Source organism: Melanostigma gelatinosum (assembly GCF_949748355.1).
Source record: "Melanostigma gelatinosum genome assembly, chromosome: 13".
Classification (NCBI taxonomy): Eukaryota; Metazoa; Chordata; class Actinopteri; order Perciformes; family Zoarcidae; genus Melanostigma; species Melanostigma gelatinosum.
Window position 1 is genome coordinate 16,978,502 of NC_136646.1, and position 272,318 is coordinate 17,250,819.

At 43.9% G+C, this 272,318-nt stretch overlaps 10 protein-coding genes across 11 annotated transcripts; 7 read left to right on the forward strand and 3 right to left on the reverse strand.

Annotated features, from left to right (window-relative positions):
- Positions 1–3,468: 3,468 nt before the first annotated feature.
- Positions 3,469–31,800, forward strand: adcy9 (adenylate cyclase 9; the record flags this gene model as incomplete). Its single annotated transcript, XM_079281156.1, has 10 exons — positions 3,469–5,281; positions 20,929–21,101; positions 23,575–23,685; positions 24,128–24,384; positions 24,683–24,785; positions 25,500–25,708; positions 26,310–26,469; positions 26,613–26,755; positions 26,931–26,954; positions 27,234–31,800. The coding sequence occupies 10 exons, from the start codon at positions 3,469–3,471 to the stop codon at positions 28,558–28,560; spliced, it is 4,320 nt and encodes a 1,439-aa protein (XP_079137282.1). The 3' UTR covers positions 28,561–31,800.
- Positions 31,801–33,366: 1,566 nt separating this feature from the next.
- Positions 33,367–65,773, forward strand: crebbpb (CREB binding lysine acetyltransferase b). Its single transcript, XM_079281663.1, has 31 exons — positions 33,367–33,698; positions 44,357–44,961; positions 49,459–49,626; positions 50,484–50,736; positions 51,394–51,507; positions 52,289–52,534; positions 52,642–52,741; positions 53,007–53,144; positions 53,272–53,389; positions 53,590–53,764; positions 53,928–53,990; positions 54,285–54,406; positions 54,880–55,068; positions 55,224–55,601; positions 55,743–55,925; positions 56,219–56,399; positions 56,612–56,730; positions 56,855–57,094; positions 57,182–57,270; positions 58,222–58,302; positions 58,461–58,517; positions 58,622–58,699; positions 58,842–58,909; positions 59,044–59,206; positions 59,676–59,822; positions 59,933–60,046; positions 60,150–60,315; positions 61,145–61,312; positions 61,553–61,714; positions 61,925–62,206; positions 62,315–65,773. The coding sequence occupies exons 1-31, from the start codon at positions 33,614–33,616 to the stop codon at positions 64,772–64,774; spliced, it is 7,512 nt and encodes a 2,503-aa protein (XP_079137789.1). The 5' UTR covers positions 33,367–33,613; the 3' UTR covers positions 64,775–65,773.
- A 641-nt stretch (positions 65,774–66,414) lies between these two features.
- Positions 66,415–75,004, forward strand: trap1 (TNF receptor-associated protein 1). The gene is made up of 18 exons (XM_079282656.1): positions 66,415–66,592; positions 66,683–66,874; positions 66,973–67,055; positions 67,135–67,275; positions 68,823–68,894; positions 69,004–69,164; positions 69,264–69,373; positions 69,448–69,521; positions 69,758–69,913; positions 70,069–70,189; positions 70,271–70,340; positions 70,478–70,625; positions 70,708–70,893; positions 70,998–71,136; positions 71,232–71,317; positions 73,600–73,745; positions 73,844–73,916; positions 74,181–75,004. Exons 1-18 carry the CDS (start codon positions 66,472–66,474, stop codon positions 74,280–74,282), a joined length of 2,181 nt encoding a protein of 726 aa, XP_079138782.1. The 5' UTR covers positions 66,415–66,471; the 3' UTR covers positions 74,283–75,004.
- Positions 75,005–75,152: 148 nt separating this feature from the next.
- On the reverse strand, positions 75,153–80,345 carry LOC306787506 (MAPK regulated corepressor interacting protein 2-like). Its single transcript, XM_079282657.1, has 5 exons — positions 79,800–80,345; positions 79,626–79,695; positions 78,978–79,117; positions 77,712–77,798; positions 75,153–75,413 (listed from the first exon to the last, which is right to left on the reverse strand). The coding sequence occupies exons 1-5, from the start codon at positions 79,852–79,854 to the stop codon at positions 75,343–75,345; spliced, it is 423 nt and encodes a 140-aa protein (XP_079138783.1). The 5' UTR covers positions 79,855–80,345; the 3' UTR covers positions 75,153–75,342.
- A 1,841-nt stretch (positions 80,346–82,186) lies between these two features.
- LOC306786693 (glycerophosphodiester phosphodiesterase 1-like) lies at positions 82,187–85,605 on the reverse strand (the record flags this gene model as incomplete). Its single annotated transcript, XM_079281539.1, has 6 exons — positions 82,187–82,334; positions 82,963–83,174; positions 83,393–83,485; positions 83,789–83,894; positions 84,168–84,343; positions 85,345–85,605. The coding sequence occupies 6 exons, from the start codon at positions 85,603–85,605 to the stop codon at positions 82,187–82,189; spliced, it is 996 nt and encodes a 331-aa protein (XP_079137665.1).
- A 414-nt stretch (positions 85,606–86,019) lies between these two features.
- On the reverse strand, positions 86,020–109,027 carry dnaaf5 (dynein axonemal assembly factor 5). Its single transcript, XM_079282706.1, has 13 exons — positions 108,481–109,027; positions 107,806–107,990; positions 107,571–107,695; positions 107,319–107,437; positions 105,404–105,636; positions 104,838–105,062; positions 100,824–100,967; positions 99,174–99,342; positions 96,421–96,568; positions 93,301–93,451; positions 90,461–90,617; positions 90,046–90,237; positions 86,020–86,727 (listed from the first exon to the last, which is right to left on the reverse strand). Exons 1-13 carry the CDS (start codon positions 109,016–109,018, stop codon positions 86,573–86,575), a joined length of 2,541 nt encoding a protein of 846 aa, XP_079138832.1. The 5' UTR covers positions 109,019–109,027; the 3' UTR covers positions 86,020–86,572.
- A 1,330-nt stretch (positions 109,028–110,357) lies between these two features.
- Positions 110,358–168,118, forward strand: prkar1b (protein kinase, cAMP-dependent, regulatory, type I, beta). Of its 2 annotated transcripts, XM_079282265.1 has the most exons (11): positions 110,358–110,489; positions 111,521–111,712; positions 123,352–123,522; positions 128,410–128,501; positions 144,997–145,058; positions 147,753–147,799; positions 151,416–151,574; positions 155,691–155,751; positions 158,136–158,257; positions 166,491–166,572; positions 166,780–168,118. In XM_079282265.1, exons 2-11 carry the CDS (start codon positions 111,536–111,538, stop codon positions 166,950–166,952), a joined length of 1,146 nt encoding a protein of 381 aa, XP_079138391.1. In that variant the 5' UTR covers positions 110,358–110,489; positions 111,521–111,535; the 3' UTR covers positions 166,953–168,118. The 2 variants fall into 2 exon arrangements, with proteins under 2 accessions (XP_079138391.1, XP_079138392.1); XM_079282266.1 differs by lacking the exons at positions 110,358–110,489; positions 111,521–111,712 and adding an exon at positions 120,198–120,534.
- Positions 168,119–179,213: 11,095 nt separating this feature from the next.
- Positions 179,214–197,825, forward strand: pdgfab (platelet-derived growth factor alpha polypeptide b). Its single transcript, XM_079282696.1, has 6 exons — positions 179,214–179,820; positions 181,053–181,149; positions 185,069–185,203; positions 186,370–186,560; positions 194,311–194,437; positions 195,822–197,825. Exons 1-6 carry the CDS (start codon positions 179,758–179,760, stop codon positions 195,833–195,835), a joined length of 627 nt encoding a protein of 208 aa, XP_079138822.1. The 5' UTR covers positions 179,214–179,757; the 3' UTR covers positions 195,836–197,825.
- Positions 197,826–243,200: 45,375 nt separating this feature from the next.
- On the forward strand, positions 243,201–256,565 carry LOC306787060 (nuclear GTPase SLIP-GC-like). The gene is made up of 22 exons (XM_079282071.1): positions 243,201–243,274; positions 243,799–243,880; positions 244,383–244,495; positions 244,678–244,725; positions 244,972–245,005; positions 245,182–245,274; positions 245,515–245,605; positions 246,752–246,968; positions 247,067–247,291; positions 249,253–249,459; positions 249,578–249,771; positions 250,276–250,369; positions 250,458–250,545; positions 250,674–250,795; positions 253,826–253,999; positions 254,091–254,248; positions 254,449–254,572; positions 254,863–254,971; positions 255,090–255,223; positions 255,452–255,533; positions 255,674–255,752; positions 255,837–256,565. The coding sequence occupies exons 2-22, from the start codon at positions 243,814–243,816 to the stop codon at positions 255,880–255,882; spliced, it is 2,499 nt and encodes an 832-aa protein (XP_079138197.1). The 5' UTR covers positions 243,201–243,274; positions 243,799–243,813; the 3' UTR covers positions 255,883–256,565.
- A 5,798-nt stretch (positions 256,566–262,363) lies between these two features.
- Positions 262,364–271,714, forward strand: LOC306786694 (nuclear GTPase SLIP-GC-like; the record flags this gene model as incomplete). The annotated part of the gene is made up of 21 exons (XM_079281540.1): positions 262,364–262,381; positions 262,891–263,003; positions 263,186–263,233; positions 263,476–263,509; positions 263,684–263,776; positions 264,020–264,110; positions 264,869–265,085; positions 265,183–265,404; positions 267,970–268,176; positions 268,295–268,506; positions 268,744–268,837; positions 268,926–269,013; positions 269,155–269,276; positions 269,562–269,681; positions 269,830–269,984; positions 270,185–270,308; positions 270,697–270,805; positions 270,927–271,060; positions 271,283–271,364; positions 271,506–271,584; positions 271,669–271,714. The coding sequence occupies exons 2-21, from the start codon at positions 262,995–262,997 to the stop codon at positions 271,712–271,714; spliced, it is 2,286 nt and encodes a 761-aa protein (XP_079137666.1). The 5' UTR covers positions 262,364–262,381; positions 262,891–262,994.
- Positions 271,715–272,318: the final 604 nt, after the last annotated feature.

Here is a 272,318-nt window from a genome sequence, read left to right on the forward strand (position 1 = left end):
CGGGAGGTTCAATCTCTCACTTTTGGATTTTCAATGACTTTATCCTATAGCTGCAATGCACCAACAGTTTGTCGTGACTGGAAGTGGGGAGGAGACTGTGTGTGTGTGTGTGTGTGTGTGTGTGTGTGTGTGTGTGTGTGTGTGTGTGTGTGTGTGTGTGTGTGTGTGTGTGTGTGTGTGTGTGTGTGTGTGTGTGTGTGTGTGTGGTAGATGGAGTTTGTATGTCTGGGTGTGAGACCCCGAGATAAACTGACTTAAACCTAAACCTTAAAAAAGTGTATTTCCACTCTTCCTCAAACATTATTTTGCATATATCCTGAGGAGACTGCAAATGAAAAATAAAGTTAATAAGTGCTCAACACTCTTAGGCATAGACCAAAGCCAATTGGCATTAATGCACACACACCTCGGCTTATCGTGTATGTGTGTGTCCACAATATTTTATACACAATGACCTCAACAAAATGCTGCTTTATGTACGCGTTTTCAAAACAGTCCTTTGTGATTGAACGCAAAACAGACACATTGGCATCAAGAAATGCACGGATCACATATAATGAACACGTAGCATACACATGTAGAAGGCAGTTTTTTTTTTTTACCAGCAGAGGAAATGCTTTGAAAATCACCAGTTCAACACAAAGTTTTGTTACAAAACTCAGCATTGCAAATTGCACTCTGATCCAAATGTGGAGGAAATCCTGTCATCTTGCAAGAAGTCCACTGTCCCTCTTGGGGCTCTTCTCAATATACCGTTCAGCTGTGAAGCCACAGTGCTGACTACAGAGGGCTGTTGTTTAATATTTCTCTCAGCTCACTGATTTGAGAAGAAACCTCATGCTTTATTCTCAAATCAGTGAGCTGAGAGAAATATTAAACAGCCCTCTGTAGTCAGCAAGTTCCACTAGACTGTATATATACAGTAGGATTATATTGTCTTATCCCTGAATAGTCACCTTTTTTATCATGTTGATGCTGCTGAAATATTGCAGTGTGCATTAACATTAATGTAATCCAATATTCCTGTATACATTTGAGTGTCTAGAGCAGTTTAGTGACCTTGTATTTAGGATAATTTGTCTCATGTGGCTTCAATAAAATACAATTACATCATTGTATTCCATTTCCCTCAAAAGAGAGCTATTCATTTTCCTCTCTTGTCATCCCGAGGCAGATGTTTGCATCCATACAAATGAAGCAGAGTTTATTCTAATTGTAAAGGGCAGTGGGAAACACGAGAAGGTGGGGAGGGGGTGCGCTCATTGCGGTCAAAACAAGACGTCGCCACCCTTCTCTACAGTGCGCGCTCCTTACCTTTCACGCTTTCTACCAAGCGCGTGCACGTACCCCGACCGTACCCCTCCCCTCCCATCAACAGTGAGTCCTTTCTTTCCTCAGCTCGCCAAACACACAGCAGCATCAAGTCGAGTGTAACTAGCACAACGGAAGCACATCATTATTTCTTTCAAAACAAATTACTTTGATTTTCACTTTTTGGGTTGAGGCTCACATATGTTAGAGCCTTTTCCTTCGCCTGGCAAAGTGGCTGAAGTTTGAATACTTATTAAGAGGACGAATGACAAGACTAGTACGTAGGCTGCGGTGTAGATTGCCATAAAGCACGCGTGTGCTTTTATTTTGAAATAAAAGCGGAAACCATCTGTATTTTGTTTTCGCGTACTTCACACGCGTATATACACGCGCGCGCGCGCACACACACTCACACACGTACAAAATACTTGCGGCTGGACGGCTGTCAGCGCACAGAAGATGGTGGCGGCTGCTGCCACTGCGATGCCCACTGCGCCTGGATAAGCACGCACACCAGATTTCATGCAGGTGTCGACGCTGCTGCAGCGCACACGCACACTGGTCAAATCACGGCGATAAGACAATCTCACTTCACTGTGGACGATGCAGGGAATGGAGAGACTGGACGATGCAGCAGCCCTAAGCCATTATTTGGCTGGGGTATAAGTGGAATTCTTTGGAGGTATGGATGTGTTTTCTAGTGTATCCCGTGCAATTCAATTCGAGTGGCTGGATCACGGCCGCGCTCAGCCTTGACCTGTGGGACTCTTGGTGCGGGGGGCGTGGAGCGGAGGTGGAGACCTTTTAATTAGCCCGACTCCCTCCGGGCTTTCGTCGCCTGCCATTTAGAAGGAGGGTTTGAGCTGCCGTGGCCAAAGTTTACTTCAGAGGGGGAAAAAGACAATACTTCATGTAGTCAGCTCAAGGCTGCATTTTCTTTTCTTTTTTCAACCGTCTGGGTGACAGATAATACAGCTAGGAACCGGAACCGGCATGGTCAGCATATCTGGACAATTTCCTTGGGGCGCACTGTGACGATGAATTGGCGACATTTGGTGTGTGACTGTGGAACCCAAAGCTATACCGATCAACGCTGATCCAGGACCGGTTGGTGCATATGCCCTGGACGAGCGCGTTTACACACGAGTCACTGACGGCTAAGCTCTTGCAATACAACTGTTAATCGGGTGTTTTCTGCGCACCACGTCTCATGCGTTTGTCTCCTGCGGACCTGTGTGCACACGATCCCTTGTGGGTTTGGAAACGCAGCGGTTGCGGAGACTCCCGACTAGAAAGTCAGGAAAGGACCGGGCTCCGTCCACGGAAATAGTCGCGATTAGGCCCTGCAGCAAGGAGCGTTTGGGTATAAATAAAAGCGCTGATGTCAGTTTTTGCGCGCATGTTCCTATTATCTGGAGTTGATGCGCGTCGTAAAGTTCAAAGCTGACTTTTGACTGGAGGATGCGTTTTGGATGAAGTTGTGTAGAGTTGTCAACAAAACGTGGTGAATGTATATCAGTAGTTCAACTGAGAGGAACGGAAAACTGAGAATTGACATGCGCACCAGTTATGATAGTACATTGACTGAAGCGGGCTCTTCATCACAACAAGACATTTTATATTCCACACGCAGTTGCGACATCTCAAGGACCCATTGATTCACTTCTTTGGCATTTCAATTTTTTTTTTTTTTAACGTTCCCCGTTTCGCACATTCTTTTGAAATTCTCAGAGTTTTCCTAAATACTTTTCCAATGAGTGATGCAGTGTGTAGGCAGCTGAGTGGGTTTGGAGAGGAACCGAGAAAGCATCGCGTGAACCTTGCAGTCTCGAGTGCGCCAAAACAGACGGGAACGTAGAGGAATGCAGGCACTGACGTCACGAGGGGCAATAATGAGCTTTTCAAAACCTTTGAAAGGTCTGCTGGCGTTTCTACAGCCACTACACTGCTAACTGAGTGGAATTTCCTCAAACGGTTTTTCTTTGTGCTCTCCTTTTAGTTTCTTTTTTTACTTTGAAGAGTAAACAATCATTGCCCTAGTTGTTATACAGCCTCCCCAGACTTGCCTTACTTCTTTATCAACTTCATCTTTGCAATAACTGTCCTTTCTGCGTCGTCTTTGATTTGTTTTGTTTTTGTGATAGATTCAAAAGCAACATGGCATCCCCCCAACATCAACAACTGCTGCCTCGCAACACAGAAGTGAGCTGTGACTCAAGTGGAGATGGAGGCGTCTCAGTGAGGATTGGCAGTAGTGTCAAACACAAGCATGGAGGCGGGCTGCTGGGTTCAATCGGGGGAGGCTTCATGGGGGGATCCAAGCACTGCAAGTACAGCATTTCCTCCAGCTGCAGCTCCGGAGAGTCTGGAGCCAAGAGGCTCGTGGTCAAGAGCAATCGCGCACAGAAGAAGATGCCTCAGCTTTTTGAGAGATCTGCTGGTCATTTCTGGGACCCAAAGTTTGACTCTTCAATCTTGGAGGAGGCCTGCAGGGAACGGTGTTTCCCTCAGACCCAGCGGCGCTTCCGCTATGTGCTCTTTTACCTGGTTGCCGCTGCCCTCCTCTGGGGATTATACTTTGCTGCCAACCCTTCCCGCTGTGACAGGACTGCCTTTCTCCTTCCCACCGCGTCCTTCCTCCTTTTCTGCCTCCTTCTCTTCCTCTTAACTTTTACTGAGCTCTACTCTCACTGCTACAACCAAGCGTCTCTGCTGCTCATCATTGTAACCTTCACCCTGACCCTGGCCCCCCAGATCCAGACCTCAAGCTTCAGGGACCCGGAGACTCCCTCACCTGCACTCGATGTGGAAGAGTTCAGTGGCATGGGACCCACATACAACCTGTCTGATGACAAACCCCCGGGAGGTAACACCTGGTCCCCTTGTCTATCTCCTGTTGGCACCTTCTCCCTCTGTATCGAGGTTCTTCTGCTGCTATACAGCGTTCTCCATGTTCGTCTCTATGCTTCTGTTTTGCTTGGGTTTCTCTACTCTGTCTTTTTTGAGAGTTTGGGCTGGCTGCATCTGACCCAGGCAGGGGAAAGCTGGGGCTTAGCCTCTCAATCAGACTGGGATACGTTATGTTGGCTGGGCCCAGCCAAAGCTCTGCTCCACCTCTGTGCCCACGCCATCGGCATCCACCTATTCATCATGTCTGAGGTGCGGTCACGCAGCACCTTCCTTAAGGTGGGACAAGCTATCATGCACGGCAAAGATCTGGAGGTGGAGAAAGCCTTGAAGGAGCGAATGATCCACTCTGTCATGCCCAGACTTGTGGCTGATGAACTGATGAAGCAGGGCGACGAGGAGATAGGTGATAATTCTGTCAAGCGATACTCCACCAGCGGCGCAGCAGCTGTCATCTCCAGCCCTAAAAACAATAAACGCACGAAAACCTCCATCCCTCGTGGCCAGATTATCTTCAGACCCTTCAACATGAAACGGATGGAGCCTGTCAGCATCCTCTTCGCAGACATTGTGGGTTTCACAAAAATGTCTGCCAACAAATCTGCTCATGCCCTCGTCGGACTTCTAAATGACTTATTTGGACGTTTTGATCGACTTTGTGAGCTCACTGGCTGTGAAAAGATCAGTACTCTGGGAGACTGTTACTACTGTGTGGCTGGTTGTCCTGAACCAAGACCAGACCATGCCTATTGCTGCGTGGAGATGGGCCTGGGCATGATTCAGGCTATTGAACAGTTCTGCCAGGAGAAGAGGGAGATGGTCAACATGAGGGTGGGTGTCCACACTGGCACTATACTGTGTGGTATCCTGGGCATGAAACGCTTCAAGTTTGATGTTTGGTCGAACGACGTCAACCTGGCCAACCTAATGGAGCAGCTGGGAGTGGCTGGGAAGGTCCACCTATCGCAGGCCACTGCTAACTTCCTGGATGATCGCTACCAGCATGAAGATGGACAAGTCATTGAGAGAATAGGACAGAGTGTGGTGGCTGACCAGCTCAAAGGTAGGTGCTCCGTGAATGTATGGCTTAAATGTCCCTGCCAAGTAGAGATGTAGTGAGTTGAGTACATTTAGCATTTGCATTTGCATTGGTAAAGATCGACACTGTGTTTTAGCGTCATGTAACCTTTACAGATGGGCCAGCAGTGCAGTGGTTGGAGTCTGCTACGTGCCCTCTGTGGCGTTGGCATTAAGTGACCGTATCACAGACGGACGCCATCTTCTTTCCCATCCTCTCCTCCACCCCGTCTATTCCTACTCTTTGTTCTCTTGTTCAATTACGCTGCCTTCCAGACGTCCTCAATGTGTCCTGTTCTCTTAACCTCACTGTGAACCCCAGGGATGGCTTTACAACTTAATGCAACTGTCACCTTCTCTAATAGAGGTTTGCCTGCAGCTTTATATTCAACCCTCTAGCTTATCCTCCCTTTTAGTTGCCTCTAAAATTCTTGACTGCAGCTTTTATTTGATACATCAATGCAAATGGTTGTAACTAAATGTTGTCTTAATGGCTCTTTTCGTCATTCAATGTGTAAGTGAAGTGGCAGTGTCTGTCTGAGGCAGTGCAGATGGTGTTCCCCCGCTGCATTAGCATTTCAGGTTTATTTTTGTTTCAATAGATGCTGAAATGTGCTTCCTTGGAGGCTGCATGCCTGATTTTGTACAGAGCAGGCATGGATAAATATCAACCGGTAATTCATGCAATTCGTCTGTGCAGATTAATAGTTTGTGAGCATAAGGTACATGTTATTCCTGCGGGACTCTGCACATATTTCCATTGTTTTGGCCTCGAAGTAAATGCTGTGACCTGTCAAGGAACAAGATGGAGCGAAAGTGCCTCTTGTTTACCAGCGCGCAGGAGTGATTTATGGGCCTGCATTTTCCCCTCATCTGTTGAATTAATGAGTGACTACCACTCTTGCTCTTGTCCTTCTTTATTACATTGTGAGGATAAATGTGTTACCCACAATGTTATCACCACACCTCACCTCCTCCTCCTCTTTCGCCTCCACTTCTTTCTTACCTCCATCATGTATTGAGTTCCCCTCTTCAGATTTATCCTCTCCCTCTAGATCTGCCGTGCCAGTGAGCGCCCGAGCTGTCAGGAGAGTTGTGATCCAGTGTTGTAAAGTTCCCTCCACGGTGTGGCTCAGTCTGGGTTAATCACTTGGTATTGCTCTATTTGCACAATATTGCTCTGACCAAGGCGCTGATTGCTGTGCAGCTCTCTTCTGTGTAGTTTTGATGTCCTTTTTGAGCCAGTGGGATGTTTCACTTTCTCACAAATAGTTTTTGGCTCATGAGTGATTTTTGCAGTTCCACAACAACGTCAGGCTGAGGCTTTAGCGTCACGTTTGTTTTGTCTCATCCTGTAGGTGCACATGTTTAAAAGTGTATACTTATTTTTAGCTTCCCACTGTAATTATAAGCTATTTGTGGCTCGTTGTAGCAGAGAGTTCACACGGGGTGCAACCACGGGTGGTCAGCTGAGTGTTGCAGCTGCATCCTGTTGGCTCCTCAGCACTGACCCCGAGGCCTGTGGGTTTAGTAGGAAACGGAGATGTCGTGGCTCTGTTCACATCCCACTGGGCGATAGCTGGTGTTTGAGGTTGCGTAAGACAGTTTGACAAGATAGTTTTGAGGCTCTAACTAATGACTATTTTAATATTTGCATTACCACTTAATCTGAATTTGTGATTTTTCTGATAAATGTATTCATTGTTTAGTCTGTTTGCTTGACATGCGATTTATTCAATGTCAAATTGGTTGATGAACAAATTAATTATTTCAGCACCAGTTGGCTTAAAGAACAACAGAAAATCTGCATTTGTTGCTTAATCTGCAAATTATTTTCTAAATTTTTAGATCAATCTATAAAATGTCAGAAAATACTGAACAATGACGGTTAAAGTTTGGTCTGGAGATATCAAGTTTACATGATATGAAATGTAGAAAAGCAACAAACCCTCACAGTGGAGATGCTGCAAGTAGAGAATCTTTGATATTTTTGCTTAAAAATTAAATAAATAAATAAATAATCGCGGTGCATCGCAGACTCATTTCAGATGCACAAGAGAGCACAAGACACGGGTTGAGGGGAAACCTGGCGGAGGGGTCGCCTGTAGCCTACGTGTGTGTGTGTGTGTGTGTGCTATGTGTTGCATTTGCAACAGGGACCAAAGTTGTTGTTGTTGCACTCAGGGTGTTGGATATTTTGGACACAGTGACTGGTCTTCACAGGGGAAACAGTAAAGACATCAGAAGAGTACGGAGATCTTTGAAAGTCGTGTGCTGTGAACATGGTTGGGTGCAGCTCTGTCTTTAACCGCAGCCCGTTTGAAGGGTGCACTGAGACAATCTGGGTGTTTGTCTCTATAATGGGCTGCGTGTGAGGCCAGACGTTGTTGTGCATTTTTCCTCTCTGGAAATGGGAGCTCTCATTCCATGGAAAGTACTGGTCTATCTCGTTCCTCATGTGCTTAATGTAGACTGATTGCTCCTGCAGAAGATTATCGCTTCAGAGGAGACTGTCAGTTTGGTCCTATTATCTCTTTGCTGATGACAGAATCCCCACAGAGAGACAGAGGTGGTTCTTCTCTCTTTCAAGCCTTTGTTTCCAGGGGAAATTAAATTGTTTGTGTGCTGATGTTGTCTTAAGGGTTGTGTGTGTTACAATACAACTGGAGGAAATGTAGTCGTTAGAGTCATTACCAGTCGTTGCTTGAATGTGTAACAGTACAGCACTGTTACATATCCCAGCTGCTTCAATTATCTTTGACTACAATGCCAAGACGGTGTCTGAGTGGCAGGCATGAAATCATCTAGAATTTATATGTTTTTTAAATATAAAAATGTATTAAATGATGATGTAATGTGAAAGGGAACGCTTTTGTGTCGTGATGAATCTGCAGAAAATGATCACCTTAATCTGCAGCTCACGCTCAGCTCACTTTACGGAGTGAGTTTCAGACCATTGTTTATCTGTTCAGCCACAACTTCACTGTTCTGCTTCACTCTCACCGCTCTCAACAGCTGGAAATAAGCAACTGTTTGAGGACAAGTTTGCTATAAGTGACAATATGTCATCATTGCTGTGTTCACGACTTGTCTCCACTGCAGCTTTTAAACACTCGTCATGCTTTTGAGAGTTTTTCCTGTTTTGCATGCGTCGTCCTTCCTCTCACCTGCTGTGAATTATTCAGACCCTCGCTGTAATGCAGTGTGAATGAGTGAAAATGTATTAGAAATAAGCCCCTTTCCACTGTACTAATTATGTGCTGGGTTCTCAGTAACCCGCCGCCTCAAGGTAAGGCATGCTCTCAGATTCCATTTGAAATTGTGAGCATGACCTTTTCTAACTTAACTGCTGAGCGAAGCTGTGCCAGGCGGCTACGTACAGTATATCCCATCCCGACCTGCTCGCTCGCCTCTTTGCCCTGCGAGAGATTTATAATATTGCAAGACTGTAATCTCCTTGGCTAAAGTGATTGATGTTCGTAATTCTCCATCATCATATCTTCCCGCACTGGCCTGGTGTTATACCGACCCCAAGAACACACCAGCCACCTGCCAGCCAGTCGTATCACAGCAAACTTTAGTTGATTGCCTATAATGAGGCTGTCATGGCTGTGCTTATTTATGATGAGGCAACAAGAGAGGGTTTCACGTCATGTGGATATTAAAGAGAATCGACAAAGACCAGAGGTTGTGCTGGCTTTATAACGGAAGATAATTTGTATTTTTATCCCGATTCTTCGCCCACCTTTTAAATCTTCAGAACAATAATGGATGAATTACATTAGGACTGATTTGAGCACAGTACAGAATGTAGCTGCAAATGGTCCTTGTGATGGATAGTCTCTCACTCTGCCACTATTACTTCATGATCTGCAGCAGGTATGGTTATCGGGAGAGCCATTTGTATTTTTGGGGAGGCTCACATGCACACACACACAAACTAGACAGGGAAAGTAGATCAACTGCCCTTAACTGTGGTCCAATTCTGGTTTTTGGTCCAAAGGGTTGTGGCACTAGAGAGCAGAACCGCAGCAGCGTTGCCTAACCACCATTAGATTAAGCCACTGTGTGTGTGTGTGTGTGTGTGTGTGTGTGTGTGTGTGTGTGTGTGTGTGTGTGCGCGCTGTCAGTCAACACTCTGCTGTACTTGACAAAAAGTTAAACGATTTGGCTTTACACCCCAATATATCCACAGCTGTCTTCTCCTCCCCCTGTCAACAAATCAAATACCTGGCATGAATTTCGTCTCGACTCTTGAGTCTGAATCAGTGTGCAGAATCAGCGTTCAGCCCTTCTGTAGAAAGACAGAGGGGGGTTGATGGTGAAGTAGAGTGGCTTACTGTAAGGAGGGGTAGACATGGCGCTAAAGCACGGTTGACCTATGGTGGCAGCTGTTGAGATGGTTTATAAAACCAGTGGTAAATGGAACCCAGGAAACTATTACACAACAGACCACGTTCTGTAGCTGCCCTTTCCTCTGGAGGCTGGGAGGGGAAGGTGGCCTGGAACACCGTGTCTCTGCAAGGATAGATTACAGCTGAGAGCGTAATGACATAATACATCGCTCCGCATTGTACAACATCGCCCTGTGCTGCGTGTTATGGTTCAGCACAGCATTGTAGCCTACAGCAACGCAATCGCATCATTTGTCATCTTTGACCTTATCATCATGAGCTTCAGCAGCCCAATGACATGCTCTGCAAACATGGGGCCATTATGGGAAGGTTATTTAAGGTCTATGATCTGGCGATTAGCTGGATTTTATAGCTGCAGTCATTTAAGTTATCTGCTTTGTCACACTGTTTCTAAGCAGGATTTAACTACTTGTACTACTTGTCCAGGAGGACTGTGCAGCAAGCGTATTGACCCAGCAAGCAATAATAGATTTGTACTCGGGTGGTGTAATGACTTTCTGGATCGAGAGCAGAAAACCGGAGAGCTTAAGTGGCCAAGTGAGCTTTCTATTGAACTGACGCTGTTGGAGATTTTTGTCGGAACATCTACGTATCCTGTTGTACTCCACTTCATCCGGACAAGTGTCAGCAGACCCTACAGACCTCCCGGCCCCCCCTATAGGGGACAGCTGTCGTAGTGACTCAATCGTCCTGCCTCTATCTACTCTGACAGAGATGACCCAGGGCGAGGTGGATGACACCGTCTGATATCAGTGCCTATACCGTCTTGTCTGATAAGGAGACACACATGCGAGCAGCTAACACAGCTGAGCCTTTGACGTAGCGGTGGTGTGTGGAGTACAACATGCTACACAACGTGCTGTCTATAGCAAACGCTTTTACACTTTGTTAGGAAACTCCTTGCCTTTTAAGCGCACAAATCAATATCAATGGCAGAAATGACAAAGTATGATGATCTGATGACTTTGTAGTGGACTTCTTAATCCCCTGTGTTTTGTTTTTAAAAGTGTAAAGTCACCTGTTTTCCCATGTGTTTGCGTCTAATTGACAAACGAACAATTTTTGAAATTGGTACAGTGTTGAGTCGGTTCGCTACAGACGGCGTCCGCTAAAGTGGCTGCTGTGCAACGGCTCGGGGCAATTCCTTACCGACAATGGACAACCGGCTCAGATCGGAATTGTGAGTGTTTCACAACATTGTGGGAAGGACCCTACAGAGACTTTACCTTCTTGTTATTGTGTCTCACTCGAGGAGAAGTCTTGTTGTGAAATCTCGCGTCACATCCAAATTTTTGGAAACCAGCTAAATATTCAGCCGCGACGATGAAATTTGCGGATCTGTAAAATGAAGTGTCACCAGAATCTTTTAGATGACACCAAGCTACGCTTTCTGTTCTCCAACGCAAGAAACTCTCACAACCAGGGGCACTCATCCCTCCAACTAGCACGACACCACCATTGTCTTCCTGCAACAAGTCGCATGGCACAACAACAAAAAGCAAAAGGTGAAGAGAAACATGTTTTCTCTCTGGAGGGTCCTTTCGTTGATGTTGCCATACACTTATGATAATAATCTGAGCATGTCCGTGGCAAAAATAAGAACTTTTGGTGGCCATAAATTGACGGTGAGTATCTTTGTTTTCAACCGTTGGTCAGACAAAACAGAGACACTGGACACCAGGAACTTGTGACATTTACAGTGTAAGTCTGCTTATATTACCTTGAGATATCATTGTATGAATCGGCACATATAAAATACTTACCGGTTTCTCCTGGTTATTTTTAGGTCCAGCGGAACAAGGGAGTAACTAGTTTTGTTAAACTGAGAGTATTTTATGAGTACTGGGTACTTACGAGTTATTTTAGAGGTAAGAAATAATTTATACTGTAAGTATTTTACGAAGTACAGGGTATTTTAGAGGAAAGGAGAAACTATTTACACTGTACTATTAAACAATAAAATACTTATAGTATTATTTATTTCTGCTTTCCTCTGAAATTCCCAATTTTTAGTCCCTTGTTCCGCTGCACCTACATTTTTAAAAGAGACTAGAGACTTACCCAAGACCTGCCTTTCCACTTTTACACAGAAATAACCTCAATTTATTTCCCCCCGGTGACTCTGGTATGGTGAAATGGGAAAATAATGTTCTTTGACTCCACATTTCAGCTGCTCCATCAGCTACCATTAAACTGTTTGGGTAATGCAGTGAAGCCATGCATTGGTTTGTTGTGTGGAGGTAGTCATGTGGCAGATATTTACTGTCTAATTATAATGAGCCCATAACTCACAGAAGTTATGAGTAGTGGAGGATGGAGGGAGTGTTGATCTGCAGGATCGTATTAATATCTTTGTTGAGTGTTGTTTCTTATCTTCAAACTACATAGTGTATAATTAGTTTGCTGTTTCCCTCGTAGTGTTTGTAATTACAATATGTATCACGCTGCTAAATAGAGAAAGCATGCAAATATAAATACCGCTAGAATTGGACTCTTTTCATTACATTAGGTGACAAAACTTCATGCTGTTTTGATATGCTTTACTATAATGTAGATTTAATGCAACAAGACGTTAAGGGGTCTTGCCACATAAGTCCTGCAGGCTGAGAGAAAAAACAAAAGTAACAGAAAAAGGAGATAAGAGGAAAGGGTTTGCGAGACAGAAAGATGGAGAGTTGTCCCATGAATTTCATCCTATTTAGGCCTTTTGTGTGGCTCCAGCTGGCTCCACAGTCATAACACCAGCCTCAACACATGAAAGAAGAGATTTCCCATCTGCGGCAACACACACACACACGCGCACACACACTTACTTAGGTTCTGCACCCTGAGCCCACCAAGGCTAATTGCCATGGCAACAGGCTATTGAAAGGGGCGTGGGTCAGCTGGTCACTGGAGGCTCTTTTTAGATGGAAGGACTGGTGCTCGGACTGGGAAAGAGGGGCCACATTGAGTGTGTTCAGCTGAAGCTCTGGCTTTCATATTGAGGTAAAATCCAAGCGAAGGCCTATTTTTGTGCGAGCCCAGCAGGAATAAGGCGAACACGTGCAGCCACTCTTCACCGCTGCAGCTCGAAAGGACTCCTACACAGATGCAAACTGCACACATTCTGACTCTCAAAGAGATGTAAACCTTGAAAAAGTGAAAGAAATGTATGACAAGGCATCTCTGTGTGTCTTTCTCCTGATGTTTCTATCTTGCTGTATTAGATCTCTACTTGTGCAGTGGGGGTTGAGATGCGCATGGGGCTGAGCTTGCTCTCCTCGCGGTTGTGCAGATGCTCGAGTGATGAATTGCTGTCATGAGTCATTGATGCATCCTTAGTTTTTTTTCCTTTGTTATCAAGGGTAGAGAAAACGCCAGCGCGCCTGCTAACAGACACACAATAGCTTTTACTGACACTGGCAGATGGAGCTGAGTCTTAAGGTGACACACACGATAACCCCCCTCCTACGCACACCCACACATTCACTTGCACAAACTAACTTTATACACTTTGCGTTCCGATACATTCAATTCAAACATCCACTTATGCAGCCGCATCCTGTCTGTGTTTTTCAGATGGCATGTTTGCATAGACAATGGCTTTGAGTGGTCAAACAACCCTCTCTTGGCTTTTTGTTATCAGACTCAAGATGACACGCACAGGAACCCCCTCCCACCCTCCTACACACACACACACACACACACACACAGACTCACTTTCTGTACTTTGCAATCAAGTACACTAAATGCAAACACCCACACATGCAGCTGTGCCCTGTCCGTGTTTGTGTGCTGTAGTGACTCGTTAGTGTGCACAGCGGGAGAGTGTGTGTGTGATTAATGCCTGTGTGAATTATGAATGAGAGAAAATGACTGGGGAGCCAGTCCATCCTGAAGCCTGCTACTTTTATCTTTAGTTATTGTCTTTGGCTCACTTCTGACCCCCCTGCACCCGGTCTCCTCTCTTCTTTTATTTACTCTCCTATAATCTTTTCTGTTCTCATTATCTGTAGCTATTAATCTACTGCAATCCTTCGTGTCCCTTATTATTGAAAATAATATCGAATTTTGTTTTGAGGAAGTGAGCGTGTTCGTGGGTATCGTCGAGCTCAAACAATCCATCAATTAGTCGAGTGACAAAAACGGATGGGATGACAGTTCTGTTGTTTTGTTGATGACCAAAACCGGGATGAATAAAATATGCCGACAATTAACTTTTTGTATTTGAGTTTTTTTTGCGATGCCTGGGCCTGTGACCCTGCTTTTGACCCAAGCGGTCTTGTTCACAAATGAGGATGAAGTGGAGTGTGAGATCGAGACAAGTGGTCAGAGTAGAGCCACTGCTCCTTTGCGGGGTCAGTTGAGGTTGGAAAGATTCTGTATCTTGTCTGTCCTGGAAAACACCTTGGGGTCCCACAGGAAGAACTGGAAAATGGAGGATTGGAATACTTCTACTGTTTTCTTATTGGCTGACATCCATTAATACTAATATATCGTCCACAAGGTAATATTAGCGGCGCTCTAGGTGTGGCTGGTTCCTGAGCTCCCTGCCTCAGGCTCAACTCCCTCTGTTCGCTTCATTTGGGGACCTCCCTCCTGTGTGGCCTCCAGCTATCAGCTGCTCCTCTATCAAAGTACTTTATAGCCCCAGGAATCCCCCATGCTGTCACGCCTAAAGGCCAATCTCTGACTTACTGCGTATATGTGTGTGTGTGTGCCTCTTCTCCTTTCTGCCTCCCTGTCCCCTGTTTTTTCTTTTGTTTTCGTACCATCCATCTTGCTGCTGTCTCTTTCTGCAACTCTTGAGTCAGAGTGCTGCCTCCACTGTTTTGTAAATGACACCTTCATCAACAAACATGACAGCAATGCTCCTCTTAACAGGCTGCAGATCAAATAGTTTCCTGAACTCCTTTCTGTGCTTGACCGTGAGATTTAATGAACCCGTCAATTCCGATTTTTAGGTCAACAGTGCAAGCAGTCATCAGCATACATACAAGTTGTGTCTCTGTCTTTGGCAGAATATGATTCAGGGGTTCCTGTGGTGGTCTGACATTCTGTCCTCCTGTCATTGGCCTGCTTCAGATAAAGTCCTCAGGGAGTGGCGCAGTGCTCAGCAGAAGATCCAACACATTTTCTTCATCAACCCCCATAGTGAAGATGCCATTAGTCAAAATGTTGAGTCAGCAGAGTCTGTGGCATAGAGCAGAAGGCAATGAGAGGTGGCGCATGAGAAGGAGGGAGACGTTTGTCTGCGTTGCCTGTTTGCTTTGATAATTTACCCAGAGTCACAAATTCTGTCACTGTTTGACCGATGAGCGAGCGACGCTCAGGACTGCAGGTCAACAGCATCTCAGGCCCAGATGATACAGCTTGTGACTCAATTGAACAGAACATCATACAAAGACCTGCTTGTAAAAGTAATTATTAGCAGAGATTTTAATCAGAATTTGTAATGTCCCGGGCTTGAAGTGAGAGTCCTAGATGCCTAACGCTAAATAAATAATTTAATAAAAAGTAATTGTGTTATTTGAAATATGCATTATGACAAAGCTAAAGATATGGCTTTTCTTTTCATAAAAACGTTTTCTTATCCTGCCAAAGTATTTAAACTGCAGAGCGGTTCAAACTTTGTCTGATACATTGTATCAAAATAAATGAAAAATTGAACAAAGGTGATTTCATTTCTATTACAAAACAACAAGCAAATCGCCACGATAAAGAACATTTCAACTGAAAATCTTTGACGCAAATGGAGCAGGAAAAGATTTTGGAGGGGTGTCAACTGTGTATCTATTGTTCTGCCAGCAGACCATGGCAGCCTGGGAATGTCAAGGATGGAAGGACCAAAGACACAGAATCCAAATCGAGTGCAGAATGTACACGAGACAGACGCAGCCAAGCGAGAGTTAAAGACTTTGGAGAGATGTCAAGTGTTTCTATTGTCGTTTTTTGAGTGAGCCACGATGGGGCCGGATTGCAGCCAGGAAGAAAACACACGAGCCAAACATGGAGCTTTTGTTTTGGTGCCACCCCTGTTTACAGCATTGAGGGACAGAAATAGGGGAAGGACGTTTACAGATGTTACTGATTGCAATGGGAAGAGAGACCTCAGCATGGCTTGTTGTTTGTGTCTCAGTAGAGAAGTGCTGTGACGTAGTTCACAGTTAAGAGACGTGTTTTTGTCCCAAACCTGGAAAGCTAATGCGCTGAGAAAGGCCAGGTGGTGTCCAGGACTTGATGTCTCTTTTCATGGCTTATACAACTCGTTCCAAGAGCTCACTGTGGGTTATCTCTGGTGTTTGTGAAAAACTGTATTGGTTCAGCTGCGCCTCAAGAGAGAGTTTGACGTGTTCACAGAAGGCACAACTTCAGTTGTATCCAGATAACACCTTGTTTGTCAAATACCAGTGCTCTACTGCAGTAGTTCCCTGCAGTTTGTGCCCCCTAAAACAAAGAAAACATACTTACAACCCATCATTATCAATTACATGTCAACCAATTTGTGTGCACACATTTGTTATATGAAAAAAAGTCCCAATGAGGTAAAAATGACAGCAATTACAAGAAGTAAAGGTGTCTTAAAGATGTTTTTCTTCAGCTAATCATCTTGCAGCCCCTTGTTGGGGGTCTTGGCCCTGAGGATGGGGAACCACTCTTCTTGTGCACCAGTGGGACTAAATAATGTTAGGCAGCAAACAAGTACAATAACTAAAGAAGAAGCAGGAACGCTGTGACACTGTGACATTAAAGGGTAGAAATGAGAAAATCATTGATCCGCTTTGGGGAGATTGTTATCAATAAATCTCATAATTATGCTAATAATTCTATTTTGCATCCTCAACATATTATTACGATGTAGTAATTTTCTGCATTTTCAATTGTGAATTAATTTAATGACAAAATAACCAGATGAGAGCTTTTTAGGGTAATCTAGTGAATCCTCATCAAATTGATGCTAAAATCTATCAGCCCAAATAAAAAGCAGTCCTTAACCGACAATAGCCTGTTTCAACCGGAGATAGAAATATGATACAGATAGAAACAGCAGGTCACAATGTTTACAGGTTGACAAATCTGTGTTGTTATACAGTTCTACTATAAATCCATCAGAGGATTACTTAAATGATACATATTGGGCATTGATACAGTTGTTGGCTCCATGCACAGTGTGCTTATAAGCACACACAATCTACATTTAAAACAATCAGCATTTAGCTCAGCCTGCTTGTTTATGTACGTAGTAAACTGAGCAAAGTGTGAAACATCCTGTCTTCTATGTTGTTCATCATACTTCTCTTCTTGACTCAGACGGAGGAGACGCTGCCCAAATTTAACATTGTGAATAATTCTGCTCATTTTCTTGCGTGCCCTTTAATGCTTTAGACATAACGGCTCAGCAGAAGTGTTCAGCTGTAAAAAAAAAAAAAAAGGAAGGTCAGAGATGACGGTGTGAGTCCCTTGATGATTCCTTATGAAGAATGTAGATCGTCTTTCATGCTTTCTGACTGAATGGGTTCACTCATAAACAGCACACAACTCACAGACTCACTCTCGCCTCCGCTTCTTTCATCTCTGCTATCTTATCTCTGCCTCCTCTCCTCTGCAAAACCATGCCAGGGTAATGAAGTCCGCCTAAACAGCCTGTCGTACTGGACAGGTTCCCTTTATGTTCCTGCTGCCCTCTTCCCCCGATAGGGACAGCAGGATGTACAGTATATCCCGGTGGGGGAGGGTGGGGGCTGCTCGCTGGCATGGAGAGCTGTCCAGCCGAGCAATGCTAGTTTCTCTGCGCCACCTGCTCCTCTACCCTCCTGCTCCAAAATCTGGCCCTGGAAGGCAAACCTGTCATTATCAGAAGATAAGGCGCATGATATGTTTGTGTTAATGTGTGTGTGTGTGTGTGTGTGTGTGCTGATCCAAGCATTTCTGCCAACTCTCCTTCCCTCACCATTGCCCTCTGTGTTCTGCTGCTTTTAGTAAACCTCCCCAGGACAGCAGCATTGGCTGTTCACTGCCATTTGAGTAGTAAGTTGAATTTGAAAGCAAAGGTGTTTCTGTGAGATAAACGACCAAAAACGTACAGTATTTTTACACACACTTGAACTATTCTTCTCTTCTTCAGTTCTGTATCCCAACGGTCAAATTCTTCATCTTCTTTTTTTCTTTGACAATTTAGCCTTCCATTCTTTATTCCCTCTTTTTGTGCGTGTGTCAATGTAAAGATAGATTGATAGACAGATAGACAGACAGAAATACAGAGACACTTTTAGTGTCCTCTATATGTCAAGGAATAATTGATGTCACTTTGTGACAGACAGTTAGTGTAGCAGCCAGGCTTTTCGTACCTGGTCTTTTGCGTTCCAGCTAGTTGTCCATCTTTCTCGGGCCAGATCGAAGGTTATATTGGTAGTGTCGGATATGCCCGCTGCAGTCAGAACTTATGTGTTGTCGCCACCTTTTTATCTGTTTGTTCGGCGCACCCAACCTCTGCACTGAACTCCTCTGAGCATCATGCAAAGAGAGGTTCAGGGGCGGCTGCAGTCCCTGGAGAGTGTGGACGTGCCGCGAGGAGGTGAGAGAGGGAGGAGTAGAGGTGATGGTGTTATTTGGTTGCAAAGTGCTTTTCTCATGTTGCTCTCCTCTGTCCGGAAACAAAAGGGCCTGGAGAGGGAGATAATATGAGTGGGCTCTCATGGGGAAAGGTTGTCTACCTGTCAGCTGATAGCACTGGACAGGACACTTCAAGTTGCTATAGAGGCTTCCACTAATGATGCTCTTCAATTAGCCCAGGGTCAACAGACATGGAGAGCGGCAAACACACGTACGTGTACTTGTATCGCAGATCATCAAGAAGATGTGCACAGACTGGCCGATACGTAGTCGGACACACTCGGCTAGAAAGAAACAAGCATGAAGTTTCCTGACCTTTTCCCCTGCCACAAGGCCTTTAGGGCCCAGCTGTTCTGATGATGTTGGAACCTGTTGAAGGGGACATTGGGGCCAGCTGCTGGTCAGGCCAGGTTATCAGAGCCACAATTCACGACCTATGACAACAATGTCATTTCATCTACCACAAGGTTGGATTGTTACGATGAGAGATTGTCCCCAGAATTGCCAGAAACAAGCGGACAAACATCTGCAGACACTTGAACTCCTATAACCCCCTCACACAAACAAACACAGATAACATGCTGTGCACCTTAGCAAGCAACCCTGCAGTCGATTTATCTTGCTCTTCTCTGGCTGTCAGGACTCTCCCTGAAACAAACTGTCCGCAAGATGTGATCCATCTAATATACATGCGCGTTAACCTCTGAAAGAGACGGCCATGGATTCCTGTCTGTTCTCTGCTTTCGTCTGACAGAAGGGGAGCACTGAAATGTCTGAAATCAAGCCAGCAACACATTTATTTTGATGTAAGTCAAAGCCAAACATGAGGTGACGGGAGGGTAGACTGCAGCTGATCTCCCGCCCCCTCACTCAACAACAGCTTGCTGTGGTTTCCTTCAGTTTTGAGAGTTTTATTTATGAGTTTTGACAACATTTTTTTGTTCCACCTCTTATCCAGTTTAGTATTCATGTCTGGTATCTTGTTTGCAATTGACTTTGGGGTTGTTTTTTTTAAATATTGAGTCATTATTGTTTGATCCACTATCAAATGTTCTGCTCTAGTAATGTGTTGCTGTGTGTGTTATCTTGCTTGAAACACTTAATTATCTTTAATAAGCTGTTGGGGAATAGAGGCAGAATGGTTCAGTGGTTTCTGTTTAGTCTGATTTGGCTCTGTCCCCGTCATATACAGTTGTATTGTTACTCAGCAGGCACCATTGTTTTTACAGCAGATATATGTTTTGCATTAATCGTGACTCTAAATATATTAACAAGTAACACAGCGTGACTCACATACTTTGGAAGCTTTGTGTTTTAGCCTGAAACAGACATGACCGTCTTTTTGACTCAAAAAAGAGAATCTGGCTTTTAGAAATCGCTGTGAACAGACAAGAGAGCGGCCCCATCAACGCAAATCTCTGCCCACGGTCATGGGGAAAATGAGACATCGTTTGACATTTTCTTTGCTGCTCTACATACGTCGTTTCAAGATATCTTTACCTGTTTTGCTTTTAGAAGACACTGTGTTGAGGGAAAGACAGAAGACAAAAACAGAAACCAAGAGAAAGGGGGGGGGGGGGGGGGGAGCAACCCTGTTGACCCATGAGCAGAAGCAGAAGTCACTGAATGTCCTGGTGGGAGGCAGAGAATGATTTGATTAGCAAACTAATGAAATCAGTCAACGCAGTGTGTGAGTATTGTGTGTGTCTGTGGATCTCCCTTTGACACACAGTCACACTCACACATTTTCATCTTTAGAGGCAGTCAAAGATTCCTCTTCTTGCGGCTGTGTCATTCTGCATCACTGGTGCAGGGAATTAGTTCTTTGTGACTGCTGTTTACCGCCTTCGCTTCCCATCCCTGAATCCTCATCCATCTGGCTGTCGACCCAGCTACAGCGCAGCCGTCCATCCACACCTCCGCTCGCTCTGTGTGCTGTATATGTATTTGACTGGGTGTGTAGGTGATTGGAGGGGCTGTTTTTCTTTATATATATATATATATATATATATATAGATGTATTTGTATATATGTGTGTGTATATTTGGCCCTGGCCTGTTGTGTCTGAAACTCTTACTGTCTCTCATGAGGACCTCAAATTCATGCATGTGCACATGCACCTATGGGATACATTTATGAAAGATGAATTATCTCATTACAGAGAAAAATAGATTAATCATGATATATATGGGAGGATTTCAGCGCTTCTATACAGAAGTCCTTCCTCAGGCTATGGAGTTGAATTAGGTGTGATGAGGAGGGTGCAAAAGAAATGACAATGGCTCTTCTGTCTAATTCTAGAGAAAGAAAAAACATACAAAACATTGCACAGATGCATCACACATCTTTTCGATGCATATGTTTATGGAAACAAGAATGAGTCATGTGTGACCTTGGCTTTTTCATCTCGCACATATTGATATTCTCTGCGTCTCCCTCTCTTTATTCTACTTTCATGCGAGAACCTGCTGACATGATTCACTGGGTACTGAGCCTAAAACAACTCCCCAACCACCAAACAGAGATGACTAAACCCAACTCAGGCCTGTTCCAGTTTCATCTGAGAGTAACAACTGATCTGCCACTGACATCTTCCTCTCCCTCTCCGTTTCTGTCCCTCCAGGCCTGAAGACCTACCTGATCTCCAGCAGGAAGGTGGAGCCTCCCTCTCTCTGCAGCTGCTCTCAGTTGGGTTTAGCGGGGCCTGAGCTTGCAGATCGTCGGAGCCCCACTTCCAGGGTGCACACACCTGATGGAGCCCCTGCAGCCTGCAGCCTGCCTCCAGACAGTGCTAAGGTAAATGCACACTACCTCTGAGAAAATAATATGAAACATCAGCCATGTTGTTGAGGAAGTGGGATCAGTCTTTTTTTTTGCAGATCAATATTGCCTGAGGCAGAAAACTGAGCTGCAAGTTCTGCTACAGCCTCTTTGATATTCATCTTTTTGCTCTCTGTGTACTTTTGTTTATATGGGTGTATCAGAAGCTTTAATATTTTCATTTTTTTTTTTGTTGCATGCAAGTAGCTTCCTTTTTGTCTTGAGTGGAGGAAATGAAAAAGAATGTCTTTCACCCCTGTCATTGCCATGCATCTGAATCGTTAAGATCATAAAAGGCAGGGTTGGTAATCTTCATCAAATCTTTTTGGGTGCTATTTTTGTTACAATTCTCACGACATCCCGACAGCAATGAATCAAATGCCTCGACAAAAAGAATGGGGTGACTGTGGCTATCGCAGGACTGTAATAAGCCCGTTCAATCATTTGATTCGGTCCAAATGTAATAATTGGACGAGCTACATGGTTGCATGCCTGCTTGCGACTAGTCTGTCCATGCACAGTCTTCCTCAAACTGCTCGCTTGTTTTTCTTTTACTTTCATTGTAAAAGAGTTGTCAACATTGGTCTGGGGTTTTCAGTCGGATCATTATAAAAGTCGAGTGTACTCTTGCTAGTAATTACATGGTCTTCACCTTGGGTACCCTGCATGGTTAGAACATCTTTGTTTATTTCTATCTTCACTTTTGGTGCGTCTGTTTGCATCCACACATGCCTCCATTAGTGTCGTGCCTCAGTCCTCATTAAATCCGTATTGTAAGAATCTAAGAACAAAACAAGGAGATCTTACTGATTCATTTGATTAATTAGGCAATGAAAAGCGCTGTTCTCTCCAGCAGGCAGTCTATATATTAACGGATCCATCATCATGCTCTGCTCATCAATCTAGAAAATATCCATCCACTGTGTCCTCCTTAACTCTGCCTTCAAGGGAAATGTCTGATTTGCTTCCAAATCATACCACGAGGTCATGGATTCACAGAAACTGTGCAACGCATTATTCCCTTATAATTACCCTCAGAACTCGGCACCACTGTGCCTTAAATTCACCCCAATTAATCCTCATTTCACTGTACACATGTGCACCCCATTATCCCTGCACAGATCTTTCAGATCTCTGCCAGGCCAGGTGGCGGGGGGAGGGGTACTTGGGGGAGCAGTGGGGGTCCTCAGTATGGTGATGAGCTCAAGCAGGGAGATGGGAGGTCCTTCTTCTCGATTCTTTCTGCCTTCATCTGACGACTCCTCCATTTACAGCTTTTCATCTTCAAGCGTGGCTCTCACTTATATACAGATATGGCTCACACTGAAGGATCACACTTTTAAAAATCTTCAAAAAGGCTTAATGACTTTTGACTTTGTGAAAGGATTCATAGGGCAGGTGTGGTAATCCATGTTTGCACATTTAATGCAGCATGCAGAGTGTATTGCGACCGAGACAAGACCAAGACTTTAAGGGCCAAAGGTCAAGACCAGGACCAAAACCTCATGACAACTTGAGATAAAATGTAAAACATGCAAACCACAGGCACTACTCAAATTGATCTGAAAGATCCACATTCCCATAAAAACGTATGAAGATTATCTTCATTCACTTCTTTTATTTTCATATATATTTATGTGTGTGTGTGTCAGTGTGCATTAAAAAATGATTGATAAAAAAATCAAAGCGAATTTTAGAGGTGAATTTTATTTGTGGGGGTTTTCTTTTGTTTTCTATGCGCGATCACAGTAATATGTTTATAAATAAATCAGACAATGTACAGGCAAGTTCATGATACCTGCACAGTCGTGGCCTTGTGTCCGAGAGCGAAACAAGACAGAGTAAAAATGTGGCCCATTCCGAGACTGAGACCTTCAAAAAGTGCTCTTGAGAGCGGCCTCTGGTACTAAAACACCTCTGGTGTGTGTGTTGGCTTCTCAATATTTCACAGTGCCTTGCACATGTCGGTGACATTCGTAGCACAGTTTAACTGTCACACAAATCTCTTCCTCATACACACACTCTTTCCATTCTGTTTGAAGAAGATGAGCTGGATGAAAATAAAGACCTTGAGTCTGTGTAGACTTCTTCATCGTCTCTTGTTTACTTCATCTCTTTCAGTCTTTCAGTGACTGCTGCCGCTCTTGTTAGCATTGTCATCGCTGGAATAAGTAATGTTGAGCTAATACAGATTTGTAAGAGGATAGTAAGACTCGTCACAGCATCCTTAGTTTGCGTTTAAATGGCAAGTTTTCTGATGAATGTTTTTTTGTCATCTCTCTTTTGTCATTTTGTCGTCCCTCAAGACTCTCGGACTCGATCTCTGCCATCCTTTCATGTTTTTCTCTCCTTACATGCTTTCTTTGATCTGTATCTCTCAATGTATTAATTGTCTTTCTTCGTTCCTGCCCCCATATGTTTCACGCCCCCAACCTCTACCTCCCTACAGTCTCCTTGTATATCCTGCAGTGTGGTACTGATGCCAGGGGAGGATCAGGTTCTGGAGGAAGCAACTGTGCACAATGGCTGCCCTGACGACCACAAGACCATCATTAACAAGGTTCGTCTGTTATTGTTACCTTCACCAGAATGATAATACTCTAAACTCTTTATCTAAGATGCTGTTTGACTTTTCACAGTTTGAACAACAGTTTGGCACTATTGATGTATGTCCAGTGTAGTATATTTTATGTAGTTATTTGCCGTCACTTACCTATGAAATACTGGGGCATCGTGAACCAATTCTACATTTACTCTTGCCCAGCAGCAAAACGATGGACTTAAAACTCGTTCAAAGAAATAGAACTCCATGAGTCGCAGATAAAGGGTGTCACACACATGCATTGACATTGGTGCAACTGTAGCACACTCTTTAGCTTTATATTTCATATTTAGACGACTTCTTATCAGTGTTGACCCTGTTTCCAAAGCAAAAATCCATTACCCATGTTTTTTTTGGGGTGAAAGTCAGGTTATGTCTCCCCTGTCTTTTTCACCTTTAGGACATTCCAAATCTGAAGTGTTCCCCAGCTGTTTCTGCAGGGCGCAGCCCCAAAACCCTAAACGGCCTGCTCAGTCCTCAGCTGGAAGCCTTAAACAACAGCCAGACGTCCCTATGTGAGATGCTGCAGGAGAAGGAGAAGAAGACGTGGAGCGGAGGAGCCATGGGCATGGACCATTCAGCGCTCATCCCGCTACGCTCCAAGAACTTCAGGGAGAGGAGCGACGCTCACTTTGTGGACGTTATTAAAGAAGACAGGTTGGATCCCGCTGCTTACTGATGTTATCATCCAGAATTTAACTCATGTTAAAATTAAATTAAACTTATTCGATATTATTGGAGCGGCCCCGATGAGGCTGTCGAGCCCGGCTTTCGAATTACCTAAAAATAAATACAATAAACAAATCTTGCGACATTTAAACGTACATTCGACGATCAGGAAGTCAATCTTGATTTTTAATGTCAATTTTCCAGAAAGTTTCAAGTTAGTTGATTGTCATGTGTAAAATCTAGGATGAACAAAATTGATACTGACTTTCCTCTCTGCCTGTTACAGCCTTATGAAGGACTATTTCTACAGACCGCCCATAAACAAGCTGAGCCTCACCTTCCTGGAGAGGAGCCTGGAGTCTGCTTACCGGATAAGCTACCAGGAGGAGGTGTGTGAGCGTGGTTGTGAGAGCTGCTTTTGTGCATGACATAATGGTGCATGCGTGCCTGTGAGTTTAATGCGTGTACATGCATCAGTTTTTATTTTCGACATTATCCTTGAAGCTTAAAGTAGTTGTCTTAAGTCTTTCTGTGAGTTTTACAACTGTCAGAGACAACCAGTGTGTTTTTGGAATTCCAGTCATCCCAACTCTGCTGTCTCCACCAGCGAGCGTCTACCTGTATTTGTGCGCGTCTTTCTGCCGGTTTGTGTTTCTCTGCGAGTCTGTGCATTGTCTGGGAAGCCTGTTTAGCACTGCGTTATGACCAGACTGGGCAAGACTGCGGCAAAGAGAAATCACTGCAGGACCTTAAAAGTAGTTTTGTGTTAGTTTGTGATGTCCTCTGCTGGTGTAACCTCAGAAGTGCATCTTCATTCTTCGGGCTGCAACTGTTGCTCCATCAAGTAATCAAGAGTCTGAGTCAGTGACTTGGGAATAGGGAGACACTTACTTAAGTCATTGAATTATCATTGATTGTTGGTTAATTTATTTCCAAGTCATCCTGAAGGGTGAGACTTTTTTGGTCATGCATTTGTGCAGCTGCCGTTTGGTTGGATTTCACTGACTACTCTTTATGAATGCCTTATTTGTATGTTTATTTATATTCTCATGTATTTTTTAATTTTTGCTATGTTTTTCCCTCCCTCTCTCTTTCCCTCCCAGGTGGAAATCCAGGCACCAGTGCAGACTTTCGCCAGTCCGACATTCAGTTCTTTCCTCGACATGCTGCTGTGCTGTTCAGTGTTTCTGGCTCTCTCACTGGCCTGTTTCCTTCGACCGCTTGTTTCCCAGCAGAGTTTGTCCACACCAGCACTCAGTCTGACAGCTGTCGTCGCCCTGTTGGAGGCTCTGGCTTTGCTGTTTGCTATACGGTGAGACACTGAAAATAAAGTACGAGTCTTAACCTTCGGGCCCATGGGCTAGATCCAGCCTGCGAGACAATATCAGAAGAGATTACTGGAAGATGGATGTTTTGTAAAATAGTGGTGTCTTGTAATCCCATGTGGGATGGAACAGAAGTTTGGCATGACACAGAAATGAAAAAATAAACGACTTGGATCATTAGTTTCCATGATACTCGTGTGGCCATATTGTTGATGGTCATGTGCTTTCTAATGGGGAAATAGAGCAGGTGGTGTGTTTTCAGGCAGTTGGAAAGCGGAGGAAAAAGATGGACAAGGGGTGACGAGGCAGATAACATGTTGACATGGATACTTATTTGGCTTAAAGGGCAAACTCAGGTAGGGTGTATTAGAAATAAGGGGCCCTGGAGCAAAAATGCCTTTTAAACATAAATATATTTGTATTATCTTGATGTACCCACTTTGAATACAACTCAAGGTGTAGACAATCATGTCTGAAATCAGGCTGGGATCCGACAGGACACTCAAGTATCTGATAAACACTTCATGAATCTCTTATACATCATAATAATCTCTTTATAAATCACATGATATTGTTTCTCCTCTCCAGTATGGCTTTCTACCTGGACAGTGTGCTTAATTGCACTCGGGTGCTGATGACAGCCATTTCAGGCTGGATAGCGCGTCACTTTATAGGAGCCGTCCTGGTCTCCCTGCCCACTGTGGCTGTCTTCTCTCACGTCGCCTGTGACATGCATCTCTCCATCCAGGTGGATTTGAAGTTTAATATTTTTGGCATAATAGTCTTTTAGTTGTTGGTACAATATGTTAAATTGCTAAAAGTCATTTGAATTTATGTGATAATCTTCTGGGCTATTTTGACTAATGACTCTGTGCCCCACATTTTCCCCAGTTCACCATGTTCATCTGCTGCGCTGGCATCATAGCTATCATTCAGTACTGTAACTTCTGCCAACTCAGCTACTGGATGCGCTCAGTTCTAGCCACTTTGGTGGGACTAGCACTGCTTGCCTTGCTCTTCGGCTCCCCCTGCAGGTATGACATACTCGAGATAATGAAAGGAAAGATTATGTAAAATGTGATATAATTGAATAATGTGACGACACTGACAACTTTCAAGAAAAGAGCACAAGTTTATGTTGGATAGTGCTGAATTTATACATGCACTTGATGCATTAATTAGGAATATTTGTGTTTTTATCTCTTCTAGTGTTGCTAAGAGTCTGTTTTTCTGGTAAGTGCAGTGATTATTGTAAGAGTTAGTTCACTTCTTTTTGGGAGATGATTGCTGGTAGTCACTCTTGTGTGTTGTCTGCATGATGCAGAGTTGAATATTTGGTAAGGTGCAAGCAACTTTTGCCAAAAGCTTCTGTAATTGTGGTTATTACTTACAGCTATAAAAGCTCCACATTTATTTTTAAAAAGCTAAATATTTATTTTATCCTTCAGTTTTACAATTTTTCTGCATTTCTCTCTCTCTCTCTCTCTCTCTCTTACTCTCTTTCTCCACCAGGTCAGATGGCCAGAGCAATAACAGCAGCAGCAGCAGCAGCAATAGCTCCAATGTCATGTCTGACAGCCCAGCAGACCCAACCCCACAGGACCTGCTGGGCCCTGAGGCCTGCGTGGCCTTTTTCCTGGTCCTTCTCCTCATCTGGTTCCTTAACCGTGAATTTGAGGTCAGTCACCGCCTGCATTACCACGGCAACGTGGAGGCTGATCAACATCGCATCAAGATCCAGAACATGAGGGACCAGGCTGACTGGCTGCTTCGCAATATCATCCCTATCCATGTGGCCGAGCAGCTGAAGGTCACCCAGAGCTACTCCAAGAACCACGACAACGTGGGTGTAATATTTGCCAGCATTGTTAACTTCAGTGAGTTTTATGAGGAAAGCTACGAGGGAGGCAAGGAGTGCTATCGTGTCCTCAACGAGCTAATTGGAGACTTTGATGAGCTGTTACGGAAGCCTGCCTTCTCAAATATGGAAAAGATCAAGACCATCGGTGCCACGTACATGGCAGCAGCAGGACTCAATGCGCAGCAGTGTGCCGATGCGGCACATCCTCATGCCCACCTCCGCGCTCTTTTCGAATTCGCCCTGGAAATGATGCGTGTGGTAGACGACTTCAACAAGAACATGCTGGGCTTTGGCTTCAAGCTTCGCATTGGATTCAATCACGGGCCTCTTACAGCCGGGGTGATTGGCACCACTAAGCTCCTCTACGATATCTGGGGCGACACGGTCAACATCGCCAGTCGCATGGACACTACAGGTGTGGAGTGCCGTGTCCAGGTCAGCGAGGAGAGCTATTGTGTGCTCAGTGCCATGGATTATGAGTTTGATTACCGTGGCACAGTTAACGTCAAAGGCAAAGGTCAGATGAAGACCTTCCTCTACCCGAAGAGCAGCGACAGTGGCCCTGTGCCTCAGTACCAACTCTCAGTCTCACCAGAGATCCGGGCACAGGTGGATGGTAGCATTGGGCGCTCGCCCACTGATGAAATTGCCAGCATGGTGCCAACAACCAGCATAACTGCAAGCAGTACCAATACTATAGTACCCAGTGCCAGCGCCGGTTCCTCTACTACCACAGGGCTTAACCATGAGAAACAGCTGGACAGCCGTGAAAGACGTCCCTCTACAGAGACCTCTCATGCCAGACGTTCTACGTCTCACCAAGAAGGACCTCATTCTTCTGCAAATAAACAACTCACCTCATCCTCAGTCCAGCAAAACACACCCCAAAATTCCACAACAATGTCCCAGAAAGACATCAAGAAGGACAAATGCGATGGTGATTACGACAGCAATGTCGGAGAGTTAACCAGACTTTAAGCATTTGCTACAATGGCACTTTTATCATAAATCTATCTCGACCCTTTAAGCTCTTGTTCCTGCCGGTTGGCATTCGTAGAATCGCTGTTTATTTGGTCCTACCCAAGGTTAGAATCTGAGAGAAGGACCCACAGGCAGCAGCTTGTTTTTACTGTCCATCTGATTGGCTGATGTTATCAGTGGAGGGATCTAGCTGGACCACAGAGTGAGTGTCAGGCAGCAACACTCAGAGGAAATGGGAAGAAGTGATGGGTCACTCTGAACCTTCTCTTGCCTGCTACAGATCCCATCATCTCCCATGAACTTACTTGATTATCTGTATACCTTTAATCCTAATTATTTCTTTCATATGTATTTTAAGTGCCTTTAGAGTAGAATAATGTGTAGACTAAGCCTTTTTTCAGCAAGGGAAGCATAACAATAAGGGAAAACTGTAAAAAAGCTAACTTTTTGTAAAAGCCGCAGTGCTTTATTTTACTTTATTTTGTAAACGATACTTTGCTATGTTATATTCCCTTTCATCAAAGAGGAGCTCATCTTACAGATGGAAAGTGCTACAGCGTGAGGAGAATCACAATATGTGTTAAGTAAAGGGAAATACGATGTTACGCCAAGATATGTATGAGTAAAATCTGCACTAGTGCGTGTTTCCATGTTCTTCATGAGAACCAGAAAACTCTTCACAGCAGAGACTAACCGATGCAGGCTAAGGGCAGGAGGGGCCGAGCTGCGTGTCGTATGAGTGTATTTGCATGCAAACCGTGTGTGTGTGTGTGTTTATTGTGTCTTGTGTACAAAATCACGCAGGCTTTAATAAGGAGAGGTCCCTGCGAGTTACTTGACTGAGTTGATGAAACTGCAGGATGATGACAAACAGTTTAGGAACGCAGTCGGTAAAACAAATCTTGGTTGCCGATGTGGCAAATTTCTTCTCTGGCCTCGGTTAAGATCTTTGTACTGCCTCAGTACTAAGGCATGATGGTCTCAGCTACATTTAATCAGCATGCTTGCAAAAACAGCATTGTAGACGGGGTTAACTGCGACTAATGTTTGTGCGCACCCCCATGATCCTGGTTCTTATAGGAACGCAGGCTGTGTTAAGTGTTGATGAGTATTTCAATGGACGCTACAAGGCACTGCTGTACCTGTAGAGTGTCTTGACTGTAGGTCGATTAGAGAAAACAACTGCCTAGGTTTCGCTTTGAATTTCACTGTGTGTTAGTTGATAGAGCTTTTAAGAAATGGATAATCAAAGTGGAATGTCCCAAATCAAAACTAAATGTGTTTTATTGTTGTGACACAAAACTTGAACTGTTTAAGTGAAGCTATCCTCTCCAGTGTTTAGTGTTTGAAAGACATTCCTAGATGGAATCAGCTGGACGCATTCGCTGCTTCGCAATTTTAATGGCATGAAACTTAATGTACCAGCACAGTAAATGCAAAGGCAGTGCAATTTTATACTATAGGTGTTTTTATCTTTATTTTATACTTAATTGATTTAATGCTATTATATCATATTGCTAAGGATATCAAACTGATTCAACTGTACATCTCTGTTGCTGTTACAGTTTCCCTCTCTCACTGTTTCTCAGCAAAAAGGATTGTGTGCTCGTAGGCAAAAAGGTTTTACCATGAAATCCTCTTAATTGTCTTATTTTGGACGTTTCAGTACCCGCAACACCTTAACCTCATGCTGTTGAATTACTGTTTCATAATTCGTACTGAAGCAAACAAGACAAATACTGCAGAAAAACAAGTTTGCCTTTTTTTTAAATCATCAAATTATTTATTCCAACTGCCACATTTAAGGTTACCCTAATGGATCAATATTATTCTGTGTGCAGATAAGGTTGCTCGTGCCTTTTAACTTTCAACTTGAAGTTCCTTATCTTTTTTCTCTGTCTGCTCTAAGTTGCTTTCATTTTTATGGGCAATAAATATTTCCAAAGTCTCATGGCAAGCAGGAGAATGTTCACTTATGCTTAATTTTGATGGTTGAGGTTTTCTAAGGTCGTGAAATTTGAGCAGTGCCTTTTCTTAATGCAAACAATTAAATGTAAACACACCAAACATATTCAATATTAATTGGCTGTGGTGAATTTTGTGAATCCCTTGATGTTTGGCCTTCCATTGTGTTTTGTATCTATTGCTCGGATGGAGTTGGGTTGATTTAAATGCAATAAAAAAGTTTGCAAGAAAAAATTACCTTCTTTGCGCTTATGAGCACACAACCCTTATACTCGCCCAAAATCAGTGTTTGTTATACTACAATAAAGGGACGTTTATAATAATTGTTGTCATTATCCATGGTCAAGTTCTTAATAGAGGTTACGGTACTTGAGTGTCAGATAAAGCATATAAGCTACATTTCTTTTTTCTCCTCCTTGTCCTTGTATTTTTTATGAACTCTGAACATTTTTTTCTGGATTAGTGTTGTATGTGGGACAAACAGTAACACTTAGATCGGTGCGTCAACTCATAGCTTTGATTGCCACTTGTTTTTATCAATCCCCCCCATGTTTAGAGTAAAACATGGGCGGGCCATGTTTTACCCTAAATGTGAGCTAAAATGTTGATTTGGTTTGATTTATCGAGATGTAAGTGACAATTCGTCTTAGCAGAATGGCACACGGTGAGAATGCGGATGCCAAAGAGTGTAATTAACATCTCTTGGAGTGTCTTTGTTTATCTTTCTTCTCCTTAATTTGCAGGTTGTGTTGTGAAGATTCAAGAAAGGTCATTTATATATTCAACGTTAAAACACATTTGCACAAGACGCTCACTTTTTATGTACAGTATGCCTTTATATTTTATAGTATCTGAGCATTTTCTATTATTTATACAAGTGCATGTACTAGAGTATTAAACAGTCTAAAGAACTGGGTTATTTTAACAATGTTGGGATGATACTTGTGTGTTCTTGCCTGCACGTGTAAAAAAAAAAGTGTTTGTAAAACTGTGTGGTTGTATGTGTTTTGGAAGGGATGTTCCAATTTTATTATTTAAAAAAGTAACGCACTAATGCTTCAATCAATGCAGACGTCTGTTTTTCTTAAATTCAAACTGGCTAAATACAATGGGCGAGATACTACTAGATGTCTGCAGGTAGGTAGTGTTTCAGTAGCCTGCTACAGCCACGTTTTAATGAGTTGTTGCATTCGTTGGTAATGTTTTTGTATATAGCACGCTAATAGGTATGCAAGTGAAGGTTAAAACTGAATAAAGTCAGTTGCTGGGAAATGTTGTCCGGTTGAATTTATAGCCTTTACACCACATCCGGTTCTGCATTTACCCGTGGTGGATTGTAGCATGTTCTCAAGTATACTGCTCTGAAGTAACCAACACATACTTTTACTTGAGTATTTCTTTCATATGCTGTTTTAGACTGTATGCATTTAAGACCATACTAATCCATTGCCTTACAGTGCTTTTTAGATTTTACATACAAAACATTAGACACATTTGTTAAATATAAAACATTGTTATAGATTCAATTACCCAACATAACACAGAGTAGTTTACATTACCTTCACCTCAAATCAGCTACATTAAGCAAACTTTTAAATGCAGAACTTTACCTTCAAATTGGGTATTTTTTCACAGTGATTGCTGCTTTTACCATAGTTAAGGATCAGATTACATTTTCTACCACTGGTGTACTGGTACCCATACAGGGTATTAAGAGAAATGAGAATTACTTGGCGTCGTTTGTTGATTACATTCACTATGTTTAAATAATGTAACTGCCCAGGAGTATTTGAGTATGTTTTTAAATGTTTTAATCAACACTGAACAGTGCTCCTATCCTGACAAAATTATTTGTTTCAATTTCTTAACAGCTGGAGCTGTGCACAGCTGTGAATGGCTTCATCTTCCCTTTGCTGTTTCATTTGCACAGACTTACTTATTTATGTACTTACTGTTCTGTATTTACAAATAATGTAATACAAATAATTACATAGGAACTGTTGGGATTTAAGTACTTCGTTTCATCGCGAGTGATTTGTGTTTTCCCTAAAGTGACCATTTTCTATTTGCAGTGTTGTTACGTGTTTGTAAAGTTTAAAGCAGTTTAAAACATAGTATATTCAGTTTTTGGGGAGTTATTCCACCCTTAGAGGCTACTTCACGTACGTCCCCATGACGCACGGTTGGGGCACAGGTTTACGTCAGGGCGTCATAGCGCGACACCTCCCCCTCCTCCCCCCACAGTCTAGCTGGGAAGAAAAAAAAAACTTTTTTTTTTTGTATCGGAGGAATCAACAGCCGCCATCTTGACGCGGCTCAGAATCGGGATTTCGGGGGGAGCATTAATTTTAAAAACCGACCGGAGCTACTCAGACCGGGCTCAAACGGCTTTTTTCTTGCAGAAAATCGAAGTGTTACTCCTTCTGATGAGAATTAATGCAAACATGTGAGGATTACATGCGTATTTATCGTCTCGAAAGGCCACTGTATATTTGATTTCCCTTTTAGCGAGCGCCGATTCTCGCCGTATCGCCGTCCCGAGACGCTGTATTTACCGGGAGACAGCGACGACAAAAATAATCCACCTCATAGAAAATATTTTTTGAATTTTGCTCTTTTTATTCGAGCCTGAGATAGATTTTATGGCTGCTCGTTTCGACTGCGAAAAAAATGATTCTGTACAGACGTGAATCCGGCGATCTGAGGAGAAAAGGATTTGCCTATGCCTTGTGTAATATTTTATGATTGATTTTTATTTATTTTTCTCGAAGCTAAATAATTTTTGGACGTAATTATTGAGGATAATTATGTGGGTGTTGGGTGTTGGATTATCATGGGGTGATCTTCGGCGGCGAAGCGTGGCGCTGTTGCCTTTCTTTTGAAACCTTTTTCTCCAGGCAGCATTTCGCTAGTCTGCCAGTCAAGACGAAGAAGAAGAAGAAGAAGAAAAAAAAATCTCCAAGATACATTGCTCCTTTACGCTCAACGTAAAGGAAAAGTTACAAGTTATTACGAGCCACAAGTCCTACCAGGGGGACTGATCCTGCTGTTTTCCTGCATCATCATCCATTCATAACCGACCAGGATGGCTGACAATCTGCTGGATGTCGGACCCCCCACTGCAAAGCGACCCAAGCTCAATTCACCTCTCTCAGTGTCAGATGGCCCAGGTAAGAAGGACAAGGCGTGGTGTTACAAATGTGAATTACTGACTCACAGTAAAAGTTATATTTATTATACTTGCACGCTGTTCAAGCCTGCTGCACTCACCTTTTAGGAAAAGAGCTACGGCGAAGTAGCCCAAACCAATCCGCCACTTCAGCTGTGCACATATCACAGGAGGAAAACTGTTATATCGAGTCCCTGGCTCGTGGGATTGTCTGATTTAAAACCTGCAGCTGATTAGAAAAATACCACAAATTGCATCAATACTGTCAAAAGTGCGAACTCACTCCCTCTTCATCACATGAGAATTACTCAACAGGGAGAGTGTGCTCCCAAGTTATCAGTCTTTAAGGGTTAACGGCTAAGTTACAAAGCATAATTGTGCTTTGTAACTCTTTTGTTTCCAACTAAGCAGCACAGACGAACATGTTGCCTCTGGACTGGACTTGGTGTCCTCAGAGCCTCCTCGACAGTGCAGATGCAGCACAAGCACTTTGAAAGATAATCTCTCACCTCTGGGTCAGTCTGCCACTGAAAGCTCAGTCCTTCCTTCCACCAAATGTTTGACTGACCTGGGTTAAAATGTATCGAATAAACAGCAAGATTTCATGTGTTTCGTACCTACATCCACAACTTTTCAGCAGCCGTTATAATTGGCGAGCAAATGGGCATCATGTAGCTCATAACGGCTGCCATGTTAAATATTAGAAACTAGTCCTCTTGGTCTGCATCTTCACCAGTCCAACCTGCAGTGACATTTTGGAAAGTAAGTTGGGACAGTTGACCTTGTAAAAAAAAAAAATAATATTGTGACATTTTGTGGCCAGGACATTGCGTAATTACATAAAATAGTAGCTGAGGGTATTCCACCCTCTGACATAGAAGTTGTGTGTCATGGTTATGTTTTCAACACACACGCACACACACAAGCTTTGTGCATGTGGTCAGTGGTTGATACAGATGTATGAGCATGTACACAATTGTTTTGTGATGAGTGAAGTAGTATTCATAATAGATTTATTGTTTAGAAATCATGTATAATCATTATACGTCCCCAGCCCATTTTTTACAGTGGTCGGTCATTCTTTTTTTCTAGTTGTCAACTATTACGCAACAGGTGCATTTTTGGAAAACGTCAACTGCAATATAAACCCTTGTCACCCAAAGATATTTGCTGGCTTTTCAGGAAATTGTTGTGTTTTGTTAATCTGTGAATTAGAAATTAGTCCAGATTAAGCAACACTCTCAGACATTTGATAGGAGTGGAGAATAAAAAGTTTGAACCACTTAACACCTGAAGATATTAAGTTTTTTTCAATGTCAAGAAACAATGTCAACTGGACAAGATTCAGACTGACAATACTAATTTGATACACTTGGCACCAGAACTCACAAACTTTAACAGAACTTTTGGCATCCATTTGTCCCACCAGGACTTATCCTTACAGGAGCTAATTCATTTTACATGGTCGTTTTATGGATAGTGACTTTGAGGAGGGATAACTGCTGATTATGCTGCAATCACATCGGTTCTACATGAGAAAGAGGTTTTAATGGATCTCTCAGTAGAAAGTTGGGAAAGGAGGGGCGTTAAATGGCTGCACTAGCTGTCAGTGTGTAAGATTAACAGGCGAGACAAAATGACAGCGTCGATGAGACTGGAGTGATGTGAATTTGCGATCGCGCGACGTGATTGACGCGATTTTTCGCAACTCGAGTGAAAAAAATCTCGTGCCGTAGCGCCGTGATAGCCTATCGGTATTGAGATGCTCCTCCTGGCATCACTGACGTCCTGCCATTGTTGAATCAGGAAAAAAATATTGTAGGCGTTCACCCAGAGCTCTACGGTACCTCTTATTAGTAGAGACCGGACAAAACTGTGTATAAATGTATGTGTGTATACCATATGGTATAAATAATGAAAAAGATGCTGCTGTATTTACGCCTAGATGACGTTATGTTGAGTGTTGATGGGGCTGCTACAATGTTGGCATAGAATAGCACCGATCGATCCGAGCTCCATTGAGAAAACAAGTATTTTAAAAGTTATTTACTTTTACTTTTACTTTTGGAGAGAACTAACAAAACATGAATTCAAACTTTTTACGAATCTGCATCATTACGTAGTTATATCGGCGTCCCCTTTTGTCCGTTTACAACTCAGGGAGCAGACAGTGGGACAGTATCAAGCCCCCAGAAAGAGCGCCGGGCTTTGAAGCAAATTTGACATAGTGGACAAACGATGGAATTAAAATTTCCGAGTCCCTCACGTGATGCCATGTGGCCCAAAAAGACTTTTCCCCATATACCTGCATTGGGCAAGCAAATTTTCGCGTTGCGTTACTCGCGGGATCATTTGTAGTTGTTCGCTTCATTTGTGCTAGAGTCGCCGGAGAGGAGGAATGGCTTATCTCCGTTATCAACAAAGCCATTTATTTCCGACATCAACCATTTAAGAAATAACCGCTATTTCTGCTTAGTACTTCTTGTGGAAGTCCCAGATATCCCGGGAAACTAAACGCTGTCTTGTCTGGGTTCATATCAACATCTGGAGGCGATCCGTGGATTTCATCGAGGTGTATTCACTGTATCTAGCAAGCCACACGTTGGCTGGTGAACTACAGCTTTATGAACCCAAAATAAACAATTTTTCTTTGATTTAATTGCAATAAACAGACAAAGGGGGACTCCGAAATAACTACATAATCATGCAGGTTTGTAAAAAATCTCAATTCATGTTTTGTTAGTTCTCTCTCTGCAATTTGGCAAGCAAATACCTTTTTAAAATACGGAGCTCGGATCGATCGGTGCTATTCTATGCTAACATTGTAGCAGCTCCACCAACACTCAAAATAACGTCATCTAGGCATAAATACGTCAGCGTCTTTTTTATTGTTTGTACCATATGGTTTACATTCCATGTATACACAGTTTGGTCTGGTCTCTACTAATAAGAGGTATCGTAGAGCTCTGGGTGCCCGCCATGGCCACAATATTTTTTTCCTGATTCAACAACGTCCGTGATGACAGGACTATCTCAACGCTGATGGGCTTTTGCGACACAGCGTCACGCAAATTTCTCTCCCGATTTGAACATTTTAAACGCCGCGTCATTCGTGCTGCCCGACGTCATGTTGGCTAAAATGTTGGTGACATTCTTATGTCAACAAAAACAATATCAGGGGTCATGTCCATTAGGGGTGTAACGGTTCACTAAATGCTGCGGGGAGAGTTTATGGCCTGTGTGCTCGTGTTGGTTTTCCTGCTAAGCTAGTTTAGCATAGCGTGCTTCTCCCAGAACAAACGTGGCTCACGAGAGTGCAATGCTGTTCTGTCGTGGGAGTGTCAGACAGCACGTTGTCTGTTACGTCGGGTGGGTTGCCATGTTGAGCGCAGTGGCTCCACCGAGAGAACATTATATTTCCCACAATTTAAGCTTCTGCATCTTCCAAATGCAGAAGTATTATTCAAATGATTTGTTCGGTTCGTAATGCGTACCGAACCGTAAGCCTCGTAGCGAACGGTTCAGTACGAATAAGTGTATTGTTACACCCCTAATGACCATATATTGTACGACAAGTTGACAACGTAGTTATCGTGATCGGCCTATACGATGATATAAAACAAAGAAAAGCAGAAACTATGAGATTTTGGAGAAACTGACACCAAAGTATGGTTGGTATTTTTACTGAATCGATTTATAAAAGTTTGTCATAATTTTACTGGCAATCAACTAATTGACAAATTGTGCAGCTTTACTTGAGAGCTGAAAACTTCTCAGTGAGCTCCTTCAACTTTGACTTTAACTTTATTTTTTCAATTACAAAGTCTGAAAAAATGGTCTGAAAACAGTTGGGCACCAATTTACGATGCTTATGAGCTAGAAGTAAAATACTGCTTTTATCTTCTTCGGTTTAGGGTTCATTGGCACGTCTTAGTTGTGTATGTGTATCCTTGCTGGGTACTGAACATAGCTTTGTTGGTGTCGTTTGTGCAGTAGCTAGCACCAAGCATGAAATGGTGTGGACCGTCTGATTTCAGTGAAGTCAGTTTGTAACAATTCACCTAATTACATAAACCTAAAAGGGAAAAGTACATACGCTAAAATTAAGGGCACGGGCGGATCTGATATTAGTAGGTTTACAGAGTCTATATCTGCCTGATTAACAGGGTGGAAGGTACAAAACCACGCTGAAACGATCTCTATTATAAGGGTAGACCACACCAGAACCAAAATAACCGCGAGGCTCCCGCCGTACTACGGCACAATAAAATAAACATTTATAACAATGATCACCCCAACCCCAGAGTCCCATTCGTTCAACAGTTTCTTCAAGTAACGAAAAACAGTCCGATGAAAAAAACAATCCCCGAGTAAAGTCAACAACGAGACGCCGCGGTCACTCTGTCCACCGAACCCGCGCTACCTCACCACAGCTCGTCCCGATGGTGGCCCTCTGTGCCGTTCCCAGTGAAGACTCCAGCCCAATAATCCATGACACGCTTGCTTCGGATCCTTGGCTGAGCAATCCCCGGCAAACCGTTCTCTCCTGAGTCCACTGAACGCAGCTTGCTTCCTCCGGTCTGCGTGCACAAACTTCTCTCGCGTCACTCCCAACACAATTTATGCAAAACAGCTCAACCTGTGTTTATAATTACAGGGAACTAATAACAGTACAGTACTTTTATATATGTGAAGGGAAATAACCCACAGGTTCCCCATTTGCTGTACACACAGGCAGACTTTTGTGATCATTACAAGTTTTGGGATTGCACCACCACAAGTACCTCTTAACTCTCATCTTCCGTAGAGTATAAAGACGGGTGCAATTGCTTCATTTAAATGGCAGTGGAAACATCTGTCTGCCATTTACAAATGGCGGAGAACGTGAAGCTTCTTTGTCACGTCTTCTGTGGGCAGTCCGCAGTCTTTAGCCGAGGTCGCTCATCTTCTCAGAGGGGCGACGGGAGCTTTCGCTGGGCAATAAAGCAGCTCTACACCGAGAACGACTCCTCCCCCACCGCCGCCAGAAGCCCTTTCTGTCTCAGTTGACACACGCACACACACGCACACAAACACGTGTAGGACTGTGCAACGTGTAAGACGTTGCACAGTGTCTCTTGTAGACCTGCTCTCTTTGAAGTCCTGGATGCAGTTCAGGCTCTTAAGTACATTGAGAAGATTTTAAGTGCCAGGCTGCAGATGGGAGGATAAGTACATTTTCTTTTTTCTTGAGTTGAAAAAGCCCTAATTCTGAGCAGATCTGTGAACCTGTAGCTTGCAGCCTTTTTCTTGTGCACACTCTACCATTACATTTACTTGGTTTCTTTGAATTGCAAGTTTATGAATGAATGAAGTGAATCAGAGAATCTGTGTGTTGAACATAAATTTACACAGACTGATTGATTTCGGGTAGCACGTGGATGTTGCGGTATAACTTTCCCTCAGACCTGTAGATGGCTTATCCTGGGCGCCCTGGATGTTCATATGTGAATTTCATATCTCAACAAACCCCACCAGTATTTGGTTGCTTTTAAGATTCAATGCATAATGGCAATTATTGTTTTTTTGTGTTTCAAAGGGGTATCATGACAATGTACCCGAGTGGGTTTGGTGTACTTAGTCCTGTCTGTTATTGGTAAAGCCTTTCCATTATTGGTCGTCTGAAAGATAGCAAAGACGTCTGTCTCTCTTTGTCACATCCAGCCCACTGGGCTGTCGCTCACAGCCACAGATTAGCAGCCTGTCTTTGATGTTTATGTTAATGTATGACAGGTTTTTTATCGTGCTCTGGTCTCGTGTCAGTATGTACTTGCGCCTGTGGTCACAGGCCAACGCCGGGCTTGTTTTCATTTGTGTGGGCGTATCGGCGCCAGCGATGAGAAATGGGCAGCCACTGCCCACCCCACTGTTCACCGAGCGGGGTTTCCTCCTCCTCTGTCTGGCATGTGTGTAAGATCACCAACCCCTGGTTGAGTATTATTCAGCTACATTAGCGTTAGCTGGCGTCAACTGTTAAAATGTTGTCTTCCACCAGCGTGGCGAAGCGGTAGCAGACGATCCTCTGGATCTGGCTAATGTGTCATCTGAGGTGGAACTGATTGGGATGAGGAGAGCGGCGGGTGGCGGTGGATACCATCCAATCTGCCACCCCCAAACAGCCCTGCATTGCAACCCTCCTCACCTCTACCACTTACCTCCCACTGCTCCCAACCTTAGTCACACAGCCCCAAGATGCTCTTGTCCTCTGGAAATAGACTGTAAATTTCTGACTGCAAGCGCCAAATAAAACAGTGTTTACCATTTCAGATAGGGTTACTCTAGAAAAAGTTTCTTCTTGTCATCTTCTCTGAATATCTGTGGTCTTCATAAACACTGCAGCAAATCGCTGCAGCCCCAGCTTTACAAGTGCCACTAATTTTGTAGATCTTGAAGTCATCAAGGCTCCTCTTAAAGGACCGTATTAAAAGTTTTACAAATGTACTGCCAATCATATGTGTGGAAAACACCGTGCTCCCTCAGTTTTTAAATGTGGCACGAATTTTTCACAATGTTGCTGTTAATTCTACCAGTCTGATGATAAAAGAATGTATCCATCAACACTAATTGTTGAGCAATAGTTAATTAACCGTTAACTGACAAACATGAATTTGAATTTTGTCCGATCTGTTTAACCGTAAAAAGAAAAAAAATATAAAGCGGCTCAAAACTGAGGAATGTCTTTTCACTGAAAGCGGAATAGCTTGTCCATCTTAAAGGTCAGCCCACCTTAAAGTGAGCTGGAGTCAGAGTACAACTCTAACTTTGGGGCTAACCCCCTCCGCATTAATCAGCAGGTTGCAGGCTGCTGGCACGCAAGACACGGGAACTGAATCTGGGTCTTGAGGAGTTGTAGCATTTATTCAAGTGAGTGTAACGGATGGTATGGGAATAGTGGTGTAAAGCGTGGGTTAATTACAGTTTAACGTTAACCATCACGTTGTCAAAAAAAGTTTTACAGATAACCGTTATCCGCCAATATTTAGTAAAATATGTGATCAGAACATCGGCATTTATGCTTTTGTAGTTGCCGATCTCTGATAATGTTACATCGTAAACAACCAATCTGTGTTTATATTGACAGAAGAGCTAGTAACCTACTTTTATATACAGTCTATGTTAACGTTAGCAGCATCGCTAACGGCTAACAGAAGAAGGTTCCGTTATGATGTGTTCAAATGTTATCTCGTAAAGTGACTAACTCGAATAAGTCCAGTTGTGTGAAGGAGATGTTTTTACAACATGAATAGATATTAGAGATAAATTATGACCTGCTTACACTAAGCTCTGAGCAGCTTACAATGCACCATTAAAACTACTAATGAAGATTTGATTTAATCAATAAAATGACAATCTTTTGTAATGTGAATTGTGTGTTTTTATGAAGAAAAAAACACAATTTCAGAGTGGTCAATGATTTTTAGGAGTCTGGGGCCTTGTAGACCAGCTGCTATAATCAAACAATAAAGAGATCTTTATCTGCCAGTATGGATCATCAATGATTGGCAATGAGCGTCGGCGGCAATAAAACGTGCTCAGCTATCTCTAAAAGTTATACTCGCTCCCTTTTTGCTTTTGTGCTGATCCGATTTGTGAGTTTTATGATCCGTTGCACCACTAGACGGGAGCAGTCGATAAGTATATGAGAACTGTTAATAATCAAAGGACATTATTTTAAAGCTCACAACTGATTTTATTTTTCATTTAATAGTTCATTTAACATGCTAATACTGCTAATTATAAATTTACGAATTTCCCCCTGGGGATGAATAAAGTACCTATTTATCTAATATGTAAACTAACATGCTTCAGTTCTGTTGTCAATCATTTAAGGATCATTGTAACTAATGCAATAATGATAATAATGGTGTAATACTGTGAAACCATGATGTTTTCTGAGCTGGTTACTGTACCGTGAAGATCTCATACTGTTACAACCCCATTCACTTAATGTTACTCAATATCGCAAAAAAACACACCGGGGTCAAAAATACCTACTTTCCGGAAAAAGACAGCGACGAAAACTGCGATATCAACTTGGGGCAGTGTGAGCCGGGGATCAAGGCCACTGTTGCTGCAGGGTTTATGATTTTCAGAAGGGAATCGAGGCCAGACAGAAGGCCCAAAATGTCCATGGCCGCTGTGGCTGCTGGTGAAATTCCTGTCCTCCTCTGATCTATAAATGTCAACTTCATGGTGTTGCTAGAAATGAATCAGGCGATCACCAAAGTGTTCATCCTCAGGGGACCAAAGATTATTAAAAATATCTTTGGAATCTATACTTTTTTTTTTTTTTTTTTTTTTTTAACTTCAGTTTTTACCAAAGTGTTGGCCCGACAGACCAACATTGCAACCTTAGAGCCGTTCATGTGATTTAAAACGATCTGAGGCCGTTCACCGTGTCTCAATAAATCTCTGAATGGAATTCTTCAGTTTTTACACATGTTGATCTTGTGAAAGGCAAAAAAAGGGAAAACCGCAAACTTTGTCTAAAATGTGCATTTCTTTGGATATGACTTACATGGCAAAGCACTGGAAGCGAGTAAGACGCCATTATTCTCAAAGTAAAGACACTGATATTATCTAAGATGATATGTTTGTTATCTTAGATTGTTATCTTAACATTGTAATATCTGAGAGTGAGTTCGGTGTTATCTCATACTGGCCATGACTATTTTCTTTTTTGTTTTTCTATTTCGCAACGTAACCTCTCCAGCATGTACTGCTGGATGTTATTGGCTGCACCCTGACCACTTTCCCAATGTTTAGCCTGGTCCATTACAAATCGAATGTGTCCCTTCAGCACTGCCAGGATTGCGGAGCAACTTTGCTCCCTCTCTCTTGGCGAGAGATGGGGGGGAGCATCTTACCCTTTCCATCTTATCTCTCTCTGACTCTGGTAAAGCAGCAACAGCCTGCTTGAACAGCCTGTTATTATCTCTCAGACTGAAGAGTCTAATTGAAGATTTTCATGTCGCTGTTGAAAAGCTTACAACCGGCAGCAGCCATGTCTTCTTCAGGTGAGAATAGTGCGACTCAAGTGTTGGGATTCTGTGGTTAGTGGATGCTTCAGTTGTCTCGGCATGTGATTGCTTGCTGCTCGATATGCTCATCATATCCTTGTTGTTTAAGGGGCAAATTCAAATTGTACTCTCAGCCTTTTTGAAAAGAGTAACTATGCTAAAGGCTGTTTTCTTTCTCCTTCAGCTAGCTTTTTTCGCTCTACTGTATCTTCTCCCTCTTAAAGTTGTGTGGTTTCAATCTTGTTGCTGAATAGTTCTCCGGCGAGGCACAGGTGCTTGCTCTCAACTATGAAACGTTCATGTCTCTTGCTCTACTCGGGGACTTGTTGCATTAACCTCGTGCGGTTAAAGGTTGGGCACTCCGTTGGGCACTTGTTTACTTTTTCTCACGGCACACTTTTTCCCTTGTCCGAAGGACTGAGCTTTTTTTAGTGTACATGTACACTCGCCCATGTACGCACAGGCTCACTTCTACAAGTTACACGCTACGTAGTGCATTATATTGTCGCATGCCAAATGAGCCTCCAGGCTCACTTAAGGTGGTATGACTTTTTAAGGTGGGCCATCAGAGTTTAATCTGAGTTAAGCTTGTGTTGCAGCCAACACACCTGCAAGTGTAACCTGAGTGTGTGTGAAGCTTTGTGCTCTGTGGTGTGAGAGCGGGTGCCGTTCATTAGACGATTGCCTGCGTGTTCTGAGCGAGGCATCATCTGCATGTACCTGTGTGTTGTCTGTATAATTATTTATTTATGAGGTAACCGTTTACTGTAAGAATATGGGGAGTATACATCTCTATTACTTATTATTTAGTACGAAATATTTAAGATTTCAGGGTTTTGTTTTGTGCTGCGTTATACGATGACATAGCCTACAGTTTTTCAAAATAAAATGAACTTAAATGAAATGGTCAATTTAACGTTTTTGGCACCCCTCGTTGACCTATATGGTTTGATACAACACTAAACAGTTTAGAGCGCTTTCACACTCCTTTTTTGGGCGACTTCAATAAAGATGTTTTAATTGTAAATTATTAACTTTAACGATGTGTTTGAATTCAACATTGAATTGCTTTTAAGTCTATCACAATGTTGGGTGCAGTGGTCGATGACTCAATAGATTTCTCCTCCTATATCTGATTCTTTGTCCCTTTTTCCTAACTCTGATTAACAGTACAAGGTAAAGTCATGTTACAGTTGGGCTTAACCTTAAAGCCAAGGGTAATTGGTCCTACGTGAATCTACCTTCTAATTATCTCTTGAAACGGATACATTAGTTCCTCTGCAGTTGGTGGTTTACAACTTCTTCTGTTGTTGGTTAAAGGGGATGAGTCAGTGATGAACACTAATTCTTATTCTATTCCATTCTATTCAGTGTATATACTGTGCATTTGTATTACTTTGTTTCTTACATTGAATAGGTCCTGCTCTGTTATTTTATTATATTGTGTGTATATAGTGTGCATTTTCCACACCCAATATTTTATTTTATTGTGTAACCCTGTTTGTTGCTGTCCGAGACAAATTTCCCCTTGCGGATGAATAAAGTACATTTCTATTCTTCTATTCTATTTATTTCCGTGTCTCTCTCTTTTTTATTTTAGATCTTGTGTCTCTGTTCGACCTGGAAAACGACCTTCCAGATGAGCTCATCCCCAATGGAGACTTGGGAATGGGAATGTCCTCTAATGGCGGTCCAGGTGGAGGGGGTCATGGTCTCAACTCCATCATCCCCGATGCAGCTGCCAAACACAAGCAGCTGTCCGAGCTTCTGCGACCAGGGAGCTCCTCCATCTTGGGAGGTGTTCTCAACTCTGCCAGCCCCCAACAGGGAGGCATGGTGGCAAGCCAGCTAGGGGCTGTGCTTGGTAAAGGTCCACACGGGCAGGGTTCTCCCAATCACCAGTCTCCCCAGGCCCAGAAAGGAGGTACTGCTGCTGGACAAGGCAATGGGGGCATGAGCTTCAACCAGGCCATGTTGAACAGTGGGCAGGGCCACGGGGTCATGGGCCAGACGGGACAAGTGATGAACGGGGCTCTGGGACCAGCAGGCCGGGGCAGACCCGGCATGCAGTACCAAGGCCAAGGCATGCAGGGGGCACAAGTGGGTGCTGGAGGCAGTGTGCTGGCAGAGACACTCACCCAAGGAGGGCCACAGTTGGGTGCACACAACGCGTTGAATGCTCAGCAAGCTGGAAACATGAATAAGGTGAGGTTCAAAATTCAGCTTAATTGATCCCACGAGTTGTAAAGCAAAGCACAAGACGGGCACATAGCATGGAAGATCATAAAAATCAGTTGAGCACATAAACTAACCGCTGCAGTCATGTTACATTTGCATATTTAATGTGCACGTGTCTGGATTTATGAGATTTTTCCAATTTTGTTTTTAAGTATTTAGTGAACCCTAGCAGCAGTTATTAAACAACCCTAATTACCTTGTGCTCATCATGACCTTTTCAAGGTCTCCTTCTCCTTCAAACAACTGGATTCATTCAAGTTTCTCACCAACACTACATTTTACGAATTACATGTGAACACGTCATGATAGCGTTATAATTTACCGTTGCCCAATTCTCATTTTCCCTGAGCAGAGCCTGAACGCATCCTAATGTAACTGAACGTAACCTTCGTTGGTTGGCCGCTAGTGGGACTACCCCCGTCACCATAGACTGTATATAAGAAACCGTATCAACAACGATCCGCTACACCACTACTTCCAGCTAACGCTAGTGTTGGAAAGCTAAACAGGTCACATTTCCCTCTATATATTTTATACTGCTGTGAAAACATCTCTAAACAACTGTATCCATATAAGCTTTTTGCCAAAAAACAAATTTTAAGAGATGCGTGAACAAATCCTGATGTTAAAATGTACCTTTGCCCACGAGCAATTTCTATTGAGATCTAGAGCCAAAATGCATTTTAATGTAACTTAATGCAACCTAATTTAAATTTGAGAACATCATTTGGTGTGTTGGTAGAATGAGGCCCATCCAACCAAGGGGAAGGACTAGAATGCCTTATTTCCTTTGCCTAAATCCTACAGCGTGCTTGTCGTCAGTTGTCTCCCCCTCACTTTGTACTGACTTGTTCTTCTACCTGGAGCTTCCGTAGGAAGCAGTCACCCAGTTTAGGGGGTTGACTCTGTAGTCAGGTGCATCAGTCTCTGTGCGTCTAACTCGGCCCACCACATAGTTTTGTACCAGTGCTGATGTGTTTTATTACCGCATTCCTGTGCCTCACACATCTGAGAACAAACTGCAGTTGAGTGATGGTAATACTACACAGCTAAGCTTTGTGACTGAAAAATACGTACTTGCTGTTGGTTGTTTTTCTATATAAATATCTTTATTATGAAGACTTACTATGAAGTGCTTGATTTCAGAATATGTTTCCCCGTGACTAAGATTGTCGGGGCTTTGTGGTTTGACAGGAAACGAAGGTTAAACCAGCACCCTAGTTCTCACTGAGATTATTTCGACAGACATTGCCACATGAAACAAGCCCCTCCTTTCCCATACAGACGTATACGGCTGAGGCCCTGCCTATATTGTCTATGTTGTGGTAGAAAAACAAATAGCTTGATGTGTGCCTGTGTATTGGTGAGGTATATTATATTCCATACAGTACTGAAACTAATGCCTTTTACATTACGTTGAGATGCTAGGAGTGTGTTTGAGGTTTGATAAAACGTCATATTTACCGTGTATAGCTGCCTTCAGAGAAACATGGGGCCAAAGTGTGGGAGGGGGATGTGTTAGATTTGCCCAACAAGCCGCCCAGCGGCAACGGAAAACACAATGCACAAACAGGTTGAAGCCATCATTTACCGCCAGCTTCAGTATACGCGCAAAACAGGCAACTCTCTCCAGTTCACTCGCCCGCGAGAGATGGTGGCCATAATGTTGAATGCATTGTCGTGGACACGTGCTGCCACTTTCCCCGTGTCTGTCCGGCATTCCCTGTCAGGGTTTTCACCGTGTATGTGGCGGTATGTGAGCATGAAGTTAGCAGTAGCGTTATAGCTTTGAACGTAGCTGTGTGTGTGTGTGTGTGTGTGTGTGTGTGTGTGTGTGTGTGTGTGTGTGTGTGTGTGTGTGTGTGTGTGTGTGTGTGTGTGTGTGTGTGTGTGTGTGCGTGCGCGTGCGCGTGCGCGCGTGCGTGCGTGCGTGCGTGTATGGACAGTTCAGGCGGTTTGTCGGTGAATTAAATGCTTCAGCTCCGGGAGACCAAAGACAAGTTTCCATGTCTCTGCTTGCCACCTGCTGGTTAAAGTGAAGGGGGTTAGCCCCAAAGATAACAACAACTTTGCCCTGGTTGAATTTTTTTTTAAACTGATTACTCAGTCAAATGTCAGTTCACGGCTAAATGGTTTATTCTTAACATCCAACATTTATACCAGAAAAGACAAAATGGGACTGTTGATGCGCTGTACAAATAAAATGTATTCTCATATTTGCAGGTATTGCAGTTATATTGGTGAGCTAAGGCGATGTTGTCTTGCAGGTCATTCCCGTTATTGGTGGTTTCATTCATTTCTTCTTGTTCCATGCCTTGCTTCTGCTTATTGGCCAATATAAGTACTAGACTTGTGCAAGAGATACAACAGTGAACGTTCTTGACTGTAGCCTCAGGAACAATACGGGGTTCAGAGTTTGGAGATGGTTGCTGTTTGTTTAAGAGCCTTTTGGATGGATTCATATTTTCAAATTAAATGATTTATTTTTCATTGTATAATATTTATTTCGGTCTTGCAAATGTGGTTTAACAGTTTAAAATGTATTGCAAACTGGTGTGAATTGCCGCTGTAGGTGTTTCCGGCCCTTTGGCTGGTTAACTTATGTAGCATCAAATAAAACAAAAATATTTTTAATCGTTGGCAGTTTGAAAATGACATTCTATTCATATTACAACGCAATGTCTGTTTGAATTCAGTTAACCGTTGACAGACTTCACTTTATCTTGGCATGTTGTATTCCTGGTCTGTCACTTTCCGCCCTCCGTGATCATTTCTGTACACAGGGCTCTACAAGCAACACAGAAGTTACCTGGTGAAGTAGTATTCACCAATCCACTGATTATGGAACTTGAGCTGGGTTTAGACTGACTGGTGAGACACTTTAGTTTCACTCCTCTGATAATGTGTCGCTGCAATAGCAAAAATGTTAAACCGACCCAAGTTTTGCAGCACTGCAATGTTGCTTAGATGCTTTGCACTTTCTTACCCCAATGAGTTTTGCAAATAGGATATTGGTCTCTTTGAAAAATCCCTGGCCAGCTTGAGGTTACCAAAAGGCTTCTACACACAGTTTTTGCCTTACTTTTTAAAGTGCATACGCTTAGAAAAAGGTGGAAAATTGAAGTTAAAAGTGACATTGAGCAATCACTTCATCGCTGGTTTACACTCCAACTCAGGAGATAGAAATGATGTACAGGTGGATTTCTGGTTTCACATGTTTTTGTGGATGCCCTTTGTTTTCTCTTTGCGTTCTTTTCCACCATCTCTGTGTGCTAGTATTCACTTTTTTCCCCCCTCAACTCCTTTTTCTTCTCTTTACGTCTCACTCTGGGCCCCCTGGCCTTTGATAATGGAGCGGTAAATCATATTCAGGAGAGCCGGTTTGCGTGTTTTTGTTGGGGTGGGGGGTGGGGGGGGGGATTGTGAGAGAGGAAGGAACCGAAAAGGACATGTTAAAAAAAGAAGGGAAACACTAGAGGCCTTACTGTGCAACTGTGCCGTCCTCTTCCCTTGTGACACTCCTGTAGTAAGTGCGGACCGTCGAGTGGAAGAAACCGTGTGTGAGAGAGGAGGATGACGCCGTGCTCATGTCTGAATGGGAGGGAGGCGGCAGGCCAGCATCTGTGTGTTTGTGTGCAGCGGAGGGGGGAGGGGCAGGCGGCAGTGCAGCGCTCTCTGCTCAGCTGTTGAGCAAGCTGATCTTTCGCTCCGTGTGTCCCCTCCCTTCTCTTTCTCTGCTGGGTTGGGCTTGCTCGGTCTGACTGAGCACTGCTGGCTGTTGGGAACCTCCGCGAAGCAAAGCAGCAGACAGATGCATGCTGAGGCCAGTGGGATGGATTACTCCTGAGGGCCTGAAAATAAACTATTACCTGGGTTGATTGTGAAATAAAAATGATTCATTTCCAAAAGATTTTCTGTAGATGTGAACATTTATTTTACTTTTAGGAATCCATTTTTTTTCAGGAGATGTTTTTCAGGAGTAGTTTTAAAGTGTTTTTTTATGACTGGCAATTTTTATTTTTCAGTATGGAAAACAATCGGTGCACAAATGCGTGTTCTATTTGTCCTTATTGCTCCCTCCCCCAACAACAAGAGGGATGACCAGCAGTTCAATAAATCAATAATGTGGCTTCGTAGAAATAAAATTTATATTAAAAAAATAAATATATATAAATAACAAATACACACATTGATCCTCGGTACAGATTAAGACAAATTTAAGCCCATTTATCATAAAATGAAACGCCCAAATACCTTTCCTGAAAGTGTTTCAATGCTTCCACAGTTGTATGTCCCACATAGGACAATAACACTTAATAGTATTTGGACACATTCTTTTTGATGGATGTGTACTGTGTGTTTGCATTCACACAAAGAGTCTCAGTTCAGGTAGAAGTACTGTGATGGTATGCTGCACGGTGTGCAAATAGTCTGACCCCTCTCTGTCCTGATTGTCTACTAAAGATGGGGATGTCAGGAGGCCCATTTGGCCAGCAGTACGGTCAGGCTGAGGTGCAGCAAATGGGGGCAGCGGGGGTCAACGCCCAACAACTCCAGAACAAGATGGCCCTTTCCAACAACCTGCCCCAATTCCCTACAGAGCTGAAGGGAGCTGGGAGTTTGCCAAACCTGGTGAGTGTCACCTGAATCTTATATCTGTCTCTGTGCCGTTTAGTTTTATGGGAATATGGATCCGTGTCCACAATATCAATGTGTTGCACTTGTCAGCGAGTGGAAGATGTAGAGCAAAAACATGGAAAAACCTGTGCAGAGGGGCATTGATACTGTAAATATACGACCGCTATAAAATACACGCATATCATCTTCAAGTTGCTGATTGGGTCTCGAGTTTGAAACAAATGTGGTAGTTTAAAAAGGAACAGCGATTTGAATATTGTCCAGAAACCTGCAGAAGCCAATGAGAGCAAGCTGACAATAACAAAGTAAAAGGATAACGGCCAAGAAAACTCATATCGGTGCATCTCTAATACTAACCCTGCTTACTTAAGCCCTCAGTCGGGCCTAAACTTCACACAGCTCATACACATTGTCTGCATCAGCTTGTGTGCTACAACCATTTGTGTACATTGCTTCCTTGCTTTGAAGAGCTGAGCCTGGATCTATGCAAGTCTGTGTGAAGGACAGGAAATGGGCCTAATACAGGCAGGAAATGCCAGCCCATCAATTTTGAGAAAGTTAATACTTTGATTTGATAGGTTTTCCTCGTTTACCAGTTCCCTCTCGTTTTTGTGGTGTCACTCCATATTTTCTTTTACGTCTTTAGCTTTTACATTATAACTTCCCATCTTGTCTCCTCCTTCTCTGGTGTCTTCATTTTCATTCCGTTATTTCTTTTACGCCCCTCCCGTACAGCAAGCTATTCTCATTATTGGTTTCTTTTTTTGCTTTTACTCTAAACCCGGAAGTCTAAAATGAGGAAAGTGTGATTATTCTGGTCCGTACCTAACCTGTGCTTGTATGTCAATCAGTCGCAGATGCAGCAGCAGGTAGCGTCGGTGGGCATGGTCCCCGGGGCCGGCGGCGTGTCAACGGGCCCGACGGCGGACCCCGAGAAGCGCAAACTCATTCAGCAGCAGCTGGTCCTGTTGCTCCACGCACATAAGTGCCAGCGGCGGGAGCAGGCCAACGGGGAGGTGAGGGCCTGCACTCTGCCCCATTGCCGCACCATGAAGAACGTCCTCAACCACATGACCCACTGCCAGGCCGGCAAGTCCTGCCAGGGTGAGTGAAAGTGATATGAATGTGCTCACCTGTGTGACCACAATGTGCGAACTGAAAATGTGTCACTCATCTTAGCATATATCCGTCTCTTGTCTATTAATCACTGAGATAATATGATCAAGATATTGACCCAGTTATGATTAATATACAGATGTTTTAACTGTTATAAGCAACCATAATCAGAGCCTGTGATTCAGCAGCTTTACACACCACAGGAACAGCTCAGCAAAAGGTGGTGTTGACTTGTTGCTGCCTAAAGCGCCTGTCGCCTTCAGCGCTTCGTATGACCGCTCGCCAATCTTGTCCTTTGTAAAATGATTTATTGATCTATATGTGTCTGACGACTGGTTATGGAAGTTTCGTGAAATTTGCATCCCCTATAAGTTAACATTGCTTAAAAGACTAATTAAAAAAGATTAATGTTCTTGACTTAGTTTAACTTCTATTCGAGATTTGTCAAAGGTTGACGTGATGCTGAGATTAACCACTTAGTATATCGTTCTTTACTGAGTCGACACCAGTTTTACTCGTATATATTGTGGCGTAGTATGAATTCAGTGTGTTTCAGTCTATCTATAGCCTTAACTTTTAAGATGTCAGTTGTTTCTGAATTACCACACCTCACTCAGTGTCTTTTTCACTTTTATTTCTCCCCAGTGGCTCACTGTGCATCCTCCAGGCAGATCATCTCCCACTGGAAGAACTGCACGCGGCACGACTGTCCGGTCTGCCTGCCTTTAAAGAACGCGAGTGACAAGAGGAATCAGCAACGTGAGTAACTCCAGCATTTATACATCCAATGAAAAATGGGTTACAAGTTAATAGAGAACAGATATCATGCTAAGATATCATTTTATAAATCTGTAAGCTTGTAAACTGTTCAACAAGGCAGTTGTCACTCCGCAGCGAGTGTGTGTGGTGTGTGAAGTGCTGCCCCCTGCAGGTTGTGTGTCTCCGCCGAAGCGCTGTACCGACGAGAGCTCAAACAGTGAGAGGATTCCTCTACAAAGGCTGGACCTGTAATCTGACACCCGGGGGAGGGGCTACATGGCCCTGCTATCAGTAGGGGCAGGGTCTTGGGACAGCATGCTCTCTGATTGGTTAAAAGGGCCTATGACAGATTTAAATCCCCACAGAGGCAGCATGCTCCCTGTCAGCGATCAACACAGCAGGGAGCAATGCAGGGATTGTAGATTGAGGGAAGCAGCTCAGGAAGACATTGTTTTGCATAGATATAAAACATAGATAAAAAACAAATATACCGGTATATAAATATATATAGTCAAATATTTATGTTTACCTTGTTCAGCTTTGTTCTTGTGGTTGATTATCTACTTCTCTGATATAAATAAAAAACTAAAAACATCCTTCGATGTGTCCACATACTTAGCTAAAAAGCTGATTCTGATTATTTACGTTAATTATTTGTGTTTTATGCCTTATATTCATGTTTTGATCTTTAGAAATTATGAAATGCTGGAAGCAGCAGGTACTTGTCAATTATGGCAGTGTTTTAATTGCCAAACTATATTTCCTTGTCTTCTCCCTCCAGCCATGCTAAGTTCTCCTGGGGCTAGCCTGCAGAACGCTATCAGCACAGTGGGGCCTGGCCAGCCCAGTGCCACAGCCATCAACAGTGCGGCCACACACATCGACCCCAGCTCCATGCAGAGGGCCTATGCTGCCCTTGGCCTGCCGTACGGGAACCAGTCCCCTGCCCAAGTCCAGGGACAGGGACCCTCTCAGCAAAATCCCCAGGGCCCCCAGCACCAGCAGCTGCGAAGTCTGAACCCACTAGGTACAAAATCGATCGGACTCAATTCATACAAAAGATAACAATACTACAAATCTGTTGCTAAGCCATTTTCTTGTAAACCCTTGTAAAAGACTATGTGTGTTTATTAGGCACTAATCAGATGAACCAGATGGCAGGAGGCCTGGGTGTCCCCTCCTCAGACCAGGCTGCCATGCACTCTGACTCCTCTCTACCATCCACACTCAACAAGTGAGTCCTTAATATGTCACACAAAACACACGGCCCTTGCTGGCATGATCCTTATGTGATGTAGCGGCCATTTATTTCATTTATAGCCCAAAACAACATCCAGTGCATCTGCTGTTGACAAGTAATCATCCATGATCTCAATCTGCTCTCTGTCAGAAATATTTTAAACAATGTAAATTACAATTTACGGTCACATGGTATTATTAATGAAAGGATTTGGTGAAGCATTATTTTGGAAGTAATTGTTTCTTTCTCTGTCTTATAGTCAGCTGATGCCAGATGGGTCAGTAGTGGGAGGCATGGGAAACCTGCCCACTGCCACCCCTCTCTCGTCTTCGGGGGTAAGGAAGGCCTGGCACGAACACGTCACTCAGGACCTGCGCACCCACCTGGTGCACAAACTGTAAGTGCAAAACAAATGAAACGGATGTATTCTAAATACTCGAGTTCGGTCCTATGAAAACGGAGAAAGACGTTGGTGCTCTCCAGACTCTTGCTGAGTTTTGTACTTCTCTGCTGTCTTTCTTCAGTGTACAAGCCATATTCCCCACCCCAGACCCTGCAGCGTTGAAGGACCGAAGAATGGAGAACCTGGTGGCGTATGCGCGCAAGGTTGAGGGTGACATGTACGAGTCGGCTAACAGCAGGGTAACTAATATAATACATTATCATAGCATTACCACCGGAGTGATGAAAGGCATCTTTTTTGTTTATTTCTAAGGCCTTTCTCTTGTCACTATGAGATGAGAGCAGATCATTTTAATCTGTACCAGAGACTAAGAAACACTTGTAGTATTCTTTAAAAAAACATCTTGTTTACCTTTCCTTTCATCCTGTCCTCTTACTAGGATGAGTATTACCACTTCCTGGCAGAGAAAATCTACAAAATCCAGAAGGAGTTGGAGGAGAAGCGGCGCTCGCGGCTCCAGAAACAGCCTGGCATGGTGGGCACAGCTGGGCCTCAGCAGCCTGGAATGGCTCAGCCCAACGCCATGGGCCCAGGACAGGGCGTCCGGTCTCCCAGTTAGTAGCCAAACTCTCTACACTCTGGGTGACAAAATACAAAAGGGGGAAGATAAGAATACTGGCCAAGTATTCTGCAGTTCTCAGCTGATAAAAGAACACAGCATTTCTGTTACTGATAGCAACTTATAAATGGAAACTGTTTTATCCTGTCTTCTCTCAGATGGACCTGTGCCTATGCCCAACATGCCAAATCAGATAATGAACCGTATGCAGGTGCCCCAAGGTTGGTGTTTGCTGTTTGCTTTTTTTTTTAGCAGTTTACAGAGAAAATAAATCTAACCCTCCAAGTTCTTATTTTTTCAAATGTATTGATAAATGTTTAAATGTTGTACAGTAAATTGATGAGCCTTTCAACACCCGATTGTTTAATCAGTTAAAGCTGAATACATTTGTCAGAACTCCGATGTTAAAGTGAGCTGGTTCAGTGCCTTTGCCAGCCCAGTAGGACACGGATTATTAAATTACGACTCCTAAGTATGATAAACAAGTATATAATTGTGTGTATCTGTTCCCACAGGAATCAATCAGTTTAACCCAATGGCAATGCAGAATGCGCAGATGTCTCAGGCACCCATGGGAGCACGTGCTCCCTCCCCCATGAACCATCCACAGCAGATGAACATGAGCTCCGTCCCAGCGGTTAGATCTTTCTCCTCTGTCTCCCTGCTTTGATACAAAAATGTTTCTCATTTTCCAGCTTTTTTTCAGAATGTTTGTTTTGCTTACAGTTTGTTCAGTTCCTGCTCCATTCTCTTGTGCTTTCCTCCACCTTTTGTTCCTCTTGACTATCAAATGCCCCACGCTATTTCACTGATTGTTCATTTCTTAGTCTGAAATTTGCTGCATGTGGTCGACACAGGTCCTGATAAATTTATCAACCAGCCGCAGCAATCTATAATGTAAACTTGGCATGGCTGAGCCAAGAGCTGTGTTTTGATTCAGCACATTGTTTATTTGGGACTTCCACCACATAGCCTTTAGAAAACCGCTGTAGTAATAGCGTTCATGCATGCTCCATTCCATTAATTTTATTCTACTTGGCAGGTGTTCAATATTAGTAGCCTGCTGCCATCATGGTTTTAACCGTTCCACCTCTCTTGTCTTCCTTTTAGATGGGTATGTCCCCATCAAGAATGCCTCAGACTCAAGGAATGATGGGTAGTCATGCTAATAACATGGTAGCGCAGCCAGCCAACCAGGGCCAGTTCCTGCAACAGGGCCAGTTCACTGCTGCTGCAGGTGGAGCTATGAATGTGAATGTAGGCTTGGGTCAGCCCATAACGCAGGCTGCTGTCACACAGGTGAGGATATTTCTGCTGTGCTTGACGCTCCTTGCGTTTTCAGCGCTCCCTGCATTTTTCTGTCTGAACGTGGCCTTATGAGTGTCAGCATGTTGCCTGCTTAATTAATGGTGTGTATCGGTATGCTCACCGCGCATCCCTCTTTGTCCCAGCAGTCACAGAACTCTAACCTCCCTCTGAATGCACTGGGACCCCTTGGCTCCCAGCTACCCTGTGGCCCTTTAGCCCAGCCTTCCCTTGGCACTACACCTCCACCCAATGCCTCCGCCAGCCTGCAGCCTCAGCAGCTGCAGCAGCAGCACCACCACCATGCTTCTGCACAGGCCCAGATGCCACCGCAACCTACTACCCCCGCCTCCACGGGTGGGCCCTCCTCCACCCCAACCCACATGCCCGGTAGCCTCCCTGGCCCCCCCTCAGCCAAGGGCACACCTGACCCCTCCCAGCCTATCACACCCCTGCAGTCGCAGACAGAACCCCACAGCCAAATGCAGCAGCCCGCCTCAGTACAGGCGCAGCACCCCAGCACACCGGTGAGATACTGGTTGTCACGTAAAACGAACTATAGGGGATCACTCGCAGTCGATCCTCAATGTGCTTATTAATCATTATGACTTGATTTATATATATTATCAGCATTGTGGTAAGATTTTCTCTTCCTCCTCTCCTGACAGTTGTCCCAGGCAGCAGCGAGTGTAGACAACAGAGTGCCCACCCCAGCTTCTGTGGCTGAGCTGAACTCCCAGCAGGCCTTGCCGGACAAGAGCGGCGCTGAAGCCAAACCTGAAGTCAAAGACGAAGAAGATGACGACGGCGGCGGCAAGTCTGGGAAGAAGCAGCAAGATATAAAAATGGAGGTATGTTCTTAATTCATCATTTACTAACAGAAAGAATATGAAAGGAAGCAATCTTGCATCTACTGTAGGTCAGACTAGAAGCCATTTGCTGTTTGATCTGCTGTTATTGTAAACGCAGTCCACCACATCTAACCCTGCTCAAATGTCATGTCCAAAGAAGTAAATCTGACTTGTGGTAGTGCCTCGGAAAATTGAAAAGAACGAATAAAAAAAAATGAAATGCATTAAGTACTTGATTTTTTCCTGACTCACCACAGTAGGGTAGCTGATAAACCATTGTTCTGTTCATGTAGCAGGATGATGACATCAAACTGATGCTGGTGAAGAAGGAGGAGCCAGATGCAGCACAGCCAAAGCGGGAACCAATGGACACTGAGGAAAAGAAGCCGGCGATAAAGACAGAACCCAAAGAAGAGGAGGAAAGTGGGGCCAACGGCACATCAGCCACCTCCAACACTCAGAACCGAAAAAAGAGTAAGAACACAGAACTCGTGTGTATATCAAGTGTGTCACAATATGTTGTGGTGTTACATTTTGAGCTAAAATAATGTATATCGAGTAAATGTATTATTTTTATTTATATGTATTTATATGGAGTGTATATTTGTGTATGATGAACTACAATCTTGTATTTGCCGACTCCCATATTCTGTTTGTGTCATATAACATCGTTATTGTCCGTCCAGTTTTCAAGCCAGAGGAGCTGAGACAAGCCTTAATGCCAACACTTGAGGCCCTCTACAGGCAAGACCCGGAGTCACTACCCTTCAGACAACCTGTAGACCCTCCAATACTAGGCATCCCTGTGAGTTTCCTCAATCTCACACACACAAACACACACACAATCATTCTGAAATTAGAAGACCCACAGAAAATACTGTTGAGCATGATTTCCTCATTCCTGCAAATGCGTCTCCCGTGCTTCACAGGACTACTTTGACATTGTGAAGACTCCCATCGACTTATCCACCATCAAGCGCAAGCTGGATACGGGTCAATACCAGGAGCCGTGGCAGTACGTGGACGACGTGTGGCTCATGTTCAACAATGCGTGGTTGTATAACCGTAAAACATCCCGTGTCTACAAGTACTGCTCCAAGCTGGCAGAAGTGTTTGAAGCAGAGATCGATCCCGTCATGCAGGGCTTGGGCTACTGCTGCGGCAGGAAGGTGAGACCAAACGCGATGAGACACACAACTGTACTTATCACTGTATTCATCTTTATGGATTGTTAATGTTCTCTCATGTTTCCACAGTATGAGTTCTCACCCCAGACGCTGTGTTGTTATGGCAAACAGTTGTGCACCATTTCCAGGGACGGCACCTACTACAGCTACCAGAACAGGTAAAATTTGACTCTTCTGAGGAGTTATAAAGAGAACGGTGTGCAGCTTGATCCTCAAAGATTAAACACATCCAAACATACCGCCTCACATTAAGCCATACAAGTCAACAACCGTATCCACATGACCTTTCCTTTTATAGGGGTGTCACATGCACCACTGAGAGTTGTATGTTGTGGCCGAGCAGAATGTGCATTATCTGGCCCTGTGTTGTCCTCATATATCTGCTGTGCCCAAGAACCAGCCCCAAAGCTCCCCCTGCTGTGCAGAATCTGCTTCTGCACCTCAAATCATTCCAATGCAACGCCATTCAATCATTGCAGACACTCGCTATGAAATGAGGTTTAGGACAAAAAGTCAGTGTTTATGAGAATGGAATGGATTCCTTACATTGTTCTAATCTTCATCTAAATTCCTCAAGCATTATGACTAAAATCCCCTCGACTTAAATAACATTAAGTCCGGTAACTGAACACTTGCCGACAACACCTTCACATTTTATTTTTTGTTGTCCCTCATCTTGTCTCCCCCAGCATGACCATATCATTCCTTCATCTGCTCATAATGCATGTTGCTTACATTATAAAGTATTGCAGTGGAACAGTATTTTTGTTATGTTTTCATATTCCAGTTAAATGCTGTCGTGTAGACGTACAGTAGTTTCCCGCACATTCATTTGTTGTTGACAATCATTACCATTATTAACATTTGAGCATGTTTCCCCTATTTCTGTTTGAATGAATGAGAGTGGCTGGATCGTGACCATTTCGTGTGTGTGTGTGTGTGTGTGTGTCCGTGTGTGTCCCTCCGTCTGCACGTTGCCCGTGCTCCGTCTTCGGTTGTTGCCGCGTGCGCCGTTTACTCTGCATTCTGCCACCTGTATGCCGATTTGCCTGTGCTGCTACTGTGTGTGCTGGCTGCAGTTCACCCAAATATGGCCTTATTGCCGACAGGTATCACTTCTGTGAGAAGTGCTTCAACGAGATCCAGGGCAACAGTGTGACCCTGGGGGACGACCCGGCACAGCCACAGACGTAAGTTACCAGGCCCTGGTGGCTGACCACCAGCTGATGATCACCTCGCGAGATTATCAGGCTGTTTTTTCTCTCGATTTATTTGTGTGGAAAGGAGTTTCAATCACAGGAGCAAGCGTGAACTTGGTTGTCTTTTTATCTCCTTTTTTTTCGTGCAGCATGATATCAAAAGAGCAGTTTGAAAAGAAGAAAAATGACATGTTGGACCCTGAACCGTGAGTAGTAGTAGTGGTAGAGTTCAGTTTGACTCTCATTGATGTCATGGCAGTAATTATTCTTTCGGCAAGGAAAGCACAAAGTAAATATTTGTCCTTGCCAGGTTTGTTGAATGTAAAGACTGCGGGCGAAAGATGCATCAGATCTGCGTGCTGCACTACGATGTTATTTGGCCGACAGGGTAAGTCTCGCTATGGCTGTCCAGCCATTTAAGCATACAGTCCATGTTTGACTTTAACAGACTTCTTACTCGGTATTCACTTATACTTACCAGCGTAACTGTGTGTTGACTCTAAACGGCAGTGTCATCTTTCTTCTTCCAGCTTTATCTGTGACAACTGTCTGAAGAAGTCTGGCAAAACAAGAAAGGAGAACCGGTTTTCAGCCAGAAGTAAGTTGCGTTTAATGGTAAAAGAACCGTAACATATGATTTGATTTGAATTCTCCTTTATTTGATCACGCTGAAGTCTCAATGTGTACACCTTGGATTGATATTAATTGCATTTTGTTCTTGTGTTTGCGCTGGCCTTTGTAAAGGGTTGCAGTCCACCCGGTTGGGGACGTACATCGAGGACAGAGTGAACAAGTACTTGAAAAGGCAGAACCATCCTGAGGCCGGCGAGGTGTTTGTGCGGGTGGTGGCCAGCTCTGACAAAAATGTGGAGATTAAGCCCGGCATGAAGTCTAAGTAAGGTTCTCGCCTGCAGATTACGTGGGCCTCTTCTGATTTGCAAAACATTGATTTCATGTTTTTTTAGATGTAACATTTGTTTTGGGTCATTTTAGCCTTAATTTGATAAAGACTGTAGGGGAGAGAGGAGGGATGACATGCAACAAAGGACACACCAGGACACCTCCACACATCGTCACTTTTAATTCATAGATTTGATTGTGTAAATAAAGACATCCTCCGTATAGATCTCTATTGTGGTGACCTTCCGCCGCTGGAATAATATAAATGCACTACAAAAGTACTTTGTCTTTGTTCTCAAAAGCAATTGCAAGCACATCACAGTTTTCCTTAAAAGCGTATAAATCTAAATCTCCAAGTAAGCAAACGTGCATGAAAACCTGACCATGGATGTGATCCCTCTGTAAAATATGCAAATTTTCCTAAAAACAAAAACCCTGTAACTTGTGCTGCTCTGTTCCCATAGGTTTGTGGACACGGGCGAGATGGTGGAGACCTTCCCTTATCGAACCAAAGCACTTTTTGCATTTGAGGAAATAGACGGGGTGGACGTTTGTTTCTTTGGGATGCATGTCCAGGAGTACGGCTCAGAGTGCCCCTTTCCAAATACCAGGTAGAACTACAGGAAAAAAATAAAGAATCACGCTTGCATGTTTTTCTCAGGTTATTTTGGTACTTTGTGTGTGCGGCTCTTTGATTCAATTCTCCATGTTTTCTTTGCAGACGGGTTTACATATCATACCTCGACAGTATTCACTTCTTCAGGCCCCGTGCGCTAAGGACTGCAGTTTACCATGAGATCCTGATCGGCTACCTGGAGTATGTGAAGAAACTGGGGTAGGTTGAGAGTAACTGCACACAGTGTAGTGTTGCACACAATTTCAAGCTGATGCTGCAAGTATCATTCCTGCAAGTGGCTGAACGCTCTTGTTGCCCACAGGTATGTGATGGGTCACATCTGGGCCTGCCCACCCAGTGAAGGAGATGACTACATTTTTCACTGCCACCCTGCTGACCAGAAGATCCCCAAACCCAAGAGGCTCCAGGAGTGGTACCGAAAGATGCTGGACAAGGCGTTCGCTGAGAGGATCCTGCATGACTACAAGGTCAGAAAATGATCACATTGACTACAGTGGGATGTCGGGAGCCTTACCATATTACTGTGTAGATTAGATTTATTTAAAATTTCACGCTGATTATCAAATTATTTTGGTTTGGTATATGCATACAGTGTTATCTTGATCCTTTCTGTTTGCTGTTGGTGGGTAGGCGATGATTTAGTTAGTTTACGGTTGCTTCATATCATCGTATTAACCGGATTCTTTCATAAAGAGATGGCGGTTCACTGTTGCACATGTCTGAATGATAAGCAGGCTTGGGAAGTAAATGGAATACATGGGGCGGTGTTTCGTAATTATGATTCAAGGGTAACTGCATTCTGTAAGAGTTACAGGAAAAAAAAGACGTAATCAGATTTCTGAGAAGCAGAACAGGAAAAGTAACCGTCGCAACGCTGATGATACATTTGCTTTGAAGTGGTCTAATCTCATGATTTTCATCTTTCAACTAACACAAAAAAGCCAAATGGGATAAGATTAGAGTTAAACTTCACTTGACATAGACTGTTTATAAGTATTCCAATAATAATGTCTATAAGGCCCTTTTCAAAATCATATTATTAATATGCTTTGAACCATCCTTTCTGTCTCTGCCAAGGAGACAAACAGAAGTTATCAGCATGTCACTGTCCCCGGTCCAAACGTGTGCAGTAAAGGAGGGCTCCCCCTTGTGTTTGCTATAGTTTATTGTAAAACGTAGGAGAACAGAAACTACAACCCTAAAGTTTTAAATTGTGCTTCATGAAACTTGCAGACATTTCCTTTAAGAGTTGTGTTACTATCTTGCCTGATGGAAGTCTCGTGCGTTTGGGTTCAGGACATTTTCAAACAGGCAACCGAAGACCGGCTGACCAGTGCCAATGAGCTGCCGTACTTTGAGGGCGACTTTTGGCCCAATGTGCTGGAGGAGAGCATCAAGGAGCTACAGCAGGAGGAGGAAGAGAGGAAGAAGGAGGAGAACACGGCCTCCTGTGAGACACCAGAGGTGAGTTAGATGGACAGGTGGCTTGAGCATGTTGAAATGGGTTTTTATGAAAGGATCGCTCCGTTTTATGCCAAAATCAACAGCCTGGTGCTTGGGCTTCTGTTTCAACCCAGATTTTATCATCCTCAAGTGCTCATTATATAAAAGCTTTCATCAGTCATTCAGGCATTGTGTAACCACTCGGCTTAATTGCGTAACCTCATCTTGTCTCTCTGAACCTTCGTGTCCATCTATTTCAAGGGGGCCCAAGCTGACAGCAAAAATGCCAAAAAGAAGAATAACAAGAAAACCAACAAAAACAAGAGCAGTGTCAGCCGAGCCAATAAGAAAAAGCCTGGGATGCCGAATGTAGCCAATGACCTGTCCCAGAAGCTCTACGCCACCATGGAGAAACATAAGGAGGTGAGAAACCCGAACAACTGAATCAATCCACTTTCATGTAACATTGCAGCACTTGATACTTTTAAGTCAAGCTGGTAGGTTCCTGGGTAGGAACCCATTGGCTTGAGAGCAGTGCAGATACCCTGAAAGAGAGACCACCTACCGTACATGGGATGGACTGAGACTTTGTCCTTTCAACTAACAAAATTGCTCCTCCTTTTCTACGACTAGGTGTTTTTTGTAATCCACCTCCATGCCGGGCCAGTCATTAACACCCTGCCACCCATTATGGACCCCGACCCCCTGTTGACCTGTGACCTGATGGATGGTCGGGATGCCTTTCTGACTTTGGCCAGGGACAAGCACTGGGAGTTCAGCTCACTGAGAAGATGCAAATGGAGCACGATGTGCATGTTGGTGGAGCTGCACAACCAAGGCCAGGACCGCTTTGTGTACACCTGCAATGAGTGCAAGCACCACGTAGAGACTCGCTGGCACTGCACCGTCTGTGAGGTAGGAATAAGGACACTACCTCTATCTTTTGAAATGTGTCTGTATTACTTCTGAATATAATGTTGATCTTAACATAACCTTAACATGGTCTTCCTTAACTTTCATCAGGACTATGACCTATGCATTAACTGCTACAACGTTAAGGGCCATGAGCACCAGATGGTTAAGTGGGGCCTTGGTCTAGACGATGACAGCAACGGTCCGGGTGGAGAGGCATCCAAGAGCCCTCAGGAGAGCCGCCGTCTCAGCATCCAGCGCTGCATTCAATCCCTGGTCCATGCCTGCCAGTGCCGCAATGCCAACTGCTCTCTTCCTTCATGCCAGAAAATGAAGAGGGTGGTTCAACACACCAAAGGCTGCAAGCGCAAGACCAATGGTGGCTGCCCTGTGTGCAAGCAACTCATTGCTTTGTGTTGTTATCACGCGAAGCACTGTCAGGAGAACAAGTGTCCTGTTCCCTTCTGCCTCAACATCAAGCACAAACTCCGTCAGCAGCAGCTGCAGCACAGGCTCCAGCAGGCTCAAATGATGCGCCGGAGGATGGCCACCATGGCTGGAAGGGGTATGCCCATGCCATCTCCACCTACCTCAGCTGGCCCCGACACCCCCAACTCTGTGCAGCAGCCTAATACACCGCAGACACCCCAGCCCATGCCCAACCAGCCCCAACAACAGCAGCCACCAAACCCTGCCAATATGGCCCAAGGCTTCCCCAACAATGGCCGCAGCAGCCAGCCCCCAACACCGGTGCCGCAGGGCAAACCAGGGCCTCAGTCATCCCCTCTTCATCAGCAACAGTCACCTCTGCCTAACATGCCCCATCAACAGCATCCTCAGCAGCATCCTCAACAACAGCAGCATCCTCAACAACAGCAGCATCCTCAACAGCAGCATCCTCAACAGCAGCAGCAGCAGCAACAGCAGCAGCAACAGCAGCAGCAGCAGCAACAACAACAGCAGCAGCAGCAACAGCCCCTGCTGGCAGCCCTTAAGGTGGCCAGACAGATCGAGATGGTCGCCAAGGCGAAACAGCAACAACAACAGCAGCAGCAACAACAACAGAATTATACCATGAATGGGATGCCCATGAACCACCCTCGAATGATCGGGCCCATGCAGGGTCAGATGCAGATGATGCAGGGGCCGCGGGGCCCCCAGGTGATGCAGGCTATGCAGCAGGGTCAATGGGGTCCAGGGATGCAGAATCCCCAGGGCCATCAGCCACAGGTTCCTCCTCAACAGGGCCCTATGGGCCCTCAGCAGGCTCAGGGAGCACCCATACCCCAGCAGAACCAGCTCATGCAGAGGCCAATGATGCCCCAGCAACAAGGTCTCCAAATGACTGGGGTCATGCCTCCACAGGGGCCCTCACAGCAAGGCATGACACCACAGCAGCAAAACATGCCACCACAGCAGCAAAACATGCCACGGGGGATTCCTGGTAACATTGCGCCGAGTGCCCTGCAGGAATTACTGCGCACTCTCAAATCTCCCAGCTCCCCACAGCAGCAACAGCAGGTCCTCAACATCCTCAAGTCCAACCCCCACCTCATGGCCGCTTTCATTAAACAGAGGACAGCCAAGTACCAGGCCACCCAGCCACAGCAACAGGCGCAGCAGCAGAGCGCACAGGCCATGCTGGGGTCTCAGGCAGGAATGCAGGCCATGGCAGCCATGGCAAACCAGGTGCAGAGGCCAGTGATGGCACCTCAGCAGCAGCAGCAGCAGCAGCAGCAGCAGCAGCAGCAGGCAGGGCCCCAGGGCATGGCAACCATGGGCCCCCAAGGCCAGATGATGAATGCTGCTCAAAACGGCAATCAGCAACTGTACCGCAGACAGCAGCTGCTCAGGATGCAGCAGATGCAGCAGCAGCAGCAACAGCAGCAACAGCAGCAGCAGCAACAGCAACAGGGAGGCATGCCTCAGAGCCACGGTCAGTTCCCCCAGCAGCAGACAGGGCCAGCGAGCTACTCCCAGCTCCGGATGCAGCAGCAAATGGCTATGCAAGGTGGTGGGGGGCCCATGGGACAGCTCCCTCCCACATCTCAAATGGGTCAACCTGGCATGGGCATGGATGGGCCCCAGAACCTTCTCCAGCAGCGCATGCTTCAGCAGCAACAGCAGCAGCAGATGTTAAAGCAGCAGATGGGCTCTCCAGCACAGGCTAACTCGATGAGTCCACAGCCTCACATGCTCCAAAGCCAAGCCCAGGGAGGAGCTCACTTACCTGGCAAGACAATGGCAAACACCCTGGGAAACCAAGTACGCTCCCCAGCCCCAGTGCAATCGCCCCGTCCGCCTTCACAGCAGCCCCCGCATTCCAGTCCCTCCCCGAGGATACAGCTCCAGCCCTCACCTCAACACGGTGCCCTCCACTCCAGCTCTCCCCACCCCAGCCTTGGAGGCCCAATGTCGGGCTCCATGGAGCAGGGACACATGGGGACACCGGAGCAGAGTGCCATGCTCCCGCAACTCAACACACCAAACAGAGGGGGGTTGAGTAATGACATGGGTATGGTGGGTGACACGACGGGAGACACGCTGGAGAAATTTGTTGAAGGATTGTAGCATTTTGGGACAGAAGAAAGGCCTTGTTCTGTTTTCAGCTGAGAATTTTTTTGTACTTGCTGGTGTAAAAAGCTAAAAGAAATACAAACAAATGAGTCATACGAGGCCTACAGACTGTGAACTTTCCTTAAACCAAGGGACTGCTTTTTCTTCCAACACAGTGAGCGTGATTTAATACTTGCTGTTAAAAAGACAACAAAACAAGAAGGCAACAAAGACACAAAGAATATATTTTTTGGTTCAGACCAGCCATGCAAGAATTTGCCCTGGTCTTGGTGTTTTCATTTGTTTTTCATTTGTTATGCTCTGGTATTGACTTTTTTTAACAAAACTTCTCAAAACAAAAAATATTTCATTTTATTATTCAATGTTTTTTTTTATTTTGTACCTTTGCAGATTAATATGGTATTTGTGTTGAGAAGACTGTAAAATTATTTTGTCTGGGAATTGTTTTTGCCAGGTTTCACCTCTTGCTCAGTTTCTCTGTTCCTGGATAATTTATTCTAATATGCCATTTTTCAAAAGGACTGCCTTTGGGAAAGCCTTAATTTCTTTCCTGTTTGCAGAGTCTATGGGAGATAAATGTATTTGTATAGATCTAGGAACTATTGCACACACCCAAACACAGAAGGCAGGTGTAAGAGAAACCTGTCTTGAAGCGTGTTAATGTTCACAGGTGCCGGAATGTTCTTTTTAGGCCTGGGCCCAGTATTTGTCTTGCTTTGTCTTTCCCTCGGTCAAATGAAATTTTCATCTAGTCCTGAACCTCTTTTGCCTGTGGTGGGAAATGAACTTGTTTGACTGCTGATTTGTGTTCAGAGAGGGTTTTGTGCATCATTTTCTCTATTGCATTAAACTTGAATTGATGAACGATTCTCTAATGTAAATCATGCAGCTAGACAGTACTGTAAATATGCAGAAAATAAGAATGAAATCACTGTACAAACTGGTTCAAATGGCTCATTTCGTACTTATATACCATATTGTTAAATAAACCTGTGTGCCACAGACTCTGCTTTTTATGTTTCTGTTTGGAAATAACTGTACTGGTAAGAATTTTAATCTAATGCAGGTTTTAATTATAAATTAATCTGCAGATTACTGTCAATTATTTGATTCAGTCAGTCATTCAGTGTATACAATACTAAAAAAAGTAAAAATCACAATTTCCTAAGAGTTCAAAGTGATGATTTTGAAGGAAATGCTCCAACTTCCACATCTGAGAAGCTGGAACCATCGAACGAACGTTTAACATTTTTTTGTTTGGCAAAGTTACTCCCAGCAATTAATCATATCAAAATACATATATAGTCCTAATGTATTGGGATATTTTCTTATTATTTGTTTATCCTAATTAACACAGTTTGACCTTGACGGGCAAATTAAGAACTGAAATGACTAACGTTATACCTCAAAAAATGGAGGGTACAAAATAAGACGATGTAAATACTTATGGTATTACTGAGTGTTTTTCCACACATCGACGAACCTAAACCGTGCACTTAAAATACTTTTATACATGAGAGAATTTACAAATCAACGGAGTCATTTCCGCCTTTCATCGGGCAGCGTAATGGACGCCCCCACTGACGGCATCACAAGGCGCACGTCACGGGTCCTAACTGTAGTGCGCTCGTCCCGGCGTGTGTTCCACGGTCAATCGAGCAGTCTCCTCTTCTCGTCCACCGTCCGTGATCATGTCCCGCTGCCTCGCGCTGGCTCGGCTCGCCTTGGGTTCCTCTCAGAGGGTCAACTCACGACTAACAGTTTGTGCACGAGGGCTGAGCAGCGGAATTACCTCGCGCTCCCTCACTGGAGGTAAGCTGTGTTTGTTAGCTTAGCCGGTTAGCTGGAAACATGTCAATGCCGCAGCTTTCAGCCCAAGCAGCTGACTCCTGGTGTCCTCAGACCTGCAGGTTGGACAGCAGAGGTGGAGCAGTCGGCCCGGGGTGTCGAGCTCCCAGCGGTCCTGCCTCGGCTTCAGCCAACAGTCTTACTACAGCACCCAGGAGGCCGAGAAAGATCCCGAGAAGGAGCCTGAGAAAGAGCCTGAAGAGGAGCCTCTGCACACCATCATCAGTGATACGGAGTCTGTTCAAGGTGCTGCAGACACACTTCTGCCTTGATGTCAGGGTGAAGCTGATCATTTGTTAGATTTATGATGATCTGAATCTTACTCTTTCCCCTGAACCCTGCAGGTAGCCTGTCCAAACATGAATTTCAGGCTGATACGAAAAAGCTTTTGGACATTGTCGCCAGGTCCTTGTACTCAGAGAAAGAGGTAAGCGTGTGTGTGTGCGCGCGCGCGTGCGTGCGAGATACATAATCTATAACTTTTCTTCTCTTCCACGTCCCACCAGGTGTTCATCAGGGAGTTGATCTCCAACGGCAGTGACGCTCTGGAAAAACTGCGCTATAAACTGATGACAGCAGGTGGAGAAACTGCTCAGATGGAGATCCACCTTCAGACCGATGGTGCCAAGGGAACCTTCACCATTCAGGTATATGCTGTGTGTGTATATGTGTGTGTGTGTATATGTATGTATGTATGTATGTATGTATGTATATATATATATATATGTGTGTGTGTGTGTGTGTGTGTGTGTGTGTGTGTGTATATATGTATGTATGTGTATATGTGTATATATATATCCAGCGTCAGAAATACACGAGGGCAAAACTGCCCCTAAGAAATATCATTTTGCCCCTGATATCACTAGGAGAGGGGCAACTTTCTAAACGAATAAAAAAATGGAGCGCTTCTTAATCAGACCTGTGGCTGCGGTCAACTCAGCAGACACTTGCATGTTAGTGCACCTCACGTTATATCCTGAAATTCACGGTAAACTCATTCAAACGGTGCAGATCGGGAGCGAGCGAAGGACTTTGAAAGTTAACGGAAAGATTAACGTGAGACAACATCCGGTTTCTTCAGAGGAACATCCGGTTTTCAGAATAAGATGCCAACAAAGTATACATATTGCATAATGGAAATTTGATTAAATTAATTATATTCACATTATTACTCACATCTTGTGAGTTAAAGGGAAAATACACCTAAATTGTTTGTTTCTAAATTGTTTGTTTCTAAATTGTTTCTAAATTGTTTTTTGTTAAAAAAATCGAAGAAAACACTTTGAATCTGTCGACTACTGCCTAATAGTCTTATTATTGCCATTTGATGACAATTTCTCATACACTGTAAGCCTAAATAAGTATATTTATAATTTTGAACAAAGGTTAAATGTTATTTCACAAGTTTCAAAAAGTGCCCCCAATTTTTTGAAAATTTACATTCATTTAATATATTACGCAGCATAACAATGCTGAAAGAAAGAGAAAAACAAATGACAACTTAAAATAAGAATGCTCCTCTTATTTTAATGAATGTTATTCTCTACAAAATGTTGTGTATTTATTACAATTAGATGCAAAATAGAACGGTAGAAGTATGGAGCTAACAGCAGTAATCATCATTTTACTATTGCTTCTGTGTCAACCAACTACTACTATTCTAAAGAAGAAGAATGGAGCTCACAAATATGTCCAGGCCGTCACCAGTCTGGCAGAAATTGGGATACAAGATTGTAGAATAAAATAATCACAATGTGTTATATCGCGCCCTTTCACGCTCATTCAACTATAAGCGGTCAATGCAAAGCACCCCATGAATGTTAAAGCATAGAATGAAGCTGCTGATTATTGGTTCTTTATGTCGAATCACAAACAAAGGAAGAAAATGAGTTTGACTGACAAAGAACAGAGTAATATGTCACATAAAGGTCATAGTGTGGTACATCTTAAAACAAAAACTCAGAGTACATGCACTCCTCCAGCGGCGCCCCTCTCTTGACTTCACTGACTTAAAGTTATGGTAGTTCGTCCTCAGTGTGCTGATCTGTCAGTTAATGAAGGATTCTGATAAAAAGGGCTTCTGGTGAACTCTAGCTCCTCATGTGATGTTGAGTTAGACGCCACCTGGTGGATGAATATTGTAGAACACGCTGTGGTGACTTCAATGAGTGACGAGTCTCTGTCCTCCTAACAGGACACAGGAATGGGGATGAACCAGGAGGAGCTGGTAGCCAACCTGGGGACCATCGCGCGCTCCGGATCCAAGGTGATCTTCTTTCAAAGACCCGTGTGTTTATACATCTATGAATGTCGCACTTGACTTGTATCTATAATGTATCCTCCTCCATTCTGTTCCTCTCTTCGTCACACCGCAGGCCTTTTTGGACGCCCTGCAGAACCAGGCGGAGGCCAGCAGCACCATCATCGGTCAGTTCGGGGTGGGGTTCTACTCTGCCTTCATGGTGGCCGACCGCGTTGAAGTCTACTCTCGGTCCGCCGAGCCTGACGCACCGGGATACAAGTGGTCCTCGGACGGGTGAGAAGGAGGGAGGGATGATCGACGTTTCAGAACAAAGAGTTCTGCGTAGTGACTACAACCAAGTGTGATAATCACACATTCTTCTGTCTCGGTCAGCTCTGGGGTTTTTGAGATCGCCGAAGCCAGCGGCGTCCAACGGGGAACAAAGATCGTGCTGCACTTCAAAGACGACTGCAAGGAGTTTTCCTCTGAGGACAGAGTGAAAGGTATGACTGCCGGAGCCATAAAACGCGTTAGTGTCGCATCACTCCCATGTGCTCACGAGCTGTGTCTCTTTCAGAGGTCGTAACGAAGTACAGCAACTTCGTCGGCTTCCCCATCTTCCTGAACGGACGGAGGCTCAACACTCTGCAGGTGAGCCTCTCTAATAGAGACAATACTGACTCGCCGTTCTGCACACATTGGCACCATTTTAAGTGCAATATTTTCTACCAGTGTGTCTGTTGTAATTGATGATACTTCACTTTCGCTGACATGTTAATATTGTGCCTCTATTGTGCATCACTGTTACAACACATGCTTTGACATTCATGTCCGTGGGATCTTTTCTTTCTAAATGAATTTCTGTGTGGCCTCTTGTCTCCCATCAGGCCTTGTGGATGATGGAGCCGAAGGAGATTAGCGACTGGCAGCACGAGGAGTTCTACCGCTACGTGGCTCAGGCCTACGACAAGCCTCGCTACACGCTGCACTACCGCGCCGACGCCCCGCTCAACATCCGCAGCATCTTCTACGTCCCGGACTCGGTGAGTTTATTGTGACGAGCAAAACTCTCACCAGCCTCTTTCCATACTCGACCTGTGTTAAAGATCATGTTGCGTGTCTTTCTCCCCTAACAGAACATGTTTTCCTGTGGTAGTGAGTACCTACGTTTACTAAGAATAACTTATTTTGTCAACAGAAGCCGAGCATGTTTGACGTGAGCAGGGAGATGGGCTCCAGCGTGGCTCTGTTCAGCAGGAAGATCCTGATCCAGACCAAAGCCACGGACATCTTGCCCAAGTGGCTTCGCTTCCTCCGAGGTCTGGACCCCCGCCCTAAGAAGCTCCACGAGTGATTTTCACGTTTCAGTGCTGAGCTAAACATTGTGTGTGTGTGTGTAGGTGTGGTGGACAGTGAGGACATCCCGTTGAATCTGAGCAGAGAGCTGCTGCAGGAGAGCGCCCTCATCAGGTACAACACACTTCTGTCTTCACCCTGTTTTCTTACGCTTTTACATAACATCTACATTTTCAGGAATATTTAATTGTGAATTCAAAATGCATTTCTCAGTTATTTTAACGGCCATTTTTACTTCCCTGTGGCTTCAGGAAGCTCCGTGACGTTTTGCAGCAGAGGGTGATCCGCTTCCTGCTGGACCAGAGCAAGAAGGAGCCGGAGAAGTACAACAAGTTCTTCGAGGACTACGGCCTCTTCATGAGGGAGGGCATCGTCACCACGCAGGAACAAGACGTCAAGGTGACTTGGAGAATGCAAACGGCTGATTACAGATGTGATTGTGGTGTCTTGACTGTGGACCCTCCTTCCTGTCTCTGTGCAGGAGGACATTGCTAAGCTGTTGAGGTTTGAGTCTTCAGCCCTGCCGGCGGGTCAGCACACCAATCTGATGGAGTACTCCTCCCGCATGAAGGCGGGCACGCGCAACATCTACTACCTGTGCGCGCCCAACCGCCATCTTGCACAGCACTCTCCCTACTATGAGGCCATGAAACAGAAAGACATGGAGGTAGTGATCAAAACTTCGATACGATAAGGAATCCATAGGCACTTTCGATATGAGAAAGAAGTCCAGAAAACATATGTTTTATCACGTCTCTCGTGTCCGTCCAGGTGCTGTTCTGCTACGAGCAGTTCGACGAGCTCACCCTGCTCCACCTCCGCGATTTTGACCAGAAGAAGGTGATCTCGGTGGAGACGGACATCGTGGTGGATCACTACAAAGAGGAGAAGTTTGAAGACAGCAAGCCCGGTGAGCTCCGCTCTCACACCTCCAGTGTAGCACGACACCCGTCACCGTCACGGCTGTAGCCTTGACTCCGGTGTATCGCCTTGTCTCTCCCGCAGCCTCCGAGCGTCTGACGCAGGAGCAAGCCGACGACCTGCTGTCCTGGATGAAGAACGCTTTGGGCCCCCGAGTCACCAACATCAAGGTAAAGATAAGACTAATGCTGAGTCACCAACGTAAAGATAAGACGAATGCTGAGTCACCAACATAAAGGTAAAGATAAGACTAATGCTGAGTCACCAACATCAAGGTAAAGATAAGACTAATGCTGAGTCACCAACATCAAGGTAAAGATAAGACTAATGCTGAGTCACCAACATCAAGGTAAAGATAAGACTAATGCTGAGTCACCAACATAAAGGTAAAGATAAGACTAATGCTGAGTCACCAACATCAAGGTAAAGATAAGACTAATGCTGAGTCACCAACATAAAGATAAGACTAATGCTGAGTCACCAACATAAAGGTAAAGATAAGACTAATGCTGAGTCACCAACGTAAAGATAAGACGAATGCTGAGTCACCAACATCAAGGTAAAGATAAGACTAATGCTGAGTCACCAACATCAAGGTAAAGATAAGACTAATGCTGAGTCACCAACATAAAGGTAAAGATAAGACTAATGCTGAGTCACCAACATAAAGATAAGACTAATGCTGAGTCACCAACATAAAGATAAGACTAATGCTGAGTCACCAACGTAAAGATAAGACGAATGCTGAGTCACCAACATAAAGATAAGACGAATGCTGAGTCACCAACATAAAGATAAGACTCATGCTGAGTCACCAACATAAAGATAAGACTAATGCTGAGTCACCAACATAAAGATAAGACTAATGCCGAGTCACCAACATAAAGATAAGACTAATGCTGAGTCACCAACATAAAGGTAAAGATAAGACTAATGCTGAGTCACCAACATAAAGGTAAAGATAAGACTAATGCTGAGTCACCAACATAAAGATAAGACTAATGCTGAGTCACTAACATAAAGGTAAGACTAATGCTGAGTCACTAACATAAAGATAAGACTAATGCTGAGTCACCAACATAAAGGTAAAGATAAGACTAATGCTGAGTCACCAACATCAACGTAAAGATAAGACTAATGCTGAGTCACCAACATAAAGATAAGACTAATGCTGAGTCACTAACATAAAGGTAAGACTAATGCCGAGTCACCAACATAAAGATAAGACTAATGCCGAGTCACCAACATAAAGATAAGACTAATGCTGAGTCACCAACATAAAGATAAGACTAATGCTGAGTCACCAACATAAAGATAAGACGAATGCTGAGTCACCAACATAAAGATAAGACTAATGCCGAGTCACTAACATAAAGGTAAAGATAAGACTAATGCCGAGTCACTAACATAAAGGTAAAGATAAGACGAATGCTGAGTCACCAACATAAAGATAAGACTAATGCTGAGTCACTAACATAAAGGTAAAGATAAGACTAATGCCGAGTCACCAACATAAAGATAAGACTAATGCCGAGTCACCAACATAAAGATAAGACTAATGCTGAGTCACCAACATAAAGATAAGACGAATGCTGAATCACCAACATAAAGATAAGACTCATGCTGAGTCACCAACATAAAGGTAAAGATAAGACTAATGCTGAGTCACCAACATAAAGATAAGACTAATGCTGAGTCACTAACATAAAGGTAAGACTAATGCCGAGTCACCAACATAAAGATAAGACTAATGCCGAGTCACCAACATAAAGATAAGACTAATGCCGAGTCACCAACATAAAGATAAGACTAATGCTGAGTCACCAACATAAAGATAAGACTAATGCTGAGTCACCAACATAAAGATAAGACTAATGCTGAGTCACCAACATAAAGATAAGACTAATGCCGAGTCACCAACATAAAGGTAAAGATAAGACTAATGCCGAGTTAAAGCCTTAAATTGTCTCAGTTGTGAATTCAAACTAGTTTTTTTCGTGTCACATTTCTTGAGGTTAGCTTCATTTACAACTGAAAAATGCATCACTTTGCACAATACTAGGGGTGTAACGGTTCACAAAACTCACGGTTCGGTACGTTTCGGTACAGTAGAAAACTATAAATGCCAGAGAAATGTAAAATATATTTATTCATTACAACTAACATCATGAAGTTATTCTTTGACTTTGAACAATGATGGAACTATACCTGAGTGACTCATCTTCTGGGGTGTCTTCTTAGCAACACATAAGCATAAAAAACAAAAACTGCTCCTTAATGTTCTGTAGTATTGTTACTTACATCTTGCAAAAGAGATTTTTAATCTCAATGGGACGACCTGGTTAAATAAAGGTTTTTATTCAAACGTATTCGGTTCGTCATGCGTACCGAACACGCGTATTGTTACACCCCTACATAATATATATATTTTTTAACCTCATCCGCCCTGTAGCTGACTCCTCGGCTAGACACCCACCCAGCTATGATCACAGTGCTGGAAATGGGAGCTGCGCGACACTTCCTCCGCACCCAGCAGCTGGCTCGCACCCCCGAGGAGAGAGCTCAGATACTGCAGCCCACACTGGAGATCAATGCAGGGTGAGAAAGAGTGTGTGGTGGATTTTACTAAATGAAATAAAAACCAGTTGCCATTACTGTGTCCAGCTCTCACTTTCTTGTACTTCTTTTTCGAACAGACATGATCTGATCAAGAAGTTGCAGGCACTGAAGGACACTAACTCTGAACTGGCCGGTCTGTTACTGGAACAGGTACTGTGGGTGGAAAACATGTTCATCTTTGTTTTCTGATCTGCCTGATGTCTTTAAGTTCAGGATAATGTACAACACATACCATTTCTCCTCTGACACTTAGTGGTAATGACTTCCTGCACAGACGTTTCACGCTTTAAAGCTGCTCCCGGGAGGCTTCAGTTATTGACAACAGCTTCACAGCACTCAAGGAGTAGAAGTGAATGTTCACTTTCAGGAGAAAAACACAAGACTCGTAATCAACTTTTTGTCTGTATTTTGCAGATCTATGATAACTCCATGATCACAGCAGGCCTGAACGATGACCCCCGGCCGATGATTTCCCGCCTTAATGACCTGCTGACTAAAGCTCTGGAGAAGCACTGAGAGCTGCTTACAGACGGACTCTGTTTTCATGACTGTGGCTTGTGAAGCATTTACAGGCGGACAGCAGGCCTTGTTCATCTGGAGCCATAAAATACCGTATTTTTACACTTGAACAATAATCAAATGCAGAGACAGTTATTTACCAATATGTTAGTAGTTACAAGCGGCCCTTTGAGGGTGACCGTGATGCGGCCCAGAGTGAAAATGAGTTTGAGACCCCTGACGTAAAGGCTTCAAAAGCACAGCTGGCGTGAGGATGAACTGCTGGAAGCGTCTCCGTAAACACTTGCATGTGTTTAGCACTAGTTCATCAATCCATGTCGTCCACATGGATGAATGCCAGCCACAAACAATGAGGGAAAGCAGGCATTAAAAAACAGGCCAAGAGTGTGGAAGGAAGTCAGATTTCTGGAGACAGATTTCAGAATTCTCTTGATATGTAATGTGACAGCTTTATAGTAAAGTGTGGATTAGAGCTTTGAAATTATAAGATTTCGTCGCTGCTAATTAGAGCCGTTAAACTGTTATAAACCCTCCAATATCCAGTTTCACGTTATTTAATGTTTTGTTGACTTGCATTTCCAGAAGCTGAAGACCTGAAGGTATATTTCATGTAATTGTTTTTGATCTATGTTTAATGTAAATCAGTGTGAGCTGCAAACGTGACTCAGTGGTGATTCTCATCAGGTGTCATTGAATCTAATAAAATGCTTTTTATTTTATGTAGCTGTTGACATCCTGTGTACATTACCAATAAGATGAGTAAACATACCAAGACAGAGCTTCTTGAAAATACAATTTTACTGCATTTCAAAAGGAACATGACGTCTCTCTTGTGAGGGCGGAACGATGAACCCCACGTCGTCCAGTCTGACGCAGAATATTTTTCGGGAGGGATTGGCAGTTCAAAGGCGAGAGTTCAAGTGAGGCGATTCTGTGGTTTCTATGAGAGCGTCCCAGCGCTGTCCGTCCATTTAAACCACATCGGGGCCTCTTTTAACCCGTCGCCCAGGCCTCCACTCCCGACCGTCTGTCAAGATTCACAAACTCCAGCCGAATGTCAGGACAGCTTGTCGATGTTGGCGAGGAAACGTTTTGCCCACCATTCATCCAGATCTATGGGAACAAACTCTGGAAAAGAGAATAAAAAAGATTAAAAGTCTGTCTGGCATTTTAGGGTCATTACAGCCTAAACCAGTTGAAATACGCAGAGAAAATTTCGCAACCATTTCTTTTTTTGTGTGTCCTAAAGTAATGACAAACATTGAATAGCAGATACATTTATAATATGTACAAATATATAAATATAAAAATAGAGAACGAGACATGCCTTGATATTTTAGTGTTGACGCTGATAGGAGCTGACCACCGCCAGTTTGTCGCCCTCCGGTGGTCACGGTAATAAAGTTAAATTCGTAGCTAACAAACTGGTTTATAATGTCTCGTTTGTTATTTCAAAAGGTGAAATCATCAGTATGTCTACAGAGAAACTTATATAAATCAAAATCCATTGTGTTCTCATGCAGTCAGTTACAGATTAAAACGACGTAATACGGTATTTATATTTAGAACGGCCGTTTGAATCATTTGAGGTAATAACGGAATCCCAAGTCACACGCTGCCCTCTGGTGGTTACAATGAGGAACTGCAACATGTATATCAATGAAGCTAACGCCAATACAGCAGTTGTAGCATACTTCCGGTAAGTACTTTCAAAATAAGGTGAAGAACATGAAAACAAATCACAAAACGGAAGTAATCACGCTTTCTAAATCTGCCTTTTTATACGACGTTTGACCTATGAGCTTTTCTAAATTTGATATGACATCCTATATTAACACCTTATTTAATGATACGTTATGATTTCTACTTTGACTTTATATACTATTACTTTTTACAACAGCCTATACTATGAATTTTTTTAAACTTCTTTTCACATACTATACTATGGCTTTTTTCAACACTATAGCTACGGTCATTAATGTGCAATATCAATGAAACTATTCAATATGAATATTTCCTTTGTGCAACAATGTAGATTCAATCTACCGTAGAACTCTTTTTAGGAAATGGATTTTGATGTTCGTGTCTTTAGGGGACTTCTTGTTTTTAATAAAAGATTGCAGGTCTAGAGACCCAACTCGAAACATCTTCACAGCCAGTGCCTCAGCCTCAGAGCAAAAAGAACATTTCATGCGGTCCTCCTCCCCGTCGCTCATACCGCATACCGTTATATTTTGCTGTTTAACAGTTAAATAACGTCAAACAAAACGGTTATCACGGTCTATTCATCAACACAAATCTATACTATGATCTTTTTGTCCAAAAAAAAAAAAAGTCAGTGCTATACTATGACTATTTTCGACATGCTATACTATGAATTTTTTATAACTTCTTTTGATATACTATTTTTTTTTACTTACACTGACTTTTATATGGCATACTATGCTATGACATGTATTGGGACTTTCTTATGGCTTAATATACTATCACTTTCTTTTATTACGTACTACACTATGAATATTTTATGACATTTTAGTGACTTTTATGACATACTGTCCTATTAGTTTTCATGGCATATTGTAATAGGACCTCCTTTATGACATGCTATAATATGACTTTCTTTAAGCAAACTATAGTAAGACAAAGTTTAGCCAAAATAAAATGTTGGTTTACTTTTAAATGTGGACACAGTTGTGATGGACCTCAAGTCATCGTGCAGCTTGTTCCAGAGAGGACCAGAGTAACGGAAGGCACCCTCACCAGACCTGGATGTAATTCTGGACACAGCTAGACCGCGTCTGCCTGATGACAGTCTGTGAGCAAGTCAGAAATGCAGCGGGAAGCTAAACCATTCGGCGCTTTATTGACAATCAGGATTTTGAAGAGAAGTCTGTTTTGTACTGGGAGCCAATGAAGTTATTTCAGGACCAAAATAACATGTTCAAATTTCTGAGAGTCAGTTGGAGATGTGAATGCTCGATGACATTAGTAATAAAAAATGTTATCGTTTATCGTGCAAGGGAAAAATTGATTTCCTCGAAAGACTGGTTGTGTAAGATTGTAATGTTGGCTTCACATTTGAGTTCAGTGCTGGCTGTAGCAGGATTTTCATTATTATCTGCATATCTTGCAACACCAATAATCCAAAACTGAACCGTACAGACCACACGCATGCGTCAAAACATAGTTGGCACAACTCATTTAGACCACGAGGAGAGACGGGCTTCCCTCCAGCTGGACGGATCAGAAGCAGGTCCACTAATCCTTGGTTGGCATAAACCAATACAACCTATTAACAGTCGGCCTTTGGGCTGTTGTCAGAGAAATAACTAAAACCTGGTTTAGTTACACCGTAACCGTTAAAATGCACATGAATGCGGGGAGAGCAGAGGAGGACTGTGGGGAGGAAGGAGAAGCTGTACTCACTGTCCATGTGCGGGCTTGGAGTGGTTTCTTTGTACTGGACTGCTCCCTGGACCTCCTCTGGCCACTGCTGCACCACCTCCTGCCAGGCTAAGAACACAACGACTCGGTCAGTACATCTACTACTAACACTTATAAGCTAATATTCAGTGTGTTGAAAACTTGAAGACATTCCTTTGGGCTCTCGGAAAATTTTGGGGCATTTTTTTTCCAGCTAATCAATGAATCAAAAATAATCTCAAGAAGCAGATTAATCCATTCTGCAATTATTATTACTGCAGCTAAAATAAGCATTAGCTGCAGCTTTAACTAAGTCTATAATTAGCTTTAATACACCTCTGATAAACAACAGAGCCTGTGCAGGAGCCAGGATTCAACATCGTTGATTTATAGTTGTAATAAATGATGATAATCTGAACCCAAGAATATAGTATTACAAACGTAATTTGTGGTTAATGGCAAATTGTATCTACCAAGTTAAAATCTTCTGCAACCCAGTGTCACAACCACAAATAGTCCACAAGGCCAACTGCTTCAAAGGGCCTGCTTGCTACTCCTGCCATATTCGTATTTCAAAGAATGCACCATGTGGACTGATCCCATGTAGTGTGTGTGTGTGTGTGTGTGTGTGTGTGTGTGTGTGTGTGTGTGTAAAAGAGAACGAATCAACCCTGAACAGCTCTCTTTCTCAACAGGGGGGGGGGGGGGGGCGGGCCTTTGTGTCCTTGTCCACTAACCACCAAGGTGACTGGAGTTGTTTATGAGTTGCTGTGGCTGAGCTTCAACACCAGTGAGTAAGTGCAGCCGAGCTAAACGAAGTCTCTGAATGAGCATGTGCATGTTGAAGAGAAGTGCTCACTCTGAAACTGGGTCACTGTGTGGAGATTCATCCAGACCCAATAACCAATAAAACACTCCCGCAGTCTTTGTTTACCTTAAAGGGGGGACAACACGACTCTTTTCCCTGCGTGGCTGCCAGTTTAAGGCAGAAATGCAATTTCCTTCAGCACATGTGCCGGCGTGGGTCATGAGAAGTGTGATATGTGGGTGTAAAAGCATTTTTCTGCTAGGTGCCTATCATGGCTATCAGTGTCAGAGCAGCTGTGTGTGGGTGAGGCCTCAGGGGGGGGGTTAGCATTTCATTTAAACACTTGACACTTGATGGTGAAACAATGGCATTCATAAAACAGTCGACGAGGGACAAGTTCCTGGTGACAGTGAGACAATAAAAAGTGTTGTCTCGTCTTTCCCGTTCATTTATTCCCTTACCGTCAAAGACGAATTTGACGTTTTCCTCATGCACAGGTGTGAAGCGCTCGTCCTGCTGGTGGTCTGCAGCGAGAGCCGGAGCAGGGTGATGGTACTTCTTACCATTCGGGCGGCTGAAAACTATCTTGGGTGCAGGAAGGCTGAAAAAAAACACAACATGTCACAAATTAATCTGATGTTTTCTGCAAATTCTGCACATTTGACAACTCATGTCTCAAAAGTATCAGCCTTTGGGCCTGAAAAGCAGGGTTGGTTGTGTGGGAGTCAGAGGTTGAACAGCTGAATGAAGAACCATGTGCCTCCTTGACTTCCTACAAGGACGGACACACGGGGACACACACACACACACACACACACACACACACACACACACACACACACACACACACACACACACACACACACACACACACACACACACACAGTGAAGCTATTGTGTGAAGATGTTATGAATCATTCAGGATGATGAACAAACGCTGTCCGTCTCAAGCTGCTGACATCCACTCCTGCTAGGACACCAACACACGCTTTAACCAACGCAACTGAATCTGGACACACATGAAAAAGCATCACAGACTCAGTGCTGGGGGCAGTAGGGTGGGTTTTCATTACCAGCAGGAGATGTCACTCCAACAGTTGCACACTTACTCAGGGATACTCCAGGACGTTTGTTTGTGCTTGAAGTCGTTTATTTGGTTGTCAAGTTGCTGAGTCTGCCCTACAAATTAAGGAAAATTCATATTTTACTTTAAAACAAAACAAAAAGACAAAACAATTGGTACCAAGTGAATGTCTGCTGGAGCGGTGTGTCCAGTGTCTCACCTGTCCGTCGCTGGGTGACCAGTTTGCTGGGACCTCTTGTAATCGTGTACATCATGCGCAGGAAGAGTCACCTGTGGAATTAGAATTTTGACACTTTGAAGTAACAAGTCCAGACGGGTGCAGGTACAAGGTGGCGCACGCCGACTTTAATCAAGGGCACTGTGAGTCGAAGACGTTGCTCCAGGATCTGTCGATGAATAAAAGACTCCCTTGATGTGAGAAGTGTCAGTCCTCCTCCTCAGCTGATCCGGCTGAATCGCACTCACAGGGCGAAAGTTTGAAGCCAACGCAAATGTACAGAGCTGACATGAGAGGACACAAGGTGTTCGGCAACCGCGTGGAGAACAGAACCGTGCGCTGCTTTCTTCTCCGCGTAAAACCAGCAGTCGGGACGCATCTCATCCAGCGAGCCTCCCCCTTTCACCTGCCGTCCCCCAGTCCAGACCTTTATTTACGCAACTCACTTTGGTGCTGAAGTGTCCTGCACTTCCACAATGTCACACAACCTGAAACACCGTCTGCTATTCATGAGCGGCCGCGCGCCGTCGAAGCGCACCCCTTCTTGACGTTCACACGCGCCTCCCTCTGCGTCTTAAAGAGACAGTGTCCCCCGACGTTTGTAACGCCGACTAGAGACCGAGGTCCACTATTTGCTTCACAATTCCATAAATAATTGTGTTAATAATGACTTCCCCCGCTACACATGTTCCCGGATGTTACATAAATAAAATGCTACCAGATGAGTTCAACTTGAGAATTTATTCAATGGGGGATCATTTGTCTGCTGCTTCATGCGGCCCCCATGTGCCCAACGTCTGTGTTTACAGTACACGCAGGTGCGGTCAGGTGCACAGTGCAACCACATACACAACACTGTGTTTACAATGCAACCGAGCTTTACTATGCTGACTGATCATGTGATCAATTGAAAGATGGGTGGACAAAGATACCCAGCTGGCAATTAACAGAAAGCAATACAAAGAAAACTCGCACTAATACTTTTTTTTAAACTATAATTTAGGGTTTTCACTTAAAAGGCATTGTTAACCTCCATCAGTTGTGCAAACTGGAGTTACATTATTTTATTTCAGAAGAGGAACATAAGATATTTTGACGAGTGATCTTATGATTTATCTCTTACTAGAATACAAGACATTCTTAACACCACAGGAAAGAGAAAGAAAAGAAACATGTTTATATGTTTAACTCTGAGAAACAAGTTTAAATGTGACCGTTTTCAGGCAAAACAATTCAGTTCGATTAAAATAAGAAAAAGCATTTCTCCTCTTAAAGCGCTGAGGAGAGTTGTTTAAAGCAACATTAGATCATTATATAAGGAAATATGACTGAAAAGTTAAATAAAAAGGTTTTATGGTGTCTAGTCCAAAAACAATGTCGTGGATGACATGGTCATTTGCACCTATACTTTTATTTGATTTTGTCATTGCTATTTTTATTTATATTTTCTTTTTACAATTCAGGTACGAGCCAATATCACAAAAAAAGAGTTTTCCTTCTCTGATGATTCATTATGAAGGTATTGAAGAAGTACATATGAAGAATATATTTGAGTTTATGGACTTATGATACACTCACATGTGTCTCAGGATTCATTGGCGCATTTACTTTCTCTTCCTTGGAGCATAAAATCTGACATTATTTCAATTCAAATGCGCATGTATTTGTGCAGTGAACGAGTAATGATAGAAGGCAAGTTACTGAACAATCAATGATCATCATAACAGAATATTAACAAGAGATTTTCTCGAGTCTATTCGTAAATAAATCTCACAATAGCAGGCATTGATATGTTACAACGTTACAACTATTTACACTGATATTCCTGAAAGATCAGAAGAGAAGGTAGAAAAGTCTTTCAATGGAACATAATCCCATGTAACCTAACCCTGGTCTAGGAGAGTTCTAGGTAATGCTGCTGGTAGTATGATAAAGACGAGGAAGTGGGTCTTTGTGGTTTACTGGATTTAAAAGGAAATGACCTGTATGCCAGCTACAGGTAATGCCGTGTTCTTACCTCTACAGTAAATCACATGTATTTCTATAAAGCTTGGCTTGTTCGATTGCCACAACAAAGTTGTTTAGCACCAAATATCTAGCATCCCCCCCACCTTATAATTAACTTCATCTAGATATAACACATTCAGTTTTTTATACATAGAATTTAGTATTTTATGTTCTTTAAAATGACAATAAAATGGGAAATGTATTAATTATGGTAATTATGTAGTCTTGTCAAACTAAGGAGTTTCCAAAATGTCATCTTTTACACGTTGAAAACACTTGAGATTTAAATCATCCCTGTGTGTGTGTGTGTGTGTGTGTGTGTGTGTGTGTGTCTGTGTGTGCGTGTGCGTCTGTGTGATCATTCAGTCACGTGGATCACAGTCTTCCAGCAGACTCTCAGTGACGTAGCCGATCTTCAGCAGATTTTGGTAGTAGTCTTTCTCCACAGCAGTGTTAACAATCCAGCCCACCACCTCCACACCTCGGTCGGCCCAGTACTGAACGTAGTCCCTGAGCGACAGAAGGAAGGAAATACATTTACAGCTCACTGAACAAGATAAGCCCCACAGCCAGACAGATATCTTTCAGTTGTAATAAGTACAGTGAATATATATATATATATATATGTATTGTTCATTTCTATTTCCATTATTTCTTGACTTATTTGCTGACGGTATATTGTCGACATTTTCTCTGTATTTTTGCCCATCATTTGAACTTTATTTAGCCATAATTTAGATTCTATCTTAAAACCAGAAGGGACTAAATCTGACAAACACAGAACAAAAGCCAAGCGAAGGACAATCAGACAGGACAAGCATGCAGCGAGTAGGTATGATGGCGTCTGGATTCATTTAAGACACGTTTCGAGATTACGTGCAAAGGAAGGAAAGGAGTCACTGTGACATACATTTAAAAGGAAGGATGTTCTGGGAGGCTATTGACAATAAATAAAAGGAACTTTGAAAGAAGCAATGTTCTGAAGCACCCATTGCTGCTTATGAGGCAGATGTGTATTTTGCAGTTGCTTTAACTTTTTTGGCAATGAAGAACTGATTCTGACTCAAATGTTCTGATCTGTGTAGACTGAGAAAGACAGGCTGTGCATTTTAACGCAAAAACAAAAAAAGTCACCTACAGTGAGATGAAGTCTTTCTGTAAGAGGATGGCAGAGACACCACAGAGTTTCCACAGTACGTGGTGGTGGGCCCAGTCCAGCAAGACGTCCAGAATCCCCATCCACAGCTGACCCGATGTCGTCGGGGACCGAGAAGTGCCATCGCTGAAGCGGCTCAGCCTCCAGGGGCGGTGGATGAGAGCCGTGACCACGTTGGGGTCAGTCTGGCGCATCTGTGGACGGAGTCAACAGAGTACTGTCAGAATTAGAAAAAGGGTCAGAAGCAGTCTCTTTACTTTCATGACAACATGTGTGATGGTTCAGTTAAAAGCAGCAAACCAGAAATCCATTTCATCTTGGGTTGCAGCAACAAAACACCCCCCAAAGACGAAGCATTGTAATAGCTTTCTGAAGACTTTCATTAGTGTTAATCAGTCATATTTTCTGTTACCTTGTAGATGACTTTGGGTTCGAAGGAAGAAACAATGCTGGAATTGTAAAGGACAGGGAACTTCTTATAGATCTCACGGAGCACTGATGCAGCCTAGAAAAGAAGATCGGTTTTTAATGCTCCATAAAAAACAAGAGATTACCAACAGAACATTATTTAAATATCCGATAATAAACCGTCTTGTGTAAAGAGATTACCGGAATTAGTGCCTCCGATAAGGGTCAAAATGTAGGTCAAAAAAGAAGGCAATCTTAGTGAGCCTCTTGGCTCGGAGGCCGATTGACTTGCAGAGACAGACAGCTCTGCATTAAAGCATGTCTTTAGGCTACAGCCAGCTCACATCATTGTTCCATATGTGCATGCATTCATATATTTGTATGAAGTCCTCTTTAGTACCTTATCAGGTTGACCTTTGACATCAAAGAAGATGGTCAGCTGGTGTCTGATGCATTCCTCCACTGCCTCCTGCAGAGTCGGGACCTTCTCCCCACTGAACTTGTCCCTGGAGATGAGATGTCTCCCTTATTGTCTTTCAAATTTGTGACAAAGCAACCGAGTAGAGATACTTTAAATGGTGACGTATTTGTGAAGGGCGAGGCCGAGGGATCTATGAAAACGATATTTCTGCACCTCAATTTTTTTCAGTATGGGGATCTCCACAGATGTCCAATCATGTACACATCTTATGTCACGGTACCACTGTCCTTTGTTTCTTCATCCAAACATCGAATCACAAGCTAGACGAGCAGAAGTGACGGCTTAACGTGCAGCTTACTTCAGCCTGTGACGAGCAGCAGCATCTAGTTTCTGAAGTTGGACCAACAGCAGACTGCTAACTGGTCCAGAGCCGTTGGTGGTGCGGTCCACAGTCTCATCATGCATCAGTATGGGCACTCCGTCCGCTGTGAAGCTCAGGTCCAGCTCCACTCCAGTTGCCCCGTTTCTACTGGCCTAAAGCAGGACATCACAGGGACATCACAGGGACATCACAGGGACATCACAGGGCAGAAGGAGATGTAAAGATAGATTCTTTTGCAAAATGGAAATTTACTGACAGGTAGAAAAATGGTTTTGGCTTGGGGTTAGGAAGAAAACGAGTAAGTATTTAATAGTAAGGATATTTCTTCCATATCTGTGGACAGTGTGCATATCTTCCAGTGCAACACACACATGCAGAGTACAGTAGATGTGAACTGAATGTAGATGTGTAACATGAAAGAAGAAGAGGCGAACAGGCAACGTATTCAAATGGCGCATGTTGATTTGAATGTGTCTTTAGAACACAGAGTTAACGGATAGAACATTTGAAGGGTGGGTACTCCAGTTTTAGGTTTTTTTGTACGTTAAAAGGATGCACGTAATTGTCACCAGAATTCCCACAAATGGTGCAAAACAGACGTGCCCATATTCAGTAATACAGAAACTACAGGTGAGAGGTATCAGTAAGAGTATAGAGCTTAGGATGCTAACTGCATGTAGGACAGTTACGCCACAAGCACAGCCGACTCAGCACCTTCAGTCTGTGAAACAGAAACAGAGGGTGGAGAAATGGTTTTATAAGTGTGTAGACTTCATCACGAAGATGGAATCAATTCATCAGAGCATAATGAGCCACCGATGGGATGAAAAAAACACCTAACCAGCTCTGGTCTCCGTCCATTCAGAACTGCAGATGTGGTGCTCAGCTTACACTGCACAATGAGAAGTCACGACATGCAAAGCATCAACAGTTTAAGCCATCAATGCAATTATTATTGCACAATATACGTTATTGGCTTGATATTCCTTTTCCACCTGCAGTGCTCTAGATTCCAACAGAAACTAAATATAGAAAAGTATTTGGGTGTTGAATCTGTAGCCTACATTTCTACAGCTATATACTTCAGTTGTATCGTAGGGCACAGTCACAGCCACATATTTGCATTGAAACATGACTGAAGCCCGCGTGCCACCTCTCTGATCGCTGCCAAGGTGTTCTCCGGAGCGTCGTAGCTGCCTCCGCGGAGCGCCACCACCGGCACGCCGCCCGACGGAGCCCTGGGCCGGAGGACGCGGCCGGCCTGGTCCGCTGGCACCGGAGGAAAGCGGAACATCACCATGAAAACGTAGAGGAATGCGGTGAGCAGAGAGGCTCCGGTGGCGCTCCGCGTCCCCAACACCACCAGCAGAAACACCGCGGAGAAATACACCACCTCATCTCCCATCTGCAGCATCTTCAAACAGGCGCAATATTGATGTCACGAGCGGACCGGAAATAGTCGTTGTTCAGAAAGATGCTGTGGATGAAGCGCTGTTGTCAGCACGCAGGTGACCACATGGCGGAGAGCAGATTAAACGCACATAAAAGAGGACTGGAAATCAGCAGCTCATTTCGTGAACAGATGGGAGGATGGAGAGGTAACGTAACAGTCAATGGCAAGTTTGAAAAAATAAAAATAAAATATATATATATAGCCTACAAATACATATATAAATATATAATGACATAGTCCATTGTCAGGTGTTTAAATACAGTTTATAGAGGTGAAGTGACTTTAGGATAAATGTGTAAAGTGCTATTTTGATTTTCACAATTTGTATAGAAACTCTCCATGAGTATTACTTTTAGACACATTATTTAACCATGGTGTCATTCAACATTGAAAAGACTTTATTTGAATGCAATGTGTACTTACACATCTCAATATTTAAGTATTGTTTCATAAAAAAGAGGAAAAAACAAACACATGACCCAACTTCTCTTAGACTCAGCACCATCTGCAGGCAGGGATGGTGAGAGTTTGGGTACAGGAATTCACAAAGATCTTATGAGTGTATCACATCTAGAACACAACCACAGTGCATCAAACATCGGTTTGTTTTCACTGAAACCAAACATCAGAACCAAAGGATTACAGTCACAGGAATGAACGCAGAAAAACAGTTCTTGAACAAATGGTCAAGGACATATTCTGTATTAAAAGGGACATTGAAAAGTTCAACTATAAATAAAAAACAAGTCATCTACTCAATCACATGAGAGCTAATGAATTCAAGGCAAGTATTTTCATTTTAAGGGGAACGAGTCCTAAAGTGAAAAATACTCCTCCGTATTATTACCACCATGTTGTTAGAGGTTGTTCATCAATGTTGTACAATTAAAAGTGAGAGAGTTCTTTGAATTAACGCACAGACGTCATGTCACTCAGGACACTCTGCTGTGGCCTCTGTGGGCAGTGAGCTGATGTGCTGCAGCAGCTGGTCGCAGTAAAGAGGACTCCGCTGTTGGTCTCTCACTGCCTCCGCCTCCCTTCTCAGGAGTGCCGGGTGGGCCGAGCTGCCTTTCATCAGAATCTCTGGACACACACAAACAGAAAAAAATAAAATAAAGACTCAGGAGAGGAGTCGGCACTCAGGATATGAGAAGGAGGACACAGAAATACTCAAAGTTCTGCAGAAATATCCTCCATAAAAACTGCAAAGTTTTGACATTAAAAGGACACAAAAAGTATTGATTCCTTTGAGCCCAATTCTTCAGGGGTGTCCCACTTAAGTCCAAGTAAGCTTGTGACCATCAGATCAAATGAGTTGATGGTCTGATCACGCCTGCTCTGATGCCTTTGTTTAAATTATTCTTCCATGTTGCTTTTGACAATCAATCAGGTCAATTTGTCTCCACAAAACATGTAGAGAGGGGGGAAGAGTTTCCCTAATATTCAAATACTCAGCAAAAAATACTTGTTTCACATTCAGGCGCATCAAACTTAAGTTTACTACAAATCTTGAATGAAGTTTTTAGCTTCCGACATGGTACCGCCAGATAAATAATCTCTGGATTTTATGTTTTCTGTAACAAAGTCAAAATAGCAGTTATGCCGCCAGCAGATGGCAGTGATGAACTACAACGCGTGAACCCTGCAACTCACACCTTGCATGTGCAGGTGCCCCTTTCTTCCGCTGGGAGGCAATGATCCTCCGGTCAAATCTATTCCTCCTACTGTTCCCACACCGTCCGCTGATTTTCAGAGGTATATTGAATTACTTTGAATTGCTGTCAATGAGTAAATGCTTCGGAAACCACAATGCAAAAGTGCTGTTCCAGTGGCGACACGCCATCACTCTGGATGAGTTAGCTCATGTAAACTCATCATCCGATACCCGCCTTTGTTCTTCAAGGAGATGAAGGGGATTCTTCTTTAGCTTTTCTGTATACTGTACACTCAGATGGGATGGAGGTGGGAACAAGGAGAACAATGATGACTTGTGAGAAGTGAGCGTGACACCCGTGCCAACAGTCTGCGTGATTGAGCAGGTAGCAGCCTTGCTGGCAGGACGTCGGGATTATTAGGGCGGAGGACTAGATGAGTGAGAGAAGGAGGGATGAGAGGGAGGCGGGGGGGGGGGGGGTGTCCATCATGCTGTCAGGACATGCTGCACAAATCAAGCCACTTCCCAGACATGCGTTTGAAATCCAAGAAGCATAAGAATGGGATCAACGATTAAAAGGAACAAAGAAAGATGGAGAGGAAGAAAGAGCGCGAGGAGGAGGAAGGGCAAAGAAAAGAAAGCTTCAAACATAGACGTGCACGAGAGTGGGGAATGCCTCCACATTTGCGGCGCAGGCGGTTACGGGTGCTGTCAGATACAGACGATCACTCGGCAAGATGTGAGGTCATCTCCTTTCACAAAGAGACTCCGAGCTGGCTCGGAATCTACTGCACTTCATGGAGAGCAGTTTGAAGAACACACAACGGCTCACATTTGTATCTTTACACTGTTTGGTTCAGATATCCTGAAACGCTCTCTGAGGCTGCACTTCTTTCATTGGTGATGCACAACCAACATCTTCAGACATGAGAACTGTTTAACTCAACAAATAACTTGGTGACTTAGGTCCGTCTGGTAACAGCCAATTATGTTTACAGAATAAGACAATATTCGATATTGTTATCACTGTGAACAAATCCCATGAAAAGATTATAAAAAAAGTAAAACACTTTCTGACTTCCCTTGCCGACCTTTGAATCTGAAAAGGACACTTTAAAAAAAAAAGAAACGAGTCACAAATATATTGTTATTAAAAAAAGAAAAGAAAGAAAAGTCTCTTAAAACGGCTGGGCACTGTAGTTTTTAGCAAATGTTACTCAAACAGGATTAAATGCATGTATGTGGGATCAAATTAACAAACTGCAGAGCTCATGTTCATCACAATAAAGGAACATGTCACCCAGTGCAGTCGTGTGGCTCATTGATGTGTTTTTGAATGACAACTGAGCTCTTTGGCACAGAGGAATGAGATCAACCACTGACATCACGCTGACAGACAATACTTGTTATCAGGATCAATGGAATCATGGTTTTGGTTCTGACACACAAACAGACTTATCTTTTGCCCAGTATCAGTGTTTGTCAACACATCTTTATTGTCCTTGGAAGGCTTTCAAAAGCTGTCTTGCAGCTCTAGAATTCATGGTATGAAAACTACTGCTGCATCTGTGTGCGAGTGCCTTCGCCTCATCGCTTCTTATGTGAAGCAGTACGATGAAGAGGAGAGATCCCTGCGGAGAGGCCTCTCTGTGCTGGCTAAGGCTTCAGCCCTCACCTGCATCCTGTCAGAAGTAATGACAGCTAACGTCCATGAGAGTGGGAGAGAGTGAAAGACCAGAGGAGCCGAGCCTCGGTTACACACTTCAGGAAGAAGCCACTCAGACTTTCCACTGATACGTCTACAAACACAGCTGTGAAGCTTTGGGTTTGTCTGAAAACACAGAGTATGAGGTGAGGACGTGCGACGGGCGGATAGAAGACGGAGAGGATTACGCGGGATAGGGATAGGTTTGGAAAGGTGGCGAGAGGACGGGGGCTCCCCCCATGTGGTTGTCATTAGATGTTCTGTGTTGGAGGGAGATCCTAGGTAGGGAGGTAGAGATTTGAACAGCGCAGTCTATGAGACTTCACTAGCAGGGAAGCTAATCAGATATTAGGGCTCACATATTGACCTGTGAAGTGTCTCTCTCATGTGGGTGCTTATCCATATCTGGATCTTGTGTTCCACGCGAGGGCCACCTCCCATTCAGCCCCTCGGGGCCTTGCTTTGGCAGGAGGAGCTGCTTTTGGTGATAAATTATGTGGAAAAGAAGGATAACAGAGCTTTTGAGAAAAAAAATAAATAAAAAAAGTATAGGTGGAATCTTCTGGCAGCGAGCCAGGCAATAACCTAGTGTTTGATAGAGGATACCACGATTCCCTCTCATCCTTCTGTGAGTGTCTGGAACACAGCCGGCCGGTCTGCAGATCATCACGGCAAAACTCTTTACTATCTGTATCAGCTGAATGCGTTATTTCAAGCCATATACAGTAGACTGTATGCACATAACGTTATCTTCACAATCCCTCCTCGTTCTTATCAGCACGAGCATCAAGGACGGTCAACAATGCATTAAAAGGCCAAGAGTTATGATTCTGATTAACAGTCAGGAATCATAAAGAGTTCAAGGAAAGGCGTCGCTGCATTCCACACAGAGTCAATCTTTTCTAAGACCCAGACTACTTATTCATGTTTACACACAGCATTATAGGGCCATGTGCTTAAGCCCTGACCATTAACGACCGATCAACACTCCATCCTCATCTCGGAGGGCTTGCAGGTTCAACACACCCCTTTCTAATCTTACCAAGCACTTTGTCCTGGACCGAGCCGTCGGGGTCATCCAGGTGCAGGAGGAGCTGCTGGAAGAGGAGCTGCAGATGAGCAGCACAGAGCTCAGGGTTGTAGTCTTTGGTTAGGCTGGACAGCCACAGCCCGAGGGCCTGCAGGGCAACGCCGCGCACCTCCTCGCTGCTGTCGTCCAGACGCTTCAGCAGCACTGTGGAGGGCAGACAGACAGAAACAAATCATTCGAAACTATTTCACTGTTGCGTGGGTTTAGTCTTTATCTTCATCATAATCAATGCCAAATTGAGGATCATTTTTCAAATGCCACATTTGTGACATGTGATTTTACGGAATTAAATGGTAAAGTGTACATTTCGGCAGGCAGTGTGACAAAATGTAGTGCATTCATCTCTGTGTGTGCGTTCTACACCTACTGGGATAGATCTTGTTGAGGGCCTCTGGGTGTAGACGGGCTCCTATGAGTCGGAGTATGGCTGACAGGGAGCGACAAGCAAACAGTCTGCCCAACTGAGAGTCTTCGTCCAGGGCTGACAACACCCGGGGACTGAGCCTCTCCTCCAGACACAGCAGCTGCACACAGAAAAGGCAGAGAGACCAGCATTCAAATCTATTAAATGTTGAACAAGTTCAATATCCACCCGTATGATGATAACTACGGTAAGGGCTGTAAATTAAATGGAAGTACATTTTTTTTGAGAACTAGCAAAAACGAGGCAGATTAGTGAAAGTGGCGACACGTACCGAGCAAAACTCTTTTCTTTCTTTTCAATTTCCAGAATTTTCTTCAATTATTTACATTGATTTATGCAGTTTTTTTGTACCAAAGTGAAATATCACCTACAGCATGACAGATTCACATCAGGCCTGGATTAGTTTATACAGACGGGGCATGGAGCCCAGCTTCAGAAGTACAGCGTAGACCACATGTGTCAAACTCAAGGCCCGCCACGTCATTTTATGTGGCCCGCGAATCCGCCAGCAAAGAAACATTTTTTTTTTCCCATTTTTTGTTTTCGGAAAAATAATTAAAAGTTAGACTTGAAAATAAAAGTATCCCCATGTTCGAAATTATGAGATAGAAAGTTGAAATTATGAGATAGCATGTTGTCTGTGTACTGACATTAAAACTATCACAACAGGTGGACAGGAGAGGCAACAGCCCGAAAAGAGGTTTTCCAACGATTGAAAAAGATCGACAAATAATCCCAAAATGTCCACGAAGAGAAAAATTGATGCAGAGGGAAGAAAATGTAATGAAAGATGGGAAAGTGAATACATGTTTGTGCTTCAAGGAGAAAAACGTGTCTGTCTTCTGTGTTATGAGGCGTGTCGGTGATGAAGGAATACAATTCACGTCGGCATTTTGACACCAAACACGGAGCTAAATTTAGCCTCCAAGAAAAACATCAAATTGTCCAAGAATTAAAAGGCAGACTGCAATCACAGCAGAATATATTTACACAAGCTACAGCCCACTGCATGCTAAAGGTATGTGAGCAGAGCTCCGACCAGATACAGACTTTTACAAATGTCAGTTTGTGAAGAAACACCATCGCAGACCGAGTTCATGAACTAGCAGCAATCTAACAACACAGCTAGCTAAGAGACGAGCAGGTACTTGTGTTTCTAATGAACTGTTGATGAAAGCACAGACAACACGGATACAGAGCATCTATCCGTGTTCATCAGACCTGACTCTCAGTGAGCAGCTCTTGGATGAAGCTGCCATGCACAGGACGACGACAGGGAGGAACATTAGTGATGCAGAGAGGTGACACAAACAGCTTTGAACAAAGTTAATGTCATAACTCGTGTTTGATATTTGTCTTTGTTATTTTCTTTAATAGTTTGATCTTTGATAGAGTCATGTGGGTTTCTTAACCCTCAATTAAAATGATTTATGTTATAATAACAGAAATGTGTTTAAATATCATTTTTCAGTGATATAACTGCATGTACAATATTTGTACACTTTAATAAATAATAATCAAATGCAGAGAGAGTTATTTAACAATATGTTAGGGAGAAGTTAGTTTTACAGTCTTACAGTTACAACCGGCCCTTTGAGGGCGACCGTGATGCTGATGTGGCCCAGAGTGGAACTGAGTTTGACACCCCTGGCGTAGACCGATGTTTTCATCACACCAACAGATGAGAAACAGAGGAAATGGACAAACAAGGTGAGGCTGAGCACACAGAATCACAGGCCAACAGCTGATGGCTAAAACCGCTGTAACGCCGTCCGTTTGCTATCGAAACCGTGCCAAACAGTAAAAACGGGAGCGAGGGAATGAGACAGAAAGAGGCAGGACAATTTGGCAGAGAACAGATCTGGCATTACATCAGCGACAATGTGAGGGTGACGAGTGCAACTAGAGCTGCTAATTGTTTTCACAGGGAGTAGTGAGGAAACAGTGTCCTTCAAAATGAAATGCAGTTTGATGTGCCCATGGAAACAACACAGAACCGTCTGTTGTTATGAGGACATGCTGTTTATTTCAGCTATACTGGAACCTCATTTTGAACCGAAACTTGGAAGGCAACACTGCCCTGTTTAGCCACCACTTTTCCAGATTTCATTCAATATTAAAAGTTGGATCACACACCTACACCCACGCTCACATTGCACCCCCCCCCCCCCCCCCCAGCTGTTTGCTTTGCATTGTAGTTAAAGACGTGTGAACAGAATAAGCGTGTGAGCCGGTTTAAACTGGTCACTCTACAGAAGCAAGGACAAACACAGCCATACGAGCGTGTGTGTGAGCACAAATACTGCAACTGGGCACATGCTCGGGCAGGCAGGTGCAAGAGCGTGTCCCGGTGATAGTTTCTCCGTACAACAAGGGCCCAGAACAGGGGAAGGACTGTTCCTTCGGGACAAAGGTATGTGAACCCGCTTGCCCCCACGTACACCTGCTACCTGCCGCGGCCAACTCTTTCAGCCAAGGTGGAGCAAGATGGCGGATATATTTTCCTAAACGACCAAGTTTATTTTGTGGTGGAATGGACAAAACAGAGAAGTAAATGTCAACTCCTAGTGGAATAAAAGAATGCACTACCACATCTTTTCCTTTACAGCCAATAATAAAAAGTGTTTCTGCAGATTGGACCAGGAGTACGCACTACTGGAGACCTTTGATATCCGGTGCTCGCATCCAATGCTCATCAGTCCTTCTGCACAGGTGGAAATAGTTGTAACCCCTGGGGTGTCATATGTGCAGGGCCCCTGCAGCTTTTATGTGTTTGTATGTACCTGTCCTGGTGTGATGGCCCCTCCATGCAGCAGGGCCAGCAGACAGCTGAGGGCGGCGGTGCGGACGGCACCGGCAATACGACCTGCACGCCACACCAGGTTAGGAAGCAAGACGTCACACAGGAACGTCTCCGACTCATCACGGAAATGCCTGGAAGGAGGCGGGGAGTGAAAAATATCGAGACGGAACAGGAGCAGAGAAAGACTTCTCTGTTGCTTCATGTAGGAGGCCGATGGCGTTTATATCATTTTAACAACCAGCCAGAAATACTGCCAATTTTGAGGAGAAGTGAATTAGGATGGCGGCTGGTAATGCATCCATCCATTATCTGTAACCGATCATCCTGTTCAGGGTCGCTGGAGACAACCATTCACGCTCACATCCTCACACCTAAGCTGCATGTCTTTGGACTGTGGGAGGAAGCCGGGGAACTCCAAAAGAACCCACGCTGCCAAGGGGGGGGAATGGCTATACTGCAGTCACTTTCCTACACTTGATGTAAGGCAGAAGGGGGGGGATAGTGGAGGAGAAGCACGAGGTGAGGAGTGCAACATCTGGGTGTCCTCCTTTCCCTTCTCCCTCTCTTTTCCATGCTGGCATAGGCCCTGTGACATCAATGTGACATCAATGTGCTGTAACGGTTCAGTGCCAGTAGGGGGAGACTGTGTGCCACTAATACAGCCAGGACTGTGTACTAATGCACTTGTTCAGTCTCTTCATCTTGAGCAGGTGTTGAAAGCTCATCATGAATGACGCCAGGAGATGGAGAGACATTTTTCCATATCGTCTTTATCTTGTATGTCTGTGTACACGCACTTCCAGGAAATTGTGTCCGTGCACCTCATGGGTCTCTACACATTGGAGCTATCTGCACTTCGGTGTTGGTCACAAAGCAACTGCAGAGCACACAACAACCTCCCTCACAGCTTAACAAGTCAATGAGTTTGTCATCAAGTAGGACTGGGCAGTGATTCAATTATATTGATTATTAGATTTCATCGGAAGTCATTTTATGCATTTTTTTCTACAAATGTCTTTGTCGTCTTTGATTTAAACTAAATTCCCCATTTAAGTGTACGCCATGGATTTGGTCCCATACATTGCAGAACATCCTCTGATTTCTTGAGGGATGATTATGCACACATTTACCGCTTCGTCATATATCATGAGATTGTGGAAAAATATTCAACATATTATTGTGATGTTATAAAAGTACATTGTCCATTCCTTTCTCAAGTCTTGAACTCTCTGCCATTACGTTGAGGTGAACTCATGTTACACATATATATAATTATGTCATCTTATCTACATTTTAAGGGAAACCACATGAGACATAAGAGGAATATCTCACCCCAACAGCATTTCTTTCTTGTTTCATGTCTGAAGACTTTTGCAGTTCACACATGCATTAAAGCACACACACTCTCATCTCCCTTGTAGGGGGCAGATGATTTGTGCCTGCCACATTCAGGGGAAAGAGGGTGAACCTTCATTTCTCACACATCACCTTCTACTTAAATTTCACATTCAGCTTTGTAATCACAGCACGCAAATCCACATGAAACAAAGACATTATGTGTGTGTGTGTGTGTGGATGAAAGGAACTTATGAACGTATGTGCAGACGCTTACTTTCCCTTTCTGCTTGCTCTATAGTGGAGCTGTCATTATGTCATTTTGGTTGCAGAACAAAGAGAAGAGTTTTCAGTTTGACTATCATTGCCCTCTTGATGACATATAGCGTGTGTGTGTGTGTGTGTGTGTGTGTGGGCTACAATCTGCTGAGCAAGCTCAGGCCATAAATTATGAATGGAGGGATGGATAAAATGAGTATGAATGGAAATATTATGGCAGACTGCACCGCACAGCCCCATCTACAGTAAGTTCAGCATTTGTTTGAAAGCTTTTGAAGGTGTAACATGATTTCTGTCTCCTGATGGTCCTGTGATTACCGGAGATACATGAGAGAGGCAGTTAGCAGCACAGGTGGCCCCGCTGGGAGTGGTGAAGAGACAGAGGCTCCTTTTGTCTAAAACTCACTTTATGGATAAAATAATATGATGAGGGCTGAAAGCAAAAGGTCCAATTTCAACGTTTTTGGCAAAGGTGGCAGAATGTTTTGGCTTAAGAACACTTCCTGTTTGTACACATTTTTCACTGACAAGGACATTATTTTGTCTTATGTTCTTTACACTGCTGCCAGGCTCATGCCAAAAGCGATCCCTCATCTTAACCAAGAGAAACACCTGCCAACCCTTAAGGACCTTTTGGCTGTAGGGTTAGGGTCATTTACACCCTGCACAGACCACAGACGGGCAAACCTCTGTGAGGTTTGTGTTTGTGATCGACAGCAGCAGCTGCTATGCTCGCTGGGACCCGGTGAGGGCCTCAGGTTTAATGCATTCCCTCAGATTAGAGCTCTGAGCCCGGCCTGGAGGCTGGACAGCTGAGGGAACCCTGGAGGGTGAGAGTGGAAGCAGAGAGGAAAAACCCCACAAACCAAAGCTTCTCTCTGGGTGCCAGACATCCCTCCTATCGTTCGTCTCTCATTAGTCAAACACTCAACGGTGTCACTAAATCACAGAGGAGCGATTGTGTTCTTTAGGCATGCTCGGGAGGGATGAACTAATATTAGATAGTCTAACCGATACTCCCAAAGAAACCATGTTTACACAAATGGGACTCCTTACAGTCTATGTGGTATTTGTAATGAGGTTTATCATTTTCTTTGTATAATGAACTGTATCACGCCTGATATACACCCCAATCATCATCATCATCAACTAAGTCCTAAAGCAGCTGATGAGGTTACACCGTTAGGTTTTTGTGTGTGTGTTTCTTATTATGATCCCGAGTGGGTGCGGTACTAATTTGCAGGTTCATGTGAGGTTTATTCTAAAAATATGAGCTGAGCTAATAACGATGACTTGGGAAACTCAGACGAGACGAACACAAACAGCTAAAGTCCAATGTGACATCATGCACAGATGAAATGGCAGAAAAATTCACCTGCAATATAGCTGTTATTATGGGTGTCTTTGTTTTACTCTGTGTGTGTGTGTGTGTGTGTGTATTGAGACGTTATTCTTTGCATAGATTGTGTGCATGTGCCCCTCTCACCCCTGGGAATCCAGTGTGTTGGTTGCATCCAGTAGCAACTTAGCAAGCATTGTGAAGATGCTCATCCTCATCTCTGGGTCTCTGTCCGGTTGAAGGCAGCTGGACAGTAGGGGCATCAACTGGCTCACAAACTCTCCAATCACTGGACCTAAAACACACACGCACGCACGCACGCACACACACACACACACACACACACACACAGTTTTGAATTGCCGTTATTGCAAGAGCTTTTTTTTTTGATGTATGGATAGAAAGTATGGGGAGAATAACATGCAACAAAAGGTCACCAGCCTGAATTAAAGCAGGTAAACACTCATTTTCAGTCCAACCACTAAACACTAAACTCATCGTTAAAAACTTGTGTTCCCTTTTTCGGAGCGAAGGCACTTTCATTCACACATTTTTATTCTTTGTCCAGACTCCAGGCCAACTGTCAAAATGGTAAACAGGAAAAGGCCCACAAAGACTTGAGACTTGTTGTGTTTAGTACAGACCAGAGGGCTTGTCATTGAGACCTCAATGGACTGGCGAGCCAGTGACACAGCGCTTTACGGAACTGAGACATAAAAGGGTCTTTGTGTGACATACGCTTCGAGTACAAACGCTCTCTTAGAGGAAAAATAAGAAACTCACAGTGCAAATATTCCCAGTTATACTCATCCCCACCCACCCACCGTCTGACTGCATGTTTACAGAGCTATATATAGTAATCTGCGTGTAATGAGTGATAACAATGTCCGTGCCCTGTTTGGACTCTGGATTGTTCAGACATGAGAGGAGACAGAGGAAATCCTGAGACTGCCTGAGGGTGGCAACCGATGTTAGGAAGAGATATGGGAAAACAGAGCGACCGAGCCATTTGATCTGATGTGAATCAAAGCGTGCGTCATTTAACGAGAGGTGTTAGAGGAGAGGTTGCCACACTCCATCTACGGATATGACAAGGCAGCAAGAGGACATTTCACTACACTACTAGAGACACACGCAGACAAACACACCTCAGTGCTGCTAAGAGAGACTGTCAACATGTATCCTGTCCTTGGGCAAGGCACTAAAACCCAAGCAAAGAGAAGGAGATAGAGGGAGATTGCTCCAGTTTACACACAATGGACCAGACATTCTCACACCATCTGAAGGACAAAAGACTGTGAGGAGGATATGAGAGGGCAATAATTATTCCTGTCTCCACGTACACAGATGGAGTGAGCGAGGAGCTGATGAGCAAGCAAAATGACCAATTCTCAGTTGTCAAATTAACTACCGTCAATTGTTCAGCGGAGGGCCGATTTCCCCCCAAATATGTGCACATCAAACAAAGCAGCCACACGCCGTCTGTCGGGCTGGCCGTACTGAAGTCCTTGGGTCATGTTAACAGACCAAAGATCAGTAGAAATGAAACCAAGGGAAACTTAGAGCAGCATTCAACAGGCTCAAATAAAACACAGACACACACACACAAAGAGCTTCAAAGTAGCCTTGATCCAGGCTAAGGTCAAGAGCAGGCGTCTGTGGTGCTGTTTGATGTAGTGACCTGGGGATCACTGAGTGGACTTAGAATGGACTGGTCAGTTAGCCGTGGGACTGTGTGTGTGTGTGTGTGTGTGTTGGGGGATTAGAGGGGTACCCGGCTGCCCGGTCAATTAGAAAGAGAGAGGAAGGAGGGAGAAAGAGATGGGGATGAAAGTGTGCTACATGGAGGCGCTGATGATGGAGGATTATATGGTAAAGAGGGAGGTAATGTGAAGTCCCAGCACCAAAGACAGGGTCACAGCTTTTTAACCCACTGCACAGACAGACAGACACACACAGAGACAGACTAACCCCTCCAGACAAGTCTGAGACACAACGACTCAGAAAGCCAACTGGCGCGAGTGACAGTCTTTTTTTTATTATCTGTGTATCAACAACCCTGTTTTTTTTTTTTTGTTTGACCATGAGCCTCTTTGCTTGGGTAACAGAAAAAGAATTCTTCCACCGTGTCTTTGAGTGATGGCCATTGATGGGAAACATTTTGTCAAACAACAATGGAACCGCACGCATCCATTGGGGCGTCAAGCAATAAATCACACTAAAACCTGTAATTTATTGCTTGACGCTCCAACGGATGGATGGACCTTTAATGATTCATTTGACAGCCCTCATATCCATCAAGCGGTGCTGACAATTGCTCCGACCACCATCGACACGTACATCTCTAACTTAACTGCCTACGTACGCATCTCTTTTTGCTTCTGCTACGAGTGCAGCAGGTACTGGAAAACGATACATCTGGACACGTCGCAAACTATTTCAAGAAACTATCTGGATCCTTTGTACAAGAGAGAATCTGTGCTGCTGCTGCTGCTGCTGCTTTGACAGCTGCTGGTTTTGATGTGCTGCCTCGATGATGTGATCATGTACGAACAGGAAAACAGCTTGACGCATCAAATACGATGCGACACGCGTCTGAACAAGTTAAGGAAAGAACGGCTTCACAAACTACACGACGCAGTAATGTTTAATAAAACATGATCTGGATTATATAGCCTCGTTATTATATAGCCTCGTCATCGTGTTGAGATGGACTCAAAGAGCATGTTCAGACTGATGACTGACATGGTGATTTTCCCATCATTAACAAGTAATTTGACAGACCAAATTCTCAAAACCGTACGACGGTACATATATCTTTGTGTCTTTATATGTGCAAATTTCAGCACCTGCTGTATAATTTGGCAGTGTCTTGTGCACATTCAGGCTTCACTTCTCACCTGATTGTATGACTGTGATATGCAGTTGAAGTCTCTGTGGGGAGTAACTGGACCAGGTGTTGACAGAGGCAGATAGCCAATCCAACAGCTGGCCCATATGTTGTCTATAAAGCTCCATCGCTGAGTCCAGGCCCTGCACCTTACTCAAGAGCTGGACACTCTCCAAGGCCTGCAGGAGAGAATGATAGGTGGAGCAAAACTACGTCAACACATTCTTTAACTTGCATTCTTTCCATAAAATCATATGACAAAGGAGACAGAGAAGATTGGGTGGGAGAAGAGTTGATGAGAAAAAGTGATAACGGAGCAGTGGGTTCAACAATTACAGCTGTTTTTTTTTTGTAATTTCAGGAATTCTTCGGGTCACGCTCACACGAGAGGCACAACACTATCATGTGAAACCATGGGAAGAACAACACTGCAGACATGACAAGGTCTCACACATAAAACCACTTTAAAACAAAAACCCAGACAGATACACAGGATGTCACAAAGGCACAGGAACCGACACACACACACACACACACACACACACACACACACACACACACACACACACACACACACACACACACACACACACACACACACACACACACACACACACACACACACACACACACACACAAAACTGAGCTGGGAGGTCAGGGGAACTGACCTTTAGGGACTTCATAGTTCCCTTCATAGTCCCTCAGGGATCGACAGGGACAGAGACATTGTCTGAGTCACAGATCGGCCCCTTCAGAAGAGAGCTAGACAACCCTGAGCTGTCCACTGATGGGAAAGACGTGCCCCTTTTCTGGGAAAACAAGTTCCGCTTTTTCTCTGGGTCCGGGAATGCCCAAGGCCATTCTCACCCTCCCTCTCTTTTTCTTTAATCCATTCCTTCTTCATCTCTTCTCCAACACTGCTCCCCGTCCGAACATACACACTGATGCAGACGGACATAAACACACACTCACACTGGTGGCCCGTGTGGTGTCTGGTAAGCGTCGCTGCCAATCCCTTCCCGCTCTCCGCTCCCTGTCATTAGCCTCCTTCGGCGACTAGCCGCGAGGCGATGCACTGGCCTCGGACACCGTTGGCTTCACTTGTCACTGTTCCTGTTTGTCCCTTTGCATTTAGAGGCTGACCACAAATACTTTTGTGTTGCGTGGCTGCTGTGGCCTGAGGAGGCGTTATGGAGCCACAAATGGGAATGGGCCGATGACACACACCTGCTAAGAAACACAACTCACCTCTCCCTCCACACTTCTCTCCATCTGTTTTTCTCATCTATTTCTGGCTGTCTTTTTCGCCACCTTTCACCCGCCTCCTTTCACCCAGCACTGGATTTAAAGTTCCTCTCCAAAGGTGCAATTTCAGCTCCCCTGACTAAGTGGGTAATCATACAGTTGGCCATGCCCACTTTGAACTCATACAAATGCTGACATTCCTCAAATAGCTCTCCTGCTTCATAAAACTTACCTTTCTAATAATAAAAAGGATAGAAAACTAAAATTGAAGGGGTAAAAAAAAAGTGCCATTTCAAAGTAGAATTAAAGAATTACTCAGGTGAGGTGATATGCTGTGGAACAAAGTGATGTTCGAGCTGCAGAGAAGTAGTACCTGGGATTACATCTTCCAACTGTTGACGTGTGTTTTTCTCACCTTCTCGCTGAGATGCGGCTCAGTGGAGAGACTCTGGACAGTGACCAACACCTGCAGCAGCTGCAGGCTGACTGAGCCGTGGTCCGACTCACACGGACGCAGCAGCACATCCACGCAGGCCAACAACTGCTCCAAGTACACGGCCTGGGAAATAGGGAGATATGTCATAAGATTGTCTGGTCTGGCTTTTAACAGATGTGAGAAGTATTTGCCTTGAATGTTCAGCCCGTCTATCAATGAACCCCAACGCACTTCAATCCTCCTTTTTCACAGAGTGAGAATTTTCCATCTCCAGACACGTGTGTGTGTGTGTGTGTGTGTGAGATTGCTGTCACTTGTCACTCAGCCAGTGTTGTGCTGAGCTCATGTTTAGACAAAGACCTGCGGCTCAGGCTAATTTCTATGCCATCACTGGGATCATGGCCTCTTTTCCTGTTTTCTCACAGCCTGTCATTAGGGCTGGATGAGAGGGGAGGGTGGAGGTTTGAGGGGGGATATGGAAGGTAAGGTAAGTGTGTGCGAGTGTGTGAGATAGAGAGAGAGAGCATGTGTGTGCGTGTGTGTTTTTTGTATATGGAGAGTTGAGAGCCGGTTCAGCGGCCTCCAGGTGTTTACTTTGGTCTGGTGATGAGGAGTTGGGTGGTGAGGGGGACTGAAGTGTGTGTGAGGAAGAAATACCCAATGCAACCTCCACATATGCACCATCGCTCAAACCCCCCGACAAATACCACAGCTCGATCACCAGGGGGCACACTATCTTTTCACAAATCTGAGTAGCTATTGTACGGCACAGCTTGGCATTAATGTGGAAGGAAAACAAGTGCTGAGCCAAGTAAAGATGGTCAGCGCGTTAAAAAAAGGCAGGACTTTTGAGTGCCGAAAGAGCGCTAAGGGACTTCCAGTTTGCAAAGGTAAATGTGCAAATGTTTTCATTTTGCAATAGTGTGTTTGAGCACACATTGGAAAAAGCTTGTTATGCCTATCTTAAGTCCAGGGTGTCAATTATGTGCGCAAAGACATTTTCCTGAGGCAGCCTGAGGCTAAACCAAACTTCCATGTGGCCCTGAACAACCTTGACTTGCGGCAGCGACTTGAGTGCACTGTGCACTCCTGTTTGAATGTGTTCACGCAGTCATTGATGGGGGAAATCCCTGCCTATGGGCCAAGCAATTCACTGGCACATAAACACATGAGGAGTTCCAGGGAGGCAGTAGTGGAAATAACGTGCAAACAGTGGCAGACACACACACACACACACACACACATTAGTGTTCACATACACCCATATTATACATGTGCAGAAAACAACCATTAGGGCTGACTGGCCGAGAGACAGCGAGAGAAAGAGGGAGAGTGGAAAAAGTGGTGCGGCGTAATGATAAGGTGGACACCTGGAGCGATACACCTGGTTTCTTTGGCCTCGGCACGCTCCAGGGGCCTCGTTACGCAGTGTGTGTGTGCGCGCATCTGTCCACCACTGGATACATTAACGACACACATACACTTGACTCCACTTTAAGGAGCCATACCAGAAGAAGGATTCCTATCCAGTGGGGAGCCCCCCACCCCCCCACCCCCCCACAGCTATTGATGTTGCTACAGCAACAGGAAAACAAACACGAGCGGTGGGATGTCGACCCCTTGTAGTCAGGTAAAGTTTGCTATGCTGCCTTTCTTCTCCTCTCCTCGTCTGTCATTCCGTGGAGAAGGGGGCAGTATGCAGCTGTCATTCGTGACAAAGGGCAGGCATGCAGGAGACACGCTGATGTATGGCAGCATGCATGTGTTCAGCAGGAAAGTGGTCGTTTGTGACACCAGTGCGGACGTTTCTCTGTGCACAGACAAGAGGAAAAGACACATGAGCCTACTGTTCTCCCTGCGCTGCTACGGACCTGCTCCTACTGTAGGTCAGGCACTTTTTTACAAAGCTACACCAGAACAGCATCTTTACTGTTAACAAGCTTGGTTGTGAACATGCCTTCTAACCCACTGTCAGGCCCCTTCTTTATGCCTTTATTCCTCTCTCTTGGCTCTATCTTTACCAATTTACTCCAGCCCTGCAGATAATGTGACGCCCTCGTCACCATGGCAAACCACAACACAGCGACACTCAGCTGTGTAAGCTGTGTGTGTGTGACGGTGGGGATTTGTTAATCCTCTGTGGGAAAACCTCTTTTTTTAAAAACCCTGCATGTTGCATAAGCAAACGCCATCATATATCTAACTACAGAGGGTACCTCAGAACATGGTGGCTTCTCTAACCACTGACTCGCTTTTCATTTTCCCTCAAACCCTTTGACCTCATCTTCAATTCATGACCAATACTTCTATTTTTCGCCGAGCATCTGTCATGTATTTTTAAAAGCAGTCTTTTTCTTCTTCTGAACGAAAGAAAAGAAAACAGGGACTTGAAAGAGCCGGCGAGGTTAAGTCGCACAGAAGTATCGTAGATCAGTTTCAAATCTTCATCTTGTTCCCCAAACTCCCCACGGAGCCCTGCAAGTTCCCTCTGCCTCTGTTCACTTTGAAGATTATTTACATATATATATATATATATATTTTTTTTTTTTCAACAGGCCTCATTGTTGTCCAAGTAAAACATACATTTTTTGTGTGTATACACAGGTAATTAAACCGTTACATATGCTAGTAAATCATGACGGATCTAAGGGCTAACAAACAATTAGGATTGAGCAACTCTTATTTAAGGGAGTGCACACTATTCTGGGTCAGCCTTTCAGCACAGGGAGAAAGAGGGAGAGAGGGATGCAGGTGCTCCTGTCTCCACTGCTGTTATTTACAGCTACACAGTGATCTGGCGCTGCTCCCTGCGATGAACCCTGCCTGTTGTCAAAGAATGTTGCAGGTGCTTTGTCTGGGTTAGCTCTTGAATCCCAAACGCTTCATGCTTTGCTGTCAAAAAACAGAGACAGACAGGAGGACAGAGGGAGATAGATGGCGAATCAGAGAGAGGGGCAGCAGAGGTCTCCCTCCATCTGTGTGAAAACGTGTGACCGTCCCGTCCTGTTCGGTTGACCCCGCCGGATAGCAACGAGGGGGTCAACTTCCCTGCCATTTATCACTGGCCTTGACCAGGCTGGGCTTTGAAATTTCAGGGATTCTTTTAATGCTTTGGATGAACCACAGTCGGTGTGGAGACCTTGCACATGGCTATAAAAGAAAACAAAGGCGATGCACTGCCTTGTCTGCTCAGAGGGGTCAGAGCAGCTTTGCAGGGGGTCACGTGAAATTAGTCGATTTTTGTTATCATTATTTCAGGGAGGAAATTCTTGCAGGCCTGACTGGGAGGGGGGTGGGGGGGGGGGGGGGGGGGTCATGGGTAAAGCCACTAGTGCGGCAGGATCAGAAAATAGCTTCTGCCAGACAACTGTTATTTTGATTCTGAAAGGGAAACATATTTAGCACAAGAGAAAAGAAAGCGGGGAAGAGTCTGCTCTGGACCTGATGGTATTTTTCCACTGGCAGAGACAAAAAAACATTAAAAAAAACATTTTTAATCACTGCTGCCATGTAAAAAAAATAATAAGTTGTGGGAGCACATTTCACAGATGCGTGCGAGCAGAGTGGTTTTGATCAGAGACATGTAATATTAGATTAGATAAACACCATGTGTGGCCGGCCTGTCACTTTAGCAGGGTCAGCATTTTAGTGAATTACTCACCAGTGGACCCGCTGAACTCACAGTGTACAGTAGTGCTATTGAAAACTTTCAAGCCCTTTCAAGGGATGTGGCATCTTATCACGAAACCTATTTATATAAGGGACAAATGGGGCAACAAATATACAGCATGACTCACTGTCAAAAACAAGAGTGTTAAAGTACACCGAGAGAGGCGAAGATGACCTTATATGACACCTCCAAGATCCCCTAACAAGACTGGAAAAGAAAAACAGCTGATGCTCAAGACATGCAGCGCAGTTCACAGCAAAGAGGAGTCATTCTCAGGTGAATAAGTAAAAAACAAGTCACCCACAACCAACCCCTCTGCTGACCTGGTGATATTCCTGGCAGACGTCGGGCTGGGACAGTGTGTTGGCAATATTTTCGAGATGTGGTTTCAGGAGGGTTTGGGAGCAGCCTCCCAGCACCGCAGCCAGCACCATGAGGGGGGCCCAGGGGTGAGAGGAAGAGCAGGGGGCTGTCACATGATCCAGAAGCAGCTTGAGGAAGACGACAGGCGGGACAAAGGTCCCCAAGAGTTTAGCAGCTGCCAGGCACTAGATGTTGGTACAGAGAGAGAGAGAGAGGGGAAGAGAGCGAAGAGAGACACATGAGGGAGCGTAAAGGAAGATGAGAACCACAGGAAGTCCTTTTTTGATCCGCCACACATCAAAGATCTGCAGAATCCTCCGATGTAAACAGGTGCATCCCAAGTCCTTGAGCCCTGCTCGGCCCGGTCTAAAGCTCAACAGATGTGTCCTGAAATCCTTCCGTCTGGTAAGAACGATTATCAGCAATAAGCATTATGAAAATGCCACACCTGATCCAAGAAAAAAAGGGAAACACAGTGTGAAGTATAACAGTCTGCTGATCAGATGACTGGCTCTCTGGGACTCACATTGCTGACCACGTCCCTCTCTCGGTCCGTGCAGGCCGTGTAGAGGGTGGCCAGGAGGGGCTGCAGATGCTGGGTGCTGTGGTCCTCGGCGTGAAGCAGCAGCACAGAGAGCAGTTGAGAGGTCCTGACCCGTGTGGGCACCAGCCAGTCGGTTATGTCGTGGGTAATGGCCGGCACCAGCCGACCCAGGTTTCTCACCACAAGCTCTCTGCAGCCCAGCCCTGGACGCTCTACTGGAGGAGGAAATGAAGAACATTCACCTTTTCATATTCCCCTCTCCTAATGTTAGAGATCAGTATTTGAAGAGGTCATTTCCTCTCAGGCTGCCTACATCTCCTTCGGTTAGTGAAGAATTTTGCTTTGAACAAACTCCCTGCGATGGGCAAGTTGTTGATTCTCAATAAAGGTTTCTGAATGACATATATACATATAGCCAGCAAGAAGCTAGCACCGTGTTCATGACAGCTCACTGCAACATCTTTTCTGGCTCCATGACATCGTCAGTGTGTGGTCTATGTTCAGATAGTTTACTACAATATAGATTACAAAATCCAGCAAGATCTAAGAACCCATACCTTTTTACGATTCAGATTTCCCCACAAGGGACTTGTCCGAGCAAGTGAAAGACATTCTCAAACAGCCCTCTACATTTGAAATACAACAACCCTCGCTCCTTCTCTGCCCCAACCTAATTCTCCTTCTCCCATAGGCTCACTAATGAGAGAGGACTAAAGGAAGACAGATATAAATCAGATAAACACACCAGGACAAGACAAAACAAGCCCCTTTTTGGTTGTCTCTCACTGTCTGACAGTGACCTCTTCACACTGGGAGGCCCGGCAGATTTATGACGGCAAGACAGAGAAAGACAAAGAGGAAAAGAGAGCCTCTTCCTTCCCTGTCCCCAGACAGAGCCCGTACTCATCCACACTGTCACATGTGTGACTGTGGGACACATATTGGATCTTTAACTAAGATGCAAAGCCAAATAAACTGTACCCCTGAAACACACACACACACACACACACGCGCGCGCACACACACACACACACACTTATTGCCGGCCCCGGGGCAGATACTTATCTTTCCAAGCCGGTGCCTGCCGTGAAAACCAAGATGTCCTGGGCAACATTATTTTTACTGTAGGTTATAAATTTGGACAGCGGTAATAAAGAGAGATGATTTAATGCAGCAAAATGTGCAGAGATTACTTTTACATTCCCAATGTACTCTTGCATTTGACTGGTGTTTCGGGAATATCGTATACCGGTACATGCTGAGAGACCAGTGAAGCCAATGCACCAGCAGGAAACGTTGCTCTACTCTGTGACACCGGATTTCAGACAGCATTCCTTAGAGTTCACATAAATCAATCCTTTAATAAGATAAGCCAGTAAGATAATCTTAAAGGATGCACAGAAGTCTGAGTTGATAGCCTGAGCTTTACCTGGATCCCAAGGATTTCCTTGTAAAGTTGATTTCACTTGGAAAACATCAGGTCTGTCTCGACAGTCAAGTCCGTCGATCACCGGGTTTCAACATTTGGTTTCTTACTCTCTGCTTTGTTGAAAAATAGTCACAATGGATGCTAATAAGAGCTTTGGGTGGGCAGTATAGTCTCTCTCAATGCTACCATCCAATCCTGTACTCACTAGGCTCTACTACAGGGATGTATGAGTGTTTCATAGCTGCAGATGTTGCCAGGAGCAAAGCCACTCTTCTTCAAACTTTAAACAAGCATACTAAAAAAAAAGAAGAAAAAGAGTCCAAAGGTTATTCTCTTTAAACCTATGCATCTTATGATCAGCTAGTTATACGCAAATTAAATGGGACAATGAAGATGCTTGATGCCAGCAACTCCCACAATATATTATTAATAAGCCTTTTCTTTGCAACCATGCCGACAGTGACTGACCTCCTGGTGGGTAGAAGGGCGGTGGGGTGAGGAGGAAGTCCATCTTATCCTTGATTTCGTCCTCATTCTCTTTCTCCCACTGGGCTCCTACCTGCTTCCATAAATCAGCTGATAGAAGTCTGCAGGAGGGGATGTGGAAACACATGGTCCCAAAATATAAGTATACAAACAAGAGGAATAGATCGCATAGAACAGATTGTGTCACATTGCATTATAAAGCAAAGAATAAAATATCAGAATGTCCACTTTTACCTTATTTCTGGGATCTCATCATCGATACCGCTCAGCAGGAGCGGGATGAGTTTGTGGAAATATGAGTATCTGTCTCTCAGGTGAAGTAGCCAATCACCAACAACCACTGTCACAGCTTTTCTTACCTGGAACCAAAGAGAGAGCGATAGAGAAAGCAGAATTGAGCAAATATAAGTTATTTAGCAGTACACATAATGGCACTTCTAACATTGATTAGTTGTTGTGTACTTTAAACCTGCGGTGAGTCGTCAAACAGTCTCTGTGCCAGGTGGGAGAGCACGTCATCCATGTTTTTCCCAGTGCCGTGCTGAATGACAGCCCCGGTGGCCTCAACGGCAGACACTCGTACCCGGGAGTGTTGATGAGAAACCGTCTGCATCAGAGGCTTAACAAGACTCTCAGCCTGCATGTGAAAGTGCTCTAAAAGAGAAAGAGATGAAATGAATACCACACCATTCAATTCAGTTACTATCAAGCTGATAGTTGTGATATAAATAACGAGATACGAGTCCATGTAAGGGTTGCCAGGGGACTCTTTCTTAAAATGATGCATTACTGAAAAAAAAAATCTTATGTTTTCAGGCATCTAAAAATGATTCAGCTGAAATAACGGAACAGAAAATGGTTGACTAGTCATGAATCATAGACATTTAGAAGTGGTGACAGTTGGTCAAAGGGTTGATTGCTGACAAACCGCTGCACTAAATGATTCATCAAAAACATAACTGACAGATTAATCGACAATAGTATTTGCCGGGATATTTCAGACAAGTGATGGAAGTAAAACACTGAAACTTTTGTAACATTGAAGAGAAGCAATTCTAGTGTTTCAGTCGAAGTCACTAACGTGTGCATGCCTCGAAACCATGGGAACAGACTATCAACAACAACAAAAAACCTTTCCACTAACCTGGCACACACTTTGCAAAGTGTATGGTGCATTTGCAGCTTTCTCTTTGGACATCTGGGAAAGGGTCGACGATGGTAATCTGCAGTATGTTGATCACTTCGGTGAGATACGGCGCTAAATGCTTCCCGCACACCTCCACCACCAGTGTCAACAACTCCACGGCCGACAGCCGAAGCTCCTCCGCCGGCTCCGGGAGCTCCTTTCCCCCGAGCCTTTGAGCCAGACAGGGCATGAGATACGGCAGCGACTCCTCCGGTTTTGGGACACAACGAATAAACTCTGTTATCATGGTTATCACGGTTTCTCTGCATCTTTCCATCGGGTCTGACAGACATTTGAGGAGAGGCTTGAGGAGGGCAGAGAAAACCTCTTGTAGGACGCTGCTTGGATGTCCTTTATCTACAGTCTCTCTCTTGATTAGCTCAAGAGCTCTCTTTCTGGTCGCCTTGTTGTCTTCGTTTAGACAGTTTAAATGTCTGGCGAGTCCTCTCAAAACTTCAGAGGCAGCATGTTCGTCTCCAGCCGCCATCGCTGCCATCTTGACTGTCGTTATGACAACCCGGAAGCTGCGCGACAAACAAACGGCTACTTTACGGCAGCTTCCGATTCAAAATCTCCAACTTTATTTACATTCACAACCTTTTCAAGCTCTCTCTATCTTCCTATTTGTATTAACAAAACTGAATCAGGCGGTGTCACGACCCTAAACACACTCAATTCATTGTTTTGACGCCAAATACCCTTATTAGAATAGGAATGACAATAATTCGGATTTAAAATAATCAGATAAACTTGCGACTGTGTGCAACATACACACAATTTAAGAATGATTACAGTGATATTTGATGAAGCACACGTATAAGCCTCTTTGACATAAGCCTGGACAAATTGGGCAAAGGGGCATGTGCCAGACCCTTAGGGGCCCCCAATGCCAGGTGTATGGTGTGTCCTTTCATTTGTAATATTTTTATTGACATTACCCCTCAAAATGTCACATGCCAGCTTATTCTAGGACCTTTGAGACTTGAATTTATGTATTATCAGGAGGCATTTGTCGGGTCTATTTACATTAAAATAGTGACCAAATCCGTGGGTTTTACTTTGATTGAGTGTTAAACCTCGATGTGCTCACAGGGGTGAATCAGAAACCCCTTAAAATACACATGTTTGATTTTATTGGCTCATTTCAGTGTTTCTTGACTCAACATGTTGACTGTGCTCATGTGCAATGTCATTGAACTAGCACAATGTACATGTCATATTAAAAAACAACAAAAATAACCAAACCATACTTAATTCATCTTGGAAAAATACAATGTAACAGTTGAATGACTTAAATATTACAATCAGAATCAGCTTGAATGGCCAAGTAGTCTATGTGCACACCTTCAAGGAATTTGACTCCAATTATAAGTTGTTCTCATTGTTTTTGCAGAAAGTAAACAACAACAAAGCTGAATTAACGATATAACACACATATTTATTGTGTACACACATTCAAACATATTCCTATGTAAGTCATACTAGTATTGTTAATAAGAATACATAGTGCAAAGAGTGTTGGGATGAATAATACAATATAAAACATTTCCATTTGATGTTATCATTTTGGTAAAAAATAAAAAAGGCTCTGACTTTGAACGTGCACCAAAGACGTTCACGGTTTCTCGCTAAATGCCGGTACTCATCCCACAGTCTGTCTTCAATATCTACAGGATACAACGTTTCCAGTCTTGCAGAAGCGGAGGTTTCCTTTTACAGATGCTTTACCTGCAGAGGGGCTGGCCCGGGCGCGATGCCGCTGGCCTCGAGAGAGCGTCGCTGCGGTCGAGCGCATGACAGATTGACGTCATCGGGATTGACGCAGAACGAGCCGAGTTATCAGAGAGACGCACGAGCAGCAGCAGCAGCAGCAGCAGCAGCATCCCGGCTAACCAACGGTAGCCTTCCTCACCAGTCTCCCACCGCCAGCGAGGTGTTTTCTCTGTGAGCATCCTCCACAAATAACGGTAGGGACACCGGCGAGAGCACCGACTATATCGTGTTTTTATGAGCTTAACAGCGGCTAAAATCAGGCCCTTCATAGCGTTTACGTCGCAGTACATCCCCTTCGTTGCGGTTTGTTTCTCATTGTAATGTTAGCAGAGCTAGCGGGGCTAGCTGTCGATTGAATGCAACTGAACAGGTGCTCAGTTTCATCACCAGCTCCACAGTATGCATGGGGAAATTGTTGTGTGATGGCACTGTTTTGCTGTTTGCTGTGAAGACAACTTAGTAGATGCCATGACCTGAATGCATAACTGATTTAGATGTATTATGCAATGAAAAAACACATGATTTCCATATGAGGAAGTGATACAGGGTTAACAGTGAGCTACACCTGCTCAGCTTCCTGGCTTGTTATGAGAGACATGCTACTTATTTGACATAACTGTAGTTTGACAAAATCATAGCTGTTGTTGGCAGTTGTCATACACCATCATATCATTTGCTTTGCCTTCACCCGCTGAAAAGTGTTAACTTTCACAAATAACCAGTTTCACAGTAAAACGTTCACACTTCATACATACATATACAATACATGTTCATGCATTAGTTATGCATCCAGGGATACACTTTAATAACAATATGTGAACCAAATATGACAAAATAGCTACCATGGTATAAACAGAATGACAAATTCTCAGGTGACCAATTCATATTGTTTAATGGTCGTCATATTGCCCAACCCTGTTTACAAAATGATCTTTTTTATTTAACGAAGAAAGTGATACACTTACACAACTATTACGTCATCGTGCACTCTCATGTCATGCTAAAGGTATTGCCAACTGACAACAGTTCATGTCTGGAGGACAAGAAATGTCCACTCACCGCCTTCCCACGACTATATTGCGCCTCCATTCTCTTTTCTACTTTCCTCGTATCATTCTGTATGCGCTGCATTTTGCCCCTCCTTTGCCCCTGTTCTACCACTTTCTCTATGGAGCTTTCCCTCCCCTCCTCTCATGGTCCACCCTGTTTTCTCCCACTGCCACAGAGTTAAAAAGATAAGATGGCCACCTCCTCCTCCTCCACTCTGGAAGAAGACGAGAGCTTGAAGGGCTGTGAAATCTTTGTGCAGAAGCACAACATCCAGCAGATCCTCAAAGAGTGCATCGTGAACCTCTGCATCGCGAAGCCTGAGCGGCCTATGAAGTTCCTGCGGGAGCATTTTGACAAGCTGGAGAAGGTTGGTGATAACAAAGTTTAGTAGGATTTAGTTTCCTCAGCCTGGGTATCTCTTTCTGTAATTTCGGGCTCTGTGTTGCCTGACATCTTGTGTGGTGAGTTTGAAGTTGTTAATTATAATCTGCTTTTAACCTGAATATGATAAATTACATGAATGTTCATTGCAGTGAGTGCCGGTTGCCAGGTAGTTGTACTTCTTTTCTGATTGCCAGATATTATTATTTTTCTGACAATGTATAATACATGCACACAGTGTGTTGGTATTACAGGTGCACAAACATTGCTTTATTTGTTTATTACATTGCATTTGTTCAACTGGAATTTGTAACGCCATCATATATAAGCAGACAGAGAACAGCTACTTTCTGTGTTAAAAAGTACTCAAACTGTTATAATAGAGCTTCCATTTTTTGTTATCCTATAATAGGAGAATCCATTAGGGAATGTGAGAGGAGCATCCATAAAAGGCCAGTGTCCTGTTTGCAGGCCCGGGGAATAGGACCGCCTGCTTGTGCTGCCCGTCTGTCTGTCCGTGAGCCGAGAGAAAAAAGAGGTGACACATCCATTTGAAGATAATAGCTAGGGAGTAGAGAAAGGCTTTTGCGAGATGAGGGAAAAAGAAAGATGACGACTAGAAAAAAGGTTATAATACTTCTGGAGCACATTCCCTGTGGCCCACAAACAGTGTGACTGCTCAGAGTGTGTTTTGTCTCTTTTAGGCAAATGTGTTGGCACCGACTGGCACCGCGACAGTGGCGAGATGCTTTTTTACATTTCTTCACAGACTCCTGCTGTATTTATTCGGTGTGTTTGAGCGAAATATCTTGGAGTCTCTTTGCAGGCACACCATACTGATGATTTAGTGCTCAGATTTTTTTGTTTTTGCTTTTTATGAAGTCTCAAAGGAGATACAGGTCAATTGTTATTGTCCCTAATATGCAAGTTAAGTTGTCTCTATTTAGACGAAATAGATGATCTTTCCCAACGCTTGTCTTTGATCAAGCAGAGAGAGTAGTTTGCCCATGAGTGGATCACATGACTTCTCTGTTCAAACAATGGGCTCTACTCTTGCACTCTTGCACAGGCAGGTCACAAAGGTGCATGAGATGTAGCTGTAGGCTGCCGATGTTGGCCCGATGAGGGTTTTGGCCGTGGAAAGAAGTCTCCAACAAGAGAAGCGATTGTGAAGCAGCATCAGATGTAGCAGGGCTCAAGTTCACCATCCTGACGCCTGGAGGAAAGTTCTCCATCCTTGCTGCAGTCATGTGCACGTGTTCGCATGTGAGAGTCATGTGATTTGATCATCATGTTTATGCAAGTGATGCTTTGCCTCAGCAGAGTGTGAGCACAGCACTGATAGCGGAGCTTCTGCTGCTGTTAGTGGCTGTAATGCTGCATAGTCAGAGGCAGCATGAATGCTAATGGCTGTGACAGAGCTCAGCAGAAGCGTACTTGTAGCACGTTACGAGTGATTCATGCTGTCAAATTACATACTGCACACTTGCACAACGTGTATTCCAGCTCAATAACAAATGAGCATCAAAGCAGTTATTTTCCTGAAACTTGTGCTCCGGTGTCCAGAGGCACCAGTGCAATCTGCATGAAGGATAAATACATGTGTTGTTGGTGGAAAACAGTGTTACATGGGACTTGCTCCACTCTCTGCATCACATATTCGTCTCACCGTGAGCTAAAGGTTAATGCGTTTAAGCTGCCGTGCTCTTAAACGCAATCATGCTTGCTACTAACGTCACTGCTATTGGTTTGAGTGTAGCATTTAATCAGCATCCACCTGTGGGCTCTGATTATAGTGTCCTCTCAGGGTTTTTCTATTCTCATTTGAACTCCTCAATCTCCCCTTGTGCTGGCTAGATGTGTCCGACGCAGCAACCATAAAAACACCGTCATTCAAAAAAAACAAAAACAATAAGCTGACTGCTTCCTTGATTGCAAAACTAACAGCTCCGCTGAATATTTCTGTTTACATGACAAGAAATAGCATTTTGAATATCCAGAGGAAATGGGGTTTGTAGTTTTGCATCAGGAAAAAGTGCCACAGTATCAAAAGGTCATTTGCATAATGGCACTATGACCTTGTTTACACCTGCATTAACATGCGTCTTTGGTCATCGGAGTGCGTCAGCTCACATCTGACGTAAGAATGCCACAAGGATCGCACGCCCCCCCCCCCCCCGCCCCCCCCCCCCTCTATATTCAAATAAACACTTACATCTCTTCTGATTGCAAAAGGCAAAATGCGTCGTTGTTTTTAACCGGCGGTAGGCAGCAGTGCACGTGCCTATAGCGCTAACATATAGAAGGTATATAGGAAGAAGAAGTCAGTCTTTTCCTTGTACCTTCGGTGAACAGTTATGTTGTTGAATGGTGGTCAGTGAAATCACCTGGTGTATACAAGTGGTTAGAATAAACAAAAAACTGCAGCTGTCAGCCCTCTGAGGCCCACAGTTGCCCAACACTGTTCCAGTCAAGCCTTCTAAATCCGTACTTGTGTTGTGAGGTCAGTCATTCGTGGAATTTAAACAGGCCACGCTTTATGCTTTTGTGGTGTCCCAGTTATTTCAGAGGCTTATTGTTCTCCTTTCCTCTGGCGCAGGTTGACTTTTAGGACAATATTTTGGTTCATGTCCATTTAATCTGGATTTCATTTTCTATCTTGTATCGTGATTAAGTTTGATCAGTGTTCTATTGCTCAACACATTGATCTCAATCTTGAAATCTTTTGAAAAAAAAACAAGCTGTAGAGGAAGACAATTTTTAAAATACCAAACAACATTTAAAGTTTTGTTGAATCAAGATGTTGGATCTTTCAGAGCAGGAAGCTCTTGTTCTCAACACAAAGACAGAGCAGAAAGTGCTCTTTTGTCGTCACACATCTTCTCCCGTGCTTCACCTTCTACGCTGTCTGCATTTCTCTTTCTTTCTTCACTCGTCGCCCAGTACAGACGGTAACCTAGGGAACAGGGGAGGATAGACTCTCGTCTATCCAGTGTTGAATGAGCCCCTTTATTCACAAAGTTGAATCCATCTCTCCCTCATGCGTTCAGGTTTTTTTACTCTTTCTCCCCATCTGCCAGACCTAAGTTAAACTCATTTCATATCTGCACAGGATCCATTTCATACGGCATTCACAGTCTTATCTGGGAAATCTTTTTTCTTTCACTAAGTTCCTCCATCATCCGCTCTCAAGCTTTTGTTCTGTGATGTTTTTATCCCGTCTGTCGTCCTCCTTTTCTTTGTCTTCTCTATTTGGTGTCTCTCTGCTACTCGTGCACTAACTCACACACACACACACACACAAACTTGAAAACACACTTAATCATCAGTCTGACTAGTTTGTTTTTAACTTTTGTTCCGATATAATGACATGTCTTTGGTACTCCGCTGAAATAGTGAATGGGAAAATAACAGGTGTCTCGCTGCCTTTCATCCTGCCTATTTATGCATGGTAATGATGCCTTTGATCGCTACAACAGTATTCACATGAGGGTTCTCATCTCTTATCAGCTCAGCTCAGTGTGTCATTTTCTGAGGAGCGAACCTTCATTTTTGGCACACGACAGTGTGAAAAGACAATAATTCCACAAAAAAAGCATTCTGACAGGACAATCTGAGGACCATCGCTGAACTAGTGTGTTTGTCGCTGCTATTTACTGAAAGTTCACGGGCAAAGCTGTTCAGTTTACAGCGGAATATCTTTAACCAGGCACTTGAGTTTGATTCTTTTTAATACAGAAGTTTGTCTCTCCTGAACAGCAGAGGTACTGAAACAGTGATGACCAGAGACTGCATTTCTAATACACAGGGTTCATTGTTGCAGTCCTTTTGGCCGCGGTCATGTGCATAGCAAGGTGACTTTTTCTCATCAGACTGCATCATTACGTATTTGTCCAACAGGCAGCATCTAAAAGTGCAAGAACTGAATGTGTGAGTGTGGATATGTCCCTCAGTATATCAAGTGGGCAGCTGCCACTGCAGATGTTTCATTGACTCATTGACTCTTCAGTGTTCTACAGTGTTTTCTGGCGCCTCTGGACCGCCGTCGCTGGCTTTGTCCGGCCATTTATCCACAGAAGATCCTCTACTTTCCCCGCTCCTCTTTCTACTACCTTCCGTGAGAACATACTTGATGACTTAAGATGCGTCGCTCTCCTCCATCAACACTTTGATCACCAACATACCACCTGCACTGGTGAACCAAATGTTCTCCGCATGACAGCCGTCCCTCCTCAACTCCATCTGTCCTGTATGTGTGTGGTGCTTGGATATGAGGTGAAGCACCACATTTGGGTAACTGCATGACTTCGGCACTGCTCTGTGATCTCAAATCGAAACTTAGGACCTATTGCAGATGTTGCTTTGTCATCGTTTGGGTTGTTGTTCCCCATTAATAAAGCAAACAGGTTTAGCATCTAACAGTCAATCCATTTATATCTTATTTTTTATAAAGCCCTTGCCATAGAGCAGGTGCTAAACAGTTTCTGCATCTTGTGTGTGTGTGTGTGTGTGTGTGTGTGTGTGTATCAGCTTTAAATTCATAAGCTAAACACTAAACGCTCTATTCCCATTGACATGCAATACATCTTTGTAGTTATCCTCATTACCAATTCATTCTTTGCTTGTTTTGTCCGACCAAAACCCAAAGATATTGAATTCACCATCGCATAAAATATACTTAAAGAATGAATCATTTATCAAGATAGCTTTCAATTATTTCTCAGTTGGTTGACTAAATAACGATACTTTTTATTCTTATTTTTTCATTTACTATTCAAGGTATTTGTCTGACATGTCGTGACAGCCTTACGCACTTAGTAACTATGGTTGTTTGAAAGAAATAACATAACAGCATCAGAATCAGCATTCTTTGTGTCTCCACACCTCTACAGGCAAGCGTTGCATTGATCACACAACGACGATGTTCCCACAAACATCAAGAACGCATGCCGAGTCAAACGAATGTGAACCGTGCTGCATCAGCTCTGCTTGTGAAAGATCCCATCACATTGCATTGTGGGAGATCCTCACTCTCTGTCCGTCAGTCTATCAGTCAATCAGCCACTGTCTCGCCGTCCCCCCCCCCTGTAAGACGAGAAGCAATTCCGTGCTGCCAGCCATTCAGCTGTCACCGGCACCTATCATAACAAATCCAAGCCAGTCCCTTCAAAGGCCTCTGATTGACAATTTGTCAGGAGGGTTTGGTTGTGTGTTGAGTCCACTGACAGCATTTTAGAGCAGAATTAGTGTTGAAATATCTCCCCGATCAACTTTTTCTTTTGTTTATTTTATGTCGTCCCAATCGTCCTGTTGTTCGGCTCTATGACTATTTAGATCAATCTATGTGTGCCAGTGATGTGTATGCCATCAGCATATTAGCATATATGCTGATAACATATTATTACTGTTCTATAAGTGTATGTCCATACATACGTTTTGTAGCACAGTGTAATTCGTGCCTCTGTGTTCACTCATCACCACCGCTGTGGGAGCGGGGGGTTTTGTCAGATCATCCTGGGGTGCACGCAGTGACCCCGGCCTAAACCTCCGCCCTGGGGGCCCCTTCAGGTAAATCGGGCCCCCTTGTCCCTGTTTTCCTGGTGGTCCTTCTTTGTCCTCTCTCATCTGCCCGTTGCATCCCTCCTCCCTCCCCGACTAATCTGTGGTTGGTGTGAGAGAAACAGCATCGGTGTCAGGTGTACAGCACGAAGATGTAAAGGGCAAGTCAGAGACAGCAAAGAAGTACAGAAACGACACAACAGTGAACGAATGTTGCATCTAGACAGAGCATTGGTAAAGCAGGCAGCAGCGTTTGATATGACTAGTAGATCGCATAAGACATTCTAAGGCTGCAACTAACAATCATTTCCATTATCGATAAATCAGAGGATTCATTTCTTGATCAATCGTTTTTTTTTTTGGTATTTTCTATAAAATGCTTGAAAATAGTTTCTCTCAAACCCAAGCTGACGTATTCAAATGTTCGCTTTGTCCGTCCAACAATCCAAAATCCAAAAGGTATTATGTTAAATATTTCAGACAAAGGGAACCAGCAAAGATTCACACTTGAGAAGCCAGCAAAATAAATTACTTATATGATTGATTGATTGATTCACAAAATTGTTTTCCGATTTATTTGCTGTCAGTTGAGTATAATCGACACAGCAATAGAGTTTCAGTTACGAAGAATTCCCTTTTTTTAATCTGATTTTTACCGGCATGGCGCAGTCTCGATAGATGTGAAACTTATCTTATAGATTTCCTGAAAATACTCAAAGAACTAAACAACAGTGAACCCTCAATACCGAAAGAACTCCCACCAACATCCTGCAAGCATGAGAACGCTGTAGATGTGATGTGAGGAGCAGGGTTTCAGTCTCGCTCCTGCTGCGAGTCTTTGGCTGTCAGCTCTCTGTAGCTGCTGTCACAGTGTAGCACCAGTTTACTCATAATTACTTGGGGATGGAAAGAGCGGTCCGCACAAGTTTATTTTCGAATTCAGACTTCGTTTGACGTTTGTAAATGGTTTCAGCAGTTCAATTTGAGGGTTAAGATTAGAAACATGTCAGAAATGGAGAGTTAATATTAGGATAGCAAGACAAGTCTTTGTGTGTGTGTGTGTGTGTGTGTTGCATCCATATAGAGAGAGAACATTATTTCATAGCTGGGAGGCCAGCACTGCGCACACACACACACACACACACACACACACACACACACACACACACACACACGCACACACACACACACACAGTCTGAATACAGCAGCGACCTTTCTGTCCATTGTGGTGCTGTAATGGTGTGGAACAGAGTGATGAGTAGACTGTTAGCTCCACTGGTGGATCAGCTCTCCATGCTTCATTAACTGTGTGTGTGTGTGTGGCACCTTGTTGTTTTTGGTTCACTTGCATGCTTTCAGCTCTGGCATTGCAGAGTGAAACTGTCTCCGTCACTGGATTAGGGCTACCTAAGGTAACGGCTTATGGATGCTTCCGTTTGTTTTCCAACTGACATCAGAAATGATTTTCATGGAAGAATAGATATACTTTGATGTATTTGTGCTGCGAGCCCACTGAGCTTCTATGCTGGGTTCATGATGGGTGGAGGGCTGATTCACATTGGTTGGTCACAGCTATTAGGATATATCTGCTTGATATCTGCTTGGTGCAAATTGGCTCAGGGAATAAACAAAACAGGAGAGGCCCATTTAAATATGACGTCCATAAATGAGTGGAAATTGGAACAATGGTGTAATAACGGTGACTTTTGATTGAACCGAGTGTGGCTGTAATTGCATGAGTCATCTTTTGTCTGTGTGTCCATTCTTTGCTTTAAACTCCCACCCACACGTCACTGTGTGCAAAGCCCACTTTTTACAGAGCTTCTGTGTCCTCTGTCTCCTCTCCTGTCCTCTCTCTCTCTCTCTTTCTCTCTCTCTCTCTCTCTCTTTCTGGCATCCAGCCGCTGATGATGACGCAGGGAGAGCAGGAGGAGAGAGGGAGAGCGAGGCTTTACACTAAGATAGTATAGCAAAAAGGGTAAAACTGTTGCAAAAAAGGTTTTTTTTTTGCAGATGTGTTTTGCTGCGTGCATAGCCCTGGAAATGAAATGAATGGAATGAATTGCCTCAAACTGCCTTGCCTGTGTGTTGTTACAGAAGAGCTAAAGCAAGAACAAGTTTTCCTCTGCTGCTGCTGAAGACACATTGCAGCTGCTCTCAGCTCACCTCGGTCTAATGAAGCCTCCTCTGCACTGTATGTATGCATTTACACTTATGAGACATCAGAGGTCATGCTGCCGTGCTGCCGTGCTCCTGTGTTTGAGCACTGGGGCCAGAACAGTATGAGGACTTGTTGGAGGCAGACACAAAGTCCTCACTTGATGCAGAGTGACCCTCTGACCCAAGAGGAAAGCGTGCGGGTGGGGCTTAAGAACAGCAAGGAGTGAGGAAGACAGAAGACACTGCATGGTACAGAACAGTGTCTGGCACACTTGGGGGGGGGGGGGGGGGGGGGGGGTATGGGACGATGGGACGATGATGTATCCCAGTGGGAATGTTTGGAGCCATTGGCACACGCCATTTGGTCAGAACAGAAGTCTGTATTGAGGGGAGTGACGATTCTGTGAATCCCTGAAGACGGATAAGTGAGGGAGAGACAATCTGTCAACAGGTGTCAGAACGGGTGTGAATGTAGGTGTTCGAGCCACCGTTGCTTCCAGCTCAGACTCACCGCCAACTATTCAGGATGCTCACAGTACCCGGTCGTCATAGTGACAGGGGGGGGGGAGGAGCCCGCTCATTGCGCCAGCTGATTGTGAGTGTGTGCGTGAGAGAGGGGGAGAGAAAGGGAGTGTAAGAGGGAGAGGGCTGGAAAGCAGGGACACAGAGTTGCGCAGGAGCGATGGATAAACAGGCTTTCTGCTGTGATCAGTGTTTTCATCAGTAGTCTTCTTCTTCAGCTGCTCTGTCGTGGGGATTGCAGACATTTCGCCACTCTCTCACTCTCTCTCTCACACACACACACTTGGAATAATCTCTGATTACTCACACACACACACACACACACACTCTCTCTAACCTGATACACAAGGCATACACATAGCGGACGCTGTGCTAATATGGCAAGATGCTGCTGCTGCTGCTGCTGCTGGGGTGTGACATGTGTGTCAGGTGTGTATGAGCTGGGGATCCGGGCGTGTTGATTCCCATGCACACTTTGACACACTCACACTTTGACTTGATGCCTGGTGCGTCTGCCAGGCCGAGAGGACAAACAGCACGCCTGGCCAGGGGCCCTCCATGCCATGGTAAATACCTCTGTTAAGAAACAATGTCTGTAGTTAGCCTCCTGGAGCTAACCTGTGTAATCTCATCGAAGGCAGGAGCAAGTAGTGAACAACACTGTGTTTGCTGTTTGATGCATGTGAAGTTTCATTGCAAGGTGAAGATGCTTGGTACCAGCTCGTTTGAGTGGGCATGTGTGTTGACAGTGAGTGTTTTTATGCACGTATCGGCACTGCTTGAAAGAAAGGGAAGCGTTGTGTTTGTTGTGGCTTTGCCCTCTCTGTTTTAAGCGACAGTAGTGTGTTACCTGATTGCAGACCTTGATTAAGCTGAAGTGTGTGAGCTCTCCCCCCCCCGAGCAGTCCGCCTGTGCATGTGTTTGTGAGCTCTCGATGCTGCTCTCCGGCTCTACCTCTCCTCTTCTCCTCCCGCTGGCCGCGTTCCCTCGGGCAGTGACTGCGTAAGCAAGATGTGCGCGCGTGTGATCTGCATCATCACACCGTTTCACACAGACAGCGAGCGAAGCGTCACAGTAACCTCAGGATGTAATGAGCAGGAGGTTACACAAAGTCAAGCAGAGAACGCAGTGAAATGGAGCGAGACAGAGAATGAGAATGAGATGAAAGGATAGCAACTCAAAGAATTGAGTGAAAGTGCGAGCTGAAGTGTCTAACAGGCTGCTGCTGTGTGTCATTACAGCACTGCTGTATTACTGCTCGCCGTCCTTATTACATTATGCTGCTGGGATGATCGTTAAGAACGAGAGAAGTGCTGGAAGATCTGGATTTGACAGTTTCGTTTGTTTCCAGGTCACCCCCTCGCTGCCGCCTCCTCTCTCCATCTCTCGCTGTGGCTCTCTGTCACTCTGTTGTCTTCCTCTTCCTCCCTGTCTCTGTCTTCGCCTCCCTGTCAGTGTATGAGCATGAGTGAAGAGGCAGCCATTTCTGCTCCCTGCTCAAGGCACTCAGTAATCACCCTGCTCCCAGCTGCTCCAGGTCTTCTTCTTTTCTTCTCCCCTCTCCAGTTTGCAGAGAGAAAAAAAAGTTGCCTAGCTGTGTTTCAAAGAAAATGGCGGGACTTGAATTATACAACGCACTCTAAAAATGTAGAGGTGGTGGGAACTCAATGGGGCCACAAAAGCCGGGACGCAAAAAAAGTGTCTGCTTTGCATCTTTTGTCTGCATTTGCTCTTTGTTGTGTGAGCAAGAAAATGTCCTTAATTGATTGCTGTCCTTGTTAATGATCAATAATCAATGATGAATGAAAGGTGATAGAATACAAACTGCTTTAAACATTTTACATTGGTTATTGTCTCAGCACAACCCAAATGAACTTGAATCATAAATGAATTCAAACCACAGCAAATACTTTGATTCATAGATTTAAATTAAACTTATTATCTGCAACTGATGCTTATTTTACGTTATCGAGTGACCTGCTGTGATTCTGGTCTGTAAAACAATGACAAATCTTCATCGCAATTTGTTGAATAAAAGTGTTTATTGAAATGGCTCTTTTTGTTCGACCAGCAGTGTGAACTCAAAGACATTCAGTTTACCATCGTAGCGGTGAAAGAAAAGCAACAAATCTTTGCTGTTGAGAAGATTGAACCATGAACATATTTGGCCGTGCTGATGCATTTTTTGTTGATCAGTTCATTGACAATTTTTCAATGTGTGTCTCTCGATAAAACCATAATGAGAAACCCAGCTTGCTCACACGATGGAGCAGGAGAGACCACGAGACGGATCACGCAGCTGCCTGCCTTCCTCCACCTTTCCAACATCTCTCTCTCGCTCTCTCTCTCTCTCTCTCTCTCTCTCTCTCTCTCTCTCTCTCTCGCTGTCTCTCTCTCTCTCTCTCTTCTGGTTATTTCTGTCGGTGTGGTGTATTCTGTACTACAATGTGAGAGTGCCACCTCTTGCTACTTGCCTACCTGGAGTCCTGTCCCTCTGAGACACCTTAGTTTATTTCTGAGTACCCAGCAGCAATGCAGTGAACCAGCCAGCAGATGAGATTGTTACCGTACCAAAACATCCGATAGTGAATAATACTGCTGCCAACTCATTCCCCGATGTGCTATTAGACACCCCAATGCACTCAAATAAAGGAATAAACCCACTGTGCCAGCAGGTGCACACACACACACACACAAACACACACACACACACGTCATTGTTGGTGGAAACTCACAAAGCAGTGGATGTTGGCTACCTTCGCACACACTGTTATCCCACTGCCCTTGTCTCACAGCACTCTCACACAATAACTAGCCTGCATGGGTTTTCTTGTGTACTCATGCTAATGTGTTAATCAAGTGCGCAATCAATGATTCGTCACCTGCAACAGTTGAAGCAACAGGCAGTCAGAGACACCGAGTCGCCCCTTTCATCTTTGGTTTTTGGTCTTTATTTGTTTTGTTTGTTGATTATCTGAGAGGAGGAGAGCGCCTTGCTGAGCCTCTCTGCGTGTTCAGGCCTGCAGGTATTAATATTTGATGCCTTTAGCAGCCAGATGCAGCGTGCACAGCGTGCACTCAGGACTAGGACATGTCCACTGAACTGTCTGACCCGGTTAAGAATCCACATGACGCTTGACGTCAGAAAGGGTGTTCAGAGACAGGTTTGTCTTGACTGAAGCTGCAACAGCAGTTGATTTTATTTTCCGACATATGCACCTTTTTTCTTTCCGCATTTATTGAGTTTGTCAACAGGGGCCACTGGTTTGATGGACCATCTGCTATTTACACTTGAACTTGATTTATTTTCTCTCCCTCTCTGTGTGCCGCTCTCTATGCTTGTCCCTCTCTAACGATCTTGTCTCTCCTCTTCTTTTCACAGGAGGAATGCAAGCAGATCATGGCACGCCAGAAATCGAACAGCCAGTCGGACTCACACGATGACGAGGTTTCTCCCCCACCGCCCAACCCTGTTGTTAAGACCCGGCGCCGCAGGGGAGGGGTCAGCGCCGAGGTGTACACTGAAGAGGACGCTGTCAGCTACGTACGCAAGGTCAGCGTTGGAAGATGGGTGCATACGCAAACATGTGTGCACAGACACATAGTGGCACGCACAGCCGGAAGACTGATAGATCTATGCATACACATCATAGACAAACATACAATACAAAAATTAATTCATATGTGCATAAATCACAGGGCTCTCGTCTAAGTAATCAGTGTAATGAATTAAAAATAGATTCTAATGTAATCAAAAACACATTTATTTGGAATAAATAACAGCTGGAAACAGCTGTTGGTCTGATGACACCCACTCAAGAGCACGAATGTAAACACATTCATCGAAACATCTTGACAGTGCGGAGGGAAGATGAGCTGTGTACATGTATGACAGCAATTAATGAACGGACATGGACGCTGACAGTGCATTTATTTGCTGCAAAATAGATGTTCTGCACAGATGCTGAGATTCAACTCTGTGACGTTAGATTGCTTGTGATGGACTCACAAGCAGGTTTTTTTGCAGGGCAACGCTTTTCATTGATGCTAGTTTTATTTACTCGCTAACTGAGCTCAACCACATCAACGTCAGATGGACCCCCACATTTCAATGCATTTACATGCAAGAAACCAGGTTAATCTGTGGAAGCTCACTTATTAAAAGACTTCTAGAGGCTACTTTGTTTCAGTTTTTGAATTAAATAGTTCTAAATGCGAGGCTGCATTGTTACATGTAATCAAATATCTTGCGTGCCCTGTCTTACTTCTTTGTCATGCACATGTGTTCATACAGAAAGCTGATAAGAAACCTGGTATACATGTATACTAGGGGTGTAACGGTTCACAAAACTCACGGTTGGGTTGGGTACGATACAGTGGAGCCACGGTTCGGTACGTTTCGGTACAGTAGAAAACTATGAATGCCAGAGAAATGTACTTGATTTTAAAATATATTTATTCATTAAAACTAACATCATGAAGTTATTCTTTGACTTTGAACAATGATGGAACTATACCTGAGTGACTCATCTTCTGGGGTGTCTTCTTAGCAACACATAAGCATAAAAAACAAAAACTGCTCCTTAATGTTATGTAGTATTGTTACTTACATCTTGCTTACATCTTGTATTGTTACTTACATCTTGCAAAGGAGATTTTTAATCTCAATGGGACGACCTGGTTAAATAAAGGTTTTAAAAAAAAAAGGAAAATTTTTTTTTTTAAATGTTTTTTATGCTTGTGTTTTTCTCTGCGTCTCTGGTTTGTAAGACAGTACGCCAGACAATATGGTTGACAGATGAAGTTAAAATCATTTATCTCGTGAAGTGACTTCATGTTTTCTCCTTTTGGACCGCATCGTCTTGTCATGTGTTCATTTCACAATGTAATGGAGCTATTGGAAAGGGTGCCCTTTAGCCAGACACTATAACTCACCTTTACAGACACACACTCACATACTGTACATACTTACACACTCTAGTCATTGTATCATTGCCATGCTTGTTCATTTGTAATTAACTTGACGCGCAATTAATTGCCGGGTAACGACAAAGCGGCACGAACCCCCATCACCACGCTGTAATCGCATGGCCACTGGAGCGTGCAGTGAGTGTGTGTGTGTGTATCAGGTGTGTGCACACACCCACGAGCACGTGTGTTTATGGCTCGAAAGTCTCTACCAGACACCGCAGTTATGTGTCGAGGTAACAAGCCTGCCCCCATCTCCAGCCTCACTGTCCCTCACTATCTAAGACGGACACACACACACACACATAACACACACATGCAATGAATCAGACAGCCACGTCAGCTGCATGTGAAAAATAAATGAATTCATGTGCTTACTCAACACAACAGGCCATCAGAAACAAGTTCATTAAAATTGAATTCGAAGATGAAAGCCCATGATTGCTTCAAGGCAAGGCAAGGCAAGGCAAGTTTATTGGTATAGCACATTTCAACAACAAGGTAATTCAAAGTGCTTCACATAAAACCATTAAAAGCATCAAAACACAAGGCAAAAGAAAAGGAGATTTCAAAAACAATTAAAACAGTGTAAGAAATGAAATGCAGTAGTAAAATGCAGAAATGCAGGAACTTGATTAATATATTAATTGAACGTGGTTCAATTAAAGGCGGCAGCAAACAGAAAAGTCTTCAATCTTGATTTAAATGAGCTGAGGGTCTCAGCAGACCTGCAGCTTTCTGGGACTTTGTTCCAGATATGTGGAGCAGAAAAACTGAACGCTGCTTCTCCATGTTTAGTTCTGACTCTGGGAACAGAAAGTAGACCGGTCCCAGACGACCTGAGGGGTCGGGATGGTTCATAAGGTAGCAGCAGATCAGAGATGTATTTTGGTCCCAAACCATTCAGTGCTTTGTAAACCAACAGCAGGATTTTAAAGTCAATTCTTTGTTGGACAGGAAGCCAGTGCAAAGACCTCAGAACTGGAGTGATGTGGTCCACCCTCCTGGTCTTAGTGAGGACTCGAGCTGCAGCGTTCTGAATCAGCTGCAGCTTTCTGACGGATTTTTTACAGAGACCTGTAAACACACCGTTACAGTAGTCCAGTCTGCTGAAGATAAATGCGTGGACAAGTTTTTCCAAATCCTGTTGAGACATAAGTCCTCTAATCCTTGATATATTCTTCAGGTGATAGTAGGCTGATTTTGTAATTGTCTTGATATGGCTGTTCAGGTTGAGGTCTGAATCCATAACTACACCTAGATTTCTGGCTTAGTTTGTGGGTTTTAACATCAGTGACTGAAGCTGAGCGGTGATTTTCAATTGTTCGTCCTTGGTACCAAAAACAATTACTTCTGTTTTATCTTTGTTTCATTGAAGAAAATTCTGGCACATCCAGTTGTTGATTTGTTCAATGCAGTTACCCAGCCCTTGTATGGGATTATAGTCCCCTGGTGACATAGTTATGTAGATTTGTGTGTCGTCTGCATAATTATGATAACACACTTTGTTGTTTTCCATAATCTGAGCTAGTGGAAGCATGTAGATGTTGAACAGAAGAGGCCCCAGTATTGAACCTTGGGGAACACATGTCATTTTAGTCAGCTCTGATGTGCAATCAGCTACAGACACAAAGTATTCTCAGCCCTTCAAGTAGGATTCAAACCAGTGAAGTGCTGTGCCAGAGAGTCCCACCCAGATTTTTAGTCTTTCTAGGAGTATGGCATGGTCGACCGTGTCGAATGCAGCACTGAGATCCAGTAACACTAAGACTGAACTTTTGCCATTGTCTATGTTCAAGTGGATGTCGTTGAAGACCTTAACAAGAAAAAGAGCATTTAAGAGCAAGTATGAAAGAGCATTTCATCTGGCCATTGATGTACACTGAGGTAACGGACACACAGTCACACACACACACACACACACACACACACACACACACACACACACACACACACGCACTCAATGTGCCAACATCTCCCTACATCATAATTTCCATTAATGACTCCACTGTGAAAATCAGCAGCTGTTAAACAGAGCACAATCAATTAGCTAACCCTGCTTATCTGATTAAAAAGAGCTTTGCTGTAAAGCACCATGAGTCTCAACAAATTGTGAGGCCTGTCGGCCCGGAGATGACTCTGACAGAGTGAATTGCAGGGCTGGCGTCAGATTGATGGGAACTACTGTGGAAACCCTCTTGACGAGCTGGAAACAAAATGGGCACCCAGTCAGATTTTCCCTCCAACTTGAAAGGGTTCTTGTGGGATTAAATATGGAGCTTTGTATCACAGCTAAAATCCCAATTTACTGTACATAAGGCTGGTGAAGAAAAAAATGCAGATCGAGGCGTAATTCTGAAGCCTAACTTCACTTTTTACTTTTTTTACTTTATTATTGCGTACACATGTAATATAGCAACATTGTGATTGGCTGCTTGCAGGCACAGCTGGTAAATCATTTTAAAGCCATCTTTTCCCCGACTTACTGGCTAGAACAGAATTTGTAAACCTCACCCTGACAAGTAGCTGTAAAAAGAACAGTGATTCAAAAGCTGGTTACAAGCCGAGTGCCCTGACATTTGATGATCCCCCGGGTGACAGTACTGGAGCTGGATCTTGTGCAAGATGATAAAGTGGCTGACCCAAAATCTGAATCTGAGAATTACATATATCACCTTTGGGTTTCTGTGTCCTCAACTAACTCCAGGCCAGACCAGCCTCTTTCTCATTCTGTCCACTGAGTAGCCAGGCCCCGAGTGCTGCAGATAGACACATCCTGGTACTTTTTAAAGTCATATGTGATGTGGTTTTGTGTGTGTATTTGTGTGCATGTTGTGCACAGTGCTGCGTGGTCGTCTTCATGTGGAGACATCTGTTGCTCGAACGTAATTACAACCTACCCCCTCCTCTCCCTCACCACCAGAGACAAAACTCGTGCACACACTCCTCTCCCTCCTCGAGTTATTCTGTAGCAAGAGTGGTTCGGTTTGGTCACTCTTCCTCTTTCTCTTCCTCTTGCCTTCCTCACCCACGGTAAAAGGTTTCTTCTAGGATGCCACTTTATAAATACAGACTTATGTGGCTTTGTTGTGGCTACAGCCTTTGCCATGCCCTTACACACACACACACACGCACACACACACACACACACACACGCACGCACGCACACACCACAGAGTCTGGGCCATGAAAATGCATGTTTTGTGAATGAGTTCAGGCCCCTTGTGAATTTTTAAGGGCTGTGTGACATTTTGAGTGTAATCCCTGAACAGATGGGCTTTCCCAAAAATACGCAGACACACGTGTGGGATATTCCTTTAAGAGTTTGCCAATACGCTGCTCTCTAATTACTCAATTTAGTCCGCTTTTGAAGTCAGGCCCATTATGTGTTTGTGCTGGTCCGTTTCATGTGTCCACCTGCATAGCGTTGATGCGGTATACTGTAATGGATATTACTGCTTCGTCCACACAGGTGATCCCTAAGGACTACAAGACCATGACCGCCTTGGCCAAAGCCATTTCCAAGAATGTGCTGTTTGCTCACCTGGACGATAATGAAAGAAGGTACAAAACATTTTTGGCTTCTTATGATAGGTTTGCACGACATCCTGCGTGATGCCAGCGATCCAAATGTGCGTGTGGACTGTGAGTGCGCATGTGTGTGCGCTGATAGAGTCATCAATGGGCCATTGTTCCAGAGTGTACTGCCCTCGTGGTCTCTGTGTTGCCTGCTCATCTCATGCGGAGACATGAAAGGGTGAACATGGACAGATGCAGCAGAAGAGGAGGGGTATGCAGCAAAGGGTGGCCAAGGGGGCAACTGGATGTGTCTGTGTTGTGTCCTGTTTTGTTGTCGGTTGTCATGTTAAACCTGTCTGTATGTCAGTATCATGTTGTGTATTCAGATATGGGTGGTGGCGCTCAGATACGTTGCTGAGAAATCAACGGTTATCTCCATAATCATCTCAGAAAGAGAGGGATGCCAATTTCCCTCTATCCCTCCCTTTTTCTTACCATCTGCCCCTTTTCATTGCTCTTTCACATTCCTCCTCTCTTCAACCATCATCTCTCCATCCTTCCATCTGTCCCAGATCTCCGGTGATGGCTGGGTCTGGGCTCTGACAGAGGAGAGGGGGCGTTGTGGGAAAGGCTCTCAGGTGGCGGCCGCCAGCCGGAATAGTGTTTCATTGGCGGGGAGAATCCATTATGCCCCATGGAGAGGAAAACACTGGAGCTTTCCTGTTGGCTAAAAGCCTCCACGGACCAAACCCAAAACACACTCTTTCCAGTCTTTCGTCAGACAATTTACCGTGCTTCCTTGGCACAGGCACGCAGACCTCTGATTGCACGTCAGTGCTTCTGAAGCAGCCCCGAGCAGAGTGCAACATGTGATAGGTCCGGACAGTCTAAAAAAAAAAAACGTACTTGGGTGGCTGATGTGGCAGATTAGAGTTACACCACAGAAATATCTGGCAGTAGACCATAAACCATCAGGTTTTAATGCACTCAAGGCCCCCTTGGCATGCCAAGCAGTGTAATGGCGGCGGCGTCATCGTCGGCCCATGAAACCATGCATGATGTAGAATTTATTCGACTGGCTGTCGTGTTCGCTGTCTCGCTACACACAGCTAGCATCAACCGTTAATGCGGTGCACACAGGAATTCTTGTTGTGTCATTTGTGGGTTAGCAGCGCTGAGCGCTCTTAGCTAGTGAAAACCTTGTCTGATTTGCCAGATCGGACAGTGACATGGCAGATAGTTGGCTGTTCCTTCGTCTAAAACTCTCCACTCGTCTCTCTCTGTCGCTCTTACAGTCGCCCTCACTCTCGTCTGTTCTTCCTCATTCTTCACTTCCAGCTGATGATGCCGGACGGCTGGCTGGTGGTTCGGTCACAGTGCGGTTATGTTTTGCGGTTGTCGCGCCTGGAGCCCCTACCGACAGAAGTGTGTTGATGTATGGCCAATGTGATCCTCCGGGCATTCATGGGGAACTGCACACATCAGCCAGCAGGGCTTTGCACATGGCTCAGTTGCTGTAGAGCACACTACATGCTCTCATTGGTACATTTTGGCACAAAACTTTGACTGAGAAGCTGCATCTGTGACTTCAGCTCATCCTAAATGATCTACAGTATCAGAAATCGACTGTAGCAGTGCATGTTCTTATTACTCCAGGCAAAAAAATGGAAAATTAAGCAAATCTCAGCTTTAGAGTAATCACTTTTGCGTGTTGATGCCTTCTGTCGTGCCATTTATGAAGACACGGTGTGAAGTACATTGGCTTTTTTTGATGTGCCAGAACTGTCAGGGACTGACGCACATTAGCAGATGGAGTCTGATTGCACGGCCGTCTCTCTCTCTGTCTCTCCCTCCTTCTCTGTTTCTCACTCCTCCCTCGTTCTACAAACAGCTGGTTATTTGGGTGATCAGATGTTCTTGCACATGTGGTCTCATTGGGTAGTGACAGTGGTCCATCGCTGTACGGGCCTGTGCTTGACATCAGGGGGTTGGGTCAGTGAATGCATCACTGGACGACAGATGGCCACATGCAAGAACGTGTGATGTCTTCTTTCTCCTGGCTGCTGGTTGGCATTGGCAATATTTTTTTGTACTTACTAAATTATTTGAAACATTCACAAAATGGCTATTTTTGTTTGAGGGTTGAGTGCATGTGAGAAAGAGAAGAAACCGGAGCGCTAGTAGCTGTTCGCGTGTCGAGGAAACATGTTGTGTGATTAGTCACTCAGTTATGTAAGCTGAACTCCACACGGTTTGTTCCCCCATTAGCACGATATTATGCTGTCGTCGTCCCCTTCAGTAATGAGCAAGATGGAAACAATGAAACCCTCTTCGTTTCTCTCATCTCTCTTTTTCCTCTCATCACTCTTTGTCTCTGTAGCTCTCCTTTTCCATGTTGTCTTATCCTCTTTCACAATGTCTTTATGTACTGATCTGCCCTTCTGAGACTCCGGGAAGACTGTACTGGTTCTGTAAGCATTTTTGACAAGTCAACCTTTTCTGCTTTTTCATTTTTTAATTATTTTTGCTTCTGCAGCAGCCATATATTGTGCTGTGGTTGTTGCACGTCAGCATGCATTTCAATTTTAAGACGAGCAGGATATTTCTTCAACTAAAAAAGAACCAGCTAGTGGTATGTATAGAGGGGCATTTAGAGCATGAGTAAAGCCATTTGTTTTCCCGACAAACTCAACACTTTTTTCCTGTGCCACCTGAGCTCAGTTCATGAAAGGTGAGAGATAAAGAAGGAAAGAGGCAGAGAGAAATAAGAAAGAAGCTAGAGAGATGTGGTGCTGTCTCTCTTTCTGCCATGGATTTGCTCTGCTTCATCCCTCTCAACAGATTTCTCTGATCAAGCAAATCCTTCCTATGAACGATATAAATATAACGTTTTCATGGAGACTTAAAGGGTAAAGTTACGGAGAGGTTTAAAAGAACAAATGTATAAAACCTTTGTTGTGTTAAAAGGGTGTAGCAATCACATTCTATACACACACGTGCAAAAACCAGGCACACAAATACCACCTTATCACTACAAAGGGTGACAGGGATTACATTATCATGAGAAACACACACACACGCACGCACACACACACACACACACACACACACACATAAGGACATTCTCGAGTATGCACGTCAGACTGTGTTCCCAGTGAGGCTGCTCCAGCTGGGAGCGTGGAGTCTTTGATTAACACGCCATTCCATATGTCAAACTTTATGGCCTGAACGTTTCTGAGCTCCACCAGCCGTGTGTGTGCGCGTGTGTGTGTGTGTGTGTGTGTATTCCATCTTTTCTCAGCTGCCTGGAAGGGAAACCTTGACACATTTCTGCCGTCCAGATTTCAACTAAACACTGTTTTTATAATTAAAAGGCAGGTTGTTTTGCGAGCTGAGGAGGCTATAGAGATAACGAGATCAAAACAAATAGTTTTCTTTTTCTTAAAGTATTTTAAATACCGGTATATATTATTCAGATTCATCCTGAAAGACACACATTCGTATAGCACTCTTGCATTACATCAGCGTAAATACAGTTAGGAATATGTAGTTTTGCTGAACAAAAATGGTCACGGTTTGTTTACAATACAAACTGTGAGGGAATGAACATACACTGTACCATCCGTCTGTTTATCTCTTTGACCTCGGCTGGTCTCTAAATTGACGTGTGTCATTGTGCGGCTGCCAGCGGGTGGACCCCTCTATTTGCTTCCCATTAGCTGCCATAATGACCTCATTATGATATGCCCACACAAACAGACACACAAGCACACAAGATAAGCTGGGAGCAGGTGTTTGACTTCACATTGCGCCGAGCCTGCTTTACTAACACTGAAATCAGCATGCCACCACCTGTCTCAATACTGTATCCGTGGCGTTATCGCGTTGACTGAAACTATTATGTCACCATGTGGATGTGTGATTATTCCGTTTTGGTTTCAGCTAACTAACAGCACTTAGATGAGAGTTTTCAGATCAAAGGTTTTAATAAGAAAGCGCCATGGTAGATGACAGAAAGAATCACAGGTCGCACTGTTTTGCACCAATTTGGATACGGATATCAAGTTTACAGGTGTGTGTGTGTGTGTGTGTGTGTTTGTCCAGGTGCACCCTCAGCCTATCTAATCCACCACCTCCTCACTGTTAAATGCTAGTTGAGAATCAGTCTTTTAATGCGGTCATTCGCGCTATCGCCTGTTTAAACACACATTCTTTCAGTTTCAGTGTTTCTTATCTAACTTCCTGCTGAAGTGATATGAAGATGTCTGATAGCAGTAGGCCGTGTGCTGCGTGTGTTAATGTTGGCCTGTTTTTGTCCGTTTTTTTTTTTTTTTGCCCACCTGGATAGATGACCTTGATGATCTCCAGCTCTGTTAATGTATTAATGTAACGATGGAGAGAAGGCAGGATGGGACAGACCCAGGAGCAACTCTGAGGTCACATTTAGAGAGAGATTAATTACAGAGGAAGAGCCTAAAGGAAATCTGTCAGAGGTGCATTTATTTTTCCCTTGACACAAACAAATAGATCCTCGGTTTCTTCTGTCCGTATGCATTAGTCTAATGCCCTCATACCGCTAAACACTCTCTCGGGGACAGAGCAGACACGAGAAGCCCTGCTGTCTGTCTAACCACATGAACTGGCAGAGATGAGGGAACCCTGGTTATCTCATTCCTCCAGCTGCCTCGGCAGTGATTCCAATATTCAAAAATAATATTACCATCTGGTAGCAGGAGTTGTTAAACCTCTTCAGTTCAGGACCCCATTGTAAAATTAAGCAAATACAGCACTTTACCGATAATATGTAGAGAACCAGAACCTGATCTATTGAAAGAAAGGAGCACAATCAATCTGCAGTTAAAATGTTACAGCAAAGGATGTAATGGGTTGTGAAGAGGTGGTGCTTACCTCATCCTGCCTGCTTTAATCCCTTTATTAAGAAGCAGAGTAATGAGTTGATGAAGTGACCGATTAGTTGACCCCTGACCCCTAAACCCTGACCTCTGCACCTTCCCCACTAGCCCCTGCCGATGGACAAGGAACATCTTTAGTGTACTGGCACTCTTTGTCTGTGTGTGTGTGTGTGTGTCTGTGTATTTGTGTGTGTATGCGTGTGTGTGCTTAAAGAGGTGTAAAAACAATAATAAATAAATCAGGGAGAGACAGAAAACTTGAAAAAGCAAACAAAAGCGAAGTGAAAGACACCAAAAAGTGCCCGAGAGAGATCGTCTCGTGTTCCAGAGGAAGTTTATTTAAGGCCTGTGTGAAGGGACAAAGCAACAAAGAGGATGAGACGTGAGATAGTGCGCTCTGCAGCCGTATCAGATGAACACAGCTCTCATCATCACATCTGAAAGCATTTATTTGAATCAGGTCCCAGATCAATAGATGTGGAACTTGAGCTCTGTGCTCCGGTGAATGGCTTCACAGACACGCCGTTTCTAAAATGAACCGGTAAAGGCAACGCTTTTTTTTTGGTCGGCTATAAGAAAATGCACAGTTTTCCATCGCTACTTCCATCTCCATCGTCATGGTCATGTACACCAGTGAGACTTAGAGCGTGCTGTTACCACGAAGCAGCCCCTAGGGGGTGTTTTTGCCACACACTATCTATATCAACTATCTCTTCAGTCACAGCCTCTGCTAGTCAGCCACACTAGTCCTTGTCCTGGACACAAATATATATACACACAAAATGTGTGCGCCCACTTGTCTTATGTAATGTCCTTCCTGGCAGTTAATAGCGCTGGTGAAACAGGATGCAGTGGCCCTGAATGGATGGCTGTTTGTCTCCCACCAAAATCAGTTTTTCACATGCTTTTGGAGTGACTATGACTTTTCTTGTCACTGAGAGGACCTTTCTCTCTGTGTGTTCAGGTGGCCGACTAGTTTAACTGTTTAACTGCGTCTGTGATTTGTATTTTATGGCGGGCTGTGCAACAAAGGCATGAACAAAACAGCAGGGTTGTGTTGTGCGTTGTTTCGTCGATTTGTTTGCGTGTATGTTTGTGTTTCCTGTCCTAACCCGATTCCCTCATTGACTCTCTGTGTGTTCTCATCCTCGTCTCGTCCTGAGAGCGTGGTGGTCCTCTTTTTCTCCCTTTTTCTCTTCCTGTCTTTCTGCCTGTCTCAGTCACGCAGGCTCTTTCACATCTACATCCACACTCACATCCAGTCCCTCCCCCACATTCATCTCTCCGTCCCCTGCATGGCTTTGTGCTGCTGCCACAATGCCAGGGGCCAGGCGATGGGGTCACTCTCCACAGGAGAGCTGCAGGCCTGACTAAACCGCGACCATCCAGTGCACAGAGGACTAACAGGCCAGCAGCCTCACCTCCCCCAGCACATACATCTGTCCCTCAGCTCAGACAACTACACCTTTACGCCCATGCAAACCACAGCCACACAAACATTGCAGGAAGTTCATATATGTACATGTATGCTTGCAAGCTAGTGCAGATAAAACAGACTCAAACATGCACTTTAACAAGTGCACACAGTTACACACACAGCCGCACATATTGCTGGAAACTTTTGTCCTCTCTCATACCCTCTGCTGTGCTTCAACCTATCCCCTGCTGCCTCTTCCGCCCCCTGTCTCCTTTCTCCATCCTTCCCTCCATCCATTTCTCCATCCAAACGCTTTAGAAAGCAGTGAGTCATGTCGTGGTGTTAGTGTCTGGAGTCCTTTAAGTTGTGTTTCCTCCTGAAAGGTACCCCAGAGTCTGTGCAGGACAGTTTTCCAGCTTGCTATGATTCATCCCTGCCTTTCCAGCTGCTTATGCCATCAATGTGAGTGAGTGAGTGAGTGTATTTGTGTGTATGCATGTTATCCCGTTCGTGAATGAATGTGCAGGTACTAATGTGCAAGCTGTCTGACTGATGCACATGAATGCTTAAACAATGTATGTTTCTGTACAGGTATTCATGTAGGATGCATGTGCATTTATGTCTGGCAGTGAAGAGGACAAAGGGAGAGAAACTAGCCTCCGATTTTAGATTTGAGCAGCAGTTGGATCAAACAGTGGGAGAAGTAGCGAATCACCTCAATCTCGCCATGATCTCTCCCAACAAAAAAGCCGATTAAAAATCTCTGTACGCACTTAGAAGCTGAGACGAGTGTGTGCGTGTACGGTGGTGGTAGTGTCTTGATTAGGAGCGACTCAGGGCGTGAACATGGACAGTGGCACGTTTCATTTCAAGTGAATGAATATGTAGGGTAAATGTGCGAGTGTGCATGACAGTGACTTCCTAGCCAGGCTCTGCCCCTGCTGTGAGGACATGGGTGTTCCTGCAACCCTTCATAGCTCAGCCAGGTCCAAAGCACAACCCACACATGAGCCGGGGACGACGGAGCAGCCATAGCGCCCGACAGAATAGCCTGGCTTGGCCCATGGCCTCCTATTGTATACATCCCGTCTGCTTTGTCTACACTACTGAGATAGGTTCCAGTGTACAGGCACAGACAACAGTCCTGTTATAGCGTGTTATTCTCCCATGACCTCGTTGGTTTGTGGGTGTCACTCTGGTTGAGTTTCATTTAGATTAGAGGTGCTCAGCTCATTTCCATGCTTGAGAAGTTTGAATGTGTGATGTCTCAAAGAGCTTGTGTTATAGAATTTAGGTCATCATAGAGCAATGTGGCTTTTTTTTTAGGTGATTAGACTCACGCTGTTGTCTAGTTTCCTACAGTACATACAGTGACTCAAACTTTCAAGTGGACTCTCAGCTTCAGGGCTGCATGATTTATTGTATTTAAATTGATATTTATTGTTAAAACATCACACATGATAATGATTCTGCTGTATTTGCAGTAGCAGGGACATCCCCCCCCCCCCCCCCCCAAAAAAAAAACTTGTTTCATGTTAATGAGAGAAAGGGAGAGAAATTTGGGAGTGAAACAGTTACAAAATTAGCCGTCAGAGAAACATTAACATTCAATCTGTTATTGATTTATTTTTTTGACATTGGTTTCCTCCCACTTTTTCAAGAATTCAGAGTGTTCAAAGTCAAAGGAAGGCGGTTTGTTCTTTGTTTGTGATATTCTGTTTTGTCGTCTGTGCTGTAATAGTGGGATGGCATGCCTCAGAAGTCTAATGTCTTGAAGCTCAGCCATTGAAGTGAAATCCAGTAGTTTCAGCATCCATAACAGGAGCACAAAGAGAATGCTTTTTTTCAATTAAAAATGTTAAGAATTGTATCCAGCAACTTTTCGTGATTGTAATTAAATGTTATTGTTGTTCCAGTCGAATGACGTTTCCAGTTAGCACGTTGCTAACATTAGCACATTCCATGGTGTTAGCACATTGTACACAAGGTGCTAGTTGGTTGCTCAACACTCTCCAGGTCTGCAGGCTGTGTGTCTGATGAAGCTGTCTGTTTATAGCAGGGAAGGCTTTACGTCAGTCAGATGTCAGCTATTGAATGTCAACTATTTCTCTCTCCTCCAAGCACCAAGTGCACTTCTTACCTCACTGCTCACAGTACTGGTTGATGGGGTTTATGCGCACACACACACACACACACACACACACACACACACACACACACACACACACACACACACACACAATGTACAGTTTTAGCCTGCAGTATTATACACAACACAGCATAATGTGCTGTGTTGTGTAAACACCTCTCAGGTTTAAACTCCAACAAAAGACGATTTGTGTCCCGATCTGCTTCTCTAATGCTTATCTTGTTCTAGTGTTTGTCTTCCGTGAGGTGGGAGTGAGGGAGGGAGGGAGGGAGGGAGCGGAGGGGAGGGGAGGGCGGAGAAGAGGAAAAGACATGCCCGCGGGACAGCGGCATGTCTTGTGATGTTTAGCGACGTGCCAGGATATGTGTGTCTGTGTGTGTGTGTGAGAGCGAGAGAGAGAGAGAGAGAGAGAGAGAGAGAGAGAGAGAGAGAGAGAGAGAGAGAGAGAGAGAGAGAGAGAGAGAGAGAGAGAGAGAGAGAGAGAGAGAGAGAGAGAGAGAGAGAGAGAGGCACAACTGTTGGCACCTGTACACAATATACACAGTTATGCATTCAGTTAAATAACTGTTTTTATTTTATCTCTGCACATCAGATGAGAATGTGTCTCTCTCTATGTGTCTCTCTGTTTGTCTCCTTCCAGTGACATGTCCCCTGTAGACACATAAGAGCGGTAGAGGCTTAGTTCCGTCAGCGCCTGACTCAGCCTGACCCCTTTTCTCTCTAAGTGGAGGAAGAGCTCGCTTTTTCCTGTCCTAGGGCAACAAACATCAGAGGCAGAGGGGACTTAGGAAGTGAAAGTGGTCGTTTTGAAGTGTGTTCTAGACCGACAGCATGAGGAAATCGAGTCAAAGTGAACCGAGGGGAAAAATAGAGACGTGAAGCTTTGGTCAAGTCAATCAAGAGCATAGACGTCTAATCTCTACTGAACTATTGCAAGAATGGAAAGAAAGGGAGAGGGAAGAATGGGAGAGACTGCATGGTCGGACATGTTTGCGATGTTTTGAGGCTGACATCATGGCTGCATCAGCAGGTGGTGTGCAAAACAGCCTTGTCACACTTAATACACACAGCAGTCGGTCAGGAGGGAAGCAGGGAAGCTCTAACCATGGCACCAGACGGCCAGCAATGTAGTGTTGAGATCCAGCTGAATGTGTGAGTCAGACGCATTTCTTAATCCTCAAACTCAAATCGTTAAGAGTATTTATAGACACGATACAGGACAAAAGGAGGAAATACATGATATGGGCTAACTCTACTGTAGTACAGGTACTTTGCTTGGGAAATGATTCAGCTATTCTCTGCAGTGGCATACAATAACCCTCTGATTTTAAACATCAAAAGATTCTGATGAGGCGTATATTTACAATCGAGATCCTGTCAAAGTATTTGGTGTTTGTTCCCCCGCTCTGTAACACATCCTCATGTCTCCTCACATCCTCCTATCAACTGCCCCCTCTTTCTTTTCTCCCTCTTTTCCTCCTCAGGATGGTCCTTTCTTCCGCTGCCATGCACCTCATGCCTTTCACCTCCCTGATGCCAACCTGAATGTGTACATGTGTGTGTGTTTGTTCCAAGTCACGGCGGAAGAACGAGAGAGTATGAGAGTGTTAAAACTTTTGGAAATTGTTGTAAAGAAAAACAACGACTTTGAGCTTGAATATGTGAGCGTAAACAGCTGTCTGGTACAGTGTGAGGAAAGCAGTGGTGCTCCAGGTACTGGGCATGTGTAAGGGTGTGACAAGGCCGGATTGATCTCTCATGAAGTTGGCGTTGGCAGGCGAGCAGAGTCCAAGGTGCCGGTGCCAGTTCAGTGGTAGTTCAGTCTGATGTTTTATCTGAGGACGAGTGCTTCAATTAGGCTCAAAGGTTTGAGGAAAGCCGTGTCAGTTAGTCTTTCCCTCCCTCTCTGTTTTACAAGCTATTGCTTATGTTTGCTTGAAACATTGTCGGCATTTAAAAAACATCAGCAAGTGTTTACCTCGGAGCAGTCGCCACAGTAACACGGGCTCCTGGAGGTATTTCTTCATTTGGACATCTGACGTCTCGGACGGTGCTGGATGGTTATTGGCAAAGTTTAGAGGAGGATTGTATCAAATGTAAGAGGTTCAATGTAAGAGTGTTGGAGTTTATAGAGGTGGGGTGTCACATCATCAGCTAAACACTCCCCACAGTTTGCTGACTGCTCTGGTGTGTATTTGACGAGGCTCAATCAGTTCTCTGGACACTTTTGCAAGGTTAGAAAACGTTGCATCTCCTCAAGTAGATGTTGCACTTTTATTGTGTAACATGTCCGACAGAAATTGGACATGTGCACCTTCGCCACTGCACTGGTGGTCTGATCGCAGGTGTCAGCAGCAGTGTACAGGTCACACAGATCACCAGCACCGGCCCTCAGGTGCTCTGGTACTCTTCTACACTTTGTGGATACAGGAGGCAGTCGGGTTCACACCCCTTATAAACCCACCAGGCCAGGTGTGTGGGTTTAACGCAGTGTGCTCCCTTGCCCTCCATTGGTTTTAAATGTCACTTCCAATATTTAATGACACAGCTTACTCAAGCTAGAACTCTTTAGACCTCAACGTATATAGACGTTAGCCTCCATTAGATCTTAGATTAGAGACAGAAATATCAGAGTCAGAGGCGCTTTTAAATTCTATAAAAGATTTGAGAAGTTTGTAGTTTGCAATGGACAATTTCAAAGTAAAAAAAACAAACTCTACGTTTGTTTTGGAGCGTATGATGTTTATCAGAGGCCCAAGAACCAAAGCCAAGGGCAGATTGGGAAGAGGTTGAGTTTTAGAAAAGTGAGGGTTCTCTTTGTCCTCGGCTGGCCTTGGCCTCCTCTCTCCTCTCTCCTCCCACATTGTTGACCATCTCTAAGTGGTCATTGCCACCAGCCGTAAACTGTTATGTCCACCTGTAAACCTCCAGGACCGCCTCTGTGCTGTTGCCTGTACACTCAGTATAGGCCAGACACATCGGAGGACCTCGTAAAATCACTCAGAAATAAACTCAACCATACTTTAAAAGAGGAGCAGAGGGAAGATATACAATGCGCATAAAGATAAGAGTGTGTAGCTTTGGTATTTTTTGAAATATCTATAAAGATGACAGAAAAAAATGATGGTACCGCCACAAGCTACAGAGAGAAATATGTTCCCTAAAATGCTTTGCTTTTTGGAGTATGTTTTGCCTTCTCAATATGCAACGCCTGTCATTGTCTCTGCTGCTTAGACGTTTGTGATGTGCAAAAAGAACTCAGTTTACCCGAAAAAAACCAGAATCAACTTGTCTGTTTGTCCCAAGATATATGAATGTACATTAACAGGAATTCAAATTTCTATTAACAGTAACAGTTATCAAAAAATATCATGAAAATTCATCTTCTCTCAAAAAGCTGTTGTAATATAAAGTATCTTGTCCACCGCTATTGTTGAAAATCATCATTTTAGTTTTAAAAGTCGACGCCGGTTGTGATTTGGTGGACAGAGGGGCTCTTTGTGGTGAGTTTTTATTAAGGAAGACGGATCACTCTCTTGGAGTTTGGAGGCCGATGTGAAGTGACGGGCAGCAGCTGGCATGGCCCGGGCCCTCCGTTTTTTCGCGAAGCCTTTAGGGAGAGACAGGGCACGCGCCAAGAGCTTTCATGTCATAAATATCCTCCCTGAGTGCTTCAGTGCAGTATAATTACACCTCCTTCATCTCTCCCTTTACTCTTTCTTACTCACTGTAATACCACTGCCTATTGTCAGCGGTGTGTGTGTGTGTGTGTGTCTGCATTTGAGTGTGTGTTTATATGTGCATATACCAGGTTATGTAATTCGGTGGTTTTAAAAAAAACGAATGTCATTGTGTCCTCACTAACAGCTCAGTGGGGTGAGTTGGTTGTTCCGTGTGAGTAACATTGGCTGCTTGTGCTCAACTTTAAACTTTCAACTGTTGCTCTGCTTAGTCGGCCTCATAAAGATATTGTCCATCTCACTGTGATATACCCATAATGCGTCGCGCAACAGGCTGGTAAACAATTCTGTTAACCTCCATCATCTGTGAAAACCCAATTCATTTTGTCGTGCTTTTTTTTGTGAGTTTGCGTGTGCTTTTCACATTGCGCTGACTCGTCACAACTCTTCACCTGGCAGCCAAACAAAAGGCAGTACAGTCGCGTGTGTTTTTTCATACAGCAACCTGCCGCTGGCACTACAGTACGTATGCAGCATCGATTATTTTTAACAAGTCACTCAGGAGCCTGAAAACATACGGGATGAAACCTTTTTACGTGTTACAGGTGTATATTTGTGTTTGTGTTGTCAAAAAGATTGAAGTATCGATAGATGTCGATTCTGAATATTTGGAACAACAAGTTGAACCAAACACTGCTATTTACCTTTCAATAAAAATCTAAAATCGTATGCCCTTAATCGCTCCCTGTGGTATCGAAAATGACACTGAATAACATTGTTTTTCCAGGTATTGTAATGAAGTTAGAGGTTCCAGTATCATGACAGCATTTGCATGTGATTCTGCTGTTCAACAGATCATTGCTACCTCGTATGATTCTCAGTTGATCCCTGTTGGGATTGTTTCTGCTCAGCATCTCACCCTGCTGCCTCTCTCAGCCGACAAAACATATATCAACACATATTCCTCGGGCCAGTACTTATACCGTGGAATTTTGCAGACTTGTGAAACAAAGACTCTTGTTCTAATCTGCCAGAATAAGCAATCTTAATGACTATCAACTGTGTTCGGGAAAATGAATCCTTCAAGCACTAATGGCGTAAACACTGTGCCAGCCAAACCAGTGGCCCTTCTCTGCCAAGCCAAGACACAACATGGAGAGCCGGGAAGTTCCCGTATGCGGCGCAGTTGTTGATTGTTTTGGTTATTGCTAAACGTCTTCAGACGAGTGTATTCTGGATGGGTTCCCCATTAAGGGCTTGTGTAACTCAACATTCTGCGGCCCATTTAGTAACGCAAAGACATGGCGGCACGCTGCTGTGTTAAAGAGCCCCTTGGTGCTAATGGCGTAATGGCAGTGCTGAGGTAGTAATGTAAGAGATACAACTAATAAACAGCCGTGTTGTAGGAGAGAATAAGAGGAAGGAGGGACGAGGTGAGGTGAGAGAGAGAGGCAGAACAACAAGCAATCCAGCTAAAACAAGCAGGCCTGATTTCATTTCATTAAAGACTGAAATCCCCCAAGCTAACCACATTTTTATGGGCGTTTGAGAGCAATAATAGGCTGTTGCTGCGTCGTTGTGTGCATGTGTGTCAGAGAGAGAGCGAGTGAAGGCGCTCATAAGCTTTTCCATTCATTCTCGCACAAACAGACGCCTACATTTGTGTCGTACAACTTGCAACCGGACGTGGCAGATACATTTTCTTGTGACTTGATTTGTCTGACTACAAAAAAAGAGTTTGATGTTGAGCACAACACAATGCAATGCAGGGCACGACATAAAGGTGTCTCTGCGCTCTAATTGCATGTTGATAATAACTCCAACCACGACTGCATCTTTTGGCATCATCGGTTTCTCCCTTGAACTTAAAACTGCTGCTTCACTCTCACTCTCTCTCTCTCTCTCTCTCTCTCTCTCTCTCTCTCTCTCTCTTCAGAACAGCACATCCATTGTTTGGGGAGGGGGGGTGCTCTGCCTTTATATAAGGTCAGACGGGCTACAGGTAGCAGAAAAGACAAGATTAATCACTTCATCTGGGACAGGCAGGGGTGTGTGTTGGGGGGGGGGGCGATAGACCGAGAGATGAGGGAAATAGGTGGGGCAGCGAGAGAATTAGAGGGAAGAAAGGGGTAATTGAGAGGGGAGAGGAGGAGAAAAAGTGACAGGGAGGAAGTTGGGGATGAAAAAAGGGAAAGAGGGACAGGTAGAGACGAGAGGAAGTAATTACCTGCATACGTGTCTTTGTCGAGCTCACTGATGCATTCAGCGGGAGGCAGGGCATGGAAAGAGAGAGGTGGTCATGGGTAATTACCTAACCGCAGGTTCGCTCACCTTTGATCCTCTCGCTATGACTCTGTGTCTCAGGCTAGAGCCTCCTACTTAGCTGCGTGATGCATCATCATCAACAGCATCATCATCACCACTGCGAAAGGGCTCATGCAACCCACCCTGAGTTAGATAGCACTGAAATACATTTAGTCCCTTATAATATATGATTTTAACATCATTCATGTTTGTGGATTTTCAATCTGTATTTTTACTCGATTCTCAAAATGACTTTCTTCTTTTGCTATGGTAATTATTACACATTATTAGTTATACGTGACCAGCTCCCCGAACAAACAGACTCCATGTCGAGAGCAGGTGGTCACAGATGTGGGGAGAGTTGAGGGCACTCTTGCAGATGTTGCTCTGACTAATCACCATCAAAGCGAGTGAGTTTGTGTGTCATACGAGAGTGCCAGTATTCATGTTTTTATCGAGAATGCCCATGCTCAAATATGTTGTTGTACTTGTGTGTGTTGACATGCACAACTGCGTTCTGGTTTCATGCATAGTACCACGTGCATATGTGGAGGCGGTGTTGTGTATGAGAGTACCGAAGTGTGCCTGTGCATCTTTTAGCCCGTGCTTTTACACTTCAAAGAGAAAGTTTGTTCTTATGTTTACGATTATGTGTGTGTGTGTGTGTGTGTGTGAGTCAGTGGCCAGCTGCATTGCACAGGGCCTACCTGTGGGTGTAGTTGGCCCAAATCCACCTTCTGAAGTCCGTTCACTTCCAAACTGCTTAATGGCATCCTCAGATCTTTCCCCAAAATCTGTTGACCTTTAGTTTTTTCTTTTTTTTTCTTTTTTGGCGAGAATCATGTCAAGCAACACTTTTATGTCTGTAGTGTGCAGCAATGTGTGTGTAAACCTTTTCATTGTCGAGTGCTGCCGAGTCTCGTGTACTGCCACGAGCACAGACATATTCAATGCCCACACATTATTTTGTACAAACCTGCGTGTTTTCATCGGCAATATGCACTCAGACGCAGACACACTGGATCATCACATTCTGTGACACACATGCATATTCGAGAACGGGCTCAAACTTGCCCCACATTCACTCAGCGGGTCTTGTACGTCTTTGATATTCCTGACCCTCTTATTGTTTTTTCTATATTTCTCTATTGGACGCGTGGTATGCAACTGATTCGATAAATATAGCCTGGAGGTGCGAGACAAGCAGAGAGGAAGGATACAGAGTTTTCTCTTGTCCCAACACATCTCAGCGGCGGAACTTTAATCTAGTGAGGCTTCATGCATTTAAACGGCCCGATTAGGAACAGTCTAACAGGCGCTTTTCCTGCAGGGCTGAAACAGAAATTATGTGCTTAGGCACAGCCAACATTTTGTTTGTTTTCTCAGCGCCTCTTTCAAAAGATGGACACGGGAGATACGGGCTTTGATAATGCACTGACACAACACAGAGTCACGTTCAAGCCGATGTTCGGTACTAATACGATGTAAAGATGCAGAGAAAGTGGCAGAAGCGTTGCAATGTTTGATTTGATGTTTGGGACTTACATTGAACAAAGTTCAGTCCAAACACCAGTAAAAAATAGATAAGTACTAATAATGCCATTGTCAAAAAAATCCACTTGTTTAATTTATGGTTTAATTGTGGTTGATTTGTTGTAATAAACCGCATATGATCTTATTGGCAATACGTCTGTTCGTTATGACGGTTTTAACTGAAAGTAGTGGGTGTTAGTTTGGATGTGGACGATGAAGAAAAAATCTGTTGTGCACACATTCAGGTGGGTGTGTTTAGTGTGTGTGTGTGTTTGTGTTGGGGTCATCCAGAGTTCTCAGGCCTGTCTCTCCGGCTCTGCTACCGGTTGACAGAGTCAATACAGTGGCGATGGCTGCCCTGTCTTTCCCCAGCATGCCGCTCTCCCTCGGCACAAACGTTTGTGTGTGTGTGAGTCAACAACTCAGAAGATCTCTGGGGTAAATTACCGTAATAGCATGTATGTTGGAAATAACCATGTTCTCCCTCCTTCTTTCCTTTCCTTGTCCCTTCTCCTTCCTCCCTCTCTGTCTGTTTCTCCTCCAGTGACATATTTGATGCCATGTTCCCAGTCACCCACATTGCGGGGGAAACAGTCATCCAGCAAGGTATGTGCAACTGTTTCGTTGAAGTGAATTTATGGCATCAATCCGTGGAGTAAATCACAATTTGAGTTCCAGTAATTAATAAGCCTAAAATATCTGGAATGTGACTACGTGTTTGAAGTTTCTGTGTTTCCATTCCTGTCCATTTGCTCCAATTCTTTATTTTGCTGTTGGTGACGAAATCAAATTGGCAGCAGAGTGACGCTTTGTCGCTCCTCCCACCTGTGTGCCATGCGCTGGCCGTACCATGCAGTCAGAGCTTTGCCTGCCTTGGTCGTTGCGTTGCCATAAAAACAGGGCCCCTTTCCTTCCCTTTCCCTCTCTTTGCCCCACTCGCACCATCAGTCTGCACTAGATGGCAGGTCCCTCTTCTCACCACAGTCATCAAAGCCTTCACTCTAGACATCCCTGGACTTTGAGGGAACACAGAGCTTAGCAGGGCCAGACTGTATTTTTCCAGTGGCCCTCACCCCAAACGCCTATCACATACAGACATAGACATGTTTAGTCACATATTTAAAACACACATTCTCAGAGACAAATGCCCACTTTCAGATAATGCTGTGTTCACACATGCGTACAATCCCATAGCCTATACTTGTGGAGCATACCATACAAACACACACACTCTCTTCGACATGAAGTGAAGTCAAAGTATCGGCTGTTTGGACACACACTCGCTTTGTCGCTCCCACCCACTCCAAGACAGCATCCAGAGGTATATCAGTCCTAATTTGGTGATAATAAAGTCTAGCTAACTGTGTAGGGCACCCGGTCCCAGACAGCCCATTGTTATATACACTATATAGAGTATGGTATACAGTATATAGGGCGTTGATGTCATTGCTAATGTCTGGACTACTGTACAGCTTAAAAAAAACACCCCAGTAACTGGCCCATCCCACATTATTCAGACACAGCTTAAACAAAGGGAGCATCATCACTGTAATCTGTTTAATGTGCTGTATCAACTTCATTTCATCTGCTGTTTCTGACATTTATAACATTTTTCAGTTGTCAGCGATTGCTTCTCTGGTTCAAAGGAAGATTTTACACGTGATTCCAAATTTGAAATAACAATTTTCAACATGAACTCTGTTTTGAAAGATGGACGTGTCTGACTTAGTGGTGCATCATGCAGCATTGTGGGTAAGAAACGCCTCAGAGGCTGAGGATGCAACCCATGTTTTCCTTTTGAGCAAAGTCAAAGAACCGTAACAGTGTTAACGGCAATTAGCTTGTGTTTAAACGAGGCCACACTGAGTACACCTTCTCGCCTGTGTGTGTGTGTGTGTGTGTGTGTGTGTGTGTGCACGTTCTGGTCAAATATTTGCCTGCATTCTCAAGCATAGGGGGATTGAAAGGGCACAAAACAAAGACTCCACCAAAAGTGTGTCTGCATGTGTGTGTATGTGCTTCAATGTGATAAAAGACAGGAAGAGTAGAAGAAAGGAAAGACAGAGCGAGAGGGAAGCGAAAGAGAGATAGTTGAGATGAAAGAGCGAGAGAGATAGAAGAGGGCCAGGTTGCAGCAGGTTGTATGTATGTGTGTGTGTGTGTGTGTGTGTGTGTGTCTGAGGTCTCCACTGGGACAGACCATCAGACAGACAAGGAGCGTTTTGTGTGGCAAATAGAGCTGTATGATTAACGAGCACTCTCCACTCAGTATTAATTAGCCGTGTGAACTCCTGTGAACTTTACACACAGGGTGCTCTCAGCCTTTCAACTCTTCAGGTGAACATACACACGAGAACACACAATGCACACACACCACACACGCATGCATACTTGTGTCACGTAAACTCGTGCATCATCACCCGATTGTACCTCTGAATGGAGTTGCATTTGTGTGTCATTGCAAGAGTGAGCTGCAGGGAGAGCTGCACAGTGCTCTCGTATGTGGCTGTCAGGCCCTTTCCGTAATTTCCCCTGAGCCCCGTGTAACGGATACCATAATTAAAGGAACGCTTCACCATTTTTCAGCCTTATCTCCAGACTAGATGCTTTTAGTGGACATCAACCGACCAGATCCCATGGCTCTCTTCAAGGGTTAGCTTTGAAGGCACAGCATGCCCCCCGTCAATGACACAACAGGGAACCGGTCAGCAAACCAGACAACATTTTGCGTTGCCAGTCATGCACATTTGAGAGCGATTAGTTGCAACGGACCAAGCCAGTGAGAGATGAAGGAAACGCAACACAACAAACAAATGTAGAGCTGTAGCCACTGTGGATGCATGTTTTGTCTTTTCGACAAGCAGACGACAGGCAACTACGGCAACTACGACAACGAAATTTGTGTCTGTGTCAATTTTCTGCATTATATTGCTTTACATTGCATTGTGTGTGTGTGTGTGTGTGTGTGTGTGTGTGTGTGTGTGTGTGTGTGTGTGTGTGTGTGTGTGTGTGTGTGTGTGTGTGTGTGTGTGTGTGTGTGTGTGTGTGTGTGAAAATGTGTGTTTAGACGTTTCTGGATTATTTTTGTTCCCCAGCTCACAGCAAATGGTATTTCAAGTGTTTGACAAATGATTTTAATCTCTTAATGCACCTCTTTATGTTTCATGGTTGAAAAGTTCTCCTTTGAAAACGTAAGCAGGAAGTGGAAGTAATAAATAAGTGTAAGCTCCTGGTACCTTTCCTGCTTTTTGTCCTGCTCTTTCACAAACCCCTGTGTTTCTCCTTGTCTCTCCCCTCCAGGCGATGAAGGAGACAACTTCTATGTGATTGACCAAGGTGAAGTGGACGTAAGTGGTTGACACGGAGAAGCACACACACACTAAAAAAACGAATTTCTCTTCAGAGTAACTTCTTTCATTTTTTGTCAAATTGACTAAAACAAATAATAAAGGGAATTCTAGTGTGCCAATATTTTTTATATATATATTTATTCACCTGTTTTTAAGGCCAGGCCATACGAAGGGTTTTGACTCAGTGGGAAAACCCAGCCTTCTCCACTCATGTTGACACAATGTTTCCCCCTAACAATGGACAGGTTGTATTGGGTTGCCCACATGTTTTGTTCTCTTCAAAGTTCGGTTCCACTCTGATGGCAATCTGAACACGGCGCTAGAGTCCAGCGCACTGTGAAGGGAGCCAAACTGCGAGCGTCTTTTGTCTTAGCGAGCCAGACGCAGAGCGATAGAGTTAAGTGCAGAGATAAAACAGGAGCTGACGGAAAGTTAAACAGGAAGTGACCTTATCCGCTTACAGCGGTGATCACAGACACGGCGGGTGAGAGGAGAGAAGCAGGTTGGCAAGCTCGGCCGAGCGTGCCTCATCGGCCCACCTGAGAGACGGAGAGACGGAGTGTATAAACACTGAGATGGTGCCTTGATAGAGAGACTGCGTAGCAGATAACTCTGGACAAACGCTGCTGCTTTGGCGTCCATTGTTTTGGGTGATGTCTCGTCAAATGCGATGAGATAAGTTACTGGTGAAAACAGTATTGGTTGTTTTCTACAGAAGGATAGCTTGTGTGCACATCCATTCCCAGTCAAAGACGAGGCACAAGATAGGAAATTCAGTGAATGAAGAAGCTGAGAATATCTGCACACTGGATGATATCTCCTCAACTTTATTAGACTGAACAAGCCAAGTTTCAACCTTCAAATGCAACTTTGCCTTTTTCAGTCTTAACGAGATGATTTGTTCACAAATTGTCCGGATATTCACTTCTTTTTCCTTCCATGTTTCTCTTTTATTCAGCTATCTTCAGCGTTTGATCGTCTTGCGTAAGATCTGATATTCAGTTTGTGAGAATCGTACTCTCACAATAGAGACAAGATTATTCTGTAATCTGTGGCTTGTCTCTTTGAGTGTGCAGCTGTGTTGAAGCCACTCGGTCTAGTTGGTTGTAGCCGCGTTACCTTTTACCACAAGTTGCTCCGTGCAGCTCTCTCTAAGCTGTGTAACTTTTAAAACCTTAAATAAGACTTATTTATTCATAACATACAGTTTTTTTTTCACTGTGTGCAGTGTGTCTGCTGTTATTTTTCTATAAAACTGTCTTCATGGTTAGTTTTATTGGATTCATTTACTGGATACAGCCAGGATCATATCATTCTGCATCCAAGACGGGGGAAGACCCCTATCCTTGGCCTCAGCCCCGAGTCTCCTTCACCTCTCCCTACGATCCACCCCTCTATCTCTGCAGACAGCTGCTGCCTCCCAGCCACATCTCAGGCACGAAACTACTTCAAGCTCAGTGACGAGGTTATTAAAGTGTGGAGATGTCTCTCATTAGACAGGGGTGTAAATCTGCTGGCATCCAATAAACTGCCTAAAACCACTGCCACTGATGTAAACACCCATCCATGTCTGCACACAACTGTATTCACTTACAGACATTGGCCTGCATTGATATGGGTGCACCACAAAGGAAATTAAAGCTTTCATTTCAAATTGTGAGATGATCTTGTTGGACAAAAACGCGATTTGTAATTAAATATTGAATAGCTGGAAAACCTTAAGTTCCTCTGTTTAGCATATAAACAGTATACAAACATGAAATGACCCACTTAATCATTTGTAACACACTATAATGCAGTTGTGAGTCAGTATACATGTTTATTAATGTATTTGTAAACAACTATAACTCCTCCTGTGGGCACCCATAACTGCTGACTGGTGTTTTAACAGACGATAGATGACAATATTGTAAAGCACAGTGTGTTTTAAACCATTTATTAAATGTGTGTATCCTGCAAAAACAATGCTAGCTAGATAGAGGGACTTCCTTAAAAGCAGAATGAGGAAACAAAGTACAGACTCAAACAAAAAGTTTTCGTCTCAATCATGTGTGGCGGTGTCTGTATCTGCAGAGACCCTCTGCCGGGATTTCTTATTGTCTGGGGAGGAGGCCAAGTTTGAATCTTGTTTTTACAAACTGCCACCGACGGTTGCACACTTTAAAGTGCCTTTAAATCACAGATCACTTTATCTGACATTTTGTGAGCAAAAGTCTTATAATACTTTTACTGTAATACAAGCAATTATGCTTATGCTATTATGATTCTTGTGATTCATATGATTATTATAGTAGATATGGCATTTGGGAATGCAGCTCAATAATTGCTGTCTAATACACAACAAAGAGAGACAGAACCTCTCGCTCACACACTTTTGCACGGAGCAACACCCTCCATGTAACAGCCTACTCCTCCACCTTCCAGGACTTTTGATTTATTGCTTTTTAATTACCACCAGCCACACACAGTTTGCTGTAGATAATCGCACTGTGAAAATTCAGCGACAGCTGTGAGGCAGCATACACGGCTTCGAGACTGAATTGTTTCATTATGAACTCCATTTTGCCTCGTGCACAGTGCTGACTCGATACAGTACAAGTGTTTCCTCTTGCGGTCCTACGTTTTTGCTCCAGCTTCACTTTCCTGATCCAGTTCGGACATAATGCTGACTGTTTGATTGTTCGTCCTGACCTGGACTTGCATGGAAGTGTGTGTGGGACGTTATGGGATCATATTCACAACAATGAATGCCGAACAAAGGCTTGCAGGTCAGGAGACACTTGAGGACTAGAACGGGGAATAAATACTATCACCTGTACTGTATGCTCTGATGTAACACTTTTGCAACACTCACATGATTGTTCTTCTGCGGTTGACGTAACCGTCGCCAGCACTCTGCGTCTCTTTGAAGCCATCCCAGTTGATAGTGAAGGATGAGTCTCTTGTGGTCTTCTCTGAGCTTCGGATAATGGCTTGCAACAATTCTGGCAATTCACTGCCCCCGGAGGGATGAAGCCTCTCTCCCTTCCTCTCCTTTTCCCTCTGTGTTATTAAGTCAACAAGATAGTGGATAGTGTGTCGACAGGTGAAACCGTAACGGCCCCAGAGACAGCCTGAACGAGTCTCAATGAGCTTGTATTGTCTGTCGAGCTATAGCGGCTGGCCTCAATAGAGCTGTGCATGTGCGTGCGTGTGCATGTGTAGGCGAACAAGCATTCAAGTGCTAATACGGACCGAGAAAGTCTACCGCGGCTTTCTGTCCTCCATCGCTCACAAATCAAAGGCAAGGTCCTAACAAGACAGGACGGATGAAATAAAAGGGATGGATGGATGGAGGGATAGAGGGCTTTTTAGAGGGTCTCATTTGGGGGCTTAGTGGGGATCAAACACTTAGGGACGAGCCTAGTCAGCATATCAAACTGCTAGGGAACTGAGGAGAGGCAGAGGGGGAGGAGAACGTTTGAGGAAGGTGTCTCAGGATGGGTAGAGAAGTTGAAATGACAAAAATAAGGAAAATTCTTCACAGTCTACCCAGCAGTGATTGACAAACCTCAGAACCATTTACGCTTGTACAACACCGTCTCCATCACTCTGTTTCTTGTCCTTTCTGCAGGTGTATGTGAACGGGGAGTGGGTGACCAATATTGGAGAAGGAGGTAGTTTTGGAGAGCTGGCCCTGATCTACGGGACTCCCAGAGCTGCAACCGTCAAGGCCAAGACTGATCTTAAACTGTGGGGCATCGACCGAGACAGCTACCGACGCATTCTCATGGTACAGCTCATATTGGTTGTTACCTCCACCTGTAGGTCTCTGAAATAGTCTAAAACCATGAGCAGGAATGTGCATCGCGTCACCTGTGCATTAACAAGATAAACAACACGAGGACCCACTGTAGAAAAACTGCTGACAAACAAAAAGTTCTGGTTAGGACCCTTCGTCTTACATTTCTGAAGTAGGAGGACACATTGATGACAGAGCTCAAACGCACACACTCTGACACACTAAGTGTGACGTACACACAATAATATGGTATGGTAGTAGACTCTCAACGCTCCAATCGTTTGTGATTCCTCACTTGTAATATTTTCTCCCACTCAACCACTTAAGACTCCTTAAATACTTAAAACAGTCGCTTTGATTTTTATCCTCAAAATACACACTCACACATGCATTCCTCCGCTTTTAATGTCTCTCTAGATCTGTGTGAAGAACGGGGGAAAAGGGAGGGCTGTGGAGGAGAGACAGGGTCAACCCTCATGCCTCGACACACACACTTCCAGCTCCAGAAGCTTATCTTTCAGGAATGTCTAAATGTTTAAACTGGAAACACAAGGTGCTCTCCCCATAGCTGTCATACTGATTCACACACACACATTTGGGGTGACAGCCTTTCTGTCTTCGTGGCCGACAAAACACTTCCTCAGATGTTCCTCACACTTCACTCCGAGTAAATGAGATAGCCTCCAATTAACCTTTTCAAACACCCGTGTGCCTCTTTAGCCTTCATCAGCCGTGCACATTCTGCTCTGTGTCAAACAGTTTGAACCCGCCGAGATGGCAGAAGGTCTGCGTTTGGACCTTTCAGCTCTACGTAAAGTTGGCACAGGCCTGCCTAGCACTCATGTCACCTCTTAAGCACATCGTTTAACTGAGGGCACAGTCCGCCCCGGTAACCTTTCTTCGAGAGGATTCTCTCTCTTTCTCTTTCTCTTTCTCTCTGTCATTCCTTCGTTTCTTCCAGCAGCAGCAGGAGGCGAGATGGGGGGGGGGGGGGGGGGGGGAGCAGAATTCAATTATGTGAACCTGGAGTTAATTATTGCTGTCAATGATTTGTAAAGCTGTTTTTATACAGTGCGGTATTCTGGCAACGTCTTAAGCCAACACAATGAGCATTCTCTGTGTCTATGTGTGTGTGTGTGTGTGTGTGCGTGTGTGTGTGTTTGTTTCCCAGTAAAATTATGCAGAGTGCTTATGTCTGCAGCTCGCTAGTCAGGAGCTCAGGAAGCTGTAGCTGCAGCTACCATCAGTTTAACTGTTTGCCCATTTGTTTCTCTGCTGGATCTCCACATCGTGTCATTAAGAACTTGAACTTGTATCATCTCAAGGAACTCACATTTGAACAACTTTTGCTGGTCACATAAAACTTCGTGATGAGGATTCAGCTACATTTTAGGTTTTGTCAACCTCAGAGAAGTTCACAAACCATTGTGCCAATTGATCACTAAGTCCATTGTAATATAAAACTCCAACAAGTTTGATCATTAATTCATCTTTTCTGTTTCATCAAGCAAAAATTGCAAAAGTTCTCTGGTTCCAGCTTTCGCGTTAAGCACTGTTAGTTGGACAAACAAAGACATTTGAGGAACCTCCTCTCAGAACCTCTGATGGACATTTTTACAATGATTTGACATTTCATAGACACATCATTTGATCAGTTCATCGAGATGAATTGATAACGAAAGTCATCGTTAATTCCAGCCCTATTTTAGAGCATGTACATGGTTGCATGTGCCCTTGCACGTCACCTGACAGTGATTTAACCCTGGAACGTAGTTTCAACCCCTGAGGATGCTGATAACAATAGGAACACGTCATTAGTCTTCTGCCTTTCAAAACCACCTCACCCTCCACCTCCTCCTCTCCTCCTTATCCAGGAGTGCATTCAGTAAACAATGTAATACCATTCCCTTTGATTAACACACTCTCTCCATTGTGTTGCTGCCAGGCATACAATACCCGCCTTGTTGTGTCATCTTAGTCTTTGAACACGCACAGCGACAGACCAGGTAATTAACAGACTGACAGACCACTGTCAACAAACAGGGCACAAGACAAAAGGAGACGAGGAGAAATGATACCAAGACATGAGGAGGGATGTGTGTGTGTGTGTGTGTGGGGGGGGGGGTCTGTCTTTTGCATTGGACAGAGATGAAGGTGATGGGGCGTAAGGTACGCTTGGTTTAGTCTGGCTTCGCTCCACACCTCAACTCTTTGATGATTCTACCTCAAAGACAGCGAGCAGACACAGAGGCTTGGTTCATCTTTAACCTCGGGAAGAGCGAACGCATTATGGCCAACAGGAGTAGGGGATATGTGTACTTGAAACACGTGCTCAGGCCCTCCCAAGTAGACAGCAAGGATAAGGACGCATACAAAAGAATGCAAAGAGAGAAAAAAAAAGATGTGCACCGACAAAACACATTATGATCAGAAATCTGAATTTTAGAAAAGTATGATTTTCATTCCGTCCGACGCAGTCAACCTCTGTGTTGGCCCACCCAGCCCTTCCTACACCACTCGCATGAATCAGACCTGCTGTGTAATGTAATGTTATGAACGCATGGTAAGCCTTTAAGCTCAGCAAGCCTGTCTGAGGAGCTCTATGGGGAAGCTATGAAATCAGGAGACCGACTGAACATTTTCTGAGGAAGGTGCATGCGCTTGTGGGTGCCTGGGAGATTGTGTCGGCGGTAGAGTGTACATGTGTGAGTGTTTGTATTTGCTTGCTTAATGAGCATGAAGTTTCGTCTCTGCAGAGACAGCAGCGAAACATAAGTGGCAGAACTTAAAACAGATTGCACGCTCCGCGCACACACACACACACACACACACACACACACACACACACACACACACACTCAAATCATTTATCCAGGAGGGAGGCGATGCAGGCTAGAATTCCTTTAATCAAGTTGTTTACGATTCTGAGCTTGACGTTGGAACATTTTCTCCCCTTTTAAGACAAAATGTGAAATTATATGAAATTAGAGGCAGCAGCGGGACTCGGGCACTTATGCACTAAAGACACCCCAAGCCTCAATATATCATTTCCATATGCAGAGGCAGACACAGGGCGGACAACATCGTCTCTCCTCACTCTCGCTCTCTCTCTCTCTCTGTTTCTCTTCATGTTCCCGCTCTCTCAGAGAGGTTCTGTGCAATGAAAGAGGGAAAAGGGGAGAAATGCAAGTTAGGGAAGGGGTCCTCTGGGTCTGGACTTGTCAGGAAGCACCTGATGTTCATAGCAGAGGCAGAGAGGGGAAAGTCCCCATGGCTTTTGGGTGGGGTGGGCCACACACACACACACACACACACACACACACACACACACACACACACACACACACACACACACACACACACACACACACACACACACACACACACACACACATCCAATGATTATTACCACACAAGTGATACACACCTCCATAAGGGTGACCCCATGAACTGCGTCAACACTATTAGTGAAAGAGTACCACATGCAGTTTAAATTTCTCCTTATTTTTTTATGTAATGTGGCACGACTGATATTAACACACTTTAGTATCGCAGTATTGGGTTGTGTGATGGTGTGTTCTTTATACATTTACAGTGATCCTAATATTAGATTTTTTTAAATGGCAAGATATTGCCTTGCTTCATGTATCACATTATATTAATGTATAAAGTGCTTCTATTGCGCGTGACCAGTGAGTGAGCACCCATGTCAGCAAAATAAACGTTTGAATGAAAATCTGTGGATTCAAGTGACAAAGATAGAAAGAGATAAATATAATGGCTTCAATGGAAATAATTATTTTTCCTGGAAAAATACATTTTCAATATCAGTTTGAAAAATGATCATTGTCTGTCTTTCAATGCTCGATTTAAATTATTTGACAACAAACATGAACAGTTTTTTCAATACTTTTTCCTAATAGCAACTCCTCAAAGCAGTAAGTATTTGTTTAGATTACAACCTAAATCAGTTCCTTCAAGACAGAATGATCACAATGTTTTGCAGAATAATCCCAATTATAATTTTTATGAAAATTGTGGAGCACTACCATACGATTCCAGAGAGAGTGACTAATGGTGAATGTCTCTCCTCTTGTTGTCTTACAGGGCAGCACACTGAGGAAGAGAAAGATGTATGAAGAGTTCCTCAGCAAGGTGTCCATCCTGGGTAAGTCTGTGAATATTTGTGTTTTACTGCAGTAGTGTAGTGTATAGTGCACGAGTATGTCGTGTTTCGCCTTCATCTTAAACACCGGGTCAAAGAGTCCAGAGTGCAGGCAGTTAAATCTGCCGAGTTCAACGTATACTGTAGATTAGCCCATAAACACAGGCGCACGTTGTCACACAGGGCCTACAGCAGAGTGAGGTCTGTGTGTACAGTCCTAATCTTCTCGCACTGCTCATGCTAAAGCCAGTCACACTCTGCAATGTCGCTGCGTGGACAATTAAAGAACGGGGCGTTAAGATAAGCCTCTATTTTCCCACTGGAATTTGGATAACAGCAGCCTACACAGGCCGTCGGAGGAATGGCGAATGAGATTCATTCAGACTTTCAAAAAGAGTTGCAATTGGAACTGACATCTCCTCCCTTTCCACTTGATCGTGTGTGTGTGGTGTACAGAGTAAGGCCATGCCCCCTGTACAGAGTTATTAACTGGCTGAGTAAACACATACACTCAATTCAGGTCTTAAAGAGAACGTCTCTGCGAGGTCCACTCTCTTTTCATTCACCTCCTTTCTTCTGCGCCTCCCTTTTTCGACAGCCTTGTCGAGGCCTGTATTCAAAGGCCCGCCTCCCTCTTCCAAGTGCCTTTCCTCTCTTCATTCCTCTTTCTGTCGCTGCGCTCCTCCGCTCCACCTCTTTGAATTGGAGGAGGGGTAGGAGGCGGCGGTGTTTTTGTTTGTCTTTGATTTTCGAGATAGCCACGAAATTGGGTACAAGCCCTTGATGTCGAGGAGTGAAGGAGGGGTTAAAAACAACACGTTCTTTGTCTCTCATCCCAGTGGCCTATTCCCCCGAGTGCATACTCTGTATGTGGGTAGCGAGGTGATCCAAGTGGGTGCAGGCTCTGCGAAGCATGAAATGTAGGTTCTTTAGTCAGCACATTTGTGTATCACGTTACACGCCGAGCTGTTAAGGATCACTACTATAGGACCTGCTGCCTTTAGCTTGCAGCCAGACGGAGGACATCCATCTGGGGGCCGGCAGACACCACGGCCCCACCGGAGGGGACACTGGACACCTCCATCCGATCGGACTTCACCTAAGTTAATCCTAAGAACATCTACACACACACAAAAAGATACACACTGGGATCAGTTACTGAGCACATCAGGAGACAATAGCCTCGGACAAAGAGATTCGGCTGTAGTTTTACGCCTCCAACTCGTGTCTGAGTCAAATCAAAACACTGAATCGTCCTTTCATCTTGACAAAACGAGAGATCACGAGTGTTTTCACTGCAGATAAGTCACATTCCACACAGTAGATGTATAGACTTTTAAGATTAGGCAACAGTAATCTTCTGAATTGTGAAATAAGGATGAGCTCGTTTGGTGAATCTTCTATGTGGAGGTGTTTAGTTATTGGTGGATAGTTCAGAGTTGCTCAAAACTCCTCTGGTTGGAACATTTTTCCCAGTCAAGATGTGTGACCGTCTGTGTATTTGGTTTCTGCGTGAATACCAACAGCTTCTAGAAATATCCAGAGTCTAACCACGTCGCTGTACATGTGGTCGGACAGTCGGAAAGACAGCCGTCGCCGCCGGCTCTCAGGATCAACACAAATTGAAAAAAAGATAGATCCTACAACAGGTTTGCTATCGCGGGACTTGTTCATAAACGGTCAATTCTCATACATTCAAGGACATTTTAGAACTGACTAAAGCAAGAGAGGAACTCACTTCTATTCCAATGTTTCACTTATTGTCACTTATTGAATCTAATTTGTTTTAATAACATATATTGGATTTCATTTCAATTGATTTAATCTTAACTGTGTTATTATAATCCCGTACAATTATATTTCCAGTTCCATCCCTGAAGTGTAACTAAATCATATTTTACAAGATTAGTGGGGAAGCATTGCTCTCACGTTGATCTGCACCACACTTGATTCATTTATGTGATTACAGTTCATGCTGTAACTACATCCTGTGCATTATCACTTTTACAAGCATCCATCCATCCATGCCAGTTTGAGCGAGCAAGGCACTTGCCCAAGGATACGCGACTGTCTTTGGGATAAAGACTTTAGATCTCTCTGTCACCACACCCCAGAATCAGTAGAGCTGAGGTCTTACAGATCAAGGAGTTAGTGTTGAGGTGTTTTTGCTCCATGAGAGGAGTGAGGAGGCAGGGGGTTCTGCGACATAATGGTCCCTGATGAATGACTGGATTAGCTCGAGGTAGGAGTTATCGTTCCCAACAGCTTACTAGACTTGAGCAAGAGACATCCTCTCAGACCGTGGAACACACACAAACACGTAGAGCATGTGTGTATCTGCTGTTGCATTCATCAGGGTAAATAGCACATTGTTCTGTTGTTCACAGAGTCTTTGGATAAGTGGGAACGTCTCACTGTGGCTGATGCTCTGGAGCCAGTTCAGTTTGAGGACGGAGAGAAGATAGTGGTGCAAGGAGATCCTGGGGATGACTTCTTCATTATTACAGAGGTAAGATCTGTGTGTGTGTGTGTGTGTGTGTGAGAGAATCTTTGTGCTGTTTTACTGTTTTGACAAGTCTTTTAGAAGATGTAGTCGTAGTGCTAGTGAGACAGGATGTGTTGTAACTTTCTTTTCCTGTCACATTTCCTGCAAGCTGTGCGTGTTGACATGTGGGGCCCAATACCGCGTGTGTGTGTCATCAGGTGGGCACCCGGGTTGATGTGCATGTCATTATGCAGAGACGTTGGTGGGCTCTCTGCTGAGGCTGGAACTGATCCCAGTTTATAGCCACCAGCAGACAGACTACCTGGTGGTGTTCCCCTGCCCCGGCCCTGTGTGAGGAACGCCCCCCCCCCCCCTCACACTGCAGGCTTTGTGGAGCTGGGGCCCCTGGTGCAGCTTTCGTGAAGGGTCCCCTGCCTGTCATCCCAACACACTTTTGATTAACTCCATACTTACACAGCTTTCACCAGGGACAAGTCAAGAGGGCCCTGTCTAGAAGGGTGGGGGCTTGTCCTTGACTCCTACTCCCCAATCTAACGTGAAGGTTCGTCTCTCAGTCAGTTGCTCTGTCTATCTAATGTCCAACAATGGTCAGAGTGAGCAGTGCATTGGTTATATACATCACCACCAGTTTTACTTGACAATGTCACTTCTGCAGAATAGCATCCATTGTGGCCACAAGGGGCATTAATGGGAAAATGTTCAAACAAAGTATAACGTTAGTACAAGAAGAGTCAGAAATCCAGTGAAAGTGAGTCAATCAGAAACATCTGTCTACGTTTTGCTAACATGAGCCACCATAAGGTACTGGTCATACCAGACCATAGGCCGTAGGACTGTTGTTTTGAAGCCTCTAGTCTGGCATTTTGCCCGTCGCCATCTTGTTTTTTTGCAACCAGTGAGCGTAAGTTACCATATTTGGACTTTGGGGGAGTGTTTTAGAGACACCGTATACGGCTCTGGTAGCGACAGTGACCTGTCAATCACAAGGTAGCCCATCCTAAAGCATACCCTGCTTTATGGTCTATTTCATTCTTAACGGGACCATAATTAAAAACATTAACATCATGCTGTTTTGAAGAAGACATGAAACTAGTGACTGAGACCATAAACTCATGCTTACAATGTTTACTGAGGTAATAAATCAAGTGAGAAGAAGAGTGATTTTCTCAAAGACTTCCATACAATCGAACCTATTTATGCAACCAATACTGAGTGTATTGAATTGAGTGTTATTTTTTGTTTTTCTTTTAATATATAAGAAGAAAAATGTTTTATTTTTTGTTTCAAAAGTAACACAGTTTGGCTTTAAAGCTCATAGAACATTTATATTTATATCAAATCTAACAGGCTCAAGTACAAAACAGCAACAAATGTGTCCCAGTCCAAACATTTATAGACAGCGCTGCATATATCTTGTGTTCACCTCACATTATCCAACCAGTGTTGGTCAAGTTCGAAGCCTCCAATTGAAGGCTCGTGAAGCTGCAGAAATCCTTTAAAAGCCAGTTTGACTACGCTGAAAATGAACCCAATTGGGGTTCAAGAAAACAAATATAGCTGTTACCGTAGCAATGCATAACTCATCAAACTGAGACTTGTACATCTCAGAGAGAAGGACAGAATATGCAGAGGAATCTGGGGGGATTGGGGATTATAGGATGGAGACAAGGAGCAGGAAGAGGGGAAGGAGGAGACACAGGCATGGCGTCTTCGTAGGCCACCAGCTCAGTCCAGTATGTGAGTGAGTCACAGCACACTCTGAGCCTCACCCAATAGAAGTCTTGTCTCTTTCTTTAATCCCTTTTCCTTCTCTCTTGTCTGTCTTCCATTTTTTCCTCTAAGCTCTCGCTCTCAGACCCACCCTTCTTTGCTTTTCCTCCGTCTCTCTCCATCTCTCGTGCAGCACGGCCCTGACTTTCCCAGAGCAGGGTGGACTGTGGTGGAATGTGTCTCGCTGACTTTCACACGGGGTCAGGAGACCCAGCCTCCCGAGAGAGAGAGAGAGAGAGAGAGAGAGAGAGAGAGAGAGAGAGAGAGAGAGAGAGAGAGAGAGAGAGAGAGAGAGAGAGAGAGAGAGAGAGAGAGAGAGAGAGAGAGAGAGAGAGAGAGAGAGACAAACAGGGCAGGGAGAGAGAGCTTCTTCTGCTCCCTGTGCACACCTTTATTTCTATAGATTAAAACAAGTGAAGGTGTCTGACAGTTCAGTCAGACACCTTCATTTTTCTCATTCTGTCTCTTCTCACTCTTTTGTTGTTTCTGCAGTTTTGTAGCATCAGCCCAGGACAAACCCCACAATCACGAATTAAATGCTGCTGATGGGACGGATTAACAAAAGGGAGTTTTAGAGACATCACTTTTCTTTGCCAGCCGCGAGGAATGGGGCCCTAATGAAAAGTGAAATGTTTACATTTTTGTGCTCACACTGTACAAACAAGCCTTTAAAGAACTCCAGAGCCGTGAAGACTCATCCTCATCGTCCCTATAGTGCCCCCTTCTTCCCTAGGGCGTCTGCCCCTACTCACCCAACATGCACTCTTTCCTCCTCATGCTCATACACTCTAGCTAGCACCCTGTCATTCACGCTCTCACAAGTGCCAACTAAAACGCTGCATATGGAAAGAGGGAGACAGAAACTTGTTCAGTGTCAGAGATGTCAGTGAGAGTTTTCAAACATGGTGTTAAAAGTAATTTCTTCCTCGAGTAAAAAGTCCTTTTCAGACGTCTCTTTACGTTAATGCGGTGGCAGTTTGAGGTCTTTGTCTCGCTGCCAGCGCAAGTTCCCCCCCAACACAGACACGACAGCCCGTTCACTGAAGAGTTCCTTGCAGGCCGGTGTGGCCGTCTGTCCATAATGTGTGGCAGTCATCAGAAGTCCAGCACATTGCTGAGTTTAAAGGAGAAGGTAATTAGTCAACTAGCACCAGCTGTGCCATTCATCTCACCTGGCACTGCTCTTATGAGCCTCCTCTCTCTCCTGCAGCTCAATGCCTACCATGCTCAACCTCCTCAGACTTATTTCTAAATCTGCAAGTCACAAGTCATTGGTGTTCGTCTCAAAGAGGAGTTGCAAGCGTTTCTTTGACCCATGATGACTCAAGTCAAAGTTATATGACTCAAGTTGACTGTTTTGCGGCGTCCGGATAACAATTGAGTACAATCAGGCTGATCGTCCTCGTGACGTCCTCAATCTAAACAGGAAGTCAATGTGCTTTCTCATAATTGACGCTGCACAAAAGTAATCACACTGAGGGGATCCAAAGGGTCCCTGTGGGTCACACAGACGAGAAATCCTCTGGGTAATCGACACCATATCCCCTGTTACTGTAACCTATGTGTGTATGCGCTGAAGTGCAATTTAGCTAATGCGGCTTAACACTGCTTTTAAAGGCTGAAGATCGATGCAGTGAATGAATGAAGACACTTTTTTGAGTGCGAGTCACAAGAGCAAAAGTGAAACCATTTTCTGAGTCAATTTTCTCTTTGAAAAGAAGCCGTGCAAGAGTGCAATCTATCTTTGTGTGTGTGTGTGTTGAGGTCTGAGTGAGAAGGTGCAGACACTGCTGGTGCTGGGTGGCCTCGTGAAGAGGCGACTCAGGATATCTTTCTTCCTCCGAACGAGTGTGTTTTGGTTAAGGCCAGCGAGGAGTGTTATCTGACCGGCAATATCACGTAGTAGTGCTCATTTATTACTCCCGATGTTAAAGTTGGCTCACACTCTCCCATTTCCTTTCTCCTTACTCTGTGACTTCATTCATTCATACTTTCTGTTTCTCTTCCTTTTCTCTATCTTGCTATCTTGTGTTGTTTCCAGTCTTTCGCACCCAATTTGGGCGACCGTAGCGGTGGAGGATCTTCAATGTTTATAAAAGAAATATCTGTGGAGCAGAGCGCTGCACCCTGGGGTGGTACAATACACGATGGTTATCTGGACCACACCAGGAGAGGCCTGTTTACGAAAGAACTACTGTACTTGATGGTGCTGCACTGTCTCACTTTCTCTGTTTGGACATGAATGGAAAGGAGAGGAATCGACCGATTGTAAACACAGGAGCTTCAATGCCCCCCCCCCCCCCCCCTCATGCGCTCCCCATTCACATCTCACTCTCTGTTTTATAACACTTTCCACTCGAACCGCTTGTTTGGTGGCTGTGATGAAGTTCAGTGAAAGTGGTTGCTACAGTGTTTACATGTGAGATGGCTGATTTTACGTGATTTCTTATAATAATAATAATGTATTTTATTTGTAACGCACTTTTCATTTTTTTTTTTAAATCTCAGAGTGCCACAGAGCCAGTACATAGTAAAACATGGTAAAAAGCATAGTTAAAACATAAAAAAAACTATAATAAAATAAAAACCAGTGAATGAACGGAAACACAAAAGAAATAACTGACAGTGACTTAGGTCAGAAAGGCTTTCCTGAATAAAAAGGTTTTTGGGCCAGTCTTAAAAGAGACCAGTGTCTGTGTTGCCCTTAGGTGGTCAGGGAGACTGTTCCATAGGCGTGGAGCTGCCGAGCCAAAGGCCCGGTCGCCCATGGTGCGGAGCTTGGTGCTGGGGACCCGGAGAAGCGAGCTGCTTGATGATCTGAGGGTGCGGGTGGAGATTTGGGGAGTGATGAGATCTTGTAGGTAGGGAGGTGCATGTCCATTTATGCATTTATGTGTGAGTAGTAGGACTTTGTAATCAATCCAGAATGAGACAGGGAGCCAGTGTAGGGAGTGCAGAATGGGTGTTATGTGCTCATACTTCCGGACTCTCATCAGGATCCTGGCAGCGCTGTTTTGGATGTATTGCAGCTTCTGGATGTTCTTGGCAGTGATCCCAGTGAATAGTGCGTTGCAGTAGTCCAGTCTTGAGGATATAAAGGCGTGGACGAGCTTCTCTGCATCTGACAGGGTTAAAGTGGGGCGGAGTTTGGAGATGTTTTTGAGATGATAAAACGAGGTTTTGCACAGGTGTTTTATATGGTCATTAAAGGACAGGTGTGGGTCAAACTTAACTCCCAGATTAGTGACTGTGGAGGCGAGGGGGATGACCTGACCGTCGAAGGTGAGATGAGTTATGGAGGATGACTGAACCTGGTGTGGAGTGCCAACAAGGAGGGCTTCGGTTTTGCTACTGTTTAACTGGAGAAAGTTGTTGCTCATCCACGCCTTTATCTCCCCAAGACAGGAGGTGAGACATGACATGGCTGCAGAGGGGCTTGGGGCAGTTTTGATGTAGAGCTGTGTATCATCAGCATAACAGTGGAAAGACATCCTATGTCTGCTGATGACACGACCGAGGGGGAGCATGTAAATAATGAAGAGGATGGGGCCGAGGACCGACCCTTGCGGAACACCACAGGAGACAGGGAGCAGTCTGGACTTGTATCTTCCCAGTGACACATATTCAGTTCTGCCTGAAAGGTAGGACTGAAACCACTTGAGTGCAGAGTCTGATAGTCCAATGGTGGTATGGAGGCGCTGTAGGAGGATAGTGTGATCCACTGTGTCAAATGCAGCAGTCAGGTCCAGGAGGATGAGGAGTGAGGGTGATCCTGCATCGGCTGTCATCAGCAGGTCATTCGTCACTCTGAGCAAAGCTGTTTCAGTGCTGTGGGCTGAACGAAATCCTGACTGAAATTTTTCAAACAAGTTGTTGTGTTTGAGGTGGTCCTGAAGTTGAGAAGCAACTACCTTCTCTAACACTTTGGACAGGAAGGCGAGGTTAGAGATAGGCCTGTAGTTGGCTAGAACCTCTGGGTCCAGGGTGGGCTTCTTGAGAAGGGGACGGATGACAGCAACCTTGAGTGCAGGTGGGACACAGCCAGAATGAAGGGAAAGGTTAACAACTTTGGTGATCAAAGGACTGAGAGTGGGGATATGTGATTTGAGCAGAGCAGTAGGAATGGGGTCCAGGGTACAGGTACAGGGTTTCATTTTTCTGAGGATTTCCTCAACATGGCTCTCCTGAACCTCAGCAAGATGTAGAGGAGACAGCACACTCGCAGATATGGTGTTGGTATCAGAGGGAAGCAAAGATGGAGAGCTGGACATCAGAGAGCGAATGTTGTTTACCTTGGATCTGAAAGAGTCAATGAAGCTGTTGCATTGCGCCTCTGTAGCCTCAGTTGAAGAGGATGGTTGTGGTTTCAGGAGATGGTTTATGGTTGAAAAAAGCTGTTTCGAGTTGCCAGGGTTTTTATTGATTAAGCTGGAATAGTACTGTGAGCGAGCATCTTTAAGGGATTTGGAGTAGGCCCTTTGATGCTCACGGAAAGCCTGTTTGTGGACAGTGAGCCCAGAGTGTCTGCAGCGTCGTTCCAGAACACGCCCAGCTGTTTTTATTTTCCGCAGCTCATGTGTGAACCATGGAGCGGAGCGTGAGAAAATTACCTCACGTGACTTGACAGGGGCATGGAGATCAAAAACACTGCTCAGGGATGTATTATAGTGTTCCACTAATTCATCCATAGATGCAGAGGCTGGGCAGGTGATGAGCTGGTCATCCGTGGTTCTTGTCTTTGCTCACTCCATTAATAACCTTCACTCAGACGTCAACAATCACGGTTACCTCTCTGTAATTGTGTTCCCATCCTCCTGTTTTTATGCATATTTTCAATGAATAAAAAGAAAGAGTGGAAAGTTTCCAAATATTGGGAATGTAGACGTATTGATAAAAACGAAATGAGACAAAGTGAAATGGAAAGGGACTTAGTGAATAAACCACGACTGACATCAACGATGGGATTTATCTCATCCTAATATCAGAAGTGGATGTAAAGTTTTTTTGGACAATTTTTCTGGAAGTTATTGTTAATAAGCAGAGAGACGACACGAAATGAGTGGAGAAAGGGTATGACATGCAACAAAGGTCCTGCACAGAAATGAAGGTTTGCAGGGAGTAAATGTCACCTTTACAGAAGCATATAAAGTGTCACTGTCAACATCAAGGCCTGTTACAATAATACTCACGATAATACTCGATAATAAAACGATAATAAAAAAATGTTCTTAAAGTAACTCCAAGGAGATTTCAACTGGTTATGAAAAAGTCACACTTTTGTTTTTTTGGTCAGCACATTGTCTGGTAAGTTTCACAGTGAGTAGTGATGTTACATTAGTCAGTTAAAATGAGGGAGGAAGACATTTTTCATGAGAGAATGTTATTTCGGACTTCATATTTTGTGGTTATGGCCGATAACTGGGGCAAGATCAGCAAACAACAAGAGTGGACGAAAGAACAACAAAAGAAAAGCTGATAGGTCATTCAACAGATTTTAAAGGATTCAAAACCAGTCCTGAATCAATCTTCCTCCTGGACCGGCATGCATTTTTGCCTATTTTATTCACGAAATACATTGCGGGACGTGGCACACAACGTTTATCAGCAGCTGCAAGATATGACAGCATGAACCATTATCATCTGTTGGGCACAGCGAACGGAAATCAAATTTCCTGTGTTGTGCTTCATCGGTGACTCACTCACACAACAGCAACCAGTTAATATGCGTGGCGAGGTTGGTGGTCAGTCTGTCCAGCAGACATCAGCTGTTGATTTTCTCACTGAATGTTGTTATGCGCATTTGCGTGCGAGTTTGTGTTTCCCTCTGAAACCATCTGTGTCTGCGTTGCTTGCTATCGTTGCCTGCATGGCTTTGTGTTTGCAAATGCAGAGTAGACTACACGGCGGCGTGCTATTGGAGGATGCAAAGTTATGGGGTTTGTACATGAGCTTGTATTCGTGTTTTAGGGTAATCTGGGGACAATCTGGACAATACAGTTGTTTCCATTTTGTGGGTGGATGCTGATGAAGTGGATGATGTGACGGAGACACTAAGGAATCAATTCAGCCTCTTATGGGTTTCGATGTTTGTATTTATTACACTCCGGAGGAAATAAAGCAGAACCAATCACCCCGTTGGAATATCTGAGTATATGTGCCATCTTGTGTTTCTGCTCCCACAGAACAGGTGTCCGTCCCACAGGAAAGTGGGCTAAATCCTGTGCACCTGTGTTCTTATGAAGCAAAGGAATTTCTCCTCGGCATAATCCTCTTGACGATTTTCAGCCCCTTGCTAAATAACTCCTCCTTTTTTCCCCTCTTTCTCTCATCCCCCCCCCTTTCCTCCATCTCTCCTCCCACTTCACCAACACCCCCTCCTCCTTTTATTTCTCCCCCTCTTATCTTGTTCTTTCTCGTCTCTCTTATTTTATTTGCCTCCATCTCTCCTTCTCTTCTCTGTATCCAGGGAATCGCCTCTGTTCTGCAGCGCAGGTCTGACAACGAGGAGTACGTGGAGGTCGGGCGCCTGGGACCCTCTGACTACTTTGGTGAGTGGCTCTGGGCCGATGAACAAGAAGTCAGTTTTACAGCATCTGAGTGCATTAGAATTACACATTGAGGACATTAAGGCTGAAATCGAATTTGTTTAAAATGCTTCCTACAACATTAATTGTCATCCGTGCACAGATCATGCACATCAAGACATTGTTTTACAGCTGAAAACAACAGTTTGCGACGTCTCCTCCTTCCTCCAGGTGAAATCGCCCTGCTGTTGAACCGTCCCAGGGCAGCCACCGTAGTCGCTCGTGGTCCGCTCAAGTGTGTGAAGCTGGACCGGCCCCGCTTTGAGCGCGTGCTGGGGCCGTGCTCAGAGATCCTCAAGAGGAACATCCAGAGATACAACAGCTTCATCTCCCTTACAGTGTGACATGTCGGCCCCTCTGGGCCCCCCCACCAGCAGGGGTGGGCAGCATCAGCATCAGAGTTTAGGTGCGTGGGTGGGAATAGGTGAGGACATGGGTTTTACATCCACAACTACAGGGCGCTCATTTTCTGCCTTTTTTTCTCCATTTCTTTCGCTGTTCTTTTCTTCTTCCGATCTTGTGCACTTTGACCTGTGCTGTCACGTAGCTTTATGTCAAAACCAACAGAAAATCTGAACGAGGACAGAGATAATTCAACTCATTAAATACTGTTAATGAGTCATATATATATACAGGGCGGCAACTGTATGTGATGCATGCTTCTAGACTGACCGAGAACGGCATTTGCACTTTCATGAATTTATGAAAGGTACGGATGAATTCAGGAAATAAGAAGGATGTAAAGTCATGTTTTACGTACAGTGGGAGGAAGTGAATACACGTTTCTTTTTGGCGCCGGCTGTTGTTTGCCTTTTCTTCACTTCTGGGTGTGAGACCCGCACTACACAGACCCCTGTTTCCCCTAAAACGTAGCTGTACAGGTTGAAAGAAAAGTAAATACTCCGCCGTTTCTTCTTGAATGCTTCTTAATTAAGTGTGCTTTTACTGCTGTTATCAGTTGGGGGTTTGCTAAAGGCAGTGGGGGTGTTGAGTTCAGATTTTAATATTATGTCAGCCAAATTAACCAACTAATTAGTTTTTTCTCAAGAAACCGTCTCTGTGCCATTAGTTGTGGGATTCCAAAGGAGCAGTAGTGTTATCAGTCCAGTCCGCACACACACACAAAGAGAGTCTGAAACACGCTGACGTGAAACACTCAACCACACTGTATATGCTTACACTGTCTCAGGACAATTTCAATCTTCAACACAAACACACACGGGTCTTTTCTGGCGCTTTTGATTTTGTTCTCTGTCATATTGGTAGATGAAAGCTTTCGCACCACTTTAGAGTTTTTTGAAATATGACTTCTATGTTTATGAATATATATTAAAAAACAGAAGTAAAAAATATACTTGTGTTGCTTTCCTTTGATCGACTGTGTTTTGTCAAACTTGCACAACTGACCCAGCGACTGATGTTGTATAAAATGGGACCTGAAAATTCTATATTCTCTATATGTGCTCTCTCTCTCTCTCTCTCTCTCTCTCTCTCTCTCTCTCTCTCTCTCTCTCTCTCTCTCTCTCTCTCTCTCTCTCTCTCTCTCTCTCTCTCTCTCTCTCTCTCTCTCTCTCTTGAGCAAATAAAGATAAGCTTCTGAAATCCTCTTGATTTAAGTCATTATTTTCTCTTGATCAGCTCCTCCTGTGAATGTGACTCCTCCTCTCCTGACTGGAGAGGAGGAGAGGATGCTCTCTTTCCCTTTATCTCATCTCATGCCCACACCTGATCTCCTCTACACATTATATCGCTATTCATCTGTTTTCTCCAAAGCGCAAACTGTCCTCTTCAATCTCCCTTTTCACATTTTCACCCTACAGGTACCTCCTCTCCATCCTGGCCTGCCTCTTCTCTGTCTGGCTCCGTCCACTTCTCTGCTCTCCATCCTTCTTACATTAAGCCAAGTGTCAGTCATCCGTCAGTCTGAGCTGATAGAGTTCCTCCCAACCAGTTAACACCACAGTGGACTGAAGCCTCTCCAGCTTTGACACATTCCTCTTCATCTTAATGCCCACTAAATCAACGAAGGAATGTGCCCCCAACTCCCCAACATTCAGTTGAGTCCCCTCCTCCCCTCATATACACACACATGCACTTCATCGCTTTGACAATACACACACAAACACGCAAGTATTGCTCCTCCATCTTCAAGGATTTGGGGTGGAAAACATGTTAACGGTGACTATTTTATCAAAACGTGATTTATCCACATGCATGTCGTGCATGAGTCCTCTTTCTCTCTCATGGACATGCTTACGCTGTCTGTCGTCACTTATTTTCAGACTACGATAACATTTTAACACTGCTGACTAACAGGAATTAACATTTCACTCCTCTCAACCTGACGACCTTTGAAGAGGATGCAGCTGATGTTTCCAATCATCCTAACTTGAGAAACAGAAGGTCATTCTAGATACCCAAAGGGAGGATGGATGATTATTAAGTCAAACTACTGTTTCTGAACTTTCAGAATTGTCTCCCAAAGAGGCTTTGAATGCAATCGTAGCAGGTACTGAGTCAGCAGAGCCATCTCAATGGCTACCAAGCTTCATAAGCAGACCTTGAGCTGGGGTTTTGTCAACCAACCACCATGTTCGTCTCTCCTAAAGAAAGCCTATTTGATATAACTGGTATCATCAGAATGAAAACTCAACCTTAGCTGACCTGTGTGTGTGTGTGTGTGTGTGTGTGTCCAGAGCACCTGATTAGACAGGGCCATTACTGTGCCATCCTGGGTGGGCTAGTTGAGGACAAAACCTGGCACTGTCGCATGAGCAGTAAGATGAAGCCTTGATACCATGGCACTGGGCCAGTGTTCATAAAAGAGAGCGCAAGTAAACACACACACACTTTCACACACTCTTTTACCAACTTTTAATTTCGGTCACTCAGTTCTGTGTTTGGGTCCTTTATGCTTTCATGGCTTAATAATCCGTCATATGGCTCCTGCAGGTCCCACTGTGCCAAAAACATTTCGCCAGCTGAGCTGACATCAGTTCAGGTAATGATCACCGGGCTACAGGAGCTCAGCCATCAACACTCAGGGGTCAACAACAGCCAAGTAAAAACACCTTTTTCAATGTGGTAACGGATAAAATGTCTGAAAAGTTAAAGCTTCTCAGTTGTATTCAGTTTTACATGGAGCACTGCAAAAATGTTGCTTGGAGATCCAATGTTGTGGCTGATATATGACGTACATGTACATGTTAAATGTCCAAAGTTGGTTTGCTTTTCATATATAATCGTGTAAAAAAATGTTTTTCAGTATAAGGACATATTACAAGAACTGCCTCCTTATTTTCTCCGAAGACAATAATTTTCTGTTTTTAAATCTATTGTCTTTTTTGCTGTTTTGTTTTTTAAGTCTGATTATGCAGATCAGAGAGACAAATCCAGCAAGTACAGAAGTGAATAACCTCACCTGCACCACCGTCTCCTCGAACCCCTCCATCCTTTTTTTCCCAGCTGCTGCACCGTGGCTCTATAACAACTTCCAGCTCCTCCCACAGCGGAGTCTATTTGCCGCGAGACTCCTGTGCATTTGTTGTCCAAACAAACAAGACGGCCAGACTCTGTGACTTGGTGGGGAGGAGTAGAAGGAGGAGACAGAAAGGATGCGGAGGATAAAGACGATGATCATGCAGGAGGAAGAGGAATGCTGTGCCAAATTCATTGACCTCTAACATGCTCTCCTTTGGGTTTTAAGTGCACCCCCGAGTGGTGTGAATTCCACTGAGAACCAGGCAAATATTTTTAAGAATTTATTTCCAGCATGGAAACGTTTTGCCTCCTCATTTACAGGATGGCTTCCTTTGTGGATCCCTCCGAAGTTTTATATAAAGATTGCCAAACATTTACCAGATAAGATGGCTGGCAGTGATTTGGTATGTTTGTGTGTGTGTGTGTGTGTATTTGTTGCATCATATAACTAGACACAGTCACCCATGATCTCATGAGAGGATGTTTTATTTGGTGCTGCATATTTAGATCTGGCACAGTGAGTGTAGCCCCCGGGCGTGCAACCCTCACCCCCTCTCTTTCTCTTTCTCCCTGATTCTCTCTCCTTTGTCCTCTCCTCCTGCTCTCTGTGTTCCCATAGCTGCCATCTCTGCTGCTTTCTATCCCTTGTCTGGGGAGATCCTGGCTAATTAAAATGCCTGCCAACACAAGGCTACAACCTCCATTGATTCTCCCTGCCTTCTCCCTCCTCCATGATCCCCACACCCTGGTGAAAAAAAAAATCAACCCCCAACCGCCTGCTAATGACCAAAGCCTTTGATACGCAGCTCTGTTCTTGTCTTTTCTTGATCTATTGGGTGTGGCAACCTGACTGTTCCAGAGTTCAGCCTGGCTGGGTCGGAGCTCTCGGTCCAGGGGCATCTCATCTCAGCCATGGTCCCCAATTCTGCTGCTCTGATTCTCAGCTCTAATCGTGACCTTCTCGGGTCAAAGGTCACCATCTAGGCCTGGTCACAGGTGATTGAGCAATAGTGAGGCTGATGGGATTGAAAGGTTAGAGGAGGAGAGGGGGTGTCGGGCCGAGGTCAGGGGGAGAAAGAGAGTCAAAAATTGGGTCAGGAGATCATCACAAGGTCCGGCTCATTTAAACAGCAGCCCATTTGGTCAATTATGGTTTTACTAGAGCAAAACAAGAAAAAGACTCCAATAACATTCTTGGACAGTTCGAAAAAAGTATCAAAATCGCTGACGAAAAACCAGAGCTACAGTTTTGTTTATTCCAGAAACTCTTCTTCTTCTTCTTCTTCTTCTTCTTCTTCTTCTTATTCTTCTTCTTTTGTGTTAGTCTCAGTCAGAGATGAGGAGCGGGCTGCAGATGTCTGGTAGACTCACTGGATTTTGTGCTGCTCTCTTTGGAGCCATCCTTGGGCAAGACACTCGACCCCAAACCGTAGACTGTGCCTGCGGTGTATGAATGGGTATGAATGATTAAATAGTCCCGATGGGCAGGTGACACCTTGCATGGTATAGCGTAAAATTCAAGAGTGACTTAATTATCTGCTCAGTTATACATTACACCACTATAGCGTTACATAGCAAATATTTGTTTGATGCTAATGCTCTGAATATAAAATGTAGCACCTTTAACAGGGCAATCATCTTCAATCAATTCTAAGTCGTTGAAATGATTGTCCCACTTCCTGCTGCATGTCTTTAAAGGCAGTTTGGAGACGTCTGACTGCCTCAGAGAAAAGTAAGAAGAAAGAGAGAAAGCAACAACGAGGGGAAGAGATACCATCTATTTGTTTTTCTGCTTTTATTTCCCAAGCTTGTTGTCGTTCCTCATTTCCTGCTGGACGACGAGTAAATAATTCACATATATACACATGTACCGACACTGAGCCCGGGCCTCCCTGAGTCGCCTAGATTTTGGCCTCGGTTTCAAAGCTATTCCCAGCTAACGGAGCCTCGGTGACTCGCCTCCAAACTATGTGTAGAAAAAACAAACAATCAACCGAAATGTTCTCCGAATATTCCGCACGCTCGAGGGGAAAAGAATGGGTCAGTCGGATTTTTCTGAGCGAGATATTCCATCTTGCACATGACTCGGCAATCTCCTGCCCACATTGATTCCTACCCGGCACAATCCATCTCTTCACTTCGACTCTGACTTCACTCCCTGAGGAGGCAGCTCGGCAATTGTCTCAATTGTTCCTTTTTTTTCCAGTGCCTCCTACTCTCTAAGGAATCGTTCGGGTTTTGAGTGCAGATCATAAAAGTAGTTTTCACTCTGTTCTAATCACATTAGGAAGATGAAGGAATGTAATGAGTGAAAATTCCCTGTTGGGGAAATGGTCTCAAATAATGTTGATCGATATTTGGCCTTTGAGACATTTTTCATTATTTGCTCCCGATTTTTAAAGCATCTCATGTTTCAGAATCAATTGTCAGCTTTTGAGATGTGATGCTCCACTTTGTGTGTATTGACATACTTTCATATCTGGATAACATTTGGCATCTTTCCCAGGAATTACTAAGTTGTTGGACTCTATTTGATGAGAGCGCATCACTCAACAACTAACCTCACGTCCCAGAGGATTCACCTCATCCCCCAAAACACAGCCACCCCTCTGCAGGTGTGCAAAGTCACAAGGCAAAGGCTGTCAAGTGTCCTCTGATTTTCAGGCCACCCTCGACATCCACAACCCTCCAGCCCCCCCTGAAGGACCCCCAAATCCCTTCAATATCCCAGCTGCACCCTGAGCAATGCCCTTGGGCTGAGGCAGCGACTGGGGAGCAGAGCCACAGGGGTGACCCGGCTCTCCCTAAACCTTGCAGGAATGTGTGGATTTGAGTGAGTGCTGTAACCAGAGAGCACTCTCTCCCATCTTTAAGCCCATAATGGAGCCACTTCCTGTTGATAATCAGTTTGTTGTGATCTCTCTCTGCCTTGGGATTTTGACACTTCATCTTGAGTCCTGGGAGGAGGAGGAGGAGGAGGAGGAGGAAGAGAGCTGTTATTATGGCTCTGGTCTGTGTACCATAATGACAGTATGTGCTGGCATCAAAGGCTTGGGGACCAAAACAAGTTACTTCTCCAATTTGAGTCTAGATCCTACAACAAACTTTTGTGTATGCACATATGCACACACACGTGCATGCATGCACACGTTGCTCAATGTGCCATTCACAGGACAGATTGCTTGCAAACAAGTAAGGGGCTCTTGGAGCTTCCTTGAGGGCCAGCAGATTGGGATGTGAGATTTTTGGCACCGTCACTTTCCCTTTTTGTCTTGTTACTTTCTACTCTCGACTGTCATATAAAGGCAAGACCACCAGCAGATAAAATAATGGGGGTCTTGCTAAATCCATGCTGCCGTCTCATTTTTCCCCTCTCTTTTTTACTGCTTTTATGGCCTCCAATAATAACAACAACAACAACAATAAAGGAGCCAAAAACCTGCTTTCACTCTTTTTAAAAGCGTCTATCGTGTTTCTTCCAGAGGAGCGACCTGGGAGCTCGTTGGGGTAGGGGCGCTCACATTAAACACTGTTAATCGTTACCACGGTGCGTGCGAAATAGCATCACGGTACGGCCCGTAAACAAGGCAGGGCTTCTCTCCTGGAGGTTAAGTGCTTTGCTCAGTTAGGTGTGGTTGCTGTAGGAATGGTGCTGTTTTGATGGAAATCTTAAACTCAATTCAGGGCCCTGCTCCATGTCATAGCACACCTCAAGCCATATTGGGCCCTGGGGCTGGTGTAGGCATGGCAAAACGTTGAGTAACCAGGTGCACCAAAGTGGATTCTCTAACTGGTCGTAATCATCCTTTAATCCAGGGGTTTTCTTTTCGTGGTATCTTTTCCTTTAAGCCCTTGCAACCCTTCCTAGTCTCCTCAATCCTTCCCACCCCCTCCTTCCATCCAAGTCTTTCCTCTTCATCTCTGTCACGGATATCTAACGTCACTCAAGTCAAGCAGAAATCGCCCCTTAATCCCCCCCGATACAGAACCCTGCCCCCTCCCACATGCACATCACTACCATCATCATCGCGACCACCACCAGTTCCCCCCATCTCATCGTCCCTAAACCGTGAGCGTGGCGGCCTATATAGCTAGTGAAAGACAAGAGGAGAAGGAAGGGTAAATAACGAAGTGAAAGCCCCATCTGACATGCCAATTGGTGTAATTATGGGCTTATAGGCCCCTAATACATTTCTGAGGACAGCTTTGTGTGCCCCCTCTGAGAGCTGAGCTTGTCTGTCATGTCATAAAGGCAACTTGTCTTTGGCCCTGTGAGTGAGTGATCGATTTTGCTTAAGATATGTTTTATAATTACTTTTCATGAAAGGCTCTCGCATGGAACCCACATCTACTTTGTCACTCTTGATATTAGTTTCATGCTATTTGTTTGGATGACTTTTCTCTGCTAGTCAAAGCCATTTCTTTCCACTTCCCATTGATGCATAATCCTCTAAACTCTCATATATGTTTATTATGAGTATGTCCCTGTATATGTTTCATTCTTTAATGTACTCATTACTGGGCCAGATTTATGTAAGGCAATACCAGTCAACTATTTTCCCATTGGCACCAGCAAGAAAGTGTACATTTGTGTCACTTTAATGTCTGGGCTCTACACATAGACCTTGAATTTTCCTCCAATCCCCTTGGGACCACAGTGAGACAGGGCAGCTCTGTCTGCCCCTGTCCTTTCCACGTCCTCCTGTTCCGCCTTTGATGTCCCCCTGCCAAGAGTCTGATTTGTGGGTTAGCCGTGTGCTCCCCTCCCAGCCCCGAGCCCGCAGAACATGGGGGACGCAGAAGGAGTTCCCAGTGTTTTGGGGAAGTTGGAGTGCAGAAAGGAAGGGGGGAGGTTGGGTCAGACCACCACAGAGCCGGGGAGACCCCTGTCTTCCTCCTCGCCGGTTCCCACCGCTCCCCACCGCTCCCAACACGGCACACACATGTTGAAAAGGTCACGTCTTGATAGACAACAGAGCACCGGCAATTACTCTGTTATTTCTCAGTGGCTGGAAGTCCCCCGTTTTCTGTGTGAGTGTGTGTGTGTGCAGAAAGAGAGTGTTTTTTCGTTCATAGAGAATAAAGAGGCAGTGTTTTAAGGGGAAAAGGAGCCTTGTACAGGGGGAACTGCATGTAAGGACTTGTGCCCGAAATGCTTCATGTCTGTCTGTCCATTTGTGGAAATTGGAGAATGCACACGAGAGAGTGCAGGTGTGTCAGTGTTCGTGCATGCGTTTGTCTGTTCAGTGTAGATTCCCACACATAGAATGCGTGTGTAGGTTTGCTCATACCTGAGCCGCAAGACTGATTTTGTTTTTTTTTAAATGGGATTTCCATTCAACACCTGGAGCTGAGTCTTGTTGTTTGCTGCACACACTGTGCACTGTGCACACTGACCTAAATGGTCTGACCAAGAACTGGATGCTGAGGTTGCAAGGGCCGCGCAAAAACACACACGTACAAACACACACTCGGACTTCTTCCAGCGTCTTCCCAGTATTTTCTCTCTTCGGTGAAATTTCTCCTTCACACCGAACACCTATTTCTAGCTCTCTAAGGATGGCTTTCATGGAGGAGTGCAGAGGGAAAAAAGTCAAGGCATAGCTATGACAAGAGCAGACCACAGTTTGACAGATCTGGAGATCACACGGAGAGGATGCCGCGGCCCCTTAACAACCGAAGAGCGCTGCTGTAATGTATAATGTGTTGCAGCTGGAAGTTTGCCTTGCATACCTTGTACCACCAGCTTTTTGCATTTATGAGCGCATGTGGTGTAATTTTTGATCCCAGAGGTGGACTCAACTTATGAAAGAGCAGTTTGGGCATTGTGCCCCCTGAATGCCTGCACACCGATAGTGCCTGAAAGGAAAAGGGGTCCTGAGGGGTGCTGGGAGGCCCCACAGAGCACTTCATTGAGGTTGCTATGCATGTTGGAGAGATGAAGGCCTGTAAATGGCTGCTAGTAATTGTCCCTATAAAAGAGCAGCTGCGTGCTGTAGTAAGCTGCTGTACTTGGCGTCCCTTCGCTGCTTAATATTCAGGTGAACAAGCAGTAAAAGTGTGTGTGTGTGTGTGTGTGTGTTTGAGTCTTTCTCCGCGTGAATGTGTCTAGGCTGCTTGTTGCGTGTAGAGGTTGCCCTGGATATGCACTCTGCTCTGGATCATTTCCAAGTCCAATCTATATCGCTACCAGCCTCTGGAATGTATCTTTGCTCCTGGGAAATTTCACCTGAATTACTTACCCGTGTGTGTGTGTGTGTGTGTGTGTGTGTGTGTACATGAGTAACCAACCATAAATGTTACCGCTGTTTCTAATGGGCCTATTACAAGACACGAGCTTGTGTCAAATGACACACAGCTCCGCACTAAAGACACGAACACACAGCCCACTCATGGAATGAATTTTGTCATCATAGACACTGATGAGCTAGTTAGGGCTTCAGTTAGTGAGGCGTGATTCTACCCCCGAGGAGGAGGGAGGAGCTCTGCAAAGGACCTACCTGCTCCTTGTGTCCGTGACTCATGCATGCCCATGATATGGCTGCTGGGTGGAGCCGGGGGAGACACCAGGTTCAAAGCTGTGTTTGTTTCTCTGTTGCAAGGCAATCCACTCTGTGTTTGACATTATGAGGTGTCATAGAACGGGGATGCCCAGTGGAAAATAAATGTAGGTGGAAGGGCAATATAACAGTTGCAGGTATAATAGCGTGATTATGTGGCTATCAGCATATTGAGTTTCTATTGTTCGCTCTGCAATCTTTTTATGGCTTCCCAGCACACTGAAGTGTGAGATTCCTTGCTTTCATTGCAGGGTCAGAGTTCAACCGTGCTGGGATCAAGTTGAGATTGGGTTACGGATGAAAGTGCGTGTTATAACACTTACTGTACTGAAAAACCGGGTATTTTGTCAGGGCTGTATCAAATAATAAAAAGATATCACAGAAAAGAGCCATTTCTCAAGCACATTTAGGTAAAGCAAGATACAGGGTATATTTTAGGAATTCATTTGCTGGATCTGACTTCCCAGAGTCTTCTTTTGGTTAAGGATGATGATTAAATGCCTGTATCGATCTTGTTAAAGGTTGGACCAGGAATGATATTATTTTCAAATTATAATTATTTATCCTAAAGGTCAGGGATGTTGTATCTTACAAGTCAATTTTGGATGATACGAACAGACAGACGAAGCGGCACACTCCGATCCCCCAAAGGCAGTGCAACTCATTTCCCCCACATTCCGAGAAAATTCCCCCTTCTTTCCGACGCTTCTCTCACTGGGAACTATGTGTGGCCTCAGGGGGAAACGGGAGTCATCACGTAACTCGGATAACGTTCTCCCCGCAGCGTCTTTATGGTTGGATTTACTGTGCATCAGCATCTATAAAACCATTTAACGGGGTTAATGTTGTTAGGTACACAGACCTCAGTTGCCAGGAAACATGTTGCCTAATAGTTCACACAGGAGAGAGAGAGAGAATGATTTTCGGGTGTTACTGTTTTAATTTCTTCTTCTCCCCCTAAAATGACAGTCCAATTATTAGTTTCTCTCTTTTGCTCATTTCAATTCCCCCATGTTTGCTTTTAATCCACCATATCTCAAGCTCTAATTTAAGAATCTTTCCTCCACATCAAATCATCAGGCAAGATGCATCCTCGCCTGCAAGTTTTTCCTTTCACTCACTTCTTCACCCGACATAAAACAGTCACTCTCTCCCACCGTGTGGCCCGCTCTCCCATCTCTTCCTCTGACTCCCAGTTTCCCAGCGTGATGCAAAGTGCAGACACGTGATTCATGCATTTCAGTGAGGGTGCACATCCAGGTAGGGAGGCTGACCTGTGACGTGACAATGACGATGACGTCATGGCGAACCTGCCTGCCATCGCATCACATACTTTAATGCAGAATGAAGAATGAACGACAATTGCGGCGCAGTGAATTTACAAAAAGAGGAATATCGTGTCACATAAATAGCTTTAGCAGAGGGACTTTCTGTAAACATCTTGCAATCATTTTACAGCACTGGTCCTAAATTGAGCTTCACTGGCATATTAAAATAGTTACATTAATTACTCCACCAGCTGCTGGAGCTCTTTCTCCATGCAGCGTCTCCAGCCACAGCGCCTTCAGGCTGGCCCCGTGCAATGTCATCCAGTTGAATGGACAAGGTGGAAGGCAGACCACCTGGTTGTGCTGACCTATAGCTCCCTGCTGATCGTCACCGCTGGCTGATAATGTGCGTGCACGCTGTCTCTGCTCCTGTTTGGTATGTCTCGTTTATCAGGCCCTCGGGCTCTCCTCCCAGACCGCCCAGCACAGCGCAGCCTCCGGCTTCCTCACGACAAGTTAAGACCAGTCTGTCGTTAACCTGCTGCTAACTAGTTGCTTCCTGTGTCCCAAAATCGCGCCCGAGGCGTTAAATGCTCATCGTCTATGTCATCATCACATACATTCACAGACATGTTTATGTATGTCTTTGTGCTAAAGTGCTCAATATCTGGCAATGACACATCAAAAGGTTATTTTGCCTTCAACTAAAAGGCACAAAAAAAGAGCTTGTGTTAATATGAGTCACCACCATCATCACTTTTATGATAATAATCATCATCTTTTACATTTGTGTTCACTTTGTCCATCTGATTACATCCTTAAAATCATCAGTGATTTAATATGAATTTTAATATTGACTTCATCTGCCCGTGATTTGTTATCCAATTCAAGCTAATTAGGACAGACGTCTCATCCTCATCAGCATCCTCATCCTTTTTCTCTCAGTTTGTCCATAATTATTGGTCAGTTTTGCATCCTTTCAAATCAGTGATAATCAATATCAATTACATCCTGAATCTCTGAATGGGCTCTGTGCTGAAGGGAATACACACACACACACACACACACACACACACACACACACACACACACACACACACACACACACACACACGCGGGCTGAAGGGGGATGGGGACGTGGAGTCTTAAGTCATCCAACCAGCCAACCAGCTCCCCTCGCTGAATAGATGCACGATCACCGAAACGAGAGGGGAGGCGCAACGGGCACGGAGCTGCTGGCTCTCTATATCCAGCGGCTCAGAGGCGCTCTGACTCCATTCACTTCAGAGTCCCACACTGTCAAGGACCCGTGCAGACTGCTGCAAGACAGACTCTGGACAGCACAACACGGACAACTTTCTCCCTTGTGGTTTTCCGAGAGGATCTGCTCGATTGGATTATATTCTTCCAGGACTATTAAATACTATCATAGAAAAACGTGCGTCTTGATTCTGGTTAATTCTAACACAGCTGCGCTTCTTGTTTGTTCAGTGGACTGGGCTGAAGTTTGAAGCTGGTTTGTTGAAGGGTGAAGGACAAGTGCAATGCTCTTCAGACTTGTCTCTTAGGATTGTCCCACTTGCGCCTGAGGAGCTGTATTTCGAGCAGCCCGCACAGATCTTGTTCAAGAGGACGCAGTCCAATGTGAATAACAAGAGTCCAGCCTCTTCAGCGTTTTCACAGTTGCAAGCAAGTGCACGGAGTTTGACTGAGCCCGCCGAGCAGCTCGGATACCCCGGTTTCTCCCCCCGAGGGGATGGTTGTGGATCCAGGAGCGATTCTGCGGCTCCGACAGAATAGCACCCTTTTCTCGTTCGGGGTTAAATCTGAATTAAAGGGAGATGAGAGCCGCACTTTGTTACTTCCTGCTGTGGACGACGTACCTGCTGCTGGCCACCTCTGAGGTAAAGTTATAGGACTCTGCAAATCCTGAGCAGTGCGGGGCCGGATAGAGCTGTGTCCCACTGGCCCCATGTCACACACACACACACACGCACACACACGCATAGTGGTGCGGGGTTGTATTCCTGTGAGGGGGCAAAGTTCCCACGGAGCGCGCATTTCTCCAACAGCTACACACCACAACTTCTTACCCAGAGAAAGAAAACCACAGAGCAGTAACACAAAGTGTTTGGGTTGAAGGATGAATTTAGCCTCGAAGATACGATTATGAGCCGTTATCATTTAAAGCATTTCTTCATTTGAATCAACCTGTAACCGACACAAACTCTATTCATAATAATAATAAGGGCATAGACTGAGACGCTATTGTAAGAGCAGTGTAAACATGGATTCATTTTTTCGAGAATTACCAAATAGCACATCAGCTGCAGCTATCACGAGGGTATAGTGGCTGCTCGCTTTTGAGAACCAACGTCGCGTCTGCATTTTTGGAAGCATATCACAGTTATTTTTGGCGTTTGTGCCAAATCCGTTTGTAGCCCGAGCCAACTGGGCAAACGTTCTGGTTGGGCTACGCGTTCATGGGAACCGCTCCGGGCGATATAAATAGCCACTGTTCCTGTCAGGCTGCGCGTTCACTTTGAGGTGCCTGCGTGACCGCAACAAGTGCAAAGTGTGGCGAGCTGCAGGTCACACGGACAGAAGTCGCCCCGATCCGTGGTGCAGTTAAACAATCCCGACGTTTCATCTTGCAGCAGTGAACAGGATTAGTCAAACAATCATTCGAGTCGGTCATTTGATTCATTCGGCATCCAATTAATAGTCAAAGAAGTAGCTATATTAAAATGTTTTTCAATTTATGATTTTTATGATGGTTTCCCATCTATATATATATATATCTATACATATATATAGATTAACATTTCTGATGAATTACTTTCCAGTCCTGCAACGTTGCTCCCTTGCAGAGCATTATGCTTCCCCTTGATTGCATCATTTCTCAAGGGGGGTTCGGCGTGTATGAGGGGGATTTATGGCAAAAGGGATCTGCTCGATGTAGTTCGCACATGGTTGCAAACTTGTTCCAGCGGTGATCTTCCCGGTGGTTGTTTGAACCCTGCACGTTTTCTTATACAGACACACAATTGCACAAACGTTCTGCCACTGACCCGACACATCTCTAACCTTCATCTCTTGTTTATTTTTCTGCCCCCCCCCCCCCCCCCCCCTAAAGGAAGTGGAGTTTCCCCAGGAGCTGATAGACAGACTGTCCCACAGTGAAATCCACAGCATCAGCGACCTCCAGCGGCTACTGGACATTGACTCCGTAGGTAAATTCAGCCTCTTGATACTTTCACAGACATGTTTCATAATGTTTAAACATGTATGTTTAACATAGCCTTCTTGGTAGTAGGCTACACCTGAATGTGGTCTGGGGACTTTCCATATATATTTGTATAGTGAGGCAAAATGTGCTCGCTTAAGGATCAAGCCAAATAACTGTTCCATAAATCGATACGAAGGTTATATCTAAAAGAATCATGCCTGCCTTGTTGTCATTTAAACTGCAATAGGCTCAGTACCACTGCTTGATGGATAGGAGAATTTTGTAAAAATGAATCACAGGAACCACTGATCATAGTGTCAGCATTCACCCATCCACTTGTGTCTGACAAGTGACAAAGGTAGCTGATGTTTGAGTGACATTTGAGTGAGATGTATACTATGCAGACTCTGCCAATCCTTCAGGTTTAGTGGATTTAGTGAAAGAACAAGAACACCTGTTGTTTTGGTCCATTCTGCTTATTACAAGCCGTTACCCCTGAAATCAAGCCCTGGCGTGCGTGATAAAGCAGTTACCGCGATAGGTGTGCTTACTGTACGCATGTGACATAGATGGACTTTCACTGGCAGGCTTGTTGTTGTTGTTGTTGTTGTTGTGCATATTCTTTCAGCTGCTCCCAGAGCAACACCGTAGGACCAGACTTTCACTCAAGTATTCTTCTGTATAACCACATGCCTGCTTTTCTGATGGACGCATCAATAGGACAAGTAATAGCCCCGCATCATTAGTGTGTTTCATTGATTAATTCACACTCAAACCAACCTGTACGATCGCCCCACTTCATGTTGAGCCCAGAATAGATCCCTGGTTTTGCTTCTAGCATGAGAAGAGGTGTTTATAATTGAATTAACATGTCTTTCTTCAAACACAGGAATGTTTTGCAGGGTAACAGCAGTAGGCTGATTATTATTACGAGGACATAAATCTGTCTGACGGCCAGCTTGGCGGCACAGGCGAGCCCATTAAAAGACCTTTGACGCCAGCCAGAGGGGTATTTTCAGAGCTTTTGTTGCAGATGGCCAGGACAGTAAAGCTAGTACAGGCTGAACTGTAGCATAGCACAGCATGTCAACCAGGGAAGGAGAAAGGAAAGGCTTATATGAGGTGTTGGTTGAAACCTTTGATCATTGGTACCTGGAAAATGTAACACGGACTGATGCTGCGCTTTAAAGGTCGCACCCAGGAAATCCTTGATATTTAGTTGAAGTCGTCGTCGTATCATTTTGTCACTATCTGAGGTAATTTAGCCTGTAAGGACGTATATGTGTCAGGATCCCTGGGGAGGCCTGCAGGGCTTTTCTGGCGGCTGTGTGTGTCATTTCGGGCTGCTTTGCTCAGTGCGAGTCTATGTGCACACGTCCTCTTGGATGGTGTCTCCTGCTGTGACTGACAGATGAGATGACCCCGCTGAAGTCTGCAGATGGCTGTCTGGCCCCCGAGGTGCTCCTCTCCTGGCTTTTCTTCCTCTCTAACCCCGTCTCCCTCCTTGGGCGGCCCCCTGGCCTCTCCGCTCTCATCTCGCTCAGTGAAGGAGTGACAGAAAAGGGAACCTGACTCTTGGCGTGGGGCAGAGGTGGAGGAGGGAGCAGGAGGATTCTGGAGGTTGTGTTTCTGCTCCACTGCCCTCAGAAAGGCTGCAACTTGTTGCGCAGTCCACTTTCTGACAAGCTGGCAGAGTGTTCACAGTGTGTAGCCGGCAGCACATCCGATGAATCACAGTGCCTCAAAAAACATATTGATTGTGCTTGTGTCCCACCTGCGTTCACACCTCGCCCATGTGACCGACAGTAACACGTTTGCGCTAACTCAGGCATGTAACTGTTGCCAGTGAAGAAACAAGGAAGACAGACAAAGAGAGGGAATTATGGAGGCACTTGTCAAAAACACGTTGTACAAGTAGAGGAAGGAAGAAAGAGCGGAGGAGGAGCCCTCAGCTAATGGAGGGAGTCATTTGCGAGTCATGAAAGCCTGATTCATGGCGAGAGACCGTCTCTTCTCTCTTGTCTCAGTTTCGCGACGTTCCGGGCAAGTTATTGCTTCTTACTCACCTGGAACCAACAGAGGAGCAAACCCCTCACTCCCTTTCTATTTGTGCCTCCCTTAACTTCTCTCGTCTCTCTATTTTTCTCCTGCATCATCCTGCCCGATCACTCTGATTGCCTTCGTTCCCCATGTTTCTCCTTTCAGCGCAAAGAAAACACCCTCAGAAAGGTCCTTTTATTGTGCTGAGAAAAGGACTCCGCAGTCTATAAAGGACTTCTTTATGCTCTCGCTCCCTTTCTCCTGTCAGCTCTGACACAAACTGTCTCCAGTGGTCACAGTGTGACGCCCTCCCTCACTCCAGTCCTTCTCTGACAGGGGGGGGGGGGGGATGAAGAGAGGGATAGGTGGGGTGGAGAGAGAGGAGGCACAGTGGGAGTTCTGTCAGTGACCCGCAGTGTTAAAAGGTTGTCAGGTATAGGAAAATCCTCCAGCTGTCAAAATGAGTCCACCTGCAGTGCAGACAGCCTCGGTGTGTTTGAACATATATGGAGCCCATGTGCGACATATGTACGGCATGTTCATGTGTGTCCGTACACTGTTTTCCGCAGCTGCAGTTGACACTTCTTTCCTGTGGACCTTTAGTTCTGGGTCACTGGCTGACTGACTGACGGCAAGACAGGCTAAGAGAAAATCCCTCCACTCTCCCCGAGGAGCAGACCCGAAAAAAGGAGGCATCCAAAAGCAAATAAACAACCAATCCCAGAGGGGGATTGTGTATAGGCAGAGGAAATCCCTTCAGATGACTCTGGTCAGAGCACAAAGGAGCTGGACGAGGGCAATGCGTTTGTCTGTGGCTAAGCTTTGTTGTGCTGGTGTACATTGGGTTTTAGCATGTTACGGAGGATAATGAGAGGAGCTTGTGTAGTTGTGAGTGTGTCTTTATGTTAGGTGTACAAGTGTAGGATTGTGTCAGCCTGATGCTGTACTTGCAGACAGGTAGACCCACCCTCTTAGCAAACACTCTCAGACTCTGCTCTTTGGGAAAGGGCTGTATCCTGCGAACAAGCTTTATCGCTTTATAGCTGCTCTGGCACTCTTCTGTAATCCAACTTGTATTCTGGGTGGGGACCAAAACAAGCACGCTTTATCAGATGACCATGACTGTGAATATGCTGAGCTGGCTATATTAGTCTGGAGTTAGGGAGTCTTAAGGAGCTATCGCCGCAGCATGACAAAACATTTACTTTGCCGAGCGGCGGAATGATTGAAAAAGCAAACATTTTCTGGTAAATGAGAGACACCAAACCACCAATTAGGGGCAGGGATAATGGCGGCTGAGTACCACCTGTGCAATGACCACTTTAGTCCGCAGTTCGTCTGTGAAAGCTGGTTGTTTTTGAAGGAGCATGCTGACTCACCTGCCGTCTACTTTATTCCTGCTGGGAAAGTTCAGCCAAATGAGTGAGTTAGGCTGACGCACAAAGCTTGCAATTACACAGAGGTTTGTGTACTGTGTGCTTCCTGCCTGTACCATGTGCACTCTGCACAGTTTACTTCAATTCGTGACATCATCAGCAGTTGCCCTGCCAGCCATCATATTGAAGGAAACCCTAAGCACTTCAGGGAATCAAAGCATGTGTTACATACGGCACAAGAGGCCAGTCGGAAGTTACCGTCTCATTAGGGTCGTGTGACTAACCAGCACATTGTTAGTTGTGGAAGGCCGGGGTAAATAAAACATCAATGGCGGGTCACATTCAGCCTTCTGGTGAGGCCTAGCAAGCCCCCCCCCCCCCCCCCCCCCACCACAGTCTACACCGTGATCAACCGACTCATCGCTGGTTTATTGGTTGAAAACGTTTTTTTTTTAACTTCCTCTCTGTGTGACATTCATTAATGAGGCTGCCTTCTGTTTTGACGAGGTGCGGGAAACAATGTTATCGAGGAGCCAAAGCACCACAAGCACCACAACCAGCAGAAGAACTACTCCCGTCATCACGGCTACTACAATGACCTGAAGAGCTCCCAGCTCCACAGCCGACGCAAGAGGAGCATCGGTAAGGCCGAATGAATATTATATGCTTCACTGTGCAGCTAAGAGGTTGCATCATGATTACATTTGGCTCCATATACTGTACATCACAACTTGGCACAGCTTATTACAGTGTCATAATGCCCTAAACGTAACCATTTTAAATATCCCCCCCTGACATTTGAGTTCCCAGGAGATGAAACCGATCACTTTACACACATTTCAAACGAAGCTAATAGTTAGTGGCTTTTATATGGCCTTTCTGTGGATACATGCTACCCTAATAAAGACGTCTACCCAGTGTTTATGGCAATCAACGAATCATGAGAAACGAGACTGGTGTGTGAGGTTGACGAGGACGTCTGACATGAAGCCGTTTAATTGGCCATGGGCTTGCAGATCTAGGACACACGCGTCAGGAGAGAAATATATCCTTGAGCGTGGAAATTCCAGGCATTCAGGGCTCAAGTTGCAGCTCGCCCGGGCTCTCAGTCAGATTTCTTCATAAAAACGCCACGCGGTATGATATGAGTGTGCAATGTGTGTGTCAAGACACAGCAGTACAGCATTTAAAGTGACACAGGGAAAAGTGGCTGCTTGTATTTCATGTATGTGGCCATATCATAAGTATTACACAGATACACATACCATTTTGGCAGCTGTCCACAAAAGCCCTCACGTTCTGCACATCATCTTTACGACCTAATACCATCTTACTGTACAGCCTCTGTCACATCTTTACGTGTGAGTGCCTGTCAGAGCATTCGATCTGAAATGAATGCTTACTGCCTTCCTCTTTTCACGACCAACAGGGTCAAAGGCCGTTGTTAGATTTCCCACCAGCGGACGTAAAGGTTTTCTGGCCTAGTAACGCTGCATTAACCCCAGTTAGGACTCTGAACAAAGGAGCAGTCACTTTCTGTCTCACCGACTTCATCCCAAAGCTCCTGAGCCGATACGAGATCAGCTTTTTGGATAGCTTGTCTTCTTAACATCCTTAAAGGATCCGAGGTAAGGTGAACAGCTCCCACGTCGAGTGAGTCATCAAATAATGAGCAGCGAAGGAATGCATAAAGCAGCAGGGAGTGAAAATACAACAGCACGCGCATGCATTCGGAAAATGTGTCACCGAACACCCATGCAGACCAGGTGCATTAACCGGGCTCCTCCTTCTCCCTGTCTTTCTCACAGCAGAGGAGGCGGTCCCGGCGGTGTGTAAGACGCGGACGGTGATCTACGAGATCCCCAGGAGCCAGGTGGATCCCACGTCTGCCAACTTCCTGATATGGCCGCCCTGTGTGGAGGTGAAGCGCTGCACAGGCTGCTGCAACACAAGCAACATGCGCTGTCACCCTTCCCGCAAGCACCATCGCACCGTTAAGGTAAGACACACACACACACACACACACACACACACCTACAGGCGAGATTGTGTCCAAGCTTGTTGACTTGAAAAGTCATAGCCTTACAATCAACCCAAATCATTAGTGCAGGGTTGAACACGCAATCATATTCACCTCATTCATTCCACAAACACACCCATCTCCACCACTTTCCCTCTCACCAGGTAAGTAAATCATACGAGAGGTAAGGTTGGGTTGACCTGCCTACCTTCCTGCTCCTTTCCACCCTTTTTTGCTCCACTGCTACTCTTCATTTCAATCAACCTGTCTCCTCTGAGCCTCCATGGCCAGTATCCAAATAGTGGCCACCTTACCTCCGCTGGCCCCTCCCCTCTCCTCTCCCCTTCCATTACAGCCGATCACCACCCTCTCTCCTCATCACTCTATCCCATGTTTGGCGAGAGTCCAGGGCGGGAGTGCCAGGAAGTGAAAGAGAGAAAGGACAGGGAGGGAGGGCTGTTGGCACCTTCAGCCGGGACATCTGTTGAAGGGTTGACCAGAGAGGGATGCTCCTGCCAGACATAAGACAGACAGACAGACAAAGAGAGAGAGAGAGAGAGAGAGAGAGGGAGAAACAGTTTCCTGTACCTCGAGAATGTCTGAGTGTCGTCGGTTACCGCACAGCCATTCGTCCGCTCTCTGTTTGTTTGGCCCTTTGTCTTTTCTGGAAACAGGGAGCCTGGAGGGAACGAGGCGACAAAGAGGAAGAGAGAGGGATCGACGGGGGTTGCACTGTTCTCAGAGGCTCTTTGGCGTCGCCAGCTTGAAAACATGTCCTTCTGTTCAGGATCAGAGGAGACACCGTGGCTGGAGCCGAGTCGTTTTTCTGCTCTATTTACACTACAGACTGTTAGCCGGTGCACGGCTCTGTTTGGAGGTATGGGAGTTATGTGCTCTGTTCTGTAAGAGTAAGAGACAACCGGGGGATAAACAGGAAAGCCTGGAACACTCTGACTGTGTTTGTGCTTCTCTTTGAGTCTATCTCTGGACTATGTTGTCTCTTTAATCATTGTGATCTTGCCCGGCCATGGGCACTGGGACATCAAGCAGGGTTTTAAGATGCCGCCTCAATGTACTTGCAGAGTAATAAAACAAATACCAGCCGCGTCTGCCTTGTCACACTGGCTCAAGTCAGGAAGGATTTCTGTGACGAGGACGAGGACGGACAATACACTATCAGGCTATAGATTCCGCTATTCCTGGAATATGCAGCTTTGGCCGTGTCCCCCTCGCGACACTGAGGACAAAATGAGCAAACAGACGGGAGACGGACCGTCAGGCGTGGTGGGCAGGGATTCATCGGGGACGTTTTTCCATGCGTTTCCAGTCGCGGGCGAGGGGGGCCGAGAGGCGTCGTATCCCTGGAAAGGTCATTCGTCAGTGCTTGCTTCGGTCAGGAGACATTCACCACTTTGTGTGTGAGAAACATTGTCTCATGCCAACTTCTTTTTTCTGTCTGTCCTCTCAGCAGTTAGTCTGAATAGGGGTTCAGTTTGTGCCTCTCCCTCCGTTTAATAGAAAGCTAAAAATGTTGCCCGTCTACCCTGGGCCTGACTTGTTTCCCTTCTGCTGGCCAAGGATGGGAAAAGAACACATCTGCTGTGTTTCTTTCCATCTCATGCCACCATGCATTTGTCCAAATGCACCTTTATTTATTTATTCCCCCTCTTCTGTTTCTATCCCTCTTTCCTTTTTCATGCTATGGACCCAAAAAAAAGGAGAACGGGTCTGTGCAGGCCCTTTACTGTACAAGCCTGTCCTGTTCAGTGGCAGGGTAATAAAAAAGGCAACTTTAAATAGGACTAGCCTGAGGGAGGAGAAGGGGCAGATATTAAAGTCACTCTCTTTCTTCTCCATGGACTCCTTTTTCCCCTCCTTATGCATTTGTCTCGAACTTCTTTTGCACTTTGGTCTATCATTTTCTCAGGTGTATCTCTGAACTGTGTGTGTGTGCAGGTTGCATCACAGTTGATGTCAGCACAGCAAAGACAGAGGAAATGAGAATGATGCAAAGACATTGAGAGCAGGTTAAGAATTGAAAAAAAGAGATCACGTGAGAGAGGCAGAGATGCAAAGAGAGACATAAAGTCGTGGAAACAGACAGGAGAGAGGCAAACAGAATTCTTAATGAGTTTTTATGTATTCAGGCTCTATCATCCCAGCATTCCTTTAACTCCTCCCTCACCCCCATCCCACCTCCTTTTGCACTTTCAACGACACCACATTCACTCCCTCTATCCCAGCATCTCGGCTCTCCCCCTTTCTTTTCCATCGAAGTGATTCCTTTTGGTGTTTTATCACTGAAGGCTGGCAGGACATTTTGGACATTTTGCCAGTGTTTTTATGTCTTCGTGTTCTCAGAGTTGTTCGAATCTAGATATGACATGAAATATCATATTAAATAACAGAATTTGTTCTATAATTGGTCCCCTTTGGTTGTTCATTCATACCCTCTCCTGTCTTTTTTTACTTCCTTCTCCCATGTTCCTTCTGTTCTTTCCAGCTGTGTCCAGTGTTTTTGATAGTTTCCTCAGTGCATTTGGCTACGATGCTTGCTGGACAAACTTGCTCAAAAAACAACTGGAGGCAGGACTGAACAGACGAACAGATGAATGTGTGTGAGTCTCTGTTTGTTCTTCCTATGGGGTTGATTACACAGCCCATGAAACAGGCAAAGAATGGAGCTGTCACTCATCCACTCACTCATTAACTCTTAAGGCTTCTGCAGTAGATTTGGTCTCTAAGTTCATTGTATTCTCCTTCCTCATCCACAAAACCACATGGGCAGACAAGTGGTACGAGTAAGGTACTCCGGGAAATCCAAACATTTTCTTGTGGTTTCTGCTGCACGAACAGTTGACAGTAAATGAGGTGCTCTTCATGATTCAAGGAGTGCACAGAGAGTGCTTGGAATTATGGAAACAAAAAAGAAGCAGAAAGAATAAATTAGCTGCTAATTATACTCTGAGTCCCCCAAAGTAAGAAAAAAATATATAATATATAGAAATTACAGTATTTGCGCTGTAAACGGTATTTGAATATTCTTCAATTACAATTGATAGGAACAACTAACCCTTTTCGTGTCTTAATCGAATCATCATGGCATCATTTGCCAAGAATGAAGCTCGGTTTCTCTCGTTGGGTTTGGTTTAGTAGCTGGAAACTTTTGATGGTCCTTGAAGCGTACGTACAAGTATTTTGCAGAGGTCAGAGAGGGTCGTCAGCACACATCTGTGTAAACCCAAGAAGGGAGATTGTGTGTGTGTGTGTGTGTGAGAGCGCTCTATGCTTCGTAAACCCGCCCACCGCAGCGCAGGGACAAGGCCATTTGTGTGAAGCGGCAGCAAGAGGAAGACGGGCCACAGAGTAATGAAGTGTTGATGGCTGCTGGATCAAAGTGGGGGCTGACAGAGGCCAGGCGGATACAGCCACAGTGCTGAGTGTGGGGGTCCACACATCTCCCTGCACTGGCCCCGGCCCCGACCCCATCACACACACACACACACTGGCAGTTACCTCAGCGACAGCGGGTCAGAGCCGGGTGTTGGGGGAAGCAGTAGCTGTAGCCCTGCGGTTGTGTGGGACCCTGACTTACGGGGTGTTTCATAAATAAAAGGCAGTGTGACGGTGATACAGTGAGCATGATTTATGGTCGTCAGAGGGGTCCTGTGGATTACGTGTGGGGGGGGGGGGGGGGTTGGATGGGACTGAGGGGCCCCCCTGTTTGAAGTTCCTTGCAGCTGTGAATTATTTTCCCTTTGATTCACTCAGCTCCTCTAGATGAAGAAGGGTGAGGGAGTTTGTGTGTGTTGTATAAACGTGTGTGTGTGTTGTGCACGGCGGGGGTTGCGGGGCGGGTCAGAGACCATGGGAGCGTCCCGACTACGCCAGAAGCCAGAGAGTTTGGCTACTGCTGCACCGGCTGGAATGCATCAACTTGAGCAGGAAAAGTAGCAGCCGTATTTTAATCATATTTTACTTCATTTCTGTATTTTCCTTCACTCCTCCTCTCCTGTCCTCCCTTTCGCTCTTCCCCTCTGACTTCATCCTCCCCCTCCAACTCTCTTCTCCGCTCAGTCTCGCAGTCTGATTGTCTGTTATGTGAAATCGTTGTTCACTCCCTCCTCACTCTTTTTGTCTCGCTCCTGCAACAGAGCCATCTCTCTAATTTTACCCCTCTGCCAGTCTTTGCCATTTACCGTGTCGTTTTTTGTTCTCTTTCATTAAAATCATATTTACTCTTTCAAGTGCTCCGCGTAATGTCTTTCTCATCTGCAATTGTTCTATAAAGACGTTGGGGGGCAAAACATGAATGGAAAGATTACACATCTTTGGATTCTTTGATATTTGATATCGCACGATGCTTCTTTTGGTCTTTGAGGGAAAGGGAGGCACATGATGAGGTCAGGGGCAGATAGATATTCGCATCCGGTGATACATTAATATGTCTGTGTGGGAGAGAGAAGCGAGGAGTAAGAGGTGTGCCATGAAGTGGGTTCGGGTATTGGAGACCTGTGAGTGACTCTCCTTGCTTCCTCTCCTCTCCACACACCGCCTGTGATAACCCCTTCCAGCCGAGTGTGTGTGTGTTGTGTGTTGTGGGGGGTTGTAGCAGAGGGCAGGAGCAGGTTGTCTCGGTTGTTCTTGTTTGATGTTCAGTCTATGTTTTCTGTGCTTTGCTCTCTCTCTCCCTCTGCATATAATCTTGCCTTTCCTCTGGGTGTCTTTTTTTCTTTGTCTGATTTCAAACGACAGACAGACGGAGATACAGAAAGTGTCTTTACGTTCCCCCGTCCTACAACCTTCCCCACCTTTCCTCCACTTGTTCAAAGTTGTAGCATCTCAACAAGAGCTCTTTGTTTGTGGGGCGCAAGCTCTGCGAGTCTCCCTCCTGATAAATTAATTGCCACCCCACTCTGCCTCTTTCCACCCGTCTATTCTCCAAACACACATACATTCTGAATTTATTTTTTTTTCTCGATCCTGTCACTGTTCCAGTTTACGATGGCCCGCGGTGCACGTTCACAACCCTGTCGTGTTTTCCTTGGACAGCCGGAGTAAAACTTTCCCCTCCATCATGCTCTCATCAGTGCTCCGTGCTCAGGGAATTCCCAATTAGTCCGACCGGGACAATCGGCTCCACACAGAGGGCCGCGGAGACTCTGAGGACAAAACCGAAGGGGGTGCACTTCCCAGAGCCCCCTGCCTCACCCCAACCCTCTGGATCGGATATCATTCCACAGCCGCTTCTCAGGGCCCCGGATTTCTAGGGAGTTTAGATCGGTTTGATTTATACAAAGAGAGTGCGGGGCCCCTCATCATAGCATGGGGGTCTCTTTCTGATGTATGTTTTATGTGGGAAGTCATTGACTCTGCTCCGGGTAGGAAGCCGGTGTCCTTTGTGTGGCGAAGAAGTGACTTAAAATGGGAAAATTAAATGTGGATGTGAAGTGGAAAAATCGAAGGTGTGAAGACACAACAAACAGGAAACAAGACAGAAAGAGAGTGTGTTGACAAAGTGGGCAGAGCAGGATTACAGCACAGTTATAGACATTCACAGACAAATATGAAAGTGTGAGTGTGCTTTTGTGTGTGTCCTGCAGGGAGTGTTTTTAACCATGCTGTGTGAGGGGCAAAAGACAAGCCTACCGCTGGGCCTCTCTTCAAGGGGGGCTCATCGCTTTATCCGTCTGTCAATAGCTGTTTGTTTGGCCAGAAGAGTTTGGGTTTGCGTGTTAGTCAAAATGATCAGCCTCAGTAAGAAGTATCAGTACATTGCTGACTCTTTTGGCCTCCGGCTTGCTGCGTTCGAACCCCCCTCAGCTCAGAGATTCAGCAGAGCCGTCCGCAGAGACAGCTGCATGTTTCATCTCTCAGTCACATCCTTTGATTAAATATTACCAGTGGGTTTCTGGGAAATGTGTGTGTTTCTGTGTTACTGTCTGCACTTTTGGTAGATAACAACACACCGTCGATAACTTCTCTATCTGTCCTGTCAGCTTTGGTGTAATTAAAGATCCCCAGTGAGTAACCCAGAAACTAAATGTTAATAGGTAACGCATGAATGTCATCTAATGCTGTCATGATCATGGTCAGTCCCCCATCCCCTTCCTTAAATAACACCCTCTGTTTGCACACACACACACACACACACACACACACACACAATCGTTCCCTAATGAGAATGATGGTCCACCTTCCTGCTCAGTTCTTCCCTGCTTTGGCCCTTTCACCCGCCCTCTCTCTCTGTTAGGGCCCGATAACAGCAACCCAGACACCATTGTCCTCTGTTTGCTCACTGCATACCTTCTCTGCTTGCTTACCCTCTTTTCACTCCCTCTCTTCTTTCTCTTTCTCTTCTCTCCGTGGAAAGAAACAGTTGCAAAGGAGCAGCTGGTGAAACCGCCGGCCCCTGATTTCTGTTTTAGCCTCCCCAGATGACCCTCCAGTCATTGTTACAGCACTGACGCGAGGCAGCTCAAGTTGTGCGAATGTCAACATTTTACTTTGTTTTATCAGACAGGGATTGGTATGTTCGTTTTTTTTCTGCTTGACTAATTCACCGCTGAGAGCCAGCCTTGGCGGTGTGCCATCACAGGATAGAGGAAGAAAGCCTCTCATCAGTTTTGGCCCTCCGTCTGTGCATGTGTGAGCCTCATGCGGACTGCAAAACAGTGTTGTTCATAACACCAGAGAGCGCTGGGAGATTGTCGGCCAATATCCTCTCTCGTGCAGCGACCAGGAAGATGGGCGAAGCAGGGGATATTGTTTCCATGTGGCCCCCGGGCCCTCAATGGTGGATGGGAAGGTTACCTGCCCTTGGCACTCACATCAGAGAGGGAAGAGCATGTAGCCACCTCCCAGAGTTACACAACAAGATCATCATAACCTCCAAGCAACCTTTCTCTATTCAGCTTTCATCTAAGCTTTAACCAACATAGCCTCTTCATAACCCTCCGAGGATTGGTCCTGTTCATGACTAGCTGTTGGGTGGGAAGTGGGGGTCAGACCTGAGAGGGTGTTAGCTGGACTGAGGGATCGGAATTCCTGCATTCCTTTTGCGTTTGTTACATTGGAAGGCTGATTTCTGGGGTTGTACCGCCTAGATTAGACCACGTAAGCTGTATTTCTTGCATGCACATGTTAGACAGCACTTTCCCTAACCTATGAAGAAGTATTAACGTGGTTTAAAACCAGCCTACATGTCAGAACAAGGCGAGGGAGTTTAGGTGTGCGTCTGTCTGGATGTGGATGCTCCATGCCTGGAGCGAGGGGGGGGGGGGGGGATCCCAGCCTCTCTTCTCCTGCCAGGGTAAAGCTTCCCTGGGCTTCAGGGCGTACACCGCGACCCCCCCCCCCCCCCCCTACCCTCAATCTCTCCTCTCCCATTGTTTGAGCTTGCTTGGACAAGGTCATACACTCCATTCAGTATTTACACACCTGATCAACAGCCCATAGAGCACACAGCGAGCGGAACCCGATGCATCAGCCTCTGAGGAATGCTGCCGTCACACTTCAAACACGGGGGAGGCGAAGCTGCGGCTGGCGTTTTCTTTTTATTTTTATGAATCGGTTCATGAACGAGTCATCAGTCACAGCGCTACGCCTCTTGATGTTGGCGGCTGGGCAAAGAGCGCGTGTGCATATTGATGACACAAGCGCGGCGAAGAGTCATGATGGCGCTGGAGCTGGCTCTGCGGCTAACCTCGGCTCTTTTTCCTCACTTCAGGTAGCGAAGGTGGAGTACGTGAAGAGGAGGCCCAAGCTGAAAGAGGTCTTTGTGCGGTTAGAAGACCACCTGGAGTGTGTGTGTGCATCACAACATCATGTGGTGGAGCACACAGATGCAGAAACAGGTAAATGTGAGACTCAAACATATTATGCAAGATGTATATCATTATTACATAATCCCAAATAGTGTCCCAGCATTGCCCTCCTGCAGAAAAATCACACTGAGGTTGAGTTTGATGGCTGAGTCCCACACTCATCCCTGCGTCATCATGCATCAATGTGTTTCCCGTTCCTCATGTCTGTCTGATTCTCTATCTCTCTCTCTCTCTCTCTCTCTCTCTCTCTCTCTCTCTCTCTCTCTCTCTCTCTCTCTCTCTCTCTCTCTCTCTCTCTCTCTCTCTCTCTCTCTCTGTCTCTGGCTTTGCACTGGATGACCTTTTTCTATAACTGCTTCCAAACAGACAGACACGCCTGTGAGGTGGCCTGCTATTGCAAAACTGTAACGCTTGTGTGTTTGTGCCTTGTTAGACGAGGATGTGTGTGTGTGTGTGTGTGTGTGTGTGTGCATGTAGGTTTGTGCGTGTGAAAGCGTATGCGAGTCTGTGTGTTAAGGGAGGGTGTCCAAAGGCTGCTTGGCATGACAGCAGGTAAATCCGCCAGTGCCTTGATCTGAAGCCTTTCTCTCCCTGGGAGCAGATAAGCGCTGATGTGTGTTGATAAGGCATCTGAAGTATTTATAGTGTAATATCTTTGCACTGTCTGCTTCTGTCCCGAGGCTGTTGTGCCTCTCTCTGTATCATAAACCCTGCTTCTTGCTTTTAACCCTCCGTCCTATCCACCCTCCCTGACTTTGTGTTTTCAGGCCACCGTAGGGCTAAAGGTAAAAAAAGGAAACCTAAAAAGCTAAGGCCCAGCAAGGATTTATTGGCGACATAATAAAGTTGCACTCATTACCCAAAGTCCACTGAAGAGCTGTGAAGGGAACAGGTAGGACTTTAGCAACACAGCGTCCTCTCACCTTTTGCCACTGCAATTGCCCTATCGGGGGCACAGGGGGGCCTGCCAATCACCATCACCAATCACATCACAGCCAATCAGTGTGAGAAGAGGGAGGGCTAAGGCGCACCATGCTCTGTGATGCTGCATGCTGATTTTGAGGCCTGCCGAGCATGCACACCACATACAGTATGCTTTGTGTCACAGTTTCGTGCCTGTCGTGTGGCTGCGTGCACTGTTTTTGTTGCGTTATACAGTAACACCCGTTGTATGTCACACACATTTTGTGACTGTACATTATGACTCGTGGTCTGATCACTGTCTTTGAAATCTGGAGAAACATGATTCAGAACATTGTGGGTCTTGTGTGTGTTGTGTCAGCGTGTTTGAAATGCATGAGTTATGCAATTGGGCACAAAATGCAATTAATGTTTTTCTTGTCATGATGAAACCCGTGTGTTTGTTTAATGGTGATATTAATCTCAGCTTTCTCTTTCTCTCTCTCTCCCACAGTGGACGTGAGGTGAGACCAATCAGAACAAGGGACTCCAGCGTGGGAGGGACCTAAATAGAGGATGTCACCAACAGGAGACCTGCTCTGTCCTCTTCCCCACTGCCATGCGACCTTCGTTTTAAAAAGGACAAACTTTTCTGTTAAGACGAGAGACTGAAAACAAACAACAGACAAAAATGAATAAGATGCCAAAGGTGCTTTTAAAAAAAACAGTAACCAGTGATGATGACTTCGTCTGTGGAACGCCACCTACCCAGACAACGTGCTGTAGCTCGGGCAGGACAGACAGAGGCGGAAAGGAGATGATGAAAGGGATTCATGTTGAACATTTTGAGACTTTGTTTGAAGAAAACGCACAACAGAAACAGCTATGGAGCCGTTGGATCAAACTTTTGTGGGAATCCGGTGCTCAGACTCCAAAACAGCGGTGGATGACCTCCAGCTGGGCAACATAAAAGTGCCCTGCCCCGTTTAAATGACTCTTGCTTACACAGGAAGAAAGAAAGAGAGATAAAGGAAAAAACAATGGAAAGAGAGAAAGAGAGAGAGACAAATGGAAGTGGTTTTTTTTTTCTAAAACCTCTGTGGAGTATCAAACATTTTGAGTTTTTGGATGTTTGCTCTCAGTAAAGAGGAGATCTTCTCGGAGACCCCCTGGTGGTCTGTGACTTTGCCCACTTGCTATGTACAGTTGAATTCTGAAAAGGAAGATGCGCCGCTACTTACAAACTATTTATATGTGTGGACGATTGCTTTCTGTCTCTTCCAGAACAAAAATATGTTTTAATGATCTTGGAGACATGCAAGAGTTCTGTGTGGTCTGGTTCTTTGCAACCATCAGTATCACAATCTCAACGTCATTTTTTTGTTTAGTCAATGTTATTGTTGTCATCCATGTTTCTTATTATATTACAGTATATCTGACTAATGTCAAGTCTTATGAATATGGTTTGGATATATGTGTGCAAGGAGAAGGTATGAGAGTCAGTACAGGAAGATGCTTTATTTTTGTTATGAAATATATTAAGCTTACTTATATCCAAGCAGGAATGATGTTTATTTCTTTTGTTGTGGTTGAATGCCTGTATTTAATCCATTGGAAAAGATGCAAAAATGTGGGCAGGAGGTGAAATAGACGAGGGAGAAAAGTCTGCCAATGCCCGGTCCTTTATATTCACAAAAACATGCATACAGCACATTGAAGTATGTTCATGCCGATCACACAAAACATGTTAGAGCAACTGTAGCGTGCGTGTATCCCCGAATTATCCCGAATTTCTCTCCTACACGAGGCTATTTTTTAACCCACATCACTAACATTGATAATGAAGATGGCCGCCCGCTCTGCTTCACAAGCACACACGTTGTTCCTGCAAATGAGCAAAGTCCACATTAAAGAGTGAATGAGCCAGCAAAGCCAATCGACAAGCGCATGAATGGGCTCCTTGTTTGGTTAGGCTTTACCCCTCTGTTGACAGGAGAGCAAATCTCTGATCACTCCACCCTGTGAAGGTACTGGCACCTTAAGCAGCCACATACCATCAGGACAGATGATTACGAGTGCTCAGAGGTGACCTGACAAGAGCACAGTGATGGCCTGAACCCATGCCCCAATGGAACGAACAATGACTTCCTTACCGCTTCCTGTAACAGCGATAATGAATGTGTAAGCGGGCCAACGCAGTACGAGAACAACGGCCGTCTTCCACCCCGTGTTCAAAGGCGAAAGAGTGAGTCACTGGGAAGTGAGTCGAGTGAAGGTCAAAGGAGAAAAGCTGAATTGAAACATGACAGATCACACAAAGCCCATCTGTGAATTAACTAACAATCAGTTGACCGGTGCTATATTTATAAGGCTGATGTTTCATCACTGCTTGCGTTCACGTCCATATAAGATAGTGTTCTCAGTAAACCAGGGACCACGCTCAGAGCTATTTGATTAAAGAAAATGCCATTACACTAAGCCTCTATTACTTTCATTTTGGCCTTCCATTGGATAAAGACAGCAATAATCATAATTTATATATTTATGTTTTCAACAATAAATATATTTCTGCTTATGAAATTGTTCACTGAATGTTGAGTCCCATCATTTGTTTGGTTTGTGTTTCAAGGATGGTATTTAAGGATAAATGTAAGTATAGAACGATGCAATGCAGCACGAAATACAGAGACGGTCTAATGGGCACAAAGTGAGGTTATGGAAAGAATTACGTAAATCAGCAATATTAAACTGTGGCAGAAGGAAAGAGGAAACAAGGGACCACCTTGCACTTGAACAAACCCTTACCTGCTCCCTTATTAGTGACAGACTTTCTTGTAAATGTTATCCAACTAGCTGAATAATATGAAAAAATGTGAAAGATTATGTTATCTTACAAGAATGGAGTGCTGCCGCAGGAGGCAGGACAGAAGCTGGATGCGAGGGTGGTGTATACAGGAAATGTGAGCTTTTCCAGGCTTGAAGGCTGAGCAGGAGCTGGGCTTTACTCCAGGATCCACCAGCAGCAGACGGTAGGTGCTGGGGGCTTTATTACTTTTCCCTGAGCAGCTCACCCTAATCCCACGGCTAAGGGACATGAAAGTCTCCCTCCTTTGAAGAAAGGCAAAACATGAAAGAGAGACAGGATCAGAGAGACAGCAGCTCTGCAAACCAGTGGAACAGGGGAATAAAGTAAAGATAAAAGGAAGAGCAGAGGCTTGATTGATTTTATTGTTTTTACCTGACATTCACAGCTTCATTCATAAGGACGAAGGGAGGGCGGGATTGAGGAGTCAGTATAGTGTGTGCAGTGTATTCAGGAAATAGAGAGCAATATGTCATGGTGGGGAAAGAGGGAGGAGGAGGAGGAGGATGGAGCACAGGAGAGAGGGGCGAGAATTCCGTGAGGAGTGAGAGTGCAAGGGGATGTATAGAGAGGGAGAAACATGAAGAAAAGAGGGAACGAAGTGGACTCAGGATGTGGGTAATCGGCACCACAGCGAGAGGGGGCAGACAGGGCAGCACTAAGTGGACATGCTTTCATAAACAATGCCAGAGGGGGACGAAGGGGCAGACAAGGTGTAAAGAGGGCTGCTGAATGGGCTCTGTGTGTGTGTGCAGTCAAACAATAAAAAGAGAGGTCTCCCAGTGTGAAACATGGACCACTGGAATTTTGTGATTTGACGACCCACAATGCACAGGGTCGGAGTTCAGGGTCCAGGGGTCGTATGGGGGATGTTGCTGGTGGTGCAAAGTAGCGGATGCATTGTAAAGCTTTAATCATCTCCCTCCATTTTCACGTTTACTGTAAATAAATTGTACTTTTGGTAAATGTCGTGTTTCTACACTGTCGGATGCAAACCGAGATCTAATTGACAGAAGCTGGTCGTTTACAGCCTCGACCCCCTCAGAAGCAGCATTGACTACTTCCTTCCCAGATTACCGATCTCGTAACCTTTGCTTCATTACTTACACCCCTCTCTCCCCTCCATCGTCCTCCCTTTCCTCTTTCCCTCCATGTCGCCCTGTTATGTTTCACCTCTCTGCCCCCAACCTGTGGCCTCTGGGTTTTGAGGAAAGGCAGAGGACGCCTTTGAAGATGCCGACAGCCAAGTTTGTCCGGGGCCGCAGGCATGAATGCACGTCTTTGTCCGCCGCTCTCTCACGTCTTCATATCCTGCCCCCGCTACACTCCTCATCCTCCCTGTGCCCCCCACAAACTTACACGAACACGCTCATGCCCTTCGCCGGGGCCCCCATTGCACAAATGACCCCGCTAATTATGTATTTAAGGTATTTGGCTCCTGTGAAAACAGCTTTGGGTTAGCGGTGGAAGGTGGTGGGGGCGGTTGGGGAGAGGAGGGTGTGCAGGGACGTGGGGTGGTCCATGGTCTCATGGCTATCATTACTGCCCAGCGTTTTATGTAAACACTGGATTAGGGCAGCGAGGGTTGATTGAGGAGAGGATTGGAGGAGGTGGTGGTGGTGGTGGTGGTGGTGGGGTTTGCCACAGGGGTATGTGAGCGGGTCCCTTCTGAGTTCTGGTTTCTGGTTTCACCCCTGGGTGGCAGTCCCTTAGAAATGTTTTACTCATGTGCACACACATCTTGCCTCACTCAGGTAATGGTTTATTAGCAACAAAGGAGTGATGAAACACATAAATACTTACTAATCTCCTCTCTTTATGGTGTTCTTTTCTCCTTTGAAAAATTCCTGTCTCCAAACTTCCTGGGGTCGTTTTTTAAACCTTTACTTCCTCCTTGCCTGCAGGCCCAATTTAAGGGTAATGAATGACAGAACACAACATGATGCAGCTCAATGTTTGTCCCTGGTCATTTTCAGCTCATTCACCCTCCTTTCTCCCGCCACATTTTGCCTTTCTTCTCTCTCTTTGTTAAAATGCCACGTCACAGTCCCATCACCTGTCACGTCTCCGGGCCACAACGAAGGATGGGGCTCGTCGTGAGCCGTCCCCCCCAAAAAACAGCTCTGGAACCTGATCGCTTCACTTTGGATCTCCCAGGGGAAAGAGCTGTCTGATAGTTCTGATAAGCCTGAACAGCAGCCTGCTCGGCATCTCAGCAGGTTCCCATGCTGACACAGAACCCCTCCCTCCGCATCAGTACCAGCACTTTGTGCCTCACGTATGATATTCGTTCACGTCATCTCATTAAGGGTATTCTGTTTTGAGCTCCACAAAAGACAAGGAACACAGCCAACCAGCGGCAATTCATTCAACCTGGTGCATTCAGGTTTTACCGGTAAAAAATTGTTTTCATTTCCACTGAGTCAAATCTGTCTTCATCTCTTTTAAATGACTGTGCCAGTGTCTGAGGAGGTTGATAGAAAGGAAATCCTCACCAACTGATCAATTTGTACTTAACTTGTGTGTGAAGTGAGCCTGGCAGGGACTCTGTCAGGTCTTGTTAAATGGAGGGAGTGAAGGAGGGCGTGGCAGAGGAACTACTGAGAGTGTGGAGGTCTCTGGAGGGAGATAAGTCAAGATCCAATGGGAGCTGAAGTTTGTATGTGTTGTAATTACAAAGGGAGATGCATGGAGTTATTGCCCTACTGTATGTCTGTGTGTGTGCGTGTGTGTGTGCGAGAGAGTTAGAGTGTGTGAGCATGCATGTTTTCCGATGCAGCTAAGGAAGCCAGTTTTCCTTTGCGCATCAAATAAATCAAAAGTCTAGAATTAAAAAGGAGTAAGCTGTGTTTGGTTTGTGGGAAGAGAGGAAGAAAGCTTGGAATGTGTCACTGCTAGTGAGGAATGAGGAGTGTGTGCATGTGTGTGTGCATGTGTGTGTGCATGCGTGTGTGCATGCGTGTGTGTGCGTTTATACGTGTGAGGTCGGGAGTAGCCGGCCCAGCCAACATTCTTGGGCAGCAGTATTATCAACTGTGGTTGAACCATTATCAGTGTTTACTTTGATCCAACCACCATCAGAGGAGTAATGGACTCAGCTGAACTGTGCCTCCTTTTCCTCTCAGCGAGTCTCGTCTTTACCATGATCATGTTCAAGATGTTCTTTGCAACCTTACTAATAGTAGGAACACACACACACACACACATGCACACTGCTCTCTTATCTTTAAAGCAACACTCTTGTCAACAGACAGGTCAGAATCACACACACACGCACACAAAGCCTTTCTTGTGCTGACAGAAATAAAAAAAAGACTTGAGCTGCAGGACTCTGGACCTTGGCGTGTGTGTGTGCGTGTGTGTGTGTGTGTGTGTGTGTGTGTGTGTGTGTTCATGCAGTTTACATTCAGAGTGTGGGAATGACTGAAGAAGCTGCCAAACACCTATCTGTCTGATGGGGGTATGATGAGAGCATCACAGAACAGACATCACACTGTTCACACCGGCTGGCAGGTGGCAGATGCACCTGGTAATGAAGCTACACACGTACACACACACACACACACACACACACACACACACACACACACACACACACACAAATCAAAGTCATATCAATGTGTATTGTGGTCTGTTTGCTTGGCAGGACGATGAGCAGCGTCAATGAGCAACAGAGTAAATCCCTCCACACTCTAGAGAAGAAACCGTTGCTGAGATATTCCTGGGGGAAAAACTAATAATTCAAAGTGCAATTCACATTTTATTATTGTTTAAAACAACTTTAAAAGTGCAGGAAGACTACAGAGCTACTACATCAGAGAGTTAACAATCTGTCAAGCTCAGCATCTATACTTTGGTGTGACAAACCTTCTTGAACTACTGGCTGTCGACTTCCTGTTTCATACACTTACAGTCTGTGTGTGTTTCTGTGGAGGTTCTATGAACTGTCTTCATGTTGCTCTTTTGTTGCTCTGTTACAAACTGTTGTTCCTTTTTCCTCCTGAGCAGTTGTGCTTTTGTTATACTTTGACATCTTCAGTTTGTCTGTTTTCACAGACGCAGTTTTCTTTCCCCATGTCTTTTTTGCGAGGTGAGATGATGTCATTGCAGAGTGTGCGGCCCCACGTGCATGCGCCAGTTCCCCACCAACTCCAATGCTTTATATTCAGTGGTTTTCGACTGACCTTAATATCTCCGACATGACTTTCACCAAAGCTAATAACAGCAACAGGATAACTGCTGCCAGTGCTGCTGGAAGTTGCCTGGCAATGTTATTGTCGCAGGATGAGAAACAGGCCCAGTAGTGGTCGGGAAACTCAGTGACCTGCATGCCAGTTTGACTGCACCATTTATGTGTTTAATTCAAGTTCAGTCATAACCCCTTCTCTTTCCCCCCGTGCACACCCCTCTGTCTTTCCCTCTCCCTCTTTAACTTGCTTTCCATGAGCTAAGCAGCATGCGAACACCTGCTATTTTAAATGACATACTCATTGTCGTGCAGAGCTGGAGGTGTAAATCATTGAGGGCCACTGCGCGAGGAAGCCGTGCGTGTACACTCAAACCTAAATGACTGACACCTCCGACTCGCTCACGGAGAAAGGAGGGCAAAACAGAACATGCGCTCAGCGTCCAGGAATTCACCTTTCACTCCCCCTTCTTTATTGAAGCTCGACACAACAGCAGACACACAGCTATCGAAGCCTTTGTGGGTTGTTCAGTAGCTGCTCCACGTTGTCTTTGCTACGGCGCTGGAGTGTGTGTCCTGCTGTAAGAACTCTTAATGAGGTTAAGTCTACAGTCTGGCTATAGAGGGAAACAAAGGGGATCACCAAAGTCATCGAGATTCATCCTCTGGGGAACACAAATGTTTCAGTGGAAATGGTGGAAACAGAATGTCCAGATATACAGTGTAGCATTAAAAACAACAGTTTGTTGACTTTCATTCAATTTTGGATGTGAAATGTTCAGAAAGCCAGAAAAAGGTTTATAGTAAGAAATGAGTACAGCATTGGTTGTGAACATTTCTACAGTTATAAAACTCCAACAGAACGATGTTTGTAGACTTTTTTATTCGGGAAAACTGACCGAAATAAAGTACCCCAAATCAATCCCAAATGACATGAAACTTTTTCACTGACTGCCGCTCCACAGGGGGCCAGTTTGCGAATTCTTACAACATTGGGCTGAGCGGATGCTGATCTAGGGAACACACTAGGGAAAACATAATTCCCCCAAATAATAGTGCACAATAAGCTATTTAATTACAGACATTGGGAGTGAATATAAGTAATTCTTTATTCTTCTTCTTTAAGAAATTTCTAAAGCAAATGGGTTTTATATGCACACACACACACACACACACAGACATAACAGTTGATACTCTCCTCTCTGTGGAGTTGATGGCAGACAATAGGACGTACATTAGCATGTCTGTTTGAGGAAATATGTGCATGTGACTATGTGTGTATTGACAGAGCATGTACGTTATGCTGTGAACAAGTGTAGAGCAGCGGGGGGGCTGCGGGCCGTGGACAGAAGTGGTCTCTATAAAGAGCCCAGTAATCCCTGGCTGTGCGGGAGGGAGCTGAGGCCATTCTCTCATTGTCGCCACGGACACTCACACAGTGAAAAAAAATGCTTTGTCATCATTCATTCACTCTTTGTCATCATCCTCTATTGTTACGCTGCTATAATAACCTCTCTACTTTTTCCCAACTGGACCTCGAATCGAAAGTTGAATGCATTGCTGTCAGATGGAGCTTCATTCGTTTAAACTGAGGCAGTGTGTTCAGTGTTGGACTCGTTTTAGTCATATGTTACAGTAATAAATGTGAGGTATTGTATTTGAAAACACAAGCAACATATTGTTTTTGCCCCATTTTGTAAGACTGAATCAGAGCCGTAGTGAAAGTTGATGTTGGAATAACACAACAACAGGGATTAAGTGTAATTGTGGTGAAAGAAATGCCTGAGGGTGTGCTCTGAGTAGTGCCAGACCGTTGATAATGTCATTCAGTTTTTTTCTTCTACGTTCCTCCTGATATAATCACTCCAGTATTCTTTTATTACCAAGCCTCTAATGAGATCACTGCGCACCACAAGTAAAAGCAGTGGCTTTGTCTCTGTGCACAACCCGCTCCAAGTCCCATTAAAAACAGATTGTGCTGTTGCTCAGCCTGACTCCTGAATCCCGTTAGAAACACCCCACTGAAGTAAAACAGTCATTAGGGGAGTGAATCGGCTTTAGTATTAACTCTCTCTCCCACTGCCAGTCATTGTGTTTATCGTTCTTTTAAAAAACAGAAAGAAAGCCCTCCGGGGCCCAAATACGGCGAGACGCGAGTTCCTCTCTGACGTAATGTTTTGGTTTACCTGAAGTCCCGCGGGCAGGAAGTGAGAAACAGCATTTAGATGAAGTGTGATTGGAAAACAGGAAGTTGAAGTAAAATAAACGGAATTTTGGGAAGATAGCTAAATTCCCTCAGGCCCACACAGGCCCAACAAGGGACTTCATTGTAGCTGAGGCCTTTTGATTCAACAAAGAATAACACCACAAGTTCCCAAACGAGGATTACTGTAGTGATTACTGTGCTTGTGTGGTATACAGTAATTGTGTTTATTTAAAAGATTTAACCTCCCATTAGCTCAACATGTAAAATATGAAACAGAACTGAAATAACTATAAACTGCACATGTTTACATACCTGAAAAGAGCTTAACCCCTTTCCTCTGTCCTCTTTCAATCAACATCTCATTCATTTAGTTCAAAAACCGCTTTCTGTCCACTTTGCTGGCCAACTCCAGTATGGTTTATATACCCTATCATTCTCAAAGTTCAACATTTTTAATGGAGCTGAAACTAAATAATGCTCCCTTTTAACGCTGAAGTTTTCCTTTCCCCACCACCCGTATCAAAGAGCTGGCCTGATTCTGTCGGCGCTGTCAGTGCTTCAAAGGCTGTGTTTCAGAGAGGGGCTCTATGACGTCCAGTGGCAGTGTTTCAAATCACCTCTGGTGCAGTAGATATAAAGATAGCATTCATCTATTGACTGCTTTATGTTCCCACTGTGGCACAGATAACTACCTTACTGTCCTAGGACAACAGGGCCTGTGTGGACCTTTGTTGCTCATATGCCAGTGGCGCAAGTGTGCATTACAGCTCTAAGTTCATCCGAGACATTGAATGCTGAAGGGCTCGTGTGTATATGAGATTCGGGGAACGACAATGATTGTATGTTTGCACCAGCGAAACCAATACCGCAACAGGAAAATGCTAATGTGTTTGATAATTTGATGATATTACAGGCTTGAGACATTTGTCTTGGAGCCAATTAGGACAATGGCACTATTTTTTAAGACAGGGTTTGTCACTAAGCCTCCTATGCGATGATATGTAAGCGGAGAGGAGGATGAGAAAGAGGTTAAGCGAGAGAGCGTGAGACAGAGGAAGTGGAGGAGAGGAAACCGAAGAGAGGGAGAAGAAGCTGATAGAGAAAAGAGGGCAGAGGGAGAAGAATAAGGAGATTCAGAGTAGAGATACAGGCATACACTGTATTTCAGGTATGCAATTTAATACGACTGCCGTATTCAATTCATCAGATCATTCAGGAATCAGCTTTTGCAGAATTTCTACTGAGCGAGTTAAAGAAAACAGCTGGGAGGAAAGTGATCATTGGGCATGCATGTGTTGCGAGATGTTCATGTCTATGACGTGTGTGTTTGACATTTTGCAGCAGCCTTGGTTCGGTTGAAAGCTGCCCTCCTGTTGTTGTGTGAGTTGCTGCAGAGTTGATGGAGAAGCGAGATAGACAAGCAAACAGCGGGCATGTCCACACTGCTCTCTCTGTCTCTCTGTTTCTCTCTCCATGTTGATCTAAGCTCTGCGATAACACGCAAAGATGAGAAATCAAATCCCTGAACTACTGGCAGCAGCAGCAACATTCTCTCCTTCCGTCTCTTTTCATCTCTTGTTCCCAGACTGAGAACAAATGGTCTCATCAGGCTCTGGTGAGGCACAAGCGTCTGGTTGTGGGTGACAGGCTTAAGTGCGGGTGGCGTGCTCTTTCTGAGCAGCTTTGTTACACTGCGGTTGGTGCTACAAGGTGGCATCGCGTGGTCTGATGTGACGAAGAGTATTCTGGTTAACCTCATAGTTTCTACACAATGACGAATGCTGCACTGATTACTTCATGCTGTGGGCATTCGTGTGACTGAAGATCCACTTCGAAATATACTCAAAAATATCTGTGACCCAAAAAACTGCATTGTAATGTTTTCTTAATGTACGGCAATGAGGTTTTGTTAGACAATCGATGTTCTGGTCTGTTGTCTCAAGAAGACTCATGTGCATCTAAAGAGAGGTAACCGCCGTGGTGGAAAGAGCCTGGAAGACTGAGGAGGTAACAGATGGGGCTCTTGAAGGAGAGAAGGTCAACAATATAGGGGGCAGAGACAGACAGAGTCAAGTAATGTTGTTGAACACCTGTTTGTGTCGCAGGTCGCAGCACCACTGAACGCTACTTTGTAAAACACGGCCTCTCTGACCTGTTCTGTCACTAATAGCATGGGAGGACAACAAAGATCCTTTTTTCTGTGTCTTTATTCAGTCTGTCCTTTCTACACTTACACCAGTATTCCAGTTCTACGAATGTTCTTCGAAGAGACATATTCAGTGGGTGTAGATCATAATTCAAGCACCCCGCTGTGAAAATAGCACTTGACAACGAGACCAAAAACAACAACAGAGGAAGCCAGACGCCAGATAGCCCATGGAAGATTTTTTTTCTTATTTCTATTCTGGAGTGTGACTTTGCGTGATCAGAGATCAAAAGCAAACTTCTGCAGGCTCACTGGAGTTACAGAGGTGCCATTGTGCGAGTGCATGGCCCTTCCAGCAAGACTGGCTGTTTGGTGCCGGAGGCCCGCGTGCAGCAAGCGCTGCCTTTGTGTTGCCGTATGAAACAAATCTCACTGTGACAAGCCGGTGCCGGGGAATTCACTGCTGCTGTGGAATCTCAAGCGCCATGAACGGCACCATCACCAACAGCCAGTCAGTGACCTCTCTGGAGTCACAGGATCTGAAATTTCCACAATTGCGGGCAATAACTTCCTTGTTCTTCTTTTTAACACCATTGCCAGGAGTTGCAGGGTGTCTCCATGGTGTCAGCATTGTGATTCATATCCTGTTGCACTGGAATGCACCGTTGACTCTGCTTTGCGGTCTGTTTTTCACCGAGGTTGCAATATGACCGCATGTCTTCAGCGTTTCTCTCAGCTCGAGCTTAATGAGTTATAAATTAAGTGTTTTCTCCCTATTGATTTAAAAATCCAAATCAGCAACTTGACTTGCATCTAAAAACTTCCCAGGGGACGAGGTCACAGCCTTTTGTTTTCATGTCAGGGCTGTGATGGGGAGCCGGGCCGGTCCACCCCACATCTCGCAACAATCTCGGTGTCACCTCATTGACCTCTCACCTCTGACCCCTGCAAAATAGTGGGATCACTGTGCGACTGACAGCGGCTCCTGTTGTTTCAAACAAGGCAACTGTGGCATACAGCTCCCTAACATTAATATAGATGCACAGCTGTGCAGACACACAGGGTTTCCTCACTGACACACGTACACAAAATCACTCCACAATGCCTGACATACCTGCTTCATCGCTTTATACTCTGCAGTTGCATCGCAGGGTTTCTCTTTGAGAAGTGAGAAGGAGCTGTTGAAAGCTCGTCTGGCATGTTATTTTATCAGGTAATTTGCTCAGATTCCATTCCTGAGGTAAAGGTAAGTGAGTGCAGCTTTGTGCATGCATACCGTTACGTACAGTCATCGTCAGTGTATCTCACAGAGGACTACTGGGTCACAGTGAAGGAAGAGTGTCATGCGAACGAGAAGTGTGAAATAACTTCTCCATCTTCTGTTTCGCTCGCCTCTTCTGTGCCCTTCTGCCTCTTTACTTCCAGCCAATCACATATCCTCTCTTCTTGTTTCCTCCCTCATATCCTCTGAGGGCCTCACAATCTCCCATTTTTCCTTTTCTTGTCCTATTTCAATTTTCATGCCCTCTCTTTTGAGCTACGTTATTTCGATACCAACCTCCTCTCTTTGTCTTGTTTTCTTTTGCTCGTAAATAGAGCAGGGAGAAGAAATGAACAGAGTCTCCTTGGAGGAATTTCCCTCACTCCATTTCTCTCTTTCAGTCCCTCTTTATTTCCTCCTGCTTTTGGCTGCTCTCCAGACAATTTTAACACCCATCGGGGCACGCTGGGTATCGTCCAACAGATGCCCTTGAGGAGGACATTCCTGTCTGGCACAACTCCTCTTTTCACGCTATTTATACTCAAATATCTAAACACTGCACTGATACCAGTACATCATGCAACCAGAGCATTGTTCTCAAAATAAAAGGAAACACATTCGTCTCACATGGTAGCATTACAGAAAGGCAGTGAATGATAATCATAAAAAAAACGACATATTGTTTACAGTACATAACACATTTGTGACACAATGTTAATATTTGTTATTGTTATAAAAATGTTAATTCAGATATAGTCACAGATTCTTTCAGAATTTTCTTCATCATCCTTTTTGTAACTTGTCATTTTATTACCATTACCGAGTTATGGCTTTATTTGTTTAGGATCTTTTTTTTTTTTTTACCTTCATCCTACTGAAGAGGAATGAACCACTTCTGGGCAGTAAGGACAGAATGTACCATTATCACAAAATGGAGAGGGAAGTCAAGAGAGGGTGTTCTGAGAAGTGCTCATTGAACACTGGAACTATTTCTTTCATATAAAGAGCCTGATCAGACTGACGCTTTTGAAATCCACTCACTGTGCAGCTCTCCTGCTTCAAGAAGCTCCGGTGAATAGATCCGAGGGAGGGAGAGACAACAGTGTTGAAACTGACAATTTGTTTGCCTGGTTCAAGCTAATTCAGGCACGTCTCACGTGCGCTCTTGCCTCATCATAAACAACGGTGTCAGTAGTCCACTAAATATCATTCACACCATAAAGGAGGACCTTGGGAATGTTTTTCTTCTTAGTCTAAAAGTAGCCTGCACATATACACCAAATGTATATTAGTTTGTCAGCTGGCCCATGGAAAAACATAGACTCAGCACACTTGTGTATTTGTCTTTGGTTTGTGCATGCTTGCTTTTCAATCCATACTTTATGACCATGATCAGGTTTAAAAGGGACTACTTCACATGTATAAAATTAACACCTGTGGGGTGCAGAATGCCTCCACTATTGACATATAAACAGAGAGCGACACCTTTGAGAGCTACACTTAGAAACACTTAAAAGGCTCCTGTGTGGAAACATATGACGGTCAGCCTCCTGTGCACGCCTGTCCATAGTGTATTTACGCGTTTATGCAATAATAAACTCGTACCAACATCTTGTACGGTCCTTTCTATCTACATACAACACAGTGATTCTAAAGGCACAGCCTATACTGTAGGTGCTGTGTAGCCTATGCTGTATTTTGCCTTCGGTTGACAGTAACAAGTGATTAGAAACATAAGAAGAGATAAACATTTCATTCAAATACTGCTCTATTTCCTGCACCGGTGGTGTTATCTAGCCATGTAGATCGTTCGTTTTGTAGTGGAAGTAACTAGACATTTGGTTTGTGGCGCTCACAACACTGAGACTACAGCTATGCTAGCAGCTTTGTGAGGCTGTAGGCTACTGAGGCACAGCATTGCTCTGAGCTAAATGCTAATGTCAGCATGCTAACATGCACACAATGACAATGCTAGCATACAGATGTTGAGCAGGTCTAATGTTTAACGTGTTACACATCTTAGATTAGCATGTTAGCAACATGTGTTGATTAGCACCAAACAACACTTAATTAGTTTCGCATTCATTTGATTCAAGGATCGGAATTTTTGAGCTGATGAAAAATGTAGGGACCAGGTCAATCATCAGGATTCATCTTCTGGGCCCCGTGGATAAGCCTATCAATACAAAACTTCATTGAAATCCATCCAATAATTGTGAATACATGTCATTAAAAACCAAAAACGTTCAAGGTGGCACTGATGGGAAAAACGGGATCAATAATCATTAGGCTTCATTAGCTGAGAAAAAATGTATTTGTTCAAAATGTCATGCCAATCCATCCAATAGTTGAGATATTTCAGTCTGGACCAAAGTGGTGGACACACTATCTGACATTGCTATCCATTGAGCCATGCTGCCAGCGTGGGGGGAAGAACAACAACAACTTCCTCTCCAGGAACACAGGCCTGTTACGTAGAACACACTATCAACAGTTTTCAATTGTTTTTAATAGAGAGTACCGGTACATCCAATAGATATCCTGAGAGAGCAAACAGCTCAAAAGCTGGGCAAACAAAACAAAACTACCTGCATGGCTTCATACCACTATGGTAAGTGAGAAAAGATGTTTCAATGTAATTTGGGTGACTTGACCCTTTAACCTTGTAAACTCCATGAGACATTTTTCTGTGAACTCCAAACCAACATGTTTCATCCTCTGTGATTAAGAGCTGAGAAGTGGACTGAGGAAAGACAAGCTGTGTGCATTTTTTAACAGGGGTTAGTAGGAAGGTTCATAGGTCGACGAACTCCTCCAGCGTGACCATCTGAAGTCTGCTCTCTGAGGCTGTTGTGTGGATTTTAGATGGAGCACCTGTTTAGGGTGGAGGCATGTGGACATTTATTGGCCTTATTCGAACAAAAGTTTATCTTCCTATTCTCATCTTCAGTATCCATCCTTCTCCGAAAGCGTTCATAATTGAGCTTCAGTCCAAGCCAGATTTTCTCTCAGTTTATACAGCAAGCGGTGAGCGTCGACGGCTTTTGAGTTTATCCAAGGCAACCGTTTAAAAGTACAGGACCACAGGCGTAAAGCTGTCAACATGTGGACACGGTCGTGGAACACAGCCTGGCCTGTCTCCACAGCAACTTTATAGGAATGTTTAACGCCCCCCACCACCTAAACATATCTGTCCTCTGTATCGTATTTTCGCCTTGCCAGGCTGCTTAATATGCAGGGTGTGATTTCCCCCCACATTCCTCCAGATAAATCTCCACTTAGGATCTTTCTAGAACAAAGCCGTTTAGACTTGTTGGGAAATCTCCACTTTCATCTCGACGCTTGCCCACCTATGTGTGGCATTTTAAGTTGTTCGTACTGATATCAGTTTACTCATGAAGGATTTGTGCGCTGTTGATATGAGCCACTTAAGTTGTCTGCGTGTGTCGGTTTATGTGTAGAGACAAAGTGAGAGCTTTTTCCGCCTGTTTGTAGTGTACAATGTACAAGATGGGACGGGCCAGCCTGTCGCCATGTCAGTGATGAGCCTTTGATGTGAGATTAAAGGAGTGATGTACACCTTTATGTAATCAGTTCCAACGTTTGACAGCTTGCATCCTACAATGCACCACTTGTGAGAGAAGATTTTAAAACATTATTATTATCCTGCCTGTGCTTTTTGATCATCTGTTGGTGCCCTCCTTGTAGGCTGACAATGAAGGTACACAGTTACAGAGTTCAGTGGTTAAGTGTGTCTCTGTCGGACAAATTATTGTGTCAGGTTTGCAGGATTAGTCAGTTGAGGGATCAGCAAGCGACGTACACATATAGGGATGCCTGGGTTGGCTGCATCAAACACACAGTCGTTACCTTGGTGGGCTCACGCTAATCTTTTTGGGCGTTCCAAACGGTTCTTCAGAGAGGAATAGGAAATACAAGAGTGCTGCCTTACACCCTTTGCAGCATAATCAAAGCAACAATCTTAACCCTGGCAGTCTAATAGCGCAGCGATAGCATGTGATAGCATCAGAGGCGGCTTTTTTGAAACGCCAGCCTAGGCCTAAGCCTCTCTATCAACATGGACATCAGCCAGAACCTGCTATGCAGCCACGCCAATTTTGTTTTACTTTGTTCTCCTGCTACTTTCTCCATCCCGTATTTATTTTCCTGCTTGATACTCTCACTTTAAAGCGGAGTGACACACAAGCTGGGCTTTCCAGCACAGGTTTCCTGTGTTTGGAAGAGGGGGGCAGGGATATAAAAACAGAGAAAGGGGTGAGAAGGTCACACGGAAAGAGGGAAAAAGGTTGGAAAGTGTGGAGGTTAATTGAGAGGTAAATCTGAGGATAGACCTTTCTATTCTGACGTTTAAAGAGTCCACACGAGTATGGCAATAGGATTGGGAGCTGAGTAAAATAAACAATCTGTTAAATGAAATTTCATGAACCTAAACCATTCTTGACATTATCCTTACGTAGAGCAGCTGAGTTAAGAAAGCAGCAATGTAATGGCTGGGTACGTTGTAACGAAACCCCGAAATAACAAGACAGCTTGAACATGAAGTCACACTCTAGCACCTATCCCAAAGACTATACAAACAAGATAATACCTGCTTTATCTCCTGAACATGGCCACAACAGAGACGTCGTCAGGCAACGACCACAGCAACCATATCATCAGCTCTAGATGAATGATATCACACTTGACGGGAAGATTGTAGCCAACTGGCTCGTGGATAGTGTTAAGGTGTTACAGCCCATTTAAGGAGGAGCACAAAACAACATCTTTGTGTGCTACAAAGTGGGGGAGACTGGGAGCGTGATGCTGTCCAATACCAGTAGCTTTAAGGACAAGAGACAGTTAGTCAACCTCAAATAACCCCTCAAACTATTATGTAAAGATGAACACCACAAATGGAAAAGAAAATTACACCAATTTATTTTTTAAAAGCTGTATTTTGTTTCACATTTACCTGACAAACAGCCGTGTGAATTGCGACTCTCGTCTGCTAAGAGCATGAATGGAAAAAGCATGACATTAGCTGTGTTTCCATTCACATATGTTCATGCCCGTTTGAAGTAGTGCATAAGAGAAGCTGTAAGGAAACGGCAAAAAAACGTTGACGCTTGCTTCTGGTGGTTTTTGGTTCGGTTTAAGGGAACATCATGCTTTGGGTTGAAATGACAGCTTTGTGACCTGATCTCATCCCTGTGCGCTCAATAATAATGTCATTTGACTTCCTCCTTTGCTCCCTACTACGGCGGCTGGAAGGCTTTGCCACTTGAACATAAACACATGTCTTTTGGGGGTTGTTTTCTCACCAGATAGTTTTGTAACCCAAACCACGATCTTTTCCTCAACTCACGTCGTTTTTGCACCTCGACCTAACAGCACTGTAACCAAAGAGGTGGCAGATCAGAAAATGCTCACAATACCATTAACTTAGAGGCACTGGGAACCTCTCTTACAATAGAGATGGGAGTGATGTTGTTCTTCATGAGCAAACAATTTTCTGCGAATGTTATAACCATTTTCACATTTGACACTTTGCTAGGCCCCACCTCCGTCAAGCTGTGACAGCCACCATGGAGCTAATTGCACTCCCTGCATGAATATTGTCTACATTTTGCGAAACAAAAAGGATCAGAAAATCGGAAACCATTGCACGAGTCTGTGGAGCAGAGACGCATATTGTCGGACCCTGGCTGATGCTACGCTGTGATTGGCCAGTCTGTGTTTGAGTGAAGAGACAGACTCAGGTTATTACCTGATCCTTCTTAAGGTCACACTTAGAGCAGAACACATTGTTGATGATGTGCATAGTTGGATATGTTTTTCTCATTCCCATCCCACAAACTTCCAGCCCCCTCCTTCCATCCCCCTTCAGTTTACTCATCCAAATTGTGCAGACAGCGTTTCCTCTGTCCTGTGTCCATCTGTCTGTCTCTTATTTGGACCAAAGACTGAAGATTTTCCTCTCATGCTGCACCACAAAGTTGTTTTTCTTATTCTTGTACCACATGAGGATGCAATGGAGTAACCAATTATTAAAATATTGTGGTAATAATCTTAATAAATATCCAGGGATATCAGGTACAAAGGCACCAGTGTCATCGTGGTAAAATGATGGCTCTTCACCGTTTATTTATGTCTAGAAAAGAGGTCTGATAATCGTCTGGCTTTTTGTTGGTATGAAGCTATTCCATTAGTCTTCAAATGTCAAAACACAGAGGAGGTATAACATTACCGTCTACAACATCCGCAAGCAGAACAACCATACACACACACCCTCCTCTCTTCTCTTCTCATGCCCCTGCTTCCTCCCACACTCCCTTCTTTTATCACTTTACCAGTCACATCGCATGCTATTCTCCGCCTCCCTCATTTGTTCTTTGTTGCTTTGCCTTATGCTCCTTCAAACCTTACACCACTTCTATGTGTTGTGATTGTTGAAAATGGTCCCAGTCAGGAACTACTGTTCTGTAACAAAACCCAATATTGGTTCAACTTGCACTCCCATGAATATAATAGATCCACCACACTGCAGTCAATGTTTTTCCACATGCCCAAATAAGTGTTTTCTTCCTCTTTTTTTCTGAATGACAAATTCACGCAATATTCCGGAGTCTTTCCTGTCCTTCGTGTTTGAAACGTATCGCTCCAGTTTGAAAGGAAAGGAAGAGGAAAAAACTCAGGCCTGCTGAGGCAAAGATATTGACCTGCTTTCAGCAAAACTATAAGACACAGGAGGAAAGCAGACACACTGAGGAATGTCATCACTGTGAAAAAAACCTGCTTACGTATCCTAATCCGCTCCAAGATATTGGTCAACACCTATCAATTGCAAGCACACAGACACTGTACAGATGGGTTTTCACACACAGAGACGCAAGGTTGAAGAGGACGTTTCCATAAATTGCTCATTAAAACTTCTTGGGAGGAAATATCAATTGTGTCTGAATCACTGATTGAATTCAGATGGCAAACCTGTGGAGATGTGTTGTTAAGTCGTCTGCTAACAGACAATAACATTGAAGGGCTCAGCCAATAGAAGAGACATGTTTGTCCCTTATGTGTGTGTTTGGGAGATCGTTGAACAAACTTCATAAATCGTCACATAGAAAAGTGAGTCTTGTGACTTTTTGGAAACAGAAGTCGTCCAAGAAGCACGAGGCTCACACAACCAAACGTTTGGGGTCTGGTTTGATGGATAGTATTGGCAGAGCTCCCTCAATGCATTCCCATTCTGACTGCAGCGAGCCATGAGACTGCTGTGGATGCGCAATAGTGTATGACAGTTTCCAATGCACCTACTAGCCTTGCAACCAAAATAAACAGACTCTTAGTCGAAGACTCCGGACTCCAGAATTATAGATCATTCCAAAAAAGAAAAGCTATTCACAGCCGAGTGTATGGTGTGTATTAGGCTGCGGATATGTTTTTTGCTGACATTTCGAAAAGATGAAACCGAGCTGAAGCTGGTATCTTTTCAACAAAACATGACAGCGGGGATGATAGGTATGATGGGAGTGCGTGAGATTGAGTGTCAGTGAGCCGTGACCAACACAGAAAGACAAGCTGAAAAACAGGAGAAAGACAAGAAGAAGAGGGAATGTGATAGGTGCGATAAAATCCACAGCAGATACAAGGAGTGTGTAACAAAGTAAGAGAAGGGGATGAAGGAAAGAGAGTGAAAAGAGAGGGCCGATGAAAAAAAGTAACAAAATAGTGACAAAATCAACAAAGTATGAAAGGCAGATAGGGAGAAGGGAGAATGTGCGTCTGTCAGGTTTTTTTTAGGGTTGTCGTATGTTTTTGTTCACAATCAGCGTGTCGCAGTGTCTCAGCCAGTCTGTTCTGAGAAAGAATTGTTTACAGCTGTCGAGATAACATCAGCAAAACACATCTGTGGACTCACGCTACAGCCTTGAGTCACCTCTCCACTCGTGGTTACTGTCTCTCTCTCTCTCTCTCTCTCTGTCTCCGTCATCACACAAGTACAAAAGTGCTGCCGTAGACGCTACATAAGCCTGTTAGAGATGACTGCAGGTAGTGCATCGTACTTCAAAAATGAGATTGATGTTGTTTTGGGATGACAGTACACATGGTAGGCTGAAAGGTCCCCTGCCTTACTGCGAGTAGACGCTGAAATATTTGGAAAAATTATCAAGAATTTCCAGTCGATGAATGTAACTAAGTACATCTACGCAAGTAGTTAAGTACAAATTTTAGGTACTGAAGTACTACTTGTTTATTTCCATTTCATGCACCACTACAATCAATAGGGTAAATATTGTTATATTACAATATATATAACTCCACTAAATATATTTTTAAACATATTTATTTTACAGTTACTTTGCAAATATAGATTTTACATACAAAATATATGATAAGCTCACAAAATATGATGGACTGTTACACATTAAATCACCCAACATAAGAAGTCGTTAGAATTCGCTCCACCTCAACCAACCACAGCGGTAAGATGATACTTATAAATGATGCATCCCTAATGACTCGTACCTCAGGGTACAATGTGTGAGAGTCAATGGGGAAAAGTCCCCCTCTGTGCTGTTAACATGTATGTTCCAGGGGTCAGTTCTCGGTCCGTTGCTATATCTATATCAAGAACCTACTTGCCAGATGTATGCCGATGACACGGTTCATTCATACATCTGCCACAACATCAAGGAAGGCCGCTGACCAGCTCACTGAACCCTTACATAATGTATCGCAATAGCTTGACTTATTTAACACTGAATATAAAGAAAAAACTGCTTTCAATTTTTTTTGACACGAAAATGAAAGAGTCATGGCAAAAATAAAGAATGAGGTCATCAGTGAGTTTAACAATGTCAACTTATGAAGCATCTTGGACTCAAAAATAGATGAGCTACACTATTATGAGTTATACTCATATAATGTTTTTTTAGGTTAGAGTTATGTATCGGGACACATGGATGTGCTCATTAATCTTGAATAAACCCCGAGCTTTCCGAACCCAATATGTTGGGCTGTCATGGGTCCTTTGCCTCACTTATTTTGTAATTTTCTTTTCATCCTGTCTCCACTCGCTTTCCATCCAGGTATGACATCTTCGCTCCGCACATGCAGGCTCTACGTCTGTCCGCACGCTGTCTGCGGGCTGAGGATGACTTTGGGGAACTACCCCTCCACACTTTGATTACCTGAACAATTCTCACGTGTGCTGGCTGTTGCTTCAGAGCTGCAGATGAAAGAGACCCAGAGAGGTGTGTGGGATCAGCATGCAGCTTAAGTGTGTGTTTTTCATTTGACTTGGATACGATCCAGGTCTGTCTTCTGTCATCATTTTCTGCTTTTTTCTGTTAGTCAGCCTGTATTTCTCGTCCATATCTCCTCTGCTGTCTCTCATATCTTACTTTTATTGGGTCTTTCTCTGCGCCTGTCTCTCTTCATCCTTCTTTTTCTAATAATAATCAGTTTTCTCGGAGTTCTTCTTATCTTTTTAATAAACTAAACATCCACAACTATCATTAGCTTTTCATGTTCCAATTTATTCCACAACATTTCAACGTTTTTCAGACTCCCACTTTTGCCCTGCTGGATTTCTTTCAGAAAATGGTTACATGCCCCCCCCCCTACATTTGCCTCCTATACCCCATGTCTTTTGGAGCTGTAACAATTATCTGTTGCTGGGGCTGAGCCATAGGCCTGGGCAGAGGATAACGCAGGCTAGAGGCAGTAAAGCCTGTTATTCTTTCCTCCCCTCTGCCTGGCATGTGTGGAGAATGGAGATTTGGAGCCTGCACTGCTGTAATTTCAGCCCGTCCATCTGAGTCGGCTGGCGGGAGTGGGAAGGTGAGCCTGGTTCTATGATAAGGGGAGGGGAGGAGGTGAGAAGGGGCATTCACTGCTTTTTGTTCCGCTTACAGAGCACCTCAGTAATCCTTAACTTCACCCAACCCTGTCGACACCGACAGAATGTGGTTTTCCCAGAAGGCGTGAAAAATGGAAGAGTGCAGAGCACATCGGGTATGTCTGCAGCGTGTGTGAGTGCATGTTTCTGCCCATGCATGCAGCACCACCATGCATCTTCAGAGTTTATGTGTTTCTAGTCTGATGTTCTTATTCTTTTGACAATGTTTTAAACCATGCACTGCAATTTGCAGATGTTTTCCACTGACTTTTCAATGTGTAATACTGTAGCTTCGAAGGGTTGTGAAACGGTTCGTACACTCTTGAATCCAGACTTTTCAGGTCAGTGTCAGGTGTGTGTAGCCAAAATCAACAGTCCCATTTAACAACGAAATGCAGGCACACTGACAGAAAAAGGAGAAGAGTTTCTTAAAATGAAAAAAAAAAAAATCTATTTATTCCGTGTGTCAGCACAAGCTACAGACCATGTAGTTCTAGAGACATGAATCGTCTGACTAACAGCAATAACCAACCAAGAGAAGGAAGCTATCTGGATGCAGCTGATGTGTCTTGAACTCAACTCATGTACACAACAAAAAACTAAAGGCAACAACGTTAATCACTAGATGGACAACAGAAAACAAGTTAAAGACGATTCCTCATTAAGATTCTCTGGATGTCGTGTCCTTAGGTAGAAAATTCATCGAGACTCCAATATAAGCCGTTTTTGATCAACGTCACCACCTACTGTATTTGAGCTTCTGTAATCTGTTGGATGATGCAGTGTGTAAGTGCTGCTACTGGATGACCAGCTTCTTTAAAATGCCTTGTAGCAGATGATTTCACATCACATCATATTTTCTTGCTGCCCTTACAGAGAGGAGTGTGTGTGGTGGCACACGAATAACTCTAATGCCGTGTTAAACACCAAACGCTGCGTTTAAGTCATCGGTTACGGTGTACAAATCAAGTTCAAAGTCAATGTTTGGCAACTTTAGTGCAGCATACAGGCAAGATTCCATGTGGTGTGAGTGAATTCCCAACATGAATGCACACTATGTTCATGTGCATGTGTGCAATAGTTTGAAACCATTAGTGCATGTGTGTGTTTTGAGTGAGGCACCTAAATGTGAGAGAGAAGCTGTCGGATGAAACAGCAGAACAACTCTGGGGTTCAGACCAGCAGCCGAGAGAGGGCCAGACTCAGGACCCATGCCTGGGTCTAAGGGGCTATGTGTGCGACTGGTGGTGGTGTTGGTGGTGGTGGGAGCCAGCCTTTGGATGGTTGCCAGGTTCACTCACCAAACCCCCACCTGGGCCTGGATTCCTCCAATCAGCAGCATTTGCATGCAAAGAGGGAATCTGCAGAGAGAGCATTGATTGAATGACCAACAAAGACAGTTGTAACGTTAAGTTGAGGGCCTGTGGAAGATATGCTTCATAAATCGGGACTCATTTGGTCCGTATGGAGAAAATCTGTCAAAAATACAAAGTCAGATTGCATCTGCAGGACCTGGAATGTGTGATTGGCACGATGCCTGAATTCAGGAAAACATCAAATAGCTGCTTCAAGGTGATCAGCCTCTCCATCTTCTCGTCACACACTAGCTGAGCTGTCGAGTATCCTCATCATTAGAAAAATGCAACAAAAGACAAGAAACGCCTATAGGAGTCGTTTTAAGCTCTGCCCCGACAAGTACAGTTCTGCTCCCCGCAACCCTAACTGATCCCTCCTCCGTTTACTTTTACAGTTTTTAAAAAGTAGAACAAAGTTACATTATGCACACACCGAGGGTTATTGTTAGGCAAAAGCAAGCTGGGTTTTCCCCCTTTTTTTTAAGGGCCGTGGTGGAACATTATAAAAAAAGCCCAGACAACACACCCTTGGCAAAAGAAAAAAGTTTAAAAGGAGCAGCTGAAAGGTGCATTGTGTAACGTATTCTTCTGGGAGTTCAGTCTAATAATCTCTGGGTGGGGAGGGTTTATTTTCCAAATAAGACTTCAAGGAGCTGGGTATTAATCTCGGCCCATGTAACCCTGTCCCACTTCCCCCCCGGTGGAAAAAACATATCTGTGGGTAGAAAGAGTTTTACCCGACCACATCCGACTCTCATGTCCCAAGACCCCCCCCCCCTCCCCTCCCCTCCTGTTGCATATGCACCCATGTACACGTACATGAACACACAAACACATGCTTACACGTTTAGCGCGTTCTTGGAGAGCAGCAGAGCACAGTACACACAGGTAGCGCTGTTCTGAGGGTTGAGGACTTAGTGTTACCTAATGGCTGGATATGTGCTGCTGTGAAAGGAGCTTTGTGAGGATCCTCTTCAGCCCTCATAGCGCTTTGATACTTACCTCGTTATGCATGCCGTCATCTCTTAGTCAGGGGGGGATTTCTCAGCAGTGCACCCAATGTCAACGTGGACTTAACAGCCGCATTTCTCAGGATTCCGACAAGTGAATGAAGCAATAACTGATTTTGTGATTTTCTGACTTTTGTGTGGTTCCACTCCGTTGCCACCAAAGCATGTATCACGCTGATCTTAGGCCTCTTGACTTTGTTTATTGCTAAGCCATGATGTTTCCTCAGTGCTACAGCCAGACATCTCAGCTTGGCCAGGACCTGGCTTGCCACAGGCTCCAGTGCTGGACAGGAGGCCTGCAATTATAGTTCACTTCAAAGATGCCAGTCAGTCAAAGACGGCATTCATGCATTTAATTTTGGCAAACTCCCATCCACTCCCCCTTTCTTGCCTCCTCACCTTTCCACCTCCCACCTCCCGCCCCCTTGCCCTTCTTCTTCCTTTCCCACCAACCCTCAAGCTTGTTTAGATGAGCGATTAAAGAGAGAGACAAGTGCAAATGGAGTTTAGTTTGGCACAGATTGCTATTGACACAGTTTACTGAAATATCTCCCGGCATAGTTTTCCCCTCACCTAAATTTGGACGTGGTGGATGTCGGCAGAGATGAGGGGAGGAGTGGGTCTCATGTGTCCAAACAGGGAGGCTTTAGTCCTGGGGACAGAGACCGTCCTCTGCCTCCTTCTAACCCCGCCTCCTCCAGCTGATCCAGAAATAAAACCCAAAGAGAGGGGGGCAAGAGGACATGTTTCACCTCAGGCCATCTGCTCTGTGCAAGCTATTCGATGTTCAATTAACATGGTAAACTGATAGTTTGCCATGTCAACACAGCACTGTATTACCAAGCATCAAATTCTTCCCCTCTACTGTATGTCCCAAACCCCCGTTCAAACCACAAAATTGGCCAACTTTAAATGTCAATGGCAAATTTAGAGGAGTGTTTATTCACTGGCCCTTTCATTTTCTGCCAAGGTTTATTTGATTATGAGAACGCTGTGTATGTAAGGGACAAATAACACTACTTCCTAAAAGTTGCACAGGGGCTTTTTAAGGCAAGAGACTTTAATGGAGAGGAACAGCTGGTATATTATCTCCATATATTCCAATTTATTAGAGGGGCATCATCTAGCATACAAGTGATCATATTTCCCAAAATTCCAGTTGTCTACCATCTGCTGGGTGAGGCTGAGCCTTGTAAACTGTGGTGGCGATCCAATCTGAGACCCAGGTTGGCTGTGATTGGCCCTGTAACTCCATCACTGTTACAGTTACAAGGCTCAGGAGCTTTGGGTGGTGGGAGGTGCATGTGTTGTTTGCTTGAGCTAAAGCAGGTGTTAATTTGTTCATCTTTGTGTTTTTGGGGTTGGTGTATGAGCAATGAAGGGCATTGAGTGGTATGTGCAGGAGTGTCAGTAAATGTTTGTTGTTAAAGAAAACCAGACACCTCAGCCCCACTGGGAAGGAGCTCCACCATCACAGCCCCTGGAATCTGAAACCTGATGCTGGAAGTTGGGCAGCCAGAGTGATTAGGGGGACCCACCACGCTGGTGGTGTTACAGTTTGGCTCAGGTGTCCTATTCGTCACACCACAGACCAGCCTCAGCTCACACCAGCCTGGGCCGACACCCCGGTCGCAGCACTGTCTCTGGGGCGGAGTCAGGACCTCTCTCTAGGAGCCTGTATGGCTCCCATGGGTCCAACTTATCCATCCGTCTGCCCAGGCTCCTCGAACTCGTTAAAAAGCACAGACCTGCGGTGCTAAATCATCAGTGTGTCACACACTTCACACACACCTGGTGGGACTTGTATCCCAGTAGAACAATAACTGTCACATAAGGGATATTGTGTGAACAGTGAGAAGTGGAGCGAACATTTCAGGCTGGAGAACAGAGAGAGATCAAATCAGATACACCACACCGTATGCCAAACTCACACACACATACTCCATCTCGGTCTGACAGCAGAGGTAGTAACGGGTCAAAACCAGAGTGAGTGGCTTCACAGAAAGGCAGCTTTGCTAGGACGCACTGTGCTCCGAATACCATCCAGCTCGGCCACAAAACCTTACAGGAGAGAGAAGACACGGCGAGGAGGGAGAGGACTGAGGTAGGATCACAGCTGTTAACTGTATAGGTGGGACCTTGCTGCTGCTTACCTGGGATATATATATATAGGGCTGTGCACTCACAATTACACATTCTGTGTAGACACTCACTCAAACACTCCCTCTCGGCCTTCGGCACTTGGCAAGCGGCCTCATTCTCATCAAAGTGCGATCCCGAAGTTCTTTTTCGTTTCTGTCCCTTCGCCAGTGTCATACCTGACAACTTGCAGAAAGGTGCAGATCATAACTCACTCACACACAAATACTGTTACTCACAGTCCTGTCTTCTCCGCACACTTTGGCTGGGATCCATGCAGGGCTCAAGATGAAAAAGGATTACAATTTACAGTTTGCTGTCCTTGACTCCACACTGTTGATATAACGTACGGTGATGTTTTGTCGAAGCTGGACTTGTTTTGTTTTTTCGCTGAGACTGTCTTCAGAAACGTTTGAATATGAAGTAATATCAATAATACAGTAGCTGCTATTTCTAACTCAAAATAGCCTACAGCCATGGAAATATTATGAGATGTTGAGGTGGTTGTTTTATGTCTCTTTGTCGACGTTATGGATGTTTCTGTTTGGTGCTGATGCCAAACTTTCATTCACTAAATGTAGTTTGTCTGTAATGCTGGTGAAAGCTGAATTAAGTTCAATACTAATAATATTAATACTAATATTAATAATTGGTAATTATATTAACAATAATAATTCATTTTCTGTTTAACTCTTCTGCGTCAAGAAGTAAACAAATGACTTTGGCTCTACAGCAGGTGGCCTTTAACCCCTCCACACCCTCCCGTCACAGTCGTGCCTTCAGACGGCATTGTTAATGGCTCTCTCCGCTGGTATGCAGAGAGCGTGAGCAGAACAGAGAGGATCCTGCCAACATAGCTCATGAAAAACAAAAACAAAACCCGGGCCCCTGTGTGCATTAGGCCCTGCAAACACCTAGGTGGTCCTGAAAAGGATGGGAAGAGTGGGAGACAGAGAGACACGGGAGTACAAGCGAGGACAGAAGTTATGTGGGAGGGAGACTGTCAGGTTGTCTGTGTCAACAATAAGGAAATAATTGGCCTCTGTAGCCCGTGGGCCTTCTGGGATTGGGTGGGGTATGGCCCTGGCATTACACACAATTAGGCCAACAAGGGGGTCAAATGGGGAGGCAGGGGAGGTCCAGTCCTGTCATTCATGAAAGGGATGTCTTTGTGCCCCAGGCTAAACCAAGGCAAGGCGCGGGTCACAGGGAAAGACCCTGAACTAGTCCTCAGTCTGGAGATGAAAGCTGCATGCGAGTGGTCTGCTGATCTGAGACCAGGCTGATGATTCAAATTACAGAGGAGGAGTTGATCATGGGCAAGTTAATGGTGGACTGAGGATGTTAACATGTCGGTATAAATAGGTGTTTGGTGGGCCAGTGGATAGAAAATATGAAATTCAAGAACTGTCTTGTTTTCTTCATCTGCTTGTTCTTCAAAACCTCAATCCTCAATTAATCACAAGCATGTTCTCCCTCTTTACCCGTAAGATCAACTAAATCCTTCTCAACAGGTTCTGTGTCTGTGGTCAGGCTCTGGACAGTATCATCAGCCAGACTGCTGGATGGGAGCCCACTAGCCCCTCTGACTTGACCCCCTCCTTGACCCTCACTAATGTGATAAACATTCCCAATCAATGGAGGAAACAGGTTTGGAAGTGGACGGGGCCGTAAACTTGACCTCGTGGTTGGCTTCAAACATCCAGCGATTCTCTGTTTACACCTAATCCTCACCGTGTTCTTCTGATGGAGCGAGCGCAGTCAGAGATGGAGGGAGGTCGGCTAGTGCAAACCTGACAACGCTACAATCAACGTGGTGTTCTTGGTAAATCAGATACGTTTTTGTATTTGCTGCCATTACTACCTTTACAAACATCAAAGCACACAGAGACCCAAGCATATGTATTTTGTAACTGTAGAACTGTTGATAATTGAGGAGCTTGAACATGCATGGGAATGTTTGTTTTTGCTTAAAAAAATGACACAAATTATCAGTCAATTAACTTAAATAAAATGATCAACTGATCAACTACACCTTTGAAGCCCAACTATTGTTTACAATGTACATTTTCACATACTGTCCTTCATGTCTCATGCCCCATATTGTTTCATATTTCATAATCCTCATTCCATATTCACTTTTTAAATAACGTATTGCATTATACCACCTGTACTTTTAGCTTTAATATGATTTTTATGTTTCTATTTGTTCTGATCTACCTGTAGTTTCATTCATTTCTTTATTTAATTTTCACTTTAAGCCGTTGTTGTAAATACATCTTTGAACATTAAACCTGCATTTATCTGCCTGATTGTGCTCCGTTTCAAGATTAAAACTCCATTGAAAGGGACAATGTGCTTTTGTTGACACATTGTATAAATATGAATCAACCCATAAAAAAATAAACAATAATCATGATATCATGGATGTAAAATGATGTGCTTAGCATATGAATATAAGTTACAATGTTTCCATGTTTTGTATTAATACATGTTTTGTATTAAAACTTTTCTATATGTTTTATATAACTTCGGTCATGTACAAAAGTTTTCAACTTAAACTTATATGATAACTGCACTTTTCAGCAGAGAAGTGTGGAATGATTTGTTTAAAGAATATAGTGCTGCTGCATACCAGCGGAGAGAGACATTAACAATGCCGCCTGAAGGCACGACCGTGACGGGATATAAATATTTGATGACAGCTTTGTTTTGTTGCTAAATCATGACAGTATTTAATGGGGAATGAGGAAATCAAATTTCTGAGGGAAATTCTTTCTTGCGTATACTGATTATCAGTTTGTGCAAATGAAACATGAGTTGCATAATTCTGGTTTTCTTTGTGACTGCATCGCCAGACGTGAAGACTCTTCATTGTCGTCCATTCAGATCTTCACCGTGTTCACAACTTTGTTCATGTCTTCAAACAGCATACATTCAGCATCTCACATTCTCTCCGCAGAGAGCAGAGAGCCGGAGAGCAGCTCTCATGGTCTTCATGAATGACTTCATGGAACAAGAGTATTAGGTAGTGGATGATCTCCACTCACACAGCCGGGGTCCATGTTCTGCTTTCCTTGCAGATTCTTTTCTACAAGAGGAAGTGCTACAACAACCTGACGTCCCGACAAACAATAAAGTATGACCTGTCTACTTCCTGTATTTTAGCCAGTTGGCTTTGCGTAACAATATATGCAAAAGGCCATTTGTGAGTTTAGTAGCCTGTTTTGGTCCCCCATGTAACTCCATCTGTGACAGTTAATGCTGCGTTGCTTTACCTCTACAGTACCTCCACCAACTAGACTCGCTCCATCCTACCTTCTCCCACCAACAGTATGCTGGTGGACACACATGCTTATAGTAATGCCACATGCAACCCCGCAGGAATTCACGGCTGGATGAAACAAAATATATGTGAGAGCTCTCCTTTTACTGAGGCCTTTCGCTGCTTCCTCTTAAAGTCTAGGACATGATCAAACAAGACAGAACAGGAAAGTGGCATAGCATTTAAGTGTATGTGAGTTGGGGGCAGTCAGACTGTGTGTCCCTGGGGAGGAGAAGGGGATGGGGGATTGTATCTGTATCCCACCCCCCACACACACCCTGGCCCCTGGGGAGCAGGCAGGGCTGCCGCTGAGACCGAGTATAGGGCTCAAGTTTTGTCAACGGGCATCAATCTCTCTTGTCTGTCAGCCCTATAACTCGCAACCCCTGACCCTGCCCCACCCTCTCGTGGCATGGGTTACAAAGCTTCCTGGATGGGGATTGGTTGTCAGGGCAGCTGAGAGACAGTGGAGACAGTAATCTGGCCTGTGATGCCGCTGTGTCTCAGGAGGATGCAGCTCCTGTTGCTCTGGCCAGAACTCAACAAATCCAAATGTATGTTGAATCTTTTCTTCTTGCCTCTCTGATGTCGTCCGTTATCTCTGTTCTTTAACCGCTTTACTGATAACAACATATCCTCTTCTACTATCTCTTGGTCACATCAGTCCATTTCCCCTCCCTCTCTCTTCAAGGTACAAAGTGTCTTCATCCATCTCTCTTCTAGCGACTGAACAGTCTGTCAGTGAGTTACCTCTGGAGTGAAGGATGTTGGTGTCATTGAACAAAGAGGCTCACTTGTTCTATACACAAGCACACATGAGTCTGGTCGGAGTCTGGGATCCTGGAGTCGGGTCTGTGTTGTGTGTGTGTGGGTGGGATAAAGATATGGTGGGAGGAACTGTAGAGAGAACATGACAAACCACTTGTGGCACGGTTGTCTGGTTGCATCTCGCTGAACGATTAATCCTTGCAGGGCCCTGCTTGGCTGCTGTCCTCTGTCAAAGCCTCTCTGTCAGGGAACGGCCGAGGTCAACAATTCACGGCGCATCCCTGCTGCATTCATCTTTTTCTTTCCGTCACTACATTTTGGGGTTTTAGCCAGGAGACAGCGCCATTTTTTTTTTTGCGGGTGGGGTATGAGGGCAAACAGAAGGCAGGTAGGGGTTATTGGGGTGAAGGGTGGGGGGCGTTGAGGTACTCCAGCTGTAGTGTTCCTCAAGCTACTCCTCTTTATCTTTGTCACCCCCTGCCACCCCTCTCACCATCTCCCTCCATCACTCACTGTCCCTTGTCCATCAGCATCCTGCAGGTCCCTGATTAAAGAGAATATCTCTTTAATGCCTCCAACTAACAACCCCCCTCTCATACTCTCTTCCTCTGTTACTCCATCTTCTTCTGTCCTCTCTTTCATATCTCCTCCCCTCCCGTGTGAGGCGATCTGGCTCTCTTCCATCAGCTTGTCTTTGGAATCTGCGAGCTGAGCCTTGGTATGCGCCCGGCGTGCTCAAACTAAATGCTTTTCCATTCTTTTTTTAATTTCTTTTCTCTCTTCATCCCCCCTCGGATTTGATGACTTGCACATTGCTTACCCAACAAACAGGTGGCAAGCTGAGGTAGTCATGTGGGTCCAGCCTGGATTGAGAGTTTAGTTCACTGACTGAAAGGAAAAAAGGAAAAGAAAGCAGCTTGATTTTCTTATTGCTTTTATCTATGGTTCTTCTGTTCTCCAGAAAAATTTCAACCAAAATCCCCACTCAGCTCTCGCCTGTGTTTGCCATTAGTATCAGGACAATACACCTGGTTAACTGGACCCTTTGTCCCTGCTGCCCAGTGATCGGTGAGATGCAGCTGACGTCGGCGCCACTATGGCACTTAACGAAAGACTCAAACCAAAGGCAGGGTGAACCTGTATGATGGTGCTTTTCGCTCACAAACAGCTCTCTGAAGCAGAGAGGCCCTACCCTCATGCAGGGACCCTCAATCATCATCAAATCATCAGTGGCGGCTTTGATGCTCCATTCAGTTGATGGTCCATTGTCGCAGTTCCCTATTCCTCAGCACCTGGGCAGGCTGGCAAAGTTAAACCCTTCTGCTGTGTTATCAAAACAAATGAGTGACCCCGTTCAGAGGGTTGGATTTGAGATTGAGAGTCTATGTGAACAGAGATGTCCTCTCTTTCAACAAGATGGGGGCAAGTGCAGTGTGCCAGAGAGTCAAATCCTTAAACCATTATCAGGTTCCAGCGGGGGCCAATATCGCGATATGGTTTAAATGTGCAATTGTACGTATCACAAGGACAAACTAACTGTCATTCCACTAAATCTCATATAAACCACATAGTAACCTGTGGCCTTGCATTCCTAAAGCAGTGTAAAAAAGTGGGACTCAGATTTGTAGAGACCTACATGCAGTCAGTTCTAACATGAACAGAAGAATTGGGAAATGCTGACCTGGTTAAACTTTAGTGCTTGTGGAGCACTTCACAGCTGAGCAAGGTAGCCGTGGGCAGCAGCGGGCAAGACACCCTGGCACCATCACCTTGAGAGCAGCCAAGCCCGTTCTTGTCAGCTGTGGGAATGTGGCTTCAGACGCCAGCCAGCGTGTCCCCTGGGTGCCTCCTCACCGCTGTAGCCATGGGTGGGGGACAGAGTCCTCCTTCATCACCTCAATGTGAGGATGGGATCAGTGCCCAGAGTGGCCAGGCCCAGGCAAGTCCATCCCTAGCTGAGCCACAGCACTGGGCTGAGCAGCTAGGGGGCTCTGGTCCCACTGGCTACAGTAAAACGGACAAAATATGACTCTCCGTTAGCTAAATCGACATGGGTAAACACATGGAGATCTATGAAAAGGTGTGTGCTGCCTGACAAAACACACACGCAAGTGCCCGTGATGCATACACATCATACACTAGCTTCCCTAAATTAGTTTTGGCCGGGAAAATTGCTGTTTGGAAATGATAACAACAATAATGGAGGCTTTGCTGTTTGCCCTCATGTTGGTCTTTCTGAAAATAGGGTGTGAGTGTGAGAGGCGGAGAGGAGCGGAGACAAGGCTGGTGGTTCAACTCGGCGTCTTTGATGCACCGTTGTTCCGCTGGCCGCCCTCTCCTCTCTGTGTAGCCTCGCGGTTTGGCCTCGGCTCCATGACCCTCTTCACAGCCCTCTGGTCCAGCTCTACCACCGCAGGCGTACTTCTTTAGCACGTGTCAATATTAGCTCAGGATTATTTCTAGAAATCCAGAAGGGTAAAATCCTTTTAGAGATTACATAGCTGACACAAGGTAATGAGGAAGAATCTGAGGAACTGTGGAAGAACCATTAATGAATATGTATTATTTGCATGACAAACACAGATGATTTAACTCAGGCATACTGTGGGAAGCTAAATTCGGGTGAAGGCACATGGTGTCCTGGGTAACCTCAGCCCAGAATAGCCTGCAATAAAGACAGGAATCACAGTCGTGTGTTAGGCTCATAGCTCACAGATGAGGGTGAAAACAGAGTAAGTCCTTCCACACAGGGATGATCCTCCATAAAAGACTTCATGTCTGGGTCAGCAACTGGCATTTGGCATCTCTTTTCTGGGAGAATGAACTGGGAAACCTGGCAGCCGACTGGGTGGTCAGGTCACTCACAAATGATTTTCCTCGTTCTTTTCATGCTGTTTAATAGCAGAAGACAGATGTAAAGGAGGGATGTAAGAGAATATGCTGTGTTTGAAAGACTGAACTGTATTTCCATGATCTCTGAACGATTCCCAGGTGGGATGTCCTCCTGCAAAGAGGTTCTGATTGTTTGAAGCAGTCAGCAATTAGTCACGCAGTTCTTAAAAATGCTTCGGGGATCTGAAACGTGTCTTCTTATTTTTTTACTTGACTAGATGAGGCTACTCACTCCTTTCTCAGCCCAACTGGGTTGGATTAGATTCGACTGGGACCTACCAAAGTAATTAAGGATAAAATAAGTCCCTTTAGCCAAAGAACTACTTCAGCTCAAAGATATGTGATGACGTTAGAGTGTTATAGGTCCTGTAATAAATTTCCCCTTCAGTGCAGAAATTGTGTGTCATATCACCCATTTTTTGTGTTTCTCACATAATATCACAGTTCACACGTTATCTTAATGTCTGTCGTAGAAGTATACATAACACAGATTATTGACATCTTGGCTGGGGGATATGAAAGAGTTGAAATAGCTTTTGAGTCACTCTGTTTGTCAAGCTGATAAATGAATAAGGCAATACAAGTCAACTTTTCCAGGCAAGGCGGTGCAGGTAAAAACAATCTATCACTCCAGGGCTCTGCAAGTTCAAAAGTTCAAAAGTCCCACATGACACCTGAACTGGGTGATCTGCAGCGCCACAGCCTTGTCTGGTGATTCAACAGCAAGTGTCTTGTTATCGCCATACATTGGTCTGTTCAGATCAACAAATGAAGTGATGTAACCTTCACAGGAGAACGGCATGCACCTTTGTCTGTACCACAGGGTGTGTAGCATGACGATATGCTGCTCAGAGCACATATATCTTTGCTTGGATTAATCATCTAAGTGAGTCTGACAACAGAAAATAGAAGATGGGAATGAGTCACCTGGCAGACTCATTTTTACACGTTTTAGTTTTTGCGTTTGTGTGTCTGTATTGAGTGTCATTAAAGAACTCTCGCAGCCCCACTCTCCTTTAACTCTCCTCTTCTGCTGTTCAAGAAAAGAGTGGAAAGTCCATAAGCAGAAGTTGGAAACTACAACCACAACCAGCCAATGCACAGGACACTTATTCATAGACTGACACACACACTCACACACACGCAGACACTTGGGTGTGGGGAACAAGAGCAGCAGCAGTGGCAGTAGCAGTAAATTGGTACAGACATCCGTCACAAGCCCCATGAGTCACACTGGAAAACATAAAGCTCTCCAAAGCCAGAGTAGATATCCATCAAAAGTGATTGCGGCTGGTGCGAGCTCCTGCAAAAACACACTTAGATATATACACGCAATTACACACAAACACATGCTTTCTCGCACACATAACAACACATACTAAGTACATATACCCACGCATGCACCCGAACACACGGAGCAGAGATTTTTGTGGTGTTGACGGTAAGGCAGTGGAGGGATAACGAGCAGCGTGTTGTCCGCAGGAGAGCCAGCGGGCCCGGGGGAGGACATGCGTAACCGCTGCAGAAGCTTTTATTTGCAGCCAACTTAGCTTGTGAGGTCACCTGACAACATAAACACTCTACCTCAAATCGATCTCCTATTCTTTGAAAAAAAAGCAGAGCACAATCTGATACATGCGGGATATTCAAGCCAGGCAATCAGGCCTGCCGCCTGTCCCAGATTAAGTGTGTGTTTGCTACGAGGAGAGGTGATTCCTTGGTGAATCCTTCAACTTTCCTTCTTCCTCTGAATATCAGATCTCACATATGGCTGCTAAGTATCACACACACATGTGCTACACACATTACACTCACACCCGAATTACGTGGAACATGAGAGAACATAAGGAGAGGCACATGTTCATTGAAGGGATCGAAACAGCTTCGGTATGGTAGTGAAGCTGTTTTTTTGGGAGATTTTTTCAAGAAATCATGCTTCTGCTGTCCCTGCCACCCAGACCGCTGTCTATAAACTTCCCTCTGGCCATCTTTCATAGCTTTGATATACAGTATGTCTTGAGGTTATGGATATGTAAAAGGATAAAAAAAAAAAAAATGCTCTCGTTAAAGATATTTATCAAGATTTTAGAGAGAGTTTTAGTGACGACAATGATAATTAACTGATTTGAATGTGTTTTCAAAAGGATATCATAAGTATTATAGGAATCAGAAAACACAGACACACAGCACAGTTATATCTCACACAAATATATATCACAGCTGATTACGAGCTGATGTTAGTGGGTCATCTTCTCCCATTTTGTTGTGTGTTTCTGTACCCTGGGCTCCTGCTTGCCTCACAGAGGGCCCAACTGTGGCGTAGAGCTCTGTGTTGTACTGTGTGTTCAGGCAGCGCGGCGCTGCTGCACAGATTCCTGAGACGTCAGACATTCTGGTGTTGGTGGGGCCAGCGGCTGCAGCCTGCGCCTCACACATGACCTCCGCCAGGTCAGCAGGTCAGATCCTGTGATAATCCTGTCCGCATAGCAGCATGGCGTGCAGAAGTTTGTCCTCTTCCTAAACCAGAGCGGTTGAAGTTGTGTGCGTGTTTGCGTGCCTGTGTGTTGTCATGTTCACTTTTTTGCTGTTATGAATGTTGACCTTCAGATGCGACCATATGTAACCAATGTTTTTTTTCAGGTTTGGATCAAAAGGAAAAAACACTGCATGCTTTATTTGGCAGATGGTTTCCGATCTCATTTCCACATTTATGCAGTTTACGTGCTAGAGCCTTTATGTGTGAGCATGTACATGTCTGTGCACGTATTTATGCTCACATCTCAGTGTGAATGTGTATCTGCGCACATGCATGAGTGTGCAATTTGTCCCAGAGGGGGTCAAAAGGCCTACACCTGCAGGAGATCTGCAGAGAGCATCACTGTCATCTGGAGGAAAAGAGATGAAACAGAGAACAGAGGGGTCACCCTCCACCCCCAGACATTGTTATTTCAAGCTTTTCTCATCATATTGAGGAAGAAGGGAACAATACACAGCACACACATACACTCACTTGGAGCACTCGCTGAGAGCAGCACAGTCAGCTCTTTCAGCAGACAGAAGAAAGGGAAAAATCAAAGAGCAAAGAGGCGAGGAGAAGGAGGGCCGGGGTGAAAGATATAGACCGCAGGGGAGATAAAGTACCTTATCCACTCCTCACTCCTCCTCTACCACTTGTACACTAGTGTGATACAAAACATGCATCAACACGACCCGAGCTAGAGGCAGCGTTTTTGTTTTCTCTCTTCCCCCCCCCTCTTACCTTTGCCAGCTATGTTTCACAGAGTCTAAGAGAGGTGAGATGGGCCAAGGAATGAGAAATCTGAAAAAAGGAAATCTTGTCTACCGTTGAAGAAATATCAACAGACAAATAAAAGTGTTTGTATTGTGTCGACTGTGTCCTCAGTTATAACTTTGCTCACATTTGCTTACATTTTTCCCTCTCAATCCCCCCCCCCCTCTTCCACTCCACACTACCCCCTTCTCCAGTTGTTAGGAAGGAATGCCTCTCCTGTAGATCTAATGGCAGTTGGGATGATTGATCAGGTGGCAAAGAGACTAGAGTCATTATAGGTCTACAGTCTAAGGGAGCATGCATACATTTGTGCATGCATGTGCAGTATGCATGTCACATACATGTGTGTGTGTGTGTGTGTGTCTACCAACGGTATTTATGTATCTGCCTGCCTGTAAATTCCTTGTCCACCCGTGTGTGTGTTCGTGTGGCTTTACAGCAACGGAGACACCGGGACACTTGGCACCACACTGACGTGACCCAACACTCGACCCTGCAGGACGCCAGTGACAGTCTGACATGAAAGATGAGGCGCAGAAGAGAACATCAACAGGCAACAAAAACCTCACTTCAGCTCATTGCTGCTCTGGCTTCCTCCAAAACTATATCTGCAAAGTTCTTTGTAACCTGAAAAACAGCCACGCTGAAACAGAGAAACGGCAAAGACAGGTAGCATGCTCTTGCACACAAATTCATTTTTACAGTCCGTGGGGCTGACGCTGTAGATGTGTTTGTCTCTTCACAAAACTGACCTCTTTGAACCTCAGCACATTTCATACAGAGGAGGGAAGAACAGCTGGAGACAACTTCAGGCACTTGCGTAACAAACTACAAGAAGAAACATATCTGTGTGCATTTCCCCTTTGGGAACCGTCCAAAATTGAGCATTTTGATGCCTCTGCAATACGCTTCTGTGTACATAGTGCCTCTCCAATTGCAAGCCCTTGCCTCTCTGGTTTTCTCCTTTTTTATTCTCAGTCTTCTCAAAGAAACATTTGTTGGGCTGAATTAGAGCTTGAATACACTTCAATAGGCTCGGGTTTATGGCATGAAGCCACTGGGCTCATCTAGTGTTGGCATTTAACTCCCTCTACAGGAGAGCAAGATAGCCAGACTTTCATTCAGATGTTATTTGTCCAACAGGCACATGATAATGTTTGAGTTACAAGAGCTGCAGCACTCTATAAACTAGGGAACTACTCGTAATCATTTTTTAAACTAATAATACAAGAATATTCCGCTGGTTTGCTGACATGGTGTGAGATGTGCAGCCCCCTGAGGCTGTGGTGGCACTGGGGGGTATGGGGTACACTGAATAAATACTTTGATGCACGTCCTGCTGTGTCTCCCCGCCCTCTCTCTTTCTCTTTTGTCTTCAATTGCTTCATTCAGCCCTGTTATTTCTGAACCCCTTGGGCAAAACGGTTGGGTCAGCTAGCCGATCTAATGGGCCATCAGCTGAAGGCCTGGTAGTTACAGAGCAACGCTTTATGACTCAGGTGCATCCCACTTAACACACCTGACGAGAGCCTGTGGCTTTGGCTGGCCTGGGTGGAAGGCCCGTTAAGATGTTTGCCTTCGACTCCGGCTGGTGACCTTTATAGCATGTCACCCCTCCATAGCTCTCCCATGTTTCCTGCTAGCTTAACCTGGCCATTATTAGAACGAAAAGGACCTCAGATAAATAAGAGGATTTAGCAGAGTTCAAAATGAGTGTGAAGTAATATAATATTTAAGAAACATATAGAAAATATAAGATTTAAAGGACTAAAATCCTCTTTTGGTGTATTGATGACCTTTACAGTGGGATTTGATTTCCCTTTACAATGCACATGCCTTTGAAGTAATCAGAAATGATCGGCGAACAGAGAAAAGTCTTAGTGCGTCAGGTCAGTATTCCTGTGTGGCATGCCTCTCATGTTAGCCAATATCCATCACGTTTTGAAGATAGCAGGGCCTGGGGTGAGCAGGCAGTCCATCAGGTACAGGGAGGCAGTAACAGGCAGGAAGGCCTACACTACAGCAAATATTGATACTGACCTGTGGCCATTCTGGTGTGTTTTCGGGACATTGAGTGGTGAGATTTGGGACAGGGAGGGTGAGGGATTTCTACATGGGTGCAACTGTTAATTAAGGAGTCTGAAATGCTCGCTAACACCTCAACCCCCCCGATCCTCCACCCTTTAATTGTGCCGCTGTCATGTATAGTTTTCCAGTCAGCTCCCCCGTGCACCTCCTGACTTCCTTCCAGCAAAGGGAAGAGTGGAAACTGAATCAATCAACTGCTCTTCCTCAAAGTTTCCTTAATTCTGTTTGTGGAGGAACCGGGAGGTGGATCCCAGTGAAGCAAGTCGGGCCTCCACTAACACTGCTGCTGTATAGTCAGACAGTCAGAGAGAAGCTCCCACAGTCAGATATAGCTTTTATGTGTTTACACAGGGTAGATACAAAATCATTTGGCAGTCACCGAAGGCTGTATGTACAGAGTATAGAGAGAGTATAGTTTTCTGTTCATCACCTTTTCAGTAGGGTTGCGACTCTGGATTATTTTCATTATCAATGATTCTGCTTATTAGTTTCTTGATTATTTGACTAAAGGTTTTGTCTATAAAATGCAATTTCTAAGAGCCAAAAGTGCATCTTTGAATGTTTTGTTCCAATCTAAGCTATCCAGTTTATAGACGAAAACCAGCTAACATGCATATTTGGGAAGCTAACTGACTCAAACAATGAATTAATCAACAAAATAGTCGCAGAAAAATGTTCAGTTGCTCATCTAATCGATTGACTAACCATGTGACTCATCATTTGAGCCCTACTTTTGAGGTAATCATCCTACTGACCCACTAAAAAGTGGTTAGATTCTTTCTACCACACAATAGGGAAGTGTTCTTGGTGTCAACACGCCGATGTGCATGAAAGTGTTTTAAAGGCTATTATGGCAACATAAATCTCTGAGTCAACTTCCTTATGGAAGCAACACACTTCCTCTCACACACACGCACACAAACTCAGGATTCACACATTCAGGATTCATGTCTCAGTTACTCAATCATAAGGATCAAAGCAGAGACATCACTTTGTGACTGGTCATCTTGCGCCATCTGTAGGTCACAGAGGATGAGTTGCTGAATATTCGCAGACATTTTTTTCACCCTGAGACTATTTTCTGTGACTCTCTCCATTCATTTCCTCCAACTCTATCTCTGTTGGGATAACAGATGCATTAGAAAAATGAAGGGATGTAAGTGTTGTGTGGATATAATACCAGACTTAACACGATTAGTCCTCTGCAGCATGTGTGTATAGCACTAAAGATATCGCCTGTGAATGGGTGCGAATGTATAAGTAGGTGTCTACTGTATGTGTCTCTCTCTCCATTTGCCTGTCATTATTGTGTGTGAAAGAGAGAGGCGGCATTCACACTGGGTCTTCCCAGCCATTGCACCACTCCCACTCTTAATAGTTAGCGAGATTTAATTTTTCCTAAAACATTTACCGGGACGATTGGAAAGTTTTAAATAAACCCAAATGAATACAAACACAGCCTTGCCGATAGAACAAGGATTTCTCTGAGAGTGCAGAAGCTGACACTTTGTCTTTTGTGTGCTCCATTCAGCTGTAAAGTTCCATATGACTCGGTTTATTTTTTCCCACTCTGAATAATTTTGGATTTGTTTTCTGTGTTAACGACAGGAGGGAGGGAATGACAAGAGACAAGCAGGAGAAAAGGTCAGGGTATGAATGGGCTCCTTAAATACTTTACTTAGCTACACTGCTTGTTCTCTTCCCCTAAAAGTATGCTTTGGCTTTGACGGAGTCACCTCTTTTAATAGCCCTTAATAATGTGTCACATTCAGAGTGTTCGTGAGTGCTCTCTCTCCATCTTACGATTCCATCCCTCCATCCATGTGTCAAAGAAGAAGCTGAATGAAACCATCACTCATGAGGACTCACTGAGAAGCAGTTGGCAAATCTAGGGAAGCTTTACTTTGGCCTGGTGGATGAGCTGCATGATGGGGACCATAGACCACAGACCTCAGCCAGGGCTTTAGGAAAAACCTATTGTGCCCTTATTATTAAAGCTTAAACGATTAGTGGACTTATTTATTCATCACATTTTAATCTACAACAATACTGATAACTGATTAATCATTTCAGTAATTTGTATGCTAGCAGTATGGCTCTAAGAAAGGCTTCAGGTAGATGGATTGATCTATCATCAGGTATACATTTAAATGTGTTGTGTACTTTGGTTTACATCTAATTTACAACCAGTTAATTTAAATAAATATAAATGGTTCACAGTGAATTTAAAACAGTGAAACTGTTAAAACCATAGCAAGCAGAGGAAGGGTTTTTCTGAGGAGAGAGGAGGCGAGGAAACAAGCATTTCACCAAAGGACACATGATTGCCTCAGACCCGTCAGGTGTCCATTGTTTTGTTCTTCTGACACTCGTCTGCTTGTCTCGTCTGTAGCGGGCTGTAGTATCTCTCTGCAAGGTTATCCGAGGTGAGATGTAAGAAGTAAAACTGCATGTTTTATGGCTGTGCAGCGTAAACGTCACTCTAAAATACGTGTTGGATGAAATCAACACAGCACAGTCGATTGTGTCTTATTTCCATAGCTGGGAAGAGGGAACTCTACCCCACTGCACCTGTTTCTCCCTCCCTGCTCCCAGTCACACTCTTTTGAGCCCAGCTACAAATTAAAATTCCTCCTCGACAGATTTAGGGAAATCAAAAACCCTCAGCCAAAAAGGTTTTCTCTATCCTTTCCTGAAAAAAAAGGGGTGGTAAGACAATAGTGTGCAAGGGGGAGAGCAGGCTGGCACAATTAGGCCCAGCTATAGTGCTGCCGTAGATCACGGATGACAGGGGGAGTGTTGTGTCACCAATAGACAGGAAGAGAATGGCGTGATGCTATGCTCTCTACCTTCATAAAATCAAAGCCAAATTCTCTTCTGTCAGTCACAACCGTGTAATGCAACCTGAGATACTAGCCGATGTCCTGCCAAACACAGGATGTAGTGTCTGAACCCTGTTATTGAAAGGCTCTAGCGCTAATCCACACCATTTATTTCCTCAACAGTGGAGGAATTTTGTTTTAACAACGCAATACGGGCTCACAACACAAACGGGACAATTGCTGGAAAAAAAAAAATCCGAAAGCAGCGGCCGTGAGAGAACATTCAAAACTTATCATGGGATGGTCATAATTATGTGGTGTGGCCGTATGAAGCCACATGTGTAGCCATGCTGGCGGGGTGAGAGAGGAAATCACAGGCGACAGCAGGATATGGAAGATGTCTCACCACGCCTGGCGGCAGACGAGCCCTGCTGCCTGAGCTCCCACGCGGGTGAGACACGGCTGCAGACTGATTCATGCCACACTGAGACGCAAGGCGTAGCAGCACCACCAAGCGCTTCTTAGTTTGTCAGGAGAATGTCTTCACCTTTTGTAAATCAGCATCGGTAAATGTTAAATCAACAGCATCTTGTTCATTTTTCCGAGCCAGGAGGCACAGGAGTAGTATTGATGTAGTAAGTAACTGAATATTCTTGCAACGTAAATATCAGAAAGGATGTTATATGACATACACAACATAAGAGAAGAATCATGGTGATGGAAAGGCACCCAGTGGTGGGATGTCGGTTAGAGAGGGAACGAAGGACTGATGTGGGATGGAAGAAAGCCGGAGAGAAAAAGGGACGTTGTTAACTTTCCCAGAATCCCACAGAGTAGTGAGACAGCCTCGGCTAAATGTGCGGATGTGTGCACTGCATGCCCTTGGCTGTGTGTTCAGTACAAGCTTCTACACTCGGTGAAACACAGGCTGTCAACAGAGCAACACTCGGCTACTACAGTCATGCCCAGTCAGATATATAGAAATGTAAAGGGGGCTTAGGATGGATCTATACGTCTGCATGTTTCCTTTTATGTATAAAGTGCAGTCCATATATCACACCCAATCTTACTTTATTGTACACTGTATATACGTACTTAGAAACTGATTAAAGTGGAGAAGACATTGTGTCGACAGGGCACACCTCACTTGGCCCTCGATTTAAAACCACAAACTTTAGCTCTGCATTTAATAGGTGTCATCATGTAGTTGCTAAACTTCATGCCTGGTTTTCATGAGAGGAAAAGTACACACACATATCAGTGAGTTTCATCTCTCCCATGAAGATTGGAGCTGATTTTTAGATGCCCTGCTAGGTACATGGGCCTCCTGGAGCTTGTTAAGGAGCAGTTTGTCGAACACCATGAAGATGCAGCAGTGTGACTCGGTCTGGGTCTGATGACGAGGCAGGGGAATGAGGAGGTGGGCTTGCAGGCAGGATGTGGTGTTGTCGCTCAGTTGGAGAGGAGGATTCCCCCTTGCGCTTTCATCTGTGAATGGAGCTGAGTGGAGAAACTGCAGGGACTCTGGTGTGGCACCACAGCTCCAGGTTCAGTCGCAGGCTCTGATGCCATCCATCACACACCATCTCTGCCTTTTATGGTCTGAAATAGAGGGTGAGAGAGAGAGAGAGAAAGAAAACCAATGAAGGCTCACCTTACCTCTGTTTTTCCTCTGACTCAAATGTATCCGGAGTGTGTGGCTGGTTGTGTTTGGTTACCAAGGTTACCAACAACCATTGTTACTCTTAACAGGCGGGAATGTTCTGAACGTCCCCCATAATCATGTTCCAGGTTGGAGCCTCCTAAATCAGACTGATCGCCTCACTTGGTGAAAGTATCATTCCATGCACTCACACACTGGCATCCTCGACAGTGTTTCTCGAGGAGGGATGCCGGGGTTCCTGAGACGGTGCCAGTCCACTTGGCTTGTTTGGATTTAAACACACAAAGTTAATCCAGCCGCTTTACATTGGGCAGAGCCGTGTCCTCCCTCCCAATTGCCATGCACAACATCGCTACCGCCACAGCTTTTCTTGGCCAGAGGCAGTGTTTACCTTCAACACTGACAAACTCCATGCACCTGTACACCCACACACACACACACACACACACACACACACACACACACACACACACACACACACACACACACACACACACACACACACACACACACACACACACACACACACACACACACACACACACACACACACACACAGTACCCAGGAAAGAGTACACACAGGTGTCCTGGAGGTTAACCATTTTCCTATTTTTGGTTCACAAGTGCACCGACCCGTATGTTTATTTGCGCCTCTCACCTGTGTTGCGCCCCCTCCTCCCACTCTCTAGTGAGATCTTAGTATTTCTTTTTCTATTAAATCGCACATCCACCGTTGAGGTGACCGCTAATCTGTTTTCTTGATTTTCTCATGTTTGAGAATGTATCCGTCCGGAGGAAAATCCCCCTACTGCTCAGAATGACTGCACATATAAACCAGGGTCAGGTGAATTGAGGTAAAGTGAGGAAAACAAGGGGTAAATAGAAGAGTTGTTGTGCTGGGGCGAGCAGAGCACACCTGGGTGAGTCAGGTCCTGCTCAAGACCTGGTCTGACTGCCTGCCTGTCTGTCTGTCTTGAAGGAGCCGTTGTTTGGCCAGTTCTGGGATGGCGTGTTGTTCCATAGAGTCTGGGTGCAGCTGTCACCACTGAGCAGGGTCATGGAAAGGTCTGGTCAGCTGGGCTTGGCACTGGAGGCAGGTGAACAGGGACGCTCATTTGCAGAGTCACCCAGTATATTTGGTACAGTTAGCTACATCCACTGAACTCTAATGCAGTAGCTTAGAAATAAATATGAGCCTTATTATTGGCGTAGTGTGTTGATTTGACTCTATGGTTATATTTGGGGCTTTATTCTGTGGCATTGTTGAACTGTGTTACAGCATACTGAAATGTATGTCTGATATGTTGCCTTCCTCTACATAAAGGGTATAACAAAAAACATTTAAGAAACACCTTGAGCTGCAGTCTTTGGGCAACGCTGGGCTGAATGTCTGCATATAACGTGCAGTTAACTTGATACTGTTCCTGTCTTTTGCCTCTGACCTATCGGCAAAACATATATAATAAAATATATTATAAATTGAATCCTTAAACCTGCAATAAGGATCTATTTTGGGCCACACAGCAGAAACAAGTTGTTAACGCCACATTGGTATATTATCACCTTTTTAGTTGACATGCTGAACTTGTTAGCAAACAGTGCTAATTTGCACATCCAGCAGATTTGGAGCAACTTAGTATTCATTTGGAGTTTTGTTTCTTGTGACCGGGTGAACGTCCAATATTCCATCTCTTATTGCTCTGTCTTGGTCTCCAATATCTCCGAAAGGAAAATATCAGGCTCTTTAGCTGCTAAACGCTCCACGTTCTTGAGTCTTCTCACTCAAAACAATGAGCTGAAGGACTGTTTAAAGACTGTTTAAAGCTCTGCAGAGTTACGTTCAGGTAAATGACCATTGGCTGAAGGAACCAATGGGAGCAGGAGAGTTAACAGTGAGAGAAGGACTGCAGGATGTCCATGTCGGCCGGGCGTTTGCTTGTACTGGCATGACAATAAATAACATAACTAACACGTCATTATTACTTATTACCCCACATTACCTGATTACCAAGCTGTCATATTAAGTGCTACAGAAATCCCTTTGTCTTAATGCAGACGCAGCATTTTATAAAATGTTGAGCCAGATTTACAGGCATGAATACAAATGATGCCAGACAACCTCAACAGGAAGTTACTGGTGAGCCTCTACTACCCTCTGGTGTTCACAGCAAGAAATACTTAGTGTGGGTACAATACAATGGGTGTCAACCATGCTGCCCACATGCAAGGCAAGTTTATTTGTATAGCACATTTCAACAACAAGGTAATTCAAAGTGCTTCACATAAAACCATTAAAAGCATCAAAACACAAGGCAAAAGAAAAGGAGATTTCAAAAACAATTAAAAAACAGTGTAAGAAATAAAATGCAGAAATGCAGGAAATTGATGAATATATTAATTGAACGTGGTTCAATTAAAGGCAGCAGCAAACAGAAAAGTCTTCAATCTTGATTTAAATGAGCTGAGGGTCTCAGCAGACCTGCAGCTTTCTGGGACTTTGTTCCAGATATGTGGAGCAGAAAAACTGAACGCTGCTTCTCCATGTTTAGTTCTGACTCTGGGAACAGAAAGTAGACCGGTCCCAGACGACCTGAGGGGTCGGGATGGTTCATATGGTAGCAGCAGATCGGAGATGTATTTTGTATATTGAACAGCAAACCTACTTGCTGCGGTGAACATGCGATTGTTCACTTTGTTGGGATTTACTATTGTGGTTAGCTCAAATTGTTTTATGCCCTGCTGGTTTATTGGTGCTGTATGTGATATCAGGGGTTAAACATAGCTGTGTGTTTGTAATGTACAATAAGGGTCAGATTGGCATCCAAATTTGGGGTAATATGACCAGGGCTGTGAAGCTTCCCTTCATAACCAAGTGAAGTTCCCAACCACAGGGAGTTCATCCTCCAGTGATGGCCCATTAAACAGGACCGTGGAGTACTTCCAGTCCTCAAACACCTTTTGCGTACACATTTCAGTTGCTATGAGGGAGAGGCCGACATGAAAGGCCTGAAATAAGCTCAGCTATATGTTTTCTTCCTCCCTAAGCAGCTAATCCAGGAAGCATTTTAGAAGCAGGGTCACCAGCGCTGAGTATAACTGTATTTTCATTTGTTGCAATAAAAGCGCAACATGCCTAAAAAGCTTCAGTGCCAGTGGTGCGTAAACCACAGAACACTTTAGGGCGTCAAGATTGAGAGCCTCACTTCCTTCTCCGACTCGGCAGGAAGTAGAGGTGTCATAGTATCAGTGCTCATCTGCAGTAAACAGCAGTACCCCGGTTTCACAATGTTGCATGATGTTTCCAAGTATTTGTTGAATTTACAATTTGATAAATCAACTAATTCATTGATGAACTCTACAGGCAAATAGATAGAGAGGTAGATTTGGTGTGCGCACACACACACACACACACACACACACACACACACACACACACGTAGTTTTAACACTGGTGAAAATCACATAAGAACATTTAACCAAAGTATACTTTCAGTACTATTTTGAGGCACTTTTACTTTGTACATCCAACTCCACTCTCAAAGGGGAATACTATACTTCATACACCAGCACACCTGCAGTTAGTTACTTTTCAGAGTAAGATTTCACATTCAAATATTTGATAAACTCATAAAATGTGATGTTGAAGATTAAAACAGTGGTTTCCAGCCTGTTGGGCTTGTGTCCCCCTTACAAAACAGTTCCTCCCTTTAATGTTTCAGTTGTCAGTATTTAGTTCAGTATGTTGAAACATTATGCAATTTGCAGTTTGAGGCTCAAAAAGCTAAATTAAACATCATTTTACCCACATTATTTGACAAAAGTACAAACACATTTGTGTAGCAGAACACGGTCTTGTGTCGACAATTTTCATAAGAACGAATAAAAGAAATACATAATTAAGTAGGGAGATTCATCATGGGAGGAGTTTCAGAACCAGGAATCAAAAACACTTTAGGTTTCGTTTTCCTGTGTCAGACAACTATTGAGAACAAAGGACTCCTCCGCCTTGGAGGACGGGATTGATCGACATCTATTGCCTACACGCCAGAGGTAACCGTTGGAATTAATATGAATGAATATGAATATGAATGAATGAATAACAAACAAAGGCTGTGAAGTTACACGCTAGAATTTAATCTTGGGGACAAACAACATATTACCAGATATCTAACGCTACATGGAGATTGCGTAACCGTAACGTATGCTGACGGTGACGCACCCTGCATTGTGCTGCGTTCACACCGGACGCGTCGATTTTTGAAATGTTTTAGGGAGCGTTCCTCAGACTACTTCCGCCCCTCTTTTTCAGTACCTGGAGTGGCCAGACCTGTTAGGAGGAATTATTTTTCTGGCAATTGACTAGTTGATGAATTGATGAATCGTTTCAGTTGTTGTATAAACTGTTGTCTATATGAGCTGTACCGTTCCTTGTGATGTGACTCATGTTTTCTCAGTCTTTGCTATTTCCTTGAGTCTGATAATAGAAGTTTCATAACTTATTTTCCTTCAGTGAAATGTAACTCTCCAAAGTTGCAGTGGTTGATTTAAAACATGATTATTTGTCTACCTTCCAGTTGCCGTTCGTGGTCATGGATGAATTTGTTGGTAATAAATTAACTGAATGGGGTCTCAGCGAGTTGATACCAAGATTTGAAGGTGAAGTATTACCATGCCTCTTTTTTGGGCAACGATTTTACACAGTGTTTATATGACCTAACAATACTGAAACGTATAAGCATCTACAGAACTAAAAGAACTATGAAAAATGCTGCAATGGTGTTCTTCAGTACAATGCTGACATATTTTTGACAGACAGTTTTAGGAAAATGGGAGAGATCGGTGTTGATTAATCCTGGAAATGTTTGTCTCTGTTTAGAGATTATAAAAGCTTTAAAAAGGTAAAAGACCTTGGACATTTTCACACCGTTAAAGAGACACATTAACTAACTACTTGAGTAACCGCTGTTCTGTATCTTGTAGGTTATTGAGATAAGATTCTCAGTGGTGCTGAAATCAAGACTGACAAATGATTAAAATACAATCAATATACATTCACGCTATATTCAGGCTGTAATACTCTTATAAAATAGATTTATGCAGCATTTTGAAATATATTTTTGCATGACTGAGATTCAACTCTGTATTTTTTAAATTGCAGAACAAGGCATTGACACGGAAAGTCTTTACTGTCTGGATGATCAAGAAATCGCAGACTTGATCCCAACAGTGGGACCAAGGTCAAAATTCAAGAAGAAACTCAAGATGTTAAAGGTAACGTTCTGTACTGTGAACACAAGTTACACAAATACTGTATTTATAATTTACAGGAGCACATACTTCTGTTTTCATGACACATAATTAATAATAATATCTCATTAACAATAATAGCATGTGCTAGAATTTTAACATTTATTTACTATCATGGATTTGCAACTATTGTCTTTCGTCACTAGAAGGAACAAAACACAGCAAATCCAGAAACGGTTGATTCGTCTGCTGAAGTAAGTTGAATAAAGTTTCAAGCACCCAGGTATCATAAGGCATTTATTATAATTATTCTTTTATTGGTTTATTTGAACGGGACAGTGCACATTAATAAAAACATTTCTGCAAATGCGCCAGAGTTAGCCAAAAGGCTATTTTTCCATCTGTAGTCCCAGTAATTATATAGATCATATTTTTATTGTCTGCTCAAACTTTTACTTGGCCACTTAGTATTGATTTAAGACACAAATGTTCATCCTCAGGTTTGTCTGTCCACCAGTGACACAAGTGATAAAGGTGAGATATACTTTATCTTATTGGTTACATGTAGTGTTCATTGACGTTTTTTACGGTGGTAATATCTTACTTTAACTAAGAAACTATATCGAGACCATGTTTAAATATTGTGAGAGGTAGAAGCAACAAACCTTTCTTTTTGCTTTTTTTTTTTTCCAACAAAAAATATCCAAAAGGAAAGAGAGAGTCAGATCTTCAGGGCGAGTCCAGCCAATGGCAATCACCAACTAAAAAACAACGACTTGCCAACAAACCAGGATCATACTCAGGTATTTATAATACTTTCCAAACAATGGCAACCTACAACTTACTATAGGTTACATAATACAATTTGTACTTAGCTTACGTAGCAAATGTCTGTTTCTATATCTTGGCCACAGAAAATAATCTCATTTGCTGCCGTATGGCAGAGAAAGTTCCTCTCACGCTCTCCTCATTGTGCATTACCGCTTACTTGATTCACTGGTTCATGGTTCCTGCTGAACAGTTCTTTACTTTCACTCTGACAGAAGAAATCATACTGTCTGATGTGAAAACCATCATGGAATGTGTCCATCAGAAAATACCTCCCCGAGACAACAAGCTCAACAAGTTCCTGAGGTAAATATAAAGTTTATACAATGTTCCATATTAATATGTTATACGGGCCTGGTTCCACTGCTGACCAGAGGCCAGTTTCACTAAGAGATTCAAGACTGGTAGTGTAGAGCCAGACATCATGGGTTTGCCCGGCCGTCCCTACATATTGTAATGCCACGAGAGGTCACTAGGGCAGGCTAGGGTGGGTGGTGCAATGCAATGAAACTAAGAAAAACAGGCAAAATTAAAGGTTCCAAAAATAAGGGGAAGTTGTATTCTTCTTCAACCAGGCAACTTAGGTAACTCTTTATCAAACTCAAAAGTCCAAAACAAACAAAAGCATCCAATCGGAGATAATAGTTATTTAAAGAACAGTAGTAGCAAAAACTAAATTTAAAATGTCCTCTGTTTCACAGGCTACAGGGTCTTCTTTCTGTCAATCCTTCTCAATCTGGTTCTGTCCTTTATGCAGTTCTCCAGTCCAAGTTTGTTCTCTAAGCTCCTACCAGCCGTGTGCTCTGTCCTCCTTCTTCTTCTTCAAGGTTTATTGGCAGTTGGCTACTCCTCTCCTCTCCTTCTGCATCTCTTTAGTCTTGCCTCAATTAGGTGGCTTAAACACCCACACCTGGGTGAGTGGTGAGGCATTCTGGGAGTTGTAGTGTGTAGATCGGCAGCCATTTTGTGGTGTGGCTGTTGATCTACAAAGGAAATGTAGCACCCCTCAAATACCTGGCCCCTTGTGATGCCACAGTATGTCCATTTCTCACCAACGTCTTGAAGGAATCTTTTTCAAATGCTGCACAAACATCCGCTTGGACTCAAGGATGAACTGATTAGAATTTGATGGTCACAGATCAAGGTCACTGTGACCTCACAAAACACATTTTTCATCATAACTGAAGAATTCAGCTAATTATGACAATTCCACACAAATGTCTAATAGGATGAAATGATGAAGTGATGACATTTTGGAAAGACATGGATGTAAACTGCAACTTGACTCTAGTTTTGTTCGAAAAACAGCAAATTACTTCTACTGAAGATAGTACAATATGATGAAGAGGGCTGTTCATAGACGGATCTCTTTCTGATTTTGACACATTCTGTCAGTGTTTTCATGTTTTTGAAACAAATGAATTAACCCGCACATAAACTCTTGTACAACAGGAAGAAAATCAAGGATTTGGAGATGGACAAGAGGGAGGTGGTCGGTGTCTTTGGCAGAACCGGGGCTGGAAAGAGCTCTTTGATAAATGCCGTCATTGGAGTGAAGAATCTCTTGCCCTCTGGAAACGTCAGAGCATGTACCTCAGTCATGATTAAAGTGGAGGCTAACAAGGACAACTCAAAGTATGAGGCAAACATTGAGTTCATTACAAAAGAGGTAAAATGAGCTGAATATGTTTGTTTACTTGAAGCTATTTAAAAATGTATGCCAGGTAATAAAACCAAGTTAAAGGTATTTTTTTAAATTCTATTTAGGAGTGGAAAGATGAGTTGTGGTTCTCTAAAAATTTCCTTGGGGATGCGGATCAGGAAAGTGATCAGAAAGATGACGATGATTCTCGGGACATAGTTGAAAAGCTGTCAGCGCTGTATGGAGAAGACTGGAAAGACAAATCTCCTGATGACCTCATGAATGACAAATATTTCAAAGAGATCCCAGAATTTCTCCTTTCCAAGGGGAAGACTTTGACAGTTGAAACAGTGAGTAAGAGTAAAATGGGAGGGGGGTGGGGGGGACAGAGGCATGGGCCCCTGCTGGGCTGGGGGAGGGGGACCTGCTGGTCTGGGGCTGGTTGATGGAGCTGTGGGCGATGTCTTTAATAATGAAAGGTTGTATTTGATACTTAAGATCTTCCTCTAAAATCTTCCTCCATAAACTCAAACAGACACAGTTCGTGGAAAGTTTTAGAAGTTTCATTTTTCAGACGTAGTTACAGCGCTGCGGGTCTCTCTCTCTCATCAACTTTACTTTAAAAATCAACACTTACACGTAAACGTTTACTAGATTATGGGTCCATAAATGTGGTAAACACACGTCGATCACTCGTTTCCTCTGTGTTGTCTGTTTGTCAGTCGTAGCATTTATTGCTATCTGTAGCTTCAGACAGCCGCTCCGTGGGGGTTGATGACGCCTCTGGTCACGCCGCTCGCTAATCACTCCAATAACAGCTGCTTCCTCCACAGAAATGCAGACTTTTTACGACACAACAGCAGCTAGTACGCAATTATTCCACCAGGCGCTCGTTCTTCCTGGTCACACCCAAAACCGGCGCTCCATGTACGACTGATAGCGTCTCTGGACTCGGGAATTGTCGTTCATCGCTCGAAGAATAGCTCGCATTGTAAAAGGCTGCTTTTACAATATGACAATATTTATAAAATGACGCATTTAACTTCACAATAGCTGCTAGTACAGACAACAAAGCAAGCAAGGCTTGCCATTCGTTATCCATGTTGAAATTAATCGCTGCTGGTCGCCCGGCTGTTTGTTTTCTTCCGGGTACGGGTCACGTGATAGTGAGTGTGACGAATCAGGGACGGAGACGTCATGGCTGGTAATAACCAATCCAGTAGCGAGCACGGGTGTGGGCTCATTTTTTCTAACAGACATCCGTATCCGACGTCTACACTCAACCAAAACCCCGGAGTTTTCAAATACCTCCAACCTCGGCGGAGTTTTCAGGTTCCTCCGTTTAGGGTGCTCCAAAACTCCTGCGTAGTGTGGCTGCTCAGTGTAAACGTAGCAAAGATGGAGTAAAACTGGAGTAGTGTGGACTAGGCATGAGGCCTCTCCAGACAGAAGCAGAGTCACTTGCTGAGAGCTGGTGTTGGATGCTGTTGCAGTAGTCCAGTCGAGAGGTGATGAAGGCGTGGATGAGTGTTTCAGCAGCTGCGGAGGAGAGGGAGGGATGGAGACGGGCGATGTTTTTGAGATGAAAGAAGGCGGTTTTTGTGATGTGATTGACGTGCCGTTCATATGAGAGAGTTTGATCGAAAATGATCCCGAGTTGACGGACATGTGTGGAGGCAGGAACAGTGATGCCATCGATGCAGAGGGAGAAGTTGTGGTGGGATTTGTTTTATGATTTGGGGCCGATGATGAGGACTTCAGATTTGTCGGTGTTGAGTTTGAGGAAGGTTTTTATATCTGTGAGGCAGTTGGTGATGGTGGAGTGGATGGTGGGGGTGGTGGATTTGGTGGAGATGTAGAGCTGGGTGTCGTCAGCATAGCAGTGGTACTGGAGACCATGGTGGCGTATGATGTCACCAAGGGGGAGCAGGTAGAGGATGAAGAGGAGGGGACCTGTACACGTAATCATCAGACCGGGGTCTGCTGACTGTCAAAGGTCAACATGCAACAATGATAAACATACTTGCTATGACCAAGATAATCTTAGGCACTGTCAAAATCTGATCGTCATCAATTTAAAACCTAATTGTCACCCAAAATTGCACTTTTGTGTCCACTTTAATATTTAATATTTATTGATCCAAAATTGCTTTTGTAGTTTCAATGATGGGGTTACTTAATTGCTCCTGTTTTCTATATTTTCCTGTTTTAATTATTTTGTGCAATTTGTAAAGCAGTTTGAAGTTGGAGTCTGTGCTTATGAATGAAATCGCATTACGTTGACTTAATCTCATTTTATTATTTATTGCAGGCTAAAGAGCTATCTGCTAAATTTGTCAGATACACAAGAAGCGACCCAAAAGATGGAGATGGTAAAGTCGTAAAGAGGTGGTATTGGCCACTAGTGAAGTGTGTGACTATCAAGGTGCCAAATAATGATCTTCTGAAGCACGTCACACTTGTGGATCTTCCGGGAAATGGGGATCGTAACAAGAGCAGGGACAAGATGTGGAAAACGGTAATTCATCACATGCAATGCTGTTTAGTGTATTACTGTGTTATCTGCAAACTGTGACATCATGTTATTACAAAATACTGATAACCATCATAATTAACTTGCTGTCATGTCCGTTCAGGTCGTTGGAAGTTGTTCCACTGTGTGGCTCGTGACTGAAATAAATCGAGCTGCATCAGAGCGAGAAGCCTGGGAGATCCTGAAAAGTGCCTCTAGCTTCATGGGAAATGCTGGCCAGTGTGAGCACATTCACTTTATCTGCACCAAATCTGACCATATTGAAGATTCAGAAGATTCAGAAGATTCAGATGATCAGTAAGTGATTTAAGATGCCAAAAGTACATCTACATATATATTAAAGGAACTGTTAGGAATTTTGAAGTGTTGATGAAACAGTCTCAACAATAATACTGATGTCTATGTATGACCTACATGAGAAAACAAGACCACCAGCGAGTAGATAGTCGAAGTCATTCTTAATGCTTGTCATTGGTTTCATTAGTTCTTTCAAAGAAATTCCTTTAGAAATTAATAACTGCTCACACACTCAACAAAACTAACTGAACTGAAATAGTAGTCTGTAACTTTGTCTCTATGTTTATAAATTACATAGTTCTTTCCAGAAAACTTACTATTAGATCACAGACCTGTAAAATAAAGTGATCATTTCAGTATAAATGGTGGATTCGAAATTTACAGCTTCAGGTTTAAAAGAGATCATTTAGACTTTTATTCTGGATGCAAAAAAAGTTGGAATTTGAGGTTTCAGCTCTTCAAATACTGTTTGAGGTGCAAATTAATGCAAATATTTTCATTTAGTTCAGCAGCTGGTGTTCGTGCTTTGATATTGAAAACAAACGATCAAGCCAAGAAAGAAGTGAAAGAAGAATTCAGCAAACTAAAGGAGGTTAAGGTGAGTTTTATAGACTGACAGAAATTAAAACATAAAGATTGTCTACGACTGCAAGCATGCCTTAAAACCAAAACTTTTTTCTTTTCAGAAATATTTCAGTGATGAAAGTTTCAAAGTGTTCACAGTGAGCTCCAAAGAGTTTCTAAAAAAGAAATGTCTAGATCCAGACGACACTGGTAGGTGAAGTCTTCATATTTGAGCACATTTAAATTTACTTTACTTTAACAAGAATGACTAATTGGATTATGGCAATAAAATGTAAGTATGTTTTGTAACTATGTAAGATGCAAAACATTTTTTACAGAAATACCCAAACTTCAGGAATTTCTGCAGCATCTCAATGACTGTCACTCAGAGACATTAAACTATGTCTCTGGAGCTCGTGGGATTCTCTCTCTGATTCAAGGGGCCAGCCGTGGAGAAGGGGTGAGATCAAGAAATATAATCTCATCCATGTGAAAACATAGTAAAGTCAAAGACACACTACTTACATGTAATGTCATTCATACATACATTTTGTGTTGCTTCAGAGAGGCTGGTGGAAACTTTTCTAGGTAGGGCCATCCTATCAATTTCAGCAAACATCCCAGTATGATTTAATGCAAAAAAATGAAAGTGTCAAACACGCATTAATACTTTGCAGTTAAATATTTAACATTTATTCCAACACGAAAAAAGCAGTAAATAACACTTTGATAAACACGTCAGGACATCTTATTTTTGTCACCCTCACAGGGAATTCAGTATAATATAATATATACACAGTATAATATATATCATATAATAATATAAAACACACACATACATATATAGATATAGATATATTCTATATTCTGATATTTAATTTGTCCTACTCTGTTATTCTATTGTGCATTTTTTAATTCTTAATATTTTTGGTTACTCTGCTACTTTGCTAATTGGTGTGTCTTGCTGCTGTAACATACAAATTTCCCCCTGGGGATAAATAAAGTATCTATCTATCTATCTATCTATCTATCTATAAAATATAATAGAACATGTTTATTTATTGAGATGCCCCTATGGACCTTGTTATAGGAGGTAAATATCAGGAGAAGTAAACATGAAGTGTAATTATACTGATGTTAAATTCAACTATGATGAGTTTTCACTGTTAATTTAACATCTCAATTACATGTTGATGCCTCCATGACCAAGTTAAAACCTCTTAAACACTAGCCCTATTTGTAGGCCTCTGCTCGAAAATAGCATACCCACACTAAGGAGACCACAGTTCTGTAACTACAAGGTCTATTTTAATAATTTTTGAGGCTATAATCAGATCACAACACTGGTGAGATTGTTCAGTGGGTAATATTGTGTATATGTTGCTGGTTAATATAGTAAATGAAGACATTATACAGCTCAAATTGAAAATATTCAGGTTCGCCTAAAAAAAAAGCACTTTTATTGATGTTGTGTTTTTGAAATAATGCAGCATCTCCCTAAAAACTCTCCCAAATTATTGCACAACTGATCAGTAGTTGCTGAATGAAGGTTAAAGTGGGATAAAGTGAAGAATAAGAGGCTTTAGTACAGAGAGGTCACGCAAGGTCATCATTTTCGAACGAGCTGTTGCAGCTCTTACATTGTACTTTCATATACTATATCACTATATATTTCACTTTTTTATCACTCATATTATTCAATACATCCAAATACAGCTGTTATGAATCATTGCGAGATTCCTAACATCATCAGAGTATGTTTTTGGCTGTCATCTATAGGAGTTTCTCAGTTCATGTGTGTCTATGGGGCTCCAGGTCAGCCTATGATTGGTCGATCTCAGTCATTGAGCCCGCATTCGACGCGTCATAGTCTCAGGAAGGCGGGCGTAGAAGCGGGTGTTGATTGACAGGACTTTCAGCGAGTAACGCTTATCCCCGAGCGTAAAATTCTATTGGCCGAAAGTCTGACCCCTGGCCCGAGGTGGGTTGACCCCCCTTCCACAGGAAACAGCTCGGAAGTAAACAGGAAGCACTTGGTGTCCATGACGGTACAGCAAAAACTGATTATTTTCGATGTTTTTGTACTAATATTTCATAAAACGTCACAAAAAACCAAGGATTTTTTCGGCTGAAGACCAGCGCCATGGTACCCTTGTCCACTCACAGCTTTATACTGGTTCAACAGAGAAAAAACGAAGGTCGTTATGATTTCTGTGTCGCATGCTAATGCTAATCGATGTACGGATTAGCCCGCTAGCTGCGAGCTAAGTGGTGCAAATATGGATTTAAAGCACACAACGCAGATTTCTGGCCAGGATTTCGTCCTTTTATCACACATTTTCGAGATGCTTATATGAGTAGTATATAGTTGTGTTTGGAGTGTGTAAAAAGTGACTTCTATGATAGTATTGCCCATACGTTGCCCATATGTCCGGTAAATGAAATATACACATGTACACTTCTGGCTATCAAAATGAGCAATTTCTGGACACTACTTATGAGCCCCCCTCCCCCCGAAAGCCCCCAAATTCGGGGGCGTCGTGCTTAAGCAGATGAGACTGAGGACAACTATGGAGAAGAAAATATGTTCACTTTTCCTAATATGTAGCTTGACAGAGTTCTCATGTGTGTCCTGGTGTTCTCATGTTTCCTTACCTCCTCATCCCTCAATCCCGTAACTGTGCGTGCTGGATCCGTCCCCGTTGTTTAAAAAAGCTAAATAAATTATTAGCATGATGTCATCCAGCTAGCCGAACCTGTCTAGTACAGCTAACGTTAGTAGTGAAGCTTCGCATGTACTGCTTCCCTTCCCGCTAGTCTGCTGTCTGATTGTGAGGTCAGGCTGATCTGGGATCAGCTCTTGGGCTGCAGAATCTCAGCCAAAGTTCTCCTCTCAACCGGGTCTTGGAGGAGTAGTGCTCGCGCTGGCAGTCGCGCTCGCCTGTAGAGACTTCTCCTGACGAGAACGCGCAGCTAGGGGGGCCAAATCGTTTTGGCCCCACACTGAATCTATTTGAGGGCGCTGATTGGCTAACTTGTATGTCACTCATTTATATCTTTAATCAGCTGAACTGCTAAACTGCTTCATAGACCCGCCTCTTTTGGGCCAAAACGATTTTGCCCCCTAGCTGCGCGTTCTCAGACGTGTCGTGCACACAGGCGGAGAGGACGAGCAGGAAAAGCATATATTTTGCGCAGATATCATATTTTACACATATTACTGGGTACATTCCAGAGTTCAAACACACAAATATTGACAATTTGTATCATTTATTATTATTATAATTATTATTATTATTTTTTTTTTTGTGTGGCTCAAGGTGGGGCCAGGCCCCAGGGCCCTCTATTGACCAGCCGCCACTGAATTAAAGGATGGTCTAACTCAAAATCAACCAAATTTTGTATGAATGTGAATAAATCAAGAAAACTGAGTCAAGTAGCAGAATGGTTTCACTGCTTTGAATACTGAATGTGTTGTTGTTGATTTCAGGATGACATGAAGACAGCTGTGTACACAGTCCTTCAACAAAAGATGAGGGATGAACTTGATAAAGTCAGGAAACCAATGAAAGAGACTTATCTGGCTTTTGAAAAGTGCATCAGTGAGGGGGTTGAAAAATCTAAAAGTTCATGTGAAAAACACTTGAAGTCGGTGATACATCCTGTACGTATTTGAATTATTACATCATTACAACGGATTTTGCACTTCATATGAATGTCTTACAAATGTTTCTGTTTTGTCTGTTTTGTTTCAGAGCAAGTCAGGTAGTGGTTTCCACAAGACACTGAAGTTCATAGTAGAGCATGATGGCACCGGCAAAAAAAAAAAAAAAGGGAAACAAATAAACCTCAATATGAAGTTATCTTCATGCCTGACTGAGAGCATTGATGAGGAATTCAAGAAGACCTTCCCGTAAGAAATTACTTAATAAAGACATAAAACCTGAGCAGGCAAATTGTACAAACTATGGAGAATGTCTAGAATTAACAAATTGTACATTATACAGTTATACAAGTTATGTGATATAATGCAAACATACAAATTACATTATTGAAATACAAACTTGTGAATGATGCGTTTCTGAAACATTTCAACTTGTTAACATATTTCAGAAATGAAGGAAAATGTGAACCTTTCAACGGAGTCCTGAATTCATTTTCACTTGACACGAAGATGATGAGCGAGAAGACCGAATACAAAGATGTCGAACTGCAACTGATATTTCTCAATACAGAGGTAAAAGAGGAGAATAGGACCGTTAGTCTATATGAAGCTATTAGTCCAGGTCAGAAAGGCTTCAGACATGAAGACTAAACATGAGAGAATAAATTAAATAGATTTTTTTAGCTGTTAACATATATACACTGTTATGAAGAAGTCTATCAATACAGTAAATGTCAGTAAAAACTGGAGACGCCCTTTGAAAAATGATCTGCTGCTGCAAAGCTGATGACCCTGACCATATTCATGACAACGTGCTGGAGATTCTGAGGTGGTCTGACTAAGATTCATATTCTCTCTCTTAGGAACAAAAGATTAAGACAAAACTCAACAAAATCATCCGCGAACGTAAGAAAACGATCTACAGCAGTCTGACGACAACAATTGAGAGAAAGATGCAGAAATGCTATGACGGTACGATAAAGATCATGACATATAAAACCTGACACTGTAAAAATGCACATTATTCATAATTGTGCAGAATGTAATTATAATAACATTTAATTGACGAATGTTTTCTGTTTTATTGTAGAAGCAAAACAAATTAAAGGACCGGGCACGCTGAGTAAAATGAGAGAAACTATGGTGAAGCACGTACATGGGTTAAAAGACGTCATGTTTCAGGAAGCTAAAGCTGTTATGTTGAAACAGCTGGATGACTTGATGGTTTGTAACATTTCATAATACGTCGTACGATGAGGATATAGTAAAACATGTTGTGCTGCTAATCTTTATCTACAATTCTAAGTCATCATATATATAATCAAGTGGAATATGCCTCTTTTTGAATGCTGCTTTTGCTACTAACACACTGCAGGCCCTTTCACAAACATTAGGCTGCTGTTATAAGACACATTTTGTCTGTGAGTGATAAAGATGTTTATGCTAATTTAGAGGGACATCCTGGACGATCTGGAAAAAACAATGCAGGAATCAATGGAGCTGTCGCTCAAGACTGATGGTGTCTCAATCCCAGGTAAAGACAATGTTACAAAATAATAACATGATGATCACTAAAAATACTCAAAATATTTGATAGAAATTAATAGGTCAACACATTTCCAATAGTGTGATTAATAGTGAACTTGATGTCAACATGTTTTTTGTTTTTTTTAGACTTTACATTGGAGCTTGTGATGGTGAAGAACCACTACAAAGAACTGCAGGGAAGCTCAGATCAAGAACCACTAATTTGGTAAAACTGGAGTTAAAATATCTACATAATGCCTCCAGATTGAGCTGTTCTGAATAATGCTGACGATGCTTTTTATTACACTAGTGCTGGTCCGCCCAGCCCGGCAGCTGCACAGCTGACAACCAACTGAAGAGCCCTGCATGCACGCTGGTTAGAGACGTGAGGCCTCTGGATTTGGTCTCAACCATTTTTGTCAACTCATCTTATCCAGGTTCTCTTTGAGTCTTGTTTTGATATGTACTTTGAATGAGCTTGTTGTGAAAGACGTGCATAGAGATTTTATATCGTCTATGTTTTGTCGGACATTTTTGCTTTAAATGATTAATGATCAGATGCAGACAGAAAACGTGTGAGGGGTACAGGTCTTAGTCACCAGTCCACCATGATGTCCCCGATACATTTTGTTTGAATGATTTAAAAACGTTTTCTTCTTGATTTCTATACATTTGTTGTCCAATTTGTAATTGACAGTCCAATGATTTTATGTGGGGTTGTTTACCCTAATAAAATAAGTCTGTCAGAAGTGATAAGACTATTAGGACTGTTCCGTCCAATGATTTGAGAATGATCTGTTGTCTGCCATATATGGACCTGGAGGTTGCAGGAAGCGCCAAGGAGGACCATATATAAAGGAGACAGCAAAGGATCAAGGCTTATTGGCCTTTTTTGGATGACTTCTGGAGCGTTCATAATCTTAACATTTGACATTTTGTTTTAACTTTTACATCGATTTTTTGGTATTCATTTTTGTTGATCTTTTTCTTTCCTTTCTGTAAAAAACTAATAAAACTGGTTTGTATTTTGTGCATTCCAACCAAAGTCCAGTGTTGTTCATCTCTGGTGGGGTCCTCTAGTCTCCTAAAGGTCAGAGTGCTCTTCCCCTGGGATAGGCTGACAAAATTAATTCGACAACAAATTTGAATGACATCCCTGTTACAAGCTCAGGTTAAGATGGTGTTCAATATTGTTGTGATTTACTAACTTGGTTGGCTCAGATTGATTTTGAAGCTCTGCTAATGTATCATATGTGTTATATGGTGGTGTAGTAAATGGACCCAAACGCACGCTCACACAGCAGATTTAATCCAACCAAGGTCTTTATTATATAAGTGCAGATTTAAACAGAACAATAAACAAATCAACTACGGCACCGTGTCCAGAGGCCAAAGAAAGGTTAGACATACATCTTCACTGAAAACGCTGTTCAGACTTACGTGGACTAGAACCAGACTGGTAACCGGACGGTCTGACAACGCGCCGGAGGCTGGGGTATTTAAGTCAGTCGGAGATGATCACTGGAATTCCCCACAGCTGAGCCTGGGGAGAGGGGCGTGGTAGAGGACGGAACTCGGGGGTGGAAACTATAGGCTGACACAAAAACAAAACATAAGCACATGGCCTTCAAATAAGAAAACAGACAGGGGAAAAAACAGGAGCACACAGACAGGGACAGGGATCCTAACAATATGTGATGCTGCTGTGTTGATTATGATGTTTAGACGTTAGATGTTGTGTATTAGGAAGCAATAGGGGTCAGATTGGCATCTAAATTGGGGGTGTTAGGGCTAGGGTCCTGAAGCTGCCCTTAATAACCGAGCGAGGTGCCCAATCACACGGGGTTCCTCCTCCAGCGGTGGCCCTTTAGAGCGGGTCCATCCTGGAGTACATCCGGTCCTCCCACACCTATTGCACACACACACCACAAACACTATATTATAAATGTGTGATCAATTCTAACAATAGTAGTTAAGACCTGTTAGTAGGTGTGTTCACACAGGAGCCTTGTGTTCTTGAAACAAGGAAAAAACGAATCTACACAATCCAGATGCTGTTCATTTCCTTAATCTTAGTGTTTTTATGACATTTGCGAGTTCTCTTTTGTCAAGAGTACTTGCTCTCAGTTCTCCTCGGATCTACTCGTATGCCTTAAGGTTAGTTTCTCTTCAGGATAAATGGTTTGCATTATTGCTGCACAAGTCTGTTCGCTTTGTATGTGTGCATTGCGGAGTAAGCTGCTCCAGCAAGTTATAACAATTTAAATTTCAACACGCAAAACAGCATCGTTGAAGAGAAACAAGCAGCTGGGTCAGACGAAATGTTTAAGCATAATGCAAAACTCAAAGTATGGAGTAAAAGAGTTGCCCTTGCTTTCCATACTTCCCTTGTTTGACATTGTTTTTGCATTTGTACCCGAGTACCTGCACTCTGTTCTACTGGGTGTGTCCAAACTGGTTATGTCTCTGTGGATGGACCCACTCAACCTAATGATACCTTTGTTCTGTATGAAATCCTGCCTTCTGAGCCTAAGGCCAGATACGTCACACCTGACGATTATCTCCACAACCCAGATGCTGTTAATTTCCAAACCATTTGTCAGTTTGTCCTGATAATGATTGCTCTTCATGTACAAACAGGTTTAGTAAAGGTGTGTTGTTATTCATTAATGATTCATGGTAATATTATGTATTATGCTTGTTCTTGCTTCAAAGTGCCACTTACTGATGCAAGAACATGAACATGCAGACACACATGTAGGGACGGACATCATTAATACTGCTTTTTGGTCCAGAGGCTTATCACAACTCTTATCACTTCCTTTCTAAAAATAATAACTTAATACAACTTAAGTCACGATATGAACTTAAAAAAATAGAAAAAAGACAATAGCATCAGTGTCATTATATCAGGCCACCAGTAAACCTTCTTCTAACAGTAGCTGACCTTGTATGCCTTCAGGTTAGTTCCTCTTCAGGATAAACTGTTTGCATGAGTTTGTTTGTGTGCTTTGGTGAGTAATCTGCTGTTGATCTAAGGGAGTTATAAATGATTTGTACACACAATAGGAAGAATATCAGTACACAAACAGATTCACTTTTTAGCTGTACTGTATATAATAATCATTACGGTTATTATTTACTTTCAAGGACAAAACTTTCTTACTGCAAAATAATAGTACTTTTTTTTGTTTATATAGCGTTTTTCATGACACTCAAAGACACTTTACATTAAAATCATCATATATAAAAACAATACACTAAACACAAAGTACACAATAATAGTCACACATTAAAAGCAGTTTTGAACCGGTGAGTTTTGATTTGTGATTTGAATGTGGAAAGGTCAGTGTAAATGTTTTCTAAGTGTGTTAATTCATATATAAAAAATGTGATAGAACTAGATGATAGTAATAAACCGGCTTATCTAGTTTCTCATGATTTACTGAACAATTATGTTTTGGCAAAATTAGCCCTATTTTTAAAACTGTGCTTCAGCAATCATAAAATAACTGTACAGCGCTTACATCCTGATTGATGAGTTGACAATCAAGCTATTAGGTGTTTGACCAGGTGGCACATATTGGCCAATTGGTCCATGGCTGTGGCTTTTTGATTGGCAGTGTTTTGAAAAGACAAGTGACTTCATGTCAGAGTCCTGTGTCTCATGCAGTGACCTGTGTGCAGTGTGTTACAAAAAGAGTCACTTTGAATTGCAAATTGGATGCAAAGCAGAAATGTGTTCAGAGTTTTGGAGACTTGACCTTAGGTTTTGCTCTCACAGTGTTAGTCTCAGTAATTGTGCTTTATGTGTCATGTTAGTGTGTTAGCATTGAAAACAACTGTAATCACAGAAGTGGATTATGTATTTGCACATTTAGTAATAAGCGCTGACTTTGACTTTTAACTATTTATTAACTGTAATATTTCTAACCTGGGTGCTGTGGCTCAGAGTTAAAGCTGGTTTTCTTTCAATCAAAAGATCAGCGGTTGGATCGGATCCTCCAGTCCATGTCCTAAATAACCCGAAATAAATGAATGTGATGAATGTGAATGACAATGGATCAGGTGGCACCTGTACAAATACAAGTCTATTTACCATTATGAACCATGTCTAACCTGTTTACGCCTTTACTTTTCAGGTAGTTCGCATATAAAACATGACCTCTTAATTAATCTACATTTCAACAACAAATACGTTTCTTTTGTGGTCCTCTAGAAAAAAACAACGACCCTAAAGCTTCCTGATAAAATTAAAGTTTCCTGATAAAATATTAAAATAAGCATTGACTCTTACTTCCTCATATGAACCATGTCTAACCTGTTCATGCCTTTGTCATTTGTTCTCGTCTTTCTGTTGCAGCAACTGTTAATCTCACCAAACCATGTGATCTCTGTCAGTGCAGGGAGGGGACAGTTAGTATAAAAGAGTCCAAAGTACCCAGAGCACCAGAGGAGTGGAATACATAGAGTTCAAAAGTGAAAAACTAAATGTAAGATTGTTCAATAATACTTGCATACTGCGGAGATAAATCAAAACATCTGTTCAGCAAAACATAGACTCTACTGCCCTCTGGTGTTCACAGCAAGAACAACTTATAGTGGGTGTATTATGGGTGTCCACATGCATGCACAACAAACACAACTGATTGTGTTATTTTATTTTATCAAGCAATGTGATTGATAAAGCACAAATTCAGTATATTTTCAGCCTTCTATCCTTTGAGCTTTGCAGTGAGTTTCAGCTCATTCTTCATCTGTCCGGCCACAACTCTACTGCTGTGGTTCACTCTCAGCGCTCTCAGAGCATCATCTTCGGTTGCAGCAGGCAGCTGTTTTCAGATAAATAGCTCTTGAAACCCACTGTACACTACCTGCTCAGCACCAAACCGTAGACAGACATATAGCCAAACATTTAGCTGAATCTTTCACTGTAAACATTTCTAGCAACATATTCAAGATGCAGAAGAAACATAATATTGACAGTACAAGTGAGTATCCACTAACTGGACTTTATAAGATTTAGTGCACGATAGTGGACTTCTGGTATTGCCTGACCTGGCATTATAGTCTCTCTCTCTCTCTCTCTCTCTCTCTCTCGCTCTCTCCATATATATATCTTCCTGTAGTTTTAACACTGGTGAAAATCAACTTAGAACATTTAACCCAAGTATACTTTCAGTACTATTTTGAGGCACTTTTCCTTTTTAAGTTACTTTGTACATCGAACTCCACTCTCAAAGGGGAATACTATACTTCATACACCAGCACACTTATCTGACAGCTGCAGTTAGTTACTTTTCAGAGTAAGATTTTACATTTCAATATTTGATAAACTCATAAAATGTGATGTTGAAGATTAAAACAGTGGTTTCCAGCCTGTTGGGCTTGTGCCCCCCTTACAAAACAGTTCCTCCCTTTAATGTTTCAGTTGTCAGTATTTAGTTCAGTATGTTCAAACATTATGTAATTTACAGTTTGAGACTCAAAAAGCTAAATTATGCATCATTTTACCCACATTATTTGACAAAAGTACAAACAAATTTGTGTAGCAGAACACGGTCTTGTGTCGAAATCTTCATAAGAACGAATAAAAGAAATACATAATTAAGTAGGGAGATTCATCATGGGAGGAGTTTCAGAACCAGGAATCAAAAACACTTCAGGTTTAGTTTATTGTGTGGAGTCGGACAACTATTGGGAGCAAAGCACTCCTCCGCGCGCTGGAAACCTGGAGGACGGGATTGATCTACATCTATTGCCGACACGCTACAGGTAACTGTTGAAATTAATATGATATTAAGGAAATTCTTATTTCTTATTGACATTTTCTCTTTTAATCTCTTATTGACCGTAAAGCCGGAAGATCTCCGTGAATAACAAACAAAAGGCTGTAAAGTTACACGCTAGAATTTAATTCATGAAGTGCCCTTATCCCGACTTGATGAAGAGTTGGTACTCTTGGGGACAAACAACATATTGCCAGATATCTAACGCTACATGGAGATTGCGTAACCGTAACGTATGCTGACGGTGACGCTCCCTGCATTAGAGTATTTAAACAGGTCTGGTGCTGCAGTGGTTTATTCAGGAAAAGGTACTGAACGTATTTCAATGCAGAAAAATAGCCCGTATGCCTGTTATTCAATGATATCAGTAGATTCTTATAACGCCTGCAGGAAGCAGGATTTTACTGTTGTAGTTAATTAATTGGTGTAGGACGGTAATTTATCATCATTTTCATCATGGATTAATCTGCTGAACATTTTAATCTTTTAATCGTTTCATTGTTTGGTTTGTACAAAATTCTGAAAACAATGAGAAATGCTGTCACAATTACCCAGATGCCAAAAGTGAGACCTTCACAATGGTCCAACAAGCATTATTTTTTATTTAATATTTTTAAATTAGGACTGTTGCCAAGGCTAAACATATTAAAAAAATAAATTTAGATCCTCAACAATGAAAGCAAATATTGACATTCGAGAAGCTGGAGCCATAAAATGTTTTAACATGGAAATTGACTTTATCAGAATAGTTGCAAATTATTTTTCTGGCAATTGACGAGTTGATGAATTGATGAATCGTTTCAGTTGTTGTATAAACTGTTGTCTATATGAGCTGTACCGTTCCTTGTGACTAGACTCATGTTTTCTTAATCTTTGCTATTTCCTTGAGTCTGATAATAGAAGTTTCATAACTTCTTTTCCTTCAGTGAAATGTAATTCTCCAAAGTTGCAGTGGTTCATTTAAAGCATGATTATTTGTTCCAGTTGCCGTTCATGGTCATGGATGAATTTGTTGGTAATAAATTAACTGAATGGAGTCTCAGCGAGTTGATACCAAGATTTGAAGGTGAAGTATTACCATGCCTCTTTTTTGGGCAACGATTTTATACAGTGTTGATATGACCTAACAATACTGAAACGTATAAGCATCTACAGAACTAAAAGAACTATGAAAAATGCTGCAATGGTGTTCTTCAGTACAATGCTGACATATTCTTTACAGACAGTTTTAAGAAAATGGGAGAGATCAGTGTTGATTAATCCTGGAAATGTTTGTCTCTGTTTAGAGATTATAAAAGCTTTAAAAAGGTAAAAGACCTTGGACATTTTCACACCGTTAAAGAGACACATTAACTAACTACTTGAGTAACCGCTGTTCTGTATCTTGTAGGTTGTTGAGATAAGATTCTCAGTGGTGCTGAAATCAAGACTGAAGTGTGACAAATGATTAAAATACAATCAATATACATTCACGCTATATTCAGGCTGTAATACTCTTATAAAATAGATTTATGCAGCATTTTGAAATATATTTTTGCATGACTGAGATTCAACTCTGTATTTTTTAAATTGCAGAACAAGGCATTGACACGGAAAGTCTTTACTGTCTGGATGATCAAGAAATCGCAGACTTGATCCCAACAGTGGGACCAAGGTCAAAATTCAAGAAGAAACTCAAGATGTTAAAGGTAACGTTCTGTACTGTGAACACAAGTTACACAAATACTGTATTTATAATTTACAGGAGCACATACTTCTGTTTTCATGACACATAATTGATAATAATATCTCATTAACAATAATAGCATGTGCTAGAATTTTAACATTTATTTACTATCATGGATTTGCAACTATTTTCTTTCGTCACTAGAAGGAACAAAACACAGCAAATCCAGAAACGGTTGATTCGTCTGCTGAAGTAAGTTTCAAGCACCCAGGTATCATAAGGCATTTATTATAATTATTCTTTTATTTTTATTGGTTTATTTGAACGGGACAGTGCACATTAATAAAAACATTTCTGCAAATGCGCCAGAGTTAGCCAAAAGGCTATTTTTCCATCTGTAGTCCCAGTAATTATATAGATCATATTTTTATTGTCTGCTCAAACTTTTACTTGGCCACTTAGTATTGATTTAAGACACAAATGTTCATCCTCAGGTTTGTCTGTCCACCAGTGACACAAGTGATAAAGGTGAGATATACTTTATCTTATTGGTTACATGTAGTGTTCATTGACGTTTTTTACGGTGGTAATATCTTACTTTGACTAAGAAACTATATCGAGACCATGTTTAAATATTGTGAGAGGTAGAAGCAACAAACCTTTCTTTTTGCTTTTTTTTTCCCAACAAAAAATATCCAAAAGGAAAGAGAGAGTCAGATCTTCAGGGCGAGTCCAGCCAATGGCAATCACCAACTAAAAAACAACGACTTGCCAACAAACCAGGATCATACTCAGGTATTTATAATACTTTCCAAACAATGGCAACCTACAACTTACTATAGGATTAACATTGTTATATAATACAATTTGTACTGAGCTTACTTACGTAGCAAATGTCTGTTTCTATATCTTGGCCACAGAAAACACTCATTTGCTGCCGTATGGCAGAGAAAGTTCCTCTCACGCTCTGCATTACCGCTTACTTGATTCACTGGTTCATGGTTCCTGCTGAACAGTTCTTTACTTTCACTCTGACAGAAGAAATCATACTGTCTGATGTGAAAACCATCATGAGATGTGTCCATCAGAAAATACCTCCCCGAGACAACAAGCTCAACAAGTTCCTGACGTAAGTATAAAGTTTATACAATGTTTCATTTTAATATGTTATCGTCTTCTTCTTCTTCTTCTTCTTCTTCTTCTTCTTCTTCTTCTTCTTCTTCTTCTTCTTCTTCTTCTTCTTCTTCTTCTTCTTCTTCAAGGTTTATTGGCAGTTGGCTACTCCTCTCCTCTCCTTCTGCATCTCTTTAGTCTTGCCTCAATTAGGTGGCTTAAACACCCACACCTGGGTGAGTGGTGAGGCATTCTGGGAGTTGTAGTGTGTAGATCGGCAGCCATTTTGTGGTGTGGCTGTTGATCTACAAAGGAAATGTAGCACCCCTCAAATACCTGGCCCCTTGTGATGCCACAGTATGTCCATTTCTCACCAACGTCTTGAAGGAATCTTTTTCAAATTCTGCACAAACATCCGCTTGGACTCAAGGATGAACTGATTAGAATTTGATGGTCACAGATCAAGGTCACTGTGACCTCACAAAACACATTTTTCATCATAACTGAAGAATTCAGCTAATTATGACAATTCCACACAAATGTCTAATAGGATGAAATGATGAAGTGATGACATTTTGGAAAGACATGGATGTAAACTGCAACTTGACTCTAGTTTTGTTCGAAAAACAGCAAATTACTTCTACTGAAGATAGTACAATATGATGAAGAGGGCTGTTCATAGACGGATCTCTTTCTGATTTTGACACATTCTGTCAGTGTTTTCATGTTTTTGAAACAAATGAATTAACCCGCACATAAACTCTTGTACAACAGGAAGAAAATCAAGGATTTGGAGATGGACAAGAGGGAGGTGGTCGGTGTCTTTGGCAGAACCGGGGCTGGAAAGAGCTCTTTGATAAATGCCGTCATTGGAGTGAAGAATCTCTTGCCCTCTGGAAACGTCAGAGCATGTACCTCAGTCATGATTAAAGTGGAGGCTAACAAGGACAACTCAAAGTATGAGGCAAACATTGAGTTCATTACAAAAGAGGTAAAATGAGCTGAATATGTTTGTTTACTTGAAGCTATTTAAAAATGTATGCCAGGTAATAAAACCAAGTTAAAGGTATTTTTTAAATTCTATTTAGGAGTGGAAAGATGAGTTGTGGTTCTCTAAAAATTTCCTTGGGGATGCGGATCAGGAAAGTGATCAGAAAGATGACGATGATTCTCGGGACATAGTTGAAAAGCTGTCAGCGCTGTATGGAGAAGACTGGAAAGACAAATCTGATGACCTCATGAATGACAAATATTTCAAAGAGATCCCAGAATTTCTCCTTTCCAATGGGAAGACTTTGACAGTTGAAACAGTGAGTAAGAGTAAAATCTTGTATCACTTCATAAGAAGCCTTCTTGTCTGTCTGACAGAGGGAAATGTTTTTGAGGTTTATGTAATATGCATGCTGCCTACCCATTCCAGGTTGGTTTAGTTCAACGGTAGTAAAATCAGTTTGTGAAACTTTCTACTTAAAAACAGAATGGCCTTGATGCACCTGTCCTCAATAACTACAAACCCATAGAAAATGTAGAAAAATCATAAAGAAGTTAGTATGCCAGTAACTAAATATATTAATAACTGTTTTAACAACATCCAATCAGGATTTTACCTCCATCTTTGTGCCAAAACATTTTACATTAAGATTAAATGACATCTTGTATTATTAAATCTCAACACTGCTTTTGTTCAGCTGGTAATAGTAATAGTAATAATTTTATCTCATTCAGCAACCTTACTTCCCAGCAGGTGAGCATGACCTTTGGAGAACCACAAGGATCAGTACTTGACCCCTTCTATTCCATTCATGATCCCTTTTTATACAGGGACACTTAACGCTTAACTTCTCCAGACAGAAGCAGAGTCACTTGCTGAGAGCTGGTGTTGCGGTTGCTCAGAGGACAGTCGTTTAGCGTCTCTCACCGCCTTGCTAAACCTGTATTTTGACTCTTTATACAAGTCCTTGTCCCCACTCCTAAAAGCCTGATCTTTTTGCAGTCTTAGCTGTCTGAGTTCTGCTGTAAACCAGGGATTGCTGTTGTTGTAACTCACCCTGGTGCTTGATGGAACACAGCTGTCCTCACAGAAGCTGATATATGAAGTCACAGCCTCTGTGTACTCATCCAGACTGTTGGTAGCAGTCCTGAAAACGTCCCAGTCTGTACAGTCCAAGCACGGCCGAAGATCCTCCAGAGCTTCACTGGTCCACTTCTTGAATTTCCTCACCACAGGTTTGCAGAGCTTGAGTTTCTGCCTGTATGAAGGAATCAGATAGACCATGACATGGTCAGAGAGTCCCAGTGCAGCACGAGGGACGGCGTGATAGGCCCTGCTGATTGTTGTGCAACAGTGGTCCAGAATGTGATTAATGAAATTGAATTATTGCACACCTTGAATCTTTATCTGATTGATTTAAAAATATTCTTTAGGACCACATTATGTTTCTTTCAGGCTCTATCCATATGAACCGTCATGTAATAATAATAATAATAATACATTTTATTTATATAGCGCTTTAAAAGGCACTCAAAGACACTTTACATGTTAAAAACAGAATCAATAGAAGCATTTATAATAAGAGCAAGATCTACGACATAACAGTAAGAAAAAAATAAAATAAACATGAAAAGAAAGAAAGAAAACAAACATGACTGACTTTAGAGGTTAAAAGCAGATTTGAATAGGTGAGTTTTAAGTGCAGTTTTGAAAGTGGCGAGTGACGAAGAATGTCTGAGGTGTTGGGGCAGGGCGTTCCAGAGGGAGGGGTCAGCAACAGAGAAGGCCCTGTCCCCCCAGGTCCGATGATTTGACAGAGTAGGGGGGGGTAAGGAGATTGGCGTCGGCAGATCTGAGGTTGCGGTTGGGAGTGTGATGGTACAGGAGATCCAAAAGGTATGAAGGGGCAAGGTTGTGGAGGGCTTTGTAAGTGATGAGGAAGATCTTGAACTGGATTCTTTGCTGTATGGGGAGCCAGTGGAGGTTTTGAAGGACTGGGGTGATGTGGTCTCTGGTGCGGGAGTGGGAGAGCAGATGGGCAGCTGAGTTCTGGATGTATTGTAGTTTATTGATGATTTTGGTGGGTGAGCCGTACAGGATGCTGTTGCAGTAGTCCAGTCGAGAGGTGATGAAGGCGTGGATGAGTGTTTCAGCGGCTGCGGAGAAGAGGGATGTGATGTGATTGACGTGGCGTTCATATGAGAGAGTTTGATCGAAAATGATCCCGAGGCAGGAGCAGTGATGCCATCGATGCAGAGGGAGAAGTTGTGGTGGGATTTGTTTAATGAGTTGGGGCCGATGATGAGGACTTCATATTTGTCAGTGTTGAGTTTGAGGAAGTTTGCTTGCATCCAGGTTTTTATATCTGTGAGGCAGTTGGTGATGGTGGAGTGGATGGTGGGGGTGGTGGATTTGGTGGAGATGTAGAGCTGGGTGTCGTCAGCATAGCAGTGGTACTGGAGACCATGGTGGCGTATGATGTCACCAAGGGGGAGCAGGTAGAGGATGAAGAGGAGGGGACCTGTACACGTAATCATCAGACCGGGGTCTGCTGACTGTCAAAGGTCAACATGCAACAATGATAAACATACTTGCTATGACCAAGATAATCTTAGGCACTGTCAAAATCTGATCGTCATCAATTTAAAACCTAATTGTCACCCAAAATTGCACTTTTGTGTCCACTTCCGGTTTAGTATTTAATATTTATTGATCCAAAATTGCTTTTGTTGTTTCAATGATGGGTTACTTAATTGCTCCTGTTTTCTATATTTTCCTGTTTTAATTATTTTGTGCAATTTGTAAAGCAGTTTGAAGTTGGAGTCTGTGCTTATGAATGAAATCGCATTACGTTGACTTAATCTCATTTTATTATTTATTGCAGGCTAAAGAGCTATCTGCTAAATTAGTCAGATACACAAGAAGCGACCCAAAAGATGGAGATGGTAAAGTCGTAAAGAGGTGGTATTGGCCACTAGTGAACTGTGTGACTATCAAGGTGCCAAATAATGATCTTCTGAAGCACGTCACACTTGTGGATCTTCCTGGAAATGGGGACATTAACAAGAGCAGGGACGAGATGTGGAAAACGGTAATTCATCACATACAATGCTGTTTAGTGTATTACTGTGTTATCTGCAAACTGTGACATCATGTTATTACAAAATACTGATAACCATCATAATTAACTTGCTGTCATGTCCCTTCAGGTCGTTGGAAGTTGTTCCACTGTGTGGCTCGTGACTGAAATAAATCGAGCTGCATCAGAGCGAGAAGCCTGGGAGATCCTGAAAAGTGCCTCTAGCTTCATGGGAAATGGTGGCCAGTGTGAGCACATTCACTTTATCTGCACCAAGTCTGACCTCATGCAAGATTCAGAAGATTCAGAAGATTCAGGCGATTCAGAACATTCAAAAGACAGGTAAGTGATTTCAGATGCCAACAGTAAATATATGTTAAAAGAAAACTTCCTATTAGATCACGGACCTGTAAAATAAAGTGATCATTTCAGTATAAATGGTGGATTCGATAGTTACAGCTGCAGGTTTAAAAGAGATCATTTAGACTTTTATTCTGGATGCAAAAAAAGTTGGAATTTGAGGTTTCAGTTCTCCAAAAACGGTATAAGGTGCAAATTAATGCAAATATTTTCATTTAGTTCACCAGATTTTAATCGTCCTTCCATATTGGAAACAAACGATCGAGTCAAGAAAGCAGTGAGAGATAAATTCAGCAATCTAAAGGAGGTTAAGGTGAGTTTTATAGACTGACAGAAAGTAGAACATAAAGATTGTCTACGACTGCAAGCATGCCTTAAAACCAAAACTTTTTTCTTTTCAGAAATATTTCAGTGATGGAAGTCTCAAAGTGTTCACAGTGAGCTCCAAAGAGTTTCTAAAACAGGAACATCTAGATCCAGATGACACTGGTAGGTGAAGTCTTCATATATGAGCACATTTAGATTTACTTTACTTTAACAAAACAAACAAGAATGACTAATTGGATTATGGCAATAAAATGTAAGTATGTTTTCTGACTATTTAAGCAGCAAACTACATTTGTTTTACAGAAATACCCAAACTTCAGGAATTTCTGCAGGATCTCAATGACTGTCACTCAGAGACGTTAAACTATGTGTCTGGAGCTCGTGGGATTCTCTCTCTGATTCAAGGGGCCAGCCGTGGAGGAGGGGTAAGATCAAGAAATATAATCTCTTTCTTTGTCTTTCATCATCAATAGTGACAGAAAATAATACATATGAAAACATAAAGTCAAAAACAGACTACTTACATGTAATGTCATCCACACATACATTTTGTGTTGCTTCAGAGAGGCTGCATAACAACAGTAATTGAAGGATGGTCTCACTCAAAATCAACAACATTTTTAATAAATGTGAATAACTCAAGAAAACTGAGTCAAGTAGCAGAATGGTTTCACTGCTTTGAATACTGAATGTGTTGTTGTTGATTTCAGGATGACATGAAGACAACTGTGTACACAGTCCTTCAACAAAAGATGAGGGTTGAACTTGATAAAGTCAGGAAACAAATGAAAGTGACTTTTGAGGCTTTTGAAAACTGCCTCAGTAAGGGGGTTGAAAAATCTAAAAGTTTATGTGAAAAACACTTGAAGTCGGTGATACATCCTGTACGTATTTGAATTATTACAACATCATTACAACAGATTTTGCACTTCATATGAATGTCTTACAAATGTTTCTGTTTTGTCTGTTTTGTTTCAGGATAAGTCAGGTTGTGCTTTCCACATGACATTGAAGTATATAGTAGAGAAAGATGGCATCCACAAGACAAAAAAGGGGAAACAAATAAACCTCAATATGAAGTTATCTTCATGCCTGACTAAGAGCATTGATGAGAAATTCAAGAAGACCTTCCCGTAAGAAATGACTTAATAAAGACATAAACCCTGAGCAGGCTAATTGTACAAACTATGGAGAATGTCTAGAATTAACAGATTGTACATTATACAGTTATACAAGTTATGTGATACAATGCAAACATACAAATTACATGATTGAAATACAAACTTGTCAATGATGCGTTTATGAAACATTTCAACTTGTTAACTTGTTTCAGAAATGAAGGAGAATGTGAACCTTTCAACGGAGTCCTGAATTCATTTTCACTTGACACGAAGATGATGAGCGAGAAGACCGAATACAAAGATGTCGAACTGCAACTGATATTTCTCAGTACAGAGGTAAAAGGAGAATAGGACCGTTAGTCTATATGAAGCTATTAGTCCAGGTCAGAAAGGCTTCAGACATGAAGACTAAACATGAGAGAATAAATTAAATATAGATGTTTTTAGCTGTTAACATATATACACTGTTATGAAGAAGTCTGCTGCTGCAGAGCTGATGACCCTGACTATATTCATGGCAACGTACTGGAGATTCTGAGGTGGTCTGACATCAGTGGGAAGAATGTATATGTATGCACCCTCACCTGGTCCTACTCTGTAAATCTGATTATATATTTTATTCCTTTTCCAGGTAAAATCTGGGGGGGCAAGAAGAGCGTTATTTGTACATTGCCTTCATTTTATTTAAAATTTGTGGATCTTCGATTCATATTCTCTCTCTTAGGAACAAAAGATTAAGACAAAACTCAACAAAATCATCCGCGACCGTAAGAAAACGATCTACAGCAGCCTGACGACAACAATTAAGACAAACATGCAGAAATGCTATGACGGTACGATAAAGATCATCACATATAAAACCTGACACTGTAAAAATGCACATTATTCATCATAATTGTGCAGAATGTAATTATAATAACATTTAATTGACGAATGTTTTCTGTTTTATTGTAGAAGCAAAACAAATTAAAGGAAAGGGCATGCTGAAAAAAATGAGAGAAACTATTGAGAAGCACGTACATGGGTTAAAAGACGTCATGTTTCAGGAAGCTAAAGCTGTTATGTTGAAACAGCTGGATGACTTGACGGTTGGTAACATTTCATTATACGTCGGATGAGGATATAGTCAAACATGTTGTGCTGCTAATCTTTATCTACAATTCTAGGTCATCATATATATAATCAAGTGGAATATGCCTCTTTTTGAATGCTGCTTTTGCTACTAACACACTGCAGGCCCTTTCACAAACATTCAGCTGTTATAAGACACATTTTGTCTGTGAGTGATAAAGATGTTTATGCTAATTTAGAAGTACATCCTGGACAAACTGGAAAAAACAATGAAGAAATTAATGGAGCTCTCGCTCGACACTGATGGTGTCTCAATCCCAGGTAAAGACAACGTTACAGAATAATAACATGATGATCACTAAAAATACTCAAAATATTTGATAGAAATGAATAGGTCAACAAATTTCAATAGTGTGATTAATAGTGAACTTGATGTTAACATTATGGTTTTGTTTTTTTAAGACGTTACATCGGAGCTTGTGAAGGTGAATAAACACTACGAAGAACTGAAGGGAAGCCCAGATGAAGAACCACTAATTTGGTAAAACTGGAGTTAAAATATCTACATAATGCCTCCAGATTGAGCTGTTCTGAATAATGCTGACGATGCTTTTTATTACACTAGTGCTGGTCCGCCCAGCCCGGCAGCTGCACAGCTGATAACCAACTGAAGAGCCCTGCATGCACGCTGGTTAGAGACGTGAGGCCTCTGGATTTGGTCTCAACCATTTTTGTCAACTCATCTTCTCCAGGTTCTCTTTGAGTCTTGTTTTGATATACTTAGCTTGTTGTGAAAGACATATGAATTCTATATTTTCTATGTTTTGTAGGGCATTTTTAATTTTAAATGATTAATGATCAGATGCAGGCAGAAAATGTGTGGGGTACAGATCTTAGTCACCAGATTCACTGGTTGTAGATTCACACCTAACTGACATGTATGAAACATGACCCCTGTGACCTCGAGCCAGACAGGAGGTCCCATCTTAAGGTGTTGTTTGTATTTCATACAAGTTGTTTATCCTCTATTGTCTTTCCATTGTCTATGATGAGTTATGATCTATTGTTTATTATCAAGCTAAGAATGTTATAACTTCAGATATCAATATACTCGTTACATGTAATCCCATATTGTTTAGGGATGATTCAATGATTTTGATTTCATGTGTGACTTTCTATCATTTATCAAAATATAATCATGCGTGCTTAATGTGTTGACTGTATGTTAAAGCGAATGAAATAAGTGAACTTTTAGTGAATCCACTCTGACAGGAT

What these genes read in the sequence shown, in the direction of transcription:
- crebbpb (XM_079281663.1), top strand. Translation starts at nt 33,614, where the DNA reads ATGGCTGACAATCTGCTGGATGTCGGACCCCCCACTGCAAAGCGACCC. An exon ending in CTCAGTGTCAGATGGCCCAG is followed by an intron (nt 33,699 to 44,356) that starts GTAAGAAGGACA and finishes TTTTTATTTTAG; the next exon opens with ATCTTGTGTCTCTGTTCGAC. An exon ending in CCGTATGCAGGTGCCCCAAG is followed by an intron (nt 53,991 to 54,284) that starts GTTGGTGTTTGC and finishes CTGTTCCCACAG; the next exon opens with GAATCAATCAGTTTAACCCA.
- trap1 (XM_079282656.1), top strand. Translation starts at nt 66,472, where the DNA reads ATGTCCCGCTGCCTCGCGCTGGCTCGGCTCGCCTTGGGTTCCTCTCAG. An exon ending in TCTTCTACGTCCCGGACTCG is followed by an intron (nt 69,914 to 70,068) that starts GTGAGTTTATTG and finishes TTTTGTCAACAG; the next exon opens with AAGCCGAGCATGTTTGACGT. An exon ending in CAGGAGAGCGCCCTCATCAG is followed by an intron (nt 70,341 to 70,477) that starts GTACAACACACT and finishes CTGTGGCTTCAG; the next exon opens with GAAGCTCCGTGACGTTTTGC.
- LOC306787506 (XM_079282657.1), bottom strand. Translation starts at nt 79,854, where the DNA reads ATGATGTACACGATTACAAGAGGTCCCAGCAAACTGGTCACCCAGCGA. An exon ending in GGTCACCCAGCGACGGACAG is followed by an intron (nt 79,696 to 79,799) that starts GTGAGACACTGG and finishes CTTAATTTGTAG; the next exon opens with GGCAGACTCAGCAACTTGAC. An exon ending in TCCAAGCCCGCACATGGACA is followed by an intron (nt 75,414 to 77,711) that starts GTGAGTACAGCT and finishes TCTCTTTTCCAG; the next exon opens with AGTTTGTTCCCATAGATCTG.
- dnaaf5 (XM_079282706.1), bottom strand. Translation starts at nt 109,018, where the DNA reads ATGGCAGCGATGGCGGCTGGAGACGAACATGCTGCCTCTGAAGTTTTG. An exon ending in CTTTGCAAAGTGTGTGCCAG is followed by an intron (nt 107,991 to 108,480) that starts GTTAGTGGAAAG and finishes TTTCTCTTTTAG; the next exon opens with AGCACTTTCACATGCAGGCT. An exon ending in GATGAGATCCCAGAAATAAG is followed by an intron (nt 107,438 to 107,570) that starts GTAAAAGTGGAC and finishes CCCCTCCTGCAG; the next exon opens with ACTTCTATCAGCTGATTTAT.
- prkar1b (XM_079282265.1), top strand. Translation starts at nt 111,536, where the DNA reads ATGGCCACCTCCTCCTCCTCCACTCTGGAAGAAGACGAGAGCTTGAAG. An exon ending in ATTTTGACAAGCTGGAGAAG is followed by an intron (nt 111,713 to 123,351) that starts GTTGGTGATAAC and finishes TTCTTTTCACAG; the next exon opens with GAGGAATGCAAGCAGATCAT. An exon ending in TTGACCAAGGTGAAGTGGAC is followed by an intron (nt 147,800 to 151,415) that starts GTAAGTGGTTGA and finishes TCCTTTCTGCAG; the next exon opens with GTGTATGTGAACGGGGAGTG.
- pdgfab (XM_079282696.1), top strand. Translation starts at nt 179,758, where the DNA reads ATGAGAGCCGCACTTTGTTACTTCCTGCTGTGGACGACGTACCTGCTG. An exon ending in ACTGGACATTGACTCCGTAG is followed by an intron (nt 181,150 to 185,068) that starts GTAAATTCAGCC and finishes TGTTTTGACGAG; the next exon opens with GTGCGGGAAACAATGTTATC. An exon ending in CCGACGCAAGAGGAGCATCG is followed by an intron (nt 185,204 to 186,369) that starts GTAAGGCCGAAT and finishes TCTTTCTCACAG; the next exon opens with CAGAGGAGGCGGTCCCGGCG.
- LOC306787060 (XM_079282071.1), top strand. Translation starts at nt 243,814, where the DNA reads ATGGATGAATTTGTTGGTAATAAATTAACTGAATGGGGTCTCAGCGAG. An exon ending in GATGCAGAAATGCTATGACG is followed by an intron (nt 254,972 to 255,089) that starts GTACGATAAAGA and finishes GTTTTATTGTAG; the next exon opens with AAGCAAAACAAATTAAAGGA. An exon ending in TGATGGTGTCTCAATCCCAG is followed by an intron (nt 255,534 to 255,673) that starts GTAAAGACAATG and finishes TGTTTTTTTTAG; the next exon opens with ACTTTACATTGGAGCTTGTG.